Genomic DNA, 288,358 nt, shown 5'->3' with positions numbered 1-288,358 from the left:
ACCTCTGGAATGCCCGTCTTCTTCTCTGCCCACCTATAATAAGCATCTTCTTAAGTGTCATCAAATATTTGCTACTTCATAAAATCGTCCCTTTAATCTTCATTTAACTTCATTTCTCAGTCATAGATTTTATCGCTTGCATTCTTGACTTCTTCTAACTACTTAAATCACCCACCTTCTCAGAACCTTATGTAACATCATTTATAATTCATTTAATTTTTTAAAATTCATCAGTATTTTGACATCAACTCTCTCTCTGTTATCTTGGTAACTTGTCCTGGTCTATAAGTGAATATAACTTATGGAAAAAATTCCCAGATATCTACTATTAGGTGGTTTCTATGAATCAGAGCTAATTCTCTAAAGTATCCTGCCTGTGACTCATGTCACATTAGCCTTCAGTTGAATAAAGCCACTTGTGTGAGCCTGTTCTCAGCTGTCCCCTGTTCAGATGGTTTGACATGTTAGTGTCTTAGGTCTATAATGATTTTTCAACCCAAATCCATGTTCTTTATCTTTCTTTAAACTTTCACAATGTTTCATACAAGAAATTCCAATTTATGCAAACTAACTGGGTTTGTTTCATTATTTTCCAAGTTGCTTAAAAGTGGTCATAATTTCAAGATGTCTTATGGGCAACAGCATAGTATATGTTCTTTGAATAATGTTTGCAAAACACATGATTGTACACACAATTTTATAGTCAGAACATATTTCAGATACCATTTCAGATGTGTGGCTTGCTTACAAATAAAACTTTTTTGTACTAGGAATTTTTGTTTTATTCTTTTGAGTATGTTGACTAGGTCATTAAAGTACTGATATGCTTTTACTTAGATTAAAAATAGTATACCCTTGAGTATTATTTTTAAAATTCAGATGGTCTGATATAAGCACTGACTAAGCACAGAGCACAAAATCTGATTCTAGAACTCAGACCCTGACTGCTATAAATGTCTGCCTCTAGAGGTGACATCCCTTAGTTCCATTTTAGTGGCAGCATTAGAATTTTAGGGCCTATCGAGGCCTTTTAAGCTGTCTTATTAATATCCATTCCAATAGCATAGCATTGCTGGGGAAGTTGGAGTCAACTTATATAGTCACATTGATTGCTTTGTATAAATTATACCCTATTGTTTAGCTAAATTTTTGGACTGTGATAATGGCTTCTGCATACCAGTCAAAAAAAGAGCAAAATATCTTTCTTCTTATTAAGTTCCTCCCTAGGTACATAAAAACGACATTTGAATTGAAATTATTTCATCAACATGAGATGATTCATTTACATACTTTGACTTCTTGTTCCACCATATCTCTATCAGACCTGAACCATGTAGGTCGTATTAAGAACCCAGTGAACTAGATTGTTGGGGGGAGGGTGGTAATGGAAGGTGGATGGGGAGGGGAACACCCATAAAGAAGGAGGGGGAGGGGATGTTGCCCGGAAACTGGGAAAGGAATAACACTCGAAAATGTATATAAAAGAAATACTCAAGTTAATAAAAAAAAAAAAAAATCAGGTGTAATTCTAAAGCAGTTGTGTAGTGTATGCATCTCGTAGTGAGAACTCTGTAAGAGTGAGATGAACCCAACAGACATGGCGAGACCTCCTTGCCACCCAGTTTCATTTCCACTATCACATATGAGCCAATATTTTAACTGAGATATCTGACTCGGGTTGGACTTTACTTTTTTACTTACTAAACATTAGACCCTGATAGGCTTTCTTTTTATCTATGATGGAGGTTATGATTATTACACCTTACTTTGGGGGTGACTCTGTAGATTGTACAGGGGGACACTCATGAGGCATTTGAGGTGAATATCTAGAAACTCATTGAGTGCCTCCCAAAAGTTGACTGTTGTCATCATCATCACTGCCTGTTTCAGCGTCGTTGAAAACAGTTGAAAAATAGTTCTGTTAGTTCCTAGCTGATGTTGACAGCTCTTGCCAAATTGTTACAGAAAGATTTCAAGTCAACCGCTCATTAGTCTGTAACTCTAGGCAAGTCAGATAACCTCCATCCCTTTCTAATTCTGCAAGGTAAGCTAATCACACTAGGTAGTGCTAAGTCTCATTAGAGCATAACCTCTGGTTCTGTGAGATCTGGCCTCTTTAATGCTGGAACAGATCTCTGAAGGCCAAATGTGGCCCTGAAGCCGATATAGTGAGTGCTATCTAGTGCTTGACCATTGTCATCGTGGTCCTCCCACACAGAAACTACCTCAACTGCTGCCTTTTATTCTGAAGACCTGAGCCACATACAAATCCCGTTACTGTTTATACAAAAGGTAATATGCTGAGGTCAGTTTTGAATATGCCTCTGTTTCCCCGGGTTCTCCCCTCATGGACATGATCATAAGAAAGTTACTTAATATTCTGGAGCCTGCTTTCTGGCTTCATGTATTTTATTTTAAAAATAATAAAATTATAGGGAACAAATGTTCCAGTTAAATGTAGTTATGACTTGCTTATTTGGAAATAGAATATTACAGATACAATGCAAACTTTTCTGTCTTCTTCTGGTTTCTTGTTTCTCCCAGTATCACCATTCAGAAATTTGTTGTGTACATTTACACAATATAGTACCAGTCTATAGTTGGCACTCTAGACTTTGCTCACCTTCACAGAAATAGATTATCCATAGATAAATATCTGTCATGATTTTAATGTGCATGTTCAGTTTAATTTTTAAAGTGATTTTTCATGAATATCTCCCTTTTGTGTGTGTCCCTATATCAAAAAAACTCCCTGCTTTGAAATAATACATCTATTGGTTTTAGGGTCAACTCTACCCCTCTGTGACATTGTTTTCATTTTGTTGCCAGCTGGAAAGATCCCCTTTTCAAATGTGGTCATATACTCAGGCCTAGGGCTTGAGGACTGAGGGAGCCCAGTTTCACATGCAGTACTTCATATCAAACTGGGCTATTTCTTCTGGAAGTTTCTACAGTGGGATACACTTCCGTATCACTGCAGTCCTTGCTTCACAATGTATGTTCTAGACATACTGAAATCTCTTTTGTCCCATCTTCCATGAGCTATATAACTTTTACATGCTCAGTTCCCATGATGTCTGGCTTTTCCTGCCATGGATGAATAATTAAATTTACAACAAAACTTCAACTCTGAGTCAGAACTATGTTGCCAGCATCTTCCAGGGCTTGAGTACTTGGGAATATAGAAGCCAATTGATTGTACAGGTGCCCACACCTAAGCTGCCTCCATGTCCTGTTTATATTGATATAAAATATCTTGGATACAATTAATGACTTAGCTTTAACAGAGGAAACCATCTGAGGAGAAAATCTATTCAGACAATCTTTTATATTTGCACAGACAATCTTCTCATCTCAATTATTAAGGACAGTACAGGAGTGTCTTAACATTTGGACAACGTTATCTACCCAACAGCAAAGAGGATTTTTAAAAGTGTGTGTGTGTATGTGTGTGTGTGTGTGTGTGTGTGTGTGTGTGTGTGTAAATGTGTGCTATGTACATGTAGAGAGGGGGAAGATTTACCTTAGAGCCAGAAGATGACATTGGTTTCTATGGAGGTTGACTAACAAGCAGTTGTGACCCATTACGGGTCTTTGGAAACCAACACAGGTCCTCTAGAAAAGCAGACAGTGCTCTTTACCCCTGAGCCATCTCTCTAGCTCAGAAAAATGACTTTTGATTAACAGAACTGCAATACCTGTTCTCTGCACTTACATGAAGAAAGATGAAGATCTGAAACATAAAATGTGTTGCACAAGTGCTGAATTCATTTGATAATCGAGTTAATACTTGAGTTGGCACTATAGACTTAGCGCATCTTCATAAACATAGGTTATCAGTAGATAAATATTTATCATGCGTTTAATGTGCATGTTTAGATTAATTGGGTCATAAATTATTAAGACGTATATCTCTGTAAGGTTTATTCTTTCTTCATGTAACAGTGTGTCTTTGTTTTGGTATACAATTTTATAAATAACATCATACCCAACAAACACATTTAAGCTATGTGTGTTTGTGAGTGTTATTTTTGAAAAATTATCTTTTGACAGCTATAGCTATGGGTGTTTATCAACTACAAAGTGATGTTCTGATTTTTAATACTATGTTAATAATTAAATAAAGCCAATCAACTACATTACCTCAAATATTTCAAGTTTTGTTATGATACCTTTTGAAATGAACTTTTAGTGATAGTGAAATGTGTAGATTATTGGAAGCATGGCTATATTCACTATGCCGTGTCATACAAAAATGAGCCAAATTTATTCCTTCTTCCTATCTCACCACAATGTTGTGCCTACTGGTTATGTACCATATTCCATAGTGGTGGTATTCATTACATCCTAGCTAACAGTGTGAAATTATCTCCTTTCCTTCACACCATTCATTGTCCATACATGCTATCTATGATCATTTTGATAATCACTATTTTAACAGGTATGAGATGACATTTTATTCAGATTTTAATTTGCTTTTGCCCTATGATTAGAGATGATGACCCGCCCCCTTATCTATTAGATACACCCATGTCTTGTTTTGAGAAGTGTCTATTTAGGTCCTCTGCCCATTTCTCAATGAGTTTTCCTTCTATCTATTTGTATGGTTATTTGTGCTCCTTATCTGTATGAATGAATTCCTTATTAGATGCATAGTTTTCCAACAGGACCCTAATCTATATGGTATTTCCACTCTGGTCATCATCCATTTGTTTTGGTTCTAACTCCGTTGTGCTGGTTTTTGTCATCTTGACACAACCAGACTCATCTGGGCAGAGGGAACTGAACTGAGGAATTGCCCTCCTCAGATTGTGCTGTGCAAATGTCTATGGGCCATCTTCTTGATTAGTAGTTGAAGTAGGAGGCCCACGCCCATGATGGGCCATAACATCTCTAAGTAGACAGGTTACATGCATTAGAAAAGCAGTTGAGCAAGCCTGAGTGAGTCAGTGGGCAGCAGACCTCCGTAGACTCTGCTTCAGATCCTGTCTAGAGGTTCCTGCTTGAGTTTCCTGCTTTAGCTTCCAACAGTGATGGACTCTAAGCTGTAAGAAGAAACAAGCCCTTTCCTTCCTAAGTTGCCTTTTAGTCACATTGTTTATCACAACAAAAAGCAGAACAGGCACTCTTTGACTACTTTTGCTTTCTTTTCCTGTGTTTTTGAATAGGTGAGCAATCACTGTATGGGCTATGTTGTGTAGTTGTTCACTCTACTCAAGTTCTTACTCCATTGCAGGGCTGTTGCTTAAATACTCATTCATGCCGAATTGATTAAGTATATGATATATGGATATACAGTGTGCCAGCACTTATTAAAGAGCATGTATGATTGTGAAGCTTTTGTCCTAGTAAATGAATATAGATTCGAGAACTCATTTTCTTTTCTAGGCTCTCTATTCTGCTACATTTGGTGAATATCTTGTTTGTCTATTTTATGGAGGTACTATGACATTTTAGTTGCTATGAATTTTTGTATAGACTGAAGTCAGGTGCCTCCTACTTGATTCATTTTGCTCATAACTGCTTTGGATTTCTTGTTTATTTTGAGACATAATCTTACTCTGTGTATGGCCCAGTCTGTTAAGGAAAGCACTGTGTAGCCCATGTTGGTCTTGAATTCACTATCTTCATGTCTCAGCCTCCCAAGTCCAGGAAATATCTGAATGCTCACTGGAGCAATTTTGTTTATATTCATGTTGTTATTAGTCACTTGGTGATGGTTTCATATGAATTTTAGATCTTCTCCTATTTTATGAAAAAATGGTAGTAAAATTTTAAGGGAGAGTTATATGAATCTATAGATTGCTTAATATGATATGGGCTTAAAAAACCTCTTCCACTTTATAGATAGGTGTTGTATTTTTTATTTGTTTCTCTTTACATTTCTTTTATTAATATGTTATCGTTTCAAATGTATAGATATTTCCCTCAGTTAAATGATTTCCCATTTTTGATTTTTGTCACCATTATAAACAAGATTATTAGCTACTTTTCCAGAAACTTTATGGTCAATAATTATAAATGAAATGATTTTTGCATGTTGAATTTGAATTCTACAAGCTTATGGAATTTCTCTATCCATTCCAAGGTTTGGCAGGATCTTCCTCGTTTTCAATATAGTAAAAGGAAGGATTTGTAAGAGATACTTCTCTTTAGAAAGGTGTCTTGGTACCTCAAGGATTATTTCTCATAAAAGGAATCCAATTTTCATGGATGGCTAGAGATGGCATAGTATATGTGTACGTGTGTGTGTGTGTGTGTGTGTGTGTGTGTGTGTGTGTGTGTGTGTATGCCACAGTATATATATGGTTCCCTTAACCTAGTTCACTTAAGCAGAGACTCTTCTACAATTCTGAAAATTGAGCTGCTTTTAAACAAACAATACCTCATTGTTATTCTTGAACATATCATTCAGACAGATAATTCTCTTCAGGTTCCACAAGATAAGGGGGAGATGAAATGTAAATTTGAAAAATATCTTCAAAAACAAAAGTGTTTCATTTGAAGCTAATTTCCTTGTTAATGAACTCTGCTAGCATTTTGTATCTGTAATTTTTTCCTTCTAAATCTAAATGATTGCTCCTTAATTTTTATTTCTGTGGTGTAGAAGAAAAATGGAACATTATAAATCATCCTTTGTACAGAAAGCATAGATACTAATTGGCTAGATTTGTTATTTTGCACTAACCACTTATGATGCCTGGAAAAGTATTTTAGCTATTTGAAAAATATCTCCGAATATTCTTGTCAAAATTATATGCCTCAAACATCATTTGTTTATTCTGATTGAGACTGTGTCCACACGAGGCCAGCATTGACACGTTGGTTTAGTTTTGCATGGCTCTCAATTCTTCATACAATGATATAAAAGTGACACATAGGTCAGGATAAATACACTACACAGTGATAGTCTTATTCTATGTGCTAGAAAGAGAAAAATTATAAAATTTATATTTTAGAATATTTCAATCGGTATATAATGAATACAAGTCAACTAACTGTTGTTAAAATCATTTCGTAAAACACCAACAAGAAGTCTTTGTGTACCCATGATTCAGTCAAACGATCAAATAAAAACTAAAATAGGAAGCACAGTATACTACATCAAAAACTGTGAAAAGGTTAGAGGTGTACACAGAGAAAGATACGTTAGTCTTCCAAAGTAAAAATTATATGACATTCCCTGGAGAATTACAATTCAAATTAAAATACAGGAAGACTTTTTAAAATAGAAATCGACAGCCTTATTTTAAAATTATAAGGAAAAAACAAAATCTTTGCATAGCTAGACAGCTCCAGAAAAAAGGAGCAAATCTGTAGACTAATCCTACTGGCTTTCCCTGTGGCCGCGAGCAACAGTAAACAAGACAGCATGTTCTGAAGGTAAGATACACAAATAGATTTGGAAACACAGTGAGGAGTCCAGAAGCTACCCTACATGCCAGTCAGTCAGTTTTACAATAACAAATTACATGGATGGGTAGCTTATCCGAAAGTGAGACTCTTCCTCATTGTTGAGGACCTTAAGTCTGGAATCAGAGGCCAGCTTGGTCCCATTCTAGTGCCATCTACATTGTACGTGCTGCTAGAAAGAGGGATTGCAGCTCTGGATCTCCTCTTATACGAGTTCCAGTACCTGATGTAGGCTCCACTCAGTCTCACCCAAGTGTCTCCATTACCATTTGAGGGCTTCCAAAGAAGACTCTTAGGGACACAATCCTATTCGCTGACTGACTTTTCAACAAAGCCTCAGAGCTGATTTAGTTAAGAAATGTTAGCATTTTCCTAAAAATGGTATTGTCACAGTTGGCTATAAATTAAGTTAAATAAATAAATAAACAAATAACTTGTATATATACATATCTCACACCATATAGAAAAAATGAAGTATATGTTTAAATAACAGCAACAATTTAACAAATTTTAGGGTAAAAGAATATAATTTTTAAAAACTTTGGCTACAAAAAAGTTTCTTAGATAATCACAACATAGCATGATTCTTTAGAGAGAGAAATATGATTAATTAGATATCATTAATACTAAAAATTTTAGGTAGGGGCTTCAGCTAGTAGTGTCTCATTTGAAAATGCTTCACAAATGTCAGTATACTCTAAATATGTGTTGAACTAATGTGTTGGAGTTTTCAGTGCAAAAATGTTTGTAGGGTGTTCCCACTTTTTAAGGATGGTCTGTGGGGTAGGAGAGACAGATTTGATGAGCATTAGTTTCTGTAGTACATAGAATTCAGCTAAAGTGATGAATGGGAAGATGGGAATGGACATGTAAATGTGTCAGCTGCTTTGACAACTGTCACACAACACCACCGTTGATCACATCGTCTTATGGTTTCTCTGGTTGCAATTTGCTTGGTAAGTATCTTCTAACCTGCAAAATAAAATAAATGAATAAATAAATAAATAAATAAATCTACATTTGTTCTTTTGTCTTAGACCTTTCACATTCAGACTCCCTGTCTATCCAACAGACAAACACCCATGATAAATAATGATGAAAACATATATATCTATATCTATATATATCTATCTATCTATATTATATATACACACATATGTATATACACATATATATTTTTAGAACCTCAATTTTAGTAGTTCTTTTTTTACAAAAACTTTCCTGTAAAACACATTAATAAAATTAATGGACAAATTACTCTAGAATGATAGCGTTGATTGTTGTTATGGCAAAGAAAACATGCGTGTATTAAAGATATATGTATTAAAGATATGCCAAATATTTGCAGCAAACATATAATCTGGACTTAATTCTGGGTCATATAATGGGGTGGCCTACATGTGGAGCTGTATAAAATGAGATCAGAAACTGATCACTATTAAAGCTAAATAACAGGCAAGCTATCATTTGTTCTGTTTTATCTATGTACAGATTTAAATTTCCATAACATGTGGCAGCCACACATACCCTAATTTCCTTAGTTTAAGATTATTTTCCGCAAAAGGGGTTTGCAACCCCATAGGAAGAACAACAATATCAACCAACCAGACCCCTCAGAGCTCCCAGGGACTAAACCACCAACCAAAGAGTACACATGGGGGGACCCATGGCTCCAGTCACATATGGGATGGCATTGTTTAGCATCAGTAGGAGGAGAGTCCCTTTGTCCTGTGAAGACTTGATGCCCCTGGGTAGGGGAATGCCAAGGCCAGGAGGCAGGAGGGGAAAGGGGGTGGGTGGTCGAGGGAGCACTGTCATAGAAGCAGGGTGAGAGAGGATGGGATTTTGGGTTTCTGGAGGAGAAACCGGGAAGGGGTATAATGTAAATAAATAAATTAACCAATAAAAAAAAGGAAAAAAAGAAAAGAATGTAATGCAGAGAAATAGAATTATGCAGACTGAGAAGATTGTTAAATATGTGTGTGTGTGTGTGTGTGTGTGTGTGTGTGTGTATAGAAACAATGATAAAATAGGACCTGAATTTGAAAGAGAGCAAAAAAAAATATATATATATGGTGATTTGGAGGGAGAATATGGAAGGATGAAATGATGTTATTATATTATAATTTCGAAAAAAGTTATTTTATAATATAGAAAAATAACTAAAATTATCTTTTACATTTTTCCTGTTAGAAATTTGCATGAAGCCTAGTATAGTGTTTCAGTAGCTAAGAACAAGGAAAAGCCAAGAAATCATATCACCCAGAAAACGTCAAACAGGCTCACGTATTTTATACAATTATTTCTCAGTTTAAACAATGCCAGCGGATGTTTTCTTTAACAATTCCATGTTTAACTAATTTAACTTAAAGATGATTAGTCAGGAAATTAATTATGTGGAGTTGCCACTTTGAGTCATTTCACCAAAGTGGCTGTCTGACAAATTCAGGGGTAAGATTTATGAGGAGAGAAAATATAGCAAAATCTATGTTTTCAGTAGCTCCTCATATCTTGTCAGAGTGTTTTGCCTAAAGAGCTCTGGGATGGATGTGAAATTGCCCAGGAAATTAGATGTGGATGTATTTTGTGTTCAACTTGAGTGTGAAGAATATGTTCTAGTCTAGTGACGTTCATAAATACTGCTGCAGGCATAAAGAAGCAAACATGTCTACAGGAGGTGAGAGGCAACAGGCACTTAAACAAAAGCCTTTTGTTGTTTGTCCTCTTCTGGCTGGGCTGGACTGTAAATTCCATTTGCATTAGGCAGGGTTCCCTAGAGCCACAGAATGTGTGGAATGTCTTTCTGTATTGAGGGAATTTATCATGACTGACAGTCTGTAGTCCCACTTCCCAATAATGGTCAGCTGTGAATGGGAAGTCCAAGAATCTAGCAGTTGTTCAGTCCCACGAGGCTAGTTTCACCTGGTCTTCTGTAGAAGTAGATTTTGACAGATGTGCTGGCAAGTAAATGCAAGCAGGTGAAGAAAATCAAATCTTCCTTCTCCCAATGTCCTTATGTAGGCCTTCAGCAGAAGGTGTGGCCCAGATTAAAGGTGTGTACCACCGCACTTGGATCTCGGATTTGTTTTGTCCCAGCCTGACGTTGAACTCAGAGTTCTCCTTGCCTTTGTCTCCTGGGATTAAAGGCGTGTACTACCTTGCCTGGGCCTAAGCTTTTCACAGCCACTGTGCCTCAAGATCTCCATGACAAGATCCAGGTCACAAACTTGTGTCTTCCAACCTCAAGATCTGGATCACAGGTGTGCCCTCCAATTCTGGATTGTAGTTCATTCCAGATATAGTCATGTTGACAACCAGGGATAGCCATTACGCCATTATGGTTTTCTGAATCTAAGTTCATTTTAGTATTCAATAGTGAAATCTCATTTTCCCTGGTGAGTTGTAAAGAATACTGGTGGAGGAAGGTAGAGATTCTCTAAGGAAATGGCTGGTTTAGAATACCAGCTGATGAACAAGGTAAAGTGAGCTTGGGAGACAGCTCACTTGGTAAACTGATTGCTGCACAAGTTGGAGACCCAATTTCTGTCACCAGAACCCATGTGAAAGAGGTAGCTAACACTTGTCATCTAGACGCATGGATCCCTGGGACTCAGTGCTCAGCCAGTCTAGCCTCGTTGGCAAGTTGAGGACCACTAAGAACACTGCTTCAAATAATGAGGTAGATGATACCTGATGAACAACACGGTGATGACTTATGGCTTCTACCCTTATGTGCACACATGTGCACCTAAACATGCACATATAAGTAAGGGCAATAACATTTGTTATAACACCCGAAGAAATGAATTTCACTTACTAAGTGCAGTAAAACTGAAATATGTTCATTTAAGTTGCTTTCTAAGCAAACGTCATAAACGTGAGCAGCTCCAATTTGTTACATCTATTGCATTTACATTTTTTAATAAAAAGAGTATCTGATTCTATTTGATTACTAAACAGGTATGGCTGTTCCATTCACCCTAGCTCCAGAGGCTGTTTGGCAGGGCTCAAATTATTTCTTGATAATTTTCCTACAGCAATAATATGCCGGCTTTTTCTTGAATATTCGTGGCTATGTTTTTCTTCAGGAGTCCTGATTCCTTTAGTAGAATGATATAAAGTGCTAAGAGCTTTGGAGTGTGGTCATATTCATTGGATGAAAATAGGAAATCTAGGCATGTGTGTTTGTGTGTGTGTGTGTGTGTGTGTGTGTGTGTGTGCGCGTGCGTGTGTGTGCGTGTGTGTTTGCATTCATGTTGTTTATTCATTAACTTGCTTCCCCCACCACGTGCTGGTATGGTCAGCATCTAGCACCTATAGACTGCACAGAGTGACAGAGTAGGACTTTTTTTTAAAAAGCTAGCAACTACCAGTAGTAGTAGAAATTGAGCAATGAAAATCCCAATACCATAACTGTGAAAAATGAATTATATATTTTATTGTCTTCTAATCCTATTTTCTTGATTTATATTTGGTTAAATATAAAAACTACCAAGAAGCAGTAAGGGAATATTTCAAGAGAAAGGGATCACATGTAGTATGAAGGTGAAAAAAGATGTTGAAAATGGAATAAGAAGGCTTGATTGGGCTAGGGAACGGGAAGGAGAAGTAACTAACACTAAAGACCTTTGAAAATCCCAAATGGTGAAGAACACACACACACACACACGCACACACACACACGCACACACACACACGAGGGAGGGTATAAAAAGTGGTTTAAATGAAGCTACCATATAACAGGATAACAAGTCCTCATTCAGAGACCAGGTTTTAAAGCCCAGTATCAAATAATAGGATGTCATTGATTTCACCAAACACTCTAGGTAATTAATTATCAATGCTCTTGTTATGCTGCAGATTTGTTTATAAAATCCTATGCAGAATGTATCATATACTTGAGTCATAGAACATCGAAAATTCAAGCCAGTAATGACATGGACCCTTCATCCATGCTAGCTGCTTTCATACTAGGTAAGAAAGGTGTGACGCGTGCTATTAAGTCATTATAATTCTTATCTAGTTGTGACCCCTGAGAGATGGCAATATGACTAGCATAGTAAGATATGCCCACTGGTACAATAGTGGCACCAACTATTTTCTGATGGGATTTAGAGCCCAATCCATTCCATGTGGTAATGTCCATGACTGGTTCTATTAATTAGGTAAGTCATAGGCCCTAGGAAGGAGCCTACTGCTGCTGTTCCACTAAATGAACACAGAAATAAACTGCCCCCAATTTCTTAACTTTATACCTGTACGTTAATGCCTCTCTCAGCCCTTATCAGAGAAGCCATTTTGGGCAGTAGACGGTGATGAGTACAGAGACCGACAACCACTCAATATGTAGAGAGAGAGCACTCTTGAAGATCTTAGCTTTAAATGGGTCATCTACATTACGTTTTCCCCTGCAAGGCTCAAGAATTGTCATAGGAGAGAGATTGGAAAGCGGGTAAGAGACAGAGGGAGCAGACATCTGTAGCAAAAGCAATATTTGCTAGACACGGCAGTGCTGTTACAAACATGAACCCACAGTGGCTGTGACTGGAGGCACAAACTTTGCACAGAATCAGGTCTGACAAAAATCCAAGAATGGATGAAAGGGAGTTCATGAAGTGCCATCTCTATTTGAGGAGCGATTGGTAATCCACAGCGCCTGAAGGGGGATGAGATGGTTTGTTTGTTTCAGGGAATTCAGGCTCTGAGAGTCCAGCTATGTTTCATGGATGGTCCCACACTTATGACCATACAGGCAGAATTAAATAGACTCAATGCATATTTAAAAAGAGAACGATGGTAAGTATGTGAAATTGGGAGGGAAATGTGAGATGGAATAACGGAGGAATTAGAAATGGGAATGGAGGAATAGTCTTGATCTAAACATATTACATGCCTACATGCAGATTATAAAATATTTTTAAATGTGCCTATAAAAGTGACACAGAACCTAACAAACAAGGTTGCCAGCAAACAAATGCGGAATAACCCTTGTAGTCAAACAAGTCATGACAACACTGGGACATAAACCACACAAATAAGTATCCATGAATGTCTGTTGAAATATATTGAATGGATAGGAAGAAGGGACATGTAATGTAGAATACTTTAAGTATAGAAGAAGAGAGAATTACACAATGGCCATTAGGTCATACAGATAATAATTGCTTTGGGCTTAACCCACTAAAGATGGCTAATATTGGTGGGATCTTAAGTTGAAAGCAGACATTTTTCAGCCTCAAACTATTTACCTCAAAATATTCACTACTAACTGTGGCGATTGTTCTGGGTATGTTTGCATCAACTCTGGGATAAGTGTTTTTGAGTATGGGTAATGACCAATTACTAATCACAATGCCTTCTACATTGTGTTCTGTTAAGGTAGGCTATACTTTTCCAGGTTTCTCTGACTCATTACACAAAGCTAATATTGGCTCTTATGTTGTAAATGGTGAATTGCTGAGAAGCAAACAGTGTGCTTTCACCTACCGATGAAGTATTTTTAAATATTTTAGCATGTGGAGATGATACGGCAAGGGGTTCAATATCAATATTGTTTTGTATGGCTGCTTGGCCCAGAATCATGAATTCAGGAGAGTGAAAACACTTGCTTCCTGAGTGTGAAATTGTAAAAGAATTACCTTTATACTCAGTGACAGTTTCTGGGTACTCATGAGGCTGAAGGCTGTAGAAATGGAGGGAAGAATTAGCTTCAAAAATCACAGTTGCTGTTGGCGAACACAGTTCCTGGAGGCTGTAAATTTCAGGTCTCATTTCCCAGTTAATGGTCTTCAGCATACAAGAGCACATGTACCTGTTGTTTCATTTAGATTTTTTGTCTGCTTCTGGTTAGACACTGCTCAGCTTTTCAATGATCCAGGCAAGCTCACAATCTCTCTCTATCTGAAGATCAACCCTGTTTGAGATCATTACTCAATATTTTTCCATATTGATTGATTCAGGGCCCTTGGGCCAAGGTGTCTTTTGGAAACTACTTCAGGAATCCCACCTGTCACCATAGTGTCATGTTCCATGTTTAGTGCTGTCTCTGACTCACTTTTCTACCTGTTTCTACCTGGTCAACAATCTAAATGTCTCCCCTCTGAACAGGATGATCTTGTGTGTAACTTGAGCAATGTGATCCCCCACACTATCATCTCTCAGTGCAGCACATGACCTGAGGTTAGGTTGGATCTGGTTTCATTTTCATTCTGGAGAGTAGAATTTGGGACAATTCATGAAGGGGGCGGGGTGCAGTGTGGTGGGAGCAGATCTAGGAGAAGATGGGGAAGAAGAGGAGGGGTGAGAATACCCCAAGTACATTGTATGAAGTTATCATAGAATTAGTGAAAATATCCTTTTAGAGAAAGTACTAAGGTAGCAAACTAACTTATCAGCATGAGACTTGACAGTGGGTTGTAACGCAGCAATCTCAAGCATGCAAAATCTGTTCCTGTGAATGCCAAGCAGAGATTTGCTTCATTTTTAGTGAGATGGAGAAGGTTATAAGAGGGAACCTGACGTGACCTAGCGAAAGCACTGTACTCCGGCAAATGCTTCTCCTTCATTACAAGTGAGCCCGCGTGTGGCGGCGTGAGCCCTCGGGGTTTTACTCTTATATTAAGTCCAGTTTGCTTTCTTCTTTGTTCTTCGTCTGTAAATGCAGCTCAGTTAGTCTTTTCTTGCACCCCAGCTTTACCTGTTAGCGAGGAGGATTCGACTAGGATTTGAGAGAGCGAGACGTGTTTTAGTGGAGAAGATTTCCTATGCCCTCTCAGATGTGCTGCTCCTGTTTATACCAGATGCTAACTCATGCTGTATGTCATTTAAGTGAAATTATTTATACTTTCTGTTTTGGGAAAGCATAACATTTGGGGAATACTATACTTTGAAGGATGGTAGACTAATAATAGAATTTTAAATGATAATTATTATATATTTATTTTATTATATAATATATATTATAAAACACACATTATATAATATTATATATGCTATAATATATTTTATTACATAACATTAACATGTTAATATTGTAATATATAAAATATTGTTATTATTAATGTGGGGGATTGTGCATTTGTACAGAATAAGGGAAGCTGTCAGAGAACAATTCGTGGACTGAGTTCTCTCCTTCCATCTTGTCACAGGTTCTGGTTTGAACTCAGATCATTAGGTTTACATGGCAAATACATGCATCTACTGAGTCATATCTCCATCCATAAGAGTGTGTGTGTGTGTGTGTGTGTGTGTGTGTGTGTGTGTGTGATATTCTTCAGGATATGCTTGGATAAACACTGGTTCCAATAGAAAATCTGATTCCTTTCTCTGACACTAAAATTGCCATCTTCTATATACGATTGTACTTCTGGGGAGTAGCCTGAGCCCTTTAGTATTCTGGGGCCCCGAGAATATATTTCAGCAGGTACACTCATTGTTCCTTGATTCAAGTTGTACTGTCTCTGGAAATACAGTTTAGAAAAAACATGCGTCCTCATATGAAGTCATATACATTGAGTGATATCCAAATCTGAAACATTATCTTTGTGTTAATGTACTGCTATAAGTTTCACTAATGTTCTATCCCTGAGGTACCTCCCTCTCCCTTCAGCAGAATGTTGGGGATTTTTGTCGCTCTGCCTTCTAATGGTGTACTGCGTTGGTTGACAGGTACATGTGGAAGTCAGAAGCTGGTGTCGGAAGCTCCTTTCTCATTCAGTTCTCCCCCTTATCTTCATAGCACAGTGAATCCCAGCGAAGCTGACTTGAGTGTTTGGAGACAGCCGCCAGCCCCTTGGTTTCCTAGTCTTAGCCCCGCTCCTCCCCAGCCCTGGCATGCACTGCTGGCTTTTATGTAAATTCTGGGATCTGAACCTAGGTCCTCATTCTTGTGTAGCAAGCACCTCACACACTGAGCCATCTCTTCGGCTCCCCAAATAATGAACTGAATAGAGTTGCTTAAATTTCGATTGCCAAAAAGACTAACCCAGAATAAAGCAGAGCCTGGAGCCAATTTATAAATATGACAGACTGAAAACTCATCTTCCACGGCAAGTACAGTTTTTCTCATGGAACTGCTCGTATATATCTTTACTCGTGAGTCGTAAGATGACTCGGCTCATGAATTCATAGAGGCCAGGAGTCCTCGCTTTGAATACAAGGTACGAGCCATGAGAGAGTGAGTCAGCACTTGGAAACACTTCTGTCAGATTAGGTGGCAGTCCTAGAACTTCCTCACAGGGTGAGTGATGAGGGTGACCTTGGATACGCACCATTGTTGGGAATTCCCTGACACACATTTAAATCTTGTGAGAAAATGACAACAAACGCGACTTTACTATCATAACCATGGCTTGATTCGGAGAATTGAATGTTCAAATAAACCTTTGGGGTATGCTGATAGAAGTAAGTATATTTCTGAATGTTTCTTTGAAGTGTCAGTGTGCTCAACTCCTCTCCTTAATTGCTTTTATTTTTCTATTAGCCAACGCAAGCAATTTAAGAGTGAAATGTATTCCACCTAGCTCTCGCAGCTCAGGGGGCATTAATATTGCATTATGGAAGCATATTATGTCTTAGACTGAATAGATGACAGGGATGACAAAGCACAGAGAAAGCAAACCTTGAAAATGAAGCACAGGCTAACTTGGCTGTACAAGGAAAGGTATTTCTATTTTCCCTTCAAATTACCTCCAATCAGAGATGACTCTGTGTACCCGATTCAAAGTAAAACATGCCAATGCCTCTCAGATTCAGATGTTCCTGCTAAGTAATTTTTTCCTCTTTCAAATTCTATGGATAATTACCTTTATTTATTACTTCCATTTCTTGGTGTAGCTTTTACCTTGGGCTGGATTCTAGCCAAAAATGGAGCCTTTTCGCTGAGCCTTGGGAAACCTAGAGATTGTGCATACTTGGGAAAATTTTGCAATCTATTAGAACTTAACTTTTACAGTTTTTGACTCTAAAAATTATAAGCCCCATCTGAGGAAAAGAAATGCTATACACTGAAAATTGTGCATATAATCAAGGGTCTTACCCCCACCCCCAAGCTGACAGTATAAACCCAATAGCCCTGTGTCTCTAGAAGGAATCTCACTGTGATTTTCTTTTTTATTGGTTATTTTATTTATTTACATTTCAAATGTTGTCCCCCTTCCTGGTCTCTGCTCTACAAACCTCCCATCTCATCTCCCCCCCAACCCTTTGGTTTCTAAGAAGGTCCTCCACCCACTCACCCACTCCTGCCTCACCACTCAGTCAAATGGCAGAAATGCTACCTACTAACCATGAGACACATTTGAAAACTGCAATTAAAAGTCACAGACATGGTGAAAATATCGGTCTAAGGGACCGTTACTTTAAAACAGAATAGATTTGTGCAATGATTGTCCTAAATGATTAGAACTATTCTCATATTTTAATGCATTTAGTCTATAATGTTTTATGTACAATGAAAAACTTCAAATTCAATATTCAAAGCGAAGTATGTTTAGCCAATTCACAAATCCAAAAGACCTCTAGTTTCCATAGTAAGTATGGACATCACGTGGGCACTATCTATATAATTCCAAACGCAGGAAGCCAGCCATCTACATTCCAGAAAGATAGCCTTTTCAGAATGAGTTATGGCACATGATTTAAGACTTACAGAACTGTGAGATTATAAATGTTTGTAGTCTAAAGCCACCTAGTCTATGATATTTTATGAAGGCAATCGCATTAAATCACTAAGATTTACTGGTTGGCTCCTTAAAAATCTAAGCAGGGGTTATATAAATAAATATATTGGGGTTATAAAGATAAGAGATGTGTGCAAAATTTATTAGTAGTCCTATCAACTAGCAGGAAGTGACCAGTTACACAATCACTAGTAGTGGTAGGATTGAATAGGTTCTGATTGAGTAAAATCAGTTTTGTGGTTACAAGGTTAGTGGCTGGGATTCAAAACAGGATTCCAGATCCTAAGCACAGGTCACCCTCCAATTCATATGTAAAGAATTCTTAGGGGCTAAGCATTCAGTATGAGTTTCAGAGAATCAGGGTGCCTTCAGGAGCAGCTACATTTATGGTGGAGTATTTTTCGTGGTATTCAAACTCTTTGCCACTTAATGCAGTTTATCAATATTGAAGGCTGCTGATTTGGAGTAGGTCAGTCTGCTAGAGCATTGGCTCACAGTCATGATTGCTGTTCAAACCTGGACTTCCCCAGCTCTCGGTTCAGCTCCTTTGCCCATACTAGCCAGTTTCCCATAATTGATCTTGTACATACAGGACACTTGGGGTGTTGTTCTATTATTCCCCCTGCCTGGAACATTCACTTTTGATCCATTTGCTTGGACACATTACTCTTACTTTCTAGCTCTTGTCTCAAATCTTATCCTCCCTGTGAGACTGATGTTAAATTCTACTTCCCTAACAGAAAATCTTTTTGTTTCCGATCCTCCTTTTCCTCTGTTTAAGATGTTTCCCCACAATAATTATCCCCTTTAAAGAGATCATATAATTTGACAATTTGTTTTAATTGTTCATTGCCAGGTCTCAGCTACCAAATGAATATCAACCCAAGTATAAAAGACATGAGGATTGAAGCCAGGGATTATTGTCCCATTTCTTCATTTCACACTAAATTTTAATGGCCATATCTAACCAAAGCCACTTAGGGTTGTACTTTAAAATACTAAGTGACTAAATGTACTATGTATTTATCCTTGTCCTATGCAGTGGGCCTTTCCTGGACACGGGAACAGCCATCTGTTCACCCCGGGACATTTTTTTTACATAAACATGTCTGCCTTCTCTTGGACAATCCAATGTGTTCACAGTCCAGCTTTTCCACAGCCACGCTTTGCTGCTAAGTGGAGACACGTTCTTTCTCTGTCCTGGTTTCCATCCTTTCGAAGCCCCTGCAGGCTTCTGAGTTTGTGATACTTGAAAACCAAGTTTTTCCCTGTAGTAAGGGAGGTGTCCTCTACATTGCTGAATTAAACCTACTTGATCAAACTGTCTCCCCTATGTCCTCTGTGAAAATGAGTCTTAACTTTTTTCCTGGCTCCTTCCTTACTGTGGAGATTAGCAACACTCAACACCTACTGTGACTTTGCATTAATATATATTTTTAATTTTTTGCATTATATCTGTGGGTATTTTGCCTGCACGTGTGTCTGTGAACCACATGTGTGCAGGGCCCATGGAGACAAGAAGACGGCACTGGATGCCCTGGAACTGGAGTTACAGAAGGTTGTGAGCCATCATGTGGATGCTAGGAATTGATCCCGAATCAATTAAGAACAACCAATGCTCTTAACTGCCGAGCTGCCTCTCCCACCTCTGCATTTATATCTTTAATTGTGGTTTGAGAATTTTACACAAGTATATAATGTGTTTGGATCAGATCCGCCTTAACTCATTCCACTCTCATTTCTCTTTTACCTAACCACCACCACTTATGACCACCCGACACACATACACATGCATGCATGCACGCACACACGCACGCATGCACGCGCAGACACACCAACCTCTTGTATTATTTCTCCGAGTCCTTGTGGTCCTGCCTATTTGTGCTTGGGTATAGAGCCATCCCCAGGAGCATGGACCGTCTCTCAGGGACCACATTCCTGAAGAAAACTGACTCCTTTCCTGAACAGCCATCAGTTACGAATCGCTCCTAAGCTAGAGCTAGGACATCATGGGTCCCTTCTCTCTCCAGACTGGAATCTCTACACCAGATTGTGTGCTGGTCTTGTGCATTCAGTAACAGCTGCTGTGAGTTCATGTATACGACAAACCTATCATGCCCTAAAAGCAGTTTCCCAGAAGTCCACACTACCTCTGGCTCTTAGGGTCTTTCAGTCCCTTCTCCTATTACGATTTCTGAGTCATCCGGAAGGTAACAGGATACAGATCTCCTCTTTAAGACCAAGTATTCCAGTCTTATTCTCTGCAAAACCACTCGTTTTCACAGAGGACATAGGGGAGACAGTTTGATCAAGTAGGTTTAATTCAGCAATGTAGAGGACACCTCCCTTACTACAGGGAAAAACTTAGTTTTCAAATATCACAAACTCAGAAGCCTTCAGGGGCTTCGAAAGGATGGAAACCAGGACAGAGAAAGAATCAATTAAGGGTCGTTACATTAATCCATGTGTACTGCCAAAGGAAGCTTCTTTGATAATGCTTGAGGCCTGCACTAGGACCTCAGTATAAGTATTTGTTTGGTTCACTGATATGCACATTTACTAGAATAACAGTTGATCCTCCTCTTGGACCTCTGACCTCTGACCTACCCAGCCACAGATTCTTGGCCCAATTAACAAAACCAGGAATGAGCTCTGTCTTGTGGAGCAGCTATTAAATTAAATCAGAACAGTGGTTGATGCCCCATTCGGCCACTGTTCCATAGTACCAGTTGCCATATCTGACCATGCTGGTTGTAACTGTAACTCTCAGACAATAAGGTAATTGCCTTTCCTTCCTGGTAGTATAAATCTGGTACTATGGATGTTGATCATTAGAGATGGGGCTTCCAGGATAGTGCCTACTAGATCATCTGTCCATGTTTTATGATTCCTAAGTATTGGGTCTCCACCACAGTGTCTTACCATGAAGATCTGGAGGATAACTAGGAGAAATATGCTGTGCCTACGTAACTTTGCACTAGGTTTATACCCTGGTGTTTGCCAGGAAGTATGCATGCATATATGCATTGATAGATATGTAATTTAATTTTTAAATTAGAAATGCAGCAGATTCATGGGAAAATCAAAATAAATTCCTTTAGCTGTTGAATACTGAAAATGGAAAATTGACATTTATTCTGTGTCCTCCAATGATATATTGTCATGAATTTTTGTTGTTGTTAACCTATTTGCAAAGACTTTTTACTCTAGGTTGGAAGGAGTTAAGGACTTAGCTCTGTTAGTTCTTAAAATGTTGGGGTAGAACTTAGTGTATACATTTTGTAGATAGAAAGGAATCAAATACATTAAACAAAGTGGCCCGAAGTTAAAAAGCTAGAATGCTACAAAATTCAAATTTGATTCTGGCAAATATAACATACACATATTTATATATTTTTTCCATTTGAGTCAGACAATTAGATCCATTTTAATTGCCAACATATTAGGGGTGTTAAAATAGATCTCTTGTGCATGCTGATTTGTCAGGTTTCTTTGGAGGAAAGAAAATAAGGGTAGCTTGAAACAAATACTTATTGCTTGGCATTGTACTTCATATAGAAGCTATTAAATGCTTGATTGAATTCCATTCACTAAAGGATATTAGAATTCTGCATTTCTTTACTTATGTATGAAGTTGGAGCCACATGTCGGCATTCATTTTGAATGTTTAATGATTCTACAGCAAGTTTTATTGATAAGACAACTAAATTTAATCTAAATGTTATGATATCTTAGTTCAGTATTGGTTTTGATTTTTTTCTTTGCTATTCTGATCTTACACTTTATTCCTGGCATCTAATTAGATTAATCTCAGTTCATTAACATCTTTGGCATACTAATTGATCCTCCAGTAAAAGGGCTTTGTTTTCTTGTCAACTCTTTGATATGATTAGGTATCATTGGATCCTAAAGCTAATTATTATATAAATGGAGCAGTGATTCTCAAATGTCTAGTATATGAATATTAATTACTAATGGCTTCAAAATTCAAATGTAGTTGGAAAGAGCCCATTACTTGAATCATTTATTTCTATGGCATTTATTCATTATAGGACATAAAACTTGAAATCCTGGGATATAAAAATAAAGGTTGTACAATTAAAATCTCATAAGATGTAATGGATTTTTATTCACAGATATAAATTACATTCCTATGTAGACAATTGACATATATAATATCGAAATGAAATTCAGAACTGTTGGACTGATAAGTAATGTTTCAGTCTAGTCAACATTTGTACAATTGCTAAGCAGAACAATTTAGAAAGGTAATTCAACAGACAAAAAGCACTAATTTAATAATATAGGAAGTAATCATTTTTACTTCAAGAAAAAATCACAACTGTATTTAATTATTAAAATTTATAGTTTACAGAATAACATTTTGATATCTTTGTCTTTTTAGAGAGTAAAATTTTATAGCTTCCTATAAATAAATTAAATATTTGTGAATGCTGAATATGTATGCCCCTATATTATGTGAGCATTTCTGTAGGCTTGATACAGGTTCAGTAAATTGGGTGATGAATATAACTCCTATTTTAAAAGGAGGCTGGAGTTGGAGAGAAAGCTCATGGGTAAGGAGTGCTTGCTGCTCTTGTAGGTAGGCGGGTGCCACCACCCACATAATGGCTCATAACTATCATGAACTCCAGGTCCAGGGGATCCAGCTCCCTCTTCTGGCCTCTACAAGACCAGGCAAGTGAACACAATCTGAACTTTTGTACATGCACGCAAACAATCTTATTAACATAAAATAAAAATAAAAAATTCTAAAAAACTCCAGTTCATCTATAAGAAAAGCTTAAATAGTTTGCTTTATATCTTCTAACGGTGGTTAAATTCTTGCGAAAATCAAAAGTATTACATATGACTTGAATTGTGTGTGTGTGTGTGTGTGTGTGTGTGTGTAGAGACAGACAGACACACACACACACACACACAGAGAGAGAGAGAGAGAGAGAGAGAGAGAGAGAGAGAGGTGTGGGGCAATTGTAATTCAGTGGTATAGTTCTTTCTTAGCTTGTATTATTCCTTGAGTTTGACCCTTAAGACAACAAAAAGTGGCTGAAAAGAAGACAGACAAATAGATGGTGGTGGTTGTAAAATAGAGAGTGAGACGCTTTGGAAGTGTTTTGACAATATAAGAATATACAAAAACCATATCAGAATCAGGTTATGTTGGGAAAGTGAAATTTTGGAAAGGCTGATACTGAAAAGAGTATTTCAGATAATGGCTTACACTGTATCTCCTACCACCCAGCACTAAGTAGGATTTAATGGTGATGCCTGTGTTCAAATATGTAAGCATCTGAACAATAAACGTATTAACCTATCCTGTGGGTCTCTTTATGTTAAAGTTATAACTAAAACTTAAAGATGAATTAGAAAGGGTAGAGTAAATGACTTAGGCCTGTAGAGAGACAGTAGAAAAATTTTACAATAAAAATCTGAATTATTCTTCCTAAATTATACTTTAAAAACTCATTAAGTGAAAACAAGGGAAGAAAAAGAACCCCATTAAAATAAGTAAACTTATAAATTGCATGCTTCATGGATAAATAGGGATTTCTGTAGCTATGCTGAATCCTTCCAAAGAGACGCAGTGATTTGCAAATTCTCTGAGTTGACCTTGTGGTTAACTGCAGCAGTGGGGCTTCTCCCTTACCTGTAAAGCGGAGGCAGATGATGGCAGTGCTCATGCTAACTGTCCTGAAAGATGCAGGCTTACAACTAGGCACGCTCTTATTGATCCACGCAGTGATGGATGGAATCCACGTGTCATGAAGGCAGGATGGGGTCTGTTTGGGGAGAGTAGGAGAACCAACGAAACGAGGAAAGGGGCAATGACAGGACAATGGGTAACTATGAAAACAGTGGTGTACATGCGTGGGAATGCCACAATGAATATCTTTGCTTGCTAAAAAATTGTTATAAATTTAAGAAGAGAGTCGGGTGGTTATTAATTTATAAGCTTCAAAGTTAAAGAGGAGATTATTTTTCTTTTGGTAATATTTAGGAAGATCACTTTCTCCCAATGTCCATCTCCCGCTCTGTCACAATGTGTCATTTGACATGGGCCAGTTACTACAAACTTGCTTTCTTCTCCTAAACATTTGTATAATACTGGGAAGACTAAAAAAGGCAATAGTCAAAGAAAAGGAGTTACGAGACAGAAATGTATTGGGAATAGAAGATCACATGGGATTCGAAGGTGATAATCAACGCATGTTCTACCACAGTAAGCTTTTTACCATAGGAAAATCTTTAATAAGCAACTGTTCACGGTGACCAGGATATTTGTAGAGGTGCTTTTAAAATCACAGACCCAATATACAAGTCTGATTTGCCACTTCCTGGCCCTGCTCCTCTGGGTAAATCACATTTTGTGAGTGTCTTTCTCTTCACTGGACACTTATGGGAGCATAAGTAGAGACTTTCACAATACATCGGTTGCAACACATTTGCCACAGTGTTTTGCCTGTGGCTGCCTCTGCAGATACACTTGTTTATTTTATTTTTATTTCTTATGATGATGGTAGTAGTTTTTTCAATCTTGAGTCCAAGACATCATGCATACTAGGAGTGCTTTGCCACTCAGAACCACAATATGTCTCCAACTCGATGCTATTTAGATTCCTAAATATGCAAGATGTCTGGTTTGAATATATGCTTATACTGAATTTACATTGATATTTACACACAGATGTCCAACTTGTATTTGATGGTCTCATTTTCAAGCCTAAAAATATAGAGAAACATGGAGTTGACATAATTTTACTATAACTCAATCACATATTTGAGAACTTTATTTAGTCCATTTTACATGCATGGATCTCTATTGAGTCAAGGCCTCAGAATGATGTTTTCTCATGTATACTCCACCGAGAATTTCTTTGATTCTTAAACATATGACACAGATTTATCCAACCCCGGGGAAGTAATTCAATTTTGCAGAAATTTACTTAAGAGCAACATTGATAGCATTTTTAACACTAAATGAATTCTTACTCTCCCAAGTGCTTTCCTAAGTATTATATGTTCTTTGACTCAGACAGTCTGTAGAATATTCTTATGAGGTAAATTTCAATATTAAGATAGCTGAGGTCCAAAAAGGTAAAAAATATCTTATCCAAAGTCACTTAGCAATATCTAGAGTCAAATAAATCCACATATGTTGTTTTCCTTTTGATCTTATAAGAAATTTTAACCGCTTTAAGAAACGTCAGTGTAGGGGCTAGAGAGATGGCTCAATGAATACCTCTGTTCTTCGAGAGGATACAGGCTTGATTCACAGAACCCACACAGCAGCTCACAACCATCTGTAACTTTAGGCTCAGGGGATCCAATGCCCTCTTCTGGCCTCCACAGATATTACATGTATGTGGCGCACAGGTAATACATGTAGGCAAAATACTCATACACATCAAAGAAAAAGTTAAACTATTTTAAAAATCATTCATCATGACATTTTTCTTGACCAGATATGCTGCACAGTACGTAGGATACACAGGTTAACTAGAACTTCAAATAAACAACGGATTAATATTTAGTGTGAGTTTGTTGCCTGAGTTTGTGCTGAATCTGTTTTGCATGCTCTAACAGGCAGCCTTCTCTCTCCAGAGATCCACAGTTACTGTAATACAGGTGACAACAGTGAATTCATCCATTGGCTATAATTCTTTACCTTATGTTTGTCTGTAGTAACCACACAAAGAAACCAATATTTATTTCAAGCTGCACCTCAATACTTGGACACTTGAATCTATTAAGCCTCTATGTTAATCTGGTTACACCCCAGCCCCAACCCCATGATATTTGCAGTTAATATTGTCCTAGCTCTCTCTACTTCAGATATTTCTTCCCAAGGTGTCTCCTAGACCCTCTTCTCCTGGCTCCAATTCCTCCATCTTCCTAGCCCATCTGAATCTCCCTTCCTCTCTCCTTCCTCTGGTTGGTGGAAGTTTCACCCTATTCCCTCTTCTGCCCAGCCATTGGGTGATCAGCATCTATTGACCGGGGAAAATATAGATTGTAGGAATTGTTTGCACAAACTTGAGACAGGAGATTCTATACAGAAGCATTACAATATCATATCTGGGATTGAAACAAGATATGAGGAAAGAGAAATCTACATTTTAACAACACAAGGATAAGCTGTACACAAAATCATTATGAATACAAAGACCATTAACATCTGCTATAGAAATTTTGAGTTATGGGAGTTATTGTAGTTGCGTGTTTTGTTCCTTTTGAAGCTACAAGAGGAAACTCTAAGTTCAGCATTTATGAATAATCTCCAAACTATACTGTGCTTTCAGTGTGTTTTTTAATTAATTATGAAAAGGTAGCTTTTAGCCACCCTTTAGTAACAAATTAAAACACTAGTGTTTTCATGCTAATGTCATTCAGAAAATTACCTAGCGATGTCATCAGATATCCTGATCACCCACTGTTTGGAAAGAATCAAAGGAGTTACAGAAAGTTCCATTTGAGAGATTGTATTCTAATCAACTCCTGATGGCATGTACAAGAAGAATTGGGTAACAGAATATAACATGTGATAGATACATCAGAGTAGACATTTACCAGCTTGAAAATTATCAAACCAAGATTTTACCCAGAAGTGACAGGGTAAAGAATTTACAAGTCTCCACACTAAGGAGCTATGGACAGGCGGTGGCTTTGGGGTGACAGAGAGGCAGTTTTCTTTAAGGGTATGACCCCTGTTACGTAAAACACAATGCTCCACCACCAGGAATATGTGGATAGCAAAAAATGGACTTGATGGCTTCATATAAGAACAAAGACAACCCAAAATTTCAGGGGCAGGTAGGGAGGTGGGGAAGGAGTCAGAAAGGGGGCAACATTATCTTTAGACTACTTCCTGCTGATTAGCGGAATTGAGTCCCTTGGGGTAAGATTTATCTTCATAATCAAGATACCTTATTTCTTCTTGTTGATGATTCTTCTTTATGTACAATGACTTAATAAACCACGACCAACAGCAACCCACCAAAGCAGCAGCAAGTAAGCAACAGCCCACCCTGCTTCTCAGGGCTAGCATTTATACAGCCTCTAAAATGTTCCCAGAATTCCAGGCACCACACAATTGCAGAAACTGAAACTTTCCGCAGCTGGCAAAGTCAAGCCTCTCCTAGAGCTTGAGGCAAATCATAGTCAGCCGCTGCGAAGGAGCCCCATGCCCCACACCTAGGATTAAAATGAAAACACATTTCAATAATATTTCTGTGCTTTCTAAAGAAACCCAAACTCCAAAGTTGTCACTATACTTCGCTCTGTCTCCTTCCCATCTCCTCGCTACCCCCTTCCATATCTCACACGCCCACGCATTGTCTAACTGGTATCTGCATTTTACCGACGACAGGTGAAAGCTGGATGGGGTTAAACCATTGCCTCATGCCTCAGAACTGCTAGAGGAAAAAATGTTGATTCTAATTTTGCTGGTTCCCTGTTCATTTCCTCTGTCATTTCATCCTTATTTCTGTAAACCCTCAGAAAGTTTTTAAAAGGCTAAAACACCCAAAATGACCATTAGCCCAATGAAATGATGCCAAGAATGTCATGGTTATGGCACAGAGCAATAGATGGAAAAATATAGCCTCAGAAGAAGCTCTCGAGTGTGTGTTTCCAGCAGTCTTTGACTGGCCCCTGTGATATGCAGGCCATGAGGAAAACTCTGCCCTTGTTTCATATACAAAGAGTGGATGTCAAAGATGCTTGAGAGTGGCTTGTTCAGGAATTAGTTCAAATCTTACTATCTAGGTAAAATCACATTTCGACTAAACATTTGTCTTTTATTATGCTAGAAATATTTATTTATTGTGATAAATAAATTATTGTGTATCATTAAATTACTGTTAGTCTGAAACTTAGAACCCTCTTATTTTATAAAATATATATTTTTTAAATTAAAGGATAGCTCGTTGAAGTAGCTACCTATTTAAAGTAGCTCTGAACTAATTTTGAATAAAGATAAGTTTGGTAACTGTGCAGCATAATAATATAGTCAGAAATTCTTAACAAGAGTCAAAGGAGGCACACAGGAATCATCGAGAGTTTCGGTTACAGATGTAGTAAGATGTAGTGAACGGACCCTGGGAGCCACACCATTTCCTGAGCATGAACTTTAAAAAAGCTCTGTTCCCTTCCTCACCATTTTTCTAACAGAGTGACTTAACTAAATGTCTCTAGCAAGCAATGAAAGATTATTTTTTCAAACTTAATTTGTGGTTAGTTAGCTCTGTGCTTTGGCTTGTTGATGGAAGGAAATCTGAATCTGTCACTCATTTAGACACTCATGCAGCATTTTCCCCCCAGTCACTGTCATAAAATGCCCAATAGAAACAACTTGAGGAATGATATGTTACACTATTTAGGCTCGTGGATTCAGAGTGTTTGGTTCATCGTGGCACAGAGGGTTCCGAGTAGCAGGAGCATGAGGAAGCAGCTTCTCACATCTCGGCAGACCCGGAAGCATAGAGTGGGATTGGAAGCTCAACAAGCCATTACCCTTGAAGGCCTGTGCAAGTGACGCGCCTATCCTAGCTGGGCCCTCCAACCTCTGTGTTACAGGGAGTCAAAAGCAGACATTCATTCACATCTAGCCTGGTCAGAAGGTGGGAAACTGGTCCTGAGAGTAGGCATACCCTTCAAAGGTCCTTCTCCTGTACCTGTTCCTTGGCACTGGGCTCCACTAGTGAAGTAACTGAGCAGTGAGCACGTCAGATAGATGCCAGGCCCTGTTTTTCAGGGAGGCATTACTAACTGTCTCTGAGGATTCTGGGGTAAGACTGCCTATGAGCTTTGTGGCGTTCATCTTCACATTTCACACAGAAAGATGAGAGGGGGCCCCATCAGGGATCATCCTGATTGGGGTGACAGGAAATACAGAAGCAATAGAAACTCACTAAAAAGCTCTTTTTGGATGAGTTATGTGCTCTCATAGAGGCGTTACCAACTGCCCAGAAACTCATTGGGTTGACTAAATACATAAGAAAAGTGTGGGGGTTCGGTGGGGGGTGTGGATTAGCTAATCTCTGTAGGCAGTCTATGTAGGGGTGCACTCAGGCTGTCTTCATCTAGATGAGGATTCTTCACATATTCCAAACATCTGTACCTAGACTAGAGGAAGCCTTACCTTTTCTCAGAACATGGGAAGACCTTGCCATTCCTGTGAATCCATAAGGCATTGGGGTCGTTCACATGACCGTGCTTATGTCAATAATATGCATTCAGCAAGGACTCCATCTGCTCCCCATAGATGGAGGAATAAATATCAACATCTAAGGAAAATTTTCACAGAAATGAAGAACCAAAGGAAAATGACAGTGTAGGGGAAAGGATAGGAGGATGTAACCAGTAGTTTGTTCAGGGTCTCTGTGTACCTCATACAAGTAGACTTTAGCGGAGACTGCTTTCCAAAGAACAGTGGAGATGAAGAAGGTCTTGGTTACCTGACAATACATTCGTTATATGGTACTACATATAATCAGCTAAGAACTTCATGTTTCCAAAATTGGTTGAATTTGCCACTCTCTTATGAAAATTCTTGAGTAAGTTAAGTACACAAAGACAAGTATGTTCTAGAGGCCCATGTATATATATGTATGTATATATATCCACCAAAACTAGATAATATTGATGAAGCCAAGAAGTGCATGCAGACAGGAATCTGATATAGCTGTCTCTTGAGAGGCTCTGGTAGAGCATTTCAAATACAGAGGCGAATGCTAGCAGGGAACCATTGAACAGGGAAAGGGGTCCCTGTTGGAGGAATTAAGAGAAATGGTTGAAGGAGCTGAAGGGGCTTGCATCCCCATAAGAACAATACCAGCCAACCAGAGCTCCCAGGGACTAAACCACCACCCAAAGACTACACATAGACAGACCCATGGCTCCAGCTGCATATGTAGCAGAGGATGGCCTTGTTGGGCACCAATGGGAGAACAAACCCTTGGTCCTACCAAGGCTGGACTCCCCAGTGCAGGGGAATGTCAGGGGGCAGGAAGGGGGAGTGGTTGGGCAGGGGGAACAGTCTTATAGAATAAGAGGGAGGGGGAGAGGATAGAGGACTAATGGACAGGAAACCAGGAAAAGGAATGACATTTGAAATGTAAATAAAAAATTCAATTAAAAAGTATTTTAGAGATATAATTTTAGTTATATAATATGTTAATGAGTTATATAGTGTGCATGATGCAGAGACTGGCATATACTAAATGCACAAAAATGCCAACTATTTTACAAATAGTTTTTAAAAAGCCATTTATGTCCCTTGACAATGTAATGACAGTGTGTGTTGACATCTCATTCTGGACTAGAAGATTTACAGATAACAAAAGTTAATTTATATTGTGAGGCATCTGTTATTAAAATCTCTTAGCCAAGATGGTAGTGATTTGTATTTTAACCAATCTATTGCTTTGACATGAAAACAAAATTTCAATATAATTCTGAACATTAGGCTCTGACAGATGACTGTGGCTATGTATGCCAGTGGGAATGTCGCAATCTTATCTAATTTTAGGCTTTCTCTTGATATAAATAGTTTGATCTTGAGGATCAAGGTGAAATGCCTCCATGCTCAAAAGTTTCCTGGACACACTTTGTGTAGTGTTATTTGATAGGTCTTCTTAGTATCTTATATTAAGTAGTTTGGCCCTCTCTCCAGGGCCTTCTGTGTTCTGGTTCCTGACTCTTGTCTAGTGTGCTGTCTCATTAGCCTGGGAATATTGCATTAGATCACCAACAGCTCACAAGGGTCTCTAACCGTTCAACTTTCTGCTTTTCTTCATAAAAACTTTCTTCCTCAAATGACCTACCACTTCGGCTCTACCCTTTGCCCTGCCTCAACCAGCCTTTGTTTTTTTTAAAGACAATGGAATAAGTTCTTCCAGGAAGGCTGTTGTTCATAAGGTTCTCACTGTTTATTTTCCTCTTTAAGGAAATTTGTTAAAAGGAAACATTAATTTTAGTTATATGTATCATTTTATTTGTCTGTGTGAGGGTAGGTGCATAAGAGCGTAGATGCTCACAGAATCCAGGAAAGGGCATTGGACTCTCTCAAGATAGAGTTTCTGACAGTTGTGGGCCACCTGGTGTGAATACTGGGAACCAACCTCACATGCTCTCAAGAACAGTATGTGAGCTGAACAGCTGAATCATCTCTCCATCCCCGGCAATATTTTATCTCCTGTGTTTTGGCTACCTCGTTGCACATTTTAGATTTCTTAAATAACATTTTCATGATCTATATCTTCTGCTTTTATCCCTCTCCTGCTCTCTGCCTAGGTACATACTCTCCCAATGAGAAAATTAAGGTCATAAGCACTCCAAGGTAAAGAAAGTATCATTTTAACACATCCAGTGTTAGTGGTCAGTGTGCCCACGTCATTGCCCACACTGGCTAATGTTTGTGTGTGCTTCTCTTGTTGCTTTGGGAGAAGGTGTATGGGAAAGTTCTATTGTGGCAGACTTCAGGCTTAATCCAAATAGAATGAGTCTGGAGTTTCTTCTAAGGGATTTGTTTTTTATTTTTCCCACTGAGCCCTTATGTAGATTTATGTGGTTTCTCCCCATGTACTAAAGTGCTTCACCTAACCACATTGATCTAATTAATGGTTATCATTCTGTTGTTTGCATTCCCTTAAGTAAATAATTTAATGTCTGCACATCTAATATTCTGTGTTTGCTATGGTTTCATTCAGATACCTTCTGACAGTATCTTTTGGATGCTCTCAATTCTGCTTGTTTCCAACAAAGACGACCTTCCCAGCATATATCATCATATATGCCACACCCACTATGTAAAACATATTCTCTTTTATTCCTATAAACTCAAATCTTATCAATATTTTATGACCTCATGTCTTCTGTTCCTAGGGCTCCTGCCTGCATCTATTTTTCCTCCTCCCCACCTCCTGCCCTCCAAGAGCTCTTCATTTAGCCTGTAGGATTTACAAAGCCCCTCCCCCTGTCTTACATAGTCTTTGTGCTTTTGACATGAACTCTCAAGAGTCTGTGTCCTTCAAGCCAGAAACCGAAGATAAAATTCTGTGTCCTGAGACACATTGGCTCAGAGGGTAAGGTTACCTACGTTATGCCTAATGACTCTCTAGAGAATACTCACAAATTTTTCTTTGATGTCCACACATGCTTACATGTTTGTATCTGCATACACATGACACACACACTTACAATGCAAACACATTAAATAAATGTACTAGTTTTCAAATTCACATATATGTTTTAAATTCTGTATTCCATGTAAGATTTGATTGTAAACAACTCCAACTAGTGCAAATAGTAAAGGAATTGTGTTGTCCATTTGCCAGTGAAACAGTTCACACATTCAAAAGTCATGAATTCTCATGGATTCTAGGCTCCAATCAAAGTAAGAAGCACAAGATATCCAATCCAAAAAGATAGGATCCTTTCTCTTGTCTTGAGTCCTGCACCTCTCCTCTTCTGATTCCTTCTGGAATTCTTTTTTCTTGGTCTTTTCTATCCACGCACTGCTGACCACTCCTGTGTTTGTACTTGTCTTAAGCTTTGAAATTGTCTGAGTAGAATCTGATCTAAGTTGGCTCAGGTCTTTTCTGCTCCTAGCAGCTGTGAACATAACAGTGTAGCATTAAAGAAAAGGGTCATAAAAGGCTTACCTGTGTGGACTTGGAAAATAAGACATTCTTAGAGAATTGTGTTCACGTTGCTCTAAGGAGACAGCGTAAAAGTATGTCATTATCGTGATTGTTGGGAAGAGGAAGCTTGCAGTAATAGAAGCATAAGGGGTGAGTGGGCTGATGGACAGGAAACCAGGAAAGGGAATAACATTTGAAATGTAAATAAGAAATACCCATTTTTTTTTAAAAAATGGAAAAAAAAAGATAAATAAAACATAAAAAAATTAACCTAAAAAAAAAAAAAAAAAAAAAGAAACACTGTGCCTGTTACCTAGAGTCACCCTGTCAGGATTTGAATATTTGTTCTTTCACTCATCAAACTTTATGACCTGGGGCAACTTGTTTGCCTCAGTTTGCCTGTGGTTTATCTATTAAACTGAGAAAGTACAATCATAACCAAATCATAGACTTGCTTTGCAAACTAAATATCTTCACATGTAAATATCAATTGCAGAAAATATCAACATGAAACTCAGTCTAGCTTTTTAAACTAGTTATATGTCATCACATCTGCCATAGCACTGCACACGGTTCCTTTACACTTAACAGTAGACAGATGGGTAGGTGAGTTCATCGAAAGGAAAGGAATGAGGGAAGAGAAGATTGTAGAAAGATTGGGACAAGAAAATCTGACTCTTCAAATACATTTTTGAGTTAAGAGAGCCAACTTGGCTGTTTTGTTCTTAACAAGACAGTAGTCAACCATCTCAAGGCTGGCAGAGGGAAATCATATGTGTATCAGCCCGGGTGAATTGACTGGTCATTCCTCGCTAGAGGGCAGTGGCTATCGAATAGCAACATAAAGTTTCCCAAGTTTCTGTAGAGGAAAGTGGACTTACTGATTGCTACAAGGTTTATACCATGTCTGCACAGAATTAAACTCAGTAGAACTTAATAAAATTATGAAAAATTTGCCCAGGACATTGTTTAATTAGAAAGTTATTTACTGCATGGTCTTTAAAAGTCTATGAAATAGCGTGTTATTTTAACTGAACTGTTACTGACTTTATTGAACATTTCCCTTTGAGCCATGGAAGATGTGGTGAGCTTGCAAAAGTTATTGTTGACTCGCTAAGCAATTAAATGCAGTGTAGATTTTGTTTTTGTTACTGCCGAGAAAACATTAATTAAGCACTCGGGCTTGAATAAAAGAAAGTTGTAGCTGAGCAGTATTTTTGTGGAACGACATCGGACTTACGATGCAGTAAATATGAGTTTGTGTCTATCTTGCTACAGTGGGGCTGTTCAAGCTAGGTACAGCCTGTAGAATAGTGTACATGGGTCACTTTCTCAGGTAAAAAGAGTCACACATAATCGGGGATTTAGCACCCTCAGTTTAAGATACACAGACACTGAATAGAGATAAATTTGGATTAAAATCTATACATGCTACAATTTTAGCTACATGACACCAGATCTTCACTTCTTGTCTGCCTAAGGACAGGCTCTGCAAAGAGCCAAGTGACATGTGGCCTGTATTGAATGTATCAGATATAGACGATATCATATTTATATTTTGCTTAGTCTTTTTTATTCTCTGAACACCCCTTTAAAATATAAACATTGTCTTTACTTGAACATCTTTACAAAAACAGATTGCCCACTGGCTTTGGCCCAAGAATATAATCTGCTGACCTCCAAACCCCCAAACACGGATTAAACTAATTCTGTTTATTTTTATTCAATGTCATTTTAATTAATTTGTTTGTTTCGTTATAGAGCCTTGACTCACCTGACAGCTGCTATGTATTTCAGGCTGGCCTTGAACTCATGGCAACACGGATTTCATTTTTAGATAGTGAGTCCCTGGCACAGATCTGTGCCCCATACTTTCTACCTCTCCCAAATATCAATAATACCGAACTTTGGCTTCAATTGTCCCACAGCTGGTTTTGATACCATGTGTACTTCATGACGATCAGCAAGAGTAGCAGCCCTGACTTGAAGGCACAACACTCTGGCTTGTCCCAGTGTTCACAATGCAGCAGGTGTTCAGCTAAGTATTGTACAGTGAGGGAAATGCTCAGCGTACAGTGCCTTAGGCGTTCTTAGAACGGTCTCTGTGAATGGAGCAGAGTAAGTGAAATACGCAGTAGATGGGCATCACTCTACAGAACATGTCCCTTCAATAGAGTACACAGTAGCTGTACGTCCATTCTACAGGACCCAGAGTAGAAATCCATTGACTCATACATGTCCAGTCTGCCACACAAACTGGAAGAGAAAGGAAATGCACAGTAAGAACAATTGGACTATGGAAGGGAGGATTGCTTGGAGCCTCTAATGCCACCAGTAGATCCTGTCATCATCTTATTGTCACCTAGGGAGGATTTGATTGTTTTCCAAACAATAGAAAAAAATAGGGACTGAATTGACCACACCATGTCTCTTGCTAGTCCTGTGCTTTCATTTTTTTTTCCTCCCAGAGATTTGAGGTGAGAAATTGGCTGAAGTTTTCAACATTTATATAGTCAGTCTACAGCCATTTATGCTTTGTGCTGTCCCAGCTTTCAGCTCTCACTGTTGGGCTTCCCTACTTCCTCTTCAAGTCCTGCTCTTAGGAATCACTTGGTAGATTCACCATGGATGGTATCTATCTGCCCACGCCTTTTCACAGGCTTTTCGTGTTGAAATGGTCACATTTCATGTGTTTTAAATACACACACATAGGAGTCTTTATCCTACCTCAGCACCGTTTTATTCTCCTGGGTCACTTGCACTGTTGACAGATGGCATCTCCCCCCCCCCAATATCCAGGCAGAATTAGGACATTGCATGTCATTTGTTGTCCCTCTGTTCATTCTTGTGACACCCAGGCCATACTGCAATCCAACTGTAGATAATACCTCTTAGCTACAGGACTGTGAACTTTTGGAAAGCAGTTTATTTCGTGCCTTGCCTCTATCTACCCAGCCACGAGGACTGCTTCCTCAGGCTGTTTACTCAGAAACTTTCTGCAGGGTGGCCAGGTAAAATAGATGATGTCCAATGAATTCAGATAAGCAGTGATTTACTTTTACTATAGCTGCATTATTACTTATGACATATGACATACTAAGAAACACTCACTTGTATAAAATTCAAATTAAATCGAATGTTATTTCCATTGGTTTAATCTGAGAAGCTTATTACAGAAATGGGTAGGACACCAAGAACTTTTTCTGTATTATAGCAAAAAAAACATATTTATTAATTTTCTTTAGATTTTGAATTTCACAGTAAGTCATAATGGAAAAATCTGTACAATGTAATTTCAAATTCTTTCTTGTTTTTTGCAAGCATATTTTTGTTTAAAAAAAAAAACAGAAATTGGTGCTGATCCTTGAGAACTTTCCAGATTAATGAAAGAGACATGACAATCATGATGTGTAACAAAAGTAAGACTGAATGGAATCTATTGTGTTTAGACATGCTATGGTAATGATAGATTAATAATACCATCTAATGTTTATTGAGTGCTCCAGTAGGTCAGACAGGAATCTAGCTTCTTTTTGTGCATTTGTTCAATTGTTCTTCATATAATTGCCCTACTGAAGACTATTGTCTTCCCATTTTTGTAAACAAAAATATCAACAATTAGAAAACTTAAATATCTGATTCCAGATCATATTGCTAATCAGAAGTGTTTCTGCATTTGAACCCAGAAGAGTAACTCTTGAATCTGTTCTTCTAACTACTATTTCCTAAGTTCCTATCTTAGTGAAAAGACTTAGGATTGCTATCTGTGGTCAATGCATCATATGTGATTAAATGAATAACATAACATCACTATAATAGAAAATAAATAATGATAATTGTGAATAAAAAGTCTATTCCTCAACTTCAAGTGAAAACATTAACAATACTTCAAAGCCACTACTAACTATAACCTAAGTATTACATGCATGTGTATCTTTTGAGTATTTGCATACATCTGTGTATAATCGTGATCTAACCCCTTAAGAGATTTGAAATGTCACTGCCACAGTTCCTTCGGGTGTTAGGAAGAAGATGCCCTTGCTAAAAAATGCTTTCCTTAGTGTGTCATCCAGTTCCTATGATTGCCGCCAGTGAAAAGAGGGCCCAGGGCAACCCTGTAAATGAGACTGCAGGATACTGTGTCAAGGCTTTGACTGGCTCTAGCTGCCAGGCTGCCATCAGACTACAGGGCGTAAGTGAGTGCGGTCCCTGATGGGTGGGAGTGATTTGGGTATAAAGGTTGAAGGGGGTAGCCCTGTGATGGATGGATAAATGCTGGTAACCCTAAAAGTTTGGCAACTGGGAAAGACCTCAGCAGCCTTTCCACTCAGAACGTACGTCTAGGCTCACAGCCACAGTTGTCGAGAGTGCATACTGCTCTTGTAGCGGACCAGTTCCCAGCACCCACCTCAGTTGGCTCACAACTGTTTGTAACTCTAGCTCTAAAGGATCCCACACCCTCTCCTGAACTCCACAGAAAATTCAAGTTCATACCTTTTCCTAATTTTTAAAAGTGAATGTTCCTCAATTATATTTTTTATCAATTTGTAAACATTCTTGACATAGTGAGCAAATTATTTTTAAGGTAGTTAGATAATCAAGCTGCGAATATTTTAGGATCATTCCAGTGCACACATATCTATATGATAGCATTTAATATTTTTAAATCGTCAGTATTTTGTTCCTATGTAACATGTGCTGGACAGTTGTAGCAAGTCTGATTTATCACAATTCTTGGTAGATGTTGATTGGTGTGTTAAGTAATAAGTAAGTCAAATGTCTTTTAGAGTTTAACTTTATGCAGTGATTTGGCACATGTACCTTTTACTTAAATTGGACATCCCTTCCAATTGTTCATTCACTAGCTTCTGTTTGTCATCAATTCAAAGTTCTGGTTTAGCTGAAATTATTCTGTATTAAATTAACTGTAAAATCACTTATAATTTTTGTTTAGAGGTTTACTGTTTTACCCAAATAAGTCATGATAGGAAACATTTGAGAAACATTCATTTTAAAAGATTGCTTTTAAACATCATTTCAAACTGTTCAGTAATGTTCTCCCCTGAAAGAGGCCTATTTAATCTCCAACTGGGGCTTTAATTTTCCAAGTAAGCGTCTATGAGCATTTTCCACATTGTTCATGTCATCTGACAATGAGAATCTATTGTTTGGATGTGTACATTTAGTTTGCTTACAAGGAATATTTAGTCACTATTACAAATTAGTATGCAGATTTATGTGGTATATTGATCCCATGTTATACCACTTAATATTCAGAGGATAGGGCATAATTATAAGCTTTTAATCTTTCTTCTAGTGAAAGATATCCTTGGATTTAGGATGACTCCCCTGAGGGGCACCGAAGTCTATGATCTGTAGAACTTGGAAAGGTTTTCTGTCGAACACTAATTAGTGAGGAAGGAGCACAGTGATCCACACTCCACGTGTGCAGTGATCCACACGCCACGTGTGCAAATTTGCAGTGAAAACTGAACCATCCATACTGGCGACGGAACGAGACATAGGAGGCCTCCCTTTGTTTTATCTACAAGACAGCATGAGCATGTAACGGGCATGCTTTATTTAGATTACACCGTCTTGATATGTGGCTTGCTATTTAGCACTCACCTCAGATGTGCTGTCACTTAAGGTTCTGTCACTTAAGGATCTGTCTATCTAGTCATGATTCCAGTATGCCTAATTCTCCTCTGCCTTCCAAATAGAAAATAAAATAAAATAAAAGTACTTCACAAATCTGTGAGTGGAGAGAAACAAAATCCCTGTTACCCACCACACTGCAAAGAGAAGGTTATCTAACCAAGTCTGAGGATCCTGCTGGTCTGCAGATACGAACATGAATGTCTAAGAGACAATTTGGTAACAGCTCCACATAGCAAGACAGCTGCGGAAGATCCATCGCAGTGCCCCTAATGATGCTACTACCGGGTACACATTCCAGACATTGACCGCCTCCTATGAAGCTGGTCCCAGATCCAGTCTGAAATCAGCTGGCTAAAATGGAAGGGAAAAATCTCATAGAGCCCTAGCCCTAGACAAAAACTACAAGCAACTCCAGAAGGCTGAGAGCAGGAGAAAAGTTTCCAGGAAAGAGCCCCTTCAGTTTGCTACCTAATACTAAATGGCCACCCTGAAACCAAATACATGCAAGTAACATGCAGTCTGAGTGGTATTTATGTATTTAGAAAAATATACATAATTAAAAATATTAAGCCATGAATTTAAGAAAGAACAAAGGAGTGACATTGGAGAGGTGAGATGGAGGAAATGGGGAGGGTCAAATGATACTGTATTTTAGTCGCGAAAATGGAAACAAATATGTAATCCCATGCTGGTTGTTGTAACAGTCATGCCATTGTCTCGTCAGTAACCTCTTGCCTAGCGAGTTAGTATTTACATGTAGAGTCTAAAGTTGTCCTCGCACATTGCTGCTGACACTCATCTTTTTGTTGCCTGGATAAGCCATGTCTGACATCATGAAAGTTAACGAGCTTTCCACATGTTTTTTTCTCTATTCAATAACCAAGGTGTATGGTGCCTTTAATAATAGGGTCTAACCATTCTGTTAGTCTTTACAACAGCAAGGTCAATAACCTGTATGGTTTTTTGGAGGGATTTCTGGAGGCTTTCTGGACAAATCTCCTAGAAAGTTGTTCTATACATGGGATTTTTACTTACTAATAGCTCATGCATTCTGGGATCAGGTTATCTGCCCATGCACGGTATTTGGTGATAATTCTAACAGCACCTGAAATGACTATGGAGAAGGAATAAAAGCTATAAATCAATTCTTAACATTCAGGAGAATGAAATCTTTCAGCTATAGTTATGAAAGAAACATGGGCTAGGGTTGAACCGTAGCCCAACTGAGAGATTACATCAGGAGCACAAAAGAAAAGAAATGACAACAAGAATCTATTCATTGCTTCACTTTCACTGGCTTCATGTATTAAGTTGAACCACATGAACTTACTGATATTCAGCCATTTCTAACAGCAAATGTAATTTCATGTAGTTCAATTTTGGTACATATATCCATTGTCATTGAAATAAACCATATAATGCAAGGTTTCTATGTCAAAAAATGCATTATGCTATCAACCTAGCAAAAGTAATATGTAAAGGAGTGTGAAACTTGAATTCTTCAAGCTTCCCAGCTCCCTTGTAGTCACTGTACCCTTCCATGGATACCATTCCAAATGAGGATGCATTGCCTCAAGAAGGGAGCTAACATAATACTGGATATATCTACCCATGTTGCCTGGGAGAAAAAACTTCAGAGTTAACTTATAAGAACACATTTTTTCCTGACTATAAATTTTTCATATTTAGAAATAACTAATATTTGATGATAATATTCATATAACTTTCTTCATGGATATAATAATTTTAAATATTTATGGAGTATAATGAACAATATATGTTATATAAAAACCAATATAATTAACATTTCTATCTCCTTAAACATTTCTTATTTGTTGTGAAAATTATCTAAATCCCTTCAGTTTTTTGAAATATATATTATTGTTAGCTATAGACACCCTGATCTGTGAAGAAGTACCAGAACTTATTCTTTCGGTTTAATGGGATTTTTTTTTCCAGATGATAGATATCTATCACCTCCTATTGTTCTCCCATTGTCTTGGTTTCTGTACTATTGCTGTGAAGAGACCAAGGCAATCTTATTTTTAAAGATTTATTTATTTATTTATTTATTTATTTATTTATTTATTACATATAAGTACATTGAAGCTGTCTTCAGACACACCAGAAGAGGGCATAAGATCTCATTACAGTTAGTTGTGAGCCACCATGTGGTTGCTGGGATTTGAACTCAGGACCTCTGGAAGAGCAATCAGTGCTCTTAACCACTGAGCCATCTCTCCAGTCCCAAGGCAATCTTATTAAAAGAAGCATTTAAATCTAGCTTTCAGTTTTAGAGGATTAGTCCACAACTACATGGCTGGAGTATGATAACAGGCAGACAGACATGAAGCAGAGAGAGCTTACATCCTGATGCACAGTCAGGCAGAAAGAGAGATTTCATGTTTGCTATGATCTTTTGAACCTCAACCATCCTCAGCTATTGACACACACTCTCCAACATAGCCATACCTCCTAGTCCTTCTCAAACAGTTCCACTAACAGGGGACAAACCATTCAAACATATAGGATGGCCATTTTAATTTAAAAAATCAGACCTGGTCTCTGGGAACTACAATGCCACTCCTAAATGTCCTAGAATTAACTTCCTTACATTCTATGTATGAGGGATATCATAAGGTATTTGTCCTTCTATGCCCGGCTTATTTAGAGCTACACAATATATTTTAAATTGGTCTCTGTTGTGTCAAATACTATAATTTAATTTTTATGGTTCAATAATATTCCATTGTGCATAGATGTACCACATTTTCTTAATCCATTTTTCAATCAATGATCATGTCAGTCGATTCCTTACTTCAACTTCTGCAAATAGGGAGCAGATCTACAGAAGTAAAACATTACAGAGACATATAGAAAGAAACACTGCATCCCATACTGCACTTTGTAATTCAAATAGTGTTTTCTTCTCTTCTACACAAAATCTGTTTCTAAAAGAATCCTAGGGAAAGTCTCTGCAGTCACAGCCTATCACATCTTAACAGCTAGAACCCAAGCCAATCCTCTGCCAAGTCCACCTTCTAAGAAGGGATGGACTTCAGAGACAGCTCTCCTTCTCTTCTAAGTCTTTCAATTCTCATAGCTCAGTCGGAAAAGCATGAGACCTTTAATCTCAGAGTCATGGGTTAGAACCCCACGTTGGGTGCCACTTGCTGTTGGGGTCTTTCCTCGACACAGGATCAGAGTTCTCAACTGGAAGCAGGAATATCTGGAAGGCACATAATAAATATATACAGACTACTCTTTGGGTACAAACTGATAGGCAATTATTTTCAAGGCTTAAAGTTATTCTCCTCCCTCTCCCTCTCCCTCTCCCCTCTCCCCCCCTCTCCCTCTCCCCTCCCTCCCCTCCTCCCTCTCCCCCTCTCTCTCTCTCTCTCTCTCTCACACACACACACACACATACACATACCTCATGTACACCCCACTCTCCACTCACTCTTCACTTGTTTTTACATGCTCACACATGTTCATACATGTTCATACATGATCATACATGTTCATACATGGTCTCTAGGTTGCTCCCTCATTTGCTTCCTCACTCACTCTCTCATTCGCTCTCTAACCTTTCTCTTGCCCCAGTCTTTATTGATACTCTAAAAGCAGGTAGAAAAAAGACAGTGTATAATCATCATCAAATCAAATTTAAAAGAATAACCACATCCCATAAAGAATTAAGAATTACAATTGTTCCCCAAAGTTTCAAGCCTTCCCTATTTCCAAGCCTATGGCTAAAATAATAATAATTGTAAACTTATCAGTATCTAAACTTTAATTTTTGACTTATTATACTTCAGAGCTCGGAACTCTGAGGTCAGCTGCATGCATTTTTCTGTAAAGCTCTAATGATAAATGACATGGGCAAAGCTGCCAGGTAGTGGCCAGAAAGAATCAAGTTAACCCTTAACTCAGTAGTTCTGCTAGCTTTCTATTACTTTACATTGTACATAATGACTCTCATAAGAGTCTCAGTATTTTGACTTAGTTTTACTAATATATAATTAATAAAATATTTTATGCATTCTATAATTCCTTATCCAGGAACCACTCTAAAATGTTATGTAAAGCTTATTTCCTAACTTCAATAACTTTTTCCTTTCTTGGGGTATAAATGTTGGCTCTAATTCATTTTCTAATAATTTCTTCAAAGTCTCTTTGTAAGTCAAGCATTAATCTGGAAGTACAACTGTGCAGTTATTGCATTGTTTCCAAGATGAGAACACACAGCATGCACCTGGGCCATTAGGGCTGTGCCCCTGTGCCTCAATTTCCAATTGTTTAAGAATCATTACATCAAGGAACATCTAGTTTCACAGAATCCACCAGAGCAGAAGGAGAAAGAAGTAGAAAAGTCAGATATAATAAAATAATTATGCACCCAAGGCCAACTGAAAAGCAGTCAGGCACAAATGAAATCTATACAGCCGTTGTCCAGGGCTAAGGTTAGGAGAAATGAGAACAATCTTCTTTTTTTTTTTTTTTTTTTTTTTTTTACAAAGACCTGCTTGTGGTCTATTGAGTATTTTGTTGTCTCCATCCTGGCCTATGGCAGGCAGCCTCTTATTTCAGATAAGTCCCCTGAGGGATGTGTGTCTTCCACTTCCTCAGGGTCCCAGATGCTATCCTTTTATACAAGGAGCTGCGACGGGCTTCTGAGATGTCTCTCTCCCAGCCTATTGCTGGCAGTCCCTGTCATGGTATGCTGTCCAAGCATGTTGTCTGTAGTGTATAATAATTGTATGGTGTGTGGTGAAGCAGAGAGAGAGAGAGAGAGAGAGAGAGAGAGAGAGAGAGAGAGAGAGAGAGAGAGAACAGGTGAATTAGGGTGAGAGTGTGCTAGATTATGATTTTTTATTTTTCCTGATGACTAGTAACAACTGAGTGTTGTTTTTTATAACCCTGCCGATCATTTCTGTTTTTAAAGAAATATTCATTCTAGTCTTTCCATCATTTTCCACTTAATTATTTGGAAATGTTGGTAACTGGTTTGCTGGAGTTCCTTCTAGATTCCAGACATTATCCCCCATCAGATGTACAGGATGAAAATATTTTCTCCCATCATTAGGTTACCTACACATTGTCAACTGTTTCCTTTCATGTTTGAGGCATTTTGAGGTTTGGTTGATCACTCTGAGATCATAACCAAACACTTTTAGCTTGTATTAATATCAAGTAGTACTCATGCTGTATTTTCACTTAGGTGTTTCAAAGTTTAAAGTCATATATTTAATTCTTTAATCAACTTGTAATTGACTTTTTTAGGTGGTGAGAGAAAGGAGACACACGTAGGTCTTATGCCTTTGTATATCCAGTTTTCCTAGTATCGTTTTCAGGAGTGGCTGTTCTTTCCCAACAGTTTGCTTTCTGATCAAACCTTTATCAAAAGTGTGCTGACAAAGGCTCGTTGGTTATTTCATGCCAAGCACGATTGGAAACTATAACTTCTTCACTCACTGATCAATCCTGCACACAGTACATGAGTTTTATTAGAATTGGGGTATAAATCATGTTGGAATAGTCTTCTGATTGAATCAGAGGTGGAAGCAAGAGTGATCAGAATCGGAAAGTGATACGAAGCAAATCAAACACCTAACTGCTTTTAGGGATCCTGTTTCCCATCAGCAGCTGGCTTTGCCACAAATTACACAATTGCCCATGATTAATTCACCCTGGCAATACTGTAATTTCCTTTTATGTGCTTCTTTGAAGCTTATTCTATCCACGCCTTTCGATTGTCCTACTTGTGTTAAGATTTCCTTTTGATTTTACTATAAAAATAGGATTTGCTTCATCCTGTGTGCATGTAATCTAACTGCGGCATTAAACTGTTGCACATGACAGAGAGTGAAGGACTTAGTCCCGTGGATTGCTCTAAGCTCGTAAGGCAATTGGAGGAGTGTCAGTTTCCATGAAGGCTGGCACAAGGGGAGCGCTAGGGCTCTGCTAATAGTATTCACACTGCCACAGGACTGCAAAGGGAGATCCCCCACTCTGCCAGCCCCCCTGCATGAACTCTGTACTGCCTTGGCTTCCTACTTCTGAGGCTGAGACATCTATGCACCACTGAGTTTTCTTGTAGCCATGAGAAAGGGGAGAACTGCTTCCTAAGAAGAGGAGTCCATGTAAAGCCTTCTTATGGATTATTCAGACACTGACAGTGACTCTACTTTGGGATACAGCGATGACGAAGATTCCAGTGATGACGTTGAAAGAGTATCAGAGTCAGTGCACATAAAACTGTACTTTTAGATATTTGGGGTCTTTTTTTTTATGCTCTGTAATTTTACCGGAAGAGTTTCTAACTCCTCTCAAAGGGTTTTAAAAGTGACCACTATTAAACCATGAGGGTTTGCTTTAATTTTTTTAAGTCGATAATGTGCTTGTGAAAGTGCTTCACTGTTGACCAAGCAATTGCTAGTTGTGCAATAGTTCACTTTTGTCACTATCGTGATTGGTAGTGCTGTCATCAACTAAGGCACAGAAATGTGTGGACGTGAGGTGTTCTTTTTAAAGACCGTGCATGTGTTTCGTCTGGATTGTTATATGTATTTATTGAATACAAAGTAGCAAAAGTCATGTGCTGAGCACTCGGGGCACTGTGTAGTCTGATGTTGCCTTATAATTCCAGATATGTAATAATCTCATGTTTAATGTCAAACCCTTAGAAATTACTAAATACATGGTAGCAAGTACCTCTGAAAGAAATCAAGATAGTAAGAAAAAATGCTGTTTCTTTACATGTTCGTTCCCTTTATGTCTAAGCCAATAATATATGCAACCATATTATCTTGGCCAATATTTTATATAAAATATAACTGTGGCTAAAATGCTTACTGCTAACACAGAGTCATTAGGATCCCCTTTATTCTATGTACATATAACATCAATACATAAACCCAGATTATGTTTATTTTTATCATGGTCCTTGGACCCACAATAGAAACCAATGTACACAGTAATTACAGTAGTGGCAGCTTTAGGCAGTGATGCTGTTCCATTAGAAGTGTGTTTGCCAAAGTGGAAGGTTAACATACGTTAAAGCCAAGTCAAGTTGCATTTCATCCCTCAAAGAAGTAGGGTTTCAGAGCCTTTCTGGACATCTGCATAAAGGGGCATTAAACACCTGAATAATAGGAACAGGGGTACTGTGATGTGTGCATGACTTGGCACTGAAAGAACTTGACATTAAACAACTGCCAAGCATTACATGGTATCGTTATAAAGCTGCATGGCTGGATAGGACACACCTATGAATGGGAATTCCAGTAATTTAATCATTAAAGGCCTATCACATTTATTTTGTGGTTGGACACCAAAATATGTTGGTGCTAGCTTTATTAACAAATGCAGTTTTATGATAAATATTATGACTACTGCTCAAAAGTTATCCTTTACTTTTTCTTTCTCTTTTGTATTTTGTATTTTGTATAATATAATTATGACATTTCACCTTTTTCTTTCTTCCCTCCAAACTCTTCCATATAACCACCTACCCCTCTGCCTCCCCTCCTGGTCCCCCTTTACATAATCCCTCCTTCCACCAGCACCCCTTCCTCTTCTTGTCTGAGAGAGTAGGGGCTCCTGAACTTGGATGTGCCCCATCCTGACACGTCAAGTTTCTGCAGGGCTGGGGGCATCCTCTCTCACTGGGGCCAGACAAGCCAGGCCAGTCAGGGGATTATATTCCAGACAGGCAACAGCTTTAGGGACAGCCTCTTGTTGTTGGGGACCCAAACGAAGACGGAGCTGCACACCTGCTACTTATGTGCATGGGAAGCCTAGGTTCAGCCTGTGTATGCTCTTTTGTTGAGTTCAATCTCTAGGAGCCCCCAAGGGTCTAGGCTAGTTATCCTGCTGGTCTTCCTGTGGAGTTACTATGCCCTTTGGGGCCCTCAATCCTTCCCCCAACTCTTTCATAAGAGTCTCCATGTTCTATCCATTTTTTGGCGATGGGTCTGTGTATCTGTTTTAGTCATCTGTTTAGATGGAGCCTATCAGAGGACAGTTAAGCTAGGCTCCTGTCAGCAAGCATAACAGAGTATCATTAATAGTGTTAGGGATTGGTGCTTGCCCATGGGTTGGGTCTCAAGTTGGGCCTGTTATCGGTTAGCCATTTCCTCAGTCTCTGCTCCATCCCGTTTTTTTAATTACTTGTAGACAGGATAAATTTTGGATCAAAAGCTTTGTGAGTGGGTTGTGATCCACTGGGGTTCCTGCTTGACTCCAGCAGTAGCCTCTGCTGTGAGTCTCAGCTAAGGTCACCCCCATTGACTCCTAAAAACTCCACCAATCCCAGGTCTCTGGCACATCTTGTAGATGGCCCCTATGTCCCCAACTCCACCAGCTACAGATTTCCATTTATTCTTCTGGCCTCTGGCCCTCTCTCTGTTCCTTCCCACATTGATCCTGAAACCCCCTAGTCCCCCTCACCATCCCATCTCCTACCTTGTTCCCTCCCTCTGTCTGCCTCCTGTGACTATTTTATTACCATTTCTAAATGAGACTTGGGCATCCTCACTTGAACCTTCCTTCTTGTTTAGCTTCTTTGGGTCTATGGAGTGTAGCATGAACATTCTGTACTCTATGACTAACATCGACTTATCAGTGAGCACAGACCATGCATGTCCTTTGGGGTCTGGGTTACCTCACTCAGGATGATATTCTCAAGTTTCATCTGTTTGCCTGCGAAATTCGTGATGCTGTTGTTAGCTGAATCGTATTCCATAGCGTAATGTACCACATTTTCTTCTCTATTCTTCAGTTGAGGGACATCTCGGTTGTTTACACTTTCTAACTATTACACATAGAGCTGCTTTGAACATAGTTGAGCAGGTGTCCCTGTGGTATAGTGGGGCATCTTGTATACTTTTTATTATTTTAACTCTGACAAAGTATATGAAGGGTATAGTTTGGTGGAAAGAATTTAATTTAGAGAACAGGTAGTCTGTGTTTAAACACCAGGCTTGTTATTCAAGAGCTGGATCTGATTGTGGATAGATTATGTAGTGTGTGTTCTCATGTATCAGTCTGAGACAAAATAATGACCACTTGCTATATTAAATAAATGATATTAGTACATATTCTTAAGTTTAATAAATTAAAACATAAAATAAAGTATTTTTTAAAATTTCTTAATAGCCTTGATATTTTCCCAAATACATATTTAATGCTTATGCTACAATAAAAAATTATATTCCTTGTAAAAAAATCTGTCTAATTTAGATCACATAAGGTAATAAAATCTTAAAATATTGGCTTTTTGTGATTGCTTTATTAAAATTTATATGCATAAAATATATTCACAGTTAAATACTGTTTTACATATTATTTTTCAGTTTCTTAGTGTTAAGATGAAAATATTTTTAAATAGGCAATTTCCATCTTTTATTTTTACTTTTCTTTCTCTTTTGTAGCTGGTAGTGGGGACAACAAGTTCTCACTGCGTAGGGTAGCCCAGGATGGCCTTGACGTCACGGTCTTCCTCCAAGGGCTTGGATCCTGTAGTTACAGATGTACACCAGTACAGACAGTCTGAATAGGCAACATTACAAATAGCAAAGAGGAAGATAGATATGGAAGAATAGATTTTAAATGAGCCTTTCATAAAACTACATAGCGTTACTGTTGTTTTAAGCATAAAAACTATTTGCAGTGCCTTATGATGCCATAAACACATGGCAAGAAAGAAGTTATTCCCAACTTATGAAGGCCCTGGGGGATGAAGTGCTTCTGCCTGCTGTGCATATGTCACACACAAAAATCAACCTTCTATAGAAACTGGCAGTGGAGCTCACAATACATCTGCAGTTACCCATCACAGTACATGCTGTTGGGTAAAAGTGACCCTGAACAGCATTCTCATGCTCCAGGAAGAGAGGTTTGCATTGTTTGTGATTGGTCGATCTTAGATTAACAGCAAGTCCCTGTGATTCTGAAGTCTGATTGATCAGCAGTCAAGTCCACGTTCTTGCAGAAGAACCCAGGTCCTTTCCTAACACCCACTGGTGGCTCAAATCCACCTGACATTTCAGTTCCAGGAGCATCCAATCCTCTGACCTCTGAGGACACTGCATTGATGTGCATAGACAATAATAATAATGATAATGATGATATCTCTACCACCCGAGGCTCAGGAACATGATGCCTGTGGCCTTTTTGTAGCACACACATACTAAGTACTTTCTATGTCTTAGGCATAAGGATAAAACAGGGAGCACATCTAGTCATGGGTCCTGCCTTTATATGGCTTAGCAGAAGAGAAATTGAGTCCCTAACTGGATGGCCAAATAAATAAATATGTGAGTTTTAAATAGTGATAGCCACTTCCATGTAGAGATGTGTAAGATACCAAGAACAGATACACAAGGAAGGCCACTGGCTAATTTGGGATAGCATACCTTAGGAAAGGGCACTGGGGGCAGGATCCAAAGGGCAAGCATGGGTGGATAGAAGCTGCTTAAGCCTGAGGACACTGTGTTTTGAAGAAACCTGGGTAGGAGAGGGAAGATAATGTTTGTCAATTTTGAAAGGAGGCCAGCTGCTCTGGAAGGCAGAGAATGTGAAGCAGGCCTGAGAAGCTTACACCAGCAGCCTCTGAGACTACCACAAAAGCTTAACAGTCGGAGAACAAATTATTCTTTGGAATAGACTTAAATTCTTTTTGGGGGGAGATAGCATTGCAAGAGTGGACAAGGGTAGAAGGAAGGATGGGAGGGCCTGAGAGGTGAGGAGGGAGGGGGAGCTATGGACAGAATGTATTGTATGAGAGAAGAATAAATACAAATTAAAAAATAAATAAGAATAAGAATAAATAAATAAAAGGTATAACAAGGGAGAGCCTTCTTCTTTAAAGTACAAGCAGTAACGTGTACTCGGGAAAGGCATGTAAATGGACTGGGCTCCTAGTCTGGAGCACACAAGGATGCTCTTCGTGAAGTGTCAGGCACTAGGGAAAGAAACCTATAGAATCTCATTGAAAAACGTAAAAGTAGATCCCAGTAGTGCAAAGGCATGTCATGATCTGATATGGAAAATAACATCAGAAGCTGTTCTTCTGAGATCAATGTATTAATGCAATACATCTGTACAAGAACCTCAACATGGCTCTCTTTAAAAGAAGAAAAGTGCTTGTTTGTTTTTATTTTAAATCAGTATCAAATAATGAATGCTGAAGACTGTCACAAGGGCATTTCTGGGAAAATGATATTAGTGAACGGACATATGGTTCCGGTTTACCAAATACCAAATACTGTTTCTGTTAAGGAACACTAGTTCAAGGAAGAAGATACAACAACAACAACGAAAGCCTTAAAGAAAGACTGGTCAGCAGGAAAATGATAGAATTTAGAGCGTGAGTCGGAACCTCGTGAGTCTTCAGTAGCAAACGATGCATTGGAAACTCCTTCAGTTTTCAGTACTTCAGAGGCCTAGTTTGTGTGGAGCATGGTGTTTTGTGGTTTGGAACCCTGTCAACACATCGTTTTTCTATGCAATTACCTCTGTGACATATTTCAAGCATATTTGCCATTAATTATGTTGCCTAAGAAATGTTATCATAAGAAAAGAGGGTGTACTGTCAGGGGTCATTTAATGTTATGACAATGATAAGATGAGGTTTATGGTAGCTGAAAATGACTTGTGAAGTTAATTTACCAAACCCATCTTTCTCTACTGGAAATGCACCAGGAAAGATTTTCAAAGGTCTCAGAGATGGACGTCGCCTGCTATAGTTACAAATGTTACATGTTTTTCAAGAGATACTATTTTATATATTTAAGTTGCTGTGAGTAAAATTCATGAAGTACTTGAAGAACTGTGAGCTCTGAGACAGATGAATAACATGTACCATAAAGTGTCCAAACCTTAGCTGCTTCAAAGCAGTGTTACTATATTAAGAAAATATTTAAAACTTGTCCTTTGATCTCAAAGATACTGTGTCAAGTTCATAACGGATGAATTAGATACACTATTTCCCGCAGTATGTCTCTAGACTCTTGCGAAGCTTTAACCTATTCCTTCCCAACGTTATCCTCATGTAATTAATTCAGAAATTCTCCTCAAAGAGCAAAGGAAATGATCTTATAAAATTTTCTTCCACTCGTGTAAGTGAAACGTTAAATTTGATAATTGTAACAACTGGGTTTTTAACTGCAGGGAATGTGTGATTTATAATATGGGTAAAGTAGCTCTTCACATGAAGCCTAAACCTGGATGTGCATAAATAAAACAACGAGTTATACTTTGGTTCCTTGCATTTGGTCTGAAAGGCTGTGCCACTCTAATGGCTCTATTTTTTTTTTATGCAGGGAGGATGTAAGAACAGCGAACGTCATTGCGGCAGAGGCTGTCACCTGCCTAGTGATTGACAGAGAGTAAGTACATTGCTTTCCTTATGCGTAGCACACGCTCCCATCAGCAATATATGTGGTTCTGGAATTAGCATTTTGAAGAGCTATCAAAGCCTTTTTCTTTGGGGACGAGTTCTATAGTTTACTCTTGAATTATCCTTGAAGTGGCTAGTTCTGCCAATCCAGTTTTGTGATGTTTAATAAGACTACACCATGAATTACAGCTCCGTAGGTTCACGTGAAGAACAAGATAAAGCGATATCACAGGGGTGTTTTGAGGATTAATAAGAACATGCAGTTAATGCATTTGCGAAGGTATAACATCAAATTCACATCAGATGGATTAGATGCTCAGTTTCCAGGGGTATGTCCTTAGAGTCTTTCGGGCGATGCTTAACCAGTGCTGCCATTTGGTGTTTTATTTAGAACCTTCGTCACTGTTGCTCTCAGTATGTTTTAGGTTTCTTTTCTGTTTCTCTGTCCTGAGACTCCGAAACCAGGGCCTTAGGGAAGACACTCTTGTTAAAAAGCATCAGCTCTAGATGTGGACAAGTGCCCACTTAGAGAAATGAAAGGCTCTTTCAAGACATCTGTCACTGTCCCGTTTCTTCTCTTCACCATCCTTTACAGTTCTTACTGTAAATAGCAGGTAATTGCCACCAGATGCATGCAAACCACATGGAATAATGAAAAAAAAGATATTTCTTCAATGTAGCTTATGTGGATAACTTCATCAGAAAGGCCCAGAGAGAACTGATAGAAAACCATGCTAGTGGGCCCCTGCATGAGACATTGTGCCCCAGTGAACTAAAGCTGAGGAATAAAGGACAAGGTTAGAAAGATGGCGTTAGATGACCCCAGTGGACTGTGGAGGGAGACAGTCCCAATTTGATCCATGACTTCTAATTTTGAGGTTCCTTCATACTGGGTCACTAGAAGTTAAACCATGGCGCAGTTGTTACCTGATAGTTGGACTCACAGATAGCTCAGAAATGGAAAAATTCTTTTCTGGGTCCCAGCACCAACAATGATCTATCCTTGCTGCTTTTACTCAGTGTGTGTTCTACTGGGGTTCTACCATGCTCAAGGCGTGGTGCTGGATAAAGAGTCAAATGTGGGAAGGTATCAGAAAGTGTAGGGAAGGCAGTATAATGAGTCTGAACAGTTCATAAGGAAACCATGAGCCAGTTTCTATTGACAAGGAGACAGCTGTGTGAAAGTTGTTGGAAGACATTTTATAAGGTCCTAGTGTGCATTATAATGAGGCTGGGTTACTATAAACTAAATTTTGCTATAACAGCCACTCTAGCAATACTAAATGCAGAAATAGTGTTCCTTTAACAAATGATACCAAATGATAGACTTTTAGAAAGTACTATATAAAGTAAGATATGGAGGGAGAGTTTGAAGACAGAATATGTAGTTGGGAGTCTAGTTCCAGCTTGTGATCACAGGACCATTTGTAGGAGGAATGTGTAATAATGGGTTCGTAAAGGGTGAAAACAAAGGGTTGAAAATCTGACTAAGTTAAAGAAAGACCATGAAATAAATTAAGGATATTATTAGGACAGAGAAAATGAGGTATACAAGAGAGACTCAGTTTGCTATTACACTGGGAATGATATTCAGTGTCATGCAATCTTGCATGCATAAGACAGATGTTCTGAGGAAGCCACAGGTGTGGGCAGGAGCGCCCTGCCACCTCTGCCATAAAACTAATGTTATCACTGCCTACATAGAATGAACAGCTGAAGTCATTAGGTGGGGTGGAATTCCATGATAAAACACACATACAGATGAAAAGATCGGAATTTGGTGAAACTCAGTTTGTTCAAGGGAAGCAAAACAGGTGAAAGAGAAGCCAAGACCACAGGAGACGGGGCAGTATAGAAAGAACATCTCTAGAGAAGAGAGAAATTAAATCCCAAGTTAGAGACATAGACTTAGTGAAACTCCATTTCATAACCAAGAGTTTTCTAAGAAAGCTGGACAAGACAGGGTTGTACCATATGGAGAGGACAGACAGGCTGCTCCGAGTCTAAGATACTAAACCACAGCTAAACATGGCAGACGTTTGAGAATTTTGGCTCGGTGTGATAGGTGCACATCCATGGGTGAATGAGTAGAGAATATTCAGTATACATAGGCCATAAGTATTATCCACTTATGAGGGAAGTTCTGACATTTGGAACAACATGGGTGAATCTGGAAGACTTCTCAGTGAAATTATCCATGCAAAGAAACCTAAGACCACATGAACTCAAATTACGGAACTCAGGAGGGAAGCATGAAATGGCGGCTATCAGAAGCTGGTGGACAGAGGGGAGGAGTGGGGCTTAAGATCAGCCGCACTGTAGAGTAACTGTTAGAAATAATGGAGGTTAGTTCTTGTTCTGATTGTTTTGCTTTTGAGGCATGTCTCTCTGTGAATTCTTGGGTTAAAGGTGTGCACCACCACGCCCAGCTGTTGTTTTATGTATTTAGAAAAAACAATGGTGAGACAGAAGGCAGAGGCACAGAGATTATGAGTTTAAGTCCATCATGCTACAGAAAGACCCAAAACAACCTTGGGCTAAATGTACAGAACCTGTGTCCCCCAAATAAATAAACTAGAAATGAGAATAAACTTCAGGTGTATTACAAAACTGAAAGGTGAAAATGTGTTTTATACTCGCTATTTTGCTTTAGTTTTCTGCATTGTACATATGTTTCAAAATATCTCGTATCTAGTAAACATATGATATTATAATTTATTAATAAAATGTGTATTAAAAATACATGTAGGACCTGGCATGGTGACCCATGCCTATAATAACACACTCAGGAGGCTGATGCAGTAGGACTATCGTGGACTCTAGTCCTGCCTGGGCTATGTAATGAGTTCCAACTCATCCTGGGCTAAACTGAGGCCCTTTCTCAAAAGAGAGAGAGAGAGAGAGAGAGAGAGAGAGAGAGAGAGAGAGAGAGAGAGAGAGAGAGAGAGAGATTACAAAAATAAAATAAATGTAAAAATACAGCTGTTTAAACAGAGGAAGAAAAGAGAGAGAGGAGGGGGTCCAGTTTAAAACAAAAATACAAAAAGGCAAGTTGAGTATTTGAATTCAGGGAGTTTATGAATTCAAACATTAGGGGAAATGTTGAGTCTCCAAGAAAACATTGAATCCATAGCAGAGAGAAAGAGAAAGAAGGGAGGAAGGAACAAAGGAAAGAAGGAAGAAAAGGGGAAGAAAGCATGCTAACTGCAGTGGAGGGACCCTGTCAAAACTGCTGCTGGTACCTAATTTATGTCCAATTAGAGGAGCGCCAGGGCGTCATCCTGTGCAAACAGATGGCAGACATTAGAACTGTCAGCAAAAGGAGCAGCCTTCACTAATTTACAAGCTATGATACCATGTTACATAAGCCGCAGTCATGCTTTCCTAGGGGGAAGCAAAAGAACGCCATTATAACCAATCATGGATGTCAGACTTCTGTTTTAAATAAATGCCTGGTGACAAATCAGAAAATGGTGACCAGGTAACCACCTGTGTTCTCCAACAGCCTTGCCTGGCGATTTCTTCCTCATATCCTATTTGTTGTCTTAGGGCCCTCCAGTGTTGGTCCTCTAATGCCTTCTGACTGGCTGTCTTTCCAGCTTCGACATCATATCTGACGTTTCCACATCCTCTTCCCTTTGCTCAGAAGGCATCAAATCTCTTTAACACACACACACACACACACACACACACACACACACACACACACACACACACACACCTGTTTTTCATCTCCGTGGTCCTAATTCCATTTTATTTTCCCAGCCTTCCCTTTAGCTTTTGCATTCATATTGATAAAGCCAAACTCAGGATTAAGATATTTCTGGGCAAGAGTAATCTGATTTTTATGTTATGTCCCCTGAAGACTAGAAAGCGAGTGGAAATCCAGAAGGCTGTTTTTGGTTTGCAGGTTCTGTCAGGGAATGGCTGGGGGATGCTAGAGGAAAGATTTAAAGACCACAGTGCTTCCATACACACAAACCAGGCTGGATTCATGATGGGTTGTGGACCAGTGGTAATTTATCCACCTGGGTCACCTGTGTGCTCCTCTTCATACAGCATGCTATTCTCTGTCCGTATGAAGGGACTACTGGGACTCCGTATGTCACATTACCTGTTCCTTTTCACTTCAGTGAGAGAGTGATAAACTTAAAATATGCCACAGCCTTAGCCTGTCCTACAATCTAAGTGAATTTTGTTTTGATTCATTTTTCCAGAAAGAACATTGGGGTGATGTGAGGATATTGGCAGGATGATTACAAGAAAACGAATGGGCCTTGTTAGGATGCTGTCTGCTACGATCATTTAGCCTTGTCCTTTTTTTAGAATGGATCTGTTACTGACTGGTGTGTTTTTCAAAGACACTGTAAGAAGGGAAGATAAAATCCAGAAGTTTAGAAGAAAGACTGTGTTGGTTTAGTTTGATGATGTGAGTTGAATTACAGCCTGTCCTTAACGAACATTATCCAAGTACAAAATAAGCCACGTTTCCATAAAAATAACATTTCATGTGGAGTCAGAGTGGTTTAAAGTCATGGAAAAAAGATGGGGGGACAGCTCTTCGTGACACTTGCTTGTCCAAGTGCTTAAAGTTGTCACAGGATGTCTACTAATGCTGGTCCCTCCAGCAATGACATCCCTGGCTGGGATGTCCCCAGAGGAGTCCCAGGCTCAACTCAGCTGCTGGACCCGAGCTTTCTGCTAATCTTTCCCTCATTACCATCCCTAGCCACATAGGTGCCATTTGTGAAATTTCAAGGCAAATGTATGGATGGTTTCTAGCCCTACTTTGTTACCCAAAGAACAGAGTTTCTCTCAGAAACCTTTTGAACTCTGTTAATATTCCAACATCATTAATGTCTTGATGGGAAATGACAAAACTTAACGTATTCTAAAACCTGGGGCACAAAATAAAACCTGTTATAGGAAGCTTATAAATGCCTACATAAAAAGAAAAAAAAAATCAGATACATCGCAAAGCACTTAGTGCAGCACCTCGGGGCCTTAGACAGAGAAGAAAAAGCCAAATCTAAAGTAGTGAGCTGAAATAATTAAAATAGAAGCAGAGCAGAAGTGAATTAGAAATAAAAAGAATGAGTAAGCTGAGTAGTTGGTTCTTTGAAAGAGATGGACTAAGCCAAACTAACCAAAAGAAAGAAGAACCCAAATGAATAAAATTCGAGATGAAAAGGGAGACAGTACAGTACACAGCAATAAAATTCAGAAAACCATTAGGAAGGACGTGCCCTGAAGGTGTGTATTGCACGAACTTGGGAAATCTAAATGAAATGGATGAATTTCAAGATGTATATAATCCCCAAAATTAAACCAAGCAGAGTTAAGCAATTTAAATAGATTAATAACCAGACAGCTATTGAGACTGACTCCATGACAGACTTCAGCCCTCTATGCCCCAGCAGTGGTTCTGGAATGGACCTAGAAATAGAGTCAACAGATAAAGAATTCCCTAGAATTCCCCTAATGTGTTCTAAATTGGGCCTGTGAGCTCACATTGGGGTTTCTCCGTCTTTGTAGATGGTAGAACCCAGAGTGCTGGACTTCTGTAGAATAAAACATTCTTTGCATTTAAAAAAGAAAAAAAAAGAAAGAGAGAGAGAGAGAGAGAGAGAGAGAGAGAGAGAGAGAGAAGAGAGAGAGAGAGGGGGAGGGAGAGAGAGAGAAGAGAGAGAGAGAAAAAGAAAGAAAGAAAGAAAGAAAGAAAGAAAGAAAGAAAGAAAGAAAGAAAGAAAGAAAGAAAGAAAACCTCGACAGGTATTATTAGTTGGTTGTCCTGTCCAGTAGTCAGGCATGAGATTATACACAAACAAGCAATGGTAAATGGAACCAGCAGGTTGTTTGCGCATACATGTATACACACATGTATTTAGAGAGGGAAAGCACTTAAAGGAAATGAGATATGGATTTAGGATGGAGTGGGACAGAGTATAAGAGAACTTGGAGGGAAGAGGGAAAGAGAGTGTGGTGTGGTTATATTTAACTTAAAAAATAAATAACAAAAAGTTCACTGAAACTTTCAAAGAACTAATAAAGAATTTTAACACAATAAAAAGATTAAGAGGGGTTGGGGATTTAGCTCAGTGGTAGAGCGCTTGCCTAGCAAGGGCAAGGCCCTGGGTTCGGTCCCCAGCTCCGAAAAAAAGAAAAAAGAAAAAAAAAAAAGATTAAGAAAAATTCATCAGGGATTAGAAAAGAGCCTAGAAGATGTTTAACAAAGAGAGGGAAGCCAAGCCTCCTCTAAGGAGGACAGATACTGACCTGCTCAGGTTAATGGAGTGTAGTCTGTTACCAAAGTCCTCTGTCACTTGACTCCAAAGCTGTCATTTTGTAACCTCTGGTCTAGATGAACTCTGTTTGCAGGTGAGGCTCCAAGCCCAGGAGTAACACTCTGACCACACAGTTTAACTCTCCTAACTAGTAAGGTAGATGTTAAATTCACGTTCTTGCATTTTAGTGCGTTTTGGTAGGTCTTGGAATTTTAGAGTAGAAAGACTTTGAACACCCCCTCTTAACAAATCCTCTAGTTACGAACCGAAAGCTGAGCCACAGAAGGATACATTGCCAGCTCTTCGTTGCTGAGGGCTGAGCTCTACACCCCACGGCCTTGAGAATCACCTGCATCATTTGAACGTGGAGGGCAAACTGTAAACATCTAGAAACTATAGTATATGCTAGAGCGAGCAAGTGTGTTTACTGAGAAGCCGAAAGCCCACGGAAATGGCGGCAGTAAGGAGAAACCACTAAGCCCCGGTCCCAAAGCAGTGTTCCCAAAGGCTCTAACCTGCCCTTTCTTCCATCCTCACCTCTCTTCTCTTTTCGCTACTGAGACTAAGAACTGGACCTTGTTATTGATCTTGGTGTCTAACACCCACTGTGGCTGAGGGTTGGAGCGATGGCTCGGTGGGAAAGCAGGACTGTCTGCTCTCCTGAAGAACCCAGGTTCACAGCTCAGCATCCGCGCAGATCTCACAACGTGTGTGACACCGCATCCAGGGCATCCGACACCTCCTCCTGCCTAACGTGGGCACTGTAAACGTGCACATTGATGGCGAACAGATATACATGCCAGCAAAATACCCCAACACGTAAAACAACAGTAGTAAATGTTTAAAACTCACAGCCCTTGATACTCGAGGGCCAGATACTTGATTTTTGGGATGGGGGTTGGTATTCGGATCAAGGAGTGACGGCATGTCCTCTATACTGTATAACGTTCAACAACATCCTGACCAGTACCGTCTGCTTAATACTACTAGTTCATTCAGTGATAAGCAAAGTGTCCTCATGCATTGTCTAGCATCCCATGGTCACAAAACCCATCCCAGCCAGGAAGAATACAGTCAATAAGTAACAGCTATGAGGTACTACGGTGTCATGACAGTAGAAATTGTACCTGAAATCCCAATTCAATGTTCCCGGAAAAGCTACTCCCAGACAAATGAAAAGCTATGTCAGGGAAAGTCTACCAGCCATTGGCGCTATAAATCAGACACTGGGAGAATTCCAAGCACCCCCAAGGAAGAAGAAGCAAACTGCTTCATTCTTGCTTTGTTTCTCCAGTGCTGACAGCATGCCGTTTGCTAATGGGCAAGGGAGAATTGTATGAAACGTGAGACATATTTTCAAAGGCAGCCAAAAAGGCTGCAAAACTCTGAGCGTGAGGATGCACACCTCCAATCCCCATACTTGAGTGTCTGAGGCCTGAGAATCGTCGTGAGGGCAAAGCCAGTCTGCCTTACCACAACAAGACTCCACTTACAGAAACAATGCAAACAAAAAAGAAAAGACAGGAGAGAGAGAAATCAAGAACCAAGACACATTCCGAACCAAATCCTATTCTGTTGCACAGGAAGATGGCGATGAGTGACAACAGCTTCTCCTTTCTAATCCTGACTCGTGATTCTAACCATTCAAGCTATGAACAAATGCTTGGGAAGAACTTAGGGTAGAAGAAGGTGTTCTGCCTGAAGCATCCCAAAACTCCTCGGTTGGCGTGACGTGTGAGCTGAGTGCTTTTAAGTTTGAGCAGAAGTTTTACAAATAAAGAAAGGAAACGGGAAGGCGGGGACTGAGGAGACCAGGGTACAAACAATCGCAGCCTCAAGGGCTTCTATGTGGCACTGGATGGAATATGGTAAGGTCAGAGGAGGAGAAACTGGGAAAAAAAAAATCACACGGAGGCTGAGAGCTGAGTCTGCAGAGTTGAATTGTGCAGAGCTTATCAAGAAATCTAACAGGAGCTGGGGTTGGGTTTCAGTGGCTAAGAGCACCTGCTGTTTTTACTGAGGACCAGGGTTCTAATCCCAACACCCACACGGTGGCTCACAACCGTCTGTAACTCCAGTTTCAGGGGATTGACATCCTTTGCTTGTTTTTGATGGCACCAGGCACTCACATACATAAATATGTACCTAAATACATACATATACACATGCGCACATACACAGAGATAAAGCTGTCGTACACATAAAAGAGAAAAGCAATAAAATCATATCTTAAAAAGAAATCTCTGGGTGTCTCAAAGTAGAGAAGCCGGTCTCGTCCTTTGGAAACTATGGCGCCAATGGAGAGCTCTTACTACTGTATCACGTGTTTGTCCCTGAACGAAGGGAGCAGAGCAGGATTGGTTACAACACAGAGAACGGGGGCAAGACTATTAAAGTCACAAGAGCCCTACGGAATGTCTATTAAGGTTGAGCGTTTTAGACTTGGGCCTAAAGCAGATGTGGGTGATTGCTAAATGTCCCAGGTAAGCAATGTTTCTTGTGCAGGGACTCAGTGGACGTCTGGAGGTGGTCAATGATATGTGAGAGAAAGCGGGTCACAAGGGAGAGAATGACTGCTTCAGCTCTTGACATGCTAAGTTTGGGTCCATTCAGGTTCTCAGAATAAGGTGATCACTACCAGTTAGAAATGCTTTGCTGTCCTCCGATGCTTAGAGGACAGATGCAAGTTGACACTGGAGTTTGCAAATCCCTTAAAATTTAAGAGGCCTTGCTTTCAAGTCATTATTTTGTGTTATACTAGTCATAAATAATTCTATTTCCCCAGCAAGTACTTGAAAGTTTACAGTGTATCTGAGGCGTGCATTTTTTTTTTTTTTTGGTTCTTTTTTTCGGAGCTGGGGACCGAACCCAGGGCCTTGCGCTTCCTAGGTAAGCGCTCTACCGCTGAGCTAAATCCCCAGCCCCAGAGGCGTGCATTTTTATCCAATGGTTTTAAATTCGTTTTATAAATTCAGCAATGCTTAGATACTCATGGGCTATTGATATGAAAGGGTAATGAATGAGTTGAAATAATACATTTTGCTTTCTAAAATTTAAACATGAAGAAGCAATCCTAAAGCATGTAACATTTGGAATGTTGCATTTGGCAGTCTGAGCAATGGTTCTAGCTGTTTATTTGGGGGTGGCACAATTCTAACACTTGTAGTAGTGTGAGGTGCTGGGGAGGGGAGTCAGAGGCCAGACGCACTTTCAGATAGAAGTCTAGCGATAAGGTTTAAATGAAAATGGTAAAATCATTAAAGTTGAAATCTGCTCCAGATACAGCACATTTTTGGGTAGAGTTAAGTGGATTTGCTTATTTTAGGAGGCACACTTTCCTGATGAGACAGTCATTATAGGCCCAGCTGGCTCATAAAAGATCTAAGGCTTTCCTTTTCTTTTCAATATGTCTCACAGTTGGTACCCATCTGAAGCACGAAGTGTGGGGACATGAATCGAATTAGCATCAGCCACAATAACAGGGACGCCTCATCCCTGACCAAGCGTTACAATGGGAGCCCTTTCAGAACTTATCTCTCTGGATGAAATACAAGGGTCACCTTATCTGCAAGCCCTTCTACCACCCTGTAATTGAGTTCGTTTGAATAGATAGCAGACTATCCAAGGCCAATCATGATATGGTGGTTGACAAGGAAGTTACTGTCTTGCTAGCTGAATTGGAGATGTATAACACGTTATCACTGAGCAAGAAACTGAGTGACAGCAGTTAATGTGTCCTATTCCTCTGTTTTTACAGGTTGTTCTCTCTCTCTCTCTCTCTCTCTCTCTCTCTCTCTCTCTCTCACCCACTCTCTATATATACATCACCAATATACTCTTGTTTAAAGTCATATATATGTATATATACACACATGCATATGTATATATATATGTGTGTGTATATATATATATATGGAATAACCACTGAAGAGGAGAATCAGAAAAATGTAAACATATATTGTTAAATTTCACCAACTGCTAGTATATTTAATTAAATAGGTCATTCCAACTAGATGTTTTTCCTGTGTTGTCCACACACAGAGATAACATTAACACATTACATATTCACTGAGGCTCACACAGAAGTAGATATGCAGATAAGGACTAACCATCATTTTTCTCACAGCATACCTACAAAGACTGGTTTGTTTCCTCTTCAAATGAATGAAGCTTCAGAAAGCCCGTGACAGGTCCCCAAAACGCATAACATGTAAATAGAGTCAGTAACACTCATGTCCTCACTGAGCACATCCCACTGAAGATTTCCTCTAAGCATAACTCGGCCTCTTTGCCTTCTAACATCTTATGCTGTGCTTAAACATTTAATTCCTTTTTATCTGTATTCTTCTAAAGAGTCCTGTGCACTAGGCAGCTTTGCTTACCTTCAGAAGTATTTCCCTGAAGAGACGCACAGTGAGAAAATTATGGAGTCCAAGGTCAGCACATTTTAAAATGATTTTCTAGAACCATTCCACAGTGCACCGCTCAGTGACAATCATGACAATGTATTGCAGTGTACCACCGCAGCCAGCGTAAGCTTCCAATTGAAATAATTGAAAAAGAAAACCAGACAAAATTTGGGTGAGTCAGCCCAAGGTTTAAAACCTTCCACAACCCTACATTTAATATTTTTCTTCTCTTATGGTTGCTGCAGGGAGCATAGTTATTAACAACTAAAGCTGTGGAAGACTTGTGTGTTGTTTGGCAACTGCTTCTTTATCCTAGGGGAGAATAAATATAGTTTAGAGGCTTCAGAAAGTTTGAAAGAAGAGGAAAAGTCAAGGTGAGCTTCTTCTGAAGTGTCAAATGTAAATACTAAAGGTGAACAGGGTGACAGGGAAGGAAAGGCATCCGAGACAAACAGTGGGAATTATCCAAGGGTGTGCTGTGCTGCCGAGGCAGAGAACTGACTTGAAGATTCAGTGTGCTGGTGACAGACAGTGCCAGTAGTGGTAGAAAGAGAAAAGCTGAGAAAGGTAATTCATGACTATGAGTGTCTACATGTGATGATTTGAGGGTATGTATTTGTATGGGTGCACTCACATGTTCCTGCCATCTTGTACATTTGAGACAAAGGCCAGCTTGTCACAATCAGTTGTCTTCTTTCAACCCTAGTTCAGGGAAGGATGTCAGGCTCTGTCGTAGGCATCTTCACCCTAGGGAGCATTTTGTTTCAATACTATCATCTGTTAATCCCTTTAATAGCCCTGCTTGGAAGGGGCGGGCAGTGGAGGGGGTAGTCAGCAAACCAGACATTCTAGAAAGGGAGCTCAACTGGGAACTAGAGGAACTCAAGACTTGGACAGAGTCATCTGTCTCGTTAAAATGTCAGGGTTATATCTGCCTTCTATACCCTGCTTCGGTTGTTGCGTTTATTCCAACAAATTAAGTGGGAAGCTTGCTTCTCTTTGGGGAATTTTTTTTTTAAAGAAAAATAGAATAAAAGTGATCAAAGGTATATAAGAAAGAATCACGTGTAACCTTTTATGCTAGGCTCCAACTAGGCTCTGAGTAGCCTGAGTAAGAGGCAAAAAGGGCTAAGCGTTCAAAGGAGACTGCAGAGGTGGGCTCGAGGGGCTCCAGTAAAAAGGAACATTCATAGAGAAGACCAAAGTTTGCATTCTGAATTGCAGTAAAAGATAAGGCAATTAGGAAGATGGGAGGCCTGGGAGCTAGTAGGGAGAGAAGCTGGCATATGCATCTATCGGTAAGCTGATTATGAGCTGTATGTGAGGTACAGTTCACACACTCAGATGAAGCACACATGTGGATCTAAAGAGTTCAATGGTAGTGTGAGGACCTAAGCTAAAAAAAAATGCATGCTGAAAGGGACCGGATATAGATGTCTCCTGAGAGACACAGCCAGGGCATGTCCAAAACAGAGGTCAATGCTAGCAGCAAACCACTGAACTGAGAACAGTACCCCCTTGGGGGGAATTAGAGGAAGGATTGAAAGAGTTGAAGGAGCTTGCAACCCCATAAATCAACAGTGCCAACCAACCAGAGCTTCCAGGGACAAACCACTACCGAAAGACTATACATGGACTGACTCAGGGCTCCAACTGCATATGTAGCAGAAAATAGCCTTGTTAGGGCACCAGGGGAAGGGGAAGCCCTTGGTCCTGCCAAGGTTGGCCTCCCAGGGCGGAGGAATAGGGGGGGCAGTAAGGGGGATGTATAGGGGGAATACCCATATGGGGGAGGGAGAAGGGAGGGGTTGGGGGCTTATGGACAGGAAACCAGGAAGGGGAATAACATTTGAAATATAAGTAAAGAAATATATCTAATAAAAAATTAAAAATAAATGCTTTTCCTAAAGTGCCTCTGTAGATGCAAGGTCAAGGCTATTATAACGTTAGGATAAATGATTTGCAATATTCCCATATTAGAAAAAATTACTCTGCTGAAACTCTAATAAAATTGAATAGTAAGTTGAATAAAAACCATTGCAGATGAAAAATATGTCAAAAAAAAAAAAGACTGAAGAACAAACTTAGCTTTTGAGAACTTTTAAAGAGAGGTTTCAATCATGTACTACAAAAGAACCAGATCATAGTAACATGGTATTATTTCCTGAAGGAATAGTTTCTAGTTCGTTTCATATATATAACTTTCCCAAGCCATGCCTTATGTCTACTCTTGCTAACCTGGGGACACTGGAAATGTCATCCAGAGGCAGTTTTGTTATTACAGTGGATTTGCTGCTCGTGTCCTGTAGACAGAGGTCAGGATTCTAAACATCATATAATGCCGTGGGCATCTCTGTACTGGTCGGAGAATTATCTGATCAAAACTCTCAGGCGAGAGGAGTGTTAGAAATTCTAAAGTAAGTTCCCATAAAGTACAGGAACTGTGGGTACCTTGGAGAGGTGTGAGGTTTCCGTGAGATAAAGGTAGCATAAAAGATTAAATATGCAAGACCTTTAGGATTGGGCAAAGATAGCCAAGACAAGTATTTCAGTAACTTACATTAACAAGATGGCGGAGGGAGATGTGCGCGGTGTGCACTGACAGAGGGGGAAGGGCACCTGGAGAAGTTGAAAATGAGGAAGCCGGGAGCCAAACTCAAATCCCCACATCCAGGGAGTGCGGCCATTCTCCGCTGGAAGCTTACACAGCACAGGAGGAGGGGCTAGAAGAGGCTGTGGGAAAAGACCCCCGGATTAATAGTAATGACTTCTGATCAACAGTTAGAATCAGGGTGAAGGGAAGATGAAATAAATGTTAGCTTGCAGTATTGAAAAGTAAAGTGAAAAGGGGCGCAGGACAGTAGGACTCTTTGTTTTAACTGGTTGTCTGGACACAAAGGATTATTATGGTGTAGGGTTAGAGACACTATTCTGTTTACTGATATAAAGAAGCGTCTACAGGGAGACAATCAGTGGAAAAGGTATTGCTGAAGGGGCAAGAGTCTAGAGGAGAAAGATGAAAGAAATTGTGCAAAATAAAAAAGGAATTGACATAGCCTAGAGGCTGAGTGCCTCCAGCCCTACCAGGGGACCCGAGTTCAGTTCTCAGCACCCACATTGGGTGGCTCACAATCACCTATAACTCCAGCTCCATAGGATCTCACAGCCTCTTCTGGCCACAGTGGGCAGGCGCGCGCGCGCACACACACACACACACACACACACACACACACACACACACTCTCACTCACACACACACATACACACGCAGACACACGCAGACACACACACTCACACATACACACACAGACACAGACACACATACACTCATACACTCACACACAAACACACACAAACTCACACACTCACACAGACACACAAACTCACACACTCACACACAGAGACACACACAAGGAATAAAGAATACTTTCTTAGAGGGAGAGCAATTTGTTTTAGAAGCAGTGTACTTCCTTGTGTTTAAAGAAATGTGAGAATCATCTCACTATACTGAACTGTGAGTGAAAAATGGGAAAATCAAGACCATAATATCTTAAAAGTTATGAATATAAATGCCATTAAAATGTTTCCATTACCTGAAGTTCAACAGTAGTGTCTATACTAAGCATGCAAAGGCCCTGGATCCTACCCCAGACCCCCCACACACACCAAAAAAAAATAAAAACACCCCCACAAAAAAATATAAAGAAAATAAGAAAGTAGTAAATCTGCAATGCATCATGGTATATTTCTTTCAACATAGCACTTGAGGAAGTTCAAGCAGGATTGCAAGTTTGAGCCCAACATGGGCTACATACTTCTTACTCTGTCTCAACACACACGTACACACACAAACTCACACACACACACACACACACACACACACACACACACACACACACACACACACACACACACACTCACACACTCACACACTGACACGCACACACACTCACACACACTCACACACACTCACACACACAGAGAGAAGAAATAAAATTTAAAGAAAGTAAACCAGGGGCCTGAGGTTTGAGACAGATGTTAGATAGTTCTCGATGGGAACTAATTCTTGAATTGACCTTGATGGACAAGCAGGAGAAGCCCCAGAAACAAGAAACTAACGCTTCTTTCATCAGAGAGGCTGGCCTGGGAAGGTGTGACAGGCTCTCAAGGCTCTCACATTTAGTTGCTGGACAGTTCTTAGGCCCCTTGTGAGAATATCTTCAAGTTAATGCCCATGATGTGGTGGGAATCGGCTACATATTAATTTTTGCTTTCACCACCTTTGAATTTAAAACATATTAAAATCTTATGTGGTCATTATAGTTATTAACAATGAGTAGAGTTATGATTTCTTTGTTCAATGGGTTTTTTTAAGTGTTAATAGTCCTATATCTGTGCCTAGATCCAAGAAAATTGTGTAGTATTTTTATTTCTTCAGCATACAATATACATATTAAAGTGTCTTTAACATAATACTGTGTACAAGGAATATACAGTAAGAATTTTTAAATATACATTGTATGAATTTAAAAGATAAGCAAATGGTTTCCCAGAGAAAGTGACACAAGAAAATGTGTCTTCCAGTTTTCCCCTAGTATTTTTTCATTGTGCTCATTATGAACTAATTATGTCTCTTGATCTGTGCGTTGAGGTCCTAACACCTAGTGGGACTATGTTTAGACACAGCCATGAAAGAAGTAATTAAGGTTAAATGAGGTCGTTGTATATAATATTCTAATCCCATAGGATTGGAGTCCTTGTAACAGTCAGAGACAGATACATTGTTAAAGCTGGGGAAGGACACAGAGAGAAGGAAAAAAGCTCCACCACAATGGCCAGTCCTTGATCTCTGACATCCACACTCTATGCCGTTAGAAAAGGAATTTCTGTTTGTTTTTTTAATGTAGTCTTATGTGCATGGCAGCACCAGAGGAGTAATATCCCCCCTCTCACATTATAGCTTTTATAGGTGGATGGGTAGAGAATTCAGATCATCCGTTAACATATTTCTCTTTGAAGACTGGATTGGCTGTGCAGGCTGGATGCCCGAGAGCGCCCAAGCCGCAGACATCTATCATCCGCTTCAGTCTTCTAGGTTGGGCGGCAGCATGGTGTCAGCAGTAGTCAGTATTCAAATATACACAATTCAAACGCCAGAGTAAAGGTCAACCTGTGGCCTTTAGTGAATTGTTTCAGCCTCGATTTCCTCATCTGTAAAAAGAAAGAAAATCCACATAAAAATATAAAATTAAAAATAGTGTAGCTTTTCTTCTGTTTTTGCTTGATAGTTTTATTAAACTCCACAAGCACTAATTTATGACATTTAAGGATATTTTTACCTGTATCTAATGATTCTGGGAGATACATGTTTATTTTCATTTTTATTGTTTGTTCTTTGACAATTTCATCCATATATTATGTGCATTCTGAAGATTATAATGCCCCCATCGCCCACCTCTATTCCCTTCCTTTCTATAAGCCCCTTGTCGTCCAAGATCTTTGCTGTTTTGTTGTTGTTGCTGCTGTTGTTGTTGTTGTTGTTGTTGTTGTTGTTGCTGTTGTTGTTTGAGACTCACTGATTTAACCAGGATCATCTGTGTGACAAAAGTTTGGAATATCTCTTAAAGCCTGTGTGAGAGCTCTTTAGTGAGTGCACCCGAAGACAAGGACTGCCCCACCCACAGAACTATTATTAGCAGGGAAGGGTAGGGTTCCTTCAGTTCCTCACCAATGGCGACTGACTGTTAAGAAGCTACTGTAGCTCGTTGAAGGCAGCCACCATACTGAGAGATCATGATTGCATTAGCTGTGCACCAGTGTGCCAACAGACACCATTTGATGGCAATTCCCTTCTGACCCTTCCATTATCGCCAGCGCCCTCTTCTGCAGTGTTCCCTGGGCCTTGGAGGCGGGAAGTATAGATGTCTGAGCACTCAACTTGTTCTCAGCATCAAGAACAGCCCTGTGTCTCTGCATTCACTACCCACCTTGCAAAGAAAGGCTCTCTGATTTAAGGTGAAGGGAGCATTTGCCTGTTACTATAAACGTATTTAACAGGCCATTTGACACACTGACAATTTAGCTAAAGTAAAGAATTAAGCTCAGCTCTATGGTCAAGGACCTCCTTGGCATTGGCTCTTTGACCATGTTTACAGGAAGCAAGATGAATTCCTTCCTCAGAGCCTGTCAGAATCCGTTGTTGCCTCCTTAGCCGTCCTGACATTACTGCATCAGCAGGCGCATCTTGCGTGGGAGATGGATATTTGTAGCATGGAGGATCAACAGCTGGATATGACAGTCTCACCCCCGGAAGCCTGGATAGCACTTTCTAACACCATGAAATCTAACCAGCATGGAGGAAGCTTCTAGCTCAGTTTGCAGTCCAGATATATGGCGTCTTCAACAATACAGTCTTAACCACTAGTTCTAATGAATGACCAAGAATTCCTTTTCCCAGTCATGTCATAAAGGCAAAAATAACAAGTTCAGTGATACATTTTGGTAAGATTCTAAGCTAGTGACTAGTAAATTCTTTACTTCTAAGAATTTTAGGCCATAAATAAAAGTTTTCTAAAAAAGATGCCATGGGATAAAATTATTGTACTGGTTGTCTAGGGGTTCATTTTTATCTGCTCTACTCTTATTCACTGTGTTATTTATATACTTAAAATTTATACAATGGCTCTATTTTTTCTGGTGGGTGTGCACATGCATGTGTGCCTGTCTGTGGCATATTCATGTGTGCTGATGTGAGAGGGCAACTCACAAGACTCGATTCTCTTCCTCCACCATGTGAGTATCAAGGATCTAATTCTGGCTTGGTAGCAAGTGCCTTCATCCACTGAGCCATCTCAGCAGTCCAAATGATAATCAGGCCACCTTTTAAAATGATTACCGAAAGCATCATCCACCATGATCAAGTGGGCTTCATCCCAGGGATGCAGGGATGGTTCAGTATATGAAAATGCATCCACATAATACACCACATAAACAAATTGAAAGAAAAAAGCACATGATCATCTCATTTGATGCTAAAAAGGCCTTTGACAAAATCCAACACTGCTTCCCATTCCTGTCTGAAAAGACTGCAGGGACAAAAATGGAGAAGAGCCTGAGGAAAAGGAGGTCCAGTGATAGGCCCAAAATGGGATCCAGCACAAGCTCAAGGGGAGGCCCCAAGGTCTGACACTATTTCTGAGGCTATGGTGCACTTACAGACGGGAGCCTAGCATGGCCCCCCTCTGAAAAACCCAACAAGCAGCTGAAAGAGTCAGATGCAAATACTTACACCCAACCAATTGCCAGAACCCAGGGACCCCTGTGGTCGAATTGGGGAAAGGCTGGAAGGAGCTGAGGAGGAGGGCGACCCTACAGGAAGACTAACAGCCTCAACTAACCTGGACCCCAGAGATCTCTCAGACACTGAGCCACCAGCCAGGCAGGTGATACGAGGCCCCAATTCATACACAGCAGAGAACTGCCAGGTCTGGACTCAGTCAGAGAAAATGCACCTAACACTCAGGAGACTTGGGACCCCAGGGAGTGGGGAGGTCTGGTGAAGTGGGGTTGGGGGAGTGGGAACATCCTCTAGGAGATGGGGGGTGAGGAGGTATGGGATGTCAGTCAGAGGGTGGGCCAGGAGGGTGATAAAGTCTAGACTGTAAGAAAGATTAAAGGGAAAAGAGTCTTGGAGAGATCAGAGATACGAGGCACATACCTAAACAAAATAAAGGCAATGTACCTCAGGCCAATAGGTAACATCAAATTAAATGGAGAGAAACTTAAAGCAGTTCCACTAAAATCAGGGACAAGACAAGGTTGTCCACTCTGTATCTCTTCAATATAGTACTTGAAGTCTTAGCTAGAGAAATAAGACAACTGAAGAAGATTAAAGGAATTCAATTGGAAAGGAAGAAGTCAAAGAATCGTTTTTCACAGACAACGGATAGTATACATAAGTGACCCCCAAAACTCTACCCAAGGATTCCTACAACTGATAAACACCTTCAGCAAAGTGGCCGAATAGAAAATTAACTACAAAAACAAATCAGGAGCCCTCCTCTATACAAATGATAAACGGGCTGAGAAAGACATCAGGGAAACAGCACCCTTCACAAGAGTCACAGATAATATAAAATATCTTGGCGTGACTCTAACCAATCAAGTGAAAGTCATGTGTGACAGGAGCTTCAAGTCTCTGGAGAAAGAAATTGAAGAAGATGTCAGAAAATGGAAATATCTTGCCTGCTCAAGGATCAGTAGGATTAACATAGTAAAACATTGTATAGGATACATAGGATAACATTGTATAGTAAGCAATCTATAGATTCTGTGGAATTCCAATCAAAATTCCAACACAATCCTTTACAAGCCTTGAAAGAACAATTCTCAACTTCACATGGAAAGAAAAGCAGGATAGCTAAAACAATCTCGTACAATAAAGGAAATCCGGAGTTATCACCATCCCTGGTTTAAAGCTGTACTACAAAGCAATGGTCATAAGAACTGCATGGGATTGGTATAGAAACAGGCAGATTGATTAATGGAATTGAGTCAAAGACCCAGAAATAAACCCATACACCTGTGAACACTTGATTTTTGTCAAAGAAGCCAAAACCATACAATGGAGAAAAAAAGAAAACATTTGAACAAATAGTTCCAGTTCAACTATGGTCTGCATGTAGAAGAATGCAAATAGATCCGTATTTGTCACCCTGCCCAAAACTCAAGTCCAGGTGGATCAAAAACCTCAACATAAAACTGGATACACTAAATCCAAAGAAGAGAAAGTAGGAAACAGTCTTGAACTCATTGGTACAGGAGACAACTTCCTGAACAGAAAACCAGTGGCTCAGGCACTAAGATCAACAATTAATAAATGGGACCTCTAAAAACTGAAAACTTCTGTTTAAGACAAAGGACACTACTGTCAATAGGACAAAACAACAGCTTATAGATGGAGAAAAGATCTTCCCCAGCCCTACATCCAACAGAGGACAAATATCCCAAATATATAAAAAACACAAGAAGTTAGATACCAATAAACCAAGCAACCCAATTTATCAGTGGGGTAGAGAGCTAAGCAGGGAATTCTCAACAGAGGAATCTTGAATGGTCAAGAAGGACATAAAGAAATGTTTAACATCCTTAGTCATAAGAGAAATTATGAAAATGGGAATTAAAACAACCTGAGACCCATCAAAATAGTTAGGATCAAAAACTCAAGTGATGACATATGCTGGCAAGGATGTGGAGAAAGAGGGACACTCCTCCATTACTGGGACTGCAAACTGGTACAAACACTCTGGAAATCAATCTGGTGTTTTCTCAGAAAATTGGAAATAGTTCTAACTGAAGACCCAGCTATACCACTCCTTTGCATATATCCAAAAGATGCTCCATCATACCACGAGGACACGTGTTCTACTATGTTCATAATAGTCAGAAACTGGTAAAACCCAGATACCCCTCAACTGAAAAAATGGAAACAGAAAATGTGGTTCATTTACACAACAGAATATTGTTGTCAGCTGTTTAAAAAAAAGGACATCATTAATTTTGCAGGCAAATAGATAGGACTAGAGAATATCATCCTGAGTGAGGTAACCCAGACCCAAAGGACATGCATAATATATACTCACTTATAAGTAGATAATATCTATAAAGAGACTTGATATACCAGAGTTAGGGGATACCCATGGAAGGCTTCTACCCTCTCAGAAGAGAAGGGGAAGAGGAAGGAATTGTGTGGGGGGGGAGGACAGGAAAGAGGAGGGAGCAATTTGGATGTAAAGTGAATATATAAATTAATTGAAGAAAATTATTATTAGATAGATATACATATACATATAAACATATAGTTTATGTATGTACATATATCAATTAAAACTCAAAGAACCCATTTTTATTTAAAAATTTCCATTTATTCTTCATAGCATAATTGAATTGTTTAGAACAGATTATTGCCTTATATAAAGACATAATCAAGCTTTACATAAGTGATTAATTTTATAACCACGTTTGGGACTTGAACACTTATTTGGAGAGTTAGTGTGGGACTGCAGCTACTCTTATACCCTTGATTGAAGGCGTCACCTTTCTGGTCTGGGAAGATCATCCTGGGCAAAATCATCCTCTTCCACCTGCCATAGAGATCACAGCTTTGGGAGAGACAAATAAGTGACACTGAGGGAGGAAGGAGACACCAGTCTACGGAGCCAGACCAGCTGCATCATTTCCAATACTCAAGGGAGTGACAGATGTCACAGTCACACTTCTCACGCTCCCTATCTTGAATTTGACAGAATCTGCTTAATTCATTTAATTTTTATTATTTTTATACTTACAGAGTCTAATTACCTTCTCCAAATTACTAAACATCATATCGAAATAGGAATAGAGTAAAGCACAAGGATTTAGCCAACTAGCATGAATACGTTAGGTTTAAATGCAGACATGACTTATAAAAGGTGCTTTATAAACCGTAGATTGTGTGTAAATGCTTTTTTTTTGTTGTTGTTGGCAACATGTCAATCCTTGATACTTGGAGTCCATCCATTTGGTCTTTTGTCACCCTCAGAGTTTTAAAGCCCATTTCTCTTTAGACAAGTGTATCATCACGTTGCAATCGAAGAACAAAATTATACACATTTTAGGCATACCGCTGAGTAATCAGCTCCCTTCAGAAAGATGTTTTGGTGTAATAATGAAAACATCTTAATAGCTGAAATTATTACCCACTGAGTCAATCACCATAATGTCCCCAAACAGACACTTTTCCTAGAGTGAGGAGCAGCCTTTTAGCTGATGCCTCTTAAGAAGGATGTCTACAAATGTTAACATTCTCTATGCAAAGGGTCATTGTTTCCTTTCTCTGTCTCTTTCCCTTTCTTTCTGCCCCATCTTTGATCCGCCTCCCTCACTTTGTTCTCCCTCTTCCCCTTCTGCTTTCGTTTCCCTCTGTACCTTGCAACCGTGTTAAACTACCAATATTAAACACGCAGGACACTTCAGATTTGCTCCTCTGTGTCTCTGCATTTGCGAATCTATATTTAAATAACACATTAAAATCACTCACCTTAAAGAATCCGGCCTGGTCTTTATGGGGGTATTTCTCAGATCCCTTCAGACTCAGCAATACTATTTGAAAGTTCCACATCTTCCTAAAGTACTTCGTATAATATAATATAAAATTTTTGTTTAAACTGATTTACCATTTTATCGGGATCTAATTATTCAATGTTTCATTATTCTTTTGAGTTAGATTTTCTTCCAAATGAAAATTATTTACAAATAATGTATGGCCCTAAATTCCCAAAGACAAAAAATTGATCCTTCATATGTTTATTATGAAAAGAAATTATGTATGTTCAATCTACAGTATAGAGTATAAATATTTGTGTTTGTGTACACAGTTATCATGCTTCCCATTTCCCTGTGTTATGTGTCCATGTGTGTTTCTATATGTATACAGAGATAGAGCGGTAGATATTCTATGAGGTATGTACTTTACAGCTACCTGTTAGCTGCTAAAATATTCCTTAAAAATTTTAAAGATAAAATTAAATAAGTATACAATAGTACAAAGATAAAAATAATATTGAATCATAGCGAATTAATAGCTATAACTCTAAACAAGGCTACACTGAGAGCAAATGAAAGGTTCTCTCTAGTCACGTGTCACTGGGTAACTCTAGACATTTTTGTAGATTAACATTTCTCTGAAATCAGACTTTCTCTAAGATTAGGTATGGACCAATACCTTGTACAGGAAAGTAAGAAAATTAATCATAAAAGGAATAGTGGTACTGGGGGTAGAGGCACACACCTATAATCTTACCAGTCAGAAGGCTGAAAAAAAGGATTGTGAGTTCAAGACGTTTGCTGCATTGCAAATTCTAGACTAGAGTGGACTTTAGGGTTGGAAAATCATCTCAGACAAATTAGATTGTCCAAATCCTAGGGTAAAGCCACATACCACTGTTGAAAAAGAAACAGTATCAATAAATGACTCCTGATGGCATTCTGCTACAATCATAAATCAGTTCCTTCCTCAGTTGTCATCAGAGAAGCTTCTCCTGTAACAGGAAGGGACAAATAAATCCACAGCCAGACATTATGCACAGAGAGACAACTTAGAACAAACACTCAGCCCAAAATGGGAGGTCTCTGTCTAATCCCTCCCTCCAGGGCTCAGGGAACGCTGTGTAAGAGGAGGCATGTCAGTAAGTGAAAGAGGTGATGGAAGACCCCGAGAGAACAAGGGCCTCTAAATCAGCATAAGCAAAGCTCATATGAACTCACAGAGCCTGAGGCAGTATATGCGGGGCCTGCATGGGTCTGTACCAGGTCCTTCCTGTATACAGTATAGCTTCTGGTTTAGCATTCATTTGGTATTCCTGGGTGTGCCAACGGGTGGGTCTCTGATTCTTATACCTTCTATTGATCTCTTTTCCTTCTGTTTGTGTTGTCTATTTCTACTGTGTTCGTTTTGTGTTATCTTATTGTTTTATAATTTTATTTATCTCTCAGAGGCATATTTGCTTTCTCATGGGAGACAGAAAGGGTCTGGATCCGGATAGGAGTGGAGATGACAAGGAAGTGGGAGGAATAGATGGAGGAAAGACTGTAATCAAGATGTGAGAAATTTATATTTCAATAGCAAGGAAGAATAAAAAAGAAAAGCTGACGCGTTATGCCATTATTTGAGTGAAAATTTAGGTTTCTGTTCCCTGTCCTTTGTATCCTTCATTAGAATGTTACTAACAAAAATTATAGGCATTCAAGGTAAAAACTAAATAAATAAAAATTACAGTAAAGTATTAAGAAAAATACAAACAAAAATAGAACCAAGTAAAGGGGAAATGTTTGAAATCATCTTTGAGCATTTTCCTCAATAATAGAGATTACCTTATCGTTTATTTTATTGATAACATTTTTGAGGAATTTTTAGACTTGCCTATTCAGAATGAATTAATAAGTTCATTATATTAAACCTCATATTTTGGAATGAGTTTCTTAATTTCCTGGGCCTGTGTCTCAAAACTTCCTCTTTGTCTCCTTTTGTATATCAGCGTGACCGTATTTAGCACAGCATAGAAGTGACCCAGCCTCCCAGATGGATCACAACCAGGGATCTGAGATAACAGCTGTCCTCTGTCGCCCTAGTCTTCTTTATAGTTTTTGCAAAAAAAGTAATTAAAAATGAAAGCAGTTAAGTAACTTTAAATTCTAAATCATCAAATTTTCTGCTGTGGCTCAGAGGCTGACTGCATAACTTATTACTTGGTGCTCCGAATGCATGTCATTTAGAGATTAAGATAATGAAAAGGCTGTGGGTGTGATTCAGCCTTGTACAGCTTCTCTAGAATTTAAGAGACCCTGGATTCAACCCCCAGTACTTCCAGAAAGGAATCATACAGATGGAACAGGGAAGAACGCAGGGAAGGTAAAGTGACTGGCATGTAAGTATAAGGACTGTCGTTCAGCCCCCTACACAGCTGGCAAAGAAGCCCATCTGGAATCCCCATGGTCAAAGAAGACATAGGGAGTCCTCAGAACAAACTGCCTAGCTAGAGGACGCAAGTCAAGTTCTGTCTCTAAGGAGAGGTCCCGCCTCAATATACAACATTGGAGAAAGATCAAGGAAGACCCTTGGCATCAGCCTCTGTACGCACACAACTGACACAAACATACATTTATAAATATTATAGAGGTATAAAATGAGTAATTCACAAATATTATAGTGGTATAAAGTGTATATTTCTACATAATACCTTAAAACACCTCCTTAAAAGCCTACACAGTACTAGTTTTTCATCACTATCTTCTAAGTGTGGTATTGTGGATAGGGGTTGTAGTGTCAACTTTTTTAATAGGAAGGAGAATGCTCACATCCTATCACATTTGCTAGGTGTTACGATCTAGGGTGAGCTTCTGACTTTCTTAAGCGCACCAATAAAATGGAGGTGACACTAACAACATCACTGTGCAGTACTTGTCACGCTGAGCAATGCCTGGCATATTTGTGACTCTGATCCATGTGACCAAAAACTTGGCAGAAAGAACTAAAGGGAGGAAGGGTTCAATTTTAGCACACTGTGTGAAAGGATTTGGCCTATAGTTACCTGGTTATGAGTACTCAGACAGAATATGATGGCAGCTGGATGAGGCAAAAGTCAGTAAGTAGGCACCAGAGACAAGATATGGCCAAAGTAAATGATTAACTCCAGTGAGGCATTACCAGAAATACATGAGACTGAAGTTCTGGTTAGGCTAGTACTGACTTTCTCTTTGTTATCCAGTCTATTTCGGTGGTTGTCAAAATATCATATAAAAGGAGTTTCTGTACCGGGTTGTATTCAGTGTATTTCAAGAATAAATTCTACTATGTATGTATTCATTGGGTTCTTATTTTCTATAGCATTTTATATTTTAATCATATGATAGATAATACTTCATTCTATAAAATAAATCTAAAGACAGTTCTAGATATAGAGTAGGTATTGAGGAGATGGACTTTAAGTAGTTAACCTTCCTACTTCATCCCAAAGTCAATTTATTTTCACTTTTCTACAATTCTTACTTTGTCAATGATTATTTGCTTTCTTTTCATTGGAGATGCACCTATGGGTTGCCTTTTACAGTTTCCATTAAAAATGACAAAAATTAATCCTGGTTTACTGACAGACTTCCCTTATTGGCCGGTTTTGTTATATCAGTTAGATAAGAAATTGACTCACAATTAGTATAGGCTCCGTATCTGTTTTTGCTAGACACGCGTGTCAAATGTGACTAGGTGTTAACTACAGGGGTTGACCAGCTAGAAGAGGCCCCTGACCTCATAGTGTTTATCATCCAATCAGATGGGAGTCTGCTGTCTGGTGTGTTTCTTAGCAGTCTACTAGATTGTTTGAATTTACATTTTTAAGGATGGCTTTAAATCACTTCACTATTAATGACTGGTTGGCATCCTTCCCACTTTGCAGAGGACTTAACACTATCACTCTGGGTTTCCTCTGACAGCTCTTTCAAGCATTTAATTGGAGGACTGGACGATGTCTCTAACAAAGCATATGAGGATGCAGAAGCGAAAGCAAAGTAAGTGAGATTTGTTTTGGGGACTTCCTTCATCTTGATAAAAAAATGACTTTGCTAAGATAACACCAAATATTTGGACTTCATGTCAAGTACTCTGGCAGTAAAAACTTGATTACTTAAAAGAAAAATTAAGTAAACAATGCATGTGTTACACAATGTGCTTACTTATAATGGTTCTTTTCAACATGAAATCCTTTGTGAAGATCCACTCAAGCAGGTAAGTGATAGTTTAAAATCCGATGTAAACAATTACAATAAAACGTAATTGTCAGACTGAAAATACCTTCTGATGCTAAACGTAATTTTTTTTTACAAGGATGACTTCCTATAAAACAAAGCTTTGCCAAAGCTTTTTGGCAGACTTGATATATTCAAGATTCTTTTGAAATGTAATTTCAAAAATATTAGTTACTTTGAAAACAGTGGTCTTTATAATCTTCTCCTCTTTCACTCAATACAAACTGACATTTCATAGCCTATTAGATAGATAAAATTTAGTGTGAAGTCCATAGTTCACACCAAAATTTGATTACCAAATTTGTAGTGACCTAAAACACAAAAGAAATAAAATATTTCACTCTAAATATCCATGAAAATAACATTCGAACTAGGAGTAATATATTAAGAATTATACTCCATGTTAACCTCTTGAATACATACAGATGTGTAAGTAAGGTGACTGATGGCCAACTTAAAAATATGAGCAGCTACCTTAACTTATAGAACATAGTGTAGCTGCATTCATATACATATGAATATTCATAAACATATGGTTTTGCCAGCCTTAATTATCAGTGATGGAGAAGTGACTGTAAACGAGACTCTGCTCAGGATCTACTGACTTTGTAGGAGTAACTGTGTGATGGTTTATGAAACCTGAACATTCATGGATTCACTTTCCTACACTGTACTTTTAGGGAGTAAGGAAACAAGTATACTAAAATGGATTCAGACAGTTAGAAAGAAGATTTGGCCATCATTTGTCACACTGTAATATGAATCTGAACAAAGATGAAAAACCCTTTGCTCCTGTTTATCCCTCTTGAGCACTACTCCCAATACTTCTCTCACAGCCTCAGTTAGCCCTTCTTTAAAGTGGTAGCTTTTGTTGCATTTTAATTGATGACCTTATGATAAAAGCAATCTTTGTAAATTGCAAAGTGCTACAAAGGTGGATGGCCTTGTTGAAAGAACCTTTGGAAACATACTTTAATTTTACAAATGACTCTGAAAACAAATATTAATTATTCCAGATATATTATAAAATATTTTACATGACTAAGGACTTTTTAATCTTATATAAGTTAAAGTTGTTGTGTTTATATAGTATATCATCAAGTTATACTTAGGCTAGAAAATATTCATAGATACCTTTTTATAAAACACTATCAGTTTGGCCAAACAGTTATGGTTAAGGAACAAAGAAATAATAAAATGACTGTCTTCATCAAGGTCCTTCCCAATATGTTTATCTTACCAGTAGATTTGCTAGCCTATAATTTGGAATGTTAGAATCTGTAATTTCAAAAATGTTATTTACTTTGTAAAAAAACAGTGGTCTTCATAACCTTCTCTTTCACTCAAAAAAAACCTGACATTTCATATCCTATAGTATATGAAGCAAACATACAGTAATTGAGGTATACAACATGATTTGATATAGGTATCAATGAGAATCTGGTCACAGTAATTAAGCCAATTATCCCATCTATCACCTCACATAAGTTACTCTTTTATAGGTGGTGACTTGTTCAAATTTAGATTAAATTAGTCACTGACCTAATCAATAACAATCGACCTGATGGGAATTATTGATTTGGTAAGCCATAGATTGAGTCAGCAACCAGAAGGGATCAATCACTAGTCAGATTAGTCACCAATTAAATCAACCATTTGCTGGACCAAACTTGGTTATAGAGACCTCTGATTAGATCAGCTACTAATCTGATAAGGGCAGATGAATAGATCACTGTTCAGATGCCCTGCTGATTGATAAGCTGCCTCAGAAGACACATTGTCTTAGCAAATTTCACTCAGAATACATTTATCTTAAATTGCCTGCTTATTACTAAGACCAAGTGAATTTTTTCTTAATAATCTTTAGTGTTAATGATTATTTAGAAAGTATAAATAGTTTGATTCAAACAAATTAACAAACCCCTGATCTGAATTCTAGGCAGAGCAATAATAAGTTTATTCATTGAAATTGCCTTATCTCAGATGTTAGATTATTTGTTGTGGTGTCTTTTACACTGTTAACACTAGTGCTAACATATGAAGGTGTCTGAAGTTGTAGCCATCCCTTAATCATATGTCCTTAACTTGGAGGAAGCTAACTCAAGTTTCTGCAGGGTAAGCTTTTTAGCTGCATGGGCAAACTTCAGCATCTGTGTTACCACTGTTGCCTCTTTCTTCCACTGATTTTTTTCCCTTTGAATACATTGTACATTCACATGCTACTTAAGGAATATTTAAAGGTTCACATGTACAGTGGAACCTGGGGACATCCTGTAATTGATTTACATTTCCTGGATGATTCTGTTAATGCCTTTATATTTCTATATAGACCATGAAGCCCAGAGCAGGCACAGCTGAGGTGATGATTAAACTCCACTGTGTGAACTGAATTGTTTTCAAGGTCCCCTTTGGTTTTGCAAAAGTCATGAAATTTAAGGCTAATATTTCCTAAATCCCCATTAAAATGATCATGTTACTTACCCATGTGAAATGGTTATTTTTCTATGTCTATTCTTATTTGGGGAAGGAGAGATAAAACTGGAATGACTTTAATAACTCATTCCTTTGGGATACTTAAAACTCAGAGGTGAGGAACTCATTATCTACTTAACACAATGCTCAGTGGCAGACTGATTGCCCCAGCTATGCATGCTATTCTTAGAAAACCCACAGCAAGCACATAGATCAATCAGTCCAGGAAAATTGGCTTGAAAGAAACACCCTATTGAAAAGTTGGCAAAAACTCTTTTCCTGAAGGATATGTGTCTTCTGCCTATACCACAATACATCTTTTCTTACTTTATTCTTTATTAAAAAAACTTTATTTTATGGCACATTCAGCCTCTCTTAATTGCTGGTAATCTTGACTAAAGACTTTGCTTTGTAAAATATGACACAAATATTGGGAGAAAAAAATATAGTATCAAAATTAAGGATCACTGGCCATCACTTAGAATATAAAGTAGCCCATGCAGTGATATGTCCATATCATTTTTGCTGCAAGGACACTCATTCACTTGATAAAAAGCATTTATAACTTTACTTAGTATGAGTTTTCCATGGTACTATATAATGTGCATAACTGACACAAAACACATTTTCCAATACTAGGGAATATGTTATAGTTTGAAGGAAAACTGATATATTAGTCAGTGGTTGTTTTCACCCCCATATTTTTACAAACAAGTTATGGCAATTATTGTCATATGATTTTGATATCCTACCTCCATCCTTGTAGAAGGCTTGTCTTTTAAAATCACGACTGTCCATAAATATAAAAGTAAAAGTTTTATTTCATTATTTTGAGCCTTTTGACAGAAGAGTTTTTTATTAAATAATATGTTTTATTAGCATAGCATCGATGTATTTGGTGATAAACATTATACTCAGAAGCAACAGGCAAAAGAACTCCTATTTTCTAAATAAAAATCTGAATTCATATATACTGCACATACACACTGAACTTAGCTTATCATAAAAACCTTTACAGCAAAAATTATATTCAGCACAGCTCACATTAGCCATCATTATAGTCTCAGTTTGAGGGCATAAAGTAGACAAAAAAAATGTAATACTGTTTTCATTTGTGATACGGTTTATTTTTATTAAAATGTTTTATACCTTTACTTTTTATAAAAACAATATGGCAAGATAGAGAAAGAAAAAGAAAGCCAACCAAGGCGATCTAACATGTGCTCCTAACTGCCTTTCTGTTTTCCTGACACTTGACATGTTTCCCATATTGTTTTGCTCCACTTGGCTTCATCACATTGTAAACCATACAACAGCATTCTCTGTTCTGCTGACATCTTGGTGGTCAGTACTGCGAACACAGGGAATTTAAACTTAGTTTTCTAGATTGATTCAAGGTAAAGCCTTACCAATTCAGTTCATTCTTCTTTTGATTATAAGTTCTCAGTCACATCTAAAAGCAGAACACCAAAAAGAAAGCCTCCGCCCATAGCAAGAGCCACATCACACATGGTCCATCCAGCTGTGCAAATTGCCCTGTGCCATGCATTGGTAGAAAAGTTACAGTGTTTTAGACCAGTTGGTCCGTTTACCACCTGTTCTATCTGCTATCTTTTCTTGATGTCTGGAGATATTCTTACCTAGGCACTTCTGCTGAGACACTCTGGTAGCTGAAATAATAAGTTTAGTTATGCTCTAAGTTGATGAGAACTAATATTGTTCTCCATGTGAATCTCATCATCATTATAAAAGCCCATGGGAAGTATAGACATTCCTTATAACCTGCGATGTTACCTGTTATATAAACCAATACTCCCTCATAGTCCCCTGTGCACCACCAGTCTTACCCATGTTCATTTATTTCTTTATATACATTGATTTATTCAACAGATAACTCTCTATATGCCCACAACACCCCCCTCCCAAATACTGACTAAAACAGACACATTCATCGCTTTCCTGATGTATTTGGTTCGGTGTGAGAAAGACAACCAAACATAGTGACTTCTATGATGAAGTGACATTTTCAAGACATTTGAACTGAATCCTGAGTAATTAGTGGATGCTACATAGACATTAGTTGAAGTGGGCTAGGCAAAGATGTACTGAGAGGATTTCAGAATAAGAAGCACTTAATGGCAAAAGACAACTGAAATGGAGAAGGAACCAGTGACAATGCAGAGTAGGCGGAGCATGAGGCTAGGGAACCCATCCTTGAGAAATTTAGCTTTGAACGTCTGGAGAAACAATCAGGAAAGTCTACAGAGATGTAAGACGTACAAAGAAAACCAGACGTGTCTGCTGCACTGAGACCAAGAACAGAGGAATGAGTCTTGGTCCAGTGGGGTTGATAGGTCAAAATAACAGAATAAAAAGGCAAACGTCACCAGGACCTTTCTGGTTAGCCATGTTCCCCACCGCTTCCACAGGGAACCAAGTCACTTCACTTCCATGCATTGTTCCCTAAATAAATATGTTGGATTTTAGGGAGAGAATGGAGCAGATGTTCAAGAAAGAGCCACTGAGCCAAATCATGGTTTAGATGACAGATTTATTAAAATTAACAATAAGCAATATGGCGGAACAAGAGGACTCTAAAGGAGAGTTTCTGCCTTGCAGGATAAAGCAAGGCGAGTCCTACTTTTAAAGATTTCCCAGGGAATGGGAAGGTCTTGCCCAGCCAGGAAGCAGGCTTAGTCAATCTGTGACCTATGCTACATTACTGACCTATGGAAGCAGGGCATATGTGACTCATAATACATGACAAGGGTCACTCTTTCTCTGAGTAAGGGGGTTGGGCTTGGTTACTGTGTGTGGTAATGGTATGTGGGCCTTGTTTGGTCACCTCTGACCAGGAGAGAGTGAGTGAGTCCTACTTACAGCCCTCTCTGATTTAGGGCTTCATTACCCGAAGTGTCTGAGTTCAGTAACAGGATACATGTAATAGATTCACATTGCACAGGCAGAAGAATCAATGTAAACAAAGGAAAAGAAAATCAAGGTAAGGAAAACAAAGCAAGATGCAAAATGAGCCCAGCTCGCACTGTGTGAGAAAACAGTAACATCCAAAACTATGACAGGCACCAGAGAGCTGACTTACTGTCACTAAACACTAAAACAGCTTAGCCACTCTCTGCCCCTCCTTGGTAAGAATTAACCAGAATATTGGACCATGTGCACCAATCCCTCAACTTTCTATTGAAACAATCTTATTCTCCTGATTAGTGCTCATTGATTTAAAGCTCCCGTTCTGTTTACGAGCTCATTTGCAAAAGAACGTTTTCATCTGTTTGGTATTTTCCCAATTACTTTCGGTGGCGAGCCTTGTTGCTTGATATCATGTGACGGCAATGAAAGATGGCCTCTCCTTCCATTTCATTAGCGGAGATGGCCTTTAGCTGCTCAGTCTGTTTGTCATAGGGAGGTTGCTGCTGTTTCTCCTTGCTCTCCGGCATCAGATCTTCCTCAGGCCTTTGATCATTAACTCATCGGATGTGTTGTTAGTGGCACAAGAGGCCATGCAAATCAGAACCCAGGGCTGGATTGCTCGGTAGCAATGTCCTTGGGGTCATCTAGCATCTAATAAAAATATGATTTCAAATGGACAATCCAGTTCACAAGGGGCTGCTCTTTTGAACACAGACTTTGAAATTTGGGCTCCCCCCCCTTTCTTTATTAGATTATTTTTTTTCTCTCTCTCAGGCTTCTAGCAACAAAGATCTTAGCATTCCCACAATCTTATCAACAATTTACTTTAAACAACTCAGCCTTGATCTAAGCAATTCTCAGGGAAATGGGCCTAGAAAATTGTTTCTTCCCCTGTGGAAAGAATTCAAGGGAGCAATATCCTGTTCTCAAACGAGAACGCCACGCCAATTAAAGAAAACTGCGAAGTGGCCTTGTGAAACTAGTCCTCGTACCAGAATTGGAACTTTCTGACCACTTGCAGGTTGAGCTGTCAGAGGATAGTCCCAAAGTCTGACAATCAAAATTGTCTTATCTTATGCAGAGCTAATGGGAGGAAACAAGAAAATTTTGGAGCACCTGACCCCGAGATTGGTTTTTTAGCCACGCAAGAGCTGTTTGTTTTTGAATTCCAGGATGTGTTGTCTGGCTAAGAAGGGCTATAGACTATGACCACCAATAGAAACATTGATACTTTAGTGTGGCTTGAGGTTTCAAAGAGCAGGACGTCAATTCCTCTCTCAAGGACAGTGAGGTTGATTCAGTTGCACCTTTCGAATGTGAGTTCAACCTAAAACTACTTAGCCCCAGACAGAAACGTTCGATCTATTTTATTTTTAAAAATGTAAAGCTCTCAAAGGCCGTTTGCTAAGTTCTTCTGCACTCTGCCTGCCTTTAAGACTCCCCAAGTAGCAAGACTTTATAGATGGGAATCCCGGGATGTCTTTGCGTGCAACCTTTTCCAGTTAACAGAGAGAAAATAACTAAGATCCTACTTCTGCTTACTTGGTTAATGAATACAGACAAATTACTCTATTACCACCTTTCTTTATTTCTTCTGAGAAAAGAACAAATGGGTGAATGAGCTAAACAGAGAGCCTCTACGCAGAGAAACACGATTGGCCAATAACTATTTTTAAAAGTGTTCAGTCTCACGAGCCAATGAGAAAAACACAGACTAAGACTGCCTTGGAATGCCACCTCACCCCAGTCACAAAGGCTGTTATCCATAAATCTGATAGCAAATGTTTGAGAGGATGTGGAAAGAAAGGAACCCTAGGTCCCTGACAGTGGCATTGCAAATCTATACAGCCATATGGGAATCAGTTTGGAGTTTTCAAATCATTGTAGATAGACCTACTGTATGACCAGCTATTTCGCTTCTGGGCAGATACTCAGGTAACTCGATACCCTACCATAGAGATATTTGCACCCCTTCACCATGTTATTGATTCTTTTTTCAATAGAGCACAGAATTGGAATCAACCTAGTTGTACATCAACAGATCAATGGATAAAGTAAAAGTGATTTATATTTAAAAAAAAAAGGGCTTACTATTCAGCTCTCAAGTAGATGCAAGAAGATAGGGTTGACTAAAAGTTTTTAATATTAAGCATGGTCATACAGTCTTTAAAAATGCATGTTCTCCTTTATTCATGGAATCTAGCCAATGATGTGTATATATGTATATATACATACGTCTGTGTGTGTGTGTGTGTGTGTGTGTGTGCGTGCAAACATTAAATATTAGGGATGTGGAAGGATTAAATGCAGGAAATGAATACAGGCTATCAAAGAGGATATAAAGCTAATGGTTTCCCTACTTCTAACTCTCATGGATTTTTAATTTTTGTTGATGGATAATTGTAATCAAATATATTTGATAATGAAAGTAAAATATCCAATATGAAATTCTACAGCTTTTTTTTTAACAATGGCTCCTCTTATTGTATAGAAGTTGGATGAGATGTAAAGACTTTGCAACTGGTTAATTTGGGTATGTGATATTCTTTAATTTACAAGTTTTCAGTTAGAAAGTATTTTTGAAAAATTATAATAAAAAGGAAAGCAGACTTAAGGATGAACAAATAGCTATGTGTGTTTTTTGGACAATAAGTTACATTTCTTCACTTTTCTAATCTTAAGTATTGCTGTAGTCCTTACATTATTTAACATGTTTATATAAAATATCATGTCTATTTGTTTGCAGTTAGTTATGGTAATTTCAGAAGAGTTAAATTAGCTCATAGAAACAGAATTTTTCATTTTCACTGCTATGCACAGAAGTTTCCTCTGTCTGATGAAATTTAAATATGATAATAAGTCAGGCTATCTTTCAATAAAAAGCCATTAGAAAATTATAGAGTACTTTCTAAACTAGAAAATGCTATGGTAATATTTCCCCGTGAATCCTTTCAGAGAGAAATCATTTTTAAGTAATGACTTAAATGGCAGCACAAATCAGTTTTGATACAATGAACATAATATTCGATATTAATTTACATTTTTAAGTTGTTACTTGAAAACGACACAATGTCGAATTGGAGCATGGCTGTGTTTCAGAACCATTTGCATGGATCACACATTGGCCTTGACTGCATAAATCACAGGAATCAGTCAGCTTTATAGAGTGCATCCATCACCAGGCACCGGGCTCTTCCCCCTTTTACAAAACAGGTCTGATTCCTCTAGTTTCCATACTTGGAGCAAGTGCCTTAGATCTCACAACAAATTTAGTGGTTGAGCACATTGGGGTGTTGTAATCCCAATGTCCTTGAGAAGAAAATAAGACAGCTTCTGAAAAATATTGACTCCGAGACCAGTTTCAGTTTAAAGGCTTGGAAGACTTAGGTCTAGAAGCAATTCTCCATCTGCTGTTTGTTTATATGGTTTAGAAATTATGGTTTTTTTTATCATACTATGCCTGTTATGGGAATAAACTTGATTTACAGAACTGTCGATTTCATTCAAAGAGTATGTTTTCCTAAACCAGATTCTCTGCTCACCACATTAGAGTGGAAATTATTCATGTAGATGCCGAGGTTTCTCACTCAAACCTGTTAACTTTATTATAAAAACAATTAACTGAGCGGTGAAGAATATGCTTAGATTGTCTGTCAACTTTGCATTTTAAGTAGGCTCGAAAGTTTTCCAGCCGGCTCAAAAATGAACAGCCATCCACATCTATATGTGCAGAGAGCAAAAGACAGACAGGAGTTTCCACAGTGTAAACTAGGAGGTGGTACCGGCCTTTTCTTCAGTAGACTATTTCCGAGTGCTTAATATTTTCTTTTGCATTAACATAAGTGTCGCATTAACGTGAGTATCAGAGAAATAAATTCACATGCTAGGACAGGATGAGGTTAAAGGAAGCAGAGTTACCAGAGAAGTGTTGAATTATATTTGTGCACATTTCAGCCAATATACAGAGATGAGTCATAAGGTTACATGATCCAGAGACAGATAGCAGTAGAGTGTCTCTGAAACACTACACTTTTCACAGAAGGAAAATACTGAATAATGATGCATGGGTTTTTTATTGGATGTTTTTTATTTACATTTCAAATGTTATCCCCTTTCCTGATTTCCTGGCCATAAACCTCCTATTCCCTCTCCCTACCCTTCTTCTATGAGAGTGTTCCCCCATCCAACCACCCACCCCTTCCTGCTTCCCCGCCCTGACATTCCCCTACACTGGGGGGATCCACCCTTGGCAGGACCAAGGGCTTCTCCTCCCATTGGTGCCCAACAAGGCCATCCTCTGCTACACATGCAGCTGGAGTCATGGGTCTGTCCATGTGTAGTCTTTGGGTGGTGGTTTAGTCCCTGAGAGCTCTGGTTAATTGGTATCATTCTTATGGGTTTGCAAACCCCTTCAGCTCCTTCAGTCCTTTCTCTAAGTCCTCTAATGGGGACCCCATTCTCATTTCAATGGTTGGCTGTGAGCATTTTCCTCTGCATTTGTCATGCTCTGGCAGAGCCTCTCAGGAGACAGCTATATCAGGCTCCTGTCAGCATGCACTTCTTGGCAATAATGGTGCATGTTTTAAGAAGACATTTTGTGAAGACACATATGCCTATAATTATGAAGATATGCCTATGATCCCTCAATTATTAAACATAAGCATATATCATTAACTATAACATGAAAAACAACTGCATTTTTCAGTGTAGGGTTCTCTGGTTCACAAAATTCAAAGTAATTTTTTCTCTGTCAAGTACACGTGTACTTAAAAACTAAACATAATATTTAAAAACAGAAACTCTCAGACCAATGTTTCTCCATTTGACTGAAGGCAAAACATGTTAATTTACATAATTTCTCTTTTACATATGTAGTTATTTAAATACATTCACATAATATCTTGTTTTAAAATACTTACCTTTTTTTAAATAATGTCAATATTCAAGTAAATTAAAAAATCAGGAAACTCATTTTATTATTATATCATAAGAATCTGCTAATATTGATCATGTGTAGACTACTGAAATAGTTTAAATAGTATTGTACAATTTCCCATGTAATGAGTAGAATATTTTAGAATTGAATCACTGCTATCAGCTAATGTATTACACTATTATTTAATTCACATTACCAATTGCTTTCTAATATGATTGTGTTTGCCCATCAATCTTCACCATATAAATGTAATAATGGTCTCAGAAACAGTATGACTCAATACATTTATTGATAAGCTTATTTTATAAGCCAGCCCGTCGACATTATTTGTGATTATAGAATAACCACAGCTAGCTGTATTAGGCCCATTTCAGGCTGGATGATTCCAACATTTGAATGTGGGGAGAATGTCTCATAGGATGCAGGGTGTTTAACCACTGACCTTTGTCTCCTGGATGTCAGCACTGCGTCAACTCTCAACTTCTGTGTCACAGCCATACTTCTATGCATTGTCAAGAAGACACTGGGGAACAGGATAGAATTATAGGGTGAAACACTGAAAACCCGCTATTAGTAGATACAGAAAAAAAAAATACTCCACTCCAACAGAAATGTTTAGGTTTAGCAATAGCATCACATGTCAGAATTGTCAGACTTCGGTTTTTAATTTTAAAATGAATTATGGGAAAATTAATTTGCTAGAATCTGGTTCATTAGATGCTGAATCTTTGGGTTTAAGATGTCAGCATTGGTGGATTAGCTGAAGCCAGAAAAACACTCATTTTGATTAAGTGCATTGTTGACTGGCTCTTTTTTTAATACTGGGTGTTACCGTTATAGCCTCAAAATGTAATGACTTGGTATGGTGCAATGAGTTTTCTTTATATTCATATAATTTCTTGGGCTATAATTTCAAAACCTGGCACCATATTAAGAAAGAAAATATGGAAATAGATTTACATAAACAGAATTTTTTCATGTGCCTATGTAAGGGATGGATAGGACAAAAGGTGACTTTGTCATGCGGACTGGAGAAGGAAATTTAAAGTACGTAATCAAGGGCTAAGAGCATTGCCTCTTTCCCAATTTAGTTGCGATATTTATGTTTTTCATTCTTTAAGAAGCAACCAATGTGTCTTAGTTAACTTTGTCTGCAATTTAACACCAGCAAGATTCATCTGAGAATGGAGTCTCGCAAGGACTTTCCTAGCTCAGGTTGGCCTGTGGGTTCGTCTGCTGTGGAATGTTTGTTAAGTGCTGTAGGATGATCCAGTCGATGGTGTGTAGCACCGTTTCCTGGACAGGTGGTCCTGTGCTCTATAAGAAAGCCAGCTAAGCATGAACTCATGAGCACGCCAGCTACCAAGCAGTTTTATCTATAGTTTATACTATTCTTTTTTGGCTGTAAAATACTCAAATCCTTTGACTACAAATAATGCTCTATGGGATAGCAGGCATATCTGGCTTCGAGTTTGGGCTTGAGTTTCTCCCCTGATTTCCTTCGTTGATAGGCTCTAACCTGTGAGCCAAAATAGACCTTCCCTCCCCTAAGTGGCATTTGGTCATGGTATTTGTCACTGTAACATAGCAAAAGTAGAATTATGTGTTTTCGCATTTCATGCATCGCCCAACGAGTATATACTGTCCTCCATGCTCATTAGTTACCTTGGAGGGATGAAAAGAAGAGTCAGTGGTTTACAGCACAAACTGCTCTTGCAGAAAACTGAGGTTCAGCTCATCTGCATAGATATCATAGAGCACACAACTGCCTGTTAACTCCTGGGCACTGAATGACCTCTTCTGGCTTCCTCAGGACCTGCCTGTGTTCATAGGCACGTCTGTCTCCCTAGCCCACCTCTACATTAAAATTTGAATAAAAATGAAACCCACTTAAACAGAGCTGCTTTAAAAAACGTGTAGAATTGTATCAAAAAGGAAAATATGGCAAGAAAGAAAGGGAAGTAGGAGCATGCATCCATTGTATGATGTTTCTTCCAGATACTTATGGCAATTGCTAAATCATAGCAGTGACAATGTAACCATGAGCAGGGCAATGGTCACTAGAGTCACGAGGCTCCAGAGGCCCCTCTACTTCCTAAGGATGTATAGAAGGTTAACAGTTGCTATGAGAAGAGAATCTTCCAACATGGTCTAGCTGTTTGTAGATTCCTGTAAGGAACTCTGGATTAATGTTCTTATTTATAAGTCATCCCAATTAAACTCAATGGTTCACTCAGCTCAAGGTGGATAGAATTGTTCCTTTCATCTTTCGATGTCCTGCTGTGGCGTATAAATATAAACGAACCACCCAGGAACCATCTTATAACATCTTTCAGTATCCTAAGCACACACCCATCTAGTGTTGGCCCATAATCAGAGACTAGAACGTCGTTATTGTGAGGACTAGAGTAAGATAATGCTTTAAAATTTAAAATGCAAACCACGCAGTAGGCAAAGAGAATACAAAGTAGAAGGTAAGTTCTCTCCCATTGGGAAACTTAACTTCTAATAAAAAATATCCAATAATTATAATGATAGTTGTGGTGCCATTTTGTCAGAGGGGAATGATGGAATGCAGGCTGAGCCCGTAAGAGGGGCAATTCTGTCATCCTAAGAGTTTATCTATTTTAATTAAACATTATTCTTTGAAAAGAAAAAGGGAGTTTTAAGTCAAGGAAGGATTTATAAATTTATTTTTGGATACTTATTAATTCTTTCATCTATGATTTTATAAGATGTGGCTGCTGATAAATCTTTGGTACAAGTAAATTTTAATCTTTATACTCAACAGTTCAACCCCTGCGGGTATATGGTTGTGGCTGAAAGGGCTGAACATAGACAGGCGTTCCCTTTTCCCTTGACCTTTCAGGACCTGGTGTACCAACTTGTTTTTCTCTTTGCAGTTACTGAATTAGGTGACCATTGCTAGGCTCTCACATCATCTTAATGAATGGCATTGACCACGTTGAAGTTGGATCATGCTTATCAATGCAAGAATAACGAAAAGAAAACCTCATTCCGTGTTTGGGGACTATTGCTGAATTAGAGCCCGCTCTTTAGTAACAGTGTTGCTTGGATCCCAGTTAGCTCTTCCGAATATGAAACTTGAAACACATGGATCACATGAAGCTTATACTATGGGCCGATTCTTGTATTTATTGGATTATAATGTCCACTTACTGTAAAATATAACATAATCCCTCATTTGCAAAACCTCTCAACAACCAGAAATTTTTTTTTCGGAACTGGGGACTGAACCCAGGGCCTTGCGCTTGCTAGGCAAGCGCTCTACCACTGAGCTAAATCCCCAACCCAACCAGAAAATTCAAATGCTCCAAATTAGTTTTGCTATCATGCATTTAGTAATACTGAAGACCAGGAAAACCACCTAAATCCCATATCGATCTAAACTATAAAATGAGATCTCATTTGTATTCATTACTTCAGTCTTTACTCTTTACTTATCAATACAACTCGTACAAGGCAAAGAACAGTCATTTAAATACTCAAAATTATAAGAACAACTGAAATATCAGAGAACCTGGAAAGTTCAAATGCCTTCTATTAAAGCCAATTACCCTGTTACTGAGAGAGGGAAATATATTTTACGGCATTTTCTGACATGTTAAATGCTACAGAAATGTGACATAATCCTGTTAACGTTGACGATTCTGACTTATTGTAAAAATATAATTACATATAGCTGTATGTTGTACGATCTATTGAGGGTCCTTTATCACAGGAGCACTCCCGAAGAAACTCTAGTAGATTGGTAAACTGAGGCAGGTTTCCTGGTGCAGATCTATCACTTCCGATTGTTTTCTTGCTGCTGAATAGTGCTGTGGACTTTGCTTCTGGCTATAAACTGACCACGTTTATGTTCAACACATTGACAAAAGAAGTTTCTTAGGTGGTTCAATGAGTATGGAAAACCTTTTGTGCTTGTTCACTTTGCCTCTCACCACCTTACGGTGATTCTGTCTGGAAGGATAGAAGCTTGCAGTTTTGTGACGGTCTCCCGTCAACCTTAGTCGAATGTTTTGAAATGCTGTGGTGACACCTGTCGGTTATCTCCTTTTGTTTTTAAATGATCACCGTCCGTTTTCACCCTCCCTTCAATACCTATTAGCTGCAATTCTTCTCTTTAAAAAACTTTAACCTCATCTAGCAGAAATTTAATCCATAGTTTACTCTGAAACTCTTCCATCAAGACGGGCAGGCCAATGTCTGCTCTTCCTTTCCGTTAGTTATGTTTGCACACCAAGTAATTGGTGCCCTGCTTCTTTCTTAGTGACAAGGGAGGTCTTTGAATTTTCTTTTCTTGCACATTCCTGTATCATTATGAATTCATGGATTTTTATGTTTAAGTATATTTTCAACATATTCAGTAATTTTCTGCTTGAAGCTCCCTCGGGTTGGTTTGTTGCTTCCTCTTGACATGAATCATTAGTTGCTTTCTGGGTAATTTAAATGCAGCAGTAATTTAAATGCTCAAATTATGAGAACCACCCAAATGTCAGAGAATCTGGAAAATTCAAATGCCTTCAATTAAAACCAATTACACTATTACTGCGATGGGCAAATGGGTCTGAAGCATTTTCCGAAATGTTAAAATGCTGTATGAATATAATATAGTCCTTTTGTACTTATGTATTCACAGGATTATGAATATAGCAATAATTAATGTCAATAGTGATTAACTATTGCTTTCTGAGTAGCAAGATGATCTAGACTCATCATGGGCTATAGCTCTCCTAGTTCTACCCCAGAAGTTTTTCAAGGAACCCAGGCTACTTCTCTTCAGAAAGGTTGCAACAAGGCTTCTTCATTTCTAAGCTTTCAAGTGTATGTGTTGCTTAAGCCAAGATGCCTTGACTCATTCCCGTCTGTTTCAAGATGCAAGCTCACAATGTTAGCAGTGATGCTCGCAGTTATATTAGAAAACTTCCTTCATCAAGCATTGAAGGTAAAGTTTAAAATGGATGGATCCAGAGTTTGCAGATAACTGCTTCTAAAGGTTGCTGCCACTCTAATTTTTTTCCAGCAGAATTTTCAAATGGTTCCATAAAATATACAAACAGAAAAACAATCTCCCTCTGCAACTCCTGCAACTCAGCACCAAATAACCAAATCTCCACATAAAGGGTGACGTTTCTCCAGCTGGAAATAGAATTTCCTGCTCTTAAAAGATTAACCACTGCTGTGTAGTACGTGTGAGAGCCCACTGTCCACACTCTTATCTGCATGAATAACTAGGACTCATAAAAGAAAACAACCTGATCAGTGTCCATCTAAAATGACCATGTTCTACCTTCAATTGTTTCTTCTCTACAGTTGCCATGGAAACAGGATGGTTATGCCAATAAGGAATGGGGCAAGATGGCCACTATTAAAATGTAATGATCAGGGGACTAAATACTTAGGATTAGAAAGTACTTAAAATTAATAGGATTAATTTTGAGCTCTTTAAGTAATAGATAGAAAATTAAATATGTGCTTAGCATGTGATTTTTATAGTAATAGTGATAAGGCCACTATTGCTTCCTTAAAGTTTGCAGTTATTTGGTCTCTGTCTCTCCGTCTTTCAAAATATGAAACTTACTACTGAGACATTTTGTTGACAAAACTCATTATGGGAGAAGAAGTGAATTACACTAAGTGATATCAGTGATAATCAATTAGAAAAGCATTATTTTATACCTACTGTTAATTTTATAGCATAAAATTATATCCAGGTAATGATCTTTTCCACTTTTAGAGTGACTTTGACAGTACCAACTCTACAGAAGCCTCAGACATCTGATCAAGGCAATAAATGAAATGTTTTACTCTGAGTTAATGAACGTTAAATCATTAGCAGGATTTCCCGGGGGTGGGGGGATTCCTTAAAGTGAAACTTACTATAATAAATTGTAGCAGGTGTCATCTGTTTCACACTAAACTTACATAGAGCACTATCGATCAATTCGCTGAACTGAAATTCAGAAATATTTTGCTAAAATTGTTGTTGCTTAGATGGCTTTGTGATGACAAAGTAGACGATGGCACAGGTGTTTCTTACCTCACAATTGTTATCTGGGGCACAAAATGAGAAAATAAAGACAAGAAAACCAGCATGCACCAGCCATTCTGGTACCACAGAGGATGAGGCAGGAGGATGTCAGTGAGTTTGTGGCCACCTTGAACTATCTAGAGAGCCCTTGTCTCAAAATTGAGATGGGGGTGGAGAGACACATAAACAGAAAAACAGATGGAGGAAGGAAAGATGAACAGAGGGAGGGAGGGAGGGAAGACGGAGAGAAGGAGAGAAATGTGAAATGTATTTATTGCACAAATGACTTCGAGTGTATTTAATGTCTCTGGTCACTTTTGCTAGCTTGTTTTCCCTTTACCCTAAATCCATGCACATGATTTAATCTTTTTATTTTATTTGGAAAACATTTACCACCAAATGGCGGCATTGTGTTTCACTATAGATGCATGTTTTATGTATTTATCAAACTGAACTGTAAACATGAAGTATTATCAAGTATTTTTTGCATGGTTGGTCTTATTACCCTTTGCTCTCATTGAGTTGAATCTTTTCCTAAGAAACAAAAATGGGAAAGGCGTTTATTCACTCAAGTCTGCAATGTTCAACCTTCTCCTCTATTTCACGCTAGATGCTGTAAGGCATAGTCAATATGGGCTGGATTCTCTCTCTCTCTCTCTCTCTCTCTCTCTCTCTCTCTCTCTCTCTCTGTGTGTGTGTGTGTGTGTGTGTGTGTGTGTGTGTGTGTGAATTCCGGGTCTCTATCTGTAGCCCAGGCTGGTCTGGCACTCACTATGTAGCCCAGGCTAGCTCCAGATTCTCTGCAGTACTCCATCTTACTTTACCAGGTTCAGGTTTTACAGGCATAAACTGCCCAGCTGTTTTACCCTCAACCATCTTTCTTTTTTTTTTTTTTAATTTTTTTTTCAACCATCTTTCTATACCAAGCTAAATCTTTTAAATATTTTTTAATTTTGTTCTATTTTATTGATCACTTAGAAATAATAATTCACAAGTCGATGTCATTCTTAGTGGCTTCTAATTGCAGAATGTCTGAATGATAGCCAGTTTTTGCATTTAATTTGCCTTTAATTAATTATAGATTAAATAATTAAATGTTAATGAATTAATTGCCATAGTGGAATCATCTAAATTGAAAACTGACAGCCACTCAGATATTCATTAACAATGTGCAGTTTTCACACATATACACCGGATATGACAGGGAAATGTTTACTCTTGTGATGTTTGATTCAAGAAAAAAAACTGAAGAGAAAATGGAAATTGATCTTAATTGTGATGTATGAAACCATTGGTTCAGCACATTCAAAAAATAAAAACTTGCACTCACATTTGAACCTGGCTTTGGTTAACATCTTACCTGATGTTACCTGAAGGATGTTTTCAGCAAATCTGTCATCCAAGACAGAGACCTTATTCCCTAGAAAGTATCCAAATTTCATAAAATGGAGAGAGTTAGAGGGGAAATTAATTAATATAGAAATTAGGAATACCAGGTCAGCCAGCTTGGACAGGAGTCATCTGAAATCTATATATTTAGCAGCAAGGAAAGATATTCATTTTGGTTTGATGAAAGCAGGAGTTGTCTAAAGAGACTGCAGGGTGTGTGTTAGCTGGTGAATTAAATGTGGACTTGCTAAAACCATGTTGGTTAGAACACTGGGGATCCTGCGCACACAGACCCTGTTCAGACTAAGCAGTAGTGACAGAAATAAAGCTTCTTTATGTAAGATCTTTGAAATTCATTATATGAGCGATATGATATTTTAAAACCTCCTTGAAATAATTATGAAAGTCTTATGTGGAGTACAACCACTACGCTTTTGTGATTGTGTGATTGATCTTAATTAAACCGCACACCATGCCTATAGAATACAGAGTTAGCAAAGCTATATCTTTAAGTATGTAACCATTTTAGACAATAGTCGTTTAAGATAATAAAAATACGAGGAAGCACAAGAAATAAGTGCCGTACATGGTTGTTTGTGCAACCATACTATAACTTTGCTAGGGGTTCATTTTTATAAATTCCATCTTCTTGGTGAAGAAATGGACATAGTCAAATATCTCCCCTATTTGCATAGCTGGCAAGTGAGGCCACTTCTGATAAATGTCCAAGAGTCATAGGTAACTCATGACAAAATTAACTATAAATCAGATACTTACTGAACTTTTCCCAACAGCAACATGGAAAGGTTTCTGCACATTTGTTTTTTCTCTGCAGAATGGGCAGAATTTCAGAGGATAGGGTGGAAGAGTTTCTTTTAATTAGCATATATTTTATTTCTCTTTTGTGCAAATTTGAAATGAGGTAATAGAGAAAGGATAAAATAATTTACTAGTCTTTAATAATAAATTTTGTAGTAGGTAGACATCTTTATAACAAGAAATTAAACACATATAAACCCGTCATATCCAAATGCTTTTAGCTGTACCAAAGGTTTAGAATTTACGAAGTTGTCGTTAATCGACTTACCAATTACATTAACAGTCAAAACATTTTGCTTTACAAATAGACTGATGAATTGAAAAAAAAATCGAGGTGTTTTCTTTTGTGGAGGGGTAAGTCTAATATTCCGAAGGTCCAGCAAGTCGCTTGACTAGACGTAAGAGTAACATTCATTAGATGAGCTTCGTTTCCAATCCTCATGCAGTTAAGGGAGTAAATGTCATAATATATGAATAGCAGGTCAGCAGGGGAAGATCGCAAGCTGAGCAGGTCCAGAACCTTCCCCGCTGCTTCTCCGATAAAGTTGCTACCACCTAAAGCACAAATAAGCGGTCTGCTGTTAGGGGTTTTATCGTTGATAGCAGGGCCGTGCTGCTTGCCTCCCCTGCGTAGAAATGAAGGATCTGATTGTGCCACCCTCTCTTCGGATGAACGGTGTTCAAAAATCATTTCAGAAGAATCAAAACCCATGCTACAGTTCATACACTTCCTGCACTAACACATTCTAGCCATTCACCTCGCATAGCTTGAAAGTGAACTGTTTTCTTAAAGGTGATATTTTTCCTATAAATCTTCACTGAAAAGCCCAAGCTATAAAGTGGCAGATCGCTATTGAAATCCCATGACATGTCATGGATAGCTACAAGGCTTTCCTCGACGTTCAGATATTTCGCGTATCTCGTAGTAAAATTCAGAAACTTCTACGCTCTGCTTCTGCTCATGGGTTAATCGTTAAGCTCCCAGAGGAACTGGAGCCCTCTGCCTGCTCTTGTGACGCCTCCCACCCTCGGTACGTGATGAGGCCGGCGTTGAACTTCAGCGACAGCCTGAAGATGAACAAGTAGACATGTTGGTCAGGATGAAACCCTGTATACTGACTCTGTCACTCATTGCTGCCAAGCCTGCTTTAGTACAGTCAGAATAAAACGAACAGGAGACTAACATGGACACACATGTCAGTGTGTCCTTGACATGCCGATAGATACAGCTCCATCCAGTAAGAGAAAAACTTCCAAGGAGAAGCTGTCACCCAAACTTGACATGGCCACAGCACCAAGTAATTTCGATAATTCTGGTTGTTTTCCTTGCTAAACATTAGTACTATGTGGTTATTATACTTGAAAACCTTTAAGACCTCCAATATCAGAGGCTCGCACCCTGAGTCAGTGTATTAAACCCTGAGTCAGTGTATTAAACCCTGAGTCAGTGTATTAGAACTTTGAAGAACACCAATTTGGGAGACTGCCATTATACAGACAAGGAGGCCCAAGTGACATGGACTCAGCTGCTAGAAAGTTGAGAAGTATGGTGTTTGCACATTACCTCGTGTGTGCATGAAATACAAAACGATTGTCAAAGCTTCTCATTAGTGACTGTACCCTGGAATGCTTAATGAACCTTTCCTGGTCTCTGGGGTACCTGAGGTATGGTTTGGGGCACCGATGCAGTTAATTTACAACCTGCTGCCCAGATGGGATTTTCAGATTTCATTTATACCCCTGGGAGTTCGCAACTCACAGGGCTTCATTACTCGTACCAGATCTGAGTTTGATTCTGTTCACATAACTCTGATGGAACACAAACACCGTGCTTTAACTATTCAAATCGGTTGGCATATATTGTCTAATGTCTTTTGTGATTTGGTTACTTTGTCATTTTCCAGATAGTTTCCAGATAGACACACATTAAAACCTGAACATCTGTAATACACAATTTCAGCATAATAAACTTGAAAACTGCGTCTCTTAAGGGTATAATTGCTTGCTCTAATTGCCATGCAACCTCATAAATATTTGCACCGTGTAAAGGAGTCGTTTGTTTGAGAATTTCATTGATGATTAATATACACATAGTCTTAGGACTGAAGATTCCCAAAGTAAGTTGGAGAATCTGTATTTGCAATGGCACAAAGTGCATTCTGACTGAATAGAAAGGAAAAATAATCTCGTCATGTCTGATAATGAGTTTAGGAAGGCAGACACAGCCAAGGAAATATATAATAATTAAACAATAATAGAAGGACTTTTGTTATTATATTCAGTTTCTATAGTCTCCATAACAAATCACACGCAGACTGGCCTAAGAGAAATCTGTTCTTTCCCAGATGAAAGCCCAGACACAATTAATGAATACCATGTGGTCATATTCCCAACCAGACCACACTCCTGATGCTGGAGGAGAGTCTACTGCTTGCCTTCTGGGTTCCAAGGGCGTCTGGCTTTTCTTGGTTTGTGGCTGCTTCAATTCAGTCTTACTTCTGTATTCACTTGCTTTTTCAGTGTGTGTGTGTGTGTGTGTGTGTGTGTGTACATGTGTGTGTATGCACGTATGTGTGCACGTGTGTGCATATAACTCATTTTATTTCTTTTTTAACATAGTATTTTTATTGCTTATTTAGGATTTTTTACATTATGTACCCTGATCACAATCACTTCCCTGTCATCCAAGGCTTGCTCCCACCCTTGTGACTTCCTCCTTCCCCAAAAACATTAGAAAGAAGGAAGGAAGGAAGGAAGGAAGGAAGGAAGGAAGGAAGGAAGGAAGATTGATTGACTTTGTGTATTGACCATATACTCACTGGAACATGGTCAAAGTTCCAGCACCACCCATCCCCTTAAAAAGTAAGTCCTTCCCCCCACACTCCCACCCCCACCAGAAGCCATGAATTATGGAAAGCTGCACAATGTTTAAGAATTCTCTTCCATGGCTTTCTGTCAATGCTGTTACTTTTTGGGGGGAAAAGGGGGACAGGGTAGAGGTTGTCTCAGAAAGAAATAAGATAACACTTAGGGTCAACCCAGACAATTTCACGGTAACATCCTCCTTGTCCCTAAGTCCGTAACCTAAGCCACAGCTTCTGGGAGGTTTATCTCAGCAGTAGAATACCTGCTTAAGATGCAGAAAGTGCTTGTGATAATAACAGTCAATTGATCGATCAATCAATCAATCAATAACTAAACTGCGAAGACCCTTTTCCCAGGTAAGGTAACTGTTTGTGAGGTGGGTAACCTATCAAAGAAGGGTTAACTGGTTACCTAGCCCAAGACATCATGGCTCCTTGCTCTTTCATACTATGCAGAATGGTATTCTGAACAAACCTGAAGTGATTATTGGTGGTGAGTGGGATTTGTTTCTAATCCTATACGGTCTTTTTATTCCCCCTAACTCTGCCTCTATCCTGGTCCCACTATAAAGTAGCTATCTTTTCCCATAAATTTTTTAAGTACCTTTCTCTACACTTGACATTGGGGTCTGGATATGTTTTTTTTTCTTTTCTTTTTTTTTTGGAGCTGGGGACCGAACCCAGGGCTTTGCGCTTGCTAGGCAAGCGCTCTACCACTGAGCTAAATCCCAACCCCTGGATATGTTTTGATAGGCTACTTACTCATCCATCATCGCCTGATACGTGTAGGATGAAATTTTTTTTGACCTTTTAGAGGAAAAAAGGTACTAGATTTTGCCTTGTCTTAGGGGTTTTATGGCTGTGATAAAAACAAAACCCATGACCAAAGCAACTTGGAGGGAAGAGCTCTCTTTCTTCTTAGAGCCATAGAAGGAAGTCGGGGCGGGAAACGAGGCAGCAGCTCATACAGAGACCATAGAGCAGTGCTGCTTACTGCCCTGCTCCTCCAGACTTGCTCAGCCTGCTTTCTAATAGCACCCAGGACCACCAGTCATGAGTTCCACTTCCCCACCAAAAATCAGTCAAGGCATGTGCCTCAGGCTTGCCTACAGACCAAGATAGTGAGAGCATTTTCTCACCTGAGGTTCCCTTTTCCAAAGGACTCTAATTTGTATCAAGTTGACATAAACCTTGCTGGCCCAACTCTATATCTCAAGAATTCAACTTTTCTACCCCTCGAAGATTATACCTGCTACATTCTATAACTAGATCGTCTATACTTAATGGCCTGAAGTTGAAAATTTCAAAGGCCTTGAGATAGGCATAAGGTACAGTCTTTCTGTATTTTCTTTTTAGCTTAGGAAACACACTCAGTGACTATCTGAGTTACTTTTCTTGTGATCTGAGAGATCAAGGGGAAGAGGGAACCCCCAATCATACACAGGTGGTATAATATTGTCTGAGTTTCATAGCGGGAGATTATGAATGAGCCCACTGTTCTAAAGCCTTCGCCTTGATTCCTCACTGGGATCACTCCATATCCCCAGTGGAGTCAAACCCCGCTCCAAATAAACATGACCTGACACCCACAGGGAGCATCCCCTGGGACCTTTGAGAGGGTCCGTACCCTTGGGAGCAAGGGAGCGTGGATGCAGACACTGGCTCTCCTGTCCCTCATTCACACAGCACTGGCCATTGTCAGACTCGACTTGTGCTGTAAGTTCACCTCATGCACAAGACGATCTTTATCACCTACAAGCCGGTGAGCAGAAACGTTACCAAGTCCTTTTCTCCGATGTACCAAGAAGCTGTGTGAAACCCCAGAAGATCAGGAAAGGACACACTTTGATCTTCACATGGTTGTTAATTGGAGCTGACCCTGGCAGCACGGGCCTGTAATCTCAGCTGCTCTAGAGGCTGAACAGAAGTATCACATGTTCAAGACTCACCTAGTCTATAGAACATGTTCAGGGCACGCCTGCACGACTAAGCCAGCCCTGTCTCAAAGGGGAAAAGGGAAAAGAGGGCAGAGGTAAAGCTCAGTGGTAGAACCCTTGCCTCCCATGTCAAAGGCTCATGGGGATTGGAACTGACTCTGAACTAATCCTCCTATCTCTGTTTTCTCTATTGAAGCCTTTTATTTATATTAATATTTTAAACTAGGATATGTTGTTGCTGTTGTTGCTGTTGCTGTTGCTGTTGCTGTTGCTGTTGCTGTTGCTGTTGCTGTTGCTGTTGCTGTTGCTGTTGCGGTGGTGGTGGTGGTGGTGGTTGTTATTACTATTCCAGAAAAGAAATCAAAGGTTTAACAGGTGGCTGTGGGGTCTGATGCTACAAATTTAAGACAGCAACAGTCAGCCTCAATCTGCAGAAATATCTCCTTACCATGCTACTTCTTATAGGCTTGGTTTTAAATGGAAAATTCACTATTTGAGTAGCCAGATTTATGTGTAAAAATATGCATTGTTCATATTTCAAAGCTGGAAGTTACCCAAAATAAGGCATTGTTGTGTGTGTGTGTGTGTGTGTGTATGTACATATAGATAGATAGGTGTGAGTGTGTATACATACATACATACATATATATATGTATATATATATGTATATATATATATATATGTATATATCATTAGATACTGATGAGGTACTCAGAATAAGGTGTGTGTGTGTTTGTGTGTGTGTGTGTGTGTGTGTGTGTGTTAAATTAGCCTGAAAAATAATGGGTCTCATTATAGCATTTTTTAGATGCTATTGTTCTTATTCCTGTCTCTCCTCCACTGCCCTTCCCATTCTCATCCCCTCCTGCTGGTCCCCTTCTTCCTTCCAAGTACTCACCCTTCTACTTAATATATCACATTACTCTCTCCTTCCCAACTCCCCTTAAAAGCAGCACCCTTCTTTCTTTTCTTAAATTGCCTGAGTCCTCACGCATTCAGACAGCTGAGTTCATCTTCAAGTCAGCATTATCAGATCCACCTCAGCGCGAAGGAAGCCAATTTACAAGTACTCAGAGATAATACGGGCCACTTAGGCACATTAGTGTTCCCCGGGAGTGTCAAGTGACCTTGTGTGAGATTGCAGAAAGATGGGCCTTAAGGCAAAGGCACACGCAGTAGCAAATTACTCTTGCCCCAGAGGCACTTACAGATTTTTTCCTATTTGTCCAAAGACAATATATTGACAAGGCTTATTCTTTTAATGTGGCTTTTATTAGGATTGCAGGCTTTATATATTCTGAATAATTTATGTTGCAGATGTCTGCGTGTGCATCTGTCCTGATGAATCTGACCACAGGTAAACTGCAAGTCACAGTAAAACCAGGTCTCTCTTCCAAGCAGTAATGTCTGAGTCCTTTATTGTGCCAGGCCTTCGAAGAGCTTAACCCTTTTCGTTTGGTTTGATTCTACCAAATTTTTAGCAGTAAAGAAAATGCACTTGGGCAAAAGACAAAATGTGAATTAAAATGTTTCTTCCAACTACATTATTATGTTAAGAAAAGCTTCAATTAAGAAAAATTGACCTAGGACCAGTCTGTAATGTATTATAGGACTTGGTGTTGCCAGACACCACGACCCGAGTTCTACCTCCAGAACCTATTTTCAAAAAATTCTAATTTATTCATTTTTTTGTTTATTGTGTTATTGTGTACACAAGTGCCTTTGAAGCAACAAGAGGGCATTGGATCCCCTGGCACCAGGGTTACAGAGCGGCCTTAAGTACTGGGGACGGAGCCTGGGTCTTCTGGAAGAGCAGCCAGTGTTCTTAACCACTGACCGCAGCTCTCCAGCCCCAGAACACAAACACGCACAACCTTAAAAGACGCTGGGTGCTGTAGGGTTTCCTTATTATCTCAAGGTTAGGGCGGCACAGACAGATCGTTTCTATCTGCCGTCCTATTCTGCTTGTTAAATTCCAGTAAGAGACCCTGCCCCCAAAACGGTGAAGGACACCTAGAGCGCTACACAAGGCTGATTTCTGACCTCCATGCTCATCTGTACACACATACATGCACCTGAGTGCACACATGGACATTGACACAAAAGCCTGTATACACAAACATAAACACACACACATGCATGTGCGCGCGTGTGCACACACACACACACACACACACACACACACACCTGTTTTATCAACAGTACCAAGTAGAGTAGCGCAGGAACAGGGGTTAATGGGGTTATTCACAGTGTGCTCTCTTGTACATGTTAAGATGGAACCGTGTGCCTCATGCATCCCAGGCAAATACTCAACGCTGAGGCTCTGCAGTCTAACCAAAACCTGTTGTGGTAGGCGACAGCTACAGACAATGTTTGAGCCACTGAGGAAAGCCATGTTTAATAAAACTTTATTGATGGGGCCCTGAACTTGGTTTTTATATAATCTTCAAGTGTCACAAGGCATAACCCCTCCCCCTTTTGCATTTAAGGATGTCATACCTGTTGTTAGCTTGTTGACCACACAAAACAGGCTCAGCCCGGCCTATTCATCTTTTCCCCAGAATGATGTAGACCTCATCTGATTAATATGAAAAATAATAAGATTGGTTTTGTGGAGAATTTCTCAGCAAGTGGGGAGGAGAGGAGGCAGAGAACAGCAAGGAATTTTAGAATCCTTTTCTTGACCAATCCTTGCTCTTGACCAGTGTTTTTCTAGGAGTTATAATCTTATCCAGGTCAAGTTTTATTTAAGACTGAATAGATCTAAGTTTTTTTTTTCCTCAAACCTTCTTCTTTCCTAATCTTCAGGCTTTCCTTAAATGGTGGGATCACCCTTCTTCTTCCTCAAGCCCATCACAGCCATACTACGTACATGTGGCCCTATTTGACATCCTATCCCTGATCTCTCTATTCCTCAACAATCCATTTCCTCCAAAGCACTTAGTAGGTGATGATGTCATACTGCTAAGTATGGTGATGTCATACTACTAAGTGTGATGGTGTCATAGGCACTAGCTGTGCTTTGGGGCAAGTTAGCCCAGAGCATTCCAACGCAATCCCTTTTCTGTAAGTGAGAAAAGGCAGCATCTTCGTCTTGTGCTTTGATGGGGTGATTGACAGGGGATGTTAAACACTTGCGATGAGCCCTATCGCACGCAGGAGGAAAGGCTTGTTCGGCAGCAGCTGTTGTGTTATCCTCTCTGTCATCTTTATTGTCGCTGCTCCAGTTGAAATGGATTGCAGCTTGCCTTTAGAATGTCGTCAAAATGCCTTTTCCTGGTGAGCTTGCAGCCTCTACCTGCCCCCTCCTGGCTTTCCCTGCGCGGCTTTCTCTGTCTCTCAGAGCTGTTCTCCCCTTAGCTTCCCATCTACTCTAAATGCTTGACACCCTGACAGCTGTTTCCACAACTCTTTGGAAAACTGTATCCTCAGCTTCAGGATTTGCTCCTACCCCAACAGTTTGTTTCAAAGAATTCCCTATGAGTTTACACCCGTTCACTCACAGACATCTCCTGATTTCCTTTATAACAGTCCCCAGGGTGGGTTATTAATTTTGGGATATGTTGGTTTTCTTGCTAGAATATGAACTGCAGGGAAGGGTACAGTTCCATTTCTTTGATTACTCTTTGCAAACAGTAAACATCAACAAATACTTATTGACCAGAACAAAGAAAAATAAAACTCAGACTCACCTTGTAATTGTATGTGGATCAATGTATATTTATTTAAATTCAACAATTGAGCTCATGCATCCTTGGGACTGAGCATGGAGATGAGGACCTATTTGTGCAATGTAGTCCAGGCTTGACTGAAACTTGATATGTAGCCAAGGCTGACCTTGAACTCATGACCTTCATGCTCCAGCCATTCAAGTCCCTCAAGTTTTCACAGGATAACAGACATGCATCAACACACCTGGAGAACTCAATCTTCTCTCCATTTATTCTGAAAAAAAATTAAAATGTATTAAGCGGCTTCTGAGTTAGGCCTGTGTGAAGTATAGTGGAATAAAAAGGTTTTGCAATTGTTTGCAAGATGTTAATGGTGTGAGTGCATAAGTTACCTCTTAAAAGCATACATCAAAACACTCTCAAACAATGTTTCTTTCCCTCAACTATTATTGCAGTCTTTTTCATTAAAACATTATTGATGGGGAAAAAGCATTTCTTCTCTTATCCAATTAATGTGTGTAGAACACCTGTCAGACTGTATGTAAAGAAATAAAATTCTACTGGGTTACTTTTGCCTTCTATAAGTCATTTCTAAGAGCAAAGCAAGTGTCACCCCAGTCACTTAAGAACATTCTCTTTGAATGCTCATGTGAGCTGTCTTGGAAGCACTGTGCTCACTTCTGATTAGACCACAGTCCCAGGCAGGATTCATATTGTCCTCCAAACGCTGGGCAGTCTTAGACTCAGTGGCGCTTCTGTCCTACCTAGTAGGCTTACCCAATCCAGGGAATGTACACACGTATGTTAGGAAGGTAATATTATTTGCTACTTATTCAAATGAATACATTTTGTTCACGAATGAGTTAAACCTACATACCCTAAAAATAGGTCTTTAATCAGGTTCCTGGCTCCTTTCCACAGCCAGGGTTGTTTAGATCGCCAGCTGGTTCATTTCAGAGCGTGTCTGTAAGCCCAGCCCTCACTTCATTACCAGTGTCTATTTAAACCATATACTTCCACTTAGAAATCGCTACTACCAAAGGTGTGGTAACAAGTGTGGGAGAGTCGGTCATGAAGCTTGTGGAAGATGGGTTTTATTTAGATGTTGGGAGCCTTCCATTGAATCATCTCCATTATAAATGCAGTATTAATTAAACATCTGAAGTTAAGTCATTTCAAAGCACACATCGATACACAACATGGCCGTCGTGCTAAGGAAAAGCAAACATTGTGATAACTGATGAGAGAAGAGGTCCAGAAATAATGAGCAAAGGACCGGAAATTGGAAGATACAAGTGTGTGCACCATGTCTGCCAGGGGCTGTGCTCTATGCAGTCCTACACCTCTGGACGAGGTTTGTCTGGCCAATATCCGCTTTTAAAGATTAGAAATGTCCTTTATAAATCTTACATTTCTAAAACACTGAGCTGCTCATGATTTTAGTAACAACTGACTGTGTTTCAACCGAAATTATCTAACTGCATTACACTCATCACTGTGGACTTATTTGAGAGAGTATCCATCACCATCACCATCACCGCCATTCCCATCCCTACCATCACCATCATAACCACCACCACCACCACCACCATCACCACCACCTCTGCCATCCCTACCACCACTACCATGCCTACTATCACCGCCATAACTACCACCACCATCACTATCACAGATTTTTACTATCCCAGAGAGAGGAATAGGCATGAACTTAGAGCAAATACATTTTCAAACAGCTGAATATTAATTATTTCCACTGCAATCAGGTACTGTGCAACACGCGAAGACATAGAATTGCTACCTAGCTTCTGAGACACTTAATTGAAGTTTAATAACATGCAAAATGAACAGACAGCAGACGTATGTTTTTCAAATATATCGAAAATTAGCAAGTAGTTTCCCCTAATAATGTTTGCTAAATATACTACCTGAAAACGCCATCTCTCCTTATAACACCAAGTCCTTGACAAACAGAATAAATGCAAAACTTTGCTATATTTTAGTGATGTCCAGGGGCGGGGGACGTTTATGGTCAACATGTGGAAGGGTCTTTTTGTTGTAACTTCAATGCAGTTATAAATATCATAGCTGCAGCCAGTTCAGACAGAGACCCATGAACCACTCTGTAGTTCATTAGAGAAGATATCTTTTCCTGTTAAACATAAGAAAGAAGGAACGAGGAGATACTTAGAGGTCCCCAGATCAGGGTGTACATTGGCACTGCCATCTTGTTTTTACAATGAAATTCTAAATACAAGAATGAAACAAAGGCTCAGCCTTGATCCTGAGAGGCTGGAGGAAGCTCACTCCATGTAAAGAGCAGAGGCAGTTTGACATGCTCAAGGGTTCACTCAGGGACGCTGTACATAAACATTAAATGGCTCGCTCTGTTTAAGTCATAAGCACCCTGATGGAGCAAACACACGCTATGGTAAGCATAGTAAGGTGACAGTGTAATTTTGGATGTATCTACCCCATTCATTATTAGCTGGATGATGTAACTGAAGCCAAGTTCCCTTGAAAATATTTATAAATAGCGCTCTCTGTGAGTTTCAAATGGAAAACAAATATATACTCAACCCATGTACAGAAATACCTTTTTAGAAAGTCAAATTTATGTATTTCAAATTCTGATGAGCATCCAAAATGTAGAATGAACTCGCTATTTTTTCAGTTTGGCAATCCTCAATACTCATTTATGGATGCCCTCCAAAATACCAGGCATTCTCGCTCTAGCTAGCGATTGAGACACTAAAATGAACTGCACGCCCATTTCCAGCCCCTGGGGTTCCCTCTGTGTAGAGGGAAATGGGTACGTGAATATCCTACATCCTGACACCCCAAAGCACAACAGCAGCAGAGGGGAGATAAGAGTTCTACCTGGGAGCTAAGAGTGATGGTAATTTAAAGATGTGCCTTAGATACATGTCTCTTACTGTTCACCTTTTCAGCAAAACCCACAATGATGTGAAATTGTCTGAGTAGAGAGCAGTGTGTGTCAGGAGGACTATAGATTTGTAAACTGAGATCACTAATTTTCGCCAGCCTGCAGTTGCTTTCCCTACAAGATGGAGAGCATGCGCACATGCACGCACACCGCCCTGAGAGCTCAGACAAAAATGAAACTACTATCTACGTTCTTACAGTGGCCAGTGCGCAGGAAATACAACCGTGTTCAAGATTAGAGGCCATCTTTATTTCTGTATAAATGATAGCTAAAGCTCGACACTTCGGAGTTGTTAAGTAGTCACGTGAAAGCAAAGCATAAACGTTTTCGTCCGGAAGCTACATAGCGCAGTCCTTCAATGGCCTAAGAGTTCCAACTCAACGCCAATACCTTTAGCCACTCAGTGCACCTTCACCTTGTGCTTTAGGAAGTTAGTAACAGAGATGAGAGGAAGCTAGAATGAACGGGGTGGCAAAGAACGAGGACTTTCACTAGGGCAAACATTTCTGCTCTGAGAGTTACGTATCCCTTTTTAATATAGAGTGTAAGAGTATGTGCATTCCTATATACTATTTTATGTTAGATAGGATATAAATTTTTATTTTTGAAAATGCTACTTTCAAGATGCATACCTTTCTAAAGGCAGGGTGTATTTGTGGTTGACTCTCCTGGCGCATCCTATGCTACGTGAGGGATACAGGCATTGAGAGCGCCGGCAGTTTCCTCCTGTGCATCTCTCTTTCATCACTGGAATGTTCTCTCTTCGTCATAGGGGAGCAGCTGGATGCATATCATCATGGATTCTCGAGTTTCGGGAGAGAGAAATTGCCTTATGCAAGTTAGAGGTTTTATGTATTTCCACGGACAACCTTAAAATACAAAGCCTAAAGGAGAGGAGAATGATGTATTAAATTATTAAATTAATTTCCATAGAAGGAACAAGTAGGAAGGTAACCTTGAGGTTGGGTCTTATTCATAATATCATCAACAAAAACACATGAGGGACAGGGTAGGCACTAAATATTTAGAGATCTAAAGGTGCAAACATAATGTCCGAATGGACATCTTCAGGATGAAGAAAATCGTATTATGTACAACACTGCGGCAAACCTAGTGCTTTTGTTCCCTCTAGTGGCAGCTTTTGGAAAACTGACTCAATCATCATTGACTATGAAATGTAGCAGGCCAAGAGGACATCATAGGAAATTAAGCAAGCATTGTCCCCAGAATGCCAAGAATATGTTCTCTTTTTTTTCCCCAGTATAACTGAAGGAAGTAATGGACAGTTGACTTAGGAAGTTCTCCAGACAGCTTCCAAAGATACAAAAGATTTGGAGTGTAGACAGTTTTACTGATCATTATGGATGGGATTTCTCTACAGCTGGATTACCAGGTGTAGAAACTGAAGCTTGAATTTTCATTTAATTCAGATAGGTTATTCAGAGGTAGCATCAAATCTCAACTTCATTCTACAGCTTCCTGTGTCTGGAGTCAAAAATAGTACATGCAATCTTTTGAACCCCCCGCCCCCTATTTCCACAGTTTTCCCTGAGCCTTAGATGAAAGGGTTTTGTTGCAGACATTTCAGTCATAGTTGGGCACTCCATGGTCACTTCTCTGTATATTTTGACCAGTGTGTATCTCTACAATAGTCTCCATCTGTTGCAAAAAAGAACTTTTTGTGACGCAGAATGAGAGCTACACTTGTTAGTGGCTATAGAATGACAACTGCTGCGAGTGTCCTCTGGACGTGACAGGGAAACTGCACCCAGGAAATCTGAACAACTTGATGCCTGGCAAGAGCTGCATAATAGCAACATAGGTTAACAGTGTGCATGGGTGAAGTCCCATCCCTGGATGAAGGCTAACGGTAGTTAATGGCAGCTGGGAGGGGAAGAATCCATTTCTTCAGGGCTGAGCTCCCAGATAGAGTGTTAAATTCCAAGAGGTCAGTCCTGGATACTTGTGTAAATGAAGTCGGCAGGCTGTGTGTGTGTATGTATGTATGTATGTATGTATGTATGTGTATGTATGCATGCATGTATGTGTATGTATGTATGCGTGTATGTATATGTATGTATGTGTATGTATGCGTGTGTGTATGTATGCATGTATGTATATGTATGTATGTATGCATGTATGTATATATGCATGCATGAATGCATGTACCAAAATAAAATAAGAGGTGGTCATTCATTGAAGAAGGAGTACAGGACACAGGAGGAGTTGAGGGTGAGAGGGGGAGCTGGCGGAAGAAGAACCACAGAGATTACGTATGGAGTTCTCAAAAGAATGGAAATTTTGAAAACCCACACATAGCTACCAGAAACCCAGAGACATCATTTCACCTAGATTTCGAAAGCTCCTCCAAGCTAGTTGTTCAGGCAGAGCATTAAGATCTAGAGCTGCCTAGGATTTCCAAGTGAGAAAAAATATTTGTCTGCTGAAACTCAAGCCACCTGTTTTCTCAGCAATTCCTTTCAAAATTAGATTGATTCACCTGGAATTAGATATGGCTACCAGAGAGAGCCAGTTCAGCAGAGTGCCTCCGTTAGATGGTTTAACCCCCAGCTGTCTGGAATTTAACATAGCCTGGGTGCTGTGTCTTCTGTGGCCCTTAGAAGAAAGTGAATGCTTAGTCTCTATGTGGTTGAATTTTTTTCAGTCACACTCTAGTTGTGTTTCACAAATCAAATACACTGAAATATTCCCAAAACTTCCAAACATTCTGTGTACACAGAAACTCTACGTGCCTACTTACAAGGCCTCTAAAATCATTTAGGCTTCTCACTTGCGAAGGTCCCTTTTATGAGGCAGGCAATTCCTTTAATGTTTGAGTTCAGATGCCACTCTAGAGAGAATGTGAGAGCCCGGAGATCACATTTCTCTTGCGGAGAGAACAGAGTCTATAAACTGCAGCCTGTGTGCCATTCCACTTCCTGTGCTCAGTGTTGGTGATGTAGAAAACAGCTGTGGTGTGGGAACCATGCAGAGCTCTGATTCTCAAACCACAGGTCATGGAAGGGTGGTTCTGTAGGACTATTTCCCTTTCTTCTAAAATAGCACCCCAGGCCTATTTGACCTTGCCTCCTTCCACCTCTGGGTCATAAGCCAACTGAAGAGTGAGTGGATCCTACTTCCTGTGGCTGAATTTATTTTTAATTGGTCAGGAAGGCATGCATATCCTGGGAGAGGCTCACTGACTCTGGAAAGATCTACTGGGAGAACCTCATGAAAAAAAAAACAAAATAATGTATGGATAGAATACTAAGAATTCTTTTCACTCTAATAATACGGCTGGGACTTTAGCTCAATGGAGGTGTGTTGTCTTATCCTACACTGGTTACTGGGATCTAACAAAAAGGTGGTGTGTATATGTGTGTGTGTGTGTGTGTGTGTGTGTGTGTGTGTGTGTGCATGCGCATGCACACTCATGTGCATGTGTATTCATATGTACTTACATACATACATACATTAGCTGAGCTCTTAGCTGGTTTACATCAAAAGATCCCATAGTTAAAGAGCTATATACAGTAAATCAGCCAGGTGTGTGTATATTTTAAATGCCTAATTAAAATACAATTACAGCATTTCCCCTCCCTCTCCTCTACTCTGCCCTTTCCCCTCCCCTGTCTTCTCCCAAAGTCACAGCCCCCTCTCTTTAACCACTGCTGTCGAATATTCATGTAAATGAGTAAATATGTAAATGCAGCCTGCTAGATCTGTTCACCGTTGCTAAATATGTATTTCAAGTGCTGACCATTGGGTACTAAATAACCAATCAGGAGGCTTATCCCTGGGTCAACCTAATTCTCCCTCTCTGCGCAGTTGCTAATTGCTTGTACGTTTCCATCTAGGTGTGGAACCCTGTGACATTTACTGTGGGATGTCAAATGATAACAGAATTGTTCAGGTCACTTTTAGGCCGTCATGATGTTGATAATTTGTGGTGTAGCTGGAGGGAATCCTAAAGTACATTCCCTCTTCTTCTGATGCTTAGTTTTTCTGTGCCTCTTTGCAGCTCTGTCCCCTGAGTGGTAGGTGTGGGAGTTGCGTTGTACATGAATTAATTGGAGCTGGGCATCCACGCTCAGTTAGTCTTTGCATTTTGACTGATTTCTCTTATGATCTCCAACTGCTACAACAAGATGCTCCTTTCAAGGTGGTGGGGGGGTGTTCTGCACTTCCCTGTGGCTATAAAAATTACGATTTAGAATGCAGTTAGGAACAGAACAGTTTTAGGAAAGTGATGATGATAGGTTATCCACTAAGATCCACGATCCCAATACACCATATTTCTATACTATCTGCAAACGGTATGCATGCAGATTTAAATTTATTCAGTATGATACAGTAGAAACAAGAAGCAACATTAACCTATATTTATAGTAACTCAAAAGCCTGGAATTCTTATAGTACTTCACAAAGGACTGACTTTCTGCTGCCTATTATACTGCATAGCAGAAAATGGAAATTGTTACAACAATTGTTACAATTGAAACAACAGGTGCAAGCTCTGTGTGGAGGGTCGACAGCGTAGACATCATTCCAAAGAGCATTTTAATAGTGACAGCATTGGCAGTGCCGGTGACACCAGCAATCTTCTCATTTTCCTCCAGTCCACTTAACTCTATTTGCAATTTACATTAAAATGCAATCACTACCCCTCTTCTCATTGGCTTCTCTTAGGATATTCATGGCTTAAAGAATTTGGACGGGGGTTGGGGATTTAGCTCAGTGGTAGAGGGCTTGCCTAGCAACCGCAAGGCCCTGGGTTCGATCCCCAGCTCAGAAAAAAAAAAAAAAAAAAAGAATTTGGACAGACTTGTTCCTGTTCAAACAAGATGACTTGGGAATTCTGACTAACTGGCACCTGTCTGAAGGGGCTGGTCTTGCACGTGGAAGGTAATCACAACCACAGCACCATGGAGAAACAGTATCTAAGAAACTCTCCAAGAGAGAGAGAGAGAGAGAGAGAGAGAGAGAGAGAGAGAGAGAGAGAGAGAGAGAGAGAGAGAAAGAAGAAGAAGAAGAAGAAGAAGAAGAAGAAAAAGAAAAAAAAAAAGAAGAAGAAGAAGAAGAAGAAGAAGAAGAAGAAGAAGAAGAAGAAGAAGAAGAAGAAGAAGAAGAAGAAGAAGAAGAAGGAAGAGGAGGAAGAGGAGGAGGAAGAGGAAGAGGAAGAGGAGGAGGAGGAGGGGAGAGAGGGAGGGAGAGAGGCAGAAATTACAAAGTGCTGGTAGGATTCAAGTGGGAAGTTAGGTTTCTTTCTTCTTTTTAAGTCCTGTCAATTGGATCTGATTAGTTTCTTGCAGAATGTATAGCTATCGAATTGTGTAAATTATTATAATACAAAACTTTGTGAACATGATGGAGGGATGGTCCAGTGGGGAAAGCACTTAGCACACAAACCTGACAACCTGCATCCAATCCCTAGAACACACATGAAAGTGAAAAGAGGTAACCAGCTATATACAGTGGTCGTCTGACCTCTGTGTGTATCATGAACAGGCACACATGTGCACATGTGCATTTGTGTACACATGTAATGATAATGATAATAATAATAATAATAATAATAATAATAATAATAATAATAATAACGAGGAGGAGGAGGAGGAGAAGGAAGAGGAAGAGAAAGAGGAAGCAGAAGCGGGAGCAGGAGCAGAAGCAGCAGCAGCAGCAGCAGCAGCAGCAGCAGTAGCAGCTGGACATAGCCTCCCTAATGTATGTAGCAAATGTACAGCTTGGTCTTCATGCCCATCTCCCAACTGGAGCAGGGGTTGTCTCTGACTCTGTTCCTGCCTGCGAATCCTATTTCCATTACTGGGCTGCCTTGTCTGGCCTCATCTGGAGAAAATGTGCCTAGGCCTGGAGTGACTTAATGTGCCAGAGTGGGCTGGTACCCAGGGGACATCCCCATTTCAGAGGAGAGGGGGAAGAGAGATGGGAGAAGGGCTTTGTGAGAAGGGTACCGAGAAGAGGGGAAGGGCTGAGATCGGGACGTAAAGTGAAGAAAGAAAGGAAGAAAGAAAGGAAGAAGGAAGGAAGGAAGGAAGGAAAGAAATAATACTAATAACAAATAAAACTTTAAAGAATCCATTCATAACAACAGAAGTAGTATACCTTTAACCTTAATTCCTTAGTTGAAATGTACTATCCAAACAATTTGGGTTGTTTTTAATTTATTTTAATTTTTATTTTCTTTTATTGGAAATTTTCTTTATTTACATTTCAACTGTTATCCCCTTTCCCAGTTTCCCCTCAGAAAACCCCCTATCCCATGCCCCCTCCCCCTGCTTCTATTAGGGTGCTCCTCCACCCAATCACCCATTTCCTCCAGCCTCCTCACCCTGGCATTCCCCTACACTGGGGCATCAAGCTTTCACAGGACCAAGGGCCTCTCTTCCCATTGATGCCCAACAAGGCCATTGTCTGCTACATATGCAGCTAGAGCCCTGGGTTACTCCATGTGTACACTTTGATACACTGAAATTAATAGAAAAGAAAGTAGGGAATAGCCTTGAACACATGAGTACAGGGAGAAATCTCTTGAACAGAACATCAATAACTTATCCTTTAAAATCAAGAATCTACAAATGGGACCACATGAAACTGCAAAGCTTCTGTAAGGCAAAGGACACTGTCATTGGGACAAAATGGCAACCAACAGATTGGGACAAGATCTTTACCAATCCTACATCTGATAGAGGTCTAATATCCAATATATATAAAGAACTCAAGAAGTTAGACTCCAGAGAACCAAATAACACTATTAAAAATGGGGTACAGAGCTAAATAAAGAATTCTCAACTGAGCAATACTGAATAGCTAAGAAGCACTGAAAGAAATGTTCAACATCCTTAGTCATCAGGGAAACGCAAATCAAAACAACACTGAAATTCCACCTCACACCAGTGAGAATGACTAAGGTCAAAAACTCAGGTGACAGCAAATGCTCGTGAGGATGTGGAGAAAGAGGAACACGCCTCCATTGTTGGTGGGATTGCAAACTGGTACAATCACTCTGGAAATCAGTCTGGAGGTTCCTCAGAAAATTGGACATAGTACTACCTGAAGACACAGCTCTACTACTCCTGGGCATACACCCAAAAGATGTTCCAACATAATAACAAGGATACATGCTCCACTATGTTCAAGCAGCCTTATTTATAATAGCCAGAAGTTGGAAAGAACTCAGATGTCCTTCAACAGAGGAATGGATACAGAAAATGTGGTACATTTACACAATGGAGTACTATTCGGCTGTTAAAAACAATGACTTCATGAAATTCTTAGGCAAATGGATGGAACTAGAAAATATGACCCTGCGTGAGGTAACCCAGTCACAAAAGAACACACATTGTATGCACACATGGATGAGCTCAAGTGAATTAGACCAATCATAGGCACATAAAATGAAGAACTTGACTGAGAAGAATGAAAGCCAGTTGGCCAACTAGAAAGTGTAATTATGCTTTGTCTCCACCTTCAGATTGAAAACTGAATGAGTGTTCAATAATTCTTTGATCCTAAAGTGCCTTGACAGATAATCTGGCATAGAACCAGGCAGAGCTGGGCAGAAAACAAGTACATCCTCAAGCATCTCCTTTTACATGGTCGCTTAGTATTCTCCCTAGTAGGAGTTTTACATATTTTTACCAAAGCTGACTATCTACTCAGCTGATGGCGTGTTCCCTTCACCACCTAATAAGCAGCATCCTTCCTTGAGTAACCTTCTAGACAGGGATGTTGCTAGGCAGAGGCTAAGCGACGGAAGTAGCCGAGAAGGGTCAAAATACCAGAAATTGCCTTGAACATATTCAGCTTCGTACGTGTTAGTTTTAATTTTTCTGTTTCTCTCTTATTTTTGATCATTCATGTGAATATGCATAAACAATATACATATGGAAATAATTTAAACAATAAGACCAAAATGCAACCGTTGCTTCTTACTCTCTCTCTCTGCTGAGCAAGGCTGGGCATATCTGTGAAGTGTCCTGCCAAGAACAGACTTTCCCAAACATAATACAGTCTGGCAAAATGAAACCAGTTAGAAACAAAAAATAAGCAAGATGAACTTTCTGAAGTGATTTAATGAATTTTCTCAGAGGGAAAGAATGTTGATAGGTGGAAGGTCACTTTTAGGTCCCATGTCTCCAATCATATTTTTGTAAAATAATAAGCAAGACAAAAATCTGTTTTTCTAAAATCCTTCTAATAGCTAGACACTTTTTTTTAAGTGACAGAGATTCCCCACAACTAAAGAACAAACACTGAGGCCCTTGTGTGTTGACCAGTCTTGAGGGCAGAGGTCTCAGGTGCAGTCCAGCCCAACCCCTACTCTAAAAGCACCTGGTTTACAGACTACTGGCTTTTTCCACAAATGATTGCATGTTTCATTGAAGTGTTGTCTGCATTTCTCATACTTCTGTTTAGCTTTTCTTATATTAATATACTGTATATTAATATATTATAATTATCTTATATTAATTATTTCATATTACAGCTAGTCATCACTTTCCATCCCTGAATGAACCATATTTTATTCAATTTGGTTATTGTTCTTTCTCCTAGAATCTGTGTTACCTGTGAACAAAAGGTCCCTTAGAGTCTCTTGAGAAAAGAACTTTAAAATGAACTTAGAGAGGAATCACTAAGATTTTTTCTATTTTAAGAAAATGATGCTGTGTATATTGATTGTATACGGTACTCTCTTACACAAGACAGTCTATACCAGTATTAGATATGCTGATTAGGTCTCCCGTGCCTCCTTTCCCTTCCCCCTTTTACACTGCTGTCCCTCCGTTATAGAAAATAGATATACTTGACTATCTGTATGCATATAAAATCTAGAACTCCAAATGAAAGAAAGCGCATGAATTTTTCCTAAGACTGGCTTAATTTATTTAATATAATTATCTCCAGTTGCAGTCATCTCTCTACAAATGACGTAACTTCCTTAATTTTTATGGCTGAAAATTTCCATTGTGCATATGATCTTTTCTTTCTCACGTGGTCTGATGTTGGCCATCTAGGGTGCACCCATAGCCTAGCTAGCAGGAGTGTGCTGCAGGGAGCACTGGTGTGCTAGGATCTGAGGGTACTTGGAGACCTTTGAATAAACAGCCAGGAATGCTTTAGCTGAGTCATAGGGTAGGTATATTTTTAGTTGTTATAAGAACCTCCATACTGAGCTTAATAATGACTAGACTAGTTTATATTCCTGCCAAGATATATTTTATCTACGCCCTGGCCAGCTTTTGTTATTTGTTTCTGGATAATAACCATTCTGCTCTAAGTGAAATGGAATCTCAGGGAAGGTTTGATTTGCATTTTCTGACAACTAGAGTGGACAGTTTTTCACTTTATCATTAACATTTGTAATTTGTGTTTGTGTCATCAGCTTATTTATGATTTGGTTTGTTTGGCCATGATTTATTTTTGTGTTTACTATTTAAAAAATTATTCTAAATATTAACAACTCTTGGTAAGAAATAAATCTAGAGTTTTCCTTGCTGTGCAGAAGCAGGTAGAAGAACTCCTACCTGTTCTTTCTTGGCATTGTTTCCTGAGCACCTGGAACTCTGTCCCAAAGCTTTAGTTTATGCCCATGTCTAAAACATCGTCTCCCCCTTTTCTTTACTTTTCATAGTTTGAGTTTCTACATTAATGTCTATGGTCCACTTGAAGCATTTTGCAGGGTGAACCTGGGATATAGTTTCATTCTTCTACACATAAACGCCATGTTTCCCAGAACCATTTGTGGATGAGGCTGGGTTTTGAGTTGTTTTGTTTTGCATTGGCACCTTTGGAAAACATGAGGTGACATGGCTGCCTGAGTTTATATCTGTGTCTCCTAGTCCTGCCACTGAGCTGTCTCCGCGTGGTAGGGCCATGCTGGTTTAGTGATTATGGCTCTGGAGTATCTCTTGCCATTACTTTTTTGTTTTTGGTTTTGAAGAATGGTCTTATAATCTAGAATTTTTTGTGTTTTAGATATGTACTGAACCCATGAGTTTCTTAGTATAGCTATTTTCACAGTATTCATTTCTGTCTTCTTCAACTTCTTCCTTTACTGTTTTCTTTCTATTCCTTAGCTACTCTTAGTTCAAGTTTTCCTTTGGGGCAATAGTGAATGGTGCTGTTTCTGTGATTTCTTCTAAGTATATCAGCTTTCTATATATAAGAAGACTACTGGTATTTGTATGTTAATTTTGTATCCTGCTTATTGAATGAAAGCCTTTATCAGACTTAAGAATTCCCCAGTAGAGTCCTCAGGCTCCTTTATGAATAAAATAATATAATTTAAATGATTTTGTTTTTACTTTACCCTTACCTATTTGTATCAGTTTCATTTCCTTCTCTTGTATTATTTCTCCTGCCAAGACATGAAGCGTCATATTGAATTATTGGATGAGTAACTACCTTGATACCAAAACCAAAATAGTGACACAACACACAAATTATAGACCGATCTATCTGATGTATATATATAGACTTTTGACAAAAATCCAATATCCCTTCATGATAAAGGTTCTGAAGAGAATCACCATGGTCTAAGAATAAACCACACATACCTCAGTGCAATAAAGCTATAGACGACAAACCTATAGCCAGCATTATACTAAGTGGGTGGGGGGGAGCCCCAAAGCATTTTTAATAAACCAAGCAACAGGAAGTCCACTTTTATTCAATGCTGCATTTTATGAAAGTTCAGGGGAAGCAAACCAGCCAGGAGATGAGCTGTATGGGCTGCGGCTGCTGGGAGAAAGGCAGCAGCGACATAATAGAAGGAGGATAATATGGTCTTGAGTTAGAAGTTTCAGACAGAGGGCGGGGTCAGCAATGGAAGCCAATGAGAAACACTTTGAGGGGGGAGGTCCTTCAGGAATAGAGCGACAATCCAAGATTATCAGAGAATGTGGGTTTAGGATGTTGACTGCTATGGTGAGAATCTGTGAACAACTCTATCAAGAAAGAGGGGCTGTTTAGCCTCCCATCTTTCTAACAAATCTTTAGGTCTTAGCAGCTTTCTTGTGGGGTAGTCTCTTGTCCAGGTGATTGATATAAGCTGTTTGAATTTACTCTTAAGGGAAGAGGCAAAAGTGTATTTCTGTAACCTTAGAATCTTCGGGGAGGTATAGAATACCATGTTTCTACTCTGGACCTGAGGAAAAAAATTCAGATCCTATTTTTTTTTAAAGCAAAAAGCCATGTAGCAGAACAGATTAAATAAAATGAAATAAAAATTTACCAACCTACAAAGTAGCCTTTTTAGGGGAAAACAGCTTTTCTTTCCTTAAAATTGGTGTGTTACAAGGAGAGAGTAGAGCCTCGGGCCGATCATAGCAGGAAGGGTCTAATCTCAGACGACCTGCGAGTTTGCTATATGTCTCTCCCGCTACCTAACTGCTTGACCATATTTTCCCAATAAAAAAAGAGTCAAATTATTGGCCAAGAAAAATTGCATAGATTTCAGATTGGTGTTGTGCATTGTGAGCTCAAAATTAAAACCAACCTGGATCTATGATACTAGCTCTGTAGTCCTGGAATGCATCCCATTCATTTTGGCTGTTACTTTTATAAATGTTTCCTAAATCAGACGTGGCCATCACTCGTCAGGGATGGAAACTCCACACAAAGTGCCAATTCCTTCTCTTTAGGTGCTGCCTTGGATTATGTTTTTTTTTTCCCTTGAAAATGATCTAGCTGAGACTGGCTTCTAGGTTCCGTAAAGGATTAAAACAGCCTCTTTCATCTACTGTTTGCTGAGATCTTTGTCAAGGAGAGTTTACCTCACTGGGATCAAATCCCAGTACTTGGTCCAGAAGACACGGCTTTTTGTGCGCTATTCCTAAACAAGTCTACTTTGTTGTTCTTTTGCTTGATCGTCCCTTTAAAATTAGCACACGTCGTGATGGGTTTTATTAGGGCTTGTTCATACTTTGTTCTTTCTTCTGCCCTTTCCTTCCCTACCACCCTCTTGCTAATCAATTTCTCCCCCAGTTAGTGGATTTCATCTGATTTCATCTGAGACATTTTTATGCTATTACTCTAATTTTCCTTGCCAACCCCACCCCCCAATTCTCATTATTCTTCTCTTGGTCTGCTTTCTACTTTCACAGCCTACACACACACACACACACAAACTAAATTAAAAATAAAAGCCTGGCATCTCTAGGAGAAACATACAGGAGTTGAGTCTGGTTTATGTTGACATGGCTGCAGGGAAGGGGACAGCCCAATCACTGGTAGTGAGCCACACTGACTCCTTGACAGGCCTTCACAGTGAGGTCCTTCCAGTCATCCAGGTCCAAGATGAAGGTTGGCTGGAGGACAGTGGTAGCGGTGGAGGAGACTAGAAGATGGGTTGGGAGACGCTTTGGAAAAAAATTGATTGTATTTGCTGATGGATGAGCAAGGGAGGAAAAAAGAAGAAGAGTCAAGAAAAAGTTAATGGGTGAGTCTCCAGATGATGAAATTCTGAAGATTCTGGAAAGTTTATATAGGGGCAGCCTTGAGTGATGGGGATATGGTAGTGCTGGCTGAAGCAGAAATCCTGCATTCAGTTTGCGTCTGTCATAGAATGTCCACAGCCATCGAAGACACAGTGACATCACGCTAATAGTATCCATACAATGATGGATGACCGTCACGGGGGAATCAATGACTCCATGGTCACTGGAGATAAGTCACAAACTAGAATCTCCCTATAGTATCAATACGCACACTGAGGCTCACTCGATCCTTTCTTCCTTAACCCGAGAGAGAATTCTCCTCAGTACCCCAGCAAGAAGTGAAAGCTTGTTTTATTTCTAGTCAGGATGGCTCCTACAGAGTTTTACATCTAATAGATGCTTCATAAATACACGTAACAAACTCACCTCGAAGTACTCACATGCAGAAACTGAAATGAGTGAATTCATCCCACTTGCTTTTTATGTTTTGGTTTTTCTGGTTCACTTGAGAGCTGTATAAAGTTTTCAATTTTTTTTGTAAACTAGAAGATTGATTCCGCAATGGGGAATTAGATTAATAAACAGGAACAACCTAAGGAGGATTTGTATGCTAGTTTACTAAGACAGCTATAACTAATTATTAGAACTTGGGTTAAAACCAGAAAGTTTATTTTTCATCTCACTGGAAACTAGGAGTCTGAAATCAAAATGTCAGAATCAGGGTCCCCCCTCCAGGACCAAGGGGAAAAGTCTTTTAAACCCTTTTATTTCTTGGGTTTGGGGTCTTTGGTGTCCATTATCGGTGGATGCTGGCTCCAATATCTGCATCTTCACATGGCTAACCTTACCTTGTGAGTAGCTGAATCTTTATAGGGTTTTCCTATAAGGGCCCAAGTTATGGACTTAGGACCTACCTTATCCATTATGACCTCATCTTAACTAATTAAGACCCTGATTCTAAGAAAAGTCATATTGTGGGGTTGTGGGTACGGATAAATAAATAATAAATAAACATCATTGGTGCTCAGACTGCATTCAGTTCCCAGCCATGATTTGCTGGAGTCCAGCCACTCAGAGGCTCCCACATTAAAACCGTTGCTTGGAGTCGTTGAGTACTAGGGTAATGTCTTACAGAGCGTTCCCCAACGAATACAGATTTTGCTTTCCACGAGCGTGCTGCCTGCTATCACAAAGACTAGAATGTGAAGAGATTTGAACAGGAAAGTGAGCAAAGTAGTAGGACTTGGAAACTTTGAACAGACTTAAAAGAAATCCAGTGTCTTTAGGAGGCTTAGTGTGGGCTTTAAGAAAACGAGGAAGGGCTAACAAGATGGCTTGGTGCTTTAAAATGCTGACTTCTTTTCCAAAAGACCTGAGTTCGGGTCCTAGTACTCATGGAGGCTCTCAACTACCTGTTAACTCTAACTCGGGGCATCAGATACCTTCTTCTTGTCTCCATGCCCTACCCCCCTCAGCACATACAATCAAACACATAACAATTGACAGGAAGGGAGAGAGGGAGAGAGAGAGAGACAGAGACAGAGACAGAGACAGACAGAGACAGAGACAGAGAGACAGAGACAGAGAGACAGAGACAGACAGAGAGAGACAGAGACAGAGACAAGAGGGGAGGGAGAGGGAGAGGGAGAGAGAGAGGGAGAGGGAGGGGGAGAGGGAGAGGGACGGGGAGAGGGAGAGGAGGAGGGAGAGGGAGAGGGAGGGAGGAGGGAGAGGGGAGAGATTGTCCTAGAAACTGTGGGAAAGGAACCCTGGTTATTTAGTAGCAAGAATGTCACTTAGAATGGCAGGTTAAGTAAAAATGAGTCTAGTAACCCAAGAGAGAAATCCAGTTGAAAGCCATTTTCCAGGCAATGTGTAGAAAGTTAATCTTAGATGTTTTGGTCTCATTGCTTATGGGAAATGTGGTGTGAGAAACATAAGACAAATGATAACTGTCAAGCATAAATGATCTAGTAGATATTTTAGTAATTTTCTTCTTTTCCAAATGGAAAATGATGCTGAAATTAGGTGGCTTCTAGGCAAGAGTCACATCTAAGGAACACTAAGGGAAAGACAATATAAATATAAGGCTAAATTTATTCTGATAAGATTGTCTGTTGTGTTATCAATAATTTAAGAGAATGATTCGGGCAGACAGAGGCTTCCCATACAGGTTAGGAGCTTCGGTTCACATCCGCATGCACACAGGCACAAAGGGAAAGAGAGCTCATGTCAGAAGCAGCTGGGGTGCGTCTTTTGTCTTCTGAAACTCTGCAGGATTTAGCATAAACTTACAGGTTTTGAGAGGGTTTAATTGACCAAACATCACTAGTGTGGACAAAGAAGGAGAAAGGTGGCCGTAAGCAGAGAGAGGTCGCTGCTAGGCTCCTGAAAAGCCTCCAAGCAGAATGCAGCCTGAGGAAACCACAGCAAACACTGAGCAATTGTTTGTGTCAAAGGAGGAAGGACTTAAAGGGAAAGGCAGCAAACTTGAAGACAGAGCTAGAAGCCTTGATTATTTCTAGCCCTGGAAGCCTAATTCAGGGACAGCCCGTCCTGTTAGATGTCAGAACTTCTGTGACCTAGAGAAGGTTCGTGTGGTGGGGAGAGTGCCTGCAGCCATGGTGGCCCAGGGCAGCAATCTCAGCATAGAGTAGAGGAGGCAGAAGCATCGTGCCTTAAGGTCAGCCTGATTTGCATATTGTGATAGTCTCACAAAAAAATAATAATAATAAGAGCTGTAGTTAAGATATCACATTTGAGAAGCTTCGTCTGCACCTGGAACTGAGTTCTATGGCAAGCGCTTTAGAGGGAGCATACACAGAATGGGAATTTCAGAGGCTTTAGGTAGAGATGAGGGCAGTCCACAAATAAAAACAATGCGAACCACAAGGATCCGAGACTGGAGTATACTAGACAGTGGTCCCAGGCATATGAATCTTCCCATATGTATGCTCTGTGTATCCTTCCATCACATGAACTGCTGCGGTCCATGTGGTCAAGGGAGAATACTATGGATGTCGTTGGGGTGTCACTTCTGTGGTTGGGTCTTAAAGGCATTGTGCTCTCTGATTTATTTCTTTGGAGACTTCTTGTTTCAGAAGGACACATATCACCCTATCGTAAGAGCACAAAGAAGCTCATATGGAAAGGAACTAAATCACACTCTCATGTAGCAGTGCCTAGTAGCTGTGTGGTATAAGCCCTCCTCGGAAATGACACAGATGCTGTAGTCCCAGGTAACATCTGCAAGAGCTCCCAAGACGCAATGGCTCAGCTGAGCTTTCCTCAAACTTGTGGCTCAGAATCTAGAAGATAATAAATATTTTTTATTGTTTTAAAGTAAGACATTTGGGGAAGACTTTTAGTGTTATACCAATAACATAAAACCTCTATTAAAGTCTGACATAGAAAGAACATTAAATAAACTCCATAGATTTTATTCTATAAACTAAGTCAATGCTTCTTTTAAAAAGTTCTACTATGTAATATCATGCTTAGGATCATTTGCATATCCCCACATTTCATTGAACGAATTTTCTAGACATAAAGCCTGAATTCGTAAACTTTATGAAAATCACTTTTAAAAAAAAATCTGGATATGAGATCAAGCTGCTAAATTCTATTATTTTTTAATGGTAAAAGTACTCACATGAATAGCTGCTGACAATAAAAAATTAAATCAGTAAATGAATAATGGAGAATACTTATACTCAGTTTATACATAGGAGAGAGGCTGATGATCCCTTGAAGTAGACAAAACCTTTTAAAGTCACTATTGACTTCCTCTTACAACTTAGATTTCTAAATGTCATAATAACTGCAAGTTAAGATGTAGTTTCTTTGTAAATTCTCCTTAGCAACAGTCTAGGGGTAAAAAAACATTAAAACTTGAATACAAATCACAAAAACTGTTTTCACAATACTGTTAAGTGCTTCGATCATTGAAAAAATTCAAACCAAGAACTGGGCAGGTGTTCGTGAAAGGGGCTTACGTGGTCAGGTAACTGTTGCTTTAATTGTGCTGCGTGTTGGGGTCTGGCAAGATTGGAGATGACAGCTCTTGGGCATCAGCTGCTCCCCTGTGCCCAGAATTACGGGTATTGTGTGGATGGGTAAGGATCCCCTGCCTTCCAGTAAATAGCCTTGAATGCTCAATTAGAAATATCCCTGGATAGCTTAGCCCCCACCCCCCTTGATACCAGCAGAGGTGACAGCTGTTAAGAGTTCACCCATGGGAGCAGGACATTGTTTATCATGTGACAAATAAGCCTGTTTCTGCCTCTGGACTGTGCCACATGCCTCCTGGGTAGAGAGATTTAATTTGCCATATAATACAAGAGGTTAGAAAATGATCTTTAGTCATCTTTAAACTCCAAATCTGTTATCACGCGAATTCCTACATTCATAGTGCTCTTTATTTCAGAATGTTTCATTCTTTCTTAAATATGTGTTGATACACAGATACACACACACACACACATACACAGAGAGAGAGAGAGACAGAGACAGAGACAGAGACAGAGACAGAGGCAGAGAGAGACAGAGGCAGAGAGAGACACAAAGAGACACAGAGAGACAGAGAGAGAGATAGACAGAGACAGGGACAGAGAGAGACACAGAGACAGACAGAGACAGAGAGAGAGGTAGACAGAGAAACAGAGAGAGACACAGAGAGGGAGAGAGAGACAGAGAGACAGAGAGAGGACAGGAGAGAAAGAGAGAGAGAGAGACAAAGAGAGAGATTAAATGGGAGGTTTTTCTAGATATGTAAATCAAAAGCTACATAAAAGAAACCAGAGTGAAGTCAACGAGCTGAATATAGAACAGACTGTTTCCTATAGAATGAAGTGACACTGAGCATACAGAACTTAGAGTAATTGCACTACAAATTGTCCAGCCACTAGAGGAAAGTACTCACCCATAGTATTGATAGGAAAATACATGGCTTTGTATTACCACTTCAGTTAGTCCTGCCCTTACCTCACCTTCAGATCATTGACTTCTCCCTGCCCTAAAACCCCTTCTCCTAGCAGGTCACTCTTTTGAAACTTGACATTGACATTGCTCTAGTCTTGTTCTATTACCGCATTTCACCATATACCAGGTCATCAACCCTTTCTTCTAAAAGATTTATTTAGTCTGTGAAGCCTCTCTCTCCATGACTTCTAGAATGACCAGACTCATTCTTACGTCTCCTGCTGTTCACTACAGTTCACCATGTGCAGTATGGGAAAGAAGCCTGTGTTAGCAGTGTGTTAGATGGCTGAGGATGTGTCACAAGCTTCCATTCTGGGAAGGAAGTCTGAATGATGCAGACTTCCCACGGAATGAATTGATTCTTTTCATCGAAGTGAGCAACTGTCCAGCGAACTGGCATCCAGAGAAAACCCCATGACCTACCCATATCTGCAAGTCTGTGCTTCACTGATCACCTCATTGCTATTACCTTAGAAAACTCTTTGCAGTACATATAAATAGGAAACTTCTAATTCTCTCCCCCAGCTTGGATCCACGTTGCCATAACAAGGTCATTAGTGATTGAATTCACTTGTTGGGCCTTTTTCCTGTTTGATCTGTAGCTTTTCATACAGAAAGAAGCCCATGCCCTTATCTTGAAATCTTCACTTCTGGAACTTAGACTCTCTACACTCTCTTCCCTGACTTCGTGTTCCCACCTCTCTTTCGATGGCAGCATGCTCTGGGACTCATTCTTTGGATCCATGCCCTTTCTTCATCGTCTCTGGCAATATCAGGGTGTCTTCTTACTTTTTGAACCCAAATGTGCTGATAACTTCCAGATTTGTATTTCCAGGTTAGATTCTGTTTTTCCAAGACCAGACTTCTAAGTTCTGGATGCCTACTTGTAAAGGCATCTAAAATATCAAAACTGAACTTCCAAACCTGTTTTTCTTACAGTGTTTCCATCTCTATCGTTTCTGTCTTGAGTGTCAAGGCCCTTCTGTTCTGTGCTTCTCACACAGAAAATCATCCCGATGCTCTTGTAAACATACTTGTGAAGCCAAACACATTTAAGCTGCATCTTCCCTTAAGTGGGTCGTAGCTCAAATGCTCATCCCCATCATCCTAGCTTTGTTCTCCGGCTGTCTGATTCAACCCTCCTAGACACAATTTTCAAATGTAAATTAAAATGTAAGAACAGACCCAGCTTCCTTCTCTAAGGGCTTCCTTTTGAGAGTAAGTCAAATCCCCCATGCTCTAGAAAGCACTGGACAATTTGCACCCCTTCCACCACCTTCTCCCCAACCTCATTTCCTTCTCCCATCCATGCTTCCACAGTGCTAACCTCTGTGGTAACCTAGCTAAGCACAGCGGAGAATTGCCTGCTTGAAGCAGCTGCACTTTCAATTCCTTCTACCCAGACTCCACCGGGCTTACTCCAAGTGAGTCCCCTGGCCTCTGAGTTAAAACCGCAGCCCTCCTGTGCCAGGTCCCAGACTCTTAACTGGTCTCCACAGCATTTACCACAGTTAACCCACACATTTTTGTTTCTTTTTCTCCTCCATGAGCATGGAAGCCATTCAAGGGTTGGGTTTTCCTTTTCTCTATTTTGTATACATCTGCGCCCCCTGTTAGTATCTATAATAGTATCTATAAGAGTTAAAAGTTTCTGGACTATTCCTGTTTTTTGTTTTTGTTTTTGTTTTTGTTTTTAGTAATTTGCAGAGCTCCCTCATTGTGCTGAAAAATGTAGCACTTGGGGTCTGCCTTGACCTTGCTATGCAAATTACTTACTGTCCAAATGGCTTTAAAGCTCTGTAATTGGCTTTACCTTTACTGTAGTTGGCTCAGGTTGCTTACCTCCACCTGTCAGATGCCTTCCAGCCCAGCAGATCTGGGTAACACATCAGTCCCTAGAGCCTCCTTGGTAAATTATGTCAAGGTTATACACTTTTCATGAACTCTGTCCCCCACGGGAAAATTATGGCTTTATCAAACTAGGGATAGGGTAATTGCTGTCACCCTTAGACAACTGATTTCCACGGTAAAACATGTAGGGCAAAGGTGATACTGACCTGAACACCCTTTGTTGTTTCAAGTCAATTGAATTATTGTTTCTATGCTAACAATAATGAGTTTAAAAAATAAACAGACTCTCACGGGTCAAACCTGGTTAAAGCAGGTTTTCGTAGCTGAGTTCCTAATCTTGGGACACTCCTTAGCTTCAAGTTCAGTTTACAGACAGACACTCCAGAATAGAAACAAACAATTATATTCTCTTAGAACAAACAGCCAACTGTACACCTCATGTGGTAGAGCCCTAGTCCCTTGAAAACTCTTATCAGGACACCAAGGTAGTCTGACACTGTGATTGTAACGGCTACTTTAATTGTCCTTGCAAATTCCCAAAAAAATGATGACTTAAAAAACTCCATAGAATATTAAACTGAATTGGCAAAATTTTTTTTAAATTGCACTAATTCTCATATCCTGTGATACTCCATTTGCTTACTGAAATAAAGATCTAGTTGAAAAATGTTGACAACTGGTCCATAGAGAAACAACAAAATTGAGATGTCTGGTTTGTTTTAATTGATAGACTACCATAATAGAAAGGTGGTAGAACAGGAAAATAACATAAGTAACTCCTGTCACGTTGTTTGTAAGCTTTTAGTTTCATCTCACTGGAAAACTAATAAGGAGATGTTACTTATCTACTGATATTTAACGATAACATCTAAGAACCTCATTTTTTTCCCTTGACATATGGGATCCATTCCATAGTGGATCCCATATGTCATATTATTATGGAGAATGGAACATATTACATTAAGAAATGAAGTATGAGTTAAACAGGAAAATAAATGCAGTACGTTTAGTAACGTCTGAAAACATAGTAACGTCTGAGAACATAGTAGACATGGTTTCTGTATGTAGCATGAAGACCGTAGGGAGGCAATGGTAGGCAGACAACAGGCTGCAGGCTGAAGTCTCAATGCTGGCTGTAATGCTTCCGGCTGTACTAACAGATTGTTTGTAAACAATGAAACAGTGATAACTTCCGTGTTACTTCTTAACTTTATGTTTCTGCTTTCAGATCTCCCTCCCCTTCCAGAAGAAGTTAGCGATGCCATAGCTTTAATGTCTGTTTTAGCTGCAAAACTCATTGTTCACTTTCTGTTAGAAAATCTAAAGCAGGTGGTATGCAATTTCTCTTGATTTGGAATTCTTTAAAGGCAAGTAAATTTGGAACTCCTGTGTTGGGTGGGTTAACGGAGGTAGGAACCCAATGGCGTTTCCCTAGGTCATCCCCATTCTCCGATAGCACAGTCTGCGTAGCCGTAGCTCTCAATTGCGTCACTACCCTAATCATTGCAGCTTCGTTCTCACGGACTCTTTGAAGGGCCAAAACGACTTTTGTTTGATCCTGATTTGGATTTTCAATGGAAAGTAAAAGCTTGGGGTGAGGAGGCAGCAGCTAAAGCAGGGAGTTGAGCCAGTGCATTGCTGACGGAAGGAATCTGGTCTGGAAGGAGGGGGACCTGAAGCAAAAGGAAAAGGGATCCTTCGCTTAAGTTCTTTGGAAAAATCTTGACTCAGAATCCCAAGATTTTTCCCTTCGTCCCAGCCAGGTAAATATTTGGTTTTGTCTTTTAAGGATAGCATGAAGCCCATGGATGAGAACCATGTGTTGTAGGATTCTCTTCCCTATTGGCTCTGAGCTTGTGTCCGTATCAGTTTGCTCCCTACAAAGGGACCTAGTTTGGAAAGGATTGGCAGCGCCAGGCACATACGCAACTGTTCAGCGGCAATGGAACACCCAAACGTGGACTGGGACAACGGGATTCTGATAAAGGGAAATTTCTGGTCCTGGCTGTGTCATAGCTCTTTATGTGTGCATGGAGGGCTCTTGATCCAAGTAGAATATGTAACAATACAGACCAGGATCTTCCAGTCAGTACTGCTGGGTGGAAGTGGGCGGGTGATGGTAGTTGCTAGAAGAATCATTAAGACAGCATCTGCGGTGAATGCGTCCCAAAGCCTCGCGGCATCAGTTCCACCTCTAAAACATTAGCTTACAGATGACTCCATTTCCTGAGACAGAGAAACATCCCCATGCAAAGTGACTGTGTTGTATATTCATAGCACTGCAAATAAATTCACGCGCCATGATGAAACCTTGCAAATACGCTTTGACAAAAAAAAAAAAAAAAAGGAAATGTATCTTTTTGTCTCCTGTTTTCTTCTATTGTTGTTTGTCGTGATATATGAAGAAAAAATTTTTCTGTGCATGTGGGTTTTATTTTTAAACTTGTTTCGCCTTCCAAATTGTACCACCTCCGGGAATGACCTTTAACAAATATTATGGGGTGAAGACGTTATAAAGCTTGTAAGGACTTTAATCAAAAGAGTATTTACTATTATTTGCCAACTGAATTGATCTGACACTGAGCCTTCCCGGTTTAAAAGATCCACTGACAAATGTCTGGTGAACAGGAGGCAGCCAGGGTTCTCACGGGAATGTTACAGAGGAACTAAGGCTGTCCTTTCTCCTTACGGGCCTTCCCAAGTCTTTCAGGGTTTCCTCATGAGCAGTGGTCTTTTGGATGCTCTGGGGAAGTTTCTCATACTGAAGAAGCTCCAGGAAAAACAAGAGAGGGGCGTTTACAGGAATGGGTCACTGAGTAGTTTCTGGGCAACTCTAATTTGGGCAATGATTTGTTCTCAGCGGGGACATTTACAGAACAGTGAATGCCTCTTGAGAATCTGTTTCAGTCACTTCCAGGCTCTGGATTACGAAGGTTGTTACCTGGCTCTGGCTAAGAGCATGGTGATGTATTCTCTCTCTCTCTCTCTCTCTCTCTCTCTCTCTCTCACTCTCTCTCTCTCTCTCTCTCTCTCTCTCACTCTCACACACACACACACACACACACACACACACACACAAGCTCAGGGGAATAGTTGAAGGTAAGGATCTTGTTGGGAAGCAACATCAGGACTTTGGGTCTTTCTTTTGTCCACTTGAAGCTTCACAAACTCCATACTTTCTGAAGGCAAAGCAGACATGAAGAACATGTTAAATTTCAATTTTAAGGAGAACCTCACCTGCCCTCTTCGAATAGAAGGTCTAGAATTGACTGCAGGAGCCCCAACCTTCATTCATTTCGGATAACAAAACTTTCAGTTTGATTCATTTGACAGCAACGCATCACATATATTTCAGGAATTAAATAGTTAAAAACACAGTATACGTTGCAATGCACAGCAGCAGTCCAAGTGTTATCCCCTATCCTTGAGACAGCACCAGCCATAATTAAAGCACCTTGAATTCTAGGGAAGGAATCAAAACATATTACTATTGGTTCAAACCCCACATGTTCTTAATTTATTTCTATATGTATTCTGTTTGCCAACCAAATGTACTGTAGATCATATCCAGGTACACTGGTAGTTTTAGGCCAGCCCAAAATTCAATGATAGAAACTTTAGGCAGTTGCTAATAATTAGACATGACTAAAATGAGTATCTTACACATAATTAGAATGTGTCCTAGGTAATGATCATCTTTCGAAAATTATGAGTACAGAATTACCATCCAATAATTTAATCTCATTTAACATTTACTATAACCCAAGGAAGCTGATTTGTTTCTCCTGACAATTAAGTGGAAATAGATTAAGCTTCTTGTTACTGCCTGTGCTAAGTGATCTGTGGAGCTGAGGTTTCCCAAAGCCAACTGGCTTCTAAGAATATTCTTCAACCATATTGCTATTTCCTTAGCTATTCTTGGCTTACAGGAACAGATGAAAGGTACAGGCCTAACGTATTTGGCCGCCTTGGTAGCTCATGGAAAATTCAGGGGTAGGAAATCAAATGGCTTTCCTGACTATCAAAAGATAATAGTAGATGTCTGATCAACTAACAATACCTACCATGAAATATTCTGGAATAGAGTTGACCATCATTGGTTATCAACCTGTGCTCTCTCTATGCTTAGTATGTGATTAAGTGGTTGGAAGAAGAAAAAGAAACCTATACACAATTCTAGGCTAAGGAGAATGTATTCCAGAATAGAACCAATGTGTCTGTGGACTAGAGAATCGATTTTGCTTTTAATGATTAAGTGAAATCTGTGTGATGATAAAAAAGATAAATTTTGGCTGGAAAGATGACTCAGTGGTTAAGAGCACTGACTGTTCTTCCAGAGGTCCTGAGTTCAATTCCCAACAACCACATAGTGGCTCACAACCATCTGTAATGAGATCTGATGCCCTCTTCTGGTGTGTCTGAAAACAGTGACAGTGAACTCACATACATAAAATAAATAAATAAATCTTTGGGGGTTGAGGATTTAGCTCAGTGGTAGAGCGCTTGCCTAGCAAGTACAAGGCCCTGGGTTCGGTCCTCAGCTTCGGAAAAAAAAAAAGATAAATTTCAAAAATCAAAGTAAAATAATATTTTTGGATCAACCCATCCTTTACTGTGGTTAGATAATAGAAAGAAAAAAAAGCACGTTTAAGCTTGTTTCAAAGATCTTGTATTAAGATGGCATTCCATTCAGCTAACATTTGTAAGCCTAAACTTAGGCTTGAAGTGTCTTTATTAGCAGACTCTTGTTACACTGTTGCTCCAGGTAACAAATCCTATTCATTTATTCATCTAAAAATATGACTTGTCTCAGAAAACAAATCACTACTCCACTGTGTTCAAGAGAGACAAATCATAATAAAATTTTGCATTTTTAGTTTGCTATATACATGTCTAGATATGCAGGAAGAAGCATGCTTATGCTACAATGCTGGCAGCTTGAGACCTAAAATCGAAATCCTTCTCCCTGTTGTTTATTGCTTACACCTTTGATTCCCAGTCAGCAAGAAACATTCTGCAAATATTCATGTTACTTAAACAAAAAAAGCAATCAAATCTTTGTACTGTGAAAGAGAATCGAGCGTTTCCAAGCAGCAAGCATAAGCTTGAACGAAGTTCATTAAAGTAGAAGGCAAAACACTGTGTGAGCATTTTTTTAGCTTTGTCACAGGAGGAGATGACTTCCCTTACCACAGCCTCAATACCAGTCCCCCGACTCGCTTCCAGCTTACTCTGACGGATACCTGCTCACTGGTGTCAATGCATTCCCAGGTCTCTAAGACAGGTACCTCCCATTCAGCAGTCCCCTGCTCCAGTGGTTCTGTTGTTTCTGCATTAATAAGAGGGCAACTTAAAGTGAGGATCCAAACAGATCCTTCTAGAATGTGAAGGAAGCGTCTAATACATGCATTGTTAAACGTGGGAAAGACAGGCTGCAAACGAAGGCAGTGTTCCCATCACTGTTGGAGTCAAGGGCATCGTAAAACCAAATCAACTCACCTAGGCCGTGAAGACTTGGTTGTTAAAGAGCCTTGACACTGTGAACTCGTTTGAGGAAGGGGAAGACAAATAAAAACAGGGTATAGTCAAAAGGTAAGCCTTTTCTTCTGCAAAATATGTAATGATAAGGGAACCAAATATGAAAAATATCCTCTCTTTGTTAAATGTCCTACAGAGTTGTGGTCTGAATGGCTCTATCCAATTTCTCTCATCCTATGACATTTACTAATTATTTAAAATTGAGAATGGTTTGGCAATTTACAATAAATTCTTTGTGTATGCATATGCATGCATGTACATGTCTGTGTGCATGTGTGTGCGTGTATGTGTGTGCATGTGTGTGTTCATGAGATTTATGTACAATATTTCCTCAAGTTCAAAGTTCAAATGAAAGTGAAATTTGATAACAAATTTATTCCAAGACTCCAAGACTAAGGAGGATGTGTTTAAAGAAGCAACTGTGTGTAATAAATGCTTACATTCATGGAAAACAGACACAGCCGCCATTTTAGAATCTTGAACTGTTATGCCCTCTCCACTGTCCTTTCATTTCTGTAATCTGGGTAAAGGTGCATGGAAAAGCACCAGGGCGTAGCTCTTGTCATTCTTTGTGTGTGTGTGTGTGTGTGTGTGTGTGTGTGTGTGTGTGTGTGTGTGTGTGTGTGTTAATTCTGGTATTCTCTTATAACATTATATATGATATAATGGCCTAAGAAGGCACCGTTGTGAAGTAGAGGCCGTGAGTTAATGTTATCTCCTATCTCCATGAAGAATAGATTTTCTCTTTTAGAAGAAAATTGACCTAATGAAATACTCAAGATTTGCTAAATTAATGTTGCACCTCCTATTTCTTTTCACTAACTTAATCAACAAAAGCATTCACCCTGCTCTCAATGAGCTAAGAAGTGTTACTTTCATGCCTGATTGCCAAGAGCACTTTTGGCAACTAAGGAACAGACGGCTGGTGTCTTGCTTACAAAAGCAATCAAGTTCCCCTTTACTGATTATTCTTGTTTAATTTGAACATTCAAGAATCAAAGGTGTATGGTATGTAGCTCCTAATGCTTTGTCCGTAACAGTTTAAGCAGTGCCGTAAGACAGTGTGTCCCTGGTCCCTGGTCCCTGGATTAGTTCCAATTAGACCTGTGCTGTGTAGGCAAATAAGTATTATTGTTCCTATTTAATACTGCTTTCTCTATGCATGAGTGTGTATATATACATTCATATATATTTACATTTACTACATTCATATTTATTTGTCACACAAATTATTCAATACACCAAGCTCTGTTGAATCAGAAACTACTATCCTATAATGTATTTTGTATGCAAATAAGTCTTAATTTAATACCTAGTCAGGGTAGAGTGTGCATTTATCATAGACCAAGACTGTGTCTTCTGCGTGTAAACATTATTTCTAAAATCTCTCACTCCATTTAATACATTTCTGTATAAATACAGCTGTAGATTCCAGTGACCCTTATTACATACAATGTGAAGGCAAATGATTTCTAGGCATTTTCCTGGGTGCTTTAAGAACTTGGACTCTGACTTAAACTAGTAACCAATTCATGTTGATTAGCTTATAGGTGTATGTGTTCAATATCTCTAAGGTCCCTAAACATTACAGAACAAAGGTCTTGGAAGGTCAGTGTCATGGGCAGAACCAAGGTCACAAAGTCATGAGCATTTTATCTGTTAATTCTGGTGTTCTCTTATATCATTGTTAAGTCCCAAGTAGACATTATCATCTGATTAAATCCCATGTTCTTACACATACAGTAAAAAATATTTTAGTCATCGATTAGAGTCATCTATGTTTGCTGAAAAACTTTTTATAGATTCCCTCAAGAACTGACCCGCCTAACGTCAGCAGTAATACAAGCCCACCCAAGAGCAGTGAGTTCAGGCCAAGCCAAGAAACAATGTTTGTACATCAATCAGGACATTCTGAGACCTCGGTTGGTTTTTCTTGGAGGCTCCAATTTCTGAAGTTAATATTTATGGTCAATAAAGTGAATTAAAACCAACAGGGCTGTGTTTGCTCTGTTCAAATGGTTCTTAATTACTCATCTAACTATGTTTTATTACCTCTTCTATGCTTAAGAGTATAGGTGATATTGTCTTCTTTATCAAATGGTGTAGAAACATGTGTTATTGTAATATTCAATGTAAGGATACAACGTTAAGTCTCATGAGTCTGGTTCCAGATGAATCACTCATCCAGTTGCTGAGACCCAGGGAAACAAGCTGACTATTTAATAATAATCTTAAATCATAGGCTATAGCTTCCAATTCTCTTAATACAAGAATAGGAAGTAGTTGATTCAGAGATTCTTTATGAGAACCAGAGATACAAGTGTGGAGGTTAATAAAGACCCCCTTGCCTTTGTTGTTAAATAATGGGAGAACTAGGAATCTGAAGACTATTATCTGTTCCTAAAAAACTGTGAGTTGGGGTTGGGGATTTAGCTCAGTGGTAGAGTGCTTGCCTAGCAACCACAAGGCCCTGGGTTCGGTCCCCAGCTCCGGAAAAAAAAATGTGGGTCTAACCCAGAACAGATGAGTAGCTGTGGAAGGAGGAGAAATAGATGCAAGCGTGAAAGAAACGCAGATGTCCCAGGCTGCGTGTGCCTCATCTCCACACCCTCAGGTTTTTGGGTTTTTTTGTTTGTTTGTTTAATACTTTATTTATTTACTTTATATCCCGATCATAACTTCTCCTCCTTCCTCTCTTTCCAGTTCCCTCCTCTCACCTTAGGAACTCCTGTGGCATAAAAGCAGAATTGGAAAGAGGGAGTGATAGTCAAGACAGTCTTGTCACTTTTCAGCTGTCTTAACTGTCCATTTCACAGTTCAACAATCATCCTGTATGGACTCACAAGGCTCCATTGTTTCTAATCACTACCGCCCCACGTGAATTTTATCATTAGGAGTGTTTGAGAAGTGATACATTCTCTTTGCCTGCCTCACCCAACAGACATAGATGCTTTCGCTTTTGTTTCATTGTTTGTCTGTTACAGTTTGCTTGTTCGTTTTCTGATTGCTGGGAATTGAAACCAGTCTCATACTTGCTAAGCACATGCTCTGTCTGTAAGGCACAGTCTAACCTTACTTATGTTTTATCAATCTGTTTATGGGTACATAGGCTTCATATGATTTCAGAGGCAACATATATACCAGCGTTCATACTTTTCATCATCTCTCAACATACCCATCATTTCCACGCCATGACTAAGTTGGTAATGATAATGTTTAAATTAGTGGCTCACGCTGACCTAAGAGCCATTAGAGAATGTATTTTATAGCCCTGTCATAGAGTAAGAAACCAGACATTGAGGGTTCTACATGTTACTGAAATGAATTTTTATTAAACACTTGGCAACTCTACTTCTATAACATCGTCCAGCCAATGAATGTACTTCCATACCTAATTCCTTGTCCGTAAGCCGCCCCACAGCAGGTTAACTGAAAGCATGGATTGGACACTCATTTTGTGTTTGATAAAAGGATTATTTCATAGGTCACCAACTACTTACCTAGTTTCTTTCCATTCAAACTTTATCAACTCTAAATAACTTGGTTCATTGATGGACTCACGTTTTCTTATATAAATCCACAAGGAAAAGGATGGGTATATCCCTGCCGTTATGGACAAAGAACAAACAGAAAATCACAGCCGAGCATCTTTAGACGCTCACAAGCTTGCACACAGGCTTAGTCATGTTTCAAAGTTGTTAATACAAAGGGGGAAATGTGAAAAGTGCCTGTGATGAAGGTTCTGCTCTTTAATAAACATAAATGAGAAGAAAAATGAAAATAATCTGAAATAATAGGCAACTCCCAGCATTTCCTGGGTTAGAAAAGAGAAACTTTTCCCTATGTGTTGCCTGAATTGTCTGAGAATTAGCCCCAAACACAAAGAGAAACAAAGGTCAAGACGCAATTGTCTTAAGGCCCCTTTAAGATACATCTCATCAATATTAAGCTAATACCTTCAGAGAATGGTTGTCTTTTTTTTTTTTTCAATCAAGCAAGGATAGTTTATTGAACACATGGAGAACATTTCTAAAATTTTGCATAATAATACTAGCAAAGTAATTTTTTAAAAGTAGTGAAGTATGATTACAAGGGACGATATTGGGACTCGCAATGCTTATAGTTAATGAAAGCATATATATGCTAAGGGATTCCTATAACTAAAGAAAAATGTCTACTAAGAAAGTGGGTGTCTTTTTGTGTGTATATGTGTTTGTGTGCGTATGTGTATATGCAAGTATGTATATACTAGTGCATAAGGATGCATGTATGTGTGAGTGTGTGTGAGGAAGTGTGTGTGTGTATGTGTGTATGTATATACTAGTGTATAAGGATGCATGTATGTATGAGTGTGTGTGTATGACTGTGTCTGTCTGTCTGTCTGTCCTGGATAAGTATAAATACTTAACGTGTGGAAGTCAAAGGACAACTTTTAGAAGTTGGTTCTTGGAATTAAACCTAGATCGTCAGGCGTGTTTTTCAAGTACTGTTATCAACTGAGCCATCTCACCAGCCCTTATTACTCATCTGTTAACATTTTTGAGCTGATAGCCAAAGTGATGGAGGAGCAAAATAAAAGAACCCAAACCTTCTTGCCAGGTTCTACCACCCCTGGCTCCTTGGGAAGCAACTTCTCCCTCTGGTCTAATTTAATCTGAGCTCAGGCTCTGGGTTGCTACAGGAGCAGGCTGGAGCTTTTAGAAGACTCAGACCTATGGGGCTGGGCTCTGCTGTGCAGCAGAATCACGGGGAGTTTCTCACGGTGGGGACTCTGAGAACCAGCCCTACAAGTAACTGTTTCACTTGGGTAAGAGGCTCAGGCAGCTCTGCTGAGCTGCTGAAGCTGGGAATCACTCATTCTGATGCATGTGCAGCCTAAATTTACAAGGTCAAATGTCACGGGGTATATTCAAGGGTTTAAGGAATAATACCATAAATTGGACAGACAGATGTAGGGCAGTAATCCAATCGTCTGAGTGTGCACTTTTTGCTCCTGAGATCTGTATATCCAGCAAACACATTACTATTCAAAAATGTTCCTTTTATGAATAGGTAAGGATTATTGGTTCTGACATGGCATTTTAGTAGTGTTTTATTCTGAATGATGTCACTTGGAATTAATAAAATGATCAATTATCCTAATCTGGTGGTACCCATGTATAATCCCAGTTCTGGCGAAGCTAAAGCAGAAGGCTCTCAAGGTTAAAGCCAGCCTGGCTTACGTAATCTCAGAACACAGGCAGAGCAAAGACAAAGCAAAACCTCAGTGGAAAGCAGCGAGGAACCCACAGTTGATGTGCTGTCCTAAAACTTCAGCAACTGGCTGAGACGTCAGAACCAACCCTTGTTTTTTTAAGTTTTCCCTCTCAGCTTCCTTTTCATGTTTGTTTTCCGAGGCTGATGAAATAGCATCGGGTATGAAGGTTTCTAAATGTTTCCTTTAAAAAAAAAACAAATCTCGACATTTTAAAGAGCAGATTTTGTTTTCCAAAACAAAAACCGAAAGCTGGAGAGATGCTCACAGGGCTGTGTTCCTCTAGACAACCAGGAAATGCTTCAGGGCCTCTAACCCTCATGGAGTCTGATCTCAGCAGATGTCCTTTGGAAACACCTGTTGGAGTCAACTCTGCCCCTGCCTGGTTAAATGGGCTGGAGGTTCCAAAAGCAGCCGGGGTTTGGAATGTTAGATATGTGCATTTGCCCCTTAAGTTCCATTCCAGCCACTCAGGGCCTGTACTGCACTGGTGACCTTTAGATTGGGTAGTGAGTGGGCGAAATCTGCCAACACTCTTGGATTCACCAGCTTTGTCTATAAAGGTTCAAAAGTAGCCAAATTCACACAATAAGCAAATAAACCAAGACTAGTGTTTTTTGGCCTGTTTTCCTCCACTCTGAGTTGTCTGTCAACGGGGGACCTGTTGAAAAGGTATAACCCCATAATTGTAAATTGAAGGGAGTTGAAATCTTGTCTAAGAAGTCATCGTGTGCTTTATGGCATAATGTTTAAAGGTATGTTGGGTTATACTAGAGAATGCCATGCAGCATAACACCAAAGGTGCTGGGATATTGTGTTAGAGTTAATCATTTGCACAAGCTGTGTTCGTACCACTTCCTCAAGTATATTCTTCATGCCTGTGCATTATACAGTATTAGATGGAACCCTGTTGGCCTGAAGGTCAAAGGTCATACATAGTGATTTTCAACACTTCAATCATGAGACAGCTGAGTGATCTCCTGACCCGGCTTTAGTCAGTGGGCTGATCATCTCCACTTTAAGCCTTCCTGCCCTTTCTAAAAATAGCAGGGCCTTTAAGCAGGGTGTTATTTTAAGCAACTCGTACTCGGGTTTTCTCATTGGACAGAAGCACATTTTGGCCTCTTGCGTCTGTCAGATTGACACTTGTGCAGTGAGACCTGGATGCTGCTCCCTGCTTGCCACTTCAGGCTTGCAGACCTGAAGACCCTGGGATGGCGAGCAGAGAGTCAGCGAACAGATGTGAGCCGAGGAAAGACCTTCCTTAGGGATGTGACTATGAGTCTCCTGGAGTTTCTACTTCAGACATTTGCACCTCGGCCCTCAGCTTTTGGGATCTGTTTGGTGGTTTTTTTTTGTTTTGTTTTTCTTTCTAAAACCTGGCTGTGATTTCACTCCAGAGACACCCCGACTTGTCTCTGGCTCCCGCCCCTTCAGATAAACACTGATAGAAGACACTGTCATTCTGTGGATAAGGGAAACTAATGAGAAACTGCTATATAAAAGCTGGACAGCAAAACCAAAACCCAGCAAACCCTAAACATCCAAAACAAATCCAAAAGAGAACAGCTCAAACGATCCACACTCGCAAGAAGACCCGTAGAAAAAACACCAAGATGTGACTGAGTTGATAACGGGGCCGTAGCGGTCACTTGACTGCCGTGCACTGGATACTCTGTATATCTTTCTCCTTTGAAAAACAAGTGCGAGTCTATGTTATTCTATACAGCTGGGACCAAAAAATTATGAGTGTGAGAAAAACGCAGACTCTAAAAGCAAAATGGAATTGAAGCGGGAAAAGCCCGTGCCGCCGTCTTGCCATTCCAGTACGTTCATACGTAGTACTCGTGTGTGCGCATCTAAGAAATTTCCGTTTTTTCACATCAAAAAATCCAGATATGAAGCCGAAGCTGCCTTCTTCGCCAACCTGAAGCTGTCTGACTTCAACATCATTGACACCCTTGGAGTGGGAGGTTTCGGACGAGTGGAACTGGTAGGTGAATTTTCTTTAAATGCTTTTCAAAGCCTTTCTCCCCCTCCTGCCCCCCTCTTCTTCCCTGGGTTAACTCTTACTGTTAGCCATCATGGCTTTAGTCACAAGCAGACACCTGCAGGCAGGCATGTCCGAGATTGGTTAACAGCATGGGCTAGGATATGCAGTCAGTGTACTCAAAAAACTGCAGACTACCTCATAGGGAGCTCTTTGTACTGAGTAAACGGTAAACACATTTCTTTAATGAGGAGCCTTAAAATACTATTTGCCCCCAAGATTGTCTATGACCGTCACTTCCTTCCTTAGTTCTGAACAGTGCTTATTAATGTAATTATGCCATGATTAAATGATCTTAAATGTAAACACAGAAGAGAAACTATAGTATATATTAGATACATGCATATTTATATACATAAACTAAATGTAGTGGTGGTAACTCTGTGATCCTATCATGGTAAGAACCTAATTAAATAATAGTGATGATGGTTTGGATGCCTGGTATAGTGTATTTCACATTATATAAATTTCATGTGGTTTACGTCACTAGGTGAAGGGATACACGTTATGGGACATGGTAAAGACACTTCTGTCCAAGTTCATTTGTTAAGCACATTGCATGAACGTGGTGTTAAAAAACCATAAGAACATAGCTCTATTTTGTATTTGTTAGAAGTAGGAATTTAAAACCTGTCTTTTGCGAGAAACATTAAGAAAGGAAGTATATCCTTGAGGTGGCTGCACTCCAGTGCGGTGGAGTTAGAGAACAGAGTCACTCCCAGTGGGGGAGTCCCAGGTAGGAGACTCCAGTACAGTGTGCTGGGAACTCCCTAGCACTGTGTAAAGTGCAGTAAACAGTTACTGTTGCTACCCGAGGTCAGGAGGAATCCCTTCCATAACAGTCAAGTGAGCCAGAGCTATTCTTGATGTTTGTTTACGTCGTGGTTGGGCTCCCTGACTTTGACACAGGGAAAATGTCATTTGCAGAAGCATTCGAAAAGGCCTTAGAACCAAGGTGTGTTCCCCTGAATCGGCATTATACTTCCCGCAACTCGGGCTGAAGCTTTTATAATAACTACTACTAATTCAGACACGAACGTCCAGAATGCACTTCGGGGCTCTGGTTGTTGTTAATGATGGGTATAAAGATCCAGGAAGGGTACAGAAAACAGACAGTCAAATCTTCCTGCTTTTTACATTTTTTTTTTCCTACCAGTTAATGGAGCCTGCCCTAGTTTCTGCTGCTGTAACAAACACCATGACCGGAAACAGCTTAGGGAGGAGAGACTCTCGGAACTCTCTGTGGAACCAGAGGCAGAACTAAGCAGAGTACAGGAGAAGGCTGCTTGCTGGCTGGCTTTTCCTGGCTTGCTCGTCTTGCTTGCTTTAGATTATTATCATTCTTTTAAAGATAGTTATATTAAGTCCTTCCGCCCTCTTCTTCCACCAAGCCCTTTCATCCCCTGCCTCTCAAGTTCATGGCCCCTGCCTGAGGCGACATCACCTACGCTTAAGGCTGGGCCCTCCCATTAACCAAGAGAATTCCTCAGATGTGCCCTAGACAGACCTGATGAGGGCAATTCTTCCGTTAATGTTGCCCTTCTCAAACGATGCCTGTTTGTGTGAGGATGACAAAAACCTAATCAGCATGGAGCCTTGCAGTTTTTTCAAGAGTTTGACAAGTTTTAATTTTGACAAGTTTTAATGGCTAATGAAGGTCAGTGGCAGGACTGTAATTGCACGGTTTGGCTCTGGAGCGTAGGAACACAGAGGAGGACCGGGAAGACAGCTCCCTACCGTGATGACTAGAAATTTCTCAGAGCAGTGGTTCTCAACATCCACGTTGCAGCCCCTCCAGGGGGTTACATATCATATATCCTGCATATCAGATATTTACGTTAGGATTCATAACAGTCATAAAATTACAGTTATGAAGTAGCAGTGAAATAATTCTATGGTTGGAGTCACCACAGCATGAGGAGCTGTATTAAAGGGTCTCAGCATTAGGAGGGTTGAGAAGCACTGCCTTAGAGCAGGGTTTGGAGGGTATTTGATATAGATTAAAACGAGTTGTAAGGATTATGGGCAAGGGAAGGAAAGATGGCTCCGTGGTCAGAAGAACGCAACTCTTAGCACTCACTCTGGACCCTGCCTTCAAATGATGTAATGCTTTCTTCTGCCTCCACAATGCTCTCACTTGCACACGTGTTGGTGCTCACGCGTGCAAACACATACACACATACATACACACACAAAACACATACATACACACACAAGCACACACACATACACACACAAACACATACACACACACATACACACACACACACATACACACACATACATACACACACATACACACACACACACACACACACACATACACACACACACATACACATACACACACATACATACACACACATACACACACACACACACACACACACACACACACACACATACATACACACACACACACATACACACACACACACATACACACACACAAACACATACACACACACACACACACACACACACACACACACACACACAAACACATACACACATACATACACATACACACACACACACACACACACACACACACACACACACACACACACACACACACACACACACACACACAACACACACACATACACACACACAAACACACACACACACACACACACACACACACACACACAACACATACACACACACACACATACACACACACACACACACATACACACACAAACACACACACATACACACATACACATACACAAACACACACACACAAAACGAAAAATAGACACAAAATTAGGGGAAATTTAATCATATAAAAGAAAATATACTTTTTTTTTCCTTTTTCTTTTTTTTTTTTCTGGAGCTGAGGACCGAACACAGGGCCTTGCACTTGCTAGGCAAGCGCTCTACCACTGAGCTAAATCCCCAACCCCAGGAAATATACTTTTAAAAGACCAAATCTAGGTATGTTCATTTATACACTGTGCATGTTTGTATATTGATATATATAATTTGTATTATATGTAATATAATATATATAATTTCCATCTCAGGGAAGATATTATATACAACCACCTGATTTTCTCCTCTTGGATATTATAGTTGACTGATTTTTTTAATAGATATTTAAAAAACCAATGCCCCTGGCCTAGAGAGTTCATCGGTTAAAGGGGTTTGCTGCTCTTCTAGAGGACCCAAGTTCAGTTCCCAGCATCCACATCCATCTGTATCAGGCAGCTCACAACCCCTCTAGCTCTATGTCCAGTAAATCTGAGACCTTCTCTGGAAGCCACATGCAAATACACACATGCACATTTAATCTAAAGTATTTTTTTTCTTTTTTTTCAGAGCTGGGGACTGAACCCAGGGGCTTGCGCTTGCTAGGCAAGCGCTCTACCACTGAACTAAATCCCCAACCCCTCTAAAGTATTTTTTAAAGAATGAAAGAAAACCCAAAGCATTCATCTAGACTCAAAATGTAGCTAATTCGCAAAATGCTGATACAATATTCATAAATCCTTAGTGGGTCATTAGAGCCAGTGCATCCCCTGGGATCAGAAACATGTCCTTAAACTCAGAAGTAGTCACAGCTTGTGTGATCTTTCACGTCCTAAAAAATGTATTAGAGAGCATGCAGAATATCTAAAATGCATGGATTTTTAACACATGGAAACACAGTTCTGAACATGTTAATATTTGAAAGTATGTAATATTTACAACCTGAGCCAACTAATTGTTATTTACCAATAATAATCAAGTATAGGACATTTAAAAAATAATGCAAAATTGCATTGCAGTATCCTAAACATTTCCGAGAATTGAGATTATAAACTCTCCAATGAAATATAAAGAGTCCCTGGGGTTGGGGATTTAGCTCAGTGGTAGAGCGCTTGCCTACCAAGCGCAAGGCCCTGGGTTCGGTCCTCAGCTCCGAAAAAAAAAAAAAAAAGAGTTCCTAAATTTTTGTTTTGTCAGTTTAGATAAATTTAGGTGCAAGAGTATTTCCGTTGGGAGAATTTCCAAATAACTGACTTTTGTTTTGTGGAGATGAGAGCATCATGAGAAATTTAAATTTTATTCATAGTGCGGCCTACTTTCTGCTATCTGCCTTCTATCTTATGTTTTGCCCATGTTCTTAACTAATGAGCTCTGTAACGTGTTCAGTGTGATGTGTTTACTGTATGTCTTCCAGAAAACCAATTCTGTTTGCAATGTCACTCATGTATGCCATATGTTTATGTTCAGTACCACTATAAGGAAATTAAAGGATACCTTAATTATCCTAATGTGCAATGGTTATAAAATAATCAGATTGGCTTTAAAAGTCATATGTAAAAATGTGTCCTCTTTCTTTCTAATAACATCCATAATCTGTTCCATTTTGGGAGATGGGGGTCAGAGGCACCTGCTTTCAGAAAAGATTTGTCCACGGTCAGACACACAACTTTATAACCTGTCAATGTCCATAGTTTTTACCTTAAATATTAATTTATTCTGTAGTCCTAAGATTTCCTGTACCAACAGACTATATTAGCTAATATACAAACCCAAAATATAAAGCTGTATTTTCTGCATTATATTTCAGCTTTCTCATGGTAACTCAGTGCAGGAGTTCCTGCCTAGGAATTGGTGCCACCTACAGTGGGCAGGTCTTCTCACCTCAAAGGATATAATCAAAACATTCCCCAGACACAAGCCCAGAGGCCAGGCTGTTCTAAAGAGTCCTTCACTGAGGCTTCTTTCCAGGTGATTCTAGATTATGTCAAGTTGACAATTAAAACCATCACAAACCCTCGACTTAAAAACAAAAAACAAAAAAACAATGTTCCGAGATGTCTCAACATGGGGGGGAAAAGCAAAAAACAACAACAACAAAAAATAATAATAATTGGGGAAGTCTGAAACCTGAGCTTGATCTCCAGTCAATGTGAAAGGAAAGAACTGACTCCATGACATTGTCTATTACTTCTACAAGCACACAATGGCATAGCATGAGTGTGCCCCATCATACCATGCACACACACACACACACACACACACACACACACGGGGCGGGGGGGAGAATAACTTTTTTAAAATTTCTAAAGTTTAAGAGCTTGAACTGAACAATCCAGAATGGCTGTGATGACAAACTCCTTAACCATAACAATGCTATGCCATTGTTTCTGCCATTCAGATTCCCTTTTCTCTAAATCTGTTGCTCCTATTTTTGTGGCAAAATGACTGTAGAGGAAAGATAGTCAGACAATATGACATGATAAAAAAAAATATGGTGTTAGATGTTTGGATTCCCTTGTTACCGGCTTGGTCATTTTCTTAACTCTCCTGGTCCTCAGTTTCCTCTTCTGTTAAATTAAGATAAAAATAGACCGTGTCCCTCATGAGGTTGTGATGATTAAAAGAATTAGAGTCACCATAGTACCATAATATATTATCTTTGGTCAGTGCACTTCAATGTCATTTTCTCATAATGATAATTGACACTGATTATTAAAATATGATCATAAAAAAACATCTTCACTTATCACTCCAGCTGTGTTCACAGAGGAATTAGAATAGAACAGCTTATCTTTTTTTGTCTGCCCATTGCTAGGCCGTATTTCTTCTCTCAGAGTAAAAGCCTGAAGTCTGGAGACCGTAGGCAATAGATGCTATTAAATTCCCCTGAATCACTAAAGCTTCTCATGTTCTGCTCTACCATGAGAAATGACGGGAAGCAGTTTCCAGTCTTCCCCATGCGGACCTGTGTGTACCCGAAGTAACCGCCTTATGTATCCATTTCTCTTCTAAAGTGCAAAGTCAAACTCTCAGTAAGGAATGGGTTTCGGTGCAGGGCACTGGGTGACAGCCATTCGCCCCATAACCATTTTTAAACCATCGAATTCTAAATGGGAAAATAAAACTTAGACTCATGCCAAAGGGTGTACTTGGGAATCTCTCATTCGGTTTGTGGATCCTGAAGTTCACTTCACGGAGGAGCAATATAGTAATGAGTTGGAGTAACCATCCTGCTCTGAGAGGCACATGTGTGTGGTAGAGTCCTGTACTCTTGCCAATGATATCCATGCCACTTGCTTTCCAGGCTTCCTTGGTATGCACTTCAAAGGCAGGCAGGCATGGAGGGCCATGTAAAGCAACTGGGAACAAAATAGAGTTGATTAAGTAAGAAGTGAAGTGATAAGCCTGGCACTCAGTCGCCAGAGCTTCATTTCATCACTCTTAAAGGGGAGGAGCTTAATCTGCTCCTTTAAGGGAGAGGGAAAGCCCTAGTGAGATGAAAACATTCAGTATGAGCTCCTACTGCTGACCTGACCCACGCAGCAGTGACGTGGGGTAGTTGTGGGGTTCCTGGGTAGCAGGACTCTCCTGCGTTCTCTCATACTCAACAGAAATTGGAAATTGCAACTTTACCTAACCTTGATACAGTCTTCGTCCGGCTGTATTCTCCCTTACATAAGATCCACTATGAAATTATTTATTTTGTTCCTAAAATAAAATTTGAAAAGTAATTGTGATTGGTAGTATTAATTCCTAAAGAGGAGAAAGACATTCAGGTAAATAATCAAGGTTCAGCCCGAAGGACACTAATAGAGCAGCACTCGGTACAGAACAAAGATACACTCCCTTATTTCTTTTTTCTTTCATTCCATTAAATCATTTTAGTGTAGTAACTTTACAAATGAAACCATCACACAGCTAGACTCAGGTAGCCCCTAAACAAACATATGGCTGGTTCCAACTTCAATGCGTTACTGTGAACTTTTCTATACAGTCAGAATGGCCATTCTGAAGCTATGGGTCTTCATTTTGGCTTTTTATATTTTACCGTCAATTATATTTTTCTGGTTTATCTACTAGGACAAAAAGAGAAATTCTATGGCAGAGTTGAAACTACAACACCTCACCCCAATCAAAATGACTATCAAATGTTGGAAAAGGTATCAGGACAGGGAGAGAAACCTCATTCACAGCTGGTAAGGGTGAAGCGGGCATAGCCATGATGCCAGTCAGTTTGGAGGACACTCTAAAAATTAAAAATAGGACAACCATGCAAGCCAGCCACTCCACTCTTAGGCAAATGCCTAGAGAACTCCATATCCCACCATAGCAATATCCACACACCCATGTTTAATTGCTGCTCTCTCTATTACAATAACACAAAATTTGTGCCAGCATGTCCATCAAAACATACATACATACACACACACACACACACACACACACACACAAAGTGGGATATTATTAGGATGTAAAGAAAATTGAACCATGAAATTTATAGGAGCTGGAGAGATGGCTCAGTGGTTAAGAGCGCTGACTGCTCTTCCAGAGGTCCTGAGTTCAATTCCCAGCAACCACATGGTGGCTCACAACCATCTGTAATGGGATATGATGCCCCCTTCTGGTGTGTCTGAGTACAGTTACAGTGTACTCATATAAGTAACAAGTAAATAAATCAAAAATTCAAATTAAAAAAAGACATACATTTAAAAAAGAGAGATTTACAGGAAAGTGGACAGACAGAATGTGTACTATTTAGTGAGGTCACCCACACTCAGAAAGATACAAACTCACACATGCTTACTCACATATGAATCCCAGCTTGTAGTGTGCTCATGTTCATACGTGGACCGTTCTGTGTGGTGCAGTTTACCATTTAGAAAGGAGATCAAGGAAGGACGACAGTAGGTGATGCAGAAGGACAAACTTCTGGCAAGAGGACATATGACTCATGAAAGAAGATAAGAAGCGAATTGTTATACTGGTCTCAACAAGGCTAGTTTCTAAGCAGAAAATACAGAAAGTGAAATCTAGCTGTTCTTTGACAGATGCAAATAAGAATGAGTTAATGCGTCTTGTTCCTATAAGATATCCATTCAGTTCTGCATTAATAACTGTTAACACAATTCAGACTCCATGAAGGAGAGCAAATACAATTAACTTTCATACACATCTTTTGAATTTATGGAAATTTACTATCTATGCATTGAAGTGTATTTTTCATGAAAATTATTTAAAATTAATCTTTTTGAAAATTATCTTTAATCTTTTTTACAGTTCAGTCATTAACCCCATCCCATTCCACCCTCCCACAGTTCTTTATCCCATTCTTCTAACCCCCTGTCTTCAAGTTCCCCACTACCAACAGGCCTCCCCATTCCCTGGGGCCTCAAGTATCTCAAAGGTTAGGCATGTTCTCCCTCTGAGGCCAGACCAGGCAGTTCTCTATTGTATATTTGTCGGGGGACCTTGGCCCAGCTTGTGTATGCTGCCTGGTTGGTGGCTTAGGGTCTGAGAGACCTCTGAGGTCCTGGTTAGTTGAGACTGCTGGTCTTCCTATGGGGTCGCCCTCCTTCTCAGCTTCTTCCAGCCTTTCCCTAATTCAACCACAGGGGTCCGGACTTCAGTCCATTTGTTGGCTTTAAGTATCTGCATCTGTCTATGTCAGCTGTGTTTTGGGCCTCTCAGAGGGCGGCCATGCTAGGTTCTTAATAGCTGAGTAGAACTCCATTGTGTAAATGAACCCCATTTTCTGTATCCATTATTCCATTGTGGGACATCTGGGTTGTTTCCAGCTTCTGGCTATCACAAATAAGGCTGCAATGAACTTAGTGAAGCATGTGTCCCTGTGTCATGGTGGATCATATTATTTTGAGTATATGCCCAAGAGTGTGATAGCTGGGTCTTCAGGTAGATCTATTTCCAATTTTCTGAGGAACCTCCAGATTGATTTCCAGAGTGTTTGTACCAGCTCGCAATCCCGCCAGCAATGCTGGAGTGTTCCTCTTTCTCCACATTCTTGCCAGCATGTGCTGTCCCCTGAGTTTTTGATCTTAGCCATTCTGATTGGTGTAAAAAAAAATCAAACAACCCAATCAAAAATTGGGTCATAGAACTAAACAGAGAATTCACAACACAGGAATCTTGAATGACTGAGAAGCACTTTAAGAACTGTTCAAAGCTCTTAGTCATCATGGAAGTGCAAATTAAAATTAGTATCTTAAAATAACTTTTCCCTCCCAAACTTAGATGTGATCCTAGAAATATCACTCTAAATATGTAAGGCCCTGGATGCATTTCTCCATGGCTGAAAATAGTTCATCTCAAAGTTAGCATTTATATAGTATATACTTTTTTTGTTTCCTACATCATAAATTTACTTCTTTTTCCAAGCTCATGTATGGACATAACACATTCAACAAAAATTCATTTACACCCCGCTCCTATAAAACAAACCAAACAGTAGTCTATCTGGACGGTAGCAATATCAGACATGATTCTAGCCTTCAAACAATGTCTGCTTCCTAAGAGGATAAGAGTAACTAGTTTGTGGCCAGCCTGGGCTAAATGAAACCTTTTCTCAAAACAATGAAAAGGCTAACTGTGTAAACTGCAGCATGGCTTTACTTCTGTTCATTGCACAGGGACTGACAGATTACTTGGGTGGGCATTCCTCCCGGAAACAAGCATCACTCCCCTTCTGACTCAGTTCACTTTATCCCCAAAGGTAATTCTCGTCCGTGAAAGTTTTATTTGAACATGTTTAGAAGACGATCCTATCCATAAAGAGGAAAATGGTCCCTCCGTGTGTGTTGGTAAAGAGGAAAATTGCCATAACCTTTAGTTAAAATGAAAATAGTTTTTATGATAAGGTTATTTCAATATGAGAAATAGGTTTAATCTTACTTTCTGGAAGAGAATAAAAGCCACGATGCTGTGTGAATTTGGGTGGATTTATCAACCATATACAAGTTTTACACATATGTTTAATGTATTGTCAATTAATAATAATCTCCTTCACATTAGCACCCCCCCCCATAGTCAATAACACACAGCTTATTGGCCTGAAGACAGTGTGGAGTCAGGAACCTTTATGAGCCAACTGACTGTTCTTTTTAAAATTTATGCTGGCATAGAGGTTTCACAAAGACAGTTTCTTTCAAGTATAGCCTGTAATTTTGCAGTATTCATACACCATCCCTCCCTCTGTCAAGGATCCCCCTTCCTTCTTCCCCATGCTTTCTCCCTCTATCTCTCTTCTATTTTCACAACACACACTCACACACACACATTCACACACTCACATGCACATACATCCACACTCACCGCTCACACACGCACCCTCACATGCACACTATAATGCACACTCACACATACATGCACACACTCACACATACCTGCCCACACTCACACACATGTGATTTTATGTTTCAATAAAGAGTTCTAATGCCTGTGATAACGAGAACACACACTATTCGTCTGTGTCTTTTTATTTCACGTAACATGATCGTCAGTTGCACTGACTTTACATGTTTTTCGTTCTTCTTCATGACTGAGTAGTTCCGTTGGATATAAGCACAGATTTCCTTTATCTGTTCACCTGTTGACAGATACCTAAGGCCGATTCCATAACTTGGTCACTGTAAGCAGTACTGCAGTAATGGATACATAGGTATCTCTGTTCCATCTTGACTTAGCGTCCATAGGGTGTAGGCACGGAAATGGCACCGCTGTGTTATTTGAAAGTTTTTTCTTTTGTTTTCTGTAGAATCTCACTATTTCCATGGAAGCTGTGTTCCTACCAACAGTATGTAAGATTCCCTTTCCTGCACATTCTCACTGGAATTTGTCATTCTGAAGAGTTTTTACCTATGCCTGTCTAGTGAAATGTTTCCGTTTAACAGCATTAGACTTTGGGAGCTTACATTAGGGACTTTGATCTATCTTTAATTGAATTAGTAAGTGGAAAGATTTAGTGACTTGACCTCATTCCCCACCAGATGACTATCCAGTGTTTCCAGCACCATTTGTTGCTGAGGCTACCTTTTCTTCAGAGTATGTTTCTGGCTGGAGTTGTGGTATTTTACTGATGGGAGCCCTATTCTATTCCACTAACATGGTGTCTATTTTAATGCTAACACCATGCTGGGTTTTCTTCTATTGCTCTGTAGTTTGTCTTAAGTCAGGGGCGGTGATGCCCCCAGTGTTATTTTTTGCTGACGATTGTTTTGGCTATCCATGGTGAATATTAGGGTTGTCTTTTCTACTTCTGAGAAGAATACCATTTGAGTTTTGATTGCAATTGCATTGAATCTGTAAATCACTGTTAGAAATGTGACCATTTTCACTGTGCTGGTTGACAAACATTAGGGGTCTTTCCATGTACTGTCAACCTCTGTTTTTTCTAGTTTCATTTCTTTTCAGTTGGAATAGAATTACATCACCTTCCCTCTTCCCTTTCCTCCCTCCAGCACTTCCTGAGTACCTTCCCTCGAGCCCCACCCCTTCCCGCTCACAGTCAAATTGATAGCCTCTTTCTCTTTCATTATTGTTATGTACATACATATCTATGTATGTATATGTGTGCACAAATATATAAACACAATCTGCTATGCCATTTTGTCGTGTGTGTGTGTGTGTGTGTGTGTGTGTGTGTGTGTGTGTGTGTGTGTTTATGGCTTCAGAGCTGAGTTCTGTAGTGTCTAACCAATAATGTCACTCATCCCTGGGACTCGCCTACAGCTCTTTGTCTAGGGGTAGATCCTCATGGAATCCACTTTCTCCCTTCTGTGTGAGCATGTCCGGGATATTGCCATTGTGACTGCCCCATTTACTCAGCTGTTTCTGGGAGATACTGTTTAACGACTGCCCTGCTGTTATTTTTGGCTCTTACAGTCTTTATGCCCTCTTCTCTGCAGTGTTTCCTAAGCATGAACTGTAGTGTAGATCTGTCTATTGGGGTTGGGCTAGCCAATCCATTCACTCTTCCTCCGCTAAGTCGATTCTTGTCTATCATTTCGAAGCCACCATGGATGGGATTACTTGTCTAGTGTCTTTCTCTCCATGCTTTTTGTTACATAGGAAGGCTACTGATTTTTGTGTGCTGATTCTGTATTCTGCCTCTTGGCTTAACGAATTCATCAGTTAAGTTCTACCAGAGTCCTTTAGGGTCTCATGTACAGGATTGTATTATCTGCAATAAGGGCCATTTGGCCTCTCTCTCTCTCTCTCTCTCTCTCTCTCTCTCTCTCTCTCTCTCTCTAATTCTTTTGATTTCATCTAATTTTCTTATTAGATGTGATTACTGTGGTATCAGCAAGTTTGGAAGAGTCACATTGCATTGATTTTTTTTTCACGTTTCTTGTATTGCTGTATTGGGACATGTCCACCAGGATTTGTATCATTGCTTGGATTTTTGGGTTTTTTTTTTTTTTAATCACCTCTATTATCTCCGTGGAGATATTTGCAGTGCTATAGTAGGACTTGGTTTGTAATAAGATCGGGTTTCCATTTGTCTGCTAGACTGCTAACTCAGCAGCATACACAGTGTGCTCTGGGAGTCAGGCTTGGTTCTCAGTGTGACTCCAAGAATAAAATGCTGTCTGTAGAAGCAACCACAATCTATGGCTAGGCCTAATAATAAATTGCTTTTAAAACCACATCTCCAAATCCAGTCGTTTTGAGGTGGTGAATGAACAAGATGGGTCTGGTATGATCAGTGTTATTAATGGTAAAATGGGGATAAAATAATTAATGTTGAGACGGAAATCAGTCTTAGTGTGATGGAGAAAACACAGAAGAGAGGGCGGTGGGGGAATTAATAAAGACAGCAAGAGGCATTAAGGTACTTCAGGCTGAAGGAGAAGAGATAGGCAGAAGTAGAGAAATGTAATTAGACACCCTAAAACAGAAGCAGGGGGACCCCAAACGCCAGCCAGGAAAGGTCTGTTAAAAAGTAAGCTACAGGAAGAAGAGGACAGAGCTAAATTGGCCTTCGCTGTGAAGAAAGAGTGCACAGGAGGGCACAGCCTGTTTGAGGGCCTTCGCTGTGAAGGCAGATGGGAGGGCAGAGCCTGTTTGAAGTTTCCTGCCTTGGCATGCTTGAGTGCAGCCTCTGCCTTGGTAGTTTCTGAGGGGGGAAATCACATAGCGAATGCCTTGGAGCCAGTATGCCACAGGGCAGAGCATCTGGACAAAGCCCGTGTCCACATGGTTGGCTCCAGATGTCCCTCAGACATGACTTCCACCTACTTGAGCTCTGTGGTAGTCTAATGAAGTTTTTACTCCTTATCTAGCGGTATTCCTCTGGTCAGGCAGCCCAGTACAGATTGGGGGACCAGGTTCCCTAAGTCAGGAGGAGTTTGAGAGGACCTTTTCCTCGGGGGGGGGGCGGGGGGGCGGCGGCGCACACTAAGTTGCTGACTCAGCAGCAGTTTCCAAAATGGATTCTTGCTGATCTTGTTGACTCTTGGAAGAGAGGATTTTCCTACACCTCCTATCTCTGATCTATGGATGTGATTGCCATGGACTGATTTCATCCTCACTTTCTTCTTTCACCTCCTCTTCTTCTTCCTCCTCCTCTTTCTCTTCTTCCTCTCCTCACGCCCCTCCTCCTCCTCTTCCTTTTTCCTTTCTCCCCTCTTTCGCCTTCTTCTTTCCTCTAGTTTTCTTTTCCACACACCCCTCTCCCATTCTCTTCAAAATGTCTGTTGCTAAAAGAACAGTACAGACTTTCCAAGACTCTTACCTTAAGCAAACGATCCTGGCCTCTGTCCTGTGACTGGGTTTTCTCTCACTGGATGAGCAGCCAGTTGGAGTTAATTCTTCTGGAAGAGGCTCTGGACTCTGTCTCCTGCTAACCTCTAGAAAGTTTCCTCTTTCCCTCAAAACTGTTGTTTCTTCACCGCCACTCACCAAAAGGTGAGTACCTTTTACGGTACTGGTACCTGCCATCAGCGATGGCCAGTGTATTTATTTCCAGGGGGGTTAAACAGTCCCTTGTGCATAAATGTGTCTGCCACTTAGACAGGTTTGTTCCTAGCCTTTAACTTCTACCAGCGGCCTTGAAAGAAGTTAAAGCACTGACAGCCACTGTATGGTCTTCAACTTTAATGCACAGTGCATATCAGGTGTTTAACATGACTGTTTTTCATAGATTAAGCCAATACCGGTTAATACTGGTTGAATTGACTCCGTTACACTTGAAGTTCATTTATATCTCTACACAAAATCATGCAAATACTTAATGAAACATGAAAGCAGCAGAAAGAAAACTTCCTATTTTTTTTTAAGTGTCAGAAAGAGTAAAATTGAGGTGAAGTACTACATTTAAAAATGTGATTGGGGTCAGATCTGTTGTCTGATGAACGAAGGCCTATTTAATTACAAGCTTTCTACTATATAATGATTAGAACCTCAAGGGCAGTGCATAGGCCTTGCGACTAGAATGCAAATCTTCTCCAGAGCTACCTGGCCACATGCAAGAACGACAGTTCAATTTTGCAACAAGAGATTCTCTCTTTTCCATTTCAACTCATTGTCAACCTTCAAGAAGAGCAAGGGAAAGCAACTGAACTGTCCATATTGGATACTCAGTTCCACATAGGTGAGGGCTTAGTGTGTTTAGTAATGAGTGGAACAGAGTTAGGGACAGTGAGGTGTTTGGCTTAAAATCGGGCAGAGGAGCTGCTAATGCTGATGACCTTTAATTCTTTAATTCATAAAGTTACACACGGACATCAAAGTCTTTGCTGGGGGAAAGAAAATTTGATTATTTGATGAAGAAAAATGAGCCACTCAAAATGCCACAAGTTTTTTATTGAATATTATATAATATTTATACTTAAAGAACGATAGTTTATATGTTGCACATTTTGCTAAATATCATTACCTAAAATTTACATTGACACAGAGGAAAGTAGCTGGGACATAAGGATATTGACGTTTAAGTTGGATATAACTTTCTAAGGACACCCCACATTTGAATACATTTAGATGAAAAAAGACAGTTTATGATGATCACTACTTGGGTTAATAGAATTAGCGATTCTAATTAGGAAATGTTGAGGAATATAACACGAACTTGTAGAATAAATGTTTTCTGGGCACTTCCGTCATGCTGTGCAGTAAATATGCCCCGCCCAGCAGGTGTGAGGATCTGGTGGCTTGTCAGGTCCAGAGTGACCCAAATCATTGCCATAAAGTTCTTTTCATTCTCAGTGAAAGTAAAACTCCGTGAAATTCAGACACATTTTGCCAGTGTTTATTATTTCATCCTTACCAATTTAAGTGTAAATTGCAATACAAAAAACAAACAACAAAAACAAAACCACCACCCACACATTTACAGATATCCATTTTAGTTAGCATGTGCAAATATGTGAGAAATTCTGGCACAAGTAACAAGTTTTATGTCGCACGTTTGAAATGCTGAGGGAGTGTTCCCATGTCTTGTCTGATTCAGAAGATCTGCAAATCTGGCTTTATTACTCTTTCATAGTGCAGAAAGAGGCTATAGGAGGTCAGGTGAAATTGCATGAGAGAATGTGCTTTACATAATCATATAATATTAAAAACGTTGATGGGGTGGATCTGGGAGGAGTTGAGGGGCAGAGAGGGAAGCCAATGAGATCACAGTATCTTGTGGGAAATGTTCTTCAAAGAATGAATAGAATTATTACATTAAAATAAGTAAAAATGTATTAAAGTAGTAGCAAAGAACTACTAATTGGACTAGGTCATTTATAAGGAATTTTATAACAATTATATATTCAAGTTAAATTGACTCATAATCCCCTCTTTGGAGATTATAAGCTTTTGAATCCATGTGGATTTTTAAACCTGTGTCAAGGCTTCACAAAATTTGAGTAAAAAGAAATACGTTTTTAGCAAATGAGGGTAGCATCTGAATATATATTGAAGATAAAAAGATAGGCACAGGGCTGGAGAGATGGCTCAGTGGTTAAGAGCACTGACTGCTCTTCCAGAGGTCCTGAGTTCAAATCCCAGCAACCACATGGTGGCTCACAACCATCTGTAATGAGATCTGATGCCCTCTTCTGGTGTGTCTGAAGACAGCTACTCGTATACATTAAATAAATCTTTAAGAAAACAAGATAGGCAGAGAAGGAAATGTCTATCTGACACACGGTTCTTTAACATACAAGCTAAATGTGTAGGCGTATCATGATAAAAGAACTAGAAGTCATAGATAGGTAATTTTCTGATTTTTCCTCCTCTTAAAATTCTTAAACAGCTTTACTGAGGTACAATGTGCACACCTCAACATTTTCTACTGTGCACGCACAATTCAAGGGACATTTGTATTTTTTTCTTTTTTTTTTTTTTTTTTATTAACTTGAGTATTTCTTATATACATTTCGAGTGTTATTCCCTTTCCCGGTTTCCGGGCAAACATCCCCCTCCCCCCTCCCCTTCCTTATGGGTGTTCCCCTCCCCACCCTCCCCCCATTGCTGCCCTCCCCCCAACAATCACGTTCACTAGGGGTTCAGTCTTAGCAGGACCCAGGGCTTCCCCCTTCCACTGGTGCTCTTACTAGGATATTCATTGCTACCTATGAGGTCAGAGTCAGGGTCAGTCCATGTATAGTCTTTAGGTAGTGGCTTAGTCCTGGAGCTCTGGTTGCTTGGCATTGTTGTTCATATGGGGTCTCGGCCCCTTCAAGCTCTTCAGTCCTTTCTCTGATTCCTTCAACGGGGTTCCCGTTCTCAGTTCAGTGGTTTGCTGCTGGCACTGGCCTATGCATTTGCTGTATTCTGGCTGTGTCTCTCAGGAGAGAAAAAGAGCCCCATTGCCTCTCTCTCCATCCCAGCTCCAGTCAGCCATGCATCTGCTCTCTCTATCTGAGGTCTCATCCTTCCTGGCCCAGTTTCTTACACTACAACTTTGAATTACACCCAATGTCTTTGCATAAAACCATCCTACATAAATCTATATAAATCCTATAGGATCCTGTCATGCCTCTCTTCCCTCTCGAATTTGGGGTAATGTTTCTAATTTCTCTGCACACTGCTGTGGCTGGATTCCTATCTCACCTGCAGCATGAGGTTTCCATTGTTTCTTCCATTGTACTCTATGGGCCGTGTCTGACTGGAAAGTGTTTAGCGGGAATTAACAGGGAAGTGACGGTAAAAAAAATCTGGTGCTTATACATTTACAGTGTAGTGGTTTGTTTGTGGGTGTTCCTAGTTGTTGATGGTTTTATTGAGGCCTTCAGATCACTTCACAGCATCTGCTCTAAGGCCTAACTGTAAGTGGAGTAAAACACTGTGGCAGTTTGGCACAGGGAATCTGCTGGCTTAGGATGTGTTTCTCTCAGTGTGGGTATCTTGGATTTGCTTGTCTCTCTATTATAGAAAAATGGTTTATTACTATGAGGTCATTAAATCATCCCAATTTCTAAATATGATTCGCTTAAATCACACAATTGCAAGAATGTTCCTAGTTCTTTATAAAGCCATTTCTTCCCTGATTTTAAAAAAAAGCCAATTTTTCCAAACAAAACAAAAAAAACAACTACTGTGTTCAATGTAATACGAAGTCACTTGCTTAAAACGTTGTGCTATTTTCTTAGAGAAAAAAGTTTGCCATTTCTGTTTTGGATTCGTTATAATTAAGATGCCTCTGCCTACATGGCCCTGTTTTAATGTTCCTGGAAAAGATTCAGGAGCTTTTTATGTGTGTTTGAGACAACATGCACAATGTATGCTGTGGCCACCCCTTCCAACGGCCTGTTCCAGTTTCCTTAGGTCACACTGCTATTAGTTACTTCAGATAGCTGCCCCCTTTCTCTGTCTGAAGCCATTCATTGCTTCAGTTTGTATGAAGTAAAGTAGGTATTCGTACTTCCTTCTGGACGTCTTTAGAGAGTAAAGTCCTCATGTTTAAGCATCAATGGTTTTAAAAGTTGCTTCTCAATATTTTTATTGTTGACTTTTCTGTCTTAGCAGCACTGAGGTGGACTGTGACAAGAATAGGAACAGACACAAGTGACATTGGCTTGCGGCATTGTCAGGGAAAAAAACCCAGACACTCGGCTCTGTGATGTCGCCTCTCGGGGTTCTGACGGACTTGTGTAGAACTAAATTACTGGCTTTTGTCCAGAAAAGAACTCAAGGACTATGAAGTTATGAAGTACAGTTGGCCTTTAGAAAGATATTTCAATCTGTATGTTAGTGTGAAGGTTAAGAGAATGGCGCTCGGAGAAGAAACAAACTGTACTCAAGTGTGAGGAAGTATTAACCAAAAATATCCATAGTGGAAAAATTATTGTGAGCATGTTGATCTTCAGCTTGTCCTTTCAATAAAAAATGTCTTAGATATATGTGTAGGTGGGCATGTGCTCATTTGCATATATCCTATGGCATCATAAACTATACACTGCCTTAGGACTAATGCTGTCCACTCATATATTCCAAGCATTACCCTAACATCAGTTTTACAGCTGTGTTACATGGCATTGCGTTATTTTCTTTCCCCGAGCTCCTATCGGTAGACATTCAGAGGATTTCCGGTTTTTCTAATAGAGATGATGCTGACTGAAAGACCCGTGAGGGGTCTTGGGAAAGTCATGGGTTTGCCAGAAGGGGTTCTGTGAACACATTAGTTGGGTGTTGTTCAGGGAACTAGCCTAAGCAGGAGACTCTCTGTGTTGTGTTAGCCCCCAGTGGTAGTTCTTAGGCACTCCCACTTCCGAGGTCAAGAATTTGGAATTAGGGCTGGACGATGGCTCAGCAGTTGAGGAGCATCAGCTGCTCCTTCAGAGGACCTGAGTCTGATTCCCACCACCCACATTAGTTGTGGGGTGGAGCTTACCACCACCTGTGACTTCACCTCCAAAGATCAAGCACCTCTGTCCTTTGCATGGCTTCTGTGGGTACCCACACTCACATGCACAGACACAAACATGCACGCTTAATTAAAAATAACGCGCCTTTAAAGAAAAGATGCTGGGACTCAACTTACTTCCCATGAAGTCAGCCTCCTCTCCATGCTCATTAACCACTTGCTACCCACTTTGGCTTCTTGAGTGACTCAAGCAACCCACTGTGTCCCAAGCCCACTGAGGACACCATAAATAACTAGGGTAATAACCCAGGCTTTTTCTTTCCTCTTCTTCTTCATTCATTTGCTTATTTTTAGTTTGTATGTATGCATGTATATATGTGGAAGGGTCTGTATGCCATGGCACATGTATATAAATCAAAGGATAATTTTCAGGGTTCTCCCCTCCTGCCACGTGGTTTCCAAGGACTGAACTCGAGCTGTCCATATGGACAGAAAGCACCTTCACCTCATGAGCTATTTCACTATCCCAAGTAACAAGGCTTTGATTAGTCCCTGTTGATAGTGACATCGCCCATTTATAGCTATGAAGATACACACCAATAAATACAGGGTTCAATTTTTCACCTAGAGTCAGAGTTAGCATTTCCCATTCAACTCGGATTTGTAAACATTGATCCTTCTACCTTCATTTAGTTTTATATCCAGGTGAGGAAAATCTGGGTGCACTTACCATGCCTTGGCCCCAAATGGCCTGAATATGAACCCAGTTCTGCCAGTTCATAGTTCAGTGAACTTAGATAACACTTGCACGTGCATAGTTTCAGCTCTGGTTTTACCAGTTTACCTGATTAGTTATGTTAAATCCACGTACGCCAAGTTTACTTCTGTGAAAGGGCAAAATATTTTTAAAGCAACATTTGATTATCCCTACTTGATATAAACTGCCACACAGGACAGGAAGAGGAGTTTGCAGAGAGGAAACTGGGAAGAGGGCAACATTTGAAATGTAAATAAATAAAATAACCAATTAAAAAAACTCCAAGTCATTGACACAACGTCCTTTAGCATCACAGTAATTCTACAGCAACTGCTGCTATTGTCTTTGGCAAGAATTAGGGTTTGCAGCAGTTAAGCAACTAGGCCAAGGGTCAAGAGACTGAGACAGGTGAGAATTACAACTGAGACCTGTGGCTCTCAGTGCTGATCTCTTTTCCTACCCTGTACAGAAATGAAAAGCCCGAGTTACCAATAAAGAATACAATGTTTAAGTTGGATATCTGGGGTGCACAGAAATCTCTTTGTTATCTGGATAAGACAACATTTTCTCTCTTCTTGGAAAGTTTAGAATTTTATTCTTCTCACAACAGCTCATGCATCATTCCATCTTTTTGGTCTGTCCAGATTCCTTGTAGAAGTGAGGTTCCACATTTGTATGTTATTACGAACGACAGTTGGATTCATTTGAACTATACCAATAACTCACTAAACCTTCACTCACTAAATACAATACACTATACAATAACTCACTAAACTATGCTTCAGCCAAGACTCGCCATGTTATTTCTCAGAAGCTTTGTTAGGGCCTGAATAATTGCTGGTGAATGTTGCTGTGAGGTTCCAGTGCTTGATTGAAAACACTCAGTGAGAGCTCCCATGACTACTGTTAACTGACCACCTCCATCTTGGCCCTTCCTCACCCTGCTAGTCTCCTTGTTGATCTCTGTAAGCCTGAACACACACCTGTAGCCCACCTAAGAGAAGGTATAGGCACAGGAAGCCATATGGGCTGTATGACAGGCAAGCTCACTGTATTTGATCTTCAGTGCACGCAACCAAGGGTCAAGATTTAAAATGAAAGGAGATTAGTGCCACGGAGTTTGATGAAGGAAAGGAAAAAGTGGTTTTCAAAAACCTGTGGGGAAAATGTTGTTGTATATATTTTAACTGGAGGCAAGGAAAAGATTGCAAAAGGAAATGGATAATAGCAGGTATGACATAGGCCTCCCCAGTTCCAGCAGGGAACAGGGTTAATCGCTAAACTTAACTCTAGAAATGTTTGTGGAAGAGGAGTGTGAAGAGGATAAAGTCCCAGGTGATCCTATGATCACATTTGGCCACCAGCATATGAAATAGAATTGAAAGGAAAAACTTAGTACTGTACTCAGACTTATTATATGAAGTAAAATGGAACATGAAGTATATACCTTTTTTTCCAATTCCTGTGGGCACAAAATTAATTTGGATGTAGTTAGTTGAAACTCATAGGATCCAGCACAGTGAGGTTTGAGGCTGCTTGTACATTGTGGCTTGTAAACTCTGCCCTTCTAACAGGATATCCTCCGTGCGAATTGGGCAGTAGTTGGGAGTCATTTGAGTCCTCTGTGAACCTGTTAATTTTCAGACAGTGATGCAGTCTGGCCTATTAAGCCCAAAGGCTTTCACTCATGTGTCCTTTCTGCCTGTCTTTAAGGTCCAGTTGAAGAGTGAAGAATCTAAAACATTTGCGATGAAGATCCTCAAGAAACGACACATTGTGGACACGAGACAGCAGGAGCACATCCGCTCAGAGAAGCAGATCATGCAGGGGGCTCATTCCGATTTCATCGTGAGGTAAAGGCACACCCCTCACAATTAGTGTGCCAGCTCCAAGGGGCAAATCAACTCTAGCTCTCTCTCTAACGGTGTTCACCCTTCATGTATGTATTTCATGTTCATTCACTCACTCACACACACAGAGAGAGAAACTTTGAGAAAATTGTTCAGTTTTTCTAAGAATAAAAGGCTTGATTGTATATTTTAAAAGAATTATATTCTCATGTTCTTGAAAAAGGATATTTTTCACGAAATAGATATCGACTTTTAACATTCCATTCCTGTCATAGCTCTCTAAGACTTGAGAACACACGAAACAATACCAAAATCAGACTAGTTAGTGTTATTTTTTTTGAAGAATTTATATCGGTGTATATGTGGAGGATATGTGTTTTTATGTTCAAGTGTACACACAATGTGTGTGGAAGCCAGAGACTGATGCCTGTGTCTTCTCAGCCACTGTGCACGTTACTTTTTGTGATGTGGTCTTTCACTAAACCAGGGGCTCAATGACTTCCTGGGCCAGCTGTGCAGTGAACTGCAGGGTTCTGCAACCACTGAGCACTGGGCTTATACATGGTTTCTTTTTTCTTTTCTTTTTAATGAAATGGCAGCTAATCCGTCCACTCCAGTATTTTCATAGCACTAATAAGATCATAATGGAGAGTTTTTATATGCAAGAAAAACTTTTATAGTTAATTTTGCAAGTAACACCCATAAAAAGTTAAGATATAAATTTAAGTAATTATTTACAACCTATATGTATGAAAGAAAATACACTTTATAGCTACATACTACGTGCTTATGACCATTAAGTTTTGCTCAAGGCCATGACTGAAATATCAGCCGAATCAAGAAATGTACACATGCATACCCATTTAGACTAGTCTGCTCTAGAAGCTTGTAGCCCCATAGTGTATGAGTCATTGGTGAGGACTCTGGCTTCCTGTAGACATGAGTGGCCCTCATTCTCATAACAAAACACCAAGACTAGTGGGTCAAAACACTGCGAGCTGAGCACTTGTGTTTATGATAGGAACATTGTAAATTTTCTCTTACCTATTTTGAAATATTTAATGCAATATTCTCAACCATGCAAGTGGAACATTAGAACATAGTCCACCAGTGTCTCTGTAACGTTGTACTACAAATACATGATACATGTGCTTAGTACTCTGGTTTAACTATATGTGTTAAAAACCTTATTATAGCATATACACATACATATATATGTATATGTATATATATATGCTTGTCAATTAAATAATTCACCAACTTAAAAATGAATGTTTTAGAAGATAATAATGTTCATACTTTTGTTTTCTTGCTTACTGTTCACAGGCTATACCGGACATTTAAAGACAGCAAATACTTGTACATGTTGATGGAAGCTTGCCTAGGTGGAGAACTCTGGACTATTCTCAGGGATAGGTAGGAGATTTAAATCTTTTCCGCCATGCTTCTGAGAACACAGTGACACATAATGACCTACAAAAAGAACCTGTTGTTAGCGCATATAAAATTATATCGACATTTTATGAATGCTTATATTTTCCATTGCAAGCGTGAGGCATCGCCACAGGTGTATAGAATCTACCATAAGATTTGTAGTTAATGGTGTAGGTTAAAAGTCCACCTTATGAATGATCAGTAGGACAGAATATACATCACCCAGGCTGTGAAGGTTGGAATCAGCCAGCTCTACACCTGGAGCTCCACACTGTGCTTTAACCTGGGTGACCGGGAGCAGCATCATAACTGTGGTCTGGGTTACCTGTCACTTTAATTGCACTAGTTTTTAGGCGGTCGCCCTGTCTACTGTTTTCTCTATCTTCCATAGCTCTGTTTTGAAAACCAACATGACTTCACTCATGACTCTTTTAGAGGCTGCTGACTCTAAAGGAAAAAAAAGTGAATCCACTTATTTGGACCTTTTCACATAGACAGTTTGATTTGCCCTTCTGCCCTTCCTTGGGAGGTACAGTTTGTCTAGAGAGAACACAGTCGTTTCTCTGAATTATTTAAAAAAGTATCTTCTTCATTTTTCATGGCATTTCCATTTTTCTTGTTGTTTTAAAGACAACAACTTCGTTTTCCTCCAAGGAGCTTTGGATCATTCAAAAGTCATTGTGTGCTCCACCCCATGGTAGAGACCAAATCTAAATTCTTACACTTGCTGAACAAGTACTCCGCACTGAGATACATCCCCCAGATATTGGATTTTTGCAAAGGGTCTGCTATGTATTCCAAGCTTCCTTTTGCTCCCTGTGCCTCTGCCCTCAGTGCTGCATGGTTGGTGTGTGCTGTTGAATTCTCACTTTTAGAAAAACACATCTTTATGAAACAATTATTTTCTTATTTGTTCCAGTCTTGCCTTCAAGTTCTTCTCCGCTTGATAACCACCACTCCCAAATTTAAGAAGAGATAGTTCAGATTCCTGTGCGTCATCTGAATTTTAAATAGCTGGGTTTTTGTTTTGTTTTGTTTTGTTTTGTTTTTTTAGATAGCCCGGTTACTACAGGAGGCTCTTTACAAACTCTTGACTTAAGCTCTTCTTGCTAACACTTTGTGTCTCTGACTCCTCAAACAGCCTATCCAGTCAGTATTCTTTGGTCCCAGTGGCCTTACTCAGATATATGTTAAAGAGATCACTTTCTGCTGTGTTATAATTTAATATACTAGTGCTTTGCTTGATGTACTAATTAAGAGATTAAAATAAAGCATACAAAGAACTCCTGTTGTTGACCCAGGACCAGGTCAACATCTGTACTAAGTTACCATATCACTGCAAATGCCTCTGTTGTTGTTAGTTAATATTGAGGCATGATTTTGTGACAGGCATGGTGACAGCAGCCCTGCATATACTCTGATAAATAAGATAGATATGGTCCTACTTCTCAGAACTTGCTGACTGTTACAAAAAAATTGATGTTTTGATCGGTGAATTAGCACCTAACATTCTTCATGCTGTTCCACATTTTCAATTTGTTTCTGTGTATAAAAACCTTTCTCTGTTTTCTGTTCATTCAAGCAGGATATTTGTAGGTAGAATTAAACAGGAAGGTCTAATAAGCTGTACAGAAGAGGGATCAGCTATGCTCTCAGAGCTCTGTGAAATTGGTATTAAGTTCCCTTATTAGAACAATAATCATAACAACAGCACTAGAACTCAGCCTGAGTGGGAGATTTGCCCACTCACTATTCAGTTGACTTTTTAAGGAAATAGCACCTCATGGTTTTTTTCTCACGCTACTTGAGATTACAGTTTGGCTGGTCTCATGTGACAGACTGGGTTTCTGAGAAAGCTAAACTCTGACTCAGCAGAATAACAAAGGGTGGCTGTGAAAAATTCAGTTCCCTTGGGAGGATTGGATGGACAGACAATAGCAGCGCGGGTTCAGTCCCCTATCTGCACGGGTTGCGTTCTGATCCTCCCTTTTCCCTCCCCTGTATCATCCTTGAGTTCCAAGAACATGGTTTTTACGAACCCCTAGGGAACTTGATATGCATGACTGGGCTTTATGAAGAAAAACAAAGTCTGCTTAGTTCTCTGATATATTCCAAAACTGTGAAGCCCCACATTAAAACTACGGAACCATTAAATGGAGAGCTATTATAAATGTATAGATTTGGACCCATTTCCCTCGCTCACCCTCTTTCTTCTGTGCACATATATAATCTTATATAAATCTTACCCTTTTACTCTTCATATATTTATTTCACCTTCTCAATTAAAATGCTGGAAGCCAAGTCTGTTAGCTCAATCCAACAACTCAGGAGGCCGAGGGGAGAATTCCAAAGTTCAAGGTCACTCTAGACAATCTGAATGAGACCTTGTCTCAAATATTAAAGCAATAAAAAGTAGCTTTGGATATAGCTCGGTGGAGGGGCACTTGCATAGCATATAAAGATTCCTGATTTCAAATCTTATGATGAAAAAAAATAATGAGCAAACAAACAGAAAAGAACTTGGTCAGTTTGTTCACTTGTCCTCTTGGGTCCAAGGAAGCAGAGGTAAGGAAAGCCCTACACTGCTAGTATACAGGATGTGCTACGAGACTATCAGAAAGCAGGTTCGCGTGACATTATTCTTTATTGACAGGAGCTTTAGAACTTTGTCACAGGAAGAAGTCCCTGAGACCAATTTGGGCTTCTCTTCCTTTAGCTGTTGGCTGTGGTGCCCGTCTCTTGCCTCTCCAGTTGTTTTCCTCAGCACAGAAAAGGAAGACAAAGCAGTGCTGTTGTTGTTGTTGTTGCTACTGCTGCTGCTGTTGTTGTTGTTGTTGCTGCTGCTGCTGCTGTTGTTGCTGCTGCTGCTGTTGTTGCTGCTGCTGCTGTTGCTGCTGCTGCTGCTGCTGCTGCTAATGAGAATAAAACACTGAGGAAACAATTCCATGTTTAGGAGCAAGAATAAGGACCCAAGGTGAAACCTCCAGGACCCCCATAAAAAGCTAGGCATGGTCCTATGTGTCTGGAACCCCAGAGCTTGGGTAAAGCAGGAATAACAGGGTCACCTGGGCTTCCTGGTCACCTGCCTCAGTCAAACTTCAGGAAGACCCCATCTCAGAAAATAGAGTAGAGTGACAGAGCAGAACGTACAACTTCTGTGTGCACATAGGTGTGTATGCACCGAGGCACACACATGTACATGTGCCATATACATACACTACATGTGTGTGTGCACACAAACACATATGGACAGAAACAGAGAGGATGAGAGGGGAATTAAGTTGATGCTATGTGCAGGCAGGATTTGAGGCCTATTAAACAGAACCAAGCTACACATTGGAGTATTGTTTATGCCTCATATTTCCCAGGTTTATTCTTTAGTAGCTATTATAATTTATCATCTAGTAGTCCATGATATTTTTTTCTTCCAAAAGTTCTGTTTTGTTCTTTGGGATAAGATAAGTGCAAATTATATTTTATTCATTTTTCTTCTATCACCAAAAACATTCATAACCCCTGAGACTTAAAAATATAATTAGCTAATATAGTAAATATTTATTAGTATTTACGTATCTGGTAGAATATGACAAAAGCGCACTATCATGTTAATAGGATATAGCACACAGCATATATATATCAATATGAGTATTTGGTGTATATTTTAATCTAGTGAAGCTACATGTCGTTACCTTTTTTTATTTGTTTGTTCATTTTCTTTCTGAATTTTGTTCGGAACAACTTAAGTGTCTCAGAAATCATGATTTCCAAGTCACACACCCCCTAGATTTCTCATCCCATGCCTTTTTGGCTAGAGTTTATGATCCTGACTCTTTTGTGGAGGGTGATTATTTAATTTCTTATCTGGTGACCTAAGAGATGGCACTGATTGAAGGTTATTTCCAAAGAAATGGGTCAGTCTACTCAATAGTCTAGCCACCCCATTTTATAATGGGTCATAACCCTGCACATTGTAACCCTGCAGATTTATGTGCTCACTGATGATTGCTGTCACTAATTAATGATGCCTGGCCTTATCTGATAAGAGACACTTAGTCGTTGTTACATTCTAACATCTTGGGATTCAGTTTATGATAACCTGAGTAAATACCATGATTAAATTTTAATTCATATATATATATATATATATACTCTACTTCTATCCAATTGTCATTTCATGCCATTTAGCTAAAACAACAGCTCCCAAAAGATGCGTGAGAGCCTGTTCCCATAGTTTGACTTGGAGTGATGGAGCTGTCAAAGCGCAATTTTCTATTTCAAAGAGCTACAAAGAATAAATGATTTCTTTCTTTGAGCAACTCTCTGAACAGCTGATAAAATAAGCTTTCACTTCTATTTAGACCACATTGGCATCGCCATTACCCGTTCTAATTGTAATGTTTTACTTTCAGCCACTCTAATGCTCTGCTCTGTGACTGCTTTCAGTGGCCTTGATCAAATACTTAATGGTACATCAACGTGCTCCTGATACACTGTTTGCATGTGCTTACCACATTAATCTCTCAGACTAAGATCCCCTTAAACCCTTTAAAATAAGTTACAAATATATTTATGTGTCTTATATACCCAATATAGATTGTTGAAAGGACTAGAAACCAACCTTCTAGAACCTTCTAAAGTCCAAAATGACTCAGAACCAGGATAGGTACCCCTGAAGAAAGGAAGTAATTGTTCTCTGTATTCAGACAAGCCATGCAGTGTGAAACCCTCTAAAACCCCATTCGTGGACTGTTTTGATTAGCCTTACTCTGGAATGTTTCATGTTCAGGGAAACTGAAGTCATATACAACAGAAGTGTGTGAATAGGCTCACTTCGTTAAAGTAAAGCATATGTTTTCAAAGAAATGTTCTATTCTTGGGAGACAAACACGCTAAAACTTTTAAGGGCAAAGGAGAAAAGGACTTGAGGATAATGCTCTAATCCTGTTCTAGTTCCAGGGATTTTCTATCTGACTAGGTTATCTACTTGTTAGAGGGCAATTACAGCCTAAGGAACACCATTCACTCCCTGCTATGGGTGTGGTCCTTTCCAGAGACCCTTTCTTGCCTCCTTTGAAATTCACTGTTGTGATTTCTCAATGATGAGAGTTAAAGTTCTGACACTTAGAGTAGACGTCACCATTCCTAGAGCTTAATCTAACCTTGAACTCTATTTATACGATTTGTGTTTGAGATAAGGGCTCTCTAAAGTCCAGGCTGGGTTCTTGCCTCAGCCTCCCCGGTACTGGATTACAGTCATACAATCATAGGCTCTCCGGCCTCCTTCATCTGCTTGTTTTAGTAACTGCCCAAGGGATATAAAAGGTAACTGAGTCTGTACAGCTGAACGGACTATTTCTAAATACAAATGTCCTGCAAGCCATCTGTGCCAGCCTTGGATTTGCAGATGAATTTTGTAAATATGCAGCCATATCTGCTGAGTTTGTTAGGATTCGCTCTCCAGTTTTTAAAAAGAAGGGCCATCCAAATGCAAGCAGGCATCGGGGACCTGCCTATGAGCAGGCTCCTGCCCCATTGTTCCCTGGACATTACCTGAAGTTGTAGTAGCTGTGTTTCATCGCAGCTGCTTCAAGAGCTGATAAAGTTCACGGTAACAGCCATAAATTCTGCAGTCATTCAGTCGAACCTCAGTGCTTGAGAAGAAGTAGAAGAGTGGCGCTTATCGTAAGCCTAGTGAATAAATAAATGCAAAGATTCTGTTCTGGAGACGAGGAATGAACTTAGAGCAAGCTTTTATCATTATTTTAACTAATAAAGTTACATGTTTACACACGTGCACGTGTGCGCACACACACACACACACACACACACACACAGATGAGACAGAGAGATGGGAGGTGGAGAGAAAACGCATTCTTGTTAAATGCTGGAATATAACAGTTTCTTCCAGTGACTTTTTCTCCTAGCCGTGTCTCTTCCTACTGTTGCAAAGTCAATGGCACAGAAGGTAGATTCTGTCTGTCTTAATGCAGGAGACTCAGAGACCAAACCTGGCAGATGAGACAACATGCGCAGTGTTACAGCTCTAGGACATGGTTCTCTGCAAAAACTGGCCTCTCTCATTATCACACATTCGTAAGGATCATACCTACACCCTTTAGAAAGATCCAGATATTAATGGGCTAAAAATGACTATGAACGAATTCATATACTTAAGTTCATATATGTCTGCATGCTTGCTATGGAAGGTGAATAACTGCTGCTTAATATAACTTCTCCTTTGGGCTAGACATGTAGCTAAATGATATAAGACTTGCCTAGAATATGTGAAGAACTGGGTTTGATTCCATGTAACAAAGAATGAACAATTAATTAATTAATCAAATAACCTCTCATTTGAAAAGCAAACCGTCAGTAAACAGGTGCTAATACAGGACTCCTTCTCCTCCCCACAGCTCGGGCTCTGCATTTTTATAGAGCAGTGGGTTGTTGAGAGGATGCTGCTGATCCCTTCTCAAGCCTTCCAGGAAGTTGGATTTAACTGTCCCACTCATAATGGCAAAGAATTCCTTGGCTTGGTTCTCAGATGCTTTTTTTTTTTTTTTTTTTTTTTGGTTTTTTTTTTCGGAGCTGGGGGCCGAACCCAGGGCCTTGGGCTTCCTAGGCAAGCGCTCTTCCACGGTTCTCAGATGCTTTTAAAAACCTAATGGAATGGAAATCACGTGATGTGGGTCCTGTTAGACACTGGTCGCTGAGCCAACTTTGGTGCAGAAATATAATGAACTCCTATACACACGGATTCCTGGAGAATGAATTTGTCATACGGTGCTTGTTCTATTTTCCACTTTCAGGGGTTCATTTGAAGACTCGACAACCAGATTTTACACAGCATGTGTGGTAGAAGCGTTTGCCTATCTGCATTCCAAAGGAATCATTTACAGGGACCTCAAGCCAGAAAATCTCATCCTAGATCACCGAGGTTATGCCAAACTGGTCAGTGTGTTTCACACGTGGGTTGTGTCCTGAAGTTTAAAAGTTCTCGTGTTCATTTCTCGTGTTAACAGAGAAATCTATTTTCCATTGCAGTGTTATAAATTCTTAAAAGCAGTGTTAGCATTGGAGTTTTTAATTAAAATGTATTTCAAATTATGGAAAGTATTATGAAAAACTAAATTGGCGAGGTTTGAATTAATAAAAACCCCACAAAGCGTGTGTTCCAACAAGTGTTAGAAAAAAATGCCCTTGTTGGTATATATTCATAAACCTGAAAGCATGCATATGTGTATATGTATTTATACACACACACACACACACACACACACACATATATATACACATATATATATATATATATATATATATAATTCTGCATCTCCTGCTGTTCAAATGCAATTGGAATTAGTACTATATGAGACCATGAATATTTTGTATTCAGTATTTAAGAATAATCCTCATGAGAAATGTTATCTAGGTTATGATAACAGTAACAGCGCTATCCATTGGCTAAGAGCTCTAAAGAGCTGCTGTATAAGCAAGGTTCTTCCATTTAAAAATGCTCAACTTCTAAGAGCTCTGGATCCATTGGTGCTTGTTCCTAGTGGTGGACTTTTGGACTTGTTACTCATGCATGGATTTTAGATACATCCAAATCAATGGCATGTAACTGTTTGTATCCAAACCAAGTCACTTTACAAAAGGAAGGCTTTCTGTATTTGCAGTTCCTTCAAAACATTCCCCCAAAAGAAGACAGATTGTGTTTTATCTGCTTGTTTACCAGGAGGGCATGGTGCTCTCTTCCCTGTGTCACTCAGCCCCTCCAAATGTGAACCTTCATCTTGTATACTCAATGCCAGAGCTATGAGCTACATAGCATTCAAAAGGACTCATGTACAGTCTGTGAAAACTTTTATGACCCACCTAGACCTTTGCCTCTTTAAAGGAGAAATTCTTCCTTTATGCTACAGCCACTATTGGCAAAGGGAAAAAAAGTAGGGAAAAATTAGCAATGTTTAAGAAATTGGCTTTTCTTTTAGTGATTTCTCAGTGGAACTGAATTTGAACAGGGCATCTGTGTCTGCAACATACACAATTCCTTTTAGAAGACAGGACTGTAAGGGATTATTTTCGTATATTGGTATCATCAGTCGTACTCAGTGAAATACAATTTACTCTACAACATAAGTACCTCAAGCGTCTTGCTTTCTTTTTTCCTAAGGTTGACTTTGGCTTTGCAAAGAAAATAGGATTTGGAAAGAAAACATGGACTTTTTGTGGGACTCCAGAATACGTGGCCCCAGAGATCATCCTGAACAAAGGCCATGACATTTCTGCTGACTACTGGTCACTAGGAATTCTGATGTATGAGCTTCTGACTGGCAGGTATGGACATTTGCAGGGAACTGTGATGATGATAGGCTCAGCTCACTCTGTACCCCTGCCTTCGGCACTCTGATTAGATGATCTTAAAGAACATCTCACTCTACCATGAAATTCAACTTATTTATGCAGGTATCACAGAGTCAGAAAGCAGGCAGCAAAGTAAGTCACAAGAGTGCAACCAACTCTAATCTTGCCATCACTGTCTTCGTGTGTGAGTGTGTGTGTGTGTGTGTGTGTGTGTGTGTGTGTGTGTGTAATAGAGATTAAATTTCCTTGAGATATTAGACTAGTCATTTAGCTGAAAATAGAGTATGAGAAGTGATAACTATATGACAAGTTTTAGGGTCAGATTTCCTTACAAGCAACAGGACCTGCTACCCGTTTTGTATCTAAATGAAATGTGAGTCATTTGCTCATTATCTGTATAGTATTATAATGAGTAGGAATGGCACAGGCCAGAAGACACATTATAAGTTTCCCAAGCAATAATATGAAAGAAAAAATGGACCACCATAGTCTACGGTAAGACATTGAGTAACACGAGGTCATCATGACCCATGGAGTACGCTTCTGCATATGTCTGTGTCAGAACCCTGCACGAAGATAGAACGTAGATGCAGAGAGACAGCCAAAAGACCTTTTAAGCATGACTCTCTTCAAAAAAAATAATTTTTAAATAAAACTGAGATATGATTCCAAAATCTCACTGTCAGACATCACCATTGGCAGGATGTTCAGGGTAACAACACTGTGATGTGTCTGAGGCTAATTTCCCAACCTCAGTGTTAAGAAATAATTATATTGATATCAGAGCCACAGAAGCACGATGTTGTTGGCCGGGTAAGGATTGGGGAGCCAGTTAGGAGCCGCGTTCTCTTCAGCACCTTTAATGCTAAAAGACAGCTAATCAGTGACCATAAGTAGAATCATGCATATAATGTGCTCGCACGCGCCTTTCTCATGAACACTAATTGGCCAAGGGAACAACGGTGTGAATCTGATTAGAATCTCGGTGAAAATCTGGCAAATGGACTGGTGGTGTTTTACTTTAATTTATTAGACTTTAGACTAAGTAATTTAAATGCTACTGAAGAGAACGTAAACATTAGCATGCAGGAAGGAAAGGGCTGGATTAGCTATTGGTATATTTATTTTTCCTCATTCAAATATAATAATTGCAAATATTTTCAGAGTGGAAGCATGTGATTATAAAATTCAAAGTTCCAGTTTTTGAGGACAATATTTTAGGAATGGATATTATTGTTAAAGAAATGTTCAAAGCTTAGCATCTCTTTCAGTGTTACTCCTCCTTGAATCAAAGTTAAGTTGAACACATATCTGCATTTTGACAGTCATATGCTCCTCGTAAAAGAGCAGGCCTTCAAGAGACAACAGCCAAAGAGGACAAAATAAGATACAATAAGACAAGGCAAAAGCCCTCATATCAAGGCTGGACAAGGCCACCAAGTAGGAGGGAAGAAGTTGTATATATACCTGCTCCTGCTGTTAGGAGTCCCACAAAACCAGCAAGCTAACAGCCATGTCATATGGAGAGGCTGGTACAGAGGGAGAGTGGATCTGAGGAGAGGGATAGAGAGGAGAATGTAGGTAAAGTGGAGGGAGGAGAAACTGTGCTTGTAATGTATGGTATGAGAGAAGAATCTATTTCTAATTTAATACTTAATGAAAAGGATTTCCGACTTTCTTAATAGAACTTTTTGTTTGGTTTTTTCAAGACAAGGCTTATCTGTGTTTATTTCTAATTGCCCTGGAACTTACTCTATAGACTGGGCTGGACTCAAACTCACAGAGAACAACTTTTTTCTGCCTCCCAAGTGCTGGGATTAAAGGTGTGCATCACCACTGCACAGCCCCTAATAGAACACTTAGACTGATTAACAGTCCGAGAGAAAAGGCAGACAGACGTCCTGATGGAGGGTATTTTAGATGATGATGCAACTTGACCATACATCCACCATAAATTTGACTAGATTCTTCTTCAAATCAGAAAACATAAAGCTGCCTAAAATAGATCTTTTGAATCAAAGATTGTTGTACAGAATGGGTTTTGTGTTTTCTTTAATTATATCATTTGAAAGTTTATTATCATGTCAAGATTATCAGCTTCAATGAAAAGAATTTATCATCCCTATAAAAAGAAAAGAGAAAAAACATATACAATATAATTCTGTCTGTATTCATATGTACAAATAATTTCATGAACTCGTGTTCATCAAATGTTGATTATTAATATTTTGGAGCATTATATAACTTATTTTCTATTAAATAATATATAATGCCATTAATATTTTAGCAAAGACTAAGCATGCATCCTCTCTAAAATATACTAAAGACATTTCTAATAAATCATTTAATTGCCTAAAATAAACATGAGGATAAGAAACACGAATTAGAAAGTGCTAAATTAATCACAGAAGACACTAAGGATGTGATTCTCCATTTCTGAAGCAAGATTAAAATTGGCAAGCTGACTTAGAAGAGTAAAAAGTACATTCCATTCTGACACCATGTGAAGGGCAAGCACTAGAGATTTAAACAGAATTGCATTTATGCATTTGAATGGCAATTAAAGTTGCATATTACTAATTAATTATATAATAATATAAATAGAAAGACATACAGTCCATGGAAATACTATCACACCCTAAAAGTGAGGGATATGGACACGGGGGCCTAGAATAAAATAATTCATAAGATTTATAAACTCTACATTTAGAGAGTAATTTCAGAAGAAAGAATTTGTCAGGTACATGATGGTCGCACAAGATGCACCCAGTAAGGCAGTGAGGAAAGGCAGGGACATTCGAGAGGCATTATTCACAATAACCAAGCGGAGGAGCGAGGGAAAATGGAAGGACGGAGGGACGACTGCACAAGCTGCGCCTACCCATGGCTCTGCTCGACAGTGGCCTGTGCTCTGTTTCTATCTCTTATTCCATTGGCATAGCTAATGCAGTTCCTTGCGTTAAAGCTTCTGTCATGCATATGGCTGTGAGGACACTTTAATTCTTACTCAGAGAGTTAAAAATGCCCCCTCTTCTATCTTCCTCCCTTCAGCCCACCTTTCTCAGGCCCAGATCCTATGAAAACCTACAACATCATACTGCGGGGGATTGACATGATAGAATTTCCAAAGAAGATTGCAAAAAATGCTGCTAATTTAATTAAAAAACTATGCAGGTAAGTGTTCGGAGTGCATCGTCTTTAAGGGCTCATAGTGTGGAAATATTCGACTTTTTTCACATGATGGTTATCTTCTTTTTAGGGACAACCCATCAGAAAGGTTAGGAAATTTGAAAAACGGAGTCAAAGACATTCAAAAACACAAGTAAGTACTCTTTTTTTAAAAAATATAACTTTAGATTACAGAATTCAGAAATCATGACGAATTCCCCAAGGTGGAAGTTTTTAGCGATTGGATAGAACATTCAGAGAGAATGTTAGCTTTTTAAAAACCTTTCTATATGTATTTTGGAAGTCCGCTCATTAATATCCAGCAATTCACTGACTTAGTTTCTCTCAATTAAGACTAACTAGTAGTCATACGTTTTACCCCTGTGGCAAAAAGAAAAAAGTATATATTGGTAATTTTGAAATTTTGTCCTTTGTTGCATAATAAAAAACAAAATTGCATAATAAAAACAAAATTGCTCACTAAAAACATTTATTTTTTTTAATTAGAGGCTATGTAGAAAGATAATATATGTATTATATATATGAGAGAGAAAGAGAGAGAGAGAGAGAGAGAGAGAGAGAGAGAGAGAGAGAGAGAGAGAGAAAGGAAGACACAGAGAGGTGGGGAAGGAGGAGAGGGAGAGGGAGGGAGAGAGAGAGAGGGAGAGGGAGAGGGAGAGAGGGGGAGGGGGAGAGGGGGGGGGGGAGGGAGGGGGAGGAGGGAGAGGGAGAGGGAGAGGGACATAGCCCTAGATCCCACTTAGAGTAGCTGGATCTTTTCTTTAGGATGTCCCTACTCGAGTGAAAATGGGATTCTTGACTTTGCTGAGGAGAGGCCTCTATTTCAGGCCAGGCAAAGCTGAACCAGAGTAATGATAAAGTGATTCCTATCATATGCATAGGGGTGAATACAAAGAGAGCACTAAAAAACAATAAGGTGTGCCCAAGTATGGGCGTGGCCTTCTCAAGACGTGTGGGTGCCTTAACAGTAGCCACCTGTTCAATTTGGGTGGCTGTCAGCTTGTATCTTCCAAGGATTGCCAAGGAACTTCTTTTTGCAAAAGAAATACTTTGGTTAGACTAGAAATCTGACAAATTAGAAATCTGAGTAGCCAGGGTCGCCATGAGGATGAAGACATCTCTTACTACACACGTGCTTTCTATTGAGGTCCTTAAATTGTAGGTTTACAAGGAATTAAACAACTGTAGGTTTACATCGAGGAACGAAGCCAATCACTTGCAGTTTTAACAACTGTATGAAAGGAACTTTGTCTCCTGTTAATTAGGATGTGGTTCTTGACTCTGAACCAGCAGGAGACTCTGACAAGACTCCAGCGTGAAACATTATTTCTCATGTCTTCTTAATTTTCTCTTTCTATCTTGTGTCAGTTTCCCCCTCTGAGACTTCGATCCCTTTGTCTTGATGGCACATAATGTTCATTCAAAGATATATATTCTAAAATTTCTTTACTGCTGAACAGCGATGCAGACATTAAACAATCCAGCTACCTAAAGCCTCAAACTGTGACATCTAAGGATGCGTTTGGATGATGTCGAAGAACATAATCCCATGAATTTATAAGAGATAGCACAATAGACATCATAGAGAGAGACTTGGGACATCAAAAGATAGAAATGAGAAAGTATAACATAGATGGTTATGTTTAATATCAGCAACAGAACAGCAGTGCCTCTTTATGAGTGAGATATGTGATAACCACGGTGCTAGCAAATGACTAAAACCTGTCAGAATCTGACCTAGAGTGGACACAGCACAAAGCCTGCGCTACCAGACACAGAGGCACTCCACGCTAACAACAAACAGCACAGGTTCTCAGAAAACCGAGGGTCGCCGTCCTTATCTTCTTTTTAAAAACCTTCAGTCTTTTGAGAATTCCATATACGTACATGATGACCAATGATCATGGATCATAGCCGCCCTCTGCCCGACCCCCCAATTCCTCATGGATACCTCTTGACTTTCAAAGCCTTTGGGCTGACATAAACACCTACCAGTAGTTGTATATTGAGAATGTGGCAAAAACATACAAAGAACAATTCCAAGGAGGAATCCAGTGGTAGAACAAATTTAAAACAAAACAGAAACATACTGAGGTTGTGACCACTGACGATATTTGCTAATTGTGTAAAAAAATAAAGATACAATGCCAAACATGTAAATCTGTAGGTGGGACTTTTCTTTGCATTTAGGAAGTTGACATATTAAGATGCCTTATTTGTTTATTCTTTGAAGACAATTTTAAAGATTTTCAGAATTTACATGTTTAAGTACCGTGTTATCATTGAGATTGGAGGGTCTCAGGGTGGCTTTTTCTTATTGGATATTTTCTTTATACTTCAAATATCACCCCCTTCCCAGTTTCCCCTCTGGAAACCTCCTATCCCATCCCCCCAAACCCCTACCTCCATGAGGGTGCTCCCCCACCCTCCCACCCACTCCCTCCCACCTCCCTATCCTGGCATTCCCCTACACTGGGGCATTGAGCCTTCACAGGATGAAGGGCCTCTCCTCCCACTGATGCCTGACAAGGCCATCCTCTGCTACATATGCAGCTGGAGCCATGGGTTGCTCCATGTGTACCCTTTGGTTGGTGGTTTAACCCTGGGAGCTGTTGTTCTTCCTACGGGGTTGCAAACCCCCTTAACTACTTCGGTCCCTTCTGTAACTCCTCCATTGGAGACTCCATTCTCAGTCCAATGGTTGACTGTTTTATTATACAATATAACACAGACTGAGTTCTCTCAGTCTGTGTTCATCGGAGCTTTCTCTCCCTGAGATTGTTAGCACGCATGGGAGATACTTATATTTCTGACAGGGATGCATTTGAGTAAGACCTCATTCTCAGAATGTGCCAACCCTTGGTAATGACTTAGGAAAAGGTGCTTAGTTCTGCCTCCTGAATAATTATGAAGACACAGCAGACAGGACATTGTGACTATTTGAATTGCAGACTTTATGATCCTTTAACCCCAGAGACAAACAGCTAGAACAGTTCATGCTTTTCTTTCCAGGGGAATGAGTCATGAAGTCCCTGAATGATTTTCTGCTGATCGGTGTGAAACCAGAGTTGTATGTTGCCTTGAGTCCCTCAGACATTTTCTGTCAGGCTGGGGCCTATGCCTTCTGTGCTTTGTACACAAATGTTAGGATGGACTTACATTTGGTTCTGGGACAGGTCTATCCGAGAGATTTTTGCTTATCCATCAGCATTGCCACAGCTACTACAGGTTGTGAGTGTCTTAGCTGTTCACACACTGTAGAGACCCGCTGCTAAAGTAAGCAGTAATCTGGGCTTGTCCCTCAGCTTCTAAGTGAGGAGTCATAGTGCTCTTTCTTATTCTGCTGCATAGAAGACACAGGGCTTTTCTACGTTAGTCATTCCCCGGGCTGTGGCTTAGGGTCATCCTTATAAACACCACACAAGTCTGCTTAGTAAGTGATCCTAAACTGCTCCTCAAGGCAAAGAATGAAACACCAGGACTAAAAGGAATATTGGAATTTTTACCAGTCTAGGACACTTCAGTGTTGACCGCAGGCTTCTGAGTGGGGACACTTACTAGGAAATTTCAGCCAACTTCCCCCTTCAAAGGAAGCCATGATGGGAGCTGAACGCCCAGAATTTCCTTGGGAAGGTGGGACTAGCTTAGGCTGCTGTCTGTGGTCTCTTAGCACTTGTAGACCACCGTTCCAGGCCCTCTGGCTTTGGAAGTCTTCCTGGAAGAGGCAAGTGGTATTCTGATGGGTCTGCTGCTAAGAATGTTCTTTCTGCCTGACACTTTCTTTGTCCTGTTAATCCGAACATCTGCTGCTCTGACTATGTGATTTGTAGGGAGTTTCTTTCCTGGTCTTACCCTTTGCCCCTTTGCATCACCTGCAATACTGAACATCTCTCCCCTTAGATTTGGGGATCTTCTCCTATGATTTTATTGAAAATCTGTTCTGTGCCTTTGACCTAGGTTTCTACATCTATTGCTATAATTTGTATCTTTTGTCTTTTTATAGCGTCTCAGATTTCCTGTTTTGTTCCTGTGTGTGTGTGTGTTTCTTTGACTGAGAGATCTACTTCCTCTATCTTGTCTTTAAGACCTGATAATATCTCTTTCACTTGATCCAGTCTATTGCTGAGATGTTCCTGTGACCTTCTTTAATTTTCTATTTCATTTGAGTTTTATATCATTTTGGCTTTTCTTCAGAGACTCCCTTTTCTAAATTTCATTTTCATATCTTGTTTAATTTTTATTGCTTCATTCAACTGTTTGTGTTTCCGTGCTCCTCATTTAGGCACTTGCTCACATCCTCTCTGAGATCCTTAGATGTATTTATAATTGCTGTTTTGAAATTAGCAACCTCTGTATTAGTTACTTTCCCCAGCAACCATCACAATGGGGATATGATTTCTGGTAGAGATATTGTCTTAGTGTGTGTGTGTGTGTGTGTGTGTGTGTGTGTGTGTGTGTGTGTGTGTTTCCAGCTGGACCTAGGCATCTGTCAGCAGTTTTAGGTACAGCTATGTCATCTCACCTTTACTGAGTGGTATTTGGATGTCAGTTTATTGCTGCCCCAACTTTCCATGCAATGGATCAGCTGAATGGTTCTTGGCGTTCTGTCTTGGGGACACTCTGTGTCAGTGTGTGGATGGGGTTTCAGAAGTGGCCCCAGCTCAGCAAATGAGAATACAACTCGTGAACCTCTGAGGCATGGGAGAATCTCTCTGCCCGTCAGTGCTGGAGAAGGGTAACGAGTCGGGGGTGTGAACAATAAGCAGGTAGTTGGGAAGTGTCGGTTTGGGGGACCTACCTGGAGCTCAGGTCCAACTGTATACTGCGTGGTAACAGTGTGCGGGTAGGGTAGCTAGTATGCATGTGGTAGGAAGATGCCCTCTTGGACCTAGTGAAGTATAAAGTCACACTGGATACAGTGGGTAGGGTGGCTGGTAGGCAGGTTGGGGTGTGGAACAGGTTTGAGGGACATACTACAAATTCCCAGTTGGATTCCATATGATCGGGACGGAGTGGTGGAAAAGGTGATCATAGGCAGACACACAGGAAGAATGGGTCTAAAGGAAGCTACATGGATGTATAGGTTGTGTTCCACTTAGTGCAGTGGATAAAGAGGCTGGTGGGCAGGAGTCCAGGCAGAAAAGCTCTGTGAAGACCTGACTATTGTGCCCTGCCAGATGTAGGTAGATCAGCGTTCAGCTGATAGATTGGTGGAAGGGTTCTTAGCGGCCTGCCTGGGATTCCAGATCAGTTTCCACTTAGGGACTGGGCAGGGTGACTAATAGGCAGGAAAACGGATGGAATGGGTCTGGGGATCCTGTCCAGAGCTCTGGATTATACTCCAGCCAGTGGCAGGTGATGTGGCAGGTAGGGTGGCTGATAGCTGAGTGGGCACAGATCTTGGGCCCTGATGTTCCTGGTCAGACCTGTGCTGGGAGACACTGTAAGTGAGATAGCTTATAGCCAAGCGGACTGACTGTGTGGATAATCCCTATTGGGAGCTCCATGTTGGTCTTGATGTAGTACCAGGTGGGGAAGGGGCAACAGAGGGGTGGTATATAGAGTCGGGATAGTAGCCAGGCTTAGAGGTCCTGACTGAAGTTCTAGGTCAGAATCCATGCTATGTTTATGGAGCAGGACCACAATGGGTACCTGGCTACTGGAAGGGCAGGCTGAATTGGTGTGGGGAACATCCCTGGAGGTGTTCATCAAATCCTGTGTGGTTTGGAAGTGGTGTGTTATGTCGGGTGGCTGTTGGGCAGTAGCTGAGGAAGAATGGGTCCGGGGATACCTGGAGTTTCGGGTTATACCACATGCTTTGTGGAGAGGTAGAGTATAGGTGGACAGTACTGCTCACGGGCTGGTAGATGGGCTGAATGCATCTGTAGGATCTCCCTGTAGTTCCTAGTTGTACTGCACATTGTGTCTGTGCAGAGCAGTGGGTAAAGTGTCTGATAAGCATAGGGACAGAGTGTGTCTGAGGGAACTTCCTGGAGTTCTAAGCCATATTCTATGTTCTGTGGTAGCAACATAGTGAATGGAGTAATTAATAGGCCCATGGGCATCAGAACGGATCCAGGGACCTACTTGGAGTCCTGGGTCAGAATCCGTGTGGTGAGATTGGTTGCACGGTAGTTAGAGAGTCTGATAGGCAGGTTGAAGGCTTTGTGAAGACGATGCAGAGTTCCTTGTCAGATTCCACACTTGGGTCCAAGCTGAATGGCAGGTAGGCAAACTGAAAGATAGACCAACAGGATGGGTGAAAAACAAGTTGCCTTGTGTTCCAGGAAGGCCTTTCTGTGGTGCCAGGCGATTTGGGCAGGATGTCAATAGGAAGGTGGACAGGTAGAATGGGTCTAGAGGACCTAGATTCCACATAGTTCGAGGCTCAAAGTAGGTAGGGAAGCTGATTGGTGGGCTGGTGCAAGGGATCTAGAATATCTTTCCTTCTTTATAGAAGAACTGTATTCCAATGAATACCCCAAAACATATCTAAAACACAGACAGAATATTTTAGCTTTCTCTTATAAACAGCAGCTTGTTATGGGCTTTAAGTCCTAAGATAATAGGCCCTTAGAAACAGCTGTAAAAACCTTATCCATCTCTGTAATCGGCCAGCAAAGGGAACCAAAAGCAAGATAAAAATCTCTCTCTGCCTTCATTGTGCCTGTCTGCCTCTTTCCTTTGAGTAACCTGTCTGCAGGAAAGCACAGTAATCACTCAGGAAAGCACAGAGTCAAGTCATTGTTTTAAATCTTTGTGGTCTGGGAACATCATTCCCAAGATGGAGGCCATTATCCTTGAAGGCAGCCTGTACTAAAGAGAAGGAGGACTCCTCCCTGTGAGCCAGACTCTCCATTCTAGCAGCAGGGATCTCATCAAAACATCTTGTAAAATTAGGGCTGAGAGAGTGATCAACTGAATAACATCTTTACCAAGACTACCCAGTCATTCCTTTTGTTCTCTTCTTGTTATTTTCTACCTAAGTCTTAAGTTCACGTTGATATTGAAAAGGATGAACCCAGGGACCACTAGGCCCCTCTATCTGATTCTATAACACAACTACATAGATCAAACCCCTCTCTCTAACCCTTGCCATTACAGTCTCTTCAACTGGCATGATTGGGACAAATGGCCAAGCTTTGTCTGTTGGGGCTACTGGAGCTGGGAGTTTTCTGTCTTAAAATCCCCATTATACTGTGAATTAAGAGGCATTTCAGCTAATTTACTCTGACAGTAAATTACATCAGCATTCACTAGTCTCATAAACTGACTTGGCATCACATGAATAATATGCAAATACAAGTTTGGACATGAAGATAGAACAAAGACCCTTGCTGTGAAGGTCACCTGTCTAGGGACAAGATTCTTTGGAGAGATGTTGCAAATAGGAATGTTAAAATAGCAAGTAGTCATACTCAAGGGCCCTATTTCATATGGCCTTCCCTTCTACAAGTCTACAGTGTTCTATGAACTTCACTGATAAGAAGAGGTGTGTCTAGATCCCCTTGTGTAAGTCCCATGAGTTAACCACCATTTGCCTTATCAGATTGCAAACCAGGATATCCATGGAGCTGCCCTATACACCCCAAAAAGAGGGCAACAGGGAATAAGAGGACATGTCCTAGCTAACTTTTGAGGTGCAGCTTGAGCCACAAAAATCATAAATATGGGTCTAGTTAACATACATATCACATCAGCTCTCTTGAGATGCTCACACCCATACTGGGGTCAGTCTTATTCTTCACAAGTATTTTTCTTTCTAGTAACCGCCATGCTGAAATCTATGGTAAAAATTCTTTCCTAACAAATTCTAACTCTGCGGTACACTGGCTCATCTGAAATTATTTTTTGCAACAAGATCAAGAATCCCTTTTCTACCTTAGTAGAGGTCTCGGAAAAACCACGTCAGGCTACAAGTGACAGTGTCTCTGACCTCCCACCTCCACCATACCTGGGATGTTGATTCACTGGCAAAGAAGGAAAGTATTTGTAATGCACAGAGCTAAGCATATCATGGCATTTATTAAATTATAATATAGCAAGAACTTAGACAAAAATTGAAATTACAAAAAAAATTGTACGACAAATTGGTGTGTGTATTTGATAATTATACCCTAAGTGTAAATATTTTAAAATTTACACTAAAGTGCAAAATATTTTATAGATATAATTACGATAATAATTATAATTCTTTTAATTACTTGATATTTAATAATATTTATTATTTTTATATATTTAAAATTGTTTTATATGTTTGTTACATATTTATTATTAAATAAAATATTTAATAGTTATAAATATAAGACATAATTATTTTTAAAATATTTTTAAATATTAAACTTTTTAAATGTTTTAAGGACTTGGAGTAGTTTTTTACATTTTGTAAAATAAGCTAATTGAAAACATTCTGAGCCATGTGTGGTAGCAGGGATCTGTAATGCCAACACAGCGAACTGGAGCCACGAGGATCCATAGTTCCAAGTCATTGTCACCTACATTGCAAGTCTGAGGTCCTCATCCTAGACTCTGTACCACCCCTTCTCTGATGAAAAAACAAAACCACAATTAAATAGAAATAATGTCTATTTCCGTCACATGCAAACATTTGCCTGACTGCTTTCTACCCCGGGTATCAAAGGTTGTAGAGTGAGACTATGTAGCAGAGCGGTGGTGTCTTAATTGTTTTTATTTTTGCTTCCTAGGTGGTTCGAGGGCTTTAACTGGGAAGGCTTAAGAAAAGGCACCTTGACTCCTCCCATAATTCCAAGCGTAAGTAGACGTTTCAGCTTAAGAATGGTGTGCTCCTGATGGTCCTTTCTAACCAAGAGAGACTTGTCATTTTTAGAGTTTTATGATCAGGTTACAGAAACGATGAAGCACCGTATTAAAATGATGACATATTCTCAAATCCAAACATAATACCAACAAGTCTAGGGGCTGGTTGTGGTACATGTAATTTACCTTCTGGGTCTGTAGCTAGAGGAGCATATAGAATGACAGAAAGCGTTCCTAGCCTCACTTACAGGTCCGCCCCTACCCCTGCATGACTTAGAAGTCAGGTGCTTTTTCCTCTTTCTATTAATATCTGTAATTATATTACAGTTCTATATCTTCTTTTCCTAACACGATTTATTTGTCAAGGGGCGGGAGCCACGCTGCTAAAGAGTTACTTCACCACATGGACTGTGTACAACATATTAACCAAAAATGGTTGAACTCGGTTGGGAATTTAGCTCAGTGGTAGAGCGCTTGCCTAGCAAGCGCAAGGCCCTGGGTTCAGTTCCCAGCTCCAAAAAAAAAAAAAAAAAAAAAAAAGAAAAAAAAAAAAATGGTTGAACTCATTGAAGTTGTTTTCACCTGAGCCTGCGCGCTAACGCATCCCGCTACATTTAGTAACCGGTGAAGGGAGCGTTTTTTGGCTCTGAGAATTTTGTTTATGTGCTTCGACTCCCAGATTAATTCAAAAGTCGTTGTATACAGAAGTGTTTTCCTTTCTTCCAAGATTTATTCCTCTGCTGATTGTTTTTCCTTCAGGAAACAAAATAAAAATAATACATTCGCGTCTCACAGCATAGATCCCAATTACATCCATGGCCCTTTGTCTTCAGCGAAAGGGTAGAGTAAGGAAAACAGAAGTCCCAAATATTTGATGTAAGTCTTTCTCCCCTAAATTTATCAGGGGCCACTTCTATACAGCAGGAATATTACCAGGGTTTTGGTTCATGACCTGAAGTTTGGACGCAAACCAGCCAATCTGTAGGAATTGTGCTCAAGTTTTGAATAAATCTCTAAACTTCCATTATACTTCGAATCAACATATTTCTTAAAATTCATTCATTACACTTTTTAAAATGCTCATGGAAATTTCGTGATGTGTCTGCTTCTCTGGCTCTCTGCCACTCTGGTCTCCTCTCTTATGAGGTCATCATGTTAGCCGGTTTATTAGCGCCAGAACGAAGGACCCTTCCACACACCAGGGCCACATCCTCTTTATTAAATAACGATTCTTAAGTTAAAATAATACTTCTGCAAATAGATTTTCTATGACCACTCAAATTTTCATAGCGCCTTGTGGTTTTCTTCATAATACCATAATTTTGTAATTCCTTACAGGTTTCTGTGATTATTCGTTTTATGTTCACAATTATTAACGACAGTCTAATTTCCCCTGGGTGTAAGAAGAATGACTGTTTCCCGTTCCTCGGTCCTCGGAATTTTCTTTAATATTCTAAAATACTTTAATAATTAAGATTGATGGGAAAACTGATATACGACATAATTATTTTTCAAGGCTCTATACACTGGGGAAGCATCTTAATGTACAACATGCTAGGCTTTTACACCTTTACATTATGATTGTAAGCTTCAAATTACAGGAAGAAAACACATAATCAACTTTTATATACATAAAAACAAAACCAGTGACTAAAACTTAAAGCAAAACATTCATCGCATAGGACATGTCCAAAAGTCCTCTGGAGAATGATTAAAAAAATGGAGAAGGATTTTTTAAAAAATGCCATTAAAAATTCAAGGTCAGTGTCAGGTGTGGTGGCACACGCCTTTAAATCCCAGCACCCACACCTTTAGTCTCAACACTTGGGAGGCAGAAACAGGTGGAGCTCTGTGAGTTCAAGGCCAGCCTGCTTTACATATTGAGTGCAGGGCAAGCAGGGGCTACCCAGTGAGATCCTGACTCAAAAAAGAACAATTCTAGTCCAATGTCAAAAGAAGATTTGTATGTTTGCAAGATAGAATGCTACCTTTCCATTAACAGATTGGAATTCTGGCGTTGTTAACAACATGGGTGGGAAGGGAAATCACTTTCTTAACTCAGGCACAGAAAGAGAAAGAGAGTACGCAGTGACCCCCATGTGCAATCTAAAGGCAAGTTCCCCTCACCAGGTTGAACTTAGAATGCTGCTTACCACAGGCTGACAACACAGATGGAGTGGAGGAAGAGTAACTGGTCTACAGCTTCGGAGGTAGAATGAATCAGAAAGCACTGGTTTGCTAATGGCATCAGAGCAGGGAGAAAGAAAGCAATAAGAGGAACTTTATCCTTCAAAGCTGGAAGAAAGGATGCCCAAAGTCTTCACAAGGACAAAATATGGTTCGGGATGCATACCTTTAATCTGACCTAAATATTCCTGAACGCATACATCTACGTCCATTAGGTTACCCATCAGCATATACAGATTTTGCTCTTATGCGCCTATTTTAAAATAAAGAACCATCCTTTTTGAATAATGAAAAATAGAAGCTCTAGGTCCCGATTCTACCAACATCCTCAAGAGCCTCTTTTCCCTTCTGTTGCCCTGCAGGTTGCGTCGCCCACGGACACAAGCAATTTTGACAGTTTCCCTGAGGACGGCGACGAGCCACCGCCTGATGACAACTCGGGCTGGGACATAGACTTCTAATGCATTTCTCTTACCTGCTTCTGCCTTGCTGAAGACAGCTTCTTTCTCTGAGACACAGCTGCCAGCAAACCTGAGGGAAAGAGAGAAGATGAGTGCTCGGGGTCACCATGATGCCTTTGATCGATGCTGCTCCAGTCAGTAACTACAGTGGCATTAGGACTTAATGCTTAGACTACGACAGTGCTCTTTTACCTGTTTTATGTTTGAACCTAAAATAGCAGTTGACATGGTGGTCCTGAAGCAAAGCCTTTCACCAGTAAAGCGATGTTTTCTATTGTTGCTTTGCTCTGATTATGTTTTTGAAAGAGTGTAGGAAACACTTCAATCTAGTAGAAGAGTCTGTATCTTGCTAGAACTACCAAGAAGACTAGAGAATAATATATTTGGTACGATAGATGACTGCGGTACAGAACCTGGGCTACATTTCCTTCCATTGAGAGAAGGGTATGGGGTCTACGACTGCAAGCCAGTATATATATATATGTATATCATACAACAAGGACCACACATCTGTGGGTCACAGAGTTCATGTCAAACCAGTGCTAGATGTTTCTGAGTTTCTTTCCGAGCTGATGACGAGACCGAATGTTACCTTTCCTTTCTGATCGATCCTAAACATTTGGCCCTGATTTAAAAAGCACAACTGTGTGGCTTCCGTACAAGCCTCCCATGGCAGGTTCATAGCGCATCTTTGGAGGACGGAAAATGTGCGTGAAAACTGAGAAATGGACATGACAATGTGGAAGTGGGGAAAGGAATTCACAACACCATTTCATATCTTTTTTAAAAAAAACAAAAAGCATTGTGCTTAAAGATGGTCCTGGAAATGACTAGCAGCCAATTGGTTTTATTTATTACCTAACACCCTCAAACTGAGGCTTAAACTATTCCCTTTTATAAGAATAAACCCCTGGGGGAAGGGGCGGGGTAGGGTGGGGAGGAATTAAGACCCATCCAAAAATAAAAATGAAAAGGTGCTATGTCTTTCTTTCATCTGTAAACGTCAGTGTCTGAATGGACGACACAGATTCTAATCACCATGTCTAGCCAGAGACTCAAGCATTTTCACCAACTTTATTAAAAACAAACTCCTGTCAGACATCACAACACAGTCCAGGTCTCAGAGAGAAAGGATATTAAAAATGTATTTAAACTAGTCTCTTGTCTTAGGCCTGAACCAAAGCAAAATGCCTATGTCCAGTCTGAAAGCACAAAGCCAGCGGTATTAAGACTTTACAGTCCTTAGGAGCTTTGTTGAATTGAGGTCAGGGAGGAAGGCAAACCAGGACTTGAGGACTCTTCCCTAGGTAAGTTTACCAGAGTGAGAAGGGGTAAGAAAGGAAACCAGGAAACTGATTTCTTAAAACTACATTTTAGCCGAATCAAGCAGAGGTACTGCGATCTTGAAATTTCACATGAGCTAGAGAAGATAAAATTTGAAAATCTCAAACGGACTGTCCTTTCCACACGAGAGAAAGAGTCACCAGATTAAACCAAGAGTTTGTTGTCGGCGGGACAGTTGGCCACTGTTCTTAAGTGGCAGAACTTTCCAGAGGTTTCCCTTGGCAGGTGGCATTTTACTTGTACAGTCAAATGAACAACTGTCCAAGCTGTCATCCTGATTTGGATATGTGTGTTAATAGAGGTTTGCTATTTTTCCAGGAGGGTTTTTTTATGTAGAAATTTCTATAAAAGTGTTTCCACTAGATTATCACACCTTAGCCGATAAATCACATGATTTTTGCTTCAAATTTCAACCTTAAAACTACCTTCAACTGTGCTTATCCTATCAAAATATAATACTCTAAAGACATTTGAAACCTAAAACTGCTCAGTGTATATTTAATTAGGATAAAGTTCCATTAAAACTTTGATCCTGATTTTATTATTATTATCATTATTATTATTATTATCATCATTGTGTTTTGGAATCCTCTCCTTCATAAGCAATTCACAAGATTACTAGATTTCCCAAGAGATCTATAAATTTCAACAGACTGTATAATATAAAATTAAACACATCAAGTTAAAATTCAGCGATTTCTGGAGGTTTATCTTTTAATTGGCTTTAAAAACATTATTCCATCATTATAATCAGTGTTCGATATTTTTTCTCGCAAGATAGTGTGGTAAAAGTTTGCGACGGTGTTATATTTGCCTGGTCGTTAGCAGAGGGAATCTGTCTCTCTACTTTTTCAAATATTCACAGATCCCCAGGAATTGGCACAGACCATGTATTTAAGAACTGGGGTTCGAGGCTAAGACAACTTGTGTGTGTGTGTGTGTGTGTGTGTGTGTGTGTGTGTGTGCCTGTCCTATGGAGAAGAAAGTTGTTGCTTTTAGCACAACACGACTGTAGGTTGTTTTCCACTTGTGATAAATCTTTGTTCGTTTCATCCACAGCATTGGTTAGAATGCCCAACACTATCACAAGAAATAAAGATGAACCCTTATCTTCCAAGAAATGCTAACAGAAAACATTCATCCGATTTTTTTCAATACTGAGTTTTAAGGATTTATTAAATCGTGTCTTAATGAAGACACTAGGGCTATAATTCATAGTCAGCTTCATAAACCACATCTTACTTCCTAGACTTTTCCATACCCCCTCGTCTTTCGGATTGTTTTGTTGCACTACAGGCCATCTGGATACATTAGAATAGTACCAACTTGTTTGATTTGCTAACTGACTTTCTTGTCGATAGTTTTATGTGTGGGAAATAGGGCTTTCTGTGTGTCCTAAGTCACAGAAAAACAGCAAACTGCCAAGAAAGGACATCACGACGTTTAAGTAGATTGAACACATTAGAGAAAAATGAGTTTTGCAAAATTGATATAGTTGACTTTTATACTTGTGATCTTTGGGTTTTTTTTGTTTTGTTTTTTTTTTGGATGTGAACGAGGTCCATGTAGCATTTAAAGCAAATTCATTTTTATCATAATCCTCCTTAGTCATAGGGAACATACATGTGAGTTACACATGTAGACTAATATCTAAACCCTTGAATCGCTCTCACTTCATTTCCAAATGATAGGCTCGATAGTGAACCTAAAGAAGTCAGCTACCACATTGAACACAGGGTAGTAAAACCGACTTTACAACAGAGGCAGTTAGTGCATTATCCACCATGTTTTCTTTCACGACAGGACCACAACAAATATTTATGTAAATAGATATTTTTGTGTGATATTTTGTGGTACATATAACTTTTTCTTTAGTGTTTCACAGCATTATGATTTGATTTGATTTGTATTAAATAATGTTTTAGGTCCAAGTAGACTTGAATGAACGTTACAATTGTTAGTATTATTGAAACTTAATGTCAACAGTACTGTCATTCATCCGTCCCATAGTTTAGAACCTGACCTGGCTATCTGGCGTTGTTGCAAGTGCCTTAAACTCATGGCATCTTATTAAGAAAACAAATTTGGTGTTATGCTGCATGACAAAGACAAACACACCTCAAAAAAAAAAAAAACGTTGTCCTTTCTTAGCTTGCTGCGTTTTACAGTTCTTTCTGCTAACAATTTATAAGCCTTTATTATATAATATTGATGAATTACAGAAATGATGAAGTCGTTATCTTTATTTCTGTTCAATGTACCAGAGCTGTGTGTCTGTTCATGAGATACAGCGTCATTTCTGTGAAATGTATACATGTACGTGCAGGTCAAATTTACTATATGACATACTATCAGTCTGTATACAGGTATTCCTGTTTTGCTAAAGCTGTGCAGACCCAACAAATTCAAATATTAAAAAAAAAAAGAGTAGTGCAGTCAAGTCCTAATGTATCTCATTTTATAGATTCCATTAACAATGGTCAAACCCAAAGGAAAACAATTGGAAATGACTGCTCACCACACCTCGTTTGGAAACCAATAATGAAAATGTACCTTAGTGCACCCCTCAACAAAACAGGATGCTCTCTCTGAGTTCTCATATATGCAAGTCATATATGAGGCGAGTTTTCAGGAGACTTTGAAAGCAAACCATTGGAAGAGTATTGTTAGCCCTCCCCCTTGTCTGGCCCTGCAACAACAGACAGAGCTCTGGGACCTTGGCTTTGACGCAGAGGTTTGAGCTTTCTACGTAAGGGACATTTCTTGAAGCATCATTTATCAAGTTTATTTCAACGTATGATGTTTTTACAACTGGTTGGTTCTTTTTGTATTCTTACAGCTCCGGTTATTTGATCGTCCTCCTACAATTTGTTCTACATGAAAGAGTCTTTTGTTAGAATGCAAACCAACTGTCATCTAATGGTCATTGGCCACTTGCACTCTTTTGATGTAGATTAAAAACTTTTTCATAACTTAACCTGCTTTGATTTGCTCTGTATTTTCCCTGCAGCTGTAATTGCAGAGTGCCTGTTGGATACTTTATAGAGTTGAAATAAAAAAAAATAATTACTTTTGAACTTACTTGTCTTTAATTCCAGACGACTCAAGCAATGGAACGAGCGTGCTACCGTGCTGCGCTTGAGATGACGCATGGTCACTCTAACCAGCACATAACACCCACAACCCAAGCGTCTTTCGTGAAATGGCATAATAGGAAAATAAGTCAATGGTTCGGTTTTATAATTCAATAAAGATAATATCAGAAGACTGTGTGGTGTGAAGATCAACATTCCCATACCAAACTGGGAATTGTTGATATGGAAAGCACTTTGCTGTGTCTTTGCTTCCTGGAACCTTTCACTGAGCTTCCGATACAAGAACAACATAGGATGGTGAGGACAGCAGGGACGTAAAAGCTCAGCTTTCTAAGATGATAACAAGCATCCTTCACCCTTTCCCTTTGCTCCTCATTGCAGGAAGTGACTAACCCGTTAAAGCGGGCACGTGGGTTCCCTCAAACCAACAGCTTTTATCCCATTGATATGCTTTGATTGCTAGTGACAGTTCATGAAAACTTGACGTTCAATCCAGTTACTGTCTCAGTCAGACAGTCAAAAAAACTTGGAAGAAAATATCATTTTAGTATACTAATTTAAATAATTTTGTTTCTTCTGAAAAAAGAAAAGCAACATGAATTTTCATTATCCACCCAGTTTTTCTACCATAGTTCTAAGAATGAACTTATTTGTTTCTTTTTTTTTTTTTTTTAATTATCCACCATGTTAGGGACAGTGAGTTGTGGTGCTTCTGCTTACAAATGAGATGATAGAAGGCTAGAGGTAACCACTCCCCCACAATCACATTGTGTGTAAAGTTTAGTAGAGTTAAGGCATTACACGGTTATTCATAGGAGTCAGGGTCAATAAGTCAATATATTTGCAAAGAATCTCCTACTAGTTACAGATCTCTCTCAGCTTTCGGCTTTAAATGTGTCCTTTCCTGATTTGTCACTTTTCTTCTTACTCTGACCAGCACCTGAGAAAGAACTTAGAAGAAATCTCTAATCTTTAAACCTTCATGTCTCCAAGAGATCAGGCCATTAAAGCAAGGAGGCATGGTGGAGAAGAGAGGTCCACATCAGGACAAACAGAAAGCAGAGTAAAGAGAGTAATTGAAGGGGTCAGAGCAAAGTGTAGCTTTTAGAGACAGGCTCTTAAATGCCTACCTCCTCCAATATGGTCTCACCTCAACTTTTGCCACTTCTTTAATAATTCCATCATAGTTTGAATCCATAAAGAGCTCATTAATCCAGTCATTAGATCATAGACTTCACAGTGCAATAGTGTCAGGAAATGCCTTCCCAGATAAACCCATAAATATCCTCTATGAATCTCTTAGATTCTTCCTCATCAATCAAGCTGACAAGCTCCAACTCCCCGGCCACCATGCTAAAATTTATTTTTTTTTCTGGGTCATGTAGAGAACAACCATGAAATAGCAAACCCCAACTTATTCACTTACAGCACAACCCCTCAAGCTTGGGGAACATCATGGAAGATGAGGTGGAGAGACTGTAAGAGCCAATGGACCAGGAAGTCTGATGTGTGCCTTCCATACATAATGAAGAAGTTACCTCACTTAAATAAGACTGGTACAATGACACCACCAGTTAGTTGACAGGCCAACATGAATAAGAAGAATCTTACAGAGCCTCACCTAGAAGAAGAGGTATGAGCAATTAATGGCTGGTGAGAGAAAAGGATTCAGTCTTCTCCAGGGATGAAGAAAAATTATTTTCTTCTGATAAATTATTCAATCCCAAGTGATCATTCCTAAACATATGCATATAATATACATATAATACACATATATATGAGCAATACTAAATGACTTCAACAGGCCGTACTTATATATACATATACCTATATATAATTGTTGCAGAATATTTGATTACATTGTGAACCCTGAGATTGTGTTATGGTATGACTCAGCCCTTAGCATACACCTCTAATCCCTCTGGCTAGAATACAGTCACACCCTAAGTACACACATTTAATCTCACATGATGAAGGTAAAGTTAGTTTGCAGAAGGAAGAACCCATGTGTAAAAGTGATGTCACATTGGGCGGAAGACAAAGTGACAAATCAGAAGAAGATTTGACAAACTAGGATATGCCCAGCACATCCTCTCGTGAAAACAGAGAGAAGAATAGAAGATAATTTAGAAAACAGTGCAGAGAGAGAGGGGGGAGAAAGGCAATTTTATCAGGACAGTTGTACAGAGCAAGGGTGTAGAGAGAGAACAAGCTAGATACAGGTAAAGACAGAACAAGCCACAGAGTGAGAAGAAGCCAGAAGACTAGAACACATTGCTAGAGTTAGTTTGAGGTCAAGCAGAGCAATTGAGGAGAGAGAGAGAGAGAGAGAGAGAGAGAGAGAGAGAGAGAGAGAGAGAGAGAGAGAGAGAGATTAGTTTGATCTCAATTCAAAAAGAGGACACAAATTTGTAAAAGAATGGGCAATGAGAAAAACTAGAGAAGGTATTATATATAAATTCTCAAATGTTTAAATTTAAATTTAAAGGTTAAATAACATTCAAATTAAAATAGCAAAAATTAAGAATGTAGGCAATATGACATTCTTATATACTGTAATTTAAAAGGTAATTATAACACTGAAAATGATTTTTAATATTTAGTAAGGTTTATAATGTCTATATTCTACAACCAAACATGTATTGGTATAGTCCCTTAAAATTTTTATATACTCACTAGGAGATGTACACATTGTGTTCCCAGAAACATTTTGATATAGGAAAACAGTGCAGAAATCAAACTGTTCATCACATGAATAATGGACTATTAAATCTATTGGATTCAAATAATAGACTATGGCAACAATCAAAATGGGTATATTAATTGCATGTAACATGGATAATCACAAAAACCGTGTTTAGTCAAAAGCATTTAACGATCATTTTGAATATTTTTTTCTTTCAAAGACCTATCTTATGTGTATGAATTTTTGCCTTTATGTATCTATGTGCCTGGTGCCTGAAGAGGCCAGAAGAGGGCATTGTGGATCCTTTGCAACTGAAGTTACAGATGATTGTGAAGCACAGTATGGTGGCTGCGAACAGAAGTCAGGTCCTCTACAGGAGCAGCAAGTGTTCTTAGCCGCTGAGCCATCTCTGTGGCACCCAATATAAAAATAAATAAATAACATTTTTAATTGTACATGAAAAATGCTATTATGAAAAATAGTTATTTTGATCAAATTTTCTACTAGGCACAATTATTTAACAATTTGGATTTTACTTTATTTGTATGGGTATTTTGCCTGCATGAATGTTCATGCACCACTTGCATGACTGGTGCCCACAAAGACCAGGGTGTTGAATCCCCTGGAATTTGAGTTCCAGGTGGCTGTGAATTGACATGTGGGTGCTGGGAATTGAAATCCTATCTTCTGGAAGAGCAACAAGTGCTGTTAACTGTTAACTATGAAGCCATCTTCCATCTTTGTAGTTATGTATAATATGGAGATAGATAGATAGATAGATAGATAGATAGATAGATAGATAGATAGACAGACAGACAGACAGACAGACAGATGCTTCGTGCATGCGTGCATGCATGTGTGTGTATCTGTGAGTGTGTGTGTGTATGCATGTATTATGGATATAATTTTTGAAAACCTTCCAAAAGTTGACAACATACCACACATTAATGATCTGAAAGTCTAAATATAGTGAGAAGAGAGTGGGCTGGTTGAAATTACTTGGTATGAGGACATTTCCTAGCCTAGAATTGGACTTTGGGTCCATAGCTACCTATGACCACTGGATTGTATTCTTATCTAACCAAGGGCCGCCTGCCTGGGTGTGGAATCACCCACAGTGGGCGGGGCCCTTCTCATCAATCGTTAGTCAAGAAAACACCTCCACAGACATGCCCGTAGGCCAACCTGAGGGAGGTAATTCTCAGTTGAAGTTCTCTCTTCCCAGGTGACTAGAGTGTGTCCACCTGACAAAGACTAACCAGTACAGGCTCCATTTTCCTAGAGAGCTGTGGTAACTGCTATTGGGCTTCCAGATAAGCTGATGCCCAGTAAAACTGCCATAATCTGAAAACAATATAAATCAAAACTGCACCTAATACAAACACACCAAAATCTGAAAATACTGTAAATCCGAAATGCACCTAGCACGATGTAAATGACTACACACATGGTGGCTCAGCGGTCCACGTAACTGTGGAGTGCTGGCCATTTGCCTGGTGACCGCCTGGCTGACTGGGAGTTGCAGCTGGCTGCACACTGCACACCTTACCAACGGTCCTGATGGCCCAGGCACGATCTAGAGCCAACCTAATACTTTTCAGTGACTGGTATCCCTTTCATGGCATAAGTCAGGAAACTCTCATCCAAACTACTGTTACATTTGGACCATCTCTTTGGCTCATGATGGGAGTGTTCAGAAAAATCCACAAAAAAATAAATAAAATTAGAGCTGGGTTCAAAGCCGAAACAAAAGCTGCTTTTAGTTTAGCGGATATTTAAGAATCATGGATGTAGCTGGGTGTGGTGACACAGGCCTATAATCCCACCATTTTGGGAGTGGTGGTGTAAGGACTAGAAATGCAAGACCAGCCCAGGCTGCTACTTCTCTATCTCAAAACAACAAACAAAAGAATCGTGTACCCAAAGGGTTCCCGAAAAACAGTTGTAGAGAAAAAGAAAGTTTCAATTGACAAATTCTTTCCCTATCTTGTAGAGAGCTTTTGGGGCCACTTCTAGAAACTTGGCAGGAGTTTGGCCTTGGGCCAGGACCTGGAAGTAAACTCAGGCAGGAATCTGACTTTGGGCTAGGACTCAGGAAATGGGCCCTGATTAAGAATATTTACATTTGAGTCAATGCAAAGCTCCGCTCAGCAGAAGCAGGCAGGCCTTTTCTTGGTCATCCTGCTTAACCCCTAGAAATGGTGTTCAATGGGATTTTGTTTATTGCTTTGCTTGGTCCTTGACTATTTGTATTTATTGTCTGTTCCATGACCAAGAACTGACCTTATTCTTTGCATGTACTTAAAGTGGTATAAAAGCAGACTGGAAAAAACCCGCTTCAGCCTCAGCACTGGCTGGAGTCATGTTATGCTGTCTAATTGTCCTTTTCTTTTTAATCCTCCCTCCCTTGAGACCTGGTTGACCTACTGAGCTGACTTGGTTACTATCTCCAAAATAATATATATATTATATATATAATATATATATATGTGTGTGTGTGTTCCCCTGTGTGTGTGTGTGTTCCCATGTGTGTGTGTGTGTGTGTTCCCCTCTGTGTGTGTGTGTGTGTTCCCTGTGTGTGTGTGTGTGTGTTGTGTGTGTGTGTTCCCTGTGTGTGTGTGTGTGTGTGTGTGTGTGTGTGTTCCCTGTGTGTGTATGTGTGTGTGTGTGTGTGTGTTCCCTGTGTGTGTGTGTGTTCCCTGTGTGTGTGTTCCTGTGTGTGTGTGTGTGTGTGTGTGTGTGTGTGTGTGTGTGTGTGTGTGTGTGTGTGTAGATGCATTTGCATTTGGAGGCAGAGAATGACTTTTAGTGTCTTCCTCAGTCTCTCTCCAACTTAGATTTTGAGATAAGGTCTCTCATTAAAATTGAATCTCAAATGATTCAGCTAAACTGGCTTACCATCAACCTTCAGGATCCTCCTGCCTCGGCCTGCCTGACTTTTGGACTACCATTTCTAGCTACCAGGCCAGACCCATATGTTTATATCAGTTCTGGGAATCACACTTGGATCCCCTCAGATTCATGTCCAGTACCAGCTGAGCCATTTTCCTACCTCAAGTATTGTTGGGAGCCATTTGCCCTCTTCTCTGAGAGAGAGAGAGAGAGAGAGAGAGAGAGAGAGAGAGACAGACAGACAGACAGACAGACAGACAGACAGACAGACAGGCAGGCAGGCAGGCAGACTGTCTCCAGGCAGAGTCAAGGCAGGGCAGGATCTGTTGGCAGATTTCCTGGTCTGCTGAGGCATGGGATGATAAGAGGAGGTTCTCTTGAGGCTCAAGGGTAGGGGCTGAAGATTCTATTGACCTTGGTGGAAGGAATGGGGGGGTTGGGTGAAAACAAATGCCTTGTGCATTTTTTTTTTTTTTTAGCAAATGGTTTCTGTTAGCTTGTGGCTTTGCTTCCCACGTACTGTAGTATTGGACGGCTATGAGAAATACACTCGATGCTGGTGTGGTATTGACCTGCAGCCCTCCCATTATCTCTCTCTTGCATCTTTTCTCTATCTTTCCTATAACCATTCTCACTTTCTCCCCCGAGGTCTGTTCAACTTCGTACCAGACAGATCAGTACAAAGTATTCGAAATTTCTCTCATATTTCTCATACTTGGAAATGAAAATTCCACTTATTTATTTTTCTTTTTTTGATTTATTATTCTATTATTCCATGCGCATGACCATTGAGCCAATGCTCTACCCACCCACCGCACCCCACCCCATCCCCACATTTCTATTTTCCTAATCTTAAATGTAACAAGAGCACAGTAAGTTTTCAAATACATTGAGGACTTTGCCTGTCAATCATGACCTTTAAAATAATGGATAATGAAAATTTGGTGTGTGTGTGTGTGTGTGTGTGTGTGTGTGTGTGTGTGTGTGTAAGGGAGAATATGAGACTTAGTTCTGATGGAAAAAATGAAAACACAAAATTTTCAAGAAAATGTACACACTCAAACTGTATAGAATTGTGAAGCCAAGCATTCTCAGAAAGCAAAAATCCCCACATTCTCCCTCATATGCAGAACGTTTAAAATTTAAAAAATCTATAACCACCAATGGAAAACACAGAGAAAACAAACTGTAGGACTTGGAGCTTACAGATCTAGCTACAGTTCTCTAACATCACGAGGAGCTTGGGAGAGGAGACAGTTCTCGCTGAAGGTTAATTAGCTTTCCTTGCTGCTCCTGGACCTTCTAAGTACATTTGCAGCCAAGCTGAACTCACAAAGCTTCTGAAACTCGCAAAACGCTTTTCACTCATTTCCCGGGCTTGCAGCTTCCATGAGAGTGGTTTTCCTTGTAAACAGAACCAATTGGTAACAGCGGTCTTTGGAGTTACTGATGAAACACATAGTTCAAGCCAAAGATGTGGCAGGGAGGAGGAAATGGTCAGTGAGAAGCCAGGCCAGGCGGTGCAGGCTTGTCATCCCAGCACTTAGCAACTGAGGGAGGAGGACTGCCATGTCAAGACAAGTCTGGGCTACATGGCAAAGCCTTGTCCCGAGCAACAACAGGAAAAAAAAAAATTAACTTCTTGAGGTCTTTTGTTGGAGGTCAATTTACTTCTTTAAAACCGTTCTTAGAAGACATAATCTAAAGCATGATATGGAAACAATGCTGTATAATTTTATAATTAGCACTTGCTATACCTAAAATTTAGTAGACTATAAATGCCGAGTTGAATGTTTAAAGATGTTATTTCTCACACAAGTCCCGGCATCTTTTATTTTTTTCAAAAAAGAAATATTAATGGTGGGCACAGGACTATTACATGCCTGTATTTTTCATAAGCCTCCGAGACAATATTCTTTCTTGAAAATGGGAAAATTGAAATTAACATTTTCTCATTAAGACAAATGGCATATTTTCATTTTCCAAAATGTTTTGTGAAACTGGTTATAGATATATGAGCTTCCCTGAAGTACATGCAGCATAGGATTCTCCTTAAGTGTGGTACTTACCATCTGAAGAGCCTAACATTTTAACCCAGGAATTCGAAACGCTGGTGTGTAACATAAAGCCAACTGAATAAACATTTCACTGAGAACCTGTGTGTTTAGACAGCGGTTGGACACTATCATACCTTAATCTATTATGTGAAGATTTGCAATGTACTGTATGGAATATTAAAAGCTGGAGACTATTTAGCTTTGAAAAGTTATCGGTGCGGGAGATAGAGAAGTCATATCGGGTGTGGTGGTGCACCCTTTTAATTCCAGCGCTCTGGAAGCAGAGGTTGGTAGATCTCTGTGAGTTCGACGCCAACCTTGTCTAAAAAGTGAGTTCTAGGAAAGCCAGGACTGTTACACAGAGAAACCCTGTCTGGAAAAACAAAACAAGTCTTACAAGTCTTTTTCTTTTTTTTTTTTTAAATTCACTTTGGGTCCAGATCACTTCCGATAGGATCCACCAGGGGGAAGCAGAGGAACGGGATTGCTCCTTCCCTCAGTAGCAGTGGTGAGGTCTCTCAATAGAAATCTTCCAGTGTGTCTCCTTTCCCGCTCTACCCTCCCCACTTCAATTAACCCTGATTGATTTGCCCCGTGAACTGACACCGTAGACCCACAGCAGCAGTGTAGTGTGAAGAGATTTGCGCCCAAGCCAGGGCTTCAACGGGATTACGCTGATGAATTTGCTAAACACAAAGTCCACAGAAGCTGGCCAGCGTGCTCTCCGATGCCACCTGGCTCACAGTTGATTAAGATGGGGACCCTGAGCTGTTTGATCTTCCCTCATCAAAGAGTCTTTAAGTGAGCTTCATTTTACACTACTGTAGGGTGGCAAGGCTTGTGACTGTACTGAGCGGCCTGAGCCTGAGTAAACGCTCAGGCAATGGGGTCAGGCAATGGGGCTTCGTGACCCACCCTGGCAGGAAGCGAGTGCAGCCACAGCTAGGAGCTCCAAGACCCTCTCAAGGGGGAAGAATCCTTGTTTCGACCCTTTAGCCGAAGTTAGTGCTGTTTCTAGCCTACATCTTAATTCCACCAAGGTCCTAATACGACAGACTAGCTGGAAATTTGGAGTCTGTTAGATGTCACCTCCAGGACGCTGTAACCAGTTTGGGGGATGAAGAAACAAAATAATTCACTCATCCATTCTCACTCATATTCATTCATTCATTCATTCATTCATTCATTCTCTCCCTCCCTTCTTCTCAGGCATCTATTAGAAAAACAAGCGGTCACGTAACTCACACCATGTCCAGGAAATTAAGTTTACATTCCCCCAAATCAGCAAGTTCCCAGAGTTCACAACAGTGAGTATTCCTTAATAAAGCTGTCTGAAAGAAGTTTAACCTGAAGACAAAAGGCCTTGCCCTATTGCTTAAAGACTATTTTTGTATCCAGAAGGGGGCTCCCTTGTCCGCCCAGCGTGACATTTACAAATGAAAAGAAAGTTAGGTCCACGCTCACAAAGGGACTGTTGTCACCTTGCAGTCCAGTGCTGAGTCTCAGCCCTCCCTTCCAGTGCTGTGGTTTGGGGCCCTTTTGATCACAATCCTTGGAGGATGCCAGTTTGATAAAGGGAGTATGACAAGAACCCAGTGGCACAGAAGAAAATTCAATCTCCTCGGCTAGTATGTATCTGCTGTTCGTTCCCCGCCTTATGCCCTATCTTTATGATTGGAAATATTAAGCCCTTCAGGGGATAATCCTATGGGGCAGCTGGACTCTTAGACCCTACCCATCACAGGCCTTTCTGGGTGTCAGAGCCTCCTAAACGATGCAGGCTGATGTCTGGCTTGGCATCATCCTCACCAGACTTCAGTAAGCCTCCTTGGCTTCTGAGCTCCAGGCTGTTTATGTTTCAAGGGCCCCAGGGTCATTTTCTGAGCTGAGTGAGCTACATGCTCTCGGGACACTGGATTTATCTAGGCTAGCCATCTCCAGGGACAGGGTGGAGATACTCATCCCAAACACACTCGCTCCTCTTTGTAGCACTGAAAACCTACGATTTCAAGGGCCTGAACGTTCGTGAGTCATGTCTGAAAGCTCTTCTATCCTGATCAGCATAGAAACTAAGAATCGTTTAAAAGTCGAGGAGAAAGTCGTACTGTTTTTATTAAACATCAGGAACTGGGAATTCTCTGACATTAACTCAAGACTGGTGCCAAGGAAGATGCTGGCAACACCCACCACCTGCTCTATGTTTTCTTATGGAAAGAAAACTTCAGTGTTAGGACTGGGCGGGTGGAGGTGTCGCATGCCTTTAATTCCAGCACTCTGGAGGCAGAGGCAGTGGGATCTCTGTTCGAGGCCAGCCTGATCTACAGAGCAAGTTCCAAGACAGCCAGGGCTACACAAAGAAACCCTGTCTCAAAAAAACAAACAAGAAAAGAAAACAACAACGACAAAAACTAAATGAGAACAGATCGACCACCTTCAGTTGGACGAGGATAGGAAAGGAATTAAGAGGGGGAGGGGAAAGGAGACAGGAGAAGAAGAACCCCTAATAGTGAGGGTGAGAGCGTAGTTTGCAAATACCCCAGGGTTCTGTATCTTTAGATATTATTTGTCATTTGTCTCATGAATAAAAACGACTAATATTCTAGGCTGCTGCCCAACATTTAAAACAGAAGGAAGTCATGTCTCATGCTATCCGCGAGTGACACACACAGTTCAATTCCTTCTACTTTTAAATCTAACATAAAACATTAACTGAATTGCAGTAACTGTGGTCATATTTAGGGCATATTCGACAAGAGACAAAGTTCCTTCTAGAACAACGTTGACTAAGTTTAATAGATATACCCGTCACTCCAACACCTAGCTACATGAGGCTCAGAGTCATGTGACCTCTGACTCCCTGAGACTGGGGTGTGGTTCTAGTACCTGGACCTCTCCTCTTTTCTCTCCTGACCAATATATACCAAGTAAAATCTACGTAAATAACAAGACTGAGACAGATGTAGTGATGCACACCCATAACCCTCACAATGGAGGAAACAGTGATAGAAAAATCTGACCTGCAGACTACATAGTGAGACACCAGTGGTCTAAAGGCCCAGAGACACACACCCCCACGCCACCCCAAGATGACAACAAAAACCAAACCAAACAACAACAAAACTCCCTCTGTGGCCTGATATCATGTTTCCCAGGCTACTGGGAGACTGGAAGGAGCCTGCCTTCAGCATACTAGAGAACCGAACCGTTCTTAAGGAGCTCCTCTGGGTGTGCCCTACACTGAAGGAGCGGCGAGCATCTCTTTCTCCGGAGAAAGCTAAGTCAAAGCGAGCGTCCACAGACGCAGAAAAGGCTGCACCGAAAAGGGCAAGTTTCTCCCGCTGCATCATTTGTGAGCCTGCATCCTCTTTTCCTGAATAACCTGGAGGCAGCTGTTCCTCTTTTATTTAATTTTTTTTTTATTGAAGCAAGGAGTACAGGGCTTAGCCTCAGGTGTGAGCCTGTTCACACCTTCAGAAGGAACTAGGGAGTGCCAAAACTAGCCCTGTGGCTTCAACCGTGGGCCTGAGTTCTAGGCCGGCTAAGAGCTGCTCCTTTAGAGTAGATGCATTAATCAAGCGTCATTCCCTCAGGATACAGGGAAAGGAGCGCAATGTTTGTGTCTTTCTAGAATTATTGTAACAGGAGAACAGGGCCAGGGAAATCTCTCTTTACTCTTCCAAATGGGCAGGGGCCTCTTCAATGTCCTATGAATTTATATTAAGAGATACTCAACACACTGATCACTGGGGTTGCTAGCAATATGCTATATGTGATATGAGCCCCCCCCCACCACTTTATCCTTCTATCCCACCGTCTCCCAGCATCTATGCAAATTTCAGGTCTGCATGAAGTCAGGAAAATCTGATTTATTGTTATCTCTTTGCCCCCCCTTTTATTATTTCTAATATTCACTTATTTAAAAAGTAAATTTAAAAAGTAAAACCTTTTCTTTGTTTTCAAATTTTCTAAGCATCTATAGGTAACTAGCCTTGCTACACAATTGCACACATTCCTAATAAAAGCCAGATAAATACGGAGGATTTAATTCATGTTGGACTTTCAACCAACCACCGGAAATCTTCCCAGGATGAATGGAGTTTTGGGGTGAGTGGGGACAGCATTGGGTATCATTAAAGAACTGAGACAACATTAAAAGTTACTTGGAAGACACTTAAGTTCTGAAATTTACCAAACAGATATTTAAATATTTTTCATAATATCCCTCCTAGCTCAACGTCAGGATTATATTTGTATGAGACTATCATTGGGGGTGGGGGTGGTCCCAAGAATGACTATTATAGATAAGGCGGTGTTGCTAATCAAGAAGCTAACAATGATTTTCAATCGTTTCTTCCTTTTCAGTCTCACACAACACAGTTGCTTATGATCTCACACTTATCAATCTGTTCTTAAACATTATTAATGCACATTTCTTATCTTTCGCTATATCATGACAACCGTCTCTTTTAGCACCACAATGGTTGGATAAAGGACTTGACTTTTATTCTCTCGATACATTACCTCTAATTTATAAGCACAGCACTCTTAGGTCCACGTTGTTTCTTATTTTACACACTGGTTGAAACCACTTCAAATTCATTCTCGGATTTAGGTTCAGTGCTCCTTTTCCAGGAGGTCGTCTGTTATCTCCCTAGAGGGTTATTCCTCCTGTCCTGTCCTGTCCTGGACGAGGTTTGATTTGGGATCAAAAGCAAGCCCTCTCCTGCTCGGCGATATGAAACACTAATGAGGAAGCCGGGAGCTAAGCCTTCGGGGTTTCTTATCTTCTTCTATTAACCCACCGCTGGGAACCGGGAACCAGGGAAAGAGGACTGACCAGGCTCGGGACCCTGTCCGCTCTGGCTCAGAGCCACTTTGATCTCACGTGTCTGCTTAATCAAGTTCATCTACTGCTGGGATTGACCAGATTCAAAGAACCACATTAAATAGTTTGATTATCGGGTGCCCATTTCCCTCTTCCCTCCATCCCTGATTTAATTTCCAAACTGCAGTCTCTCGCCTCCACCCCCAACCCCCCCAAACTCACCATCAAAAGCGAATTAGTTCTTCCCTTGGCATCCTCATTTGATGTGCAAATTTTCTTGTCTTTGCACATTTTTCTCCTGGTGTGTGTGGGGTTCGGGGAGGGGGGCGGAATGGGAGGGGGAAGCAACTAGACAAACTTAAAAGACAAGAACCTCATTTGCAAATCGCAACGCTAAAGGGTTAATCAGCAACTATGGGAGCCACCTGGGCTTTCCACAAAGCCTTTGAATGACTGCTCACGTTGTCTTTAATACTGAATATTTGCGTGCACAGAAAGCAAGGGTAGGCGTAAGGGGAAGAGAAGAAACGTGGTTTTGTATATTCTATCACTTTTCACTCTGACAAGTATTTCAGACCGAACTAACCCAATCCCGTAACAGAGCACTTCAGAGCACTTCGCAGAGAGCTCCCTCCCGCCTTTTTTTTTTTTTTTTTTTTTTTTAATTATTAAAGTTCAGGCTAGGCTCTAAAGCTCTGGTAACCCACACTCTAAGGTGAGCTGGACAGGGGGACCATAGTGCCAGGGAGGGGCGAGGGGAGAGTGTCAAAGTCCTCCCAGCTTCCGATACACAAACACTCCCCCTCCCAGCTCCTCCCAAAGCTTTGAAATCCCATCCCTGCTTTGTTGTCTACCCCGAGGAGCTGGGAAAGGCTGGGAGCCTGAGTATAAAGGCAGCCAGAGGTGGCGGTGGCGGTGCAGAGCTGTGCGCCTGGCAGCCGAGACTCCACCCGCCGAGGTTCCGAAGTTGAGGTTCCGCAGCCCAGACTCTGCAGCCGCTGTGCAAAGTGATCTCTCTCCTCCTGACCTTTTCCTGTTGGCGACCTTCTGAGATGACGGTTGTGTGTGCAGTGGCAGCTGTCCGGTTCTTGGTCGTGCTTACAACGGTGGCTCTCTGCAGCCTCCCTCCGCTCGGGGTCAGCGCCACCTTGAACTCAGTTCTCATCAATTCCAACGCGATCAAGAACCTGCCCCCACCGCTGGGTGGTGCTGGGGGGCAGCCGGGCTCGGCTGTCAGCGTGGCGCCCGGAGTTCTCTATGAGGGCGGGAACAAGTACCAGACTCTTGACAACTACCAGGTGAGGGGGGTCTCCGGGATCCGAGGACGCTGTGATCCCGAAGGGGGGTCTCAGAGAAGAGGGAGTGGCGTATCCTAGGTGTGTGAGATTTGGGGTGCGCTTGGAATCACTGCACTGAGAGCGCGCTTAGAGAGCCTTTGGAGAGGCAGATGGGGACTGTGAAGGTGTGGGTACCGGGATGCTTGAGTTGCTCACCAGTTCGCTCCCTTCCCACAGCCCTACCCTTGCGCGGAGGATGAGGAGTGCGGCACTGACGAGTACTGCTCCAGTCCCAGCCGCGGGGCAGCCGGCGTGGGAGGTGTACAAATCTGCCTGGCTTGCCGAAAGCGCAGGAAACGCTGCATGAGGCACGCTATGTGCTGCCCCGGGAATTACTGCAAAAACGGTGAGTCCTGGACTCCCTTTTAAATTAGAACCACCTTGCCTTTGAGCCGCCAGGAATCAAATGAAATGCTCTGGTTCTGTCAAAGCTACGGCGGGGCGGCGCCACCTGCAAAAGGGTGCTCGTCAGGCTAGGGTTCATCCTGACATAGCTTCAGAGGCTTGTGTTTGAGCACTTGAAAGTTTATCTTCCCTTGCCTCCCTCTGTGATCTAACAACAAGACCTGAGAGTGGGACCCTTCCATCAAACAATTACCTTCAGGGAGCCTTGGGGCACTTGAGAAAGAGGGAGAGGTCTTTTTGAAAGGGAAGCCAGACGGTTTTTTTCTTAAGGTGGACTCCGCGTGGCTTTGCCAAACTCTCTTCTCTCTCAAGGTCTCCGGCAGTTAAAACTGTTGTCAACCGGGGAGGGGTGGGGGGCTAGATTGATTAATCTCTGCTGGCCAGCTTTTAAAAGAGATCTCTGTACTCCTTACATCCCTGGCTCTCCACCCTCTCGCCCTTTCCCTCCACCCTTAACTACCTTCAAAGAAGTACTCTCTGGGGCAACCACAGATCCACAAAATGTTAATGTCTCAAAGAAGTCTCCAGAAATAAACTTACAGGGTGGCTGACTTCCTAGGGGACAGCAGCATTCCAAGAGTGAACTCACTAAATCTCTGTAATATCAAAATTACACAGTAAAGTAACTAGCGGGTGAGAGCGTAGTCCCCTAGGCAGCTAGCACCCAGAGCAGAGAAGTTATTTTTAAGATTAATTTTTTAAGTGACTGAATTTCTTTTTCCTACCCCCAAAGGGTAATATTAAAATAGACAGAAATATCTCTGCTGTCTCCACCACAATTAGTGGGGAAGCATTTAAAATGGCTACCCTGAGGTGTTCCATAGGATCCAACAGTACACTCATTGACACTGCTTTCTCTGGGGAGTTTTGGTCAACAGAAAGGCAGTGACACAGTGAGGTATCTCACTCTAGTGTCTGCATAACCCACTGCTCCTGTGTTGACTATAGCAACACATTATGGCCCGAGGATTAATTACTATTTCTGGCTTTCTTAGGAATATGCATGCCCTCTGACCACAGCCATTTACCTCGAGGGGAAATCGAGGAAGGCATCATTGAAAACCTTGGCAATGACCACGGTGCCGGGGATGGATATCCCAGAAGAACCACACTGACTTCAAAAATATATCACACCAAAGGTAGGAAAAAGGCTTCCCCGCTCAGCCCCCTCCATTTAGAATATCAGAAGTGCATTTCGAATTGTCTTAACGAAACGGTACAGGCCTAGCTGTAACTGTCATTTTCCTTCTGTCTCCTTCACAGGGCAAGAAGGCTCTGTCTGCCTCCGATCCTCAGACTGCGCCACGGGGCTGTGTTGTGCAAGACATTTCTGGTCCAAGATCTGTAAACCTGTCCTTAAAGAAGGTCAGGTATGCACCAAGCACAGGCGGAAAGGCTCCCATGGGCTGGAGATATTCCAGCGCTGTTACTGTGGGGAAGGTCTGGCTTGCAGGATACAGAAAGATCACCATCAAGCCAGCAATTCTTCCAGGCTCCACACCTGCCAGAGACACTAAAACCAACAGCCTAAATGCGATGGACTCTCTTATCTAATATATGCTACGAAAATCCTTTATGATTTGTCAGCTCAATCCCAAGGATGTAGGAATCTTCAGTGTGTAATTAAGCATTCCGATAATACCTTCCGAAAACTCTGGAGTGTAAGGACTTTGTTTCTTGATGGAACTCCCCTGTGATTGCAGTAAATTACTGTGTTGTAAATCCTCAGTGTGGCACTTACCTGTAAATGCAACAAAACTTTTTAATTATTTTTCTAGAGGTGCTACATTGTCTCGTTTCTCTTGCATGTAAATTTTTTGTACACGGTTGATTGTCTTGACTCATAAATATTCTTTATTGAAGTAATTTCAGTTTACAGTTCTTAAATGTGGAACCCTTTCCACTTTTGTCTCTAGGGTGCAGAACGCAAGGAGTTTTTGGAATAGCCAATGATAGGCATCTAAAATTTAACCTGAAAATGCTCATTTATTTCCTGAGATGTACTCTCTTTGCTTAGATATTCTCTCTCTCTCTCTCTCTCTCTCTCTCTCTCTCTCTCTCTCTCTCTCTCTCTCTCCTCTCCTCTCCTCTCCTCTCCTCTCCTCTCTCCTTTCTCTGTCTCTCTCAGCTGTGATATCCTTAAAATAAAATTTAACATTTAGTAATCATGAAGTTACAAGCATAGATACATTTGAGGCTCTGTGTGTGTGTATGTGTGTGTGTGTGTGTGTGTGTGTGTGTGTGTGTGTGAGAGAGAGAGAGAGAGAGAGAGAGAGAGACCAAGACAGAGACAGAGACAGAGAGACAGAGAGAGACAGAGAGAGAGCTTTTTAAATGATAAGATATATTGTCTATGTGTGAGTTACTTTAAAGAGAATGTATTCTACATTGATAAACTCAAATGACTTTGGTAATATGGGTTTGAATTTGATATTACTACTTTCAAAACTACTATTTTACTATGTGTGGTTGGTGCTTACGCCTGTAATCCCAGGGTTCTGGGGGATGAGGCAGGAGGAATGTCCATGAATTCAGGTCCATCCTGGCCAACTTATGCTATAGGGTAAGGTTCAATTTCAAAAATGCATCAACAAAAGATAGTTAACAGCAAATTAATATTTACCTAAGTGACCGATAGTAATTGGAAGGGTGGGAATGTGACTCCAAATAATGGGCAGAGTTCAGAAGAGATTATGTGGAAGGAAACCCACCAACTTAAGCCAAATAATTCTGAATATTTAGATACTCTGACATGCTGAAGAATGGTTCCAATTACTTTGATTTAAAAATAATTGCTAAACAATTATAAATTCTAGAATGTAACACTTTTTCTTTTCTTGCCAAGAAATTATTCCATTTTTTGCTTCGCCTGTACTGCATTGATTGGAATGAGTATGGCTTTATATAAAAATAATCCCCAAATTAAATTCTCTCTGCATGTTTCCTCACTAAACTTCACCTTTCTTTTGGGGGATGGGGTGAGGACAAAACAAACCTTCCTAATTTATTTATTCTCTAGTATTCTGGAAGTCTGCATCAAAACCACAAAATGCTGGGTTCACTATTCACAGGATAGTCGGAGCTGACCGATTGTCCCAGCATTCTCCTTAAATAGCACAGGTGGCCTAGAATATTCATCTGTTTTTGTGTTCCCGGAAGTGGTTAATTTTCCAGGGAGACATACAACAGCACATGCACTCTACTGGCTCACTGAGAGGAGCCCTTCTGTTCATAGCTCTCTGCCTCTTCATCCAGAGAAACTCTCTCCCTAAGTTTCCTCATTGCCTGTTGTGCTAGGAAGGCCAGGCCTGCAATCTTCAGTAATACACAACAAGAGGAAAGGTAAAGGGGAAATGTCCATCAAACAGGAGAAAGAAGGACTTTCTAGGAGAGGAGCGGGACAGATGTTTGGTGCACTCTGGTTGCTGGATCCTTTATGCAGGGGCCTGCTGGGGTGGGGATGCTGGGGTGGGGATGCTGGGGTGGGGATGCCTTTTCCTGCACATCTCTTTCAGCACATTCAGTTCTGGCCTTTCCTGTTGATTATCAGGATGGGGCCAGAGAGCTAACCTCCATCCACCTGGGATCTTAGGAGAACAATATCAAGAAAAGGAAATTTTATATGTATGTGTGTGTGTGTATGTGTGTGTGTATAATGTACATATACTATATATAATATATTGTAGATATTTTGTAGAATATATTATATAATACATTGTATGTATGATGTATTTATATATTATACATATATATGAAGATGAAAAAAATCATAACTGTAGGTACTTTTTAATTCAAAAACTAGAACAGAGACATTACATACCACGCAATCACTAACCAGGATCGTAGGGAATCTAGAATCCGTTTGCCGTAGCTGGTTCAAATGCTGTGTGGTGGTTGAGTCCTAACAACGTATTTGACTGGCTGCCCGTGAGAACAGCTCACCAGCTCGTTCTACCGTTTCATACTTCCATAGGTTACCCTCTGCCTCGAGCCTGGCTCTCTCTGCTGTGAGTGCCTTGACTACTGTCCTATACAGCAAAGAGTAGGTGACTCAGCCTTTGAGTGGGTCTCATTGTTTATAGGCTCTCCTCTGATCTGTTCAATCAGGTGCCAAAATACAATCACGTGATTTACAGAGTCACTTTAATAAATACTGTGCCACAGGCATAAAGTCCTCCTGCTTTATCATGGTATAGCTGTAAGATAATGTTTGAGTTTTGAAACAAAATTTAAAGTCAAACACCATGCTTTTTCTACCTACTCAAGGTCTGGCATGGTCACAATGGCAAGATTCCTATTTGTGTGGTGATAAACTCTTATGAAAATATGTTAAAGGAGAAATGGGCGGGGGGCAGAAGCTGTACTTAAAATGTTTACAGTCAGCATCGATCTCTTATACTAGAAGGTTAACTTACTCTAACTTCCTTTATATCAAAGTGGTTATACAAGGCCATCACCTATTTCTTATATTCAGTTGGAATTCTTGAAAATTTTTCCTCTCTTTAAAATTATTTCATTTATTTTTAATAGTCTATTATAGTTACATTGTTCCATCCTTCCCTTTCCTCCCTCCAATCTCTCCCATATACCCCTCCTTGCTCTCTCTCAAATTCATGGCCTCTTGGTCTTTATGTAATTTTTATTACAACATATATGTATCTACATATATATACACATATGTATACATGTACCTGTGTACATATATATGTATATACACTATTTGTAACCATCAGAGTCTGTATAGTGTTACTTGTGTATGTGTTCTCAGGGCTGTAAACTTGATTTAATCTGATGCCAAGACAAGGATAGGATCCATTATCTAAAAGTGAAAACGGGCAGCAGGAATGGATGATGGGTTCAGAGCACCCACTCTGCAGGCCTGGGAACCTGAGTTTAAAACCCAGCAACTGCATGGACGTCTTTCATGGCTGCACGTTCCTATCACCCCAGAACTGCTGGGCAGTGGGCAGCAGAGGCAGTGGTGAGGAAAAACTTGCAAATACTAAGCATATTCCTCACCACTGAGCTATGTCTCCATAGCCCCAGCCCCTAGATGCAGAATTTGACTGCCAGCCCCATGTTAATACACATTATTAAACAAATTCCACATAAAAAAATCCCTAAACTGGGGAAAGGCATGAAACATGGCTAAGCATAACTCAACATTACATCTTACAATATTTTACAACTTTCTCCTCATTGGGGAAAAAAAAAAAACAAGACTTGTTAAAAGAATCTTATATTGAAAGCTTTCACATATCTGTGACACTCTGAAGTTCAAATCAAAAGCAGATGAGAGAATCTGGTGGAACCAAGAGGGGTTTCACTGTTTGTGGGAGAGTTCTTCAAGCAATCGCTATGTTAAATAGCACAGTTCTCTCTCTCTCTCTCTCTCTCTCTCTCTCTCTCTCTCTCTCTCTCTCTCTCTCTTCCTTCCCCCCCTCTCTTCCTCCCTCCCTCTCTCTCCCCCCACCTCCTATGATGAGGATCAGGAACCCAAACTTATCAACAAAGTTAAAGAGACACTATGTGTCCCTGGTCTTGCCACAATTATTCACACAGATTACAGAAATGGGACAACAGGAATACCAGCATGTCTAGTCACCTGCTCCATGTGCCCGGCAGTGTTAGCTGGGCTCTGTTGTGGAAACCATGGAAGTTGGTGCGCATTGTGCGTCCCATGTGCTGAGAACGATGAGTAAAACCTACGCCCCAGAGGAGATGCTGTTTGCCTTGTCAACGTGCTGGCTGTGGTTAAATGTCATACATCAGTTGAAGAGAAACTATATGAGTGGATTAAGATGATGTATCTATCCCCTCACCTGACCAAACAACCTGAGAGAGGAGCGATGCGTTTATTCTGATTACTTTGACAGAATTCATTCATGCTTCCTGGTCCTCTGGCACATGGACAGAACATTGCAGATAGCAAGGATGCTCTGTGGAGGAAACTCGTTTTCTCTTTGCTTTATCATTTTGCCTTTCTACTTGGAGAGAGGCTTCGTATAACCTGAACTGGTATCAGTAGTCTTGAACTCCAGATTCCCCTGCTCTGTCTTCCAAGTTCTGGGATTGACATGTGTCACCAGGCTTGACGGATGGGGGTGAATTCTCTATTCACGTTGGACAGGAAGTAGAGAGATAGGAAACGGTCAGGGATCCTGTGCCACCAAGAATCTATCCCCAGTGGCCCAGTTCTTTCAGTTAGACCCCACGCTGTAGGTTTCTCCAGCCTCCCACAATAGTTGCCACCAGCTGAGGATCAAGTATTAAAATGTGAGCCTGGCGGAGACATTTCCTAGCAAATGAAGAACAGATGAACGCACGGTATTCTGGGTATTGCCTTCCTTCCTTTCCTATTCCCTTTTCAGGCTCGATGTGCTTGGCAGCTAAACTATGAATGGCAGGTCCGCTCACTGGCTCATTTAGAAGTCACATTCATACAAAAGAAACACATCGCCCAGATGAACTAGATAGTGTTAGAACGCTCGTTATCGTGCCAAGAGGGGGGAAACTAAGACGTTTCTCAACTGTTGGTATGATAAAATACTCTGCCCAAAGCAACTTAATGGGGAAAGGTTTTATTGTGGCTTTCGGGTCTAGAGAGACAGTGAATGTTGGCAGGGGAGACATACCAGCTGCTACATGAGGCCTGGTGATGAGCAAAGAAGGCTAGCTCGTCACCGTTTCCATGCTCAGAAAGCAAAGTGGGAGACAGGCTACACCGCAAGAAGTCTGCCCACAACGACCCGCTTCTAACCATGTTCCTCTTCCTAAAGGTCTCACAGCTTTCCCAAACAGCACTGGGGACAAAGTATTCAGGTGAGCCTCTGGGGGCATTCCCATTCGGACAACAACACATCCTAAACCTGTATCCTGGATCTATTTCTAAGGAAGACATACTGGCCTGTTTGGTTTGCTGCAGAGAATCGCGTGCTTTGAGTGCTGTATAGAAGTTCTCTTCACATACTTTACCTCATCTTCTGTTCAGTTGGCACTGTGGACTGATGTGTGGGCCAATGCTCTGAGGGTTAATTAGTCCTCGAAGAACCATGTCCAAAAAGTGCAGAGTGTATAACTTATAAAAGCCTCCCACACCTGAAAGCATGTGTGAGAAAAGTAATATGTATATGCACATGCATGCCAAAAATAAACCCCCCATGTATATGTGTCTGTGTGCAAAACAAGCAAAAAGAGCTTACAGAGAGCAGTAGAGAGATACTATGAGCTTTAGTATCACATTGCAAACATGAGGATAACTTAAATATGGATTACCCTTTAACTGCAGTGCAAGTCCAAGATTCCATTTGTACACTGCTGCTTGCTATGTCAGAGAAACTTTAAAATGTCATCCTGTGATAGAAGTGTGCACTGTAGTGTTGATACAAAAGCAGCTACGAAGCCCTTTAACTGTGTGCAGTGTGTGTGTGCAGTATGTGCAGTATGTGTGTGCAGTATGTGCAGTGTGTGTGTGTGTGTGCAGTGTGTGTGTGCAGTGTGTGTGTGCAGTGTGTGTGCAGTGTGTGTGTGCAGTGTGTGCAGTGTGTGTACAGTGTGTGTGCAGTGTGTGTGTGTGTGTGTGTGTGCGTGTGTGCTCACTTTGGCTGCCATGATCCTAAATGTTAAATTAAACAGATTCCTATTTAAAGAAGCAGAGAATCTAACCTACGTCTGACGTGGGAACAAAAATCTAGGTGCTGCTGGTAGGGAAAGCAATGGCGAGCCTTTTCTGAAACATGACTTGGTGAAAATGGTCGTTCCTACAATAATTTGATTTCTAGAAATTTATCTTAATAACAGAGCTGTAAACATGTAAAAGTTTATTTCCAGTGGCATAACAGCTATAAACAGATTAAGTGTACAACGGAGCAGAAATGTATAGGTAATATGTATATGCCCCCGAAACTCTCTGCAATTGTTAAAATAATATGGAGAAATGATCAAGATGTTTCCATGTGTAAACGTTAAAAACCAGCATGTTGTAAAGCGTACATGATCCTATGGGAACATGGAATACCTAGTCTAATTCTACATGGCCTATCTGGGAGACAGAATTATGGGAATTACTTCATCTCTTTTTATTCTCTCTTTATCAATTATTTAAGCTATTATATACTCTGAAGATAGAGCGGGAACTCAGGTTTTTCCTTATGAACTATGAAGCTTGATAAACTACGTTCCAACTAGGAACCTCACTGACAAAAAACTTCCACATACTGAGCACAACTTTCTTTCCAGTAAGAAATATTAAACAGAATAACTGCCACTGGGGGAAAAAGACAGAGAATTTGTCAGAAGAGGGGCGGGGCTTGTAGAAAGCGTGCCGGGGAAGCTACGTCAATTTTACTGATTATAATAAAATGGAACCTTAAAAACCCAAAGCAGGAAGAGGAAATGGGCAAAGAGAAACAAATCACAATTGTGTCTTAATAAATGCTCTTACTTCCTCCTCTGAACTTGGCTCCAAGTTAACTCTACATTCTGATGAGCTGAGAGAAAATGTAAGTTACACGAATGCATCAAACCACTGGAGCAGGCCATGGCCCTTCGTGTAGACAGCTCCATTTGTGAGAAAAGCCTCACCCTTATCCTGTGGAGAGAGAGAAACTTTTAGACAGCCTGACTTGCCGTCTTCCTGGCTAGGAGATTGAATTTCTTAGCTAATGTAAACAGAAAGCTGGAGACAGCAAAGACGATGGAACATATTTGCTCTGGGATTCTGCATATTTCACAGTTTTTTTCCTTCAGTCTCGATCAGTTTTTGATCAAGAAGTGCCAAGTGCTCTCATGTCCTCACACTTAAATGGCCTAACGCTAGAAAGTGTTTAGAAGAAACAAATGTACCAGCAACTCCAGCATACTCTGGGTGTGGTCTATTACCAGTGAACTGGGAAGCAAGTTCACTCTCTTTAACATAGTTACACTTCGTTTGACAACTTACCTTTTGCTACTGACATCCTGTCTTCCTTCCTTCCTTTTCTCTTTCTTTCTTCCTTTCTTCCTTTCTTTCTTTCTTTCTTTCTCTCTGTTCTTTTATTTCTTGAATTATGCCACATGATAAGGGTAACTCATAGGCAGTGAACAAGGAACTAATTTATCATAAACTGGAACTAAAGAAAGGCCTAATGTTTCACATTTATACTCTACATGCCCTCCACCAAAGATCACGGACGATCCCTTCTCCTCACACCTTAAACGATACCAGTAGACAGAATGCACACATTGACCTAATGCCTTTCTTTCGAGTTCATGGAAACAGTGAAGAGAATTAATCATTAATACCAATACTCCCTCAATCCAGTCTCCTTATTCCACTCTGAATGGCCCTTTCTTGACTTTTAAACCATTAGAGCAGACAAACATAATGCCTGAGGTATTAAACATCGTTTTGGTAACTAGTTTGCAAAGCTATTTGATTCATCAATAGTCATGCTGCCAAAAAAAAAAAAAAAAATAGTGTCTCGGGAACTACTAGTTTTCAACACACCTGATTTAATCTAATTGGCTGACCTACTTTATCAACTCAAGTGAAGTTGTTGACCCTCATGGGCCATAAAAACTTTACAGTATGAGCATTTCTGTAAGAAATAGCACCTTTGGTACCCCTTATAAACTCAAAGTAATGAGCAGCTGAGGTCATAGTTGACAGTGATAACTGTGACTGTAGTCACATTGAGACCATTCCACAGAGATCAGATCTCTTAATGGTTTCTAATATGGTAGAGTCTCCACCAGTCTTGACAGCAACATTTGCAACATGGCAGACATCTGGTATAATATCAACTGGAGTTTCCTTGGAGAATACAATAAGTCCTATATCGTCTTGCACAATACATGCTTTAAGCAGGAATGGCAGGTGCCAGTGTTTGGACAATGGTAACTAGTGGACAGAGTTATGATATTAACCTATCGACTTTGATAGGTGTCATAATGTCCAGGACCAGGTAATCTTGCCTTTTCTTGGTAACTAGAGGTTTCATCATACCAGTGAGGGAATCAGTATCAGAAGCATTCTGGAGAGAGGCAGTTAAGTGATCTATTCACTAAATTTTCAATCGTTTAGGTGCTAGTTGAATTTCTAATACCCATGTCACAGTAAAAGAGTAAACTTAGGAGCACATCCCCAGGATATATACAACCAGGATTGAATGGCCATAAATATCAAGTTTACTTACAAGCTCTAATTGGGTTACACCTGGGACTGCGTATACAAGCTCTATAACCCATCGCAATTTTGGAGACATAGTAGGTGACTTACTAGCCATCTTCAAATAGTGACCTACTGCCGCAGTCTTTCTGGCCTCCTGATGTGAAACCCATCAAAAGCAGACCACCAAGACTCTGGGTGATTGTGAAAGATGACCCAGTGATAATCTTTGCAACTTCTTTGGAGATGAACCTGAGTCTAGAAGGCTTTTCATTTCTCATGACTCCATATATTAAAAAAATAATCAAATATTTCTTTGCTAAGCTTCACGGCAGATGCAAACCACAAGGTTCCCATTCTAACTGGTGAACTGCTCGTTTACCCTGATTGGGAACTTGCCAATTTTCATTTCAGTATAACAAGGTTCTCTGTCTAAGTAGAAAGTCCATTCCTGAAGAGAGCTTGTGCACTTAGAGCAAAAAATAGTAAGGTATACCTGTGAGGTCAATAGGTTAAACGCAGGTTTAAAGGCAACTGGAAAGTGAATAATCCTTTTGTGAGTTTGCAAAGTTAAGCATATAATCTGTGGTAACCCTTACTTTAGCAGACATTCAAGGATCCTCCCAAACCAACAAGATCACCTGATGCAGTTGCCAACTATGAGTCAATGTGCTGCCTAGTACAACAGGCAAGCTGGGTAGACAAACTCCCTTCTCACTAAGGAACTTGTGTAGCAGTTCCACAAGGTTAGGGCCAACTTCTAAGCTTGATCCAGTCACATAATGCAATAAGATCTTCAGTCATTCTCTCTTTTCCCCTTCCAGTAGTCTGATATCAGCACCTGGGTAAATTTTAACAAACATTCGAGATCCAATATTTAGAGGTCTTCTCCCTCTTATTGTCCAAGTCCATGGTTGTATAAGATCATCAGGCCTAAAAGTAGTAAATTTTTCAATATCTACAGGACTTGTATATGAATAGAAAAATGTTCATCAGTAAAAGAAATATTAACAATATATAGCGTTTGTCCTAACATATCCCTTCTGAGTCTATCCATAGCCTCCACTGTACAGCCATTTAAATAAGTTAGTATGTTTAAGCCTTGGTTATTGATTTCTAGAATACTTGCCATAACCTTGTTATTAAAATGATGGCTTTCTTCTATAATCGATTTCATTGGCATAGATTGACTTATCCCAATCACTGTACTTGACTTTTGAAACTTGTCAATCATATACAAACCATAAGCAGCATCACTTATTAGTCCTGGATAGGGAGGCGTCATCTGAAAAGGTCATGAGCTAAGGTCTCACTATTAGTGGTTACATCCATTTGCATTATCTAAAGTATTCATGATGGCCCTGTCATGTTAAACAAAGAGTCTTAACCTTCAACCACTTACCTGAGTACTACTTTGGGTCTCCTCAGAGGCAGAGTAGGGTCTGAACAGAGCGTAAGCTCACTTGAGTCAATGAGGATTCTTGCATACTTGATGGTTGTAGTTTCAGAAACACCAGCAAAAATCCCACCCATAAGCAGTGCCAACAGAAAGGTTAAAGGATCTGGGATCCTTGTAGAACACAGATGGTCATGATGCAGGGGAAGGGAGGCCACCAAGGACCGGGCTACCAAGGGCAAAGGTAGCTACTAAATCAGAGTTTCTAGAAACCTCTGCAGGGAATAGTATTTCTTCCATTTCTATGCAGTAAACTAGGATGTTTGCAGTGACAGAGTCCTGTGGATCGTAGTCAGCTAGTGAGGCAGCGGGCCAACTAGAACTCAGGCATCTAAGTCTAGAATAGACATGTGGATAGACTTCACCTGTGCTATTTGAGAGACAAGAGAAAATCCTGAGGAAGTTCAGTACAGGGACACCATCAAAGTATAACCACTTCCCATACTCATAGAGTGTGTCGCTATGCCAACGGCCATCTGGCTTAAGTTAAATCCCACCTCCAGTGCTCGCATCTCTAAATGAGACAATATACTCCTAGCCGTAGTCATTGTCTCATAAGCAGGAGCAGTGATAATAAGACTCCATTATCTCCTTGCCCAAGGATACCACTATCAAAACCAAGGTCCTCTAAAGGCAGTAGCTCGATGCATCCTGTGATGATTGTCCACAATTTCTGGTTCACACCCTCTCCCATAGTTAGTGTACCTCGAATGCAAGTTTCCCCCTCCTCGGTGGGAAGAATATTGTCTCCTTGTTTGGGAGGCAATAAACTATCCTGGATGATAAATGTTGTGAGAACCAGTACCCAAACACTGACCTGGAAGAAACAACCCACTGAGAATAATCTATCAAAGTCCCGATCAGGTAGTGCTATAACTCTGGGCGGATAGCATGACTCATAATCGAGGTTTACAACAAATGTGCCATCTTGCACTATTCTCGTGGAAATCTTGTGTGAATTGTGAGATAGCTCAGTAGATGAAGTTTTTATAGAATGTGACCTGAGAGGGCATAGTATGTTTCTTAGATTGAGTTCAGCCAGCACTTGATAAAGATAATATGTACTGAGGCTGCTTAACAAAGTACCTTCCTTTTACTTTAAGCTCCCTTTCTTTAGCAACCAAAACTATTGTTAGGTCTTGTGAATTAAGCATCTCTGTACTAAATGGTTTTACTTTCTCTCTGGTATTGTCTAGACTACCTGCCAGCCAGGCTAGAACTAACCACTACACACCTCTATTAGAGTCAGTGTACCACGGTCTCTGGCCATGCTTCTTTCTATAGGTGTCAGAATTATGTTCAAGGGTCCACTTATTTCCGTCTTCTAGGACAGCTTTATCTGTAACAATATCCCTCAGATCTGGTTCATACTCAAGTTGATTCTCAGCAGCAGGCAACTGAGCATGCTAAAAGTCTTCCTAGATCTATCCCCCTCTTTGCAACTGCCCTTGCGACCCTCAGTGCTCTCAAGCAAGTTACTTCAGCTGCACGGGAGGCCGCTTTGAGTGTTCCCTAACACACACCCCTGATGTACTCTGCATGGAAAGTATACAATACCTCTCTCTAACAGCTCGGAATTCAGAAGAAGCTGTGACCTCCCAGCCCTCTCCGTCTTACTACAGTCTACTTCCGTCTTCAATGGGTATTCCAGGGGGTAAAAAGGACTTTAGACACAGAATAATTCCAACCCCATTTGTGGATAAGACTTTGAGAAGTTTTCTGTATTGTTAAGAGAAGAAAGTGGACGTATAGAAACTGCCGATTCTATTACTTTGGGGAAGTCTGATGATACCAACCTATTACGGTGCGTTAAAACTAATCCAATGGCATACAGGGGCAATGACTTGACACGAAGTACTCGTTATGACCTGCTCACGCTGCAGCTCCATCAAGTACTGAAACCATTGTTCGCACGCTTTCTAACATGCGTGTCTGCCACCTGGGAAGTATGTCCTCAATGAAACTTAGCAAACAAAGTGAACTCTACGACAGAAAGTGTGGGCGATGACTAGGAAGTGGTTATAGGTAATTAAGCAGGATCAGTCGTTGCGATGAGCATTGGGTATGAAAACGTACAAGCGGTGTCAACAACCCGATAGTCCTTGACTTCTTGATCTGAGAAGGATACGGCTTGAACGCACCCTTGGAGTGCTAAATGGTTTTCTAAGATGTGAATTTGTTCTGGAGAACGGATGGAGTCTCTGCTGTGACTTTGGCTATTAGGTCAGAAAGGGGGGTGGAGAAAGAGGAGGAAAAGAAGAGGAAGAGGAGGAAAAGGAAGAAGAAGAAGGAGGAGGAGGGGGGAGGGGGAAAAAGGAGGAGGAAGGAGGGGGAGGAAGAGGAGGGGAGGAAGAGGAGGGGAGAAAGAAGAGGATGAGGAAGAAGAGGGGAAGAAGAACAAGAAGAACAACAAGAAGAAAGAGAACCCAGATTGCAATTCAAAAACCAATAGTTTCTGTGAGTAAACAAGGATTCTGAAGTAGAGTACTTCTAAAGAGCTTGCAAGATTAACCATGACTGAAATCAGCCATGTTCTTCCAGTCCCATACAGCAACATCTTCTGTGGCCATAAAGTGTTGATGCCTCCTTCAATTTTCTTTGTCTTCAATGAATGAACAAACTATATTCTGTCGCCCTGAAAACCCTGAGCAGAGACCAGCAGATGAGGAGGCTGTCGTGGAAGCCCCAGAGAGTATGTAAAATGTTAGGCACCCAGGGAAAAAAGACAGCAACTCTGCTCAAAAAGAAAGGCAGCTTAAGCGGATCTCTCATGTCTTCTAATTCCTTGAACTCTGGTCTGGAAATAATTGAACCTTGACCTCAGCTGAGGTGGGCAAACACACACAGGTGGCCTAACTCCTAATTACTCCATGCTCAGTAAATGGCACAGGTGTCAGGGTCTTAAGGATTCTAGTCTTTTGTTTGACTTTTTTTTTTTCACCCCTTTTTTTTGAAAAAACTGAACATGAACTGCTTTTTTAGCCCACAATGATGTCTCGGGCTCCCTTTGCCTTACACTTTAAGCTTTCGGTTGTTTTGATTTGTGGAAGCAGCTGTTCCTTTTAAAGCTTTTCATGTCCCTAAGACCTTGGTTCTAAATCTTTGCTGTTTACTGTCTCGTATGTATTTACTATAGAGACACAGAAAATGCCGCACAATGTGATATGCTAACAATTATAAAAGCAAGATAAAAACATATCCAGATACAACTATGTATTTTTTTTTCATTTTGAGCCCAGAGACTATCCCTGAGTGTATGACTTCATATAAAATAAAATATAAAATATTGAGAATGAATAATGATTTAAAAACTTTAATTAGGGGTGTTTCGAACTTCAGTGCACTCCATTGATTATGATTTTATTGGCTCAGACTCTGTAATTCTGAAAAGGCACACATATTTATTATTTCACTTGGAGTAATTATCTTTCAGTCTGGGGAACTTCTTAAAGCAAAAAGAATGAAGATTAAAATTGTTTGAGTAGTCTAAAGGAAATGAGAAAGATAACTATTCTTTCAGACTAATTATTGATAGACACTGTTATACCAATAGAAATCAAAAGAAAAACAGAACTGAAATAAGTTATGAAAGCTACAGAAAGCATGGTGTTTTCAAAGTCAAATTTTATGTCTTCAAGCAATAATTTTACCAATAATTTATGCTGGAAAAAATTATTTGAAAATAAACATTGTTATATATGCCTCCCATATATAATTATAGGACAATTTGCCCAATCTAAGTGGCTAGTTTATACCAATATCAATTGACTCTGAGTTCTTTGTTTGGGCGTTTTGTGAGTTGAGAATTTACTGATAGGAATCTGCCTGATAAATTACAAGTTTTGATTTTACCAGGTAACAGGGATTTGTGACAGCTAACCACAAGATGGGCAGCCACTGCACGGGGCTAGTCATAGAGGCGATGAGACCACTGGGGCCAGAGAGTAGCCGGAACCAGCATGGGATGGTGCAGCCTTTTTTATTATTTAATGCAATATTCCATGAGATAAAGATTCTGCAAATCCAAGCCTATAGGAGTCTCCAGGACAGACAGCAGGAAGCTGGGACACACAGATACTGCTAAGGCGTGGCTGGGCACGAGAGTAGGGAGAGAGGAGACCCTAGATTCAACTAAAGTCAGTAGACAAAGAAAACATTGGCTTCCAGACAAACTATTACTGAATAAGGATGCCCTTGCAGGGAGAAGACTATCCTGCCTGCCCTCAGCTTGTCTTTGCTGTCTTTAGTTCTTTGTATAGGGTCGAAGCCTCTGGGCTCTCCCAACTATGGCACTCTGGCCACCACCACCAGCCACATTAACATGTCTATTTATGCTGTCTTTCTTCGACTCACATTTAGGAAGTCATGTTGGTGAGAATTTCTAGGTGTAACTTCTGATGTTCCTAAGCCTACAAAATCTCACAGCAAACTCTCTGGCCCTCTAGTTCCGACAGTCTTTCTGCTCCCTTTTCCATAACGATTCCTGGGCCTTGGGTAAGGGAGATGTACTATTGGAGCATAAACTGCAATGATTCCAGGGATTTTTTTAACCATCTTTAGCACTAATCCATTCTCCATGGTCCTGACTTTCCACGCACACAGAGTGAATATGCGGACCGTTTCTGGACCTATTGGCACGGTTGTTCTTTTCCATTTCTATTCATCCTGTTTGACCACCTTGGGCATCGCATTACTCACGGGTCACCTTTGTTTGCAGAGTCAGTTCCCTTTATGCATTATTTACATGGCTCTTCTAGGACATGGAGCAGATACAGAACTTCCCACTTCTCATCTGTCTCCTCATTTTTCTGCCTCTTCCAAAATACATACCAAAGATCTCTAAGGGGAACACACGAGAACTTCCTGCCGCTGAGAAATCTGTTTAAACAGTTTCCCCACACATATCTTCTTATCAGGGTGGCGCTTTGAGGTTGCTTTCTTATAAGCCTTCAAATTCTCCTTTGGTCGTCTTGGGTCTCTATATGGCCATTGTTATTGTTTATAAAATAAATGCTCCTAAATTGCACTCAAATACTTCTAAGTTAAAAATATCTTAATGGCACTGCATTTCTAAACTTAAAGTCCCAAGTAGCTCTTTAAAAAATTAGTCCAGTCTCCTTAGTCATCCGGGAAATACAAATCAAAACAACTCTGAGATTCCACCTCACACCAGTCAGAATGGCTAAGATTAAAAAAAACTCAGGTGACAGCAGATGCTGGCAAGGATGTGGAGAAAGAGGAACACTCTTCCATTGTTGGTGGGATTGCAGACTGGTACAACCATTCTGGAAATCAGTCTGGAGGTTCCTCAGAAAATTGGACATTGAACTACCTGAGGACCCAGCTATACCTCTCTTGGGCATATACCCAAAAGATGCCCCAACATACAACAATGACACATGCTCCACTATGTTCATAGCAGCCTTACTTATAATGGCCAGAAGCTGGAAAGAACCCAGATGCCCTTCAACAGAGGAATGGATTTTAAAACTCTGGTACATCTACACAATGGAATACTACTTAGCTATCAAAACAATGACTTCATGAAATTCATAAGCCAATGGAATGAACTAGAAAATTTCATCCTGAGTGAGGTTACTCAATCACAGAAAAACACACTTGGTATGCACTCATTGATAAGTGGATATTAACCAAAAAGCTCGAATTACCCAAGATGCAATCCACAGACCACAGGAAGCTCAAGGAGAAGGATGACCAAAATGGGGATGCTCCCGCTCCTTCTTAAAAGGGAAAAAAAAAATATCCATAGGAGGGGATATTGAAGCAAAGTTTAGAGCAGTGACTCAAGGAATGGCCATTCAGAGCCTGACCCACATGTGGCCCATACATATACAGCCACCAAAGCTAATAAGATTGATGAAGCTAAAAAAATGCATGCTGAAAGGGACCTGATGTAGATCTCTCCTGAGAGACACATCCAGAGCATGTCCAATACAGAGGTCAATTCTAACAGCAAACCACCGAACTGAGAATAGGACCCCCTTGGAGGAAATTAGAGGAAGGATTGAAAGAGTTGAAGGAGCTTGCAACCCCATAAATCAACAATGACAACCAACCAGAACTTCCAGGAACTAAACCACTACCCAAAGACTATACACAGACGGACCCAGGGCTCCAACTGCATATGTAGCAGAGAATAGCCTTGTTGGGGCACCAGTGGAAGGGGAAGCCCTTGGTCCTGCCAAGTTTGGACCCCCAGTGCAGGGGAATATGGGGGGGCAGTAAGGGGGATGTATAGGGGGAATACCCTGCATGGGGGAGGGGGAGGGGAGGGAATGGGGGCTTATGGACAGGAAACCAGGAAGGGGAATAACATTTGAAATGTAAGTAAAGAAATATATCTAATAAAAATTTTTAAAAAACTTTAAAAAAAAAAAGGAATGGTGAATTGGAGCTGACCGCAAAGGGTCAAGACCAAGCTTCGGGCAGGACTGCAAGCAGAGGCGTGGTTTCCAGCAGGCACTATGCACGTTGCTTACTCTACTGTCTCCAACAACTCTAAAATAAAACCTAATTTTATTTTTTACATAAAAAAATTAGCCCAGTCTCACTATAAATATCACTTTACAAGTCTTATCCTAATTCCTATGCTATTGTAAAAATTCAATCTTTAATCAAAACTGACAGGGGTTTTGACAATGGCTTTTTTTTATAGACAAAAGGAAAAAGTGTCAAGTATATTTGTAATTAATCCTCCTTGATCTGCTCGTTTAATAAATTGAAGAATAAAAAAAGATATAACTTAATGGTGACTATTAAATTAATGAGCTTAGAAAACCCCTTCAGGGTGGGACAGCAGAGTAACGGCCAGCTCTGCTATTATAGCGACCCCGGTTTCAATCTTGGATCTACTTATGATGTCCTACTTGTAGGAACCTACCCTGCAGTCTTTACTGACCAGAGAAGAACGAGCAAACTCTATTATGCTCGTGTCCGGAACTTTGTATAATCCTCTGAGAGGCTCCACCCATCTGTTGACCGAAACAGATGCAGAGGCCCACAGCCCAACACTGATTGGATGGAGCTCATGGATTCTTATGGAGCAGATTCCGGAGGGATTGGGGAACCGAAAGAGGATCAGAACGCCACACCTGGACCCTTGGGAGTGTTCAGAGATTGAACCGCCAAACAGAAGCATACACAGTCTGGACCTAGGACCCCCGGACATATGTAGCAGATGTGCATGCAGCCCCATCTTTATGAGGGTCCCCCAACAAGTGAACTGGAGGGCTAACTGGGATGCCGTGTCTGGCTTCAGTGGGAGAGGATGTGCCTAGCCCTACAGAGACTTGATGTGCCAAGTGGGCGGGCGGTGGGGGAAGATACCCAAGGGGAGGCCTCTACCCTCACAGAGGAGAAGGAGGGTTTGGGGGGAAGAAACTGTGTGAGGGAGGAACTGGGCGGGGGGCAGCGATCGAGAAGAAACGTGAATAAATAAATCAATGGGTGGGGGAAGAATGAGAAAACACACGTGAAAAGAGCAAGCCTGAGTCTTGTCAGGGATGCGTATACAGACTTTGATTCAAGCTAGCTACATACACACTGAGAATTTCCAAAGGATTTGGCTCTATGGGATAATCTCCACACAGATACTCAAATTCTGTCCACTTTATGTGACTTTTCTCAAATCAGACAACTGGTCAAAAGTAGACACAAATCTATAAGTCTAGGATTCAGACTTTGAACCTTGACTAGCCCTCCTCTTCTCCTAAAATCAAGTAGATAAGAATTGTAGATTCGGGAGTGGAATCTAAAAGATTAGCTTTGGCCCCTTATCAAGTTGCTTAAACCCTAAACTTCATTTACCTTATCACTACATCCAGAATAATGGTGCCTCCCTGGTAGCCTATTCCTGAAGCACTGGTAGTTCTGGAACACAGTAAGCATTTAATAAATGCTCACTAAATGCTGTGATCTTAAAATGGTTAATCTTAAAAAAGTTAATCTCTCCCCTTGTAGCTTGGATATCGTATTGTATGTAGGACCTATTTTAAGCAAATTTCAATATGTTGATGATCATTACAAATTTTCTTTGTTTGAAAATATTGACCTCAACTAAGATTTTCTTTCTTTTTTTTTGAAAGTATTAAAAGAACAGTACAATGAACATCAGCCACATAGATTCAATTACGAACAAATCTCAAGCCACAAACCTGAGCCACATCACTGTGTCCGAGGCATAACTTGCTTAGCATTTCAAACTAAACTGCACACATCCGGCAATCCTCCCAGGTTATTTTAGTAGGTATTTCCTAAGGAGGAGACCATGTTTCTACATAGCCACACTAACATCATTAAACATACTAAACTTAACTTAGATACATAGTAACACCTAATGTGAAATCTTCACTTCAGCCCCCTCTCACCTCACCTCTCCCCCACCACACACTACTCACCTTCAGTTTTGGACCTAATACCAAAGCATAAATTGCACCTGGTTGTCATGTCTCTTGTCTCTTGGACAAATAAAGACAGCCTTTATTTATACTTTCATGTTATTGATATTTGGAAAGAGTTTGAAACTGTTGTTAAATCTGAGGCAATTTGGAGGGGAGGGATTGAAACAGTCTTGTGTCTCCAAGGATGACCTCAAACGTAGCATTGAAGGGAGGGTAACTTAGACTGCTTGTCTTCCTCCCTCTGTCTCTGAAGTCTTGCATTACTAAACAGATGCCACCATGCCTACCTAACCTTTTTAAATTCATCTGATAGTTGTCACATGGTAATTTATGGTTAAATACTGTTTCACGTGTATGCTACGCCATTGTAACTTTCTATTTGGTTATGTTAGCAGGCATGCAATATTGGTTTGATGCGTTACTGATGAGAGCTTTGATTACTTGATTAACGTGATGGCTACTGGATCTTTACGTTGTAAGAATATTCTTTTCAGTTTAATGATTAATAATAATTAATTATTATTCTTTTCAGAATATTCTTTTCAGTTTAATGATTAATAATATTAATTATTATTAATAATAATTAATAATTAATAATGTGGGATAAGTAACATCATACTGCCCATGGTCTTTCAAGCAATTCACGTTAATATCTAGTGATGACATTGGCCAAAGCACCACTGTAAATTTGTGATGTGCGTGCGTACAGTAATATATGTACAAAATACATATGCAAACACGTTTACACATCCTTTTCCATTTTTGTCTTATACTCAAGAGGCGGAAGTCTGTGACACTGAGAGGTAACAAGCACACCAATTAGAATTTAATTTCTAAGCACCGTCCCTCACTTAGATAAGCATGGAGCGATGGGAAAGATTCTTTAAGAAAGTCCTAGGATAGGCTAAAGACAAGCGAACTCTAAAACCCTTAACTGCCCAGAACGGGAGTTCCTCAAGATCAGTGAATACACGTCAGAAGACACAGAAGTCAATATGAAGAGGCTCGCGTGACCATGGAGAGATGAGAGACCAGAAACCCAGGCAGGAACACAGAAGCAAGAATTGAAGCCAAACCCCAGGAGGAACCACTGCTTTCTGACTTGCTTCCTGGCTTTGCCCACTCAGCTTTCTTACACTACGCAGGAGAGACACAACCAACAGTGAGCTCGCCCCCCTCCACCCGCCATCAATTAGCAAACAAGAAAATGTACCCACAGTTTGTCCAATGGCCTCTTCTGGACTCTCCCACTGCCAAACTTCAGCTGTTCCTTATGACCCCTATACTTCAAAACTAGTACCGAGTGGGAAACTCTTCACAATACCGAGATCTGCTCCTAGCTGGGCCCTCCACGGTACTGCAGCCCCTGGGCGCAGACCCTAAGGAAATACTTCCCAGAGTTCACCTCTCTCTTATTAATCACTACTGATCCTTTAGCCCCCAATTAACCATTATTGATTGTCCCTGGAAAGCAAAGGATACACTTCCTCCAATTCTTAATCCTGAATGTCACACCCATAGCCCCGATAGAGTCATTGTTTCCTTGGAAACATCACAAGCCAGTCCTTCCTTACATCTCTCTCAACATCCCTCCCTTCCAGCTCCTTAGGTTGCTTGAACTTTCAGGCAGTCTGCAGACCTCCGTCAGCTCAGGTAGATACACAGCTGTCGCACTACAGGAGAGGGGAAGCTTTTAAAGAGGCCTTGGAACTCAAGCTGGAGTGTTTGCGCCGTAACTGAAGGAAATGGAGGGTGAGTACCACCCGAAGCCTGCAGGTTTCTTCCTATTTTTCTCCTATTCAGTAGGACAGTTCCGGTAGGTCTGTATTTTCTTGCTGAAGACTGCACTGCTCTTAAATAAACATGATTACAGGCTAGAAAAGCTACAGACTGCTCCAGGTGCTAAAAATAAAATAGTTAAAACGGAGAGACTTCAATTAGATGCGGGCTGCTCAACAATTTAACTTCCAATTGCCTTGTGGTTATTCCACAAGTGGGAATTGACCGTGTTCCGTTTACAGGAGATTTAAGGTCTCGGAGAAAAATAAGAAATAGTGAAGCTCTTGTTTTCAAATCCTGATCTCTAGAAAAGTGAGCAAAAATAAACACTATTTCTACTCTAATATTTTAAAAAAAGATAGAGAGTCACAAGTCATGTCAGAATTTTCTCCTCTCAAAACAGTTGACAACTTCCGGAATTAGCAGACTGATACATTAGTAATGGTGTTTCCATTCAAACCCTTCATATTGACAATGACAGAAACAAGTGGTCCCTTTGGGTTTTTAGTTTATTTGCTTCGTTTTTCAGACAGTGTCACAAGGTAAGGGAGCTGATGCCAACTTTGATCTCCTCTTGACCCCACCTATGAAGTTCTAGCATATCCATAGTTCTTACAAAATAAAAGGTATTTCCACTTTTTTTAGTGTCTACTTCATTCATAAAATATTGTCAATTATGTGTCTATCAATCGGATGAATTTTAACCTGGGTTTTATGGCTTTAGAAAACGCCCTTGTCTTACAAAATGATGCATATTCTGTCCTTTTGTGTTTTAGTTGGCTTTTGATAGTGAGTAGAAAATAAGCAATGGATCATTTGATATGGTGGTGAAAGGCTATTTTTAAAAGCAAACATCCGAGTGAACAGTATAGAATAAATACACATGTATAAAACGGGGCAATTATATATATTTATAGCCTGCTACCCCCAGACCTAAATTCATAGTTATTTGAATTCACATAACACTTAGATATTATTAGCAGTCAAATCACAAGGACACTGAAATAAAATCTAGATTGCTGGGTGGGGTCTGTGAACAGAGTTTCGAGCAACTGAAATGAGTAGACGGGTTCTGCACATGATCTTCATGGCATATTCGACTGGCCGGATCCCCTCATGCTCTTCTCTCTGCCTATCCTTTATACATTAGCATTACCAGAGTGCCAGTCCTGCCTGCTTTCTCTACTCTCACGTGCTGTTTTATTCGGGACTTCTTGGCATTTTGTTATTTTCAACATGTACTTACTAAGTCTTCAATATCTCTCCATGGGTAGATAGGTTTTTTTTTAAATATGTATACATATTGATGTCGTATATAACATGAGTAGAGAAAGAGCCCTAAAATCGTGCTTGAATTTAAGGATTTTTTTTATCCAGTCAATGTTCCAACAAGGCACGGCTGATATTGAACTGGAAATACAGCTTTCTGGAGGCTGGAGAGAGAGCGCAGAGATGAGGACTACTGGCTGCTCTTCCAGAAGGCCTGGGTTCAATTCCCAGCACCCACATGGTGGCTCACAACCATCTGAAACTCCAGCTCCAGCATGCCTCTTCTGGCCTCCGCGGATACTAAGCACATACACGGTGCACGTACATTCATGCAAGAAAAAAAGATATCTATACACACAAAATAAAATGTTTTAAATTAATAAAAATACATTTCCAAATCAAAATTCTTATCACTCTAGTGAGCACCCACTCAGCCACCAAATCTAAAAATTAAGATTTAATCGATATTCTTTCTCGTTTTTTTTTTTTTTTTCTTTATCCAGCCAACACATTGCTCACGGAGTCGGGTTTTAAATTACCTCTCTATCTTTGTTTCTACTGCCACATGTTGTTTTCTTTGGAGCACTGGTGTCACCTTCGACGTGGGTTTTCAACTTCAATATTCTCCCTCTACATCTATAAGCTCCTTGAGAGTGATTAGGAGGTGGGGTGTGCTCCATTTCCAGTCTAATCCCCAAGTTCTCATTTAGTTCCCACAGTTCTGGTACGAACCGTGCACCAATACTGGTCCCTCTGTCTTCTGTCTTACTGCTCCCTCTGCCTGAAAAGACTTCTTCCACTAGTTGAGGAAGTATCGCTCCCTTCACCATTCTATACTATACTTGGGCTTCTCCATGTGAGAGGGCTTCCTTCAGTAACAGGAAATTAGTTATTTCGCTTGTTCTGATTAGCAAACTTTTCTAGACGAACACGGAAGCAAAGCAAAGTACCTGATTGGCTGTTGCTAAGTAGTTGCATTATTTGCGCATGGTCTATTCCAATAATTGGCTAACTCACATGATTGTGCTTGGTTCATATCTGACAGATGTTCACACATCCTTAGATTTTAGTTTATTATTTAAATTTAGTGATAGTTTGTCGCATAGGAATTTAAGGTACAGACGAAACTTCAGACAACTAACTGCTCATCTGATTTAACACTAGCTTTAAGGTTCTAATAATTCGATTTCCAAGCTGGTGCAGTGATGAAGGCAAAAGACAGGGCCAGGTGAGCCCTTCTGTCTCTTCATGTAATTTCAAGGCCTCTCCGTGAGGCCACACGGTAAGGCCATCGGTAGGGTCTCCTACACTGTGCCATAGTTTTCCAAGGATCAGAACTCAGAGTGATAAGATGGACCATTGTTAACATTCAAAGTGGTCAGAGCCCAGCCAAGATATAAAGTCAGGAAAGGGGATACCTTCTAGTGAGAGGCAGGTCAAAGAATTTGTTTAAAATTGGCCACCAAGTCCTACATTTTACATTAGTCTCGGGTACTCGATTAGGATGCAATAGTATGCTAGCCTGCTGGTTTACCTCTCAGGCTAAGCTCCGTCAAGCTCAAGAACTTTGTGGTTCTCAGCTTTGCCTTCCGACCTGCAACCCGTCTGACCCTGCTGCTGGTCCTTGACCCGCGGAAGGGAAGTGAAATCTACCTCAGCAGTAAGGTGGCACACTATCTAGGAAACCCTTGGACTGCTTGTCTTCAGTTCTGCATGGCAGCAAGGAGTTTTGGTTTTAGCTCTGTGACATTCCCCCTCGGAGCCTATGTGTTTGTTTTCAAGACTCTTTCTTACCCAGTAATATTTTCCTCCCTTTTCTTTTCAGTTGCTCTAGATTATGAACTTTAAAGAGCAAAGTTAGAAAATAGAAGTTCTCCTCCTTCTGGGATTGATGAGGAAACCTGGGTTAAAGAAAAAAAAGGGGGGGCCATTTAAAGAACAGAAACCAAGCAGCAAGCTTTAGAAGAAAACTTATTCCAGAAGCTAAATAGGGCACAGGTGGAAAGAGACATTAGCTGTGGTCACTTGGGTAGATAGTTTAGTGGCTCCGTCTTTAGCCTGCAAGTTTAGTTCTTACTTTACTCAAGGGTTCCATGTTGCTTATTTCATGGTCTATAAAACAGAGCAAATAGATAAATCTAGGAGCTAAATTGTAGTTTTTTAATATTTCCATCGGCAAACAGAAACATATCTAGTTATAGAACACACTTTGCAATGGATGGTGGTGGCTCATGCCTTTAATCTCAGCCCTCATGAGACAGAAACTGACAGATCTCTGAGTTCAAGGCCGAGCTGGTCTACAGAGCTAGTCCTAGGACAGCCAGGGCTACACAGAGAAACCCTGACTCCAAAGCAAACAAAGAAGATACTTGCAGAACACCTTAGGGCGTTTTGTTTTGTTTTGATCACAAAGGAACTTATTCTACCCCCTTGTCACATCGTAGCTTCATCTCGACACTGGAATTTCTCAACAACCAAATAGGATCCACTAAAGGTTGAAGTTGGCGCCTTCATTCTTGCTCAGCATGACACTCGGTGAGTGGAGTTAACCGGGGTCTGATTAGGAAGCCGCAGAGCTGTGGTTTATGCCCTTGTCCTGTCTACATCATCTAGGATGTTCAGAGCTTGCCAGGTGAGATGTCAGATACTATTTCAGTTTTCATAGTTTCATAATTAGTAATATAATCCCACCACGCCCACATTTTAGATTTCACGTCCTCATATTTTTATTAGTCATTCTATTGTGATTCTAATCTAAACCCCACTATCTTTGATACAGGGTTTTATTACAAAATCCTTATAATCCTTTGAGTTATTTCTAGCTTCTTTGTACTCTAATGCAGTCCAGACCAGCAGGACTGTGAGACTTTAAGTAGACTTTTAAAAGGTGTGTGAGTGTGTGTGTGTGTGTGTGTGTGTGTGTGTGTGTGTGTACAGGTGTATGTGATATGTGTGTGCATGTGTACCTGTGAGTGTGTGTATGCAAGTGAGTATGTGTGTGTACCTGTGAGTGTTCTGTGCAAGTGAGTGTGTGTGCATGTGTGTGTGCCTCTGAGTGTGTGCGTGCCTGTGAGTGTTGTATGAAGTGAGTGTGTGTGTGTGTGCATGTGTGTGTGCGTGTGTGCATGGTTACACTTGAGCCACAGCGTACATGTGGAGATCAAAGGACAACTTCTAGTGTTGGTCCTCGATTCCCACTATTGTTATCCAACACTGACCATGCCAAGTCAGCTGGCCTACACCCTCCTGGGGATTGGCTTGTTTAAACCTCCCATCTCACCTTACCTGTGCTGAGATTACATATATTTTCACTATTATTCTTGCTTTACTTGGGTTCTGGAGATCAAAACCCAGTTTTTTATTTAAAAAAACAATCACATTCGTGTGGTAAGCACGTTCACCACTGGGCTGCACCCCTATTTCCAAGCTTTGTCTAGACTTCTGAATCATTGCCTCGGTATTTACCTTTCCATTTTAACCAAAGATGGCAAGTAGTGTTGTAAAGGAACTTCAGAGTCTTCCCCACATACTCCCTTTGCTCAAAAAAAAAAAAATGTATATTTCACAGCACATCGTTCCCTTATTCCACAAATATAAATCTTTTATAGATACCCATTTCCCATAAGCAAAGTGATAGTTCCTTACTTTACCCCAAAATGATACTGTATCCACATCACACCTGAAATTTTAATTGCTTTGGTATAAATAACACAAGACTTGGGTCTAAATAAACCTCGGTTCCCTTGCTCTGTGACCGCTGGCAAGGACCCAGGCTTCAAAGTCTCACAGACGAGTCTGCACAATGAGAAGAGGGGAGAAAAGATACCTTGCCAAGTTATTATGATAACAGAGTTTATAGCGATCAGTCCAGAAATGGTGTAGAAATGAAGATTACAATCACAAACTCTAAATGAAATATGAAGTAAAATAAGTAATTAAATAAGGCTCAATAATTTGTTAACTTGGATGACTACAGACTAGAAAAACAAAATCATCACTTGAGAAGTTTACTCCCACTAGTAGTTGGACACCTACCAGTGTCCTAAGAATGACTACTTGTCTAGTTTTTTAGAGGCTTTCCTGCACACACAGCCAAGAGATGACAGTTACTATGAATCTACCCTAGAAACAAGCACATTCAAAAATCGGAGCAGAAAATAAGTACTCTGCGCTTGCCAACTGTCAACAAAATGCTAACCGGCTTCAATATTTACTTGGTTTCTGTTTTAAAAACTTGAGGGCTAAAGTACTAAAATTTATGTCCCCAAACTAAACATAGTAGACGCAAATAACAGTGCAAATGTTTGGGTTGTCTAACTCATGCTACGCTGGCTGACAGAAGTTGAGGAAATAGGTGGTGATGTCCTGGGCTGGGTTTGATCTCTGATGCCTTCTGTATTAAGCAAGTGGGAGACTGAGCTGCTCTGATTAGCAAAGTTGGACCTGAGTGACTCCCGTGTTTCAGAATTTGATGCGAATGTGGCAAATGAAATGGCCCTTGGAAGAGACCGCATTCCTCAGCTAAGAGAGCTCTGAGATCATGACAGTTCTACAGCGGCTACAGCGCCTACAGCCTTCGTTCCAAACACTGGGCAGACTAAATGGGAAAGAGAACTGGGGAATCAAACAGAAGAGGGACTCCCTCTGGCTTCAGAATGAGTCTACAATGAGCTGGAGAAAGTCCAGTGAATGATTTACCTGGATGCTCTTTCTTCCCTTTTGGCCCTAACACTTTCATCTCTGGTTTCTGAGTAAAATTGTGTACGCTCTAACAATGCTATCTGCTGTCTTTTCTTCCTGTCTCCTTAGTTCACTTAGAGACTAAGCACTTTCTATAGAGGAATTCGTTATTCACCAGCATTCTTAAACGTTAAGGCAGATTTTGGTTGTAACATATTTTGGTAAATTCTCCAATAATTTATATTAAATGTATTCTAATTAAATATTTTTATAAAAATGTAATAACATTTAATAGAACCCAACCTCATGCACAAAATCTCAGCTTCACTCCATCAACCCTTGAATTTATTTTTAAGGCATTGTCTTTCTTGTTATTCTGCAGGATGCCTGGAGCAGCAAGGTTTGACAGGGACACCAGCATTCACAGGACAAAATCAAAGCCAGAGACTTCAGAGAACTATGTCATTCAGCCAAAATTCAGCTAGAAGGCTGAGTAGGAAAGGAAGCCCAGAGGAGGGGACTCGCTGGGGAAGTCTCATAGAATTAAGAAGAGGCCATAATGAGAAAAGAGTTCAAAGGGAAGCACAGGAAAGATCCAGACGAAGACTAGTGTGTCTGAAATGTGTAAAGGGACTCTGCAGATAACAGAGTCAATGAAGGTCGGGAAGAAATCTGGAGCGTTTAACTGCCGAGAAACAGAGCCGGTTGGTCACCAGGACCCGGTGGGCAAGAGCTCTGCATTTCAGAGTTAGCAGGTTGGGTCTCTCCTTGAAGAAAGTCAAGTAACAAGCATTTGAAGGGAAGGCTGAGGAATTTCAGGATTATACAGGAGGCAGTTCATGACACCAGTTGAAGAAAAATGGAAGCCTGGTAGGGAAAGGCCTCTTGAGAAAACGGAAACAAACAAACGAATAAAAAATAAAAATAAATAAATAAAAAAAACGGTCCATTTTACCCAATCGATGTGATTTTACTTCAGTTCAATCTTCCTATATTTAAGAATGTGTTACTTTTGCACAGTTTCAAATGACAGTGCAAATTGAACCCATTCCAGGGGTTTCCCAATCAGCCCCTGATCCAGCCATGCTCTTCATGCAATGGTTCTCAACCTGTGAGTCGTCCCCTTGGGGGTTGAACAATCTTTTCAGAGGATTCATATATCGGATATCAGAATTGCATATCAGCTATTTACATTACAACTCATAAGAGTAGCAAAATTACAGTTCTGAAGTAGCCATGAAATAATTCTAGGATTGGGGTCACCACAACATGCATTAGAGGATCACGGCATTGGAAACTTGGACCTTTTAGAATTCTTCACTCAGTTTTGTACTCAGAGAACCTGAAAAATCCTGTAAGGGTCTCACAGCTGTTCGGGTCACTGGGTAAATATTAACGAGAGTGCAAGCATAGCCCGAAAGTCTGCTAGCTTCCAACTTGGGCTGTTATACCAGTCACATCGGTTTTCAGTTTCTGCATCTCAAGAAGATCCCAGCACCCACAAAGCTAAGGAGGCAGTAGTCTCTCTCTCTCTCTCTCTCTCTCTCTCTCTCTCTCTCTCTCTCTCTCTCTCTCTCATCTCTCTCATCTCTCTCATCTTTATGGGGCAGAGGCCATTCCTGAGAAAGGTCTAGAATTCTCCAAGGTGACTCACCTAATTATAGGTAGAGTTTGGACCTCCAGGCCTGGTATGTCTCAGATAAAGATCAAATCAGGAGGAATTTGCCTGGCTGGGACATTGCTTGCATTCTTAAGGGGGAGGAATGGACTTGGTATCTTTCAGATAGTAGAGGAAGATAAGGACAGCCGGTTTCTCCTCCTGCCCTGTACAGGACAAAACCGTCCCAGACTTTCAGAGACATTTACTGTCAATCGAACATTCCCATCTTCTTTATATCTTGTGCCTCTCTCTGTGGCTCCTGGAAGAATGTGCTGAGCACAGACAGCTGGGCTAGCCTGCCCTTTGATAATGGTTTTGAGTATAGAAGAAAGCACAAAAGAGCCTGTAACAAGACCACAATGAGGGACAACGGGGCTCAAAGCTAATGGGAGAGCTTGACTAAAACTGAAATAGAGCAGCAACAACCCTGAGGGTTTGTTGTGGGCTTTTATAGTTAAGGACTATTTTCACTACATCTAACCTCTTTCTACCCAATTCTATTTTCCAAAAATATGCTGCCCTTGGCTTGAGTAAGCAGCTAAAATCTATTTTGATGTCTGTCTTACTCTTGGTGACTAAACAGGTTCATTGATGTGTTTTGCACCCTACATTCCTGATTTTAATCCTGGTCTGGCTGATCTCTACCCATGCGTTTTTTACTCTTGTATTGTCAAAGAAGTCTAATATTTCTTTCCCGGTAACAGCTCTTTATATATGAGATGATACCTGTATCCTACCAAGGTAATGAATGAAGTTTTCACTCTGGACTTTAAGGGAAACCCTTAGCTTCATCCATTCACGTCCTGTACGTTGCACTCTGAGGCTCTGTGTACCAGAACAACAATGAAGTCCACAAGAGATGAGGATCAAAGAGATAAAGCATCACAACAGAATAGTAGTAACCAATCCTACTAACAGCCATTGAGCAAGTCTCTAATGTTTCAGTACCAATCAGTTGATTTCTATATTGCTTTTCAAAAAACTAAAGGCTTAGTGTAAATGTCGCATAAACCTAGGTCCAGCACTGGGCCTAGGGCTGCTTCCTAGCTGTCCCGCATTCTCTGGGATTATTTTTAGTCCTTACAGAGGTAAAAGGAAAGACTCAGAAACTCAACTTACTGTCACTTGGACTAAGCTGCTGCCTCTCCTTCAGACTGAAGACGATGCTATCATTTATCTTTCAGACGCAGGGCATCTCTTTCTTCCTCCTTATCTAGGCGCTCACTGAATCCATTTTCTTCTTACCCCACAGTCTCTTAACCCTATCTCCTCTTTGGTCTCTTCTTTGCCAAAGCCCCTAGGCTGATTAGGCATCTTCTTACTTATCTCCTTTCTTTTTAGCTTTTTTGATTCCTCTTTCCCTGAGTCACCATTATACAACCAAAACTACCTTTTGTGCCTGGAATTTTCACTGAATATAAAGCGTCTTATAATGTGTTATAATCTTATAGTGTGTTTTTCCTTGCAAATGACGGTCAAATGTCTGTGTTATGTCCTTCCAGGAGGCAGTGACCGAGGTGTTCAGATGGCCTGCCAGGAGTTAATGTTCTTAATTCCAGGAGAAGGCTGTTGAGTATATTAGGACTGCATATTAGTATCTGAGTATATGCGATTTTAAGTTTGCTTACAGTTCTTGATTGCCAGTGGCCTACCAGTCACTTTCAGCACGTAATATTAACTGTATGTGACAACCGTCCAGCTAGGGAGTATCGCCCACTTTGTGACTTGAGGTGCTGCACACCCATCTTCCAGATGAATGCCTTTCCCACCAGGTCACTCTGTCTCTGGCTGATAACCTTTTATTCCTAAACTGCTCACTTCTTTCATGGTTCCCAATGAGATAAGCCTCTTTGTATGGGTTCTATTGTCTCCCCCTCCCCCCGTCTCTCAGGGGAGGGGGAACTGCTTTGACCCCCTCAGTATGGTTCCTAGCTCAAGGATGGTTTTCGACCACCTGGAACAATACCCCAGGTTTTGGACTATGAGACAATGACATTTGGATTACTTCTTAACTATACTTAAAGGAATTCCTCCTTTCATTTACTACTCTTGACTAGTTTGTATTAATTATTCTCTTAAAAGTAGTAGCAGAAGGTAAGGTGTCAGATAAAGACATTTTTTGAAAGAAGTCAGTGAAGAATTTAAGGTGTCCATAAAAGACAGATCAAGAGTCTCTCAGACAGAAGGGAAGTGATCAGGTCCCGGGAAGTGACAAAGTTTGGAGAATGGGGAAGGCTTAGTGGTTTAGGAAGCTCAGAAGATCTCCTCAGTTCTGAAGACCCCTGAGATCCTCCCTTATCCTCTCTCCACTTCATTTATAAATCTGACCATTCTTGAGCCCAGTAGTGTGGTTTCAATAAATCTCTGTAGTAATCACAAAAAAGCTGTTATTTCCATTTTGACATGAGTATTGCATAAGTTACATGACTTGCCTTTTAGCAGGAAGAAAGAGAGAATGTGGGTGTGGGGTACACACACTTGTAGTTGCATGCAAACAGGCTTGAGGTGGACCCTGGGGGCTTTCTCAGTTGCTCCACATGTTTGCATGTGTGTATGTGTGTGTGCATTTGTTTGTTTGATTCTCGGAGACATGGTCCCTCACTGAACCTAGAACTTTGCCTCTGGCTCTCCCTGCTTCCCCAGCACTGAAAGTATGCATGTGCATGGCTGTGGCTGGCTTTTTACTTGAGTCCTTGGGATCTGGACTCAGGTGCTCTTGACTGCTTAGCAAGAGCTTTGCCCATTGACTCACCCAGCTTCAGCCAGAGAATTTGAATCTAAATCTCTTTGACTTGAAGGGTTAGGACTCTTAACCATTGCCTAAGTTACTTTTGCTAAAGCCTCCTGTATATTTACTATCTAAAAAAGAGTACGAACCGAAGGTCATCATTAACCTCAAGAAATAGTGAGGCTGAGAAGGGACATAGACAGGAGAAGGAGAAAGATGGGTAGGATCAAGAATTAATATAAAGAAATAAGCCTAGCTTTATAACCATATTGGGTAATTGTCAAAAGGTCATTGTTGTTGCTGTTGTTGTTGTTTCTGTTCTTTCTCCTGTTGCTCTACTTTTTTTTCTTTTATTGAATATCTTTTATTTGCATTTCAAATGTTATTCCCTTTCCTGGACATAAGCCCCCCTATACTATCCCCCTCCCCTTCTTCTATAAGTGTGTTCTCCCCATCCACTCCCCTTCCTGCCTCCCCCAACATACCCTACACTGGGGGTCCAACCTTGGCAGGACCAAGGACTTCTCTTTCCACTGGTGTCCAACAAGGCCATCCTCTGCTACATATGCAGCTGGAGCCATGGGTCAGTCCATGGGTTGTGGTTTAGTCCCTGGGAGCTCTGGATGGTGGCTCATTGTCTGAGAGATCTCAGGGATCCAGGTTAATTGAGTCTGCTGGTCTTCCTATGGGGTCGCCCTCCTCCTCAGCTTCTTCCAGCCTTTCCCTAATTCAACCACTGGGGTCCCCAATTTCAGTCCAATGGTTGGGCGTAAGTATCTTCATCTGTCTCTGTCAGCTGCTTGTTAAGCCTCTCAGAGGGCAACCATGCTAGGCCCCTCTCTCTAAGCACACCACAGCATCAGTAGCAGTATCAGGCCTTCATGCCTCCCCTTGAGATGGATCCCAATTTGGTCCTGTTACTGGACCTTCTTTCCCTCAGTCTCTTCTCCATTTTTGTCCCTGCAGTTCTTTTAGACAGGAACAATTCTGGGTCAGAGTTTTTGACTATGGGATGGCAATCCCATCCCTCTACTTGAACCCCTGTCTTTCTACTGGAGGTGGGCTCTATGAGTTCCCTCTCCCCACTGTTGGTCCCTCCCCTAGAGTCCTAAGAGTCTCTCACCTCCCAGGTCTCTGGTACATTCTAGAGGGTCCCCCTACGTCCCCCCAACAGGTTGCATATTTCCATTCATTCTCCTACCTCCCATACCTGATCATGTTCCCTTCCCCCCTCCCCTACCCTCTCCCACCCAGGTGCCTCTCGATCCCTCTGCTTCCTGTGATTGTTTTCTTCTCCCTCCCAAGTGGAATTGAAGCATCCTCCCTGGGGCCTTCTGCTTGTTAACCTTCTTGAATTCTGTGAGCATGCATATATGTGTTCTTGCATGTGTGCATGAATGTGTAGATTCGTGCACGCATGTGTGTGTGTGTGTGTGTATGTGTGTGTGTGTGTATAAGTGTATAAGTGTGTGTATCAAATACCCTAGCTATTTCTTGAGGTTTGTGATAACTTTTAGTTAATCCCAAGCACACACACACACACACACACAAACACACACACACACACACACACAGTATACAGATGTCCATGTAGACTAAACACCCATACACATAAAATAATAAATACAAATCTTAAGAAAGATAGAATACAGCCAAGATTTGAGTCTAGAAAAATTAGAAAATGTTTTGTGTTCCTTCCTTTTGTTGTTGCAAAAAGAAGAAAGAGCTAGACAGGAAAATATTTATCACATATATTTGATGGTTACACCTATTGTTTAAAACTTTATAAATTGTCTTAAGTGTTTGAAACCATGAGCATTCATAGAAGATAAGCATTATTATGTAAGTTTTTCAGATATAGAACTAGGGGCCCAGAGCTGACACTAGCTTGTGCGAGGTTGTAAAATCAGTGGCAGATCTAAGAGTCAAATCCAGGTTTTTGGGATATGAGGTTCCTAATTATTTCTTTGTGTTACTACTGTCAGAGCTCTATAATATGCATCTATTTCACTGAAATCACCAAACAAAAACAAAAGAAGAAAAAAATGTTCCCCAAATATTTCCTACCCCACAGAAGCTACTGAATGTGTTTTTTGCTAGTAATAAAATTCTCATGTCTGCACTATTGCCCTTACCTGAACAAGCTATGTTCAGAACGATCCCCTCCAAAAGTAGTGTATGCTTTTCTACCGTTCCCAACTCAGTTACAAACCTAAATTCACAACTATGAAACTGTAAACCCTGGTCACTCCAATGACATTCTTTTCCCTACAAGATGTAGTATCCATTCAAATAGCTATCAGAAGAGATAACGCTGTGTGTGTGCTTAGATGTGTACAATAAAGAAGCCAGCCTGTCGCTTTTGCCTTGTCTCCTTTGGGTTAATATTTAGCAAACTCCCCGCAGGGTTGGAACTTTCCTTTGTTGTTTATCCCTGCCTTCCTGGTCTAAAGAGTGGCACCCGCTACTTGCCAGACTCCTCCAATGTGAGCAGGAGCACTCAGCCAGACAGGGGAGTGTGTAAAAGACAAATGGAATAAAAGTTGGAGTGGACAAATGGGTGATGGCTGAAGAAGCAAGAGGGGGTAGGGGGTAGTGATAACAGGAGAGATGACAATGGCCTAGAAAGACCGTCAGGAAAGAACTGTGACTGGGCGTTCCTCTCCACTTTGATGCTAAACACAAGTCCCTGACAGCATCTTGTCATTTAGCCCAAATCCAAATGAATGCTTTGCTTTCCTTACAAAGTAAGCAAATTGAATGGAGAGGAGACAGTCTCATCTCCCCGGGAAAGTAAGGAGGGGTACTGGGAACGGTGTCTTATTATCAAACCCTGGGGAAATCCTCACACCACTTCCCTCTAAACTTGCTATGTCACAGAGATTCCGCCTAGACACATGGTATCCTAAGAAGTTCGCTGATAGTGCTACCGCAGTGTCAGTCTTCTCTTCAGTAGGGAAACAATGACTTGATTCTTCTTGTTACATTATTGCTTTGACTCTGTTGACCTGAAAGAACCTAGCGAGCAGCAGTGTATCCCATTAGACCATATAATCCTGTATGCCTAGAACGTACTAATTATGGGAAGTCCAGGTCATTTATTCTCTTACTTTAGTTCTTCCTCGAGTTCTATCGACTTCATAATTACACAGCTAAAAATGTGGTGATGTTCCTTTCATCTCCTTTTGCTTCTGTAGCAGTAGGCATTATCCTGTCTTGACACTGAGCTCAAAAGTTTAGATTGCAATGTCTGTTCCTTAGCCTCCTTCTTACCTCAGCTCTGCCTCCTTCTTATCTTGTCCCCTGTCTTTTTGTATGGCTTCTGTCACTACATGCTACCCCTGCTGCTGAAAATGTAGCTAAACTTGGTATCGTTTGTTTAGCCTCATATTCTGAACACAATCCTTTATCCGGAAGCATATGAATCCATGGTTTTAAGCCTTATGTATTTATTAATTTTTGCTTTATTACTGTGCTATCAGGCCACTGAATGATATAGATGTCTCAGAAATAAATGTGTTTGATTCCTCTCATACTAAACATTAATACTGATGTGGCATTGATAGATTTGATTGTCTTGCACACTTAATATAAGCTGCATTATATCCTTTTAGTCATTCGGCTAAATTTATCATATTATTTTAAGATTTGGTGCTCTGTAGAATGTGTTGAGTTTAATGTTCCATTCTCTGTAACTCTTACATTTTGAAATTCATCTTAAAGTTAATAAACATTTGGACCATTTTCAGTTTAGGTCTTTGATATACTCAGCTAGACGTGTATTTTTACTTTCATTGGGAATGCACCTAGAAGTATAATTGCTAGATCATGTGGCAACATATTTAAATATCTGAGTACTGCCAGACTGTCAAAGTGGTTGCAGTATTTTTTATACCCTACAGCAATGTTATAAAAATTCCTGCTATATCTAGGGGTGGGAAATTGTGAGTTTCCTCATCCCCCTTAGCATGGGGACTGACTGAGATTACCATTGTGCAAGTCTTGTTGAGGCAACTACATGGTTGAGATTTCATGTACAGCTTCATGTCATGTCTAGAAGATACTATCTTACAGCAGAAATTCTGGTCCATCTCTTTTTCTGCAATGTTCCCTGAGCCTTTGGTATAGGTTTGTGTTGTAGATGCACTAATTGTATCTACACGAGTTATCCAATCGCAAGCAGTCATCCCGACACCCACGTGCACATGACCAACTCAGTAGGATGTATGTGTATTATGTGTCTAATGTCACTACGTATTCAAAAGAGGTCATGAATCTGAGAGACAGTGGAAAGAAATTGAGGTGACAGGTCAAGAGGAAATGATGCGAATATAATGTTCCCACATATGAATTTCTCAAAAAATTAGAAGAAAAACATCTAGTTTAGGGCCAGTGATACAACACATAGGGTAAAAGCACTTGCTTACTGAGCATAAGCCCTGAGTTCCATCCCTGAAACCCATACAGTGGAAGGGGAAAATCAGCTCCCACAAGTCATGCTGTGATCTATACACACACACACACACACACACATACACACACACACACGAGCACACGCACATGCACATGCACACGCACACACTCAATTCATGAGGGTGAAGGGGTAGAAACACTAAGCCCTAGTTCACACCCCAACTAATACTACTATTGTTTTTCAATAACAGCCATTTTATTATGATGTTGTATGCAGTTAGGTTTCCCTTAATGCCTAATGAGAACAAGTCTTTTTTTGTGTTTTCTAGCCATTAGTATATAAAATGTCTATTCTAGTCATTTCTTTTTGGAAAAATTAGTTATAATGGACCTTATGGAGTTGTAAGAGCAAATTATTATTATGGATTTGCAAATATTCTCTCTTGTTCCATGATTTGTCTTTTTCTTTACCTTTAATAATAAATTTAAAATGTTTTGTGGCTGGATCATGTTATTTACCAACTAGAAATTTTACTTACCATGAATTTTAAGAACTATTTGATAAGGTTATACAAGTTTTCTCCTGGGACTTTAAAATTGTATTCCCTTCTAATGTTTTCATTATTGTCATGAACTAATTTATTTGCATATGGAGAAATGAAGGGTTTATTTTGGGTATCCCATTGCCCCAACACTATGTATTAAACAAATAATCCTTAAATCCATTTGTTGCAAACAATTTGAAAATTCATGGCGTCTCACAAGGCTTGGGTGTTCTCGTAGTATCTGTGGGATTTATCCGAAGTGCAGCCTGCTCTGAAGGCTCTCCCAGCCGTAAGCCCAGGGATGCATCCGGACTGACCACACAGTATCGTCGTTCACTCTCTCTATCGCTCTGTGTATCCGTTAAACAACACCAGTTACTTGATTTCTAGCCCAGATCACGATCTCTCGGGAAAGACACCGATGTGGTTTACAGCATGACGCCCTCACATTTGTGTTAAAGTCCTACCCATGCGTGCCCAACTCCACTTTCGTGCAAGCTCTCAAAAAGCCTTTCATTCTGCTCTCTGGGACCCGTGTTCCCGTGTGTGTCCAGTGTCCATGGTTCTCGATCCGTCCCCAGGATGAGCACCATTCCTAACCCTGCATTATAATGATTTCTGATTATACCTTATAACTCCATTATGGTGATTTATATCTTTGAACAGTAGGTTTGATCTGTGTTTGGCTGATTTTTACTCTCTGGATTTTTAATGAGCGATACCACACGTAGATGAATCTTCCCTGTGGGTTTAATGGTAAACTATTTGTTGACGGTCAGATTTATAATCTGAACCCAAACTCCAAGAACACTCACATGCAAATCACCAGTTCTTAGGGGGATGTTCCAACTACCTCTTTATCAAGAGGGGGTTATCCGGTCAGACGAAAATGCATTTGCATTTACCAGAAGGGCCAGAGTTTATCTTCTGCCTCCCGTGGGCTCGGCTTTTAGTTAGAACATAAAGATCAAAGGGTCTTGCTTTCCTGAAATAAACTGTATTATTTCAGAACCTAAATATAAGGAGCATTGTATTTGACTTCGAATCGTGACTTCGAATCGTGTTACCCAGTTATTCAGTTGGATATTTCGAGACAGTCACAAGGGAGATAAATGTCTTAGAGGTACAGATGATTGTATCACTCTTGGCCAGTTAATACAGCTCACTTCAAGTAGCCACATTTGAAACCACAATTTTTTCTTTAGATTCTATGCCCGTGTGATTATTTTTTTTTCTAGAAATATCTTAACAACCTCTCCACAGGGCCAAGAACCCACCCACCCCCACACCCTTTGCTCTTGAAAACTCTTAACAGCTTAAGCGAACACTTAAAGAGGAAGCAACAGGGATTTGTCAGGGAGGGCAGGCCTTTTCTAAAGTGAGGTGGACATTTAGGCTAACAGAGGGAGGCTTAAATAGGCTGATTTGGAGATAGACAAAAAGATCAGAGTAGGGAGGGAAGGATTATAGGAGAAAGAAAGGAAGAGATGAGGCGAAGAAGAGAGTAAAGTCTCTCCAAGGCTTAAAGAAGCTTTAGGCAATTATCTGAATGCTGAAGGGAATTATCTGGACCACACATCTGAATGGGTTGAGGTTCCTCCACTGTGGCTTGCACCGTAAACTTGCTCTCTTTTGCCATGAGTGGCTTACAGGTTAAAAAAAAAAAAAAGAAAAAAGAAAGAAAGAAAATCAGTGAAATCTTCAAAGTCAGACTGTCCACCAAAGCAATCGAGGCCTTTTTACAGCTTTTCCATCTGCCTTCTAGACAGTCTCTAAGGAGGTAAACTCTGGACATTTTGTTCGCTGTTTGAACCTGGGCTGTCTTGTCAAATGGTCGGAGTGCACTTTGGCCCACCATTTTAATGATTACTTTCATAAAGCCTTCCTTTGACAAAAAAAAATTAACTAAGCAACTCCTACATATGTCTAGCTTTTTCATTGAATAACGAGATCTGTGAAGATGATTTCTTTTTAACCAAAGAAGGGTATGAAAATATGATGAATTACTTAGATTTATGTATTTTAATGTCATTCAGGATCTTAAAATATTAATGCACGATTAGAAATGGAAACTACTAGGATAGTCTGAATGTACATTAAAACCGCTAAGGAGAAAGAAGTTGAAAGAGAGTAGCAAAAAACGTGTCGCATAAGGAATGCTAATTCACCACTTGTTGACTTCTGCTGACATTGCATAAGTAGAGTAGTGTTTGGGGTCACGTGTTACTGGTTGTGTGTAGCACAGAGCATGAGCAGGAGGGGTTTAGATTCCCTGTACCATAAACAACCTTCCTCATTACATTATGCAGAATACAACACACACACACACACACACACACACACACACACACACACACACACACACACACACACACACACACACGATTTCCTGGAAGGAAAGTACTTTGTAGTTACCCTGATTAAGCAGTAGAAACCACAGGACATTCATTGCTGTGCTGGAGTGAAGTGGATTGCCTGCCTTTCATCTTTTATCTCCGAAATTGGACCCCCAGCATCAGCTTTGTTAAATCTGACACATCTTGACTTTGCCTTTTTTTTTTGAATTGCAAATTCATCAGCCTGGTGGTTTTAGCTTTCCACATTTTAAAGGAGCTTTAAGGAGTCTATTGTCAAGCAATTTAAAGTACCATACGTGACAGTTGGTCTTTAGCAGGTTGGGCCGGATATAGTCCCTTCTCCCTTCTACCTCTACACAGAATATGCATTTATAAAACAGGAATAAAAGGACAGCAATAATCACGGGGCTTTCATGGTACACCTGAGCCAGCTGCCTTCACTAGTCTACTAGCAGTGCTAATTTTATTAATATTAGTGTACTTGGGTGTAGAAAAAATACATGTGCTTAAGACTTACTGCTCTTGAAGGGGCTTGCAACCCGATAAGAACAACAATGCCAACCAACCAGAGCTACCAGGGACTAAACCACTACCCATGGACTGACCCATGGCTCCAGCTGCATATGTAGCAAAGGATGGCCTTGTTGGGCACCAATGGAAGAAGAAGCCCTTGGTCCTGCCAAAGCTGGACCCCCAGTGTAGGGGAATGTCAGGAGGGGTGATTGGGGGAGGTGAACACCCTTATAGAAGGAGAGGGAGATGGGATAGGGGGCTTATGTCTGGGAAACTAGGAAAGGGAATAACATTTGAAATGTAAATAAAAAAAATCCAATCCAAAAAAAAAAGACTTACAACTCTTTTATTAGACTCCTCTAGACAGACTTTCTGTTTTGCACTTTCATGTGAGGTTGACTGAACGATTGCTAGACTTGCACTTTTACCTGTTTTAGGAAGTAAATTGTCAGATTTGGTTAGCTTTAGAAATTGGTTGTTTTGCAGATTCTGTTTAGCTCTTGTCTATCAGAGCTGTGTCCATACTCAGTTACTAGTCACTGAAGATAACATTTTTCAAGGTGGGGCTTTCCTCCGGGTAACACATCTCCCCATCCTGATTCCATCCAGGAGGAAACCTGATGAAAAAACTGTCATCCCTTTATTGGAGATGCTATACTCTATGCCACTGGGGATGTTATGCTCCAAAGAACTGCTGTGAGGTCCTTTGATGCACAGGAAGTGTAACCAGCTCAAGAAAATCAAGGAAGTTTCTCTTGTGGGTAAGAGAACTGTGATGGATCATATCTAAGCCCATGAAAGCTCTTGCTTTCAATGGAATCATGAAACTGGCTTGAAGCCAAATAAAAAAATTGTATGGGAGGACACAGTGAGATGGCATAACTCATAAAGGCATCTGATGCCAAGCCTGAGGATCTGATGTCCAGTTTGTGGAATAGTTTGAGGAGTATTGGTCTTAACTCTTCTTTGAAGGTCTGGTAGAATTCTGCACTAAAACTTTCTAGTCCTGGGCTTTTCTTGTTTGTTTGTTTTTGGGGGGATATTTTTAATGACTATCTCTAACTCCTTTGGGGTTCTCAGGGGTTATGGGACTGTTTAGATAGTTTACCTGATCTTGATTTAACTTTGGTATGTGGTATCTATCTAGAAAAGCATCTATTTCATCTAGATTTTCCAGTTTTGTTGAATATAAGCTTTTGTAGTAAGTTCTGATAACTTTTTAAATTTTCTCACTTTCACTTGATATGCCTCCCTTTTCATTTCTGATTTTGTTAATTTGAACACTGTCTCTGTGCCTTTAGTTAGTTTGGCTAGGGGTTTTTCTATCTTGTTGATTTTTCTCAAAGAAACTGCTCTTGGTGTTGTTGATTCTTTATATTGTTCTTGTTTCTAACTGGTTAATTTCAGCCTTCAGTTTGACTATTTCCTGCAGTTTACTATTCTTGGGTATGTTTCCTTATTTCTGTTCTAGAGCCTTCGGGTATGCTGCTAGGTTGATGGCATGGGATCTCTCCAATTTTTTTATGAAGGCACTCAGTGCTATAATTCTTCCTCTTAACACTGCTTTCATTGTGTTCTATAAGTTTGGGTATGTTGTGTCTTCATTTTCATTGAATTCTCTAAAATCTTGATTTCTTCTTTTATTTCTTTCCTGACCAACTTATCATTGAGCAATGAGTTGTTCAGTTTCCATGAGTGTGTGGGCTTTGTGATTTTATTATTTTGCGGAATATTAATCTATCATTGTAGAAGGTGTAGTGAATTTGGGAGGTTGCTGCTTTTCTTCTTTTCTTTATCTTCATGGTGAGTTTTTATTGTTTTGCTTTGTTTATTGTTTAATTGTTGGTTATTTGGTTGGTTGGTTGGTTGATTGGGTGCACGAATTATTTATTGGCTACTGAGTCTAAAGGAAAATGATTAAACAAGTCTGCTCAATGATAACTTGGTCATAGAAGAAATAAAGAAATCAAATCTTTATAGATTGGATGGACTTAAAGTGACTTTCTAGAGTCTGTGTTTTCTAATAGTTCTGAGTAATTATAATGATAAACTCTGACTAGATTCCTAAAGCAAATATCTCCAGTGAATGATTCAGGGACATAGAATATAGAATAGCTCCAAAAAATTGCCCCCAAGCAGGACAAAGTGAATCTTATTATGAGGAACTGACAAGAAACCAAAGGGAAGAAATGGTTTATAAAATCACTGATGTGTGTTCACTAAAAGGGTCAGTGTCGTGAAGAAGGTAAACCACAGCTGAGTAGCTTCTCGATGTTGAAGAAACGGATGATTGTGCAACCTGTGACCCTACTGGAAAATTGCAAAGATCATAGTGCAAAGTTTAGAATAGAAATAGAGTAGTTTATAATTTGTATAAGTGCTACATTTTGACTTTGACAGCTATGATGTTAATAATAAACACAAGGTTTATTATTAGGAAATACACATCGAAGTATTAGGAAATAGAGAAGAATGATTTATATGATATATTAGCTCATGAATTAGGACATCAAGTGGAGGCTGAAGGATGTCAGGTTAGATGCCATGTCTGTGAGATCATGAAATGGAATAAGAGAAATTCCAAGTATAAAGCCACCAAAAAAGAAATAAAAGTCAGAGAAACAGAAATAAGACTTGACTGGATTTCTCTGAAGGGAAGCCAGCTGATGCTCCTCCACAGCCAGTTGCTTACAATACCTGACCTCAGATAACACTACAGAGCTATCAGACAAAGACAGCGTGGCAAAAACCCAGACATAGAGATCAATGAAACGTAGTAGAGGATCCAGCAATCGACCTGCACAAAAATGTCAAAAATCAACCATTGGGAAGAGATAGTCTATTCAATAAATGGTGCCGGTCACCTGAAGAATGAAATTAGCTTCATTTCTCTCTCCTTGCACCAAAATAATGAACTCAAAATCAAATGCACCCCTTAATTTACAACCTGGAGTGCTAAAACCATTGGCAGAAAGCATACGGAGAATAGTACTTCAAGATGTAGGTCTAGGAGGCTAGGAAGAGAGCTCAGTGCAAGCATGAAGACCCATATCAGATCTACAGCACTCATGTAAAGTCCTGGGGGATGTGGCAGATGTCTGTCATACAGCATGGTGATGGGCAGAGAGAGGTGAATCCCCATGGCTTGCTGGCCAGCCCATCAAGCCAAAATGGTCAACTCCTGGTTCTGTGGAGCTGACTCAAAACTAAGATGGCTACAGCTAGAGGAAGACACTCTACATCAAACTATAGCCATTACTTGTGCATAAATAGGTGAGCATACTTGCACGCACACACACACACACACACACACACACAAAACCACTGCTGGTATATACCCAAACCATAAACATACTTCCATACATTTATAACTGCTGCTCTATTCACAATAGCAAGGAAGCTGACCCAACCCAGATGATCATCAATGGATGATCAAAGTGTGGCACATACATACAATGCAATTTTGTTCAGCAATAAGGAAAAATGGGATTTACAAGAAAATAAGTGGGATTGGAATTTACTATATTGAGAGAGCCAGACTCAGTAAGATAAATATCACATGTTCCCTCTCATAGGCAAATCCAAGCTTTAAATGTTTATATTCATGTATGTATGTGGGTGTAAGGATGGGTATGTATAGTCCATGAACCTCAAAGGGACCATGAGGGAGGTGGAGTTACTTTAAATAAAGGAGGTGGGAAGGTAATAGAATATATGTGACATGAAAGTGCAAAAGGGAACTCTGGGAATGACATGGGGACAGGGCAAGGAATTAGGAAGGAGGGTGACCCGCCCCAAAGAAAGTATACATGAAAATGCTAAAATGAAGCTTGTTACTGTCTATACTAGTTAAAAAAATAAAATAAAATAAAATGGAAAATAAAACTAAGGTATAATATATTATATAAATACTTCCTTAAAATGTGTATATATATATAAAGTTATATGTTGATTACTTATGTAACTATATAAATAATGATTAGAGCTACAAATGTGCTAATGAAATCACCACAATATAAAGACTATATATATGTAATATGTACATACATATATGTATGTATAAAAATTAGTGAAAATTTCTATTTTGCTTGTGAAATTTTCTCTGTCTGAAGTTATTTCAAAATAATGCTCTCTTGAAAATGTAATGAGAGTTGAGCAAGGTGGTGCCTGCCTGTCCTCTCAGGACTCAGGACACAGGAGAATTTAGAATTGCCACCACAACAAGGCCAATCTCACCCACATAGAGAATTTGAGGCTAAGCAGGCTTACACAGTGAAACCTTGTCTCATGCAAACAAACACCAAGCATACAGTTTAACTACTTCATATAGTAGTCACTGAAAGATCAATATGCATCTGTCTGCTTCACAGATAATCCTCTCTGACCTGTTGTTTGGAGAATGTTCCTTTCTTTGATTGGTAAGGTAATTGAGACCTAAATTCCTGGTCTACAGTAGGAACTCACTTATTGGACTACTGTGTAAATGAATTGCTGTCAGATGATGTCTCCTGACCTATTTTCTACTATTTTCCTCTAATTAGTTGCTAAATATTTTTTTTGTCACAGAATAGTGTGCTATGATCATCCTGAGGAACATTTCAGACCAACGTCTTGGGGGCATGAGATTTCCTCTTGCATAAAATCCTTTTATTCTGTATTTTCATCTCTGTTGACTGGAAAGGGGCAAGTTCAACATCAGAACCCAGAGCCTCGAATCCTGACATAAGCTGCGATCAAGTTCATGGCAGGGTCATGTCTCTGTTGTCTTTGAAAGCCGTGTGTAGACTTTGAAGTCCGTATTTCTTTAGCACTCTATGAGAAGAATGGGGTGAGACTAGGAAGAGGAGAAAGAGGCAAGGAGACAGTGACAAAGAGGAGATACAGAGAAAAGCTGGCCCAGACAGGAGCCTCTGCCAGCACAGCGGCCATGTGACCCTGCCTGGGATGCCAGGAACTCCAGAGCCAGAGGCTGGAAGATGTAGGCTTTGATGGCCAACCTGGCTACATTCTCTGGCAAAACAGACTTCCAATAACAATGAAAGGAGTCACAACCATGACTAGCCAGATATTATGGTAGCAAGGAGGAACAGGAGGAGAAGGAACGGGAAGGGGAGGAAGAGGAAGATGTGATGAGGAGGAGCAAGAGGAGGAGGAGGAATGATTACGACAGTCTGTCTCTCCTGTCCCTGTGGTCAAATGCTGCTGGAAGAATGTAGCCCAAAACACGTAAGGAGAATGGGTAGAACGCGCGTCAACAGGACGTGTGAAATGCACAGACTCCCAAAGAATTAGTCCTAGCTAAATAGGGAGGGTTTTGGGGGGGGGTGGTGAGGACTCAATAGGTTGAGTGGCATGTAAGACAACAGAACATTAGTAAGCATTTGTATTGCACTTTATATTTGCATGATAGTTTATAATCATTGCACAAATAATGTCTAGTTCCCGAAGACCTTCTGAGATACATTGGCATCGTCTCTAGTTTATAAACAGAAAAAGAGAATTAACCACAGGTGTATCATTTCCTTCTGACTCCAAGTAAATAAACAGATGGCATAAAGAGTCGCTGCTTTTCTAAAATGGAGAAATCACAAAGTATATTTCAGAGTCATTCTAGTATACACACACACACGCACGCGCACACGCACGCACACTAGAATAAACATATATTTTTTAAAATCTGCTTTTCAGACTAGATATTTTCAGTCTAGGCCTGATTCATTTGCCCTCATCAGAACCATGTTCACCAGCACCCGAGTGAACGGGGAAGTTTCTTTCCAATCCCAACCCCTTGCAGTGCACCCCAGCCCTTCCTACTCTGCAATTAGTAGTGCTGTGCTCCCGGTAGGCAGCAGTTTGAGGGGAGAGGTAGGAGGGCGAGACTTCCTGTAGAAGTCTGGAGGTCCCCAAATTGGTCTAGCAGTGGCCCGGCCCATCCTTCACCCCACCAGGCTGGTGTTTCCTGCTTCAGAAACTCTACAGTGAAAGGCGTTTTTTTTTCCCTCTTGAACGGCCGCTTTCGGTTGATCAGGAGCAGGTTTTCTCTTGTTAATTTACTTCATTCTCTCCTTCATCAAATCATCAAACAATTCTTTGCCACCCCAAAATACTAGCCTGGACCAGTGTGTGCTAGCTAAAATTAGTCAGAATTAAGAATTTGTTTTTTAAATGCTTTAATAAGAAAATAGAATAATTAAGTACGTTTCAGAAAATAAGAATGTTCATTTCATCTTCACAATTGTCTGCTTTAGTTTATATTGTATATTTACTAATAGACTTATATAAATAGTGTACTAGTCAGTAAAATTATATTTATTGAATCATTCACACATTTTCTATTGGATCTTTTATGTATTTACATTTCAAATGTTATCCCCTTTCCCTGTTCCCCCCTCTCCCATCCTCCCTCTCCCTGCTTCTATGAGGAGGCTCCTGCTCCCACCCACCCACTCCCAGCTCACCGCCCTGGCATTCCCCTACACTAGGGAATCGACCCTTCACAGAACCAAGGGCTTCTCCTCCTATTGATGCCTGACAAGGCCATCCTCTGCTACACATGCAGCTGGATCCATGGGTCCCTCCATGTGTACTCTTTGGTTGGTGGTTTAGTCCCTGGGAGCTCTGAAGGATCTATGAGTTGGTATTGTTCTTCCTATGGGGTTGCAAACCCCTTCAGCTCCTTCAGTCCTTTCTCTAACTCCTCTACTGGGGTCCCCATGCTCAGCCCAATGGTTGGCTGCAAGCATCCTCATCTGTATCAGTAAAGGTCTTGGCATAGACTCTCAGGAGACATCCATATCAGGCTCCTGTCAGCAAGCACTTCTTAGCATCAGCAATAATGACTGGGTTTGGTGGCTGCAGATGGGATGGATTCCCGAGGTGGGGCAGTCTCTGGATGGCCTTTCCTTCAGTCTCTGTCCCACTCTTTTTTCCTGCATTTCGAAACCATACGTGTAACACATAAATATATACACAAATATATTGAAGTATTCTGTATAATATATACAATTTATATGTGTTGTTTTGTGTTGACATACACAATACATACATACTCATCTATAAACACATATTATATAATCTATAAAATATTACAAACATAAATATGTTTATATGATATTTCAACATAAAATTACTTTTCAAGCAATATATGGTTCGTATAAACTATTACATTTGTGTGTATTCGTGGTACTGGAGATCGAACCTAGTGCATAAGAAGCAAGCGTTCTCTCGGAGCCATAGCTCTGGGGTACTTTTTCATATTTAAAGCATTCAACACCATCAGCTTGCATTGCTCCTCTTGTCTCAGTGTCCCTGGAATTTCAGGAGCAAACCCAGGGCTTCCCAAAGAGCAAGTAGGTGCTCCAGTGCTGAGATGTCTCCCCGGCGCCTATTTAAACGTTGAAAATCATAGGTCTCGACAGCAGCATTCACCGTTTCAACCAGTGTGCTAAAATTGTATTCACTGTTTCCAAAAATACGCCGGTCTCTCTAAAAGAACCCAACTGGCAACAAAGAAAGGCAAGCAGCTCATTCAAGCCTGCTTCAAAAAGGAGAGCAGGCTCTCCATGACAACTACAGACTACAGAGGAGAAAGCTAAAGAGAAACATCCTTCAGGAGAACTAGTGAAGGGCTAGCTGTGGGTCCCCTTGTAGCCTACAATAAATAAGTTTTAGTTGAGGCAGTGCACAGATTAGTGGTTGGGTTGTGGTTAGTTGACTATATTAAATCACTAAGGATGAAATACACTTCTGTAATTTTACAGAGTTTGGGTTGCACGATGTAAAAAAATAAAATAAAATGGAAAGATTCTAAAACCGTGGGACGGCGCGCATATGCATTGGTAGATTTCCATTGTATTTTGTTCTTTACTCGAAACACTCCAGCAATTCATGATTTTTGGCCTTGTTTGGCCATCTCTCCCCTTCTTGCCAAGTATGTGCGGTATTTTGGGGATGTGGACAGAGATCCACAGGAACTTGGCTGAGATCTCCAGATGTATTTTTACCTCCAGTGGCAAACAACCAGGGTTCTAACTTGCTCCGCCATGTAGCACTTACCATTGGAACCACAGGAGGCCCGCTTAGTGTGGTCCCTCATGAACTGAAATTAGAATGCAGCCATCTGCCTGGCGGGCTTGGATTTATTCTCCTCAAGATTCATAAAGGAGGGCAGCATGGAATCCAAAGTAAAAAGCTACAGCTCTTGTTTAGCAAAAGAGGCAAAGTTAGTCCAGTGGGAAGGAAGGGATGGGAAACCTACGACTCCGTTAGGAAAGAAGTTCCAGGAAACCACGGAAGCATTCAGGTCTCGGTCTCCTCAGCTGAACATTGATGCAACTGCCAGGAGAAGTCTATAGTGTCTCCACCATGCATCCCGAGATACGACTGTCTGATGCAGTGATTCAATCAAAGCACAAAGATGGCTTTACATCAGTGCTTCACATATGGGATTTGGTGTTCTTTTTCCTTTAATAAAGGCATAAGTGCTTGGGCCATTCTAGAAATGGGTGGGACAGTATCATTGACTGCACTGTCTGTCACCTGCCAGTCTCATCTGATGAGTAGTGGATTTGAGGCCATGTAGAAGACAGCATATCCTGTAGAATAATCTAGCGCTGCTCTAATCAGCTTTCATTTCCCCCCCTCTCAAACAATTGGAGGGTAGGGGATGGAGGGCTAGCTCCATCATGAGTACACACTGCTTTTGTGGAGGACCACTGTGACCTACATGATGGCTTACAACGGTCCAGTGGATCTGACACCTTCTTCTGGGCTGTAAAGGTATCCATCAAAAATAGCCGTAAGTGCATATCCATACATGTGGGCACTCACACATACACAGAAAAATAAGAATAAATGTAAAAAGTATTAGAAGATGAGAAATTCATGGAGAACAGTGATTGAGTCTTGGTTTTGTTGCTTTGGGTGGTAGTGGCTTTGTGGTTTTATTTTTTTTCTGTCTGTTGTTTTGATTTTGTATGTATTTCTCGTATTGTAGCTTCAACTGCCTCGAATGCTCAATTCTCTGGTCTGTGTGCAAGGATCCTGAGTGTACATCACACACACGCAGCCCTGAGTTGACCTTTTACATGTTCACAAAGAGTAGGCATGGTGCAGAAACTGCTGACATGTTCTGACAACCTTCTTCTCATGTTTGCCTGTGCTACTATTAGTGAAATTTCAAATTCACACAGAAAAAAGGAAATGAGAGTAGAAGAGAAAGGGGCACAAGCTGTTTGATTTAGTACATTTTGACAGTCAAATAATAATAGGTTCATTATCAGACATAATAATATTTCAACTGCCAATGTTTGGACAAAATTGCTTATTTTACTAAAAGTAGCTCATAATAAACTAAAGCAAAATTGAGAACCCAAACTAGCCATACCGAACCATGTGGGTTATTTATTTTTGAGGAGTATACCAACTTTTTCCTAACTCCTTAGTTACTTTGGATAACTTGCCCAGGACTTGCTGTTCCCACATTTCCATCTCTAGCTCTTGGCCTACAGCTCATCCTTTCTGGAATACTTTTGACCCAACAAAGCCTGTTTAAGAAACCCTTCCTAATTATGCAGCTCTCGCTGACCCCCCCTTTCTGGAACTCCACTATGTATATTTCTGGCGTCCTTTCATAAATTTTGTGTTCTGTGTGTTTTCATCAATTCCACCCCTCATTCCCTCTTCTCTTCTTCCTCTCTATTCCCAACATCACTTTCCCCTTCTAAATTCCTGTGTTCTGCCTTAAAAACAAACGAAAACCTCACTGAGGCTAGGTAGTGCTGCCCGTGTGTGAATGGTTACGGGACCGTGTGTAGCCTCTCAGGTTCCACATCCATGAAGAAATTGACTATACCTCCTCCATCAGCCATGACTTGCCAGTAACTGCTCAGTTAGGGAAGGGGCTTCAGGATCCACTTCCAAATCCACACTGGGGTTTTGGCTAGCTTGACTTTCTGCAAATCTTGTGCACATAGTCTTAACCACTGTGAGTTCATGTGTGAAAATGCGCTATGTCATACATGCAAATATTTCACTGCTGCACACTTCCCCTTCTGACTCTTAGAATCTGTCCACATCATGTTCCATGACTATCCAAGCCTTATGGGAAAGGTGTGTGTCACAGATATTCCCTTTAGAGCTGAGGTAGTCTCTTATTCTCTCTATGTTGGCTGCTTGTAGGTCTTTGTATTAACCACCATCTTCTGATCAGGTTGAGAAAAGCACTATCATTATATCTATCTCTATCATTATAAAGATGAGGACTTATGGGGTCTTTAATTATTATGCCCATTTAGCAGAACAATAGTAGCAAGTTTTCTCCTAGGGCCCATGACTAAGAAGTCAAGGTTTTTTGTCCTAGTTAATAGTGCCTGGCATTTGTTCAGTCTTCAGAAATGGGCCCTCAATCCAGGTTGGTTACTCCAAGACCATCTGTACCACCATCTCACTAGTAGGCCTGTATAACTGGATATCGTGTTATTGTAGCTCACAAGGTTCATACTGGGTGTGACGGATGATTTCTGTCAGTCTTCATATATCACTTGTTATTAATTTCTTATCTCTACTATGGTCTTCTGCCAGTGGTAAGCTAATTAGTACGGCCGAAGTACTTAGACCCTCCATCAGCAGGAGGCCCTTAGTATTTGAATGAGGTGGCACGAAGCTACCTCAGGAACATTTCTCTCTTGGCCTAGGAGATGAAAAGGTTTCATATCCACTTTGAGTGGTTTCAGAAAGTGTAAAAATAAACCCAATATTTCCATTCTATCATATTTGTCTTGAGGAGAAAAAGAGTTTACCATCATACCCACAATAGTATATACTTTGTTGCTTAACTCTGCTCTTAATAAAAATACAGCTAGAAGGCCCTCTTATCCTTTCTGTCTTTAAACACACACAAGCACCAGTGGAAAAGGAACCATACCATACATATTCACCTATTCCAGTCAATGATCTAAATGGAAGTACTTACCAGACCAAGAACCAAAAAACGAAGGAAAGTACTGATTAGTGAACCTTGTCTATACTGTTGAGAGATCAAAGGGGCCAATGAACAAGGATCAAAGTGTGCACGGGGGTCAACATATCACACTCTTGCAATGTGAAGTTTCTCACGATGTGGAATAGCTTCATCAGAACCACTCTGTTCAACAGGAGCAAACGGGGGGAAAAATCAATGAAACAGTGAACTGAGAATCTGTGGTCCTTCCATCTAAGAGAGTCGTTTACTCCGCAGCTTTTCCAGCTTTCAGAGAAGGTGGAGTTTGGGAGAAGACCAACCTTTGCTACAGGTATGTCTCTTTAGTAGTGGTCCCAAAAGCACTTGGTCAAAGCAGCAGGCCAGTCACCATTCGGTTAACTCAGGTTTACAAAATTCTCCGTGTGTTATGGGGCTGGTTCACCACGAGAGAAATAATTTCTCTGCTACTTCCCTACACATTAGAAATTTAGAGGGGAAAAAAACATTCCTTAAAGCAGTAACTCCCCAACTCACAGAACTACAGAAATTGAAGTGGTAGTCTTGATGTCTGGGTGATGCATTACAGTTTTTTACCATGGTTTCCCACATTCATTTTCTCATCAAAATCTTATTTAGCTTCATTGAGGAAATTTCCACCGAGACACAGAGTTGGTAATAGAGTAAGGACTTGTAGCCTGGTCAGTTGAGTGCAATAAAATCCCTTTTCTTGCATGTTTATTTTCTCAGTGTGTGTGTGTGTGTGTGTGTGTGTGTGTGTGTGTGTGTGTGTGTGTGTGTGTGTGTGTACACAAGTATGATCAAGTCCCAGCAGAGGATAGAAGAAAGTGTCAGACCTCAAAAAAAGGGAATTACTTGTTATTTTCTGTTCCTCTCCAAGAGTAGCAATTGCTCCTGATGATTTAGCTATCTCTCCAGCCCTATGTAATAAAAATTTCTACATACAGTAAATCATAACATTTGAAACTTCGGGGGGAAAGTAAGTTTGGTGATATCGGTGAACACAACCATTAAGGAATGTGTACAACATCTCCAAGAGGGAAGTAGCATGCTTGGTACTTGGATCCAAGCAGTGAAACCCAGGAAGGTCATGGTAGGGATGCTTCAAAAATCATGCATGTGCACATCTTTAAAGTTTAGGCTCCATGTTTGCCAACCATCACCTTCTGTTAACACGTTCTTTTTCCCTAGCATGTAAATAGCTTACCAGATTACTACCAGTGTCATTTGTAATCTTCCAAACATGATTTCCTGAAAGGAACTCTGGTCAGCAATTTCCCCCTACAAGTTACCAGTTAGAGTGGCTTCTTCCTACAAGAGGCATCATCCTCCATTAATTTTTCTTATAATTTAATTTTACTGTCAAGTTTAGGAAGACTCTAGTCATCACTTGCCAATATTCATGACTTTGAGTGTTCTATTTTTTAAGCTTTGTTCTGTCTTTTTCTTTACAAACTTACTTTAGGCTTCTTGGCTTGGGTGCCCCCTGGTTTCCTCCCTTGCAGACAGGTTTGCACTGTAAAGATCCTAGGTTTGCGTTATCCTTCTGTTATGGCTGCTCTTGGTCATGAACTTGACTATACCTGGAATGAACTACAGTGCAGACATGGAGGACACACCTGAGACCTAGATCTCAAGGCAGGAAGACAACGTGCCTTCGATCCAGATTTTAAGGCTGGAAGACACAGGGTTTTGATTCAGATCTTGAGTGGAAAGACACACACCTTTAATCCAAATCTTGAGGCACACCTTCAATCTGGGCTGCATGTTCTGCTGGGAGCCAATGTGAGGACAGTAGAGGAAGGAAAGGTTCATTCATCCTCAGCCTGCTTGCCCTTACTTTGCCAGCACATCCTTTTCTTCACTGGCATTGGAACCTACGTCTTCCTGGATTCCAGCACATCCTTTTCTTCACTGGCATAGGAACCTACATCTTCCTGGATTCCAGCTTATCCAGAAGACCAGCTGAGACACCCAGCCTTGTGGGACTGAGCAACCACTGTATTCTTGGACTTTCCATTCACCGCTGGCCATTGTTGGATTTATTGAATGGCATCCTATAAGTCATTCCAATAAATTCCCTTCACATAGGCACATACACAAACATGTATATATACATGAAATATATAGACAGAGAGAGAAAGAGAAGGGGTAAAGAGAGAGGGAAGAGAGAGAGAGAGAGAGAAAGAGAGAGAGAGAGAGATTCATTCTGAAAGTTCTGTGACCCTAAGAGCCCTAGAGAACTCTAATACAACCCCATTTCAGAATCTCACAGTATAAAATTTTGCTTTTTTTAAATGTTTTAATGTGTTTCCATTCTCTAATGTGATGATCAATCTTTCTCACTTAGATTTAAAACAAACTTGCTCAAAATTGGAGCTGGAGAGATGGCTCAGTGGTTAAGAACACTTGTCATGAGTTCAGTTTCCAGCACCCACATGGTGGCTCACGACCATTTATAACTCCAGTTCCAAGGAATCAGATGATCTATTCTGGTTTCTGAAGGCACCAGGTCTGCATGTGATTCACAGGCACATGCGAAAGCAAAATACTCACACACACACATACACACACACACACACACACACACACACACACACACACAAATACATCTAAAAGAAGAATTCTTGGACATTAGAGACCTTTCAGAGGCTGAGTTTGTGGCATGTGATTCCCCCCCCCCCCAGGGTTTTTAATCCATTAATCTTTCACTCTCCCTGGCTGCTGTTGGTTTTGAAATAGCCTTAAATATTCCAAAACTTAATAAAAAGAATTTGAGCCTCACTAGCAAGCAATGGAAGTGAAACGTCAAGGGACTACATGACTTGTATGAGGAAGGATGTAGGAGACCAGTCTGAAGGACTACAGAGTTGCCGCATAGCAGGATGGGTAAGTAGGTAAGCACAGCTTCTCAGTGGTAATTCGCCCTTAGTGACCAAGGAACAGTTCAGGCAGCAGACAGATGGCTCCCAACATCGGAAACACGGGAAATGAGAAATGCTTCATCTGTTTCTGCCTTCAGGTCCCAAGTCTGTAGATCGGAGAGAGAAAAGCTATGTTAGACTCTTGAGTAAAATCAGGGCCATTGATGGTCCGATAGGGCTTTTAGTGTGACTGCGTCCCTAGAAGGACAGATACGCCAAATGACTAGCAAACTGACCTCACTGAATGAACAAAGTCTGGACTCATCTCAGCCCCAAACTACTGAAAGCTGCGAGGATGGACTTCTGCCTTCCAGTGGGGCAACTCTGCGGCCCGTGGCGGATGCTGTGGATAGGGACCGTGTATCCTACTTCCTTCTTTCTAACAGATTATTCGTAGACATGAGTGTTTGCTGCTCGTAGGTATGTATGCCATGCGTGTGTCTTGTAACCAGAGAGAGCACAAGATACCTTGGAAGGGGAGTAACAGGCAGTGATGATTAGCCATGGGGGTGCTGGGAACCAAGCACAAGTCGTCTGCAAGAGTAGCAAGTGCTCTTAACGGCTTAACTATCTCCCTAGTCCTGATCTTTCCATTTACCTCAGGCGTGCTGCTCTTCTCCTCCTTTTCCTCCTCCTTCCCTTCTTCTTCTTCTTCTTCTTCTTCTTCTTCTTCTTCTTCTTCTTCTTCTTCTTCTTATTCTTCTTCTTCTTCTTCTTCTTCTTCTTCTTCTTCTTCTTCTTCTCCTCCTCCTTCCCTTCTTCTTCTCCTCCCCTCTCTCCTCCCCCTCTCCTTCCTACTACTCCCCCTCCTTTCTGTTTTCATTTTAGTGTCTACAGTTGAAATCTCTGCTTACGGTGGGATGTTTGTTCCAGTCCTACCTGCACCCATATAGCAGTGGTTCTTCTCGTCAGTGATTTCCTTCATGCTTCACTTTCCCTGGTCATGAACTCTGGGGCAGTGTGTATTAACACTTTAGGGAACGGAGGACAACATTCTAGTATAGGTGTGGCAGTAGGATGGGGGGTGATGGCTCAACCTGTTTTGCGTGTACCTGCAGGTAGAAACCCAGGGCACCCCCAGCTCTCTACGATGCTTCCTAAGGATGGGAAAAGCAGGGAGATATGGTGGATGAGATAGGAGATTTCATGTCCCAGCATAAGGTGAAGCGCATAAGGACAGCACATGGATCCCCCCTCCTTTGTTCCTTGCCACGAAGAATGAATGCCAGCTGTCTCAGCTGGAAACAGTTAGGCCAGGAAGTTCGACTGTCCCTAGAAATTCCCTGTGGACCTGCATGACTTGTCTGTGACTAGCTATGTCTCTTCTGTCCTTTGTTTAATTCTTAATTTACAATTAATCGTATACTTTGAAATGCATCTTGTTTTCCTTTGAATTATTTCGTATATTTTAATGTCAAATGTTTAACAGTCTCATTTTATCTTTAGGACTTAATTACATTTTACTTTTGTCAATGTTTTTCAGCTTAAAACTTTTTTTCACAATACTTTCAATTTTTATTCATCGAAATCTACTCTTTTTTCCCTAGCTATATTGTCTACATTTTCTGAGTCTCGATTGTTTTATTTCTTCCTCATTTGCATATTTATCAAATACCTATTAGTTTCTTATTGGTGTTAGAAAACATTATTTTATGTATCTTAGGACTAACTTAAGTCTTAGATACAATCTAATCCCTTCCCACCAATATATTCTGTTCTTAGTCAATAATACCTACACCTTACATAAATTTTAATGTTTTATCCTAAAGAACCATTAATCAGTCCTTTTCTCCTGTGTTATGAATAATGAATTCACTTTAGTTTTCTATGAACTGCCCACTGGTACAGGAGGCTCTGAGAATATACATTATCTGCATATTTTATAATTCCTATCTGAATTTGGTATGTTTTTTATGCATTACTAGAAACTCTATAGTTATTCCTTTGATTTTCTTCCTGGCCTCTACTGGAGGAACTGTTTCCCAGATGAGCCAAGAATGGGCAGCAGCAAAATGTTAGCATATCTTGGACATGTGCCTCAGAAACCCAGCTAGGCAGTATGCATTCATTGTCACTGACAACCCCCCCACCCCCGCATGATGGTCTTCTTAGATGAATACCAGGCTTCTTAGAACTTGGAATTGGGTTTCTTAATCATTCATTCATTCATGTATTCATTCATTCAACAAATGTTTCATAAGAGTCTCTCTCTCTTTCTCTCTCTAGTTTGTATAAGAGTGATCCCAGATTTCTTCCTTGTAGATACTTTTTTGTGCATTTTGGCAAATCTCAGACCAAACTGCTTTCTTCCCTGCCCTTACTGTGTACAGAATTGCTGCCAAATTTTATCTCTCAATCTCCTCTTAGTCTATGCCACATTCTTTACGGAAAGTCCTCCTGCCATATTTTGGAATCTTGTCTAAGTAATCAGACACATGATTTCCAGATTCCTTTTTGGAATTATTACCTCCATTCTCCTTAGGAATTTATCCTCTCTTGAAGAGCAGAGTACTGGGCCTGTCTCATCAGGCAATGTGGCCACAGTGCTGAAAACTGCTTCCGAAAGAAGCCAAATGTGACACTTTCTCTTAACAGGCCCCCTTTTTTAGCTTCTATATTTTTTTCTGGGTTAGTGTTGAATCTCAAATAGAATTAGCAAGCTTTGTAAGTCCCCTTGATGACTCTCCATAGATGACCCTCTAAGTGAACAGTTCTCACCTGTTTGCCCGAAGCTTTGATCATCTAGGGCTATAAGACTTTGCTTTATGTATAAAATGCTCCTCCCACTACCCCCGAACTGTCACTCTCCACAAGACAATGCACAGTTGGTTGGCAACTGCCAGCAAATGACACCAATTGCCACCAAACTTCTAGCTCCTCAGAACAGCTACCAGATTGAAAGAATATCACTGGCCTCTCCAACCCTCCACCTCCTGAGGCAAGGCCGGTCTGTCTGCCCCGCTTCATGAGGCTCGATGTGTTTAAAATGTGAGCATAGAGTAAAGGAAGCTTCATTCAGGCTCAGACAATTGAGATCAAGTGTCCTTAGCAGTCTACTGCGAGAGTTTGAAGGAAACGATAAAAATTAAGAGGACCGCCTTGTGCCTTAATACTTTGTTATCAATGATTTCAACGTTTATCTGAGAAATACTTCTCTAAAAACTCTTCACTTCACAGAGCTACTGTGCATCCAATGGCTGGTTTGTCTGAATAGTCCCCTGGCGTGTGACATTGTTGGAAAGTTCCGACTATTTTACGAAAAAGAAAAGCCTACTAAATTCAATCGTATTTTGGAGGAATTCAAATACATTGATCATTAATAAAAGGGGGCAGGTCATTCGATCAGTAGCTACAGTTGAAAATCGACAATAGGATTTTAATTGTGCAATAATGGGATTCTAATTATGGTTCTAAGTTGTTCCTTTTTATTGGTTTCATTTATACTTACATGAATATCAGTATTAAAGAGACAATGTATTTAAATTTGCTATGTGAAATTGTCCTCGGGTTCTCAAAGCTCAAAAAGAAGCAATCTTGCTTTTGTTGTATTTTCTCGATGGTTATTTTAGAACAGTATTCTCTTACTTTTGAAGATAACCCTTAATATTGTTTGTAAGACTGGCTTGAGATACTCGTGTCAATAAGTCACACATCTAAACTGGACCTTTTGGATGTTTTGAGACAAAAGTCATGTGATTTTATTTAGAAACATGGTTGCCCAGGCATGGAGAGGCGACTCAGCGATGAAGACAGTTCTGCTCTTTCAGAGAACCCGAGTTCATTTCCAGCATCTATGTTGAGCTGCTCAAGTAACTCCAACTCCAGAGGACTTGATTCTGTACTGTGTGCTAGCAACTTGCTGATGACCGAAAGCCTTACCAGCAGACACATATTTTGTATTATTACATGTATTATATACAGGATTGAAAAATAGGAGAGAATTTAAGAATTCATGTTTTACAGTTTAGATGAGAGTCTCAAATAGCCCAGCCTGGCCTCAAAGGTGACCTTGAACTTCTGGCCCTCCTGCCCTTACCTCTCAAGTCCTAAGATTACTGGCTGTACCACCACATCTAACACAGGCTCATGGGGATCAGTAGAGCATGCTAACAAGCACTCCACCAGCTACGCTATTCCCTTAGCCCCAGAGTTATAGACTTTTTATTGTGATAAGAATTTTTCTTTTGAGAGACAAGACCTTGGGACATGATTGGCATCACAGAGTATTTTCAGATAACATAACCCAGAAATAACATCAGCAATACTTGATGCCATCAAAATTGGCACAAAGGCATCAGGTTAATTTGATAGTTACGATCAATGCTATGCGTTTGTTTCTCTCTACTGTATAGGGTGCTGTGTACCATCTACGTTTGTACAAATTTTAATCTTGTTATACTAGATATGGTTTTATCTTGTATTGATATGTGACAGAATATACTATTTCTACACCTTTTATGTATTTAAGGAATATTGTTTCCTTTAACTTTTAAACTATTTCCAGAGTTTGCAGTCCTCTGTAAACTTTTCCAAGCCTACACAAAGTTTCAACAGCCAAATTCCTGTATAAGTGGACCCACACGGTTCATTCCTGTGTTGTTTAAGGGTCAATTGTACATGAAATTTTATCTCAGGGATACAGTTAGTTTAACGTAGCATTTTAGTCTCTGAACTGTTTTGTAAATGTATAACTGATAGCTTCAATTGTCCTTGTTTAGAAATTAGTATCTATTGTATTTTTGTGAATATATAGTCTGCTTTTGCATAATTATATGTCAAGTATACATTGACTCTAATAAACACTGAATTATTTTTCACTCATTGGTAAGCTCTAATCTCTTAGCCTCAATACAAAATCACCTAGATGTTTATTTGTTAAATATCGAACCTTGAAAGTTTTATAACAAAATTCAGAACAAGCGAGATTACAGAGTACAGAACATACCACATCAGAATTCAGGAGCCAGGTTCTATCCCTGGCTCTTCTGGCCTCATTCCTGGGTAAGCAACTTGACTGATCTAATGTCAATTTCTTCAATCCTGTCTCTAAATTAGCATTGGATTAAAGTTTCTTTTGCAGTACGGGATATGATGGCTTTCTGTCCAGTGAAAAGTACCTGAGACAATTGGCATAGAGAAAATGAGGGTTTTGTCCGTGTTCTCCTGAGCATGTGCTAGATCACCACAGGAATGAGTGGTGATGTAGCTGTTCATTCAGTGGCCACCAAGAGTTAGAAAGAGGAGAGAGAGAGAGAGCCTGCTGTCCCCATTACCTTCAGGGGAACATGCTTAATTATCTAACTTTGTTCAGGACATGCCTCCGATGACAAACCTCTTAAAATTTCAATTATCTTCGAAGATAGTAAATGCAGGGATGTTCTGAAGATGTCGAAGTTCCAAATTCTAGCACTGAGGAATGACCTTTTTCCTTTTTTGTTTTCTTTCTTCCTTTCTTCTTTTTTTTTTGTTCTTCCATTTTTCTCTCTAGAAGCCAGAATTGTTTGCTTCATTCATTTTTTATTTTAAAATTTTTAATATTTTCATAAAATAAATTTTGATCCCCCAATTTCTAAAAGAGCCTTACCACCTCCCTACCCACCCCACCCAACATCAGGTTTTTTCCTTCTCAAAACAAAACAAATGAACAAAAACAAAACAACAGCAACAGCAGCAGCAGCAGCAACAACAACAATGAACTAAACCAAAACAAACGGGGTCAAAATGGAGTTTGTTTTGCACTGGCCAACTACCTCTGAGCATGAAAGCTGCCTGGTTGATATATCAGGTGTCACTCCAATGGAGAAGATTTTAATTTCTGTCTTCTTCCCACGAAATATTTAACTATATCTAATTAATATACATCCACTACATTTGGGAAATAGGAGTAATACCTTAGGATGCAGCCGTATTCTCCTCCGCATCCGTGAACTAAGGCTTTGGATGCTGTTGCCCCTTCTGACCTGAATGCCGTTCAGCCTCAACGGAACCATCTGAGGATATACTATACGGACCGCAAAGGTCCTGACTGACATTTGAGAGCAAGTGACATTGGGAAATGGATTTAAGGTCATTATCATTGCCTTGTTCGAAGCATTTTCCTACAAGTGTGCTCTGCGAGTGTCTCCAAAGGGTTAGCTTACACTGGCTCTGGAACTCAAATGCTCGTCTTTTCAGAGTTCAAACTCCAGTATCGTAAAAGGAAATGCACAGTTCAGGAAAAGGACTGGAGAGATGTACTTGTTGGTCTTGGTGAGTTCAGTTCCCTGCACCCATCCACAGGGTTGCTCACAACCCATCCCTGACTCCCGGGGACCCAATGCCTCTCACCTCCCCAGGCACCAGCATTCACACATTCACGTAGTGGTTGTACACGTGTGTAGCAAAGACACATAAAAGTCATGAGAGTCTGTCTGAAAATGTTGTGGGGCTTTGGGCCATGTAGTGCTATTCTTATCAGATCCATAGCTGACCTGCTGACTTCCAGGGCCAACTGCATCTCTGTATAAGCAGGAGCACACACCATATCCCTTTATTCTGTCCCTGTCCTCCTAAACTGAGGTGTTTAGGCTATGCAGGGCCAAATAGACATTTCTTATTTTACAGACGGTTGCTAGTTACGGTTTTAAAAACAGCCACCCAATTAGATAAGATGGATGAAGCAAAGAAGTGCAGGCAGACAGGAACCGGATGTAGATCTCTCCTGAGAGACACAGCCAGAATACAGCAAATACATAGGCGAATGCCAGCAGCAAACCACTGAACTGAGATCGGGACCCCCGTTGAAGGAATCAGAGAAAGAACTGGAAGAGCTTGAAGGGGCTCAGGAGACCCCATATGTACAACAATGCCAAAAGCAACCAGAGCTTCCAGGACTAAAGCCACTACCTAAAGACTACAAATGGACGGACCCGGGGCCCAAACCGCAAGGGTAGCAAGGAATAGCCTAGAAAGAGCACAAGTGGAAGGGGAAGCCTTTGGTCCTGCCAAGACTGAACCCCCAGTGAACATGATTGTTGGGGAGAGGCGGTAATGGGGAGGATGGGGGGAAACCCATATAGAAGGGAGGGGTAGAGTTGGGGGGATGTTGGCCCGGAAACCGAAGGGAATAATAATCCGAAATGTAAATAAGAAATACTCAAGTTAATAAAGATAAAAAAATGAAAAAAAAGTCATTTTCCAATAAAAAAAAAAAGTCTGTACATGTGTAAAACATAACTCTTCTCTCATTTTGACCAAAGGATGACGATATAGAGATGTTTACACTAACTGCTTTTTTTGCTCCGGCCCTATAGATTGATTGTAAGACCAGCCTCTTGCTCTCCCATACATTTGCGGTCAATTGCACACCGATACAGTTCCACACAAGCAGGTAATGTTCAGATCATGATGTAATCCTGGTAAACAACCCTTGGCACTTTCAGAAATTTAGAATTTGAGGAAAACACAAGTGCCTGGATGTCCTGAAGTGTGTGTGCTGTGGTACCCTGGAGTTGGGAGGATCTTTAGGAGTGAGGTAGATCAGTGGAATCAGAGGTCTCAGTCTGGGTGGGTTTTGTTTTGTTTACTTTTGTTTTTCTGCCTCTGCCTTCCTTTACTCTGACATTGCCCTTCTAGCTGCTTTCCTCTGTCTACAAAATTAGAGGGAGGGAAATAAAATACATGCATTTCGGGTGACTTCCTGGTGAGACCCCCCATGGTGCTTCCCCCCATCACGGGCACTCGCCCCTCCTGCCCCATGCATCGACCTGAATCACAGGCAAAGCCTATTTTAACTGGGAAAAAACCCCTCTAGTTCACAGTGGGTGTTCTGGCAGCTTTCTCCGCCTTTAATTTGACATTCAATTGTTTTGTTATGTTTTAAAGTAAAGTAGGCCTTGCTGGCAAATAGAGCCGCATGGAACCCCAGGCAGATTAAAAGCATAAGAGGCCCTACCACCCTTCTATTTCTGAAAGGGACATTTTTCACCCTAGAGTCTCTCTGTGAATGTCCCATTTTGAATTGTCAGTGAAACCCTTATAAATCACGGTTCCAGGAAATGTTCCTGGGCCCTTCCTGCTCCTGCCAACATACAGGAAGTGGTTCAGAGAGACACAGGCTTTGCTCTGGAAGACCTTCTCTTCTTGAAGAAAGCCAGGGTTGGGGTGGGTGGGATGTGGGTGGTGGATTAAGGGGTAGTTCCTACAGTGATTTGTTCTTTGACTTCCAGGCTTGGAAATTAGTCTTGTTCTAGCTGCCCTTAACCAAAGCTATATATTTGCCTTCTATATAGTTCATAATTATGTACTCCTTACAACTGAATGACATTCCTTGTTTTAGTATTTATTTATTAAACACCCCCTTAGAAGACATACATGACATCTTATATCTTGCAGTTAAAAAATAAAGCATGTTATTACATACATTCCTTTTAGTTAAAAAAAATAGCTATTTTATTTTTACTTTTCTGGTTTATGATTTGGGTTACTTTTGTGGAATGTAAAAGGACCATATAATTGTACATATATGATATATATCATGTAATTACATAGAACATATATACTAACTTTATATGTATATAGTCTTGACTAAGACAAAATATATAATTATGAATAGGTTATATACTTTAAATCTAGCTTGTTTTTAGCCTACAGAACAGCTTATTCTGATTTCTACAATGATCTCTACCTCCTGCAATTCACGAATGTAGGAAACTCCTTTGTATTTTGTGTGAAAATAGACATGGTGGCTTGCCTTAACAATAGTAAACACATGGAGGAGCTATCCTTCCCATGTGACCCATGGCTCCTGTCTTGTTAGACGTTGCTGCCTGGAGGGACTAAAACCTGTGGGAAGCTTAGGACTAAAAGCAGCCAGCAGTCATCCCCAAAGAGCTGAATCCTAAAATCCTAGTGAGCCTGTAGGTGGATCCTGCCTCAGGTGCACCTTGTGAGTGCTGCTTTCTGAAGAGAGCTAAGGCAAGAGTCCATGAAGTTACACACCCCACTCACAGGAAGATTACAAGTGTGTGGCAACAGGTGACTGGTAAGAGTCTGCCCTCCCCTCTCTCTTGGCCTCTCTGTCTATTTCTCTGTCTCTGTCTCTCTGTCTCCTTTCTCTCTCTCTTTCTCCCATTTTCCTTCCCTCTCTGTCTCTCTCCTTCTCTTTCCCTCTGTCCTTCCCTCCCTCTCTGTTTCTTGGTCTCTCTCTCTCTCTCTCTCTCTCTCTCTCTCTCTCTCTCTCTCTCTCTCTCTCTCACTGTAGAGCCTCTGGGGAGAGTTTTGTGCTATTCTAAATCCTTAAAGCTTCAGCAGTCAGTTCATTTAAAAATTTACCCTTAAAATATTCACCCTTATAATTTTATTCCTCTAAGCTTAAAAATGAGCTTGTATTGGTTATTAGTTTTGTTTTAGATGTATTCATTTATTATATTATTTTTAAAGCTACTAAGTAAAGTAATTGCTTTTGCTTTACCATTTTCCTGCATATATGCCATTGTACTTATTCTGTCACCTGATTCTTCCCCTGCCTCAAGTAACCCCAGGCTCCTGCTCAATCCCCTTGCATTCCCAAACATTCCCTCCTCACTTTTCCTCTCCAAACAGTCCTTAAGAAGATCTCTCCTTCCTCTTTCATAGTGACACACACACACACACACACACACACACACACACACACACACACAGAGAGACAGAGAGAGAGAGCGAGAGAGAGAGACAGAGACAGAGAGAGAGACAGACAGAGATAGAGACAGACAGAGACAGAGAGAAAGCAACAAAGAAATACACAGAGAGACAGAGAGGTGAGAGATAGACAGAGAGAAAGAAACACAGACAGAGACAGAGAAACAGACAGGGTGACAGACAGTGAGAGAGGAGACAAAGAGGGACTGAAAGAGGGAGAGTCAGAGAAAGGGGAGAGAGAGAGGAAGAGAGAGTGCCTGGGGGAAAGAGAATGAGAGGGAGGGAGAGAGACTTGTCTGTGTCTGGCTTACTTTGCTTAACATATAGATTTCCTCTTCTATCCACCTCTCTGCAAATGCTGTAAACTGGTGTTTCAGAATCCTTTCATCCTTATGGGGGAAGTGCACTGTGCATGCTGTGCTTGCTTTGCAGCCATCCGCTTATGAGCATCCAGCCCTGCTCTGTAGCTGTTCTAAGTAGTGCCGCAGGTGAGTGTGGCTGCGCTGAGGGCTGCACATCCAGGAGTCACCACACTGATTTACTCAGTGACCACCCAGTGGATACTCCCACGAGCACTGCACACTGGGTCTCTTTCCCACATCCTCGTCAGCACTCCATGATGTTTTCCTGGATGAAAGCCATTCTACCTAAAGGGAAGATGGAGTCTCAAAGCAATGTTAGTTTGCATTTCTCTGATGACGTTTAAAACATACTTATTGACCGTCTTTATTGTTCTTTAATTTTTAATATTTTGGAAATTAGTTTACAGAACAAATAGGTTTCCATGTGGGATATTTTCCATATGTGTTTCATTTTGATTGATTCTCTTGCCTCTATTTTTCTACCTGTCTAACTGCCCACTTCTCTACTGTTGTATACTTTTGTCCCAGAGTCCCCTTCGGTTTGGTTACAGTGTCTTCCCTATTCTCTTGTTAAAGCCTCTATTTTTTTCTAACCACACAGGTCCCTCTCTGATTCCTAGACCCATATTTCCTCCCATGTGGATACCCATATTCAGTTCATGACCCATTTCCTTGTTGGATGACTTTTTGATGTGTGAAATTTGAGTTCTAAAGATCCTAGATTCAAATCCATCACCCAGTGTGAGTGAGTAGTGCGAGTGATACTTGCATGCCTTCATTTTGCTTTTTTTTTCCTTGCTATGAAAAATATTCTGTTTATTATGATTTCTTTTTTAAAAAAAATCTGCTTATCCATCTCCCAAAGCCTAGGGAACATCACAGAAGAGGGAGCAAGACAGATTTGAGAGCTGGAGGATGTGGGTGTGTATCATTAACGCTGCACCCAGATCTGGTACCCAGCAGCCATGGCTCCCGGCACTAGAGTGGGCCTCTCAGCACCCCCAGCTCCTGGACCCTTCCTGGGGACTTGGTGGCTGTTGATGGCTACTAGTTGCTGGAGGAAGGAGTGTCACTTTCTTTAATGGCACAGCCTCTAAGACACTAGTTGGGCTCATTAGTGACTTTAGTGAAAATGTCCCCTATTTTGCCCACTTATCATAAGGTTGGCTATGAGTCGGACATGTATAGTCTCCATTATGTTGAAACACAGCACTGCTCTTTGCAGTTTCTTCACACTGTTTATTGTGAATGGAGGTGGAACTTTATCAAAGGCCTTTTCTGAATCTACAGACATGGCCATGTGATCTCTGCCCTTGTCTATTTATGTTTTGTTGTATTTATTAGTTTACAAATATTAAAACAAGTTTTATTCTTAGAATGCAGCTAGCTTGGTTGTCAGCTATGACATTAATGTGCTTTTGAATTTGGGTTGCAATTATTCTATTGAGGTGTGTGTGTGTGTGTGTGTGTGTGTGTGTGTGTGTGTGTGTGTGTGTGTGTGTGTGTGTGTGTGTGTTTCTGTCAGGACAGTTAGTCCATAATCATCTGTTCTGTGTGTGTCCTTACCTGATTTTATTTTCAGTTTAATATTCATTATGGTGGCTATTCCTCTTTGTCCACCTGACTACATCTGGAATGAGCTACAATCCAGAAGTGGAGATCACACCTGTGATCCAGATCTTGAGGCTGGAAGACACAGGCCTCTGACCTGGATCTTAATATGGAAATTTAGAAACATAGTGGCCATGAAAAGCTTAGGTACAGGCAAGGTAGTACATGCCTTTAATCCTAGGAGACTGAGGCAAGCAGATCTCTGAGTTCAAGGCCAGCCTGGGACAAAGCAAGTTCCAAATCCAGGCATGGTGGTGCACACCTTTAATCTGGACCACACCTTCTGCTGGAGGCCTACATAAGGACATTGGAAGAAGGAAGACTCACTCTTCTACACCTGCTTGCACTTACTTGCTAGCACATCTGTTGGAACCTACCTCTTCAGGATTCCAGCTTCTACAGAAGACCAGCTGAAATAACTAGCCTCGTGGGACTGAGCAACTACTAGACTCCTGGAGTTTCCATTCACAGCTGCCCACTGTTGGGTTAGTGAACTACATACTGTAAGTCATTACAGTAAGTCCTTTCACAAAGACACAAATGATAAGAATCATTATCCAGTCAGTTCCATTTCTTTACTTGTTAAGTCTTGTGGTATAGTTTTTTATAGTCCTTGTATCCCTTTAGCTTCGCATAGACTTTTTCTCAACAAGGAGTGAGAAACTTTCCTAAGTTCTTTTTTTTGTGCCTTTTATTAGAACCTTTTAAGATTCCCTAAACATACAATTGGGTTCATAGAATGAGTTCTTTCCTTCTCTAGCTTATAGAATTAAATGGTACAATTTGGCAGTAAATCCATCCAGTCCTGGCTTTTATTTTGAGGGGAAACCTTTTATTATTCCTTCCATTTCTTTATCTTGTTAATTGGGCCTGTTTTTCTGAATATCTTGTCTCTTCCTGGTATTCTTGTTTTTTTAAAAGAAGCTCATTTTTTGATCTTGTATCTAGGCATCTAGGGTAATTCATCCCACCAATTTAGTCTTTCTGTGAGCTTTTGAACTGTAGATTTTTATAATAAGTGTATGCTTACGTTGCTACTATGAGTCCTTCAGTTTCCCTCACTCTTTAAGATGGGAACATATAGACATTGATACAAACAGTGACATTCATTTATCTAGCAAATTCAGCCACTTAGACTTGAGCAGAAAAGTCACTGGCATAATTGAAATAGTTCTCACCGATTACTTGCCTTAAAGTTTCCTCTTTGAGCCTTGATCAGATATTATTATCTAGTCTCCATTTTTCCTCCTTTCTCTTCACTTTGTCTCCTTTGTGCCTTTCCCTTCTTGTTCATTTAACAAACACAGGTTCAGTCCTAATGAGACGGTAACGTTGTATCAATGGTTGAGAAGACAGTGATGAATCACACTAGGTATGATCTCTGGTCATTTGTCTTTGGGTCTTCCAAGACAATTGAATGTTGTTTCAATTGCTGTCTTAGGAAATGTTTAATGATCAAGTGTTTTGGGAAAAAGTAACGTGGCCTTTAAAGAAGTCATTCATTATCAGGGAGGATTTAAGATGGCTTTCATGGTTAAAAGATCACTCGCAGGGCAAGCTTACTAACACAAATTGGAACTCTTCCCACCCCAGCTTATATAAAAAAGCTTAATTCAGTGGCCATGTCTGGAACCCCAGCACTCCTACGGCAAGATGAGAGACAGAGGTGAGAGAATCACCAAGAGGTGATTGTAGGGCAGCCACCCTGGAGAACACAGTGCTGCAGAAACAAGAGAGGCCCTGATTCAACAGACAAAAAGCAAACAGTGGTCTTCTGACCGTCATTCTTGCATTGTATCACATACATGCAGGCACGCACACATGCGCACACACACAGAAAGAGAGACAGACAGACAGACAGACAGACAGACAGAGGAGCTTTTCCTGTCTTGCTTTGATTCCTACACCCATCTTTCTTACTGATCTTACATGACTTACCAACTCTTCTATGTCTCAGTTTCTCCACCTGTGTGATGGAAAAATCACAAAATTGAGATGTTGCCAGTGGGGTGATGTTAAGCAGAAGGCCTTTAGCAGTTGACTACTCCTCTCCCTTCTTCTAGCATTGAAACCCCTGCAAACGTGCAAAAGAGACTTCACGCAATCTAAGGGTAACTGCCGTGGTTTTCTGCCTTGTGCTTTGTAAGAAACCAACAAGTGAGAGTCTCACCAGACCAGATGCCAGTCAGTTCTTTAATCTCCTACTCTGAGCGATAGACTTTATAAATCACCCAATCCTTGGGCATTTCAATGTAGGTGTGTCAGTACAAGTAAAAGAAAGTGGGGCTATTTACAGCTTGTAAAATAAGGTTGGTGGGATTAAATTGGTCAGCTCGGGGGAAATGCTTCAAATAGAGCATGGGATACCACTATCCTTTTTAATAAGAAAATCTCACCCAAAGATTCACAGAAGTCAAGACAGTCTTTCCTGTGGAGGTAAAGAGGGAAACCAAGACTCAACACCCAGTTCCCTTCATGAAGGTCTTTAAGGATGAGGCGAAAGTGGGTGGCACAGACTCGCCTCCCACCATGAGAACTATTAATAGAAGAGGAACAGACCATTGTAACAAAACTAAATATACATAGTTAAAGGGGTAGAGACTCAAAGAAAGATTTACTGTTGGATTCCTTTTGCCTTTTAAAAGTAGACCCAGAAGCAGGAAACAGCCATCTTGGAACTGTCCTCTTACATCACAGCCGCTGTTAGCCCTACAGGCATTACCAGCATATCTGAATAAATGACTGCGCCTAGGACATTAGTTACAAGTGGCAGACAATTCAGTTCCATCATGCTGGCCTGCCACAAGCAAGTCTAGAAGGAAAAAACGCCATGGTGGGGGCAGGTTGCCCTCACCAGGTGCTGCACTGCTCACGTTAATCTTTATTCTGCTCTGCTAACCCCAATGTGGCAAGTAAAGTGTTCTGATTTTGCCCCGAATTAGGCTTTTTCAAACTTCATCTAGCTCCTCCTATGCTTAACTGAGACTGCCAAGCTCTGGTGGTGAACTCCTGGGGTTTCAATTGTATCTAGGAAGATTTCAGAAGATTCCTCTCTACCACCCCCCCTTAGAAGTCTCAAATGTAGAGTCACTCCTCTAGCCTGCTGGCCTCGATGACATAGAAGCCACCAGCGAGTCAGTTAAATGTGAGCGTAGTGGGATACAACATACAGTGTCCTAAACTTCTTTACTCATGTTCAGTGTCAGTGAGGTAGGGGGCAACAGTAAGACGGGGAATCGTCCCCAACAAACAGAAGAATAAATTATTGATCACACTGATATGCATAATGGTAATATAAAAAAAAGACAATAAGTGAGGAATTCTCCAATTTTCTCAAAGTCCTGTTTAAAAGGGATTCGTCTCAGTTAATCTGGATAGTTGCGTAAGTAGAACATTTTTTCCTGTGATGCCTCAATAATATTTCTAAATGTTCCTTAGTTAAGAAAATCATGACTACATTTTCCCCCAGTCAAAGGATACATTTCCTGAAACGACAAAAAGCAGTGAGGAGGACTTTCCTTTTATCTCGTCTCGTTATTTTTGAGCCCAGTGGAGCAATAGCAGCCACATACACGTGAGCCTATGACAGTTGTAGCCTCTAGCGTGATATTAACTTTATAACCCCCAATTATAATTTAAAGTGAGTAGGAATTATTGATAAAATCCTACAAAAGTAAATATAAATAGTCAGAGAAGCATATAGAGACTCAAAGAAAGATTTACTGCTGGATTCCCTTTGTTGTTTAAAATGAGTGGAAAATTAGCAGGTCAACTGGAAATGAATATAAACCAAGAGTCGAAGGCGTCAATATTCTTCAAGATGCAGGAGGTGACCACTAATGGATATTAGCTCATGAGGACATGAGGACACATTCAGAAGCGAATTTGCGATGATGTGTCTGTGGGTCTTTGACGGCCAGCATTCCGTAAACGCTTCCAGCAAGCCCATTCGTTTTCAGTGTTAAACGGTTCCAGAGATATTTCAAAAAGATATTTTCCTCAACACATGAAGAAGTCTAGAGTTACAGCAGTATGAAAATATCCCTTGGTAGATCCATGTGTTTATCGTTTACTGTAGGGACATTTGTGCCTACAGTTCGTCTTTTCTGAGCTGCATATAGGTGGTCCTGACTGAGCATGTCATGTCTATGGGAAATTTTAATTTGCTGAGGAAGACTTTTACAGACACAGAAGTTAAACCAGCCATGCTGTTTCTGTTTTGCCTCAAATCGAGTTGTTTGGGGAAATAAGTATTGGGATTATATCTGCTATAATAAGTGACATAGTATAATTATAACCAAAAATAGAAATTCAGGTTTTAAAATGTCCTCTTAGTTGACATGCAGATGTATTTCTTCCTTTTCCCTCATTCTGTTAACATGTTGATGAGAATTATGTTCTAACTCTGTGCCTTTCCTTGAACTGGAACGATTTCACCACCCTTCCCCTCAAAAAAAGTTACAACCATTTAGAGAGCAGATTTTGGGTGTGATGTCCCATACCACATGCAACTAACTATCCAAATCAAGATAAGCACACAGAGGTGGACACAAAGTCTCATCCCTAATTAAAAGCTATTTATAATGGATACGTTCTGGGAAAATCCGTTTTCTGCAATGGAGTGTCACCATGTCTATCAGTCACACACCATGGCTGGCCTCCTTTCCAGGAGTAGACAGAAAACACAAAACGGGGGGGGGGAGTGTTTATTTTTCTCTTTTGTCTTGTTTTACTAGTGTTTTCTTCCTTTCTTCCTCTCTCCTCTCTCCTCTCTCTCTCTCTCTCTCTCTCTCTCTCTCTCTCTCTCTTTCTCTCTCTCTCTCTCTCTCTCCACACACACACACACACACACACACACACACACACATTGCTTCAGTTTTCTTTTTTCTTTCTCATTTGAGAGCAACAGAGAAAACATGAAGTTGGGTGAGTACGATGGTAGAGGGGATTTGAAAGGAGCTGGGGGGTAGCCTTTAGATTTTTCAAAACCTACTTTAATAAGGGCTCTTAAACACTTCCACCTCCCTTCTAGCCTGCCACCCAATAGCCAGGCAGTGGGAGTGAAAGGTGAATAGGAAACGGGGATTGTGGACCTGTTCAGAAATGGTTCTTTGGGGCTATTCCAATCCTCTTCATCAGGTTATCACAGTTCACTTCCAAAACACCTACATGAAAGGGCAGCTCGAATCCCGTCCACTCGGTTATCACTGCTCATGAGTCAGCCACGTCTGTCTGATCCAGAAGAAGAATTAGAGGCTCCACTAATCTGCCGAGTCCGGGGAAGTGGCAAGAAGCCGATGGAATATCAGGAGGCTGAAATACCAAGAGAAGTGAGCGACTCTCTATTATGTCACTACAAGCGAAGATCAGCAACGTGATGTGAGGCCAACCAGTGCCAGAGCCTTGTCAGCGAGGATCAGTAAAGCAGAGCAAGTTGAACCCATGCCTGAGCCTCCTCCCGCTATCTGTGGGGTCATATTTATATTCTTTCTAAACATCACGTGTCCTCTCATGTGTCTGCCTCAGCAAGACATCCCTTCACCTACCTCACCCAGCAAAACATCGATGATACAACCGAATTTCCAACGAAACCAGAAATTTCTGCTTCATGATGAAAACATATTGCATGAAAATTCTTAATTAAAAAAATAAAATTTAAAACAGATATCACATTGGTTTCCCACTACTCTATGTATCACTCTCATTCAAATTTAGTCGACTGAATGGATAAATAACATTTCTTTCCTTTCTTGTTCATCTTCAATCTGGAGAAACACAGTGTTACTTAATTGCACATCTTTTTTAACACTGGTTGATCTAGGGAAATTTTCTTGTGTTTCTTTGTTTTCCATATCACTGACTGTTTTTAAAATACTATATTTCCATTACATATGACATGCGCTCCTTGTGGTTTTCTTTACCGCATAACATGAGCTGTGTATTTTAGGCAGGAATAGCAAAGGAAGAACGTCTAATCTCCTTTGTGGGACACATCACAGGACACAATGCTTCCTTCACACCACTAATGATGTGAAATTTCCTTTCTCAAGCCCAGTTAACATCTGCCATGACTTGTTTTTTTCCCCACCAAAGCATCACCATTCGCCCTTTTTTTAGTGAAATTGGCAAGTACTTTGGAGAGAGTTACCCTGATTTAGATATAACTATGATGAATGTCAAATGGTAACTTTCCATTTGATTGTTTGATATTTTTCTCATAAATGATTTCTCTTACCCCTTCATCATACTTGTAATTTACTTTTGTGAAAATTGTCTCCTGGGGTTTTTCTTTGACTCAGTGGTACTCTTCTGTTATCACTGCAGTCCTCAGATGGTGCCATATATGGTCAGTAGGAAACCCTGCAAACAACTGCAGGGATCTTATGACACACGGCCATTATTCTTTATGCCTCTCGAAAGCAATCAGACTGAGTTATCATAGGCTTATCTTGTGCTTTCCTACTCCAATACATTTGCAATCAGCCATTTTTGAATGTTCATTTATGTTGACCTGTCCATGCTTTTAAACTTCTCAGTGGATAGAATAAACAAACAAACAAACAAATACATATATTTACAGCTAGGTAATGTACATTGTGTTTGGTCTATCTCCTATTGTATGATGACTTCTCATTCCAGACATAATTCATACACAATTCTCATTGTGCACAGACATCACATTATCTGTTACCCATCCGTCTGTTGACGAATCCCCAATACTGATCTCATAACCTGACTATTGTTAATAAGGCTGCAATTAACACGAATATATAGATTCCTTGTAGTACTATGCTCACCAAGCTTCTTTGGGGGTATAGCTGTAAAGTTAGATTACATGAACAAATGTGCTTGTGTGTGTGTGTGGGTGCATGTGTGTGTGTTTAATGAGGACCAAGCAAGTCCAAGTGCAGTTACAGAGATTTGCTTCTGATAGGTGTCTTTACCTTATTAGAAATCTCTTTAAATCTTTTTGACCTATGGCTATAAATTCATCCCCTTTTCTACACTCATAATAGTGTTTGTGAGCTGTTAGCTATCAACGAAATAGTGACCCCATAGTTTCTGGCAGTGGTAAGGTGTTTTTTAGGGGATGACCTGAACTCCAGCAAGGATTGAAGCATAAAGATACCTTAGCTATACATGTTTCTGACATTCGAATTAAGGCTCTTACTGAGCAGAGTCTCTGGGGAGCAATCTTTACCGCCTGCCTCCCTGTCCCTAGCCCCTCAGAATTACTTCCTACCATGGCGAACACTGTTAATGTTTTTCCAGGCTCCCTTCCTCTGCCTTCCTTTTTGTAGCTGACTCTACAGGTAGCTAGAAAATGGTCTAGGTGACTCAAACAAGCTACATTCGTACGTATCTTGTCCTGTAGAGAACAGTTTCTATGTCAGATTCACCTTTCTCTGGAATTTTCTCAGTCTCAGACCCCCTCTTTCCTAACCCAACCTGGGGTCTGGTGGGTTGAAATCTTTTTTTTTTCTTACAGCAGATTTTTCATGTTCAAAGCTCCAAGCAGGCCTTGAATCCGCACCTGTGTTTGTACTTAACGTTTGCGCTGGTGCTCTCGTCCCGCCTAGACCCTGGATGCGCGTTCAGCGGTCCCTATAATTCTCACATGAAGACATTTGCGAGCATCTAGGAGTCGTGCCTGGTCCAGAAGACTTCCTTGTTACTCCAGTGGGCAGTGGCAGTGGAGGTGCTTTCCGAGTACTTGAGGTTAGTCACTCCGGGGTGTTCAGGGAGAACCCGGCTTCGGGCTTCTATGCCACACTTCTACCGTAGCCTCCTACGGGCTGCTCTGGGCTCCTCTGGGCTGCTCCTCGCTTCTCCCACAGAGGGCTTTGTAGCTTTGCTCCACTTCCTTTTTTTATTTGTCGTTCTTTTCTCCTATGCTTAGAGGTCCTGACACTCCCTGTGTGTTGCTGTGGTACTCCTCCGTCCTCCCCCTTGTGATCGAGCCCTACTCTTTGTCACCTGCTTCTTCTTCCCCAGTCCACACATAGAAGCAGCTTGTAATCAGGCACCTTTCTCAAAACCAGTTTATTTCTCTAATGTTAAGTACTTTGGTATCTGTGTAACAGCTTGGAGAAAATGGGTGTCACAACAATAAACTCTTGAAAGAACCATTTTGATCAGTATCAGCCCATGGCAGACACGCTTTTGTTATTAATGGCACTGTTGGGTCCAAACCCATAGCCAACAGTGCCAGCTACTTTTCGCAGGGCAGTAGATGAGGTCATGTGAAGGCTGAGCGCCGATGTTTTGTGTATTATATTTGTGGATTATATTTGTGGATTATATTTGGAAGACTCCCTGCTGAAGAGGCCAAACAAAAAGTTGCAGCAGGGGTTGCATGAATGTCAGGTATTTTTTTTTAACTAAACACACACACACACACACACACACACACACACACACACACACACACACCAACATTGATCACAGACCCTGTCAGTGTGGCCTAGTGACTGCTTCTGAGTTCACACATGGACTGGGACCAGTTGGGTGGTATTTACCACAATTTGACATTTATTTAATGTGTTCTGATAGTTTCGGTTCAACATAAAAAGACATAAAATTGGTCCTAACCAAGGATTTAATTTTCGAAGAAATCGTCTCTCCCCTCTTTAAAAGAAAAAAAAAGATTACAGTCAGGGTGGAGGGGCCTTTAAAGATGCCCTGGATAATGTCAGCGACTAGGCAGGCCGTGCAGGCTCTGCCCTTGAGCTATTGGCTTTGAGGCTGTCTTGTCTGAGTAGCTCCGTAACCTGGGGCACGTTATTTCTTTTCTTCACATCTTAGTCTCTTTATCTGAAAAAGAGATAAAAGTAGCATCCGTCTCTGAACTTGGAACAGATAAAGAGACCAGCACCATACTTTACGGTCATGTAGCCAGTGCACAGCTCATACCTATTAGAAACCAAATTGAATTTAAATGGACAGAAAGAAAAAAGAAACGAAGCGAGGGGTGCTTGGTCTTATAAATGTGTAAATGTCAGCTATTAGCCCTCCTGGAGCTCTTCTGGCTTCCCTCAAATGAGGCCATGAGAACAGGCGGCAGCTGCAGCAACAACAACAACAGCAACAACAACAAACCCAAACCAACCAACCACCAACAACAACGAAACCAGCAAACCAGAGTGTCACACAGTGACGTGTGACCAGGGCAGCAGAAGCTGCTGAGAAGCCTCTATTTCCACATCAGCCCTTAAACTACAAACACAGCAGAACCCTATGAATTTTCCTACGGCCTCATGGAAGCTTCTAGAGAGTTCGTTCATTTTCTGCTAATCTTTCTCATTTATTTTGTTTGTTTTCTCTGCAAATGAGTAATATGGGGATCAAGGAGAGTTAGAAACTTCAGGGTCAGATGGAAATAACCTATGAGTGTTTCTATGGTCTGAACATAAATTAAAATGTTTGCTTTATTGTCATCAACGGCTTCCTCTCTCCCATTCTGCTCTAGTCTCCACTCTGGAGAATACATAACTCCCTCAATTTCAGCCTTGTGTGCCTGTGTGCAAGCTTCCAAAGATAGGGGACAGTCTCAGTCAGGGTTTCTATTCCTGCACAAGCCATCATGACCAAGAAGCAAGTTGAGAAGGAAAGGGTTTATTCAGCTTACACTTCCACATGTTTCTGTTCAACACCAAAGGAAGTCAGGACTGGAACTCAAGCAGGTCAGGAGGCAGGAGCTGATGCAGAGGCCATGGAGGGATGTTTCTTACTGGCTTGCTTCCCCTGGCTTGCTCGGCTTGCTCTCTTATAGAACCCAAGACCACCAGCCCAGGGATGGCACCACCCACAATGGACTGGGCCCTCCAACCCTTGATCACTAGTTGAGAAAATGCCTTACAGCTGGATCTCATGGAGGCGTTTCCTCAAGGGAGGCTCCTTTCTCTGTGATAACTCCAGCTTGTGTCAAGCTGACACACAAAACCAGCCAGTACGGGGACAATGTCTCTCTTCTTGTGATTCATAGTACTATACTTACTGAACATACATTGGATTAATGAATAAACCTCCTGATATTAGCTATAAAAATAAAGTATGTTGAACACCAGTATCACTTCATCATCAGGCAATGACCCAACTGTCAGTAAAGAGCCACGCCAGCATCCCCTAGAGAACTCTGTGATCATTTGCAGCTTTTTGTTTTCTTAAATGTGTACTGACTGCTGAGTGGAATAGCATTTGGGGAAATGAAATACACTACATGTGTTTTTATTAGAAATCATATTAGCTAAGGAATGGGATGAAATACCCATAAAAAAACTTTCCTTCCGATATAGTCCATTTAAATAATGCTTCATATAAATAGAATGGAACCATTGTCTTAACCTAATTTGGTCACAGGCTTCACAGGTTTTCTTTGTTTTTTAATATGTAACTTCACTTTTTTCTTATATAAGTGATACATTTCAGTTCATTGTGAAAAACTTATTAAATACAATGGTTCCTTTTCCCAAAATGAAAAAAAAAATACCTTCCAGTTATTTTCCTCTGATATAACTTGCTTAATGATTAAGGACGTCATTCTAGTCATGTGTATTTTTGCTAACTTGGTTAGTTATCATTAATGTCTATCTTCTCTTTATTATAGACATACTACAAGCATTAAACATGTAACCATGAACATATTATGGTCAACACTCCTGGGAAATTCTCAGTGAACCTGAGCTCAGTCCATTTAGACAACCAAAATGATGTGGGCAAGAAAAAGCATTTCGCCACTAATTTAAAATTTCTTTTTGTTTCCTGTGAACAAAGTCCTAAATTCTGAATTTGGTCAAAGACCTGTATCATTGGTCTGGGGATGTTTTTAGTGTGTGTTAGTTAGTTAGTTAGTTAGTTAGTTAGTTAGTTAGTTAGTTAGTTGGTTGGTTAGTTAGTTAGTTAGTAAGTTAGTTTTTACTTTAGTTTAGTTTAGACTTTTGTTTTGTTTATTTTTGTTGGTATGTTTGGCTTTTGGCTACTCGAATTTATTTCATAAAGGAAACCACGTCTGAAAAGCTGTGAAGGGCTTGTACTTTTCTTTCAGACTCTCACAAGTTTTAAAGACTGAAAGTTCACCTTCTGTTGCTTTGATAATCACCACGGCTAAACACAACTTGAGAAAGAAAGGTTAGGGTTTTTGGTTTGGGAGAGCGTTGTTGTTGTTATTGTTATTGTTGTTGTTGTTATTGTTATTGTTGTTGTTGTTGTTGTTGTTGTTGTTGTTGTTGTTGTTGTTGTTGCTGCTGCTGCTGCTGCTGCTGCTGCTGCTGCTGTTGCTGCTGTTTGTCAGCGGATACCGAGGGAAGGAGGGCAGGAACTAAAGCCAGGACCTAGGAAGCAGGAACTGAAGCAGGGACTGTGGAGGAAGAGCACTCCTTGCTGGCTTGCTCTCAAGCTTACAGTCAGGATCACCGGCCCAGGGGTGACACTAGCCACAGTGGGCTGGGCCCTCCCACATCAATCATAAGAAAATGCCCTACACACAAGTGTACAGGTCAGTCTGGTGGAAGTATTTTCTCCACTAAAGGTCCCAGTTCCCCAGATGACCCTGGCTTGTGTCAAATTGAACAACAACAACAAAAACAAAACCTAACCCCAACATGAAAGGATGTATCTATGGGTTGCCAACATGAAAGGGTTGTATCTATGGGTTGTTTTTTTTTTTTCTTTTAACTTCTCCTGAAAGAAAATCTAGTATTTGTTTTGTACAAACCGAAGGAAAGTATGGCAGAGCTACTTGACATGCATTCCTACTAAAATTACTGCTTATTTTATTTTTAACAGGACATAAGGACTCGAGTCATCAGCCAAAAGATTTTCTTTTCATACCTTCTCAGTTTTAGACGGCACAAGCCATAATCTTGAGACGAGTCACCTTATCTCAGCTCAGAAGTCTTTGTCTCAGTCTTGCCTGCGCCATGCGGGAGCCCCGACATCTTCACAGCCAATCTACTGGGACGAGATAAGGCTCCTTACTCTCACTCTTCAAAGGAAGAAAGAATCTTTGGGAAAAGCTTTTATATCTGGTTTTTTTTCTTGCTCGTGTTTGCTATCCAAATACTGCCAATTGATTTTCCAAATGTCTATCATCACAAAAAAAAATGTTATTTTCAAATTATTTGACTTTACAAAGATAAAGAGTACAAAGATATATGCTAATCTATATGTAAATAAAAATAAAACATAAAGCAAATTACAATAAAGTTATCTCCAAATAATAGTGTTTTATACTACTTATTTATATTTATTTCCCTATAACTATTATTTAATTAAAATTTTAACTTAAAACCTTAAAAATTATTTTTAAGAAGTAGGTTATGTGCATATCTCAGCTTTTAAAACAGCATATGATATTACAAAGTTTATTTTCACTTAGAGAGAAAATTGTTCTCAATTGCTCAATATATGTTAACAATAGGGAAGAAATAAAATGTTGAATTTTGCATCTAACGAGCCAGGGTTTGAATACCTAGTAGTATTACCAAGGTAGAGTTACAAGATAAAATATAAAATAAGACCAAATTAAATTTGATTTTAATCTGACTTGAATTGGCTCATTTTATTGGCAGAGAAATAACTTATCAGTATTTAGTACAGAATATCTGGGACATACTAATTAAAAATTCTTGCATGTCTTAAATTAAAATTCAACTGTATATATTTATTTGAATGATTTGGCAAGCTTAGTCGTTGACTAGATTGGTCCTCTGGGGGCCATCAGTTTGACTGCATGCCAGACTATGAGAGTGCTATCTGTTCTCCTGGTTGCTCTGAGGACTACAGGAGGAAACACACAGAATTTCCATGGGTAATGATGCTTTTGCTTCTATCATACTCTGCCCCATGTCTAACTCATAGTCTTAGGACGACACTTGAGCAAACTTCCATATCAAAACTTAAACACACCTTTGCAAAACAGAGTGCTTTTCACCTATCGAGTTTGTGCACGGAAGGGGGGATGTTCAGCCTTTTGTAACACTACATGGCCTATGAAAGGTGAGTACAACTGCAAAGACTACTGAAATCTGCCCTCTATGCACCCCAAAGTGTCATCCTAGAAGATAGAACACATCTCCTCTCTATTCCGACCAATGCCCCTCAAACCCCGTGACATTGCCGAATGTGTCTGTCGCAGACTTCTCTCCAAATGCTTGATTCCTGACAATCACTTGCCACATCATATCTACTTCAGGAGAAAGTAAGTATTGGGAAAATCCCTTGTGTGTTATAGGAACAGAAACGAGCATGCTTGCTCTCTACATGGTATAATTTGTGACTAGCAAGATAGCTACGCTATGTATTACTGTAAGTCTTAAACTTGTCTCAAGTGTTAGGGAAATGGCCTTTAAAATTGCCTCTCGTGTGTTGAAACCCAGCAGGACCCGAGGACCAACACTGTAGGCACCAACTTAAGCCCGCTCTAGTATACTTTATGTTTCTTTTTATATATTTTATATTTATTTTGTAATGTAGGTTTCTTATTGCCTCCGTTTCTATAAATTACCCCATCTTTCCTCCATTGGCTAATATATATATAATTTTGAATATATAAAAATTGAATATATATGCATACAATTTTATAGCAACCATCTCAATTTTTATTTTCAAAAAAGGGTTATGCATAAATTCACAAATGCATGAATATTTACTATTCAGCAAGTATCAATGTTCTGGTTTCCTAGTTGTTTTTTTTTTTTTTAATTCCCTAGCCTTTGTATAGTATAAATGTAAAGGAATGTATTCTTTGTTAAAACTTTTATATGAAAAAGAAACCCTACCATTTAAAATTATATAGGAAGTAAACCAGCTGGTAAAATTAGAATGCATTCAGTGTGCATGTCAGAGCACGGTGGGATGTAAGTTATTTGAAGGGATAAAGTATGGTTTATGAAGTTGTGAGGTAGGTGAAAACATGCTCCCTTTTCAGTTTTTGCCACGCTAGACAGAGGCCAGCCTAGAGATGGGCTGTGCAAGGACAGAACTCATGGATGCTTAGAGCTGCCCACAGGAATTTAATTACATGGATTCCAAGGAACTGGTCTGCTCTCCTCTGTGGGCTGCTAGGTAAGCCAGTAGGCTGGGGGTGGGGTGGGGTGGGGTCCACTCTTGGCTGGGAAATAAAATAGAACAGAAATGAATCAATCACAAGGCTTGGACAAAGGTTTGCTTATGTAACTCAAGTTAAGAGGGATACGTTTTCTAGTCTGGTGGGAGAAAAGCCGTACCTTCTGCATTCATACTCCTTTCCCTCTCTTCTCTTCTCTGTCAACAACGGTAGGTAGATCTCGAGAGAATACTCGCAAAGCTTCCTTTCTGTGTATTTTCTCAAATGGCCCTTCAGTATTTCCAAGAAGCACATTATTTTACATTTTAGTCTAAAATTTACTTTAATTTTATACTTTTAACTTCAGAAATGATGTCTTAAAGAATACATGTTTAAATTTTTTTTCTAAAATGAAGAAAGTATTCTCTCAAGTCGTAATATGAATTTTAATGCAGTTTCTTATTTTATGGCTAAAGCCAAAACCTGTGATAGTAAACATGATAAATCTTTATTATTCACAGAAAAATCACCTGAATATAACACTTATACAATATGAAAAACAATGACGTTATAGAGTCTGGGATGTAGCGACTGTGAACACCGGCTTCCTTTACTCTGGGAAACCGACTGGCATTTCGTTCTGTTAGCAGAAGCGTTCAAATGACAACATTTTTATAAATAATCCACAGGACTATAGAACTTCAAGGTTTTTATTTGTTCAAAACAGTGACAAAAATCAACAGGAGTTTTGGTTGCCAACAACTTGGTACAGGCTTTCACAACAGGTATTTTGTGGGTTTCCAGAAAGACTGAGCACGCACCCATCCCATTCCCATCCTTCTACTGTGGCCACTCCAGGGCTACACAAACACCATAGTCAGCGTTCAGGTTGCTTACTTATGGAAGTGCATCAAAGGTTTCACCTGCATCTTCTTCAGCCATCTGCCGGAGAAGAGAGACGAACATCGTCATACTCCAAACTTGGAATGCTCCGTGTGTGTTTTTTTCTTTCAAAGACCAAAAGTAAATATAACAAGAAAGCCCAAGAACTTTACATTTTCTTAGTTGTCTTTCAAAGAGGAAGGATAAAATATCCACTTTGTGGCTTATTAGCCTCAGAAACTTTATTACTGGGTTGAGGCAAAGGATTAAGGGTCTGGGTTTGTGGTGTTTGACATCTAACTGCCTGAAACCCGAATCAACAAGAACTCTTACAGGAAAATTCTCTGCAGCCTTCAAGGCATGTGCCTTTGAATCCACTACCTGCACGTTGCTGGCCAGAACCCAGGCTTAAGAATTGCTCCTGAGGGGTTGGGGATTTAGCTCAGTGGTAGAGCGCTTGCCTAGCAAGCGCAAGGCCCTGGGTTCGGTCCCCAGCTCCAGGAAAAAAAAAAAAGAATTGCTCCTGAGAGGCTCCGCCAGAGACTGACAAATACAGAGGCCGATGCTTGCAGCCAACCATTGGTCTGAGAACAGGGTTCCCAATGGAGGAGTTAGAGAAAGGGCTGAGGTAACTGAGGGGTTTGCAACCCCATAGGAAGAGCAACAATACCAACCAACCAGACCCCCCAGAGCTCCCAGGGACTAAACCACCAACCAAAGAGTGCACATGAGTGACCCGTGGCTCCAGGCACAGATGTAGCAGATGTAGCAGAGGAGCCTTGTCGGGCATTAATGGGAGGAGAGGCCGTTGGTCCTGTGAAAGCTAGATGACCCAGTGTAGGGGAAAGCCAGGGTGAGGAGGCGGGAGGAGGTGTGTGGGTAGATGAGCACCCCTCACAGAAGCAGGAGGAGGGGGGATGGAATAGGGGGTCTGGGGGGGCGACCGGAAAAGGGATAACATTTGAAATGTAAATAAAGGAAATATCCAATAACAACAAAAAAAGAATTGCTTAAGCAATATAATCTCTCTTTCCAGATAAGAAAGCACCCCAACAGGGAAGGAGAATGGCCCCTCCATGCTCAGTAACCTTTGTGTTTGCACAGCCCGGAAATGTAGGTGCTGGTGGTTATTGAGACTCATTAACCTAACTTAATTGCTAGCAGATTTTTTTTAATACAATATTTATGAATTCTTTGAGAATGTCGATGTATTTTTAGATATTTATTTTATTTTATGCATGCGGATATTTTGCCTGCATGCATGCCTGCTGGACATCACATGTATGCCTGGTGCTCATGGAGGCCAGAAGAGGGTGTCAGATTCCCTGGAAGTGGAGTTTCAGACCATCACGGGCCACCATGTGGTGCTAGGAACTGAGCCTCAGTCCTCTGGAGGAACAGCCACTTCTCTTGACTGCTAAGCCATCCTTGTAACCCCCAACAATGTATTTTAACCACATATACCTCCCTCCAGCTCCTTCCCCTAACTCTTCTTGTATCTGTCTTTACCATCTATCCCTGTCCAATTTCACATCTCCTGCCCATTCTTTAAGGCCACTGAGTTCAATTTGTGCTACCCATATACTCAAGGATGTAGGATCAACTCACCAGGAACTCTACCTCTAAAAATGTCTGACTCCCGCTTAGCCTCTGTAGACTTTCAACATCATCTAAGCTGAGGGTGGAGGCTCAGGAACCCCGTCCCTCCTGATACTAGAACGTCGACTGGCTGGATCTTATGCAGGTCTTGTATAGGCAGCTACGGGTATTACCAGTTCTTGAATGCACTGGCCCAGTGGCGTCCAGGAGACAGAGTTCCACTCCCATTTTCCCTGACCTTTGGCTCTTACAATCTTTCTCTTTTTTCTTTTGCAGTGTTTCCTGAGCCTTAGGGAGCATGTGTAATATAGATGTCCCATTCATGGCTGAACACTCCCAGACACTTGTTCTCTCAATCTTTCTAATGCTGTGATCCTTTAAGACAGTTCCTCACGTTGTGGTGACGCCACAACCACAGCTACTTTATAACTATAATTTTGCTATTGTTATGAATTGTAAATATCTTTGGAGATAGAGGTTTGCCAAGGGGGGCTAAAACATACACACTGAGAACTATCGCTCTCGACTTTAACCAGTTGTGAGGTTTATGTGAGAACCATCATCTACCTCACTGTTGCCTAAACTCTGTTGACATAGTCACCATCCTCTAAAGCCAAACCCTACCAACAGAGGCACTGCCATGAATTTTTACAGTAACTCTGCAGCATAAAAGGATGTAAATTGTTACATGCATTAGGCATGAGAAGCTTGAGGCTCTGTTAATAAAATGACTTGACACAGCAGCCCCCCACACAGGATGTTCTGTGCAGTACACTGTGCCAGCTTCTCTTCACTAACTCATGTAACCGTCGAGACGATTATTCAGATGTTCCCGTCTAGCTGTTGGATAGCCTTCTTGGTCGATTGAACAAAAGTGTTTACTGCTCATTAAGTTCATGTCCCCAGGCATTTAATTAACTTCTACGAGTAACTTTTCTAAATTTTCTTTATATTTAACTTTAAAACCAGTTATTCACAAGGAACATACTTCTAATAAAATATTTGAACAAACTTAAAGACGTAGAAAGAGACCCACTTGTTCTAAGATTGTTTTCAGAGTCCTGCTGGAGTTCTCTTGGTGTTGGTAGATTTCACAAGGTATGGTTGGTATTTTAAAAACTTGGGTGTCATAGGTTCTCAGGAAATGGTCTGATTCTAGCTTTGGTTGGTCCTAAAAATGCTAGGATTTTATTCTAGAAGAAATTTATCATGAAAATTAAATTATATTCAAACTTGCTTTATAGGCCAAATTTATTTTTCTGAAGTTTGGTATAAAAAAATATTTAAAAATTGTCTTTCAAAGCCATGATGTGACACTGGTAAGATAATTCAGTGGATAAAAGTCCCAAAACTTGTCCCCTAGCCTTCACATACAACAACATACCACACCACACCACACCCCACACCCCCACACCCCAACATACAGATATACATACACACATATGCACACACACACACACACATACCACTCCATACACACACACCACTCCATACACACACACACACACACCACACCCCACACCCCAACATACAGATATACATACACACATATGCACACACACACACCCCCCCCACCCACCCCCCCCCCACACACCCCCCACACACACACGTACACACATACTACACTACACACACACACCACACCCCCGTACACTATACACTACACACACACTACACACACACACACACTACACACACACTACACACACACACACACACACACACACACACACACACACACACACACACACACACACACACACACACACAAACACACACACACACACACACACACACACACACACACACACACACACACACACACCCACACACACACACACACACACACACACACACACACACACACACACACACGTCAGGAAAAGATGTCCACTGTTCTGCTTCCACCTGGTTATTTTTCTTGTGATATTTATTTCTTTAAACCACTCACTGATAGAAACCAAAGCTTCAGCTAAGACAATGTCAACCACTATAGCCCTAGAATTTTAAGGATTCGCTTTCTTCACCTGAAAGACAAAGTCTGGCACCGAGAAAGAGCCCCTTCTGAAGTGCTGTTGGGAACCACACCAAGGCTTAGAAGCTTAGTTTGTTTACATCAGCCTTGGTGGTTCATGTGAAATCAGGAACACTGAAGAGTATGAAGTTGATTATGTCAAGTAAGTAAATTCTCTCTGCTACCTACTAGCATCTTCAAACTAAACAATGAATTTTTTCCATTTATTTATTCACTTTACATCCCTATCACTGCCCCCATGTGCCCTCTTCACACAGTCCCTCCCCCACATCCCCGATTCCCCTTCTCCTCTGAGAGGAAGGACCACGAATGGTTTTTATAACCTGGTAGATCTGGAATGCAACCTGGTAGATCTGGAATGCGCTTGAGAATGGCCACCTCTATGCGGTGAGCGAGTAAAATGTAAAAGCGATGTCCCAAGCCCACCGACTATCTGGAGACTAACCATGACTCCCCTTAGGATATACCAATGGGGCCGACTTTCAACATCTTCATTTTTAACTCCTTCAAAAGTGGGATAGTTTCCATGCTTTCTGCTTAAGCGTGTGGGCCCTACTTGAAACGTCTACCGATACAAAAATCACGTGGTCTCTGTTTCACTTGATCACACGAGATCGATTGCTAAAAGTGAACGTGGCTCCGTTATTGATCTTTCAGTATAAGATTCCTGAAGGGGACAAAAGGTGAAATAACTGAAGAACTTAACCTGAGGGTTCCCCTGCTACCCAGCAAAATCAAGTAAACTCCTTTCTTCTCCCGCATGTCTTTGTGCGTCTGCAGAGCCCCCCATTTGTTCTTCCTCCAAAGAGAGATTTGCGCTGGAGAGAGGCAGCTTAACTTCATTTGCTTGCTTGACCCTCCAAGTAGGTAAGTGGAGAAAGAAGGGACAATTCTTTGATCTCCTCGAGGTGCTAATTTGTAAGATTTTTGAGCTGCTTGGGCCTTAAGGAGCAGGGATCAGTATATAAACAATGGCGTTTATCTGGCAGCCCATTACTGACACATTACTAACTCAGTACTTATTCATTTACACTGGTGTTTGAAGACAGGACAGTGTGTCAATAAAGGAATTAGACCAG

General features: G+C 40.3%; 2 protein-coding genes across 2 annotated transcripts; both read left to right on the top strand.

Moving 5' to 3' along the window:
• The first annotated feature begins 76,371 nt into the window (after window positions 1-76,371).
• Window positions 76,372-184,855, top strand: LOC116891084 (cGMP-dependent protein kinase 1). Its single transcript, XM_032891798.1, has 10 exons — window positions 76,372-76,611; window positions 138,838-138,934; window positions 160,027-160,166; window positions 161,490-161,579; window positions 168,407-168,548; window positions 169,771-169,934; window positions 173,013-173,135; window positions 173,221-173,283; window positions 181,856-181,922; window positions 184,478-184,855. The coding sequence occupies exons 1-10, from the start codon at window positions 76,469-76,471 to the stop codon at window positions 184,574-184,576; spliced, it is 1,128 nt and encodes a 375-aa protein (XP_032747689.1). The 5' UTR covers window positions 76,372-76,468; the 3' UTR covers window positions 184,577-184,855.
• Window positions 184,856-202,362: 17,507 nt separating this feature from the next.
• Window positions 202,363-206,144, top strand: Dkk1 (dickkopf WNT signaling pathway inhibitor 1). Its single transcript, XM_032895474.1, has 4 exons — window positions 202,363-202,773; window positions 202,990-203,158; window positions 204,213-204,356; window positions 204,481-206,144. Exons 1-4 carry the CDS (start codon window positions 202,528-202,530, stop codon window positions 204,732-204,734), a joined length of 813 nt encoding a protein of 270 aa, XP_032751365.1. The 5' UTR covers window positions 202,363-202,527; the 3' UTR covers window positions 204,735-206,144.
• Window positions 206,145-288,358: the final 82,214 nt, after the last annotated feature.

The sequence above is a fragment of the Rattus rattus genome, chromosome 2 (genome assembly GCF_011064425.1).
Source record: "Rattus rattus isolate New Zealand chromosome 2, Rrattus_CSIRO_v1, whole genome shotgun sequence".
Lineage (NCBI taxonomy): Eukaryota > Metazoa > Chordata > Mammalia > Rodentia > Muridae > Rattus > Rattus rattus.
This window is presented reverse-complemented; position numbering and strand designations above follow the sequence as displayed.

Bases quoted from the DNA above. Each gene is read 5' to 3' on its own strand.
- LOC116891084 (XM_032891798.1), top strand. From the start codon at position 76,469: ATGACTGGTTGGCATCCTTCCCACTTTGCAGAGGACTTAACACTATCA. The intron at 76,612-138,837 runs GTAAGTGAGATT...CAAAAAATCCAG, and splicing joins GATGCAGAAGCGAAAGCAAA to ATATGAAGCCGAAGCTGCCT. The intron at 168,549-169,770 runs GTCAGTGTGTTT...TTTTTTCCTAAG, and splicing joins ACCGAGGTTATGCCAAACTG to GTTGACTTTGGCTTTGCAAA.
- Dkk1 (XM_032895474.1), top strand. From the start codon at position 202,528: ATGACGGTTGTGTGTGCAGTGGCAGCTGTCCGGTTCTTGGTCGTGCTT. The intron at 202,774-202,989 runs GTGAGGGGGGTC...CCCTTCCCACAG, and splicing joins AGACTCTTGACAACTACCAG to CCCTACCCTTGCGCGGAGGA. The intron at 203,159-204,212 runs GTGAGTCCTGGA...TGGCTTTCTTAG, and splicing joins CGGGAATTACTGCAAAAACG to GAATATGCATGCCCTCTGAC.